The following is a 280,336-nucleotide window of genomic DNA, read 5'->3' on the forward strand; positions in this document are numbered from 1 at the left end:
TGAGTCGATTGAGCCTATATTAGTCCGATAGATCGATAGCAGTAGTTATGGCTGAATAATGCAGCCTGATGGACAAGGCCCCGTCCTTCGCGCGACGCTGCAGGTCTATCATTGGGACGTATAAATAGAATTACTTGGAAAAATATTATAATATTCATTGTGCTGTTGTGGTGTTGGAGATAGGCTAGGGTGAGGCGATAAAATATATCGAAGGTGAAGTAAATTAACTTAGATGAAGAGACTGTCTCATTGGTCGTGTGGTTGCAAATGCGACTGCCGAGGTGGTTGTAAGCACGAATTGTTAATTGTAAGAGGTTTTTAAGGGGTTTCAAAATGCATACCTGCCCCCGGTATTCAAAAACAAAGGCAAAATTATGTATTTCAAATAGGCCTGGAAGGCACTTTTCAACGTCAAAGCACATATTACAATATAAAGAAAACTAAATGTCTGTCTGTCGGTCAGTCCTCTAGTTGTTCTATTTGCTCGTTCCAAAGGGTAGATTCCTATGGAGAAGAACGAGCAAGAAACTCCATAGGTTATAACAGCGGATTCACTCCATACGACCATGGCTTGAAACATAACTGGTAGAAAGTTGGTGTTACATTAATTATTATGTTATCGGCTTACTCACGTACTGTTTTGACGAGGACCTCGACTAGTTTCAAGCCATGCTAGAGGCTCATATTCATGAGCAGCATTCCGCGACACACGACGCGGCGATTGTCGCGCTGCTACGCTGCTATGTAGTGTATGACGTGAATAAGCCGATAACATAATAATTAATTTAGTATGTCTCACGAAAGTTACAATAAAATCTTAGTGTTACATTGCGTAGTATACCTCTGCGTTATTCGAGGAATGGTATATCATGAAATTCACACATAGCTCCTCTGTCTATACTTTACCAGCCTTAACTAACATCGAAAGATAATACGTAGGTAATGTAGTCGCCCCCGTCTCGTGGGAACTTGCATGAAGAAATACAAATTGTCGGTGTAAGACAACACGACTGCGAGCCCTATGGGGACTGGCGACGGCGACCTTACGTAAACACCATTTATTAATAAAAATATTACCGGTACTTTCTTAACATAATAACACACCCTCTATTGCTGGGGGTAGGAATAGTGCATATTTTAAATGTCATAGAGTTACTTTTTGCTTGATATATGTTCCAAGTTAAATGTTCTATAACAATCGCAACTAATGTTATAAATGTGGGCATAATTTTGTTTGTTAATTGTTATGTTTTTTGGCTTACTCACGTAATTATTTGACGAGAAACTCGACTAGTTTCAAGCCATGCTAGAGGCTCATATTCATGAGCATCATTCCGCGATACAACGAGACGACGGTCGCGCTGCTAAAAGGAGTTCCTAGTCAAATAATTACGTGAGTAAGCCGAAAAACATAACAATTAATTTAGTATGTCTCACGAAAGTTATAACTTAACTAATCTTCATTTTTTACATGTAATTTAGGAGTACGGAGAATGACATAGGAAGGTAAGCTTTTCACCGCAGACAAAACTGTGGGTAACAACCAGTTAAGTAGGACAGATATTTGTACAAAAATGTTGACAAAACAAATAAAACTTGTGATCTCAGAATCTATGACCGATATATTGTTAATTTCGCGGCGAAAACAAATAAAATGGCGACACTAGTGCACATTAGTCGGTGTTTACAACAACACGCGACAAATCGTTTTGTTTACGCCTTTACGCGGTCCGGCAGGGATGTAAACAACATCCGTTGTTCTAGAAATTGGAGATCATCTTGAGTATAATCCTGGATTACAGGACAAGGTGATAAATATTCTATCATTTTTGAACAAGAGGCCGGTAATCGATTAGACGTATCACCTGATGGGAAGCAATCGCCGCCGCCCATAAACACTTGAAACACCAGAGGTGTTACAAGTGCCTTGTCGGCTTTTGAGTGTTAGGAATTTAAGGGTTGATGTTCTGGCATCAGAGATTGGGAAGATGGAGAAGGGGAGAATTGGGTCCTTTATAGCTACTTTCTACTTTCTAGGGGGTCATTCGTCTCGAGGGAAGCTCAGTCTCACCAAGCTGGTTTAATTTGGTGGCCAGTCAGACGTACCCACCCCTATAGGGGCGGTAATTAGTGGAAAGGATCATAACTCAGGTTTTCGGTATCGAACAAACAAAAAAATAATAAAAATATCTACTAATAGATGAAAGAAAAGACAATGTACTTAATGTAGCTTAGTTTAAGCTTACTGTGTCGGTTTTTGGATCAGCAGAAGACTGTTCAGTGAAGTCATTTATCTATTTCTGCTGTTTTTGGGCTAACATTGGCTAAAACATAACATCATTTTAGTGGCATCCTTAAGTAACAAACCACGTGCGAATCAAAGGACCAGAAAATACAGACTATTAAAGAAGTTTAATTTTATTTGACACAATAATGTTTTAATAGACAATAAGTACAGATGATGGTAAAAATTGCTTTTCATTTATTTATCGAAATATCACCGACAGTTTACCCGGTCTCCGTGGTAACACTTACTGTTACCGCGGTAATTACGAACCGTAATAATGTAAATTGGTTCGTGTTTACCGTAACTAGGGGTAGTTCGCTTTGGGGTTCCGACCTGCCTTGATTAAATCTAATTGTAGTTCTTTTGAGTCGAGCCAACTCGTTCTGGGAACGTTGATGCTGTTTCCAGCCGTTAATTTTATTATGAACCTAACACAACCTTATGTAAGGACCTTTAGTAGCCTTTTCTCAAATAGGTTGCGGTCGTCAGTTGCAAATAGATTCCTTTGACGTCAGTATTTTAGACGTAACTCTTGGTAACTTATCAGTTCTCTGCAATATCCTCCTCAGGCGTATTGTCATATTTTTGGGTGGTTACATCAAGTTTGCCTTGTTGCACAACTCATAACATTTGATCATATAGAGAGTAATTTTCTGGAGGCGATCTTCAGATATCTCTAACAACTCTTCCTTGAACTTCTTCACACGTTCACATGCACATGACACCCAGACCCGAATCAACAATTTGTGGATCACACAAAAAGTTGTTCCATACGGGAATCTAACCCGTTGCGCGTCATCCGGTTGCCCAGCTCCCGCACCATGCAGTCAAACTTTCTATCACCAATGGCGTTCAAAATAAATAAAAAGTTGATCCGTCGAAACAGTTCACTCAGCAACCCTCTGATTTCCCTCTTGCATACAGAACCCGTACAAACATTTGGTAGATTACAATTATAAAAGTAACAAGCATATCGGTACATAGCGCGCGCCGCGGCGTCGCTCGCGTGACGCCCGACATGACTCCTGCTTACTTCCGCAACTAAATTACACGTAGAATTACAACGATAGAAATAGATTTAGAAAGTGTATGTGGTGAAGGTTAGGGGCGAATAGCGGTTCTATGGAGGCTCATATTCTATTTTATTGTAATGGTTGGTGCAATTGAGGGATACACGGAGTTATAGACAACTGATCAAAATAGTGATTTATCTGTCAATTATCTATATTGATTAATAGTTGTCCTACCTACGGGTTCGCTTGTGTGGAATTGAGTAGATCTCCTTTAAGAAAATTGGCATAAAAAGTATCCTCTGTATATCCACAGAAAAGTGAACTCACCAATGGTACAAGAAACTCGAAAATTGATACTATTGAAAAGCTTACAGTCTATCAGTTTCGGAGCCTGAACCAATCCAATGAAAAACAAATAGTCAAATATTTCTTCTTTATAATGATAATAATGCATTAGTTCCTATAGATCGGGTTAGAGTTTCAAGTTCCGTCAAACCTTAAACAATATTCTGATTGGTAACCGAACGCCACAAAAGCTCCAATATCTGACAATCAGATTTTATCAAAAATGTCGTATCATCCCCAGTGGGTTGTGGAGCAAATTACAGCCCAAAAGTAAAATATTGGCGTTGCAGGGAACTCATTTATAAAATTTCGCGGCTTCTGCTGAAGTTTGTAAGTGAGCGATGAATTTTTATCACTTAAATAGGTCAATTTGCATGTAGTGCAATAAAAACGGGTCAATTCGCCGCGAGGCCGGTCTGTAGTATGAATAGTATTAAGGTCGATCTAGGGACTGTAAATCTATTCGTAGAATGGCAATATTGCATCTATGGTTTTCAATAATTGGTAAATTACTTAATTCAAATTTAAATAACATTAATTAATTTACTTGTATTCTCAAAATTATACAGGTGATTAGCAAGCAAGCGAGCGTTGGATTCAACGACCTCTTCTATTTTGCGGGTCCCATTTGTTAGCGTAGGAACGAACAGAGCGGTGCAAGTTTATACTAACAAAACAAGGACTCGTAGTCCTAATTATCATCATCCAAATCCGCCCCAATAAAGCAAATTACCATTCCGGACATCCGCCGCTATATCTATGTTTATGTCGACGCCTGTACCGCACGCACACGCACGCACAATCTCTAACACTTACAGAAACCCCACGCACACCACCACTACAAAAGTACATTCGAGCAATAAAGTGCGTACAATTACTCTAGGTGTCCGCGGGATGAGCCCTGATTAGTGACGGTCAGGTGGGCGCAGCGGAGGGCGGTCGATAACTCACCCCCCACCCCCTGCGCCCCTAACTACTCCCCCACTGTTTATTGCAGGGGGGGCGATCGCCTGAACTTAAGTATTGATTCGCGCGAAACGTGATTTGTACGCACTCATCTAGAGGTTAGCTTGCGGCTTACCGAAAGTTCATTGACTGTAGTTTGGGAGTTTTCGGCATCCATCGCCGGGCCGGAATCGTGGGGACCCGGAAAATGAATTTGGTATGGGCGATGGATGTTGCGTAACGCGAAAGGTTTTGGCGAATTTATTTGGTGGGTGGTTCGTATTCCGCGGTGGTGTTTACGCGCAAACCGCGGTCAATAGGCCTCGGGCCGCACCTACCGTTGTCTTCGGCGGTAATGTCGACCCGTCACGGCATCTACCGACTTATTGCCGAGTGATGCCGCGATGTTTTATTTGCTAAGTGCTTTGATATAGTTCGGGCGGGGGTGACTTAATTGACGTCGTCATGTTATACAAATGATATTTACGATGCGCTATTTTAGCTACAGATTTTTATGGTAAAAGAAATTAACGAAATACTATATCTATATATCTATAGTGCATTAACGATACACGTATACCGTGCATTGATGTCCTTTATCCAGTAATCTTTTAATATCCTTTCTATTTAAGTCCACCAATGTCCACAAGTTGATATTTACAAACAGCGCGGGTGGGTATAATCCATTGATAAATACCGAACCTAGTGCTTCAGACCAGCGCCGGCGTAGGAGTCGTAACAATTGATTAATTATTTAAGGAGTAACAAAATAAATAGATTGTCTAATTCTATTTGTCGTACTAAGTTGAACAATCTATCTCAACGGTTAAAGTTCAGTTCTTGTTGCTAGCTGATGATTTTTGCTGACTGTTTTCCATTCATGAAAGTTTTTTATACGAAGTAGTATTTTTCGTTGGAAAAATATTAAAGAGGAAATACTGATTTGAACTATTGATAAGATGCCCATTTAAGCAGATGTTAGGTAAAATAATCCATCTAACTGCTCTCCTATTTTATTTGCTGAAGTAGTGAGGTCTATTCCATAACAAGTAGCCTATCTTTTTCAACATTAGTAAGTATAACTTACGAAACTAAACACTAATTACTCAAACCTAAACTAAACGTAACATTCACTGTTTATAAAATATAAGCATAATTTCAGACACCGTATTACTTTGGAAATATAGAAGTACATTTTCAGGATCAGAAACTATGGAATCCGAGACTCCGTGCTCAAGCAGTCGAACTTATGACAATTTGACCAATGACGTGTTTTAAAGTAAATTATTTTTCTAATAAAATAAGCCTTAAATTCCTATGTACTTTACATATAAGTATAGTATGTAATATGAATAAATGAGTAAAACGTGTTTCTGTTCAATGTGTGGAACTAAATAAGGATTAAAGGTTCTTACGATATGGCCTTGATGTGTGTGTGTGTGTGTGTGGTCTCTACAATATTGTATGAATGAAACGTGGATGTATGAACCGAGTACTTATTTACTAGTTCTTATTATTTCTGAAGTATTAATCATGAAAAATGTGAAAGACAATTTTAATCTCCGAAGGGGTAGACGACCGTACAATGTAATACTAAGTTTTCATCAGTTATTTTATAAACCCTATATAATAAGGGATGAGTCTATTTACATACACCGATTTCGTGCTGTTACTGAACTCGGAAAAGGACAGAGTACGGCCCAGGAATCAAATCCGAGCTGAGACCTCTTTGCTCGATAGCATGCACTGCATCATCCTATATGTATAGGTAAAACCCAGCTTACACATTATCGCTGAAAGTTATATAAAGATGAAAATCCATGTCTTTGATGGACTTAGGTAAACTAGCTTACCAGGCTCGCTTCTAATCATAACACAACAAACCAATCCTTAAGAACCTTTCCCAAGATACAGCCTGAAAAATTTCAGTAGGCATCAAAAGACATTCCACCTAAAAAAAAAGAACCGAAAGAAATTAAAATAATTTAGTTATGTTATGGACACACAATAAAGTCTGCAAAATGAAATGGTAGGGTGCGGTGATTGCCCCGTAGTTGCTAAAGTCGTAAGGGCAGCGCACCCTTCGAGCCGGGTTCTAAGTCCGACGCTGTTAACTTTGCGTATGATCATTATTATTGCTGTTGCTTATCATCAACTTAATCTTAGAGACGTGGGTGCATAGCCGCTCCTATTGAAATTAAATTAATCGATGAATTTGTTTAAAACGTCTTGTAATTAAACGCTTTTCATTTGTAAGGAAAATTCTAGTCGATTAAATTAAGAGAAGGTTCATAATCGGACATAAAATGTCAAGCGTATCGTAATGTATCATCGGTTGAGTGTGAACGGTCAAGTGTCTATACATTTGTCTGTTCTGGCGTTACGCGACCGATAATTAATAAGCGACGCATTTTCCATCAGATATGTGCATTCTTAACGGTTTTTCTAAGTGGAAAGTTACTCCTAAATTAGACAACTAAGTTATGAACTTCTTTGTAATGCTACTGAAAATATTTTTACCTAAACACCCTAATGAATAATGGCGACTATGAATAGAAAATGAAGAGATAAGCACAGGTTAAATGCTACACTCGATTTTCACCAATGATGTCATAAATGCTTCTAAATAGGGGACGAAACTTTTCCCTGTTTGGTTTTATGTAGGTCTACTCGTATACTAGGGAACAAATCGATTACACCTTCCGGAAATCGAACCTGAGCCGATAGCCAAGAGATTAGAAAAAATAATTAATTTAAAAGCAATATCTCGATGATAGAAACCAATTATAATTCTTACGAACATAAGATCGAATGCAAAATTAATTAACTAGTATTCATAGAAGTTAGTTATTTCTAAATAAATTGCAATGAACATTCGCGACCGGTCTGAGTTCGAAATCATTGGCAAGCAATTAGAAATTGTTATAGTAATATAAATTATAATAATTATATGTTTAATTGTTGTTCTGTCTGACCTCATAACCGATATAGAGGTTATTGGTTATTGTGATCGCTACATATTTCACCATTTTCTACAATAGACGTAAATTATGTCTAATATCATTTAATTTTGACTAAAAGCTCTAATGGTCATAGGCACGATTTGCTATAAGGTCTAATTTTCTATTCAATGTTGTTGAAAATACCATAGAATAATAATTGTAGAATGCAACTCAGCTTTTCCTACTTTTATAATGCGAATATCAGAAGCCGCTTGTAGAGTTAGAGGTACACTTTATAAGTAGAAATGACGTATTTGTTCCAGGCATCTTAAATTTTGATTCGTTGTATCTAAGTGTAGGTTTCTTATATGTACATATACCTATATGACATAATTAAAAAAATACGTGTCTAATATTTTGTTATTACCTAAATGACGGACTAAATAGATTTTTAATTTTTATACCTCATAAACGAACTTTAGAAAAGATTTTTTGTTTTTGAATAAATCATTCAAAAACAAAAAATCTTTTTTCGATTGAATAAAGTTTTTTTTTTTACTTTTAATGGGTCGACGTTTTACGAAATAAAATGTACCATAGTAATGAAAAATGGGGGGCATCATACATGCCTGTCTATCCCTTTAAATAAAACAGACGTAATGTTGTGTGTGTAATATAAACGTTTTAGCGCCCCTATTCAGTTATTAAGTCGTAAAGTCCCTGGGCCCCGGTGTTAACGCCATCTAGGACACGGTGTGGGAACTATCGTGTTGCGGGTATAGTGAGAACTAGAGCCTTTTGTAATTTAATTCGCGAACTGTGCTAATAAAATATATTTGTATATATTTATAATAAATACTTGTGTATATTTTGCTGCCTCGTTGGTTCTTTGGTCTCGGGTTCGATTCCTGGGTCAGGAAAAGTATTACTGGGCTTTTTTCGGTTATTCAAAAATTTTTCAGTAGTAGCACGGAGTCTGAAATTTTGCCCAGTATATGGCAATAGGCTCTCCCTATTACATGGGACTTATAACACGAAGCGGTGTAAAAGTGGTACATTGTATAGCGGCATTACGTGCGTAAACTCTGCCTACCCATTCGGGGATAGAAGTTGTGACGTTGCTTATATGTTATGTACATCTCTAGGATTTTATTATTGAAAACTAACTGGTATCTTAGTCTTAGTGATTGGTGGTTGTGGTGGTGATTTAAGTTGACTTGTGTGTCATCATTGAGTACAACATGCATAATATAATCGCCTTTTATTATAATAAGGCTTAACCATGTGGCACTAACTACGTCTTAATCTTGCTGGGAATATCAGAAATGAACTTATTGACTAGTTTGGGGTTTTATGACATCTGTGGTAGACTGGCACCGCAGAAATGAATTAATTTTACATAAAAGCGTCTGTGATTGATTGAAAAAAGTGGACTAACGAATGCTAAAAAAAACTACCCAATTAATTAAGAACACCACTTGAATAAAATTAGAAACTAAACCAAAACAAATAATATCACCGAAACTAGATAAAAAAATTAAGAAGGGCGATCGAATCGAGCCCAAAATAACGCTAAAATCAACAAATCCGTTTCAAGTTATGCGCATCACTAGCCTAAACGTGTTGCCATCGCATAAAAATGTAAATACTTTAAAAACTGGTACGTCACTAATTATGTCCATTGAACCGTTACCGGCGCGGGCGCAATATTGGAAAGTTACCGCGACAACTCTAATAGTTTAGGAGGCTGCTTCCATATAATCTAATCATTTCGATAATCATTCTGTGGGTACTTGTAACTGGTTCGGTCAAAGAATGTGGATGAACTTAGATAGTTTTAACCCGACTTTAAAAAAAAGAAGGGTTATTAGTAATATCTCTTTCATAGGTAATTATCTCTTGCGCAGTTTTCTAGTCTAATTTAAACTGAGATGTAAGGTTCAGAGGAAAAAAGATTGGGTTTTTCGTTAGTGCGTACATTATAGCAGGAAAATCATGTTGTGTAATTCAAGAGGTCAATGTTTGGATAAGTAGTATTAAAACCTAATGCGAACAGAGCATGGAGATTAAGAGCACAAAAAAAACTAAAGAATTAAAAGATTTTCTTGATTTAATTGATTAAAACAGAAGATATTACAAAACTAGTAAACGATTATTTAGTAACTGAATATTACTTGAAAACAATGTACGAATCAACTAAAAATCACGGTTTACTCACGTAAATTAATAGAGGAACGCTCTACTAGTTTCGAGTCACAGAGGGACTCTTCATCATGAGCAGCGTGGGCAGACGTGTACGCGTGACGTCGCCGCGTCTGCGATATATACGATAGTAATTATAAAAATGTACGAATTAAAATGAAAATAGTAGGATATTATGATTGTAATACCGAATTATTTTTTAATTGCTGGTAATTACTTAATGGTGTAACAGAGTAACATTAAGGATAATAAACAGCCGGTAGCTAGTCTTCGAAAGTGAGAAACAGTCGCCAATAGCCGCGGGCTAGGAGATGGACGTGTAGGTTAAGAGACGGGGAATTTTAAAACGTTATTATCTTTGTGTTTCTCTGTATTTAACGTTTTATAAATATACATGACAAAGCAGATGAATATAAGGTAAAGGATACATTGAAATAATATTAACGGATACATTTTTTATGTAAGGTCATCGCTGCAAATATTATTTTTGGGAATTATATTTTAACAAATCTGACGAATAAGTATAAGGTAAATGATAAAATAAAATAAGATCCGTAACCGTTACAATTGTTTTACTTAATTTACTTTTCTCTATTTATCATTAATTTTACAGAATAGAAGTTTAATTTAATGACTTCATTATCTCAAGAAATTTCGAATGACACGCTTTTTAAGTCGCGGTCTCCTCGACTACATCTAGTATGACCAATTAGATGTAAACATTAAGCTTTGAGATATGTATCCGGTGGTATATGTGCTCCATAGAGAAGGCGGTCACTTCAGATTCATTAACATTATATATTTTTAATGACATTACTTTGTATCGGTCCACACCGGCCTTTGATTGTTACCCATCTAATCTATTAATAGCTATCTTAATATGCTATATTTACGTCAGAGCAGGCTTTGTATAAATTTATTAGTTCTTGCTTAACGTTCAACTGTTAAAGTACTTTGAATATTTTATTTCATTTATTTGGTATAGAGGTATTTGTGATACATATTTTTCTTACTAATGTCGTGGTTACCAATCCGGTAATAGCTGGTTTCTCGAACAGTTTTTTTTAAATGTATACGCAAGCTTTGTGCGATTGACATTACGTTATATGAGTCGTGATACTTTTTTAATCAATGATCAATAAGTATCACTGAAAAGTAGCTCATGATGATCATTAAAAAAGTGTATCAAGAAATAGTTGAATGACTTCAAACCGGGCATTATAGCCAAAATTAATAATATAAACATCTTTAAAATCAACAAATTACTCTGATTTATCGACCAGTATTGTATACCCGGATCAATATGAGACACAAGTGGATGTGCAAGGTAATTTGGCCACCATCTCACACCGACTTGAATGAGTGACACAATTACAGAGTAGCGGAATTCATTTGCATATTTAGCTGGTCACTCACTCGTCAGCTGAATCGTGGAAAGAAAGAAATATTGTTTACTAATTTTAAATGTCTTTTGATCTAGTTTAAACTTTTAATTGTGTATTTAAATGTGGGAGAGCCATGCTGCGGCACGATTGGGCCGGAGTAATACCACGGCCTCAAAGAAAAGCGACGTGAAACAACGTTTTTGTTGTGTTGTGTGAGAGAGGTTACTGCAGGCCTCATTTCTCACCTAACATACTTCTAACGCCTTGGTGTCATATCTATGTGCGTGATTCGTCTACTGGATATAATCCAGTGTCCAATGGTGGAAGCAAAAGTTCCCATCACTTAAAATATTGAGAAAAGCAATTTATTTAGAAAATCTTGCATAATTAGTGAAAGTTTTCCCTTACCTTACCTGCATATTTATTTTACTCTAATTAACCAAATTTTGCTTGATTGAGAGACATACGAACATACCTACCGACCAGATTTGAATAGAAATGCAATTAATTTTAACAAGTTCTAATTAAGATACGGACACAGCATGAGCTAGAGATTACACATAGGTGTAGATTACATGTTAGGCAGTAACTCTGTAGATTAATAAAATTATAGACAGACAATACGACTATTAAGATAGTGTAGTCATGACTTAAAAATAATGTGGCCCCACCCTTAGATTGCTATAAATTTTCTCCTGTGTCGTGGGTGAAAATGAACCCATATAAACATACAAATACACATTTCTTCTCTTTTCTTAGTATCCTCATTAGGTAGTGAAGGTCTTGTTTGTGTAGGTGCTGCAGACTGCCTAGCTGGTTAACGGGGCTCCAGCTCGAGTAAGATCAAGCAAAAGCTGGAGTAGGATCGGGGAGGATTTTAGTCAGTAAGAGTTTGACACCTTCTCTCGTCTCGCCAAAGGCGGGAGAAGTCATTGGAGCTTATCCCCCCCCCTCCAAAAATGTCTTTATGGAAGGATAGCCCTCCATGAGTTTCTATACCATGTTTGAGGACGATGTTGATTGGAACCATCGTGTTTACTTTTACCTTTTCCGTGATCATGAACATCATATTCTTGCGTCAGTCTTCCGACGAACACACAAATTCATATACAGACCTGGTATTACAATCTGTGGATCACACAAAGAGCTGTTCTGTGCAGGAACCAAACCCATGACACATAGCATATCATAATTTATTGTATAAGATTTTATTTTGATTTAATGTAATTTTAAAAACATGTAGACGATTTGGTTCTCTAACTGTAAGTCTATATTGTTGTTTAATTATGAATAAATGAATAGCCACTGCGTCAGCTCTGCAATTTGTTTGAGCTTTGACTTTGGAGATTTATAAAAAAATAATATCTGCACGTCCAGGTGCTTTATGTTAGCCAGGTGCACTGATTAGATTTAATAGTTTTCAATAATTCATGCAAAATAACCAACCTGTTGTAGATATCGAGAGATAATCATGTTATGCTCACATATAAATTTTACTGATTTTTTTTTAGTTAATTCTTGTTACATCTGCCATTTTTAATAAATATTTATTAGATGCAATCTTCACGTGTTTTATTTTTTAATGATGATACTTTGAATTGTAAGGTCAGTAGCTTTGCATTTGTATTAAACTTCTGTAATAGCTCACTTTTTTACATTAAATGAGTCTTTTTTGAGTGTAATTTTACTTCATAACATTTATTTTTCAAAGTTATCGGCATAAAACACAGTACAAGTTACTGTCGCTTTTCACCTGTTTTTTCACAGTACAAGTTACTGTCGCTTTTCACCTGTGTTTCAATGTTAGGAATTTTCAGCTCCAGTCTAGATTTTTTGCTTGAACTAAGCTATAGCAACATAAAAAAATCTACGATGTCTGTATAGGGAATTTTTATCTAAGTTCTTTATTATAAGATGCAGACTACGTAGCGGGTTTACCGGGGCGCCGGCTAGAAAAGCAGGAGTAGGAACGAGGTGGTTTTAAATCAGTAAGAGTCTGACACTCCCTCTCGCCCCGTCCAAGGCGGGAGAAGTCATTGGATGATATTCCTCGCTTTAAAAAATATTTAAAAAATACCTACTACCGTTTTAATACCTTAAATCAAACCCAACCAATATTAGCAAGACACGCAACAAAAACAAAACATTAGCTACTAAATACTAGATGCTTAACAGCAACCTATTACTAGAGCTCATCACTTACAACAATCAAGGTATAAAACAGAACCGTTTTACGCATCCGTTTCGCAAACACGCAGTAGCCAAGAATAGCCAAGTCTGGTCAGGGGGCCCCCCTAAAGGGTGGGGGCGTGCGGAAGGGCCGCAAATGAAAAATGGCGCAATTAGCCCCACAGACAGTGAAAAACAAGTGCACTCGATCTGCCCGCCAACTCGACGGAGCGTTAACTCATCGATAACGCACCGATGTACTACGGAACGGAATAGGGATGCGATTAGACCAGCTTTTTTGTTTTGATTTTTTTTATGGTGTTTACGATTTTTGTTTCTTTTTTTTTGGGGTATTGAGATAGTGGTAGGGTAGGTAATATGTTGAGTGCTGTTGTCTATTTATTTGAATGTCTCGTTAATGTATGTTTGATGATTTTAAGTTTATATTGAAATTTTTAGATAGATTCTTGTTATTTCCTTTTTTAAACTAAAAATCAAGGTTTACTTACGAATAATAATGAAAAAACCTCTACTAGTTTCAATTTTTAGTTAATTTATTATGTCTCACGATGGTTGTTGTAAAAAATATCTATTATAAGAATTATATTAGTAATTCGTATCATTGAGTAAGATTGTATCATTATGAGACTTCTGTCTATCTGTGAGGATAATAATAACTATTATTATGTACTTTATTTATTTATGAAGTACCTATACGTTTGAATTCTTAGGTAATACTTACATGATATGTTTACTTACACTAAGATAAGTCGAAACTTTCACCACGAAAATAGATACCGGGTTATAGGGGCGAACCTCAACCTAAATTCCAGGTATCAGGTCCTGTACTACTGAGAATTTTGAGGTTGGAAAACTTTAATGAAAATATGTGTATACAGGAAAGCATCTAGTTAATAATTATATGCTTTTCTTCCTATTTAGCTATGCTACGAAGATGAAATAGCTAAGATGTGTAACTATGTGACCATTTCCACCGATACTAAGCTACGTAGCTGTGCCGATAATAGAGAAGCCATCCATAGCACGCATCCATATATAAAACATATAAATCACCTTCAGTCTTAAAAATAACGATAATATTAATAAATCTATAGCAGTTTCAACTTGATGTTTAGCTCGCATGGGGCATTATATGGCTACTCTATTTCCCACAGTTAAAACATGACACTAGGGTACTCCATTACCTAAAAATCACAGTTTACTCACGTACGTTAATGGAGAAAAGCTCTACTAGTTTCGAGTTACAGAGGGACTCTACATCATGAGCAGCGTGCGTAGATAGCAGCAGCCTTGTAACCTGATATAAATGTGCAGTTAATTTGGTATGTCTCACAAAATTGTACTATATATAGTACTTGTAGGCAGTTTAAAAAGAAATATACGGGTGCCTACACGACACAAGAGAGAGAGACAGCAAGTCTACTTGTGTCTTACTAAAGTACTTACAAACATAGTTTTTCCTATACACATGTTGGAAGGGATCCTCGGCAAACTTCCTGGACGAAGTTTTAATTAGTTAAATTCCTTATTAACAAAAAAGTAAACGAACATCCATTTTCATTAATGATAAACTTCAGCGAGCGACCGTCGTGGGGTACTTGCCACTGTTAATGTACAAGTCAACTTTGTTTTAAATCCCCGCTGACTTTTTTGTTTAGTGGCTGCAAGTCTGACAGCCGAATATGAGGGGTCTGGCTCGATTTTTATTAAGGCATTCTATTTGATAATTCGTTAGGCTATCTCCATATTGCCTGGTTTTTATAACATAACTGGAGACATTTGTGTAGTACTTTATTGTAAAAAAAATTAAGGCCTTTGGTCTTTCAGGTTTCCTTGGGCGGTAGCGATTGCTTACCATCAGGTGATACATCTCGTTTACCGACTTATAGCATAAAAAGCCTTTCACTTATTCCTAAAAACTAAAATGCTTACATATTTTGTTTGATATTGACTTTAAACTTATGTACCACTTGAATTCAAAAACCCTGCTTGCAAGCAAATAACTAGATGAATCACGATTTTCATGATTGTAAAATTTTGAGTCTTTCAATAACACTTTTTTATAACGAAAATTCATTTTCCTCGTCATAGAAAACCAACCACTTTACAGTACAATGTAAATTCAACCTTATTCGCACCTGATGTAAAGCCTGAAACATCTAAATACATTGTCAAAGGCACCACAGATGCGTTCTCATCTCACACGCTACACGAAGCACAAATGTCTCCTGCGCTTGTAATTACGCCGGCACTTATGTGCCCTTGGAACAAATGCAGTTATATTGTCTGACTACACAGAGAGATAATAGAGAACACAGGTATATAATGTACTGACAATCTGTCAAAGGACTTCAAATTATTTTCAACTTTATCACAAAACTGTAAAGTTTAAAGTCCAGTAAAGCTATTTAAACGTTTTGAGGAGTTTGATGTGCTGGAATCTGTGTATGTATTCCATAGTAGTTACCTATGTAATGTGTGCAGTGACTGACATAGCTGTGTAATGAAGTAGCTACATACTGTACTCTATCTATGGTTATATTAAGATTTTGCTTGACCTGGAATCGAACCTGGATGCTCCATCTTGGTAGTTTCGCTAGACTAAGCCACCATAAGACTAAAGTCTCTGGATTAAACATGAATATGGCTGTTGTGTTGAAAAACACGGGTGAATTAATGGATATTGCATCACAGTACTAAAGCCATGCAATCGATGTGTTGCATTGATTAGATAACTTATCCAAGTTATGTCAACATGCAGGATTATGGATGAAGGTTTCGCTTCAGGATACTGCCATGTTAGAGCTTTATTAGGAGTGTTTGTAACTAAATGCATGTCCTATAATAATTTATTCATGAACATTTATTGTATTCACGTACTCTACGTAGAGCGTTGGTAAGGTATTGTTCACACTGAGCTTATCAGACAGATTATGAGTGAACCAACATGTATACGTACTGCCTATCACACCGACACGAGGACAACTATTTAGCTACTAACCGATTAATCGTTATCAGACAAGGCAAACTCACTTAACCAATCAATCTTTAATTTCGCTTGCAATAAATCAATAAATTCGCCATTAATTTTCGCGTACCGCACAGTCTTGGAGGCTGCTAAATAATGGATGGCCATCAGCTTTCATTAGCACCGAGAGGGGGCGCCACCGGCGACCGGCGGCCGGGCGCCGGCCGTCGACTCCCGATCAATACCGCCCGACTGAAACCGAACCGCCACGGGACGTCACGACACGAGCCGATCTCCCCCGACTGCTGCCGAGCAGTGCCGAGCGCGCGCCGCACATGACAAATGTCACTGTGATACGGCTCTGTAGCCTTCAGGCCTCCCTGAAAACTGTGAAAATTCATTAGAAAAGTGCATATTAATCATACGTGTGTTGTACTGTAACGTGCACCGTTGTACAAAGTGATTATTGTTTGTGAAAACTGGGCGTTACGTTGTGTGCTGTGTGAGTATTGACAGCTTGTACTTGAGGGTAGCCCGATCTATATTTTGGTTGCAATGCACCACTTCTGTGCTGTTCTGACCTAGGGAACTGTTCCTCTAAACAAGACTACCAGATCTGTTCTATGAATCCTATGAGTTTTCCTTTAGTTTTCTGAGAAAACGGTTCCCTTTCTCACGCCTTTTTGTGGAGACCATCAAAGCTCGCATGTGAATGAATGTTTTCTTCAATGGATGACAGATGATGGTAATTGGATTACGAGGTGTGGCGTATCGGCTTAAAACGTGTAAGTGTTTTTCATAAGACAAAGGCCATCGATGTCCAAGAAAAGAAAATTAATACGATTACAGGGAGGTTGCTGCGGCGCATGCTCGAAGCACGACCGCTCTGCGTCATACGTGTTATTATCTGTAATTTTCTGTATTACTGCAACTTTTACAAACAACCACTGTTCATATTCATATTATACATATATGCAGTAATATTATAATTATATATGTGCAGATAATAATTCTGAGAACGAGACATTAACGTGTTTTGTTTTGAACTTTTGAGAAGAATCGGTGACTAGTGACTACTTTGTGAGATGTTATCTCGTTTTCCTCGTCGTATTTAAAGAATACTCGAAAAGTAAGTAAGCTTTCCAACTTTATGTGTTAGGTCTTGTTGTTATAACCTTTATCTTACACCTGTAGCTTCTGTGGAGCCTTGGTAGAAAAAAATCGATACATTTTTCACACTGAATTAATCTCTCACCTTTGAAAATATCTATTTTGAAACACCTCAGCCGGCCTTGACCAATTTACATAAAAGCCTGCGGGAGGCGCTGCAGTAGCGGCAAACATGGCTGGTTCATTTAGATCCCTTTCAATGTTCTCTAAACCTCTTCCTCCAGTGTATTTGTCGAGGTCACGGAGGGGAGCGGGAGGCCTTCCATTACTGGTCGACAGTAGCTGTCATTGTGACAGTTGAAAGCTCTCAGCGGGTGTGAAAAGGATGGACTTGAAAATAGAACGATCATATTTGAATATTTAATTAAAGAATAGAATATTATACATATTTAAAAAATAAATATAGCACGTGGGTGGTCCGCCATACAGGCTTTGTGTCCTACCAGTATCAATTTAGGTCTGTTAGTGTTTAATTAAATATTCAAACGGATACATGACAGTTTGACATTTGTAATGTTTTTTGTGGACAAACAAACCTGTTGTTTTGCATGCAAATCGTGCCGTTGTACGTTCATTAAAGAGATTGTCATTTTTTATACGAAAGGTAATAGAAAAGGTAAATGTAAGTAATAAATCGTGGTACGGTCAAGGGCCTAAAGGGCCGTTATCGAATGGTTGTTTGGTATTAATCACGTGATGGTAGTAGAATCGAATTAACTTGAATTCTTTAGGCTAAGTCGGTGTGGGGACAGTCGCCAGTTGGTTCGGTTGGGTGAACAAACAACTTTCGAACGTAGTGTGTTGTGTGACCTCTGTCCTCTGGCAGATGGCGCTACGCACTAGCATAGTGTATGCTTAGAATAGGGTGGGTGTACACTGTTATCGGCAACCAAAACAGCTGATTATTTATTTTCGTTTTACGTTCACGATTGGCATTGACGTTTTTTGTTTATGTTCGGATTTTTAAGGAATTAAGTCTTAGTTCAGATTATTATGTAAATGAGTTACTAAACAAAATAAATTTTTAGCGTGATAGTATTTAAAAATTATGAGATCCTGATTTGGCCGTATTGTAAAATTACAGAAACTATATGCAAAACTTATATATTTCAGCCACATTTCTACATCCAAACCATACAACTTACAAAAAAAGAAAACCGAAAGTCAAAACTATTACCAATGGCCGCCAACAGTGACTGCCACCTTACTCTTAAATGAATTACGTTCAATAAATTATTTGCTCCGTGTTTCATATGTTTACTTTCTTTTATTATACGTCGTTGTGTGGGTGCGTTGAGAAAGTTCCCTGCACATACCCATCCGAGCTTTATAGGCATTCCGACCGACACTAGACCTAACGAATGAACTAATAAACAAGAATTTGCATATTAATCATTGATGTTCATTATAATGAAGATAGCACAAGAATAAATTAAGCTTTGTGTCATATTTTTCTGTGATTAATTGCACAGATGATTTTTTTACGTTCAATTAAATGTTGGCCCGTTATTTCGAAACTTTTTTTGTTATAATAGGGTAATAAATCAAGTGAAGATATAGTCTGGTTGTAAATGTTAAGACTCATAGATCGGTAAAGTACAACTCGTATGTTATGAGTTTTCACCACTCATACCCTTCCCGCGTGAGCCGTATGGGACTACCGGACTATACATTGACAGAGACCAGGTAGTGGCTCTCCTATAAACGACTTTTTTCGACCAACTTCAAATAGAGGGGGAGGTAATATGTTGGGATGTTTTGGTGATCTGTAACCAAATCAAACCTGAAGTTCATGGCATCGCTCGTAGCTATGTATATGCTCTAGCGGTTGACTAACATGAGCTGTTGATGCTGAATGTAAAGATCGAACCAGGAATCGAACCTGAGACCGTAGGGTCAGCAGCCAAACGCCTAATGAGGCAGTTTCGAATAAAAATCACAATAGGAATGGTTGAAAGTAAAAGTTCTGGGAAACATGACTCTCTACGTTAAAGTGCAGTTAATTAGCATTCGTTGGGCACTTTCCTATCAGATGCTAATTAACGCTTTACTATTACTTTATGCAACTAGTCGTCCATTCTCTAACAGGCAAAGTGTAGGCACCATTCTTTACAACTTATAATAAAATTGCACTTGAGTTGTGACCGTTCTTTACAACTTATAATTGCACTGGAATTGTGAATTATAGGAATTAGACAGAAGAAGATAGGAGCCAAACGAGTAGACGTGTCACCTGATGGTAAGCAATCACCCCCGCCCATGGACACCCGCAATACCAGAGAAGTACCAGGTGCGTTGCCAGCCTTTTAAAAAGGAGTACTCTCTTTTCTTGAACGTTTGAGGGTCGTATCGGTTCAAAAATACTGCCAACGACAGCTCATTGCACAGTGTTGCTGTAAGAGGCAGAAAGTTTCGTGAGAAACACACTGTTGTGGCCTGCCAACCATCTGTATGATGGGGATGGAAGTGGTGTCGTGTAGGTTGCATTATATTCGGAGTTTATGCAAAAAAATCTTGTCTAGAAACATAATACATAGATTCGCAATTATTTTAGTTACACATAACATCTTTTGTTGTCCAGAGCGGCGGCGGTGCCGGGGGGGGCATGCGCCGGCGGCGCTGAGGCATGAGCGCGGCGCGCGCGCCGGAGCCCCGCGACCCACCGCGCCACCACCGCCAACACCCACAGGTAACATACATATACTATATTATGTAAAACAGTCTTGTTGTATCAATGGGACATATCTTAGAAACCAATATAGAGGTTGATGAAAGAAAATGCAGCCTTTTCCTTTTAAACAAATGAAAAGCATAGCAAAGTGAACCGTATGATGTAGGACTAGGTACTATTTTCAAAGGATCGATGAAGGAAAATTACATTTTTATTTGTCAGTGAGCTGTATATATTAATATGTGTGACGTATACAAACAAGTACTTAATGACACTGTTTTGAAGATGGGTGTAACATGATGTGCATTTAATATTATTTTGTGTGCCTTTGGAAGTTGTGCTGTTGGTTTTAAAGATATGTTCCGTTAATGCCATAAGATTAAATATAAAATCTAGTTTATATATTTAAACAACAATTGAATTAAGGGGTTCGTCTATGATAGACCTTATTTGATTGAGATGAAAAAGCTTTAGGTGTGAACTAAGTTTTAGAATATCGTTCGAAGATTTTTCTTGCCAGGGTTTTTTTTTTAATGTTGGCTATGGTCAAAGTTTAACACTATAGAATACAACAACTTGTAGCTATAAACTCAATTAAATTGAATAGTATTATTTCTTAGAATGCAATTAAACTCCTTCGGTGAACCTATATTAAAATGTCTTGAGAAAACGACTTCATAGAAGTAAATTACAGACTATGTAATTAAATTATTGTAAGCTTTATCGTATAAAATATAAGGTCCAATTTCCATGTAGAGTATTCCGAGAGTAATCAGGTCATGTATCTAAAATTACGTAGGCCGTCCAATAATCGATGTTCCAATAATATTTTTGACCTCCGACTTTGACAATAGCCACGAAATTCAATTAAACGCGTCCTCGAATAGTTTCGGTAACAATAAATACCTATCGTTACCTCTATAAAATCAATGTAATTACACATTTAGAACGAAAGAGTTATTCGTTTTACTAAAATACTATAAAAACGCACATATAAGTAAAATACCTTTAATAAAAATAAATAAGGCCAAACTTCAAGTCCCAAAAAGCAACAATTAGAATAAATAAAATGCAATTACGCCATTTTTTGCACCGAACAGCTATTGTTTGGAGTAAGAACATCCATTATACTAGGTGTTCTAAGAAATGGCACGAGCGACGAAACAGCATATCTAAATTGCTTGAAAGCACGCGATATCAATCCGTTCCGTTTGTTTTTAATTGACAAACGGATTTACAATTAGAATTATACGCGACTATAAACGCCGGTGTTATTTAGTGGCCATTTCGCGACACCCACACTGTTAAGGCGATGCCATTTTTTAGGCCTGATTGCTTTTTGTTGTTTTTGTCTTCATTAACCATTGATTAATTGTTTATACGAGGAATCTATGTCCTAGAAAGGTTATTTTTTACGAAATTAATCAAAAATATTTGTTTGAGTCATCATAGTAGATATGTTATTAATAATACTAACGCCATCTACGCTCCATACATGACAGATCACTGAACTAATTAATTTAATGACAGATACAAATTCTGCACTGATGTGACTGGTCTGTTGTAAAAACATCATTAATCAATACATTATAAAGAAATCATCAAAATGCAGAGTGTATATGGAAATCCCACCTCGGTGACAGTTGGACCGGTTGATAATAAATTTTTAAATTGTATTCTATACATATATTGTCATAAATCACGTGAGTCCAGTTAGGATTGCTAATAGCAAATAAAAAAAAACGAGATAGTGTTTACACATTGGTACAACTCCAACGTCCAACACGGAAGTGGAGATGCAATATTTTATGATGGCAACACTGACATCTGTCATGTATCTGATTCAACTAATTAGTATTAGCATTATGAAACAAGGTAAGCTGAAGTAATAATTAAAAGGTTACATCGCTCGTAAAATTGCTGACCGCATGCTGGGGCACACAACACACTGATATGATAAAGTTACGTTTTGATATGAAGTAATCTTCTTAAAAAAATACTTAAGAATAATATAGAAATGGGACTGATAAAGGCTAAATAGGATAACTAACAGATTACTTTGCAGACTTTTTCAAAGTTTAATATCTGATAAATCTAACAAGGGTTTTTCGTCACGCCAATAGTAGACGAAAACGGAGTGATATAACAAATATGATTTGTCAATAGTTTGAACTAATATTATTTAAAAGTTTAACATATGCTTTGATTCGGATCTAATGTATAAATCACAAATTCAACATTACCTATTTATTTTTGAAAATCTGTGAAATGCACTTAACATTTTCAAAAGTCTTCACTTGCTTTATTTCATTACAAGTAATCGAATTCAATTCTTGAAACAAAACTATTTAACATTTGCTAATTACAAAGACGTCGCCTTAACTCACGCCGAGGTGCGCAAGAGCAATCAACTGACATCCTTCCTTTGCGCGGATTTTATTTAATTACTCAAGTACAAGCTACAACGAGTTTAGTCGCATTTTTTATTTATTGTTTGTTCATTAGTCAAACGTTAGTTTATGTATTTGTTATTATTATTGGGGTTCTATTTATATCGTCTAGTCTTTGGACAGTTATTGCCTGAATCGGAGCGTGGGCTCATGTCCGCTTGCTATTATTATTACAAGGCGATTATTAACCCTAGTAATAAACATGTCTATGTACTTTGTACTCAAAGATCAATGAGGTTGTCGCTAAAAATTTTATTGTTTTTACAAATGGGTTTTTGCTCTACATATACATAGTTGGGTTTTCCTAGCTTAAGTATTTAATATAGAGTTGATAAAGCGCATTATTTTCCTTAAAAATAGCGTAACGGTATTTTAATAAAAAACAAACGACATTAATACAAATTCCTCAATATAGTTTCTACACACAATGACTCAACATTTAATTTGTTTCCTTCTAACGTCAGATACGAATCTCAAGCCATTGATTATTTTCCATTTAATTACGTATCTTCAAATATTGACGTTGGCAAACATTAACGATTTCAATTACTTTTTGGTATACACATGTTAATTAACACAGCCCCCTCCGCTTCAGCGGCGGGTGCGCAGTGGGCGTGGCAAGTCATGCGCACGCGCACCGTTCCGTGAATCGTACAAGGCCGTCTGACCCACTGATATAATTTCTTTGCTGTGTTGTCTGTCTGCCTGTCTGTGTGCGACGTCTGCGCTCGAAGTTATTAAGACGATACTCAACTCCTTACATTCATTGGTCATCCCGCGCACACTAAGGTAAACCTCCATTGTTTTGGATTCAAAGGGAAGAATGGGGGCTGTGGAGGGAGGTTCGCGTAAAACTCTGTACAATACATTTTGTGTATGTGTGTTCTGCCAGAAGATATCTAAGGAAGTGAAAATGCATTGTTCATGTATCTGCATGTCTGGCATTCTGTAGATGTGTGAGTGCTGTCTGTAGTCCACTAAGGAAATGTTTGTACATGTTGTCTAATTTTCCATTGGCTGCGCTCAGGTAATAGTTACACAGTTCTAGACTGAGGACCGCTACGGGACTTTAGGATTATTTTTTGTTGAATGGACTAAGGTCGTGCGAAGGCACCGGTGAACTGTTTCAGTTTCTATAAGGGTACAAACGAGACCGTTCTCAAGGCTATATTACTTGCTCGTTTTTCGTTCCCAATGCATGCATTCGCCGATTTAATTGGTTCGTCTAACTGGTAATCTAATAAGGGCATTGTTCTATTAATCATGTTTGCCATCTACGTTTCTGGGAAGGCCACTTAGAGCTATTTCTAATATGGACGTTCCCGAAATATCAAACCGAGCTCCCAGCACATAATAACCCAATTAGACAGCCGATACTTTGTCAAAGTTTTTCTCCGTCTTACGTAAGAATATCGTACATAACTGTGCCTGCCGGGAACCGAAGGCGCATACCTCGGCAGCCGCGCCGCTCGCGAATAATTCAGTAGTTTCTGAGAAACATTGGCGGCGTCGTAATAAATTTAGAGTTTCGGACCCTCATTATGCGGTACTGCCTACATTCCGAAGGCATACAGTTTGCCGAATAAAAAGTTACGAATCCGACTATTGTTTTGTGGCACAGGACTATGTAACAATAGACGCGGCTCTGTGTAAACCCGTCAGGTTTATTGTGTTGGTAAATACTATCTGCTTTTGTATCGGAGACTATGCAGGTTGCGTAAGGCGCTGTGCAATCAATGACATATGACATTTTGTCAGGTGTATAAAAAGTTCAAAGACTGCAATAAGCATAAACTTCGCATGTTACGAAATACGTTTTCTTACAGAGAGTAAAATGTCGTGGCTTGCTTAGTCTCTGAGGATAGTCATAAAGTCTTGTAACACACTTCTTTTGCAGCTGCCTGATATCAAGAAGCTATTAAATGCACAAGCCAAGCATCGACCCAGCTTTGCTTACCAAGCACAACAGTCACTGCAATAAGCACTCTTCGTGTATTCCTATGGAAGGATCGACAACCTGACCATTCCTATGTGACTGCTTTACGACTGGTCAGGTTTTTTATCCGTCTAGTGGAGCTACTTCAGAAGCTTATTACGAGCAAAACAAGACATTGATCATTATTCTATCACTTATCTCGAAATCGACTTTACGCTTTTACATTATTTGTACATAAAAATGAGCCATCCCATCATCTTTCTCCAACAAATTTGTATATAATTTTTACATTATGCTAATTTAAAAGTCTATGTAGACGCATGTCTTCATGTCTGTGTCATGTACATAAATTGTGACATATTTTCTTGTAGCACCACTTAATTTATTTTATTACACCATGTCTCCAAATCAACAGCTCTATGTTTATACTTGTATAATATTTAACCAGCTTTAGAACTTGGATGCCCTTCCAAACAAGACGCGGAAACAAAGCGCCTCAACCGGGCACTGGAGACAAAATAAAACGAAACGCTACCATTATTCCAGGCATTTTTCTAAGTCAATTAAATCCAAAATGGCGGACCAACTGTTGATTTTTTCGCGACTAGGGTGCGGACAACAGTTATCGGGAAAGGTGAATTCATAAATAAATTAAATGGTCTTAGAACCTTATTGATACCAGGATAGCGTTTAAAATGCAACGCGTGCTATCCATTTGAATTATTAATAATTAATTTTAATTTAAAAGTTAAACACGTATACAATTAAAACGACATTATTTGTCGGCGGTTATGTCGACCACACAAAACGTGGAGCTTTTATTAATTCGGTTCTAAGTCTGTTAATTAATTGCAATGAAAACAATGATCTTAAATTCTAATTGTGTGTTTGTATTTCATGTTTTTCTGCTTTACTTAATTACTTAAGTTATGACACCTAACTTTGTGTAATATTTGCGTAACTTTTATTCGGCGAACTCGTATTATTTGCTTGACCGCTAAAGGTGTCTTCCACCCTATGTCTAACCATTATTAACATACTATGTAGCGAGCTAGCGGGATATTCACGATACCTAAACCAAAATAAAAAGAAATACTCGTTCGGATAATCGCACCGCCAAAACGGGCTCACATTGTTTTCTATTTCGGACATTTTTGTGCAAAAAATGACTATTCTAATGGTTCGAAAGCAAAAAGATTTAATCTCAGCAATTTGCGCAGAATTTTTGGTTATACAGTGAATGTATTTGGCTGAATGTATCGCGTCATACATTCGAATTAGAAAGATATATGAATCACTGAGCAATTAGTGACTATTAGGTACTGTTTGGTGTTTATTATTTAGATTCGTCACAAAAACTTGAATTGTTTTATGATTCATTGAACTATCGGCTATGGATTGATATGTCAGTATCTAACATTATATTTCTGCGACATTTGTCACGTTGTAATAAGTTTTGAACTATTTGCCGCGTTATTGAAGCAAGCATATATTTCTGAAAGTCTCGGTTTAGTTTCACACAAACACACCAACAGTCTACTACTATGGGGCTCCTCTAGAGTGGCTTGCCATAATCTTCACACTTGGCATGCGTTCACAGTCTTAAAGTTTTACCTAAAAGGGATAAAACATGGAAAGAATAATAAGCAGTTACACAGACAAATACTCGAGTTTATTGTTTCACACATGTGTATAAGTACCGTATTCGTAAATAACTGAAGTGCTGTAGTTACAGATAAATATAAAATGTAAACAGCTCATCTATGCCGCCATAAAGGTGCCCACACACGGCCTAATGAGCTCCCGCAGATTTATGGGCCATAAATAATGTTACTTGCGCGTAATGACCATATGGCTGTACATCGAACATCGGACTGTCCGATAGTTTGGACATACACTCAAATTAATGTTTTATTGTGCTACATATTTTTTAGTTAAAAATAGAAATGGAAAGAAACTATGTAGGTTTACTGTTCACGTTGCATGTATGCATTCATCAAAAAAGATGGCGGATTTAACGTTGCCACTTTATGGATAGTTTTCATTGTTTTTAGAAAGATGCAAGCATTTCTCATTTAAAGGCCGCCTATTTTTTCTGAAGGATGCATGCGTTCGTCAAATGACGCAACGTAGGTAGTTTCTTTTAAACTTCCAACTTTTCTCTTTCTTGTATTTCTTCTTTCTCAAAATTTCGAAGTGTGGCCAACTGTATATATATTCAAACTTGTCATTGTACTTAATATTGAGGGGTTATTGAAGTCAAACACTAGATACATTTCGACACTGTATTTTAACTTGGTTTCAGTGGATGTTTTATATATAGATCGAGTGTTATTTTTTACTTACTGGATCTTCGAAAATTTGTCTCTAGTCGACAGTTTCCCAAGTTAAACATACAAGTATATACAGGTACGTCAACTTGTATAATTACGAGTATACGACTCTAGTTATCTGCGCAGGCGCATTCTTCTTATTGAGATGTCCAGACACCTGTATGTTTATTGGTATTTTTATGATTTTAAATATATCAAACTGGTTACTTGTTTTTATGGCGTCATGTGATGATTTAATTGTTGCTGTAAGAGTATAAAATGTGTTGTTTATTGTCTGCAATTATTTTTTAATTGATTTCTTTGTCAATTGTCAGGTAGATGGTTCATGTCTTAGATTTCGGTTTAAACTGTGACTCCTCTGGTGTTACGGGTGACTAGCTTATGTGCTCATGTGTTCATGAGAGGTATTGATCACTTATCATCAAGTGATCTGTATGCTCGTTTTCATATTCCATATAAAACTGACACATTTTTTGGTTTCGTTTTACTTTAGATTCTTAACATCAGGACCTTCATAGTTTTCATATTTTCTATTTCACACTTTACAAAAAATAATAATAATAATAATAAGTCCGCAAGGCAGCATGTGGCGAGCTGTTGGGCAGTGGCGACCCCACGGACCTGACTCCCGGGAGAGGCTTTTTAACTCCGTTAGTACTCGTGACTATCCGGAGTGGCCTCTCCTACCTCACTCTTGCCTTAATCGGCTGGTTTGAGTGGAGATTCGCAAGAGTGGAGTTGCCTTCAGCTCCACTTGGGGGAAGGACGTATCCCAGTAAGATGCTGGTAGGGGTCTTGACCGTACTTCCGGGATTGCTCTGATAGCCGTGGGATGCCCCCCCTTCCTCAAGCAGCTCAACGGATGTTGCTTCCCTTGTCGCTACATGCTAGCGGCCGTTTCCGGGGCCCACTATTGAGTTTGCGAGTCACCCCCTGCCTGTTTATCCATATTTTTCAATATTGGTCAGGGGCAGGGGCCATAGTCTCCATAGTTAACCGGTTAACTATTCCACAGCCACCCACACCCATATCCCTATCATTTCCTTTTACCATATCTCGCAATAGTCCTGCATCAACCGGGGATTGTCCTTTGGTGTACTTCCATAGTGCATACAGGGATAATCGCCGGCTGATGTCCCATTACATTTAGATCAAAATTGTTCAACGGGCCTCTGCGAGTTGGCTTCGGCCCCTCGTACGCCTTCCAAAGGTCCGGGACCCTGTGGTCCCGTGATTATGTAAAGAACAAACATAATAATAATATTTTCATTCGATTTGACGAATAAACCCCTCCTTAACCAATGCATAAACCACATCAAAAGTAACAAGTGAAATTCGCAATTTCCAAAAAATATAAAATAAAAAATATAATTTCTCAACAAAACCAATTTATATTGCGTTACGTATGTCTGTCCGTCTGTATGTGTGTCATAGAAATCCTTGCAAGAATGCCACACGTGACCTTTGCCGGCTAATTTACAAGACATAGTAAATATCGTCATTTATTTCGCTTTGCACTTACTTATTATTTATTTATAAACTTTTATTACCATCTGCAGTCGTAAACAGGATTTATTGACACCGACCAATTATTTAACTCTGCGTTTTATTCTTTGAAGTTTTGTTAAGTTTCTCAGTGCTGTGTGATGGCGGATATTTATTGATGGTGTACTTGTGTAGATAGATAACATTGCTCATTAATTAAACCTTGGTTTTTGGTTTTAGTTTTGTAATGTTACTGCTTTTTCCTTGAAGATTTTGACAAAGGTGTTGTTTTAAGTTTGTATGTATGGGTTAACAAATGTATGTCGAAACTTCATTTGGGTTTGTTTATGGCTATTGGTCCTTGTTTAATATTTAATAAAAGGACATTTGGACAAAGAACATTAACTTATTCAGATATTGTGTGAGGTCCGAGTAACATCTCTATGTTTTACAGATTTAAAATAGGTCAGTTTTTAGGACGTAATACGGATAATACGGATCACACATTGCTTTTTTTCCAAAAATTGAGGTTCTCAATTTAACCTGTATGTATGTATATTTATGCGCCATTATCTTGTGTTTGGCAGAACCGACTTTGATACGGTTTTCAGCATAGTATTCTTAAGACTTAGGAGAAGGTCTTTTTATCAGACTTTTATATTTTTAGCTGAAAACGAATACATGTTTGTAAAAAACAATGACTAACTGTAAGTGCTCTCCAAAGCATGGGTCTTCGAACTCTGTATCAATAACAATATTAATGTAATCCACATCAAAGTGCAAACAAGACTGACTCACACTTGTTTTGACAAACATTTTACTTCATTTGTAAAGATTTTGTTTTGTATCGCCATTTTGTATTGTTGATCATTGAAAAGTTACCTCAAAGTTGAGTGTTTTTAGAACTTTAATACATACATAACCTACGTCTGCGTCTCAGGGGGTAGGCAGAGACAATGGACCGGCAATTGCTACGAATTTTACTAATTTAATAATTCATTAGTACTTAAAATTGATTTAAAAATGCCACAGTTTATTAAAATTCTCAAATAACCTAAACAAATAACTACACATTAAAACACCAACACATGTATAAAACGTTTTTTACTAAACGTATGACATTTTTGACCGCGGTCCGCGCGCACATGCGCGTAATTGCACCGACACATTAACTTTGAGTCTTTGAAGTTAATTGGATCCAAAGCTTAGTTGCCATTTTAATGAACCCGCCATATTTATATGTTTATATGTGTATATGTGAGCGCTTACGCTCGTTATAACTTTGAGCGCACTTGTTTTGTTTATATTCAGATTCTCGGAATGGTGATGGCAGACTTGTCGGTGGTATCTACATTAGAATTAATTGTAGAAATGGATCTATCTGCAATTATCCGCAAATGTTTCTGGTTATATCGTCAAAGTGAATAAGTAATACTAAAAGAAATATACTATTTTGATGTCGTATACAGACAGGGTATAATCTGACTTGGGGATAGGATACTTTTTATCCCACGGGAACGTGGCCGAAGCCCCCGGCAGAAGCTAGTCAAATATAAAATAAATACTGTGTAAAAAGTACTTGTTACAAATAATCTTCTTTGGGTTTTATTTAATTGTTGCTGTACCTCCCTTATATATTATATCTAGATAGAATCTTAAGGTTGTGGGAGGAGCAGATGAAAATTAAAAAAGTATAAATACGTGCCGTAATGTGCACCTCTGCCTACCCCTTCGGGGATAAAGGCGTGACGTTACGTCAACGTCAAATATCCAACCAAATAATACTATGACTTAATCCTATCCATGTTTATGTGTAAAGTAAATATTTTAGCATGTCACATCTATTAGGTAAGTAGTAATTAGATACTAATCCATATAAATATGAATTCATAATTAAGACTCGAAAAAATAACAACACAAAACATATAATTCATTTTATTACGTATTCGTTAATTATATTATTTTATCTACATTTGCGTGGGAGATAGTAAAAGAAATATAAGTGCTAATATTATACCAAAAAGGTGTAAGCAGAAGTATTGAACGTGGGTAGTATTGAGGAAAAGTGCTAATTCAAGTGACAATTGTTTTCAATATGGCTGGCTACTGTTTTTCACACGTTTAATAGAACTAAATTGGCGATGCAACAGAGGGCTTAGTACGAGTTTCATTTACGTTTAACGAGATCTTATCGAATGCCCGATATGCGCTTTGATTGGTTGGTTTATTCGCGCCAGCCAATCAGAGCACCGATCACGGTCGTTCGTTTTCATTCAACGTAAAGCAAACTCGTACTAAGGGTACAAAACTGATAACTTCGAAGAGTTCTACATTAAATGTTTCATATTATGCATGGATATGGTATTTGGTGAAAAATGCTGAGTTCGTGAAAGGAAATCTAGAAAATCCATTGAGCTATCCAAGGCAATTCTTTTGAATGACATTCTTTAAACTTTTCCTTGACAATTAAGAAACAAATGAGATCACAATTTTAATTTTAAGTCAAAATCAGTGCATCTCATTACTTATAGCAAAACTAAATCATAAGTTTCATTTTATTCCCCAGTTCACAACAAACTAATGAGCTGAAAAGATTAACCCAGTTTTCCATGTTTACAAACTAAAAACCTGTTGCGCCGTCTATACAAAGGTATAGGTGTGTCGGTTTGTGCGTAGACGCGTGCGCGTGCGCCGATCCCGCGGGATGCAGCAGTCCCGCTACGCAACGGGATCCTGCGTGAACCACTTACCCGTTTTTTGTAGTGAAAAGTTTTTCTTTGAACAGTAGTCTGTTTATAATGGAAAGGTGTATGCAATAAAAGGCTTTATTTTCATGTAAATTGTTTTATTTTCGAGTGTGTTTTGATTGTAGTTTTTTTTTAGTTTTGTACAGTACTTGTTGTGTTGTTATTTATTCGTGTTTTTTTATTTTATGGTTCTGGGTCGCGCTGTTGGAGATCTGTGTGTGTAGATAGTTTTCAAAAGAAGTGAAATAATTTGCATTTTTATTTGTTTGTATATTGTTCAGTCACGATTTTTTGTACTATCTGCTGTTTACTAAGCTTTGAGATTACAAACATATCTGAACAAGTGTTCGGATATGTTTGTAAACTCTAGTATGTATATGAATTCAAAGTAGAGGTCTAGAGTTTTCACAGCTATCCATGTCATAACTAGACTAGTAACTTTTTCAGTCTTCATGATTGTAACGAGTTTGGTTCTTTGTCAAAGTAAATTAGACCAAATAAGTGTTATTAAGTATGTAACTTAACTGATTTATAGATATTTCGAATATAAGTATAGAGGTAATTAACTTTGTTATATCTGTTTTAGCCGTATATTTTCTTTTAGATTGGCCATAAAACAATAAAGTTACTAGAAATATGCTACATAAAATATAATACCCGTTACTGCCCTCTTGTCGGTGGTCTATGTCTAGACCGCACATGCCATAAACTATATCCGCCATATATTTTATGCCACAGATAAATGAAGATTCCATTCACAATGAGACCGCTGTGGACTAACGTTTTTTATGATAAAAAAATGATATTTATTCATATTGTAATTTTTGCCTACATTAACGGTAGGCAGGTGCGTTGGACGTAGGATATTTCCAATAAAAATAATAAATATAAACAAGATTTAACTTGAGATGTGCGAGTTTCGCGTCACATGAATTATTCAAGAGCGCTATTGAAACCAATTGATGAGTATTGGTCGCGTGTTGGTCCCATGTTGGCTGTGCGCCGTCTGCGTGCGGCCAATGTTTGTGACAAACGTCTGGCGTGTTGACGACGTAAAAGTAGAGCATTTGATGAGCTGTGTAGTAATATTGTTTTGCAAGACAACTATCACCGGACTGTTTGTTGCGTAAACGTTGTTTTCTTGGATTAGAATAAGTATTAATTTATTGATATGTTTACGCGTAACTGTGTAACAGTGGCAACAGTTTCGGTCAGTTAAATAAAGTAGCGCAAGTGGGCGTATCTTCCACAATATTTACATATTGAACGGGTAACACACAGAACTGTCACATAAGGATGTATTCAATTTACTCAGTAATAAAGCTTTTTATATTGGTCTTTCAAACCAACGCCATAAAGTTGCAAATATTTTACGAAAGAACTATTTAAGTACCTATCCAATGACCATATTGGCCAATGTTTGTCCCAATATGGCACGCGAGATGTTAAAATGAAATAAATTATCGGAGCACAATAGAAAGTCGCGCACAGAACAGGAAACATTATACATATTATAATATAAATAGTTGTATCACTGTGGCCGTAGTTTCGTACTCTTTTTTATTCAAATGAAGTAAACGTGTGGCTACGAAAATAGCTCGTTTTATAAGCGAATGCGAGTAAATTTATGTTAAGGAGCTTTTTTGTGAATTAAATATGTCGATTCTTTTCCTGTTAAAAATGTAAACAGTATTTTCCAGACAAACGAAACAATATGATAATGTATTTACAATTAACTAAATAATAATAGGTAATACTGTCGGTCACTATAAATCTGACGGTTTTATACACTGAAATGCTGTTTTAATAAATCAAACTGAATTAGTTACAATACTACCAAAACAATCCCTTCAGATTGAAGAACTATATACAAGTAGGTAATTTTTGACATTTACGAAACTTTTCCAAGATGACTCACATTGAATAGGTACTTTCTTCTTTCCGTTGTTCTAGTGGCCCCATCGTAAACCTATCGCGACGATCCCGCTTATTGGTTTCACCGTTACACGGAATTGTAATTTATGAATTTTGGAAATCAATACCAGTAATGGAATCGATGTAAATTTCTTATGTGACATTTATATTTACTCTATGTTACATACCTACATACTTTTATGTAAACATCTAGGTTAAAATTCTCTGTATGTTTTTGTTAAATATATTGAATCAATTTTGATAAAAGCACTGTTAGATTTTACGTGCTTTTTTAAAGGGGGAAAATCATCCAATGACTTCTCCCGCCTTGGGCGAGTGCGAGTGTCAAACTCTTACTGACTAAAAACCACCCCGTTCCTACTCCTACTTTTCTAGCCGGAGCCCCGGTAAACCCGCTAGGTAGTCCGCAGCTCCGGAGATTTTACGTGCTGGACTCGCAAATGTATTATTTTGATCCCTGTGCAACCTGATCCTATCTATTCCAGTATTTCTGAGAACTGAGGATGAAATTCAACCTTTTCTTACGAAGCATTTGGGTAAGAATAACGGTTCTTTAAAACTAAAAATTTAAGTAGGTACAAAATTTTTCAAAATGGTCGTATATAACCAATTTCTATGCGAGAAATGCGAGGTAATGGCTAGTATATTATCCGTATAAGCCGATTAACCTCTTCGGTGCACAAACAGTTATGCAAGATTTCACATTCATAACTTACTGTTACATTCTTTAATTATTTAATCTTTAAAAGAAATAAAACTTTTATATATTTTAGAAATTATAAGCTTAATGCGGATTTGTAAATATAAATCTAAAATGGCGGATTGTCTTTAGTAGGTGTTCTTCAAGTAATGTCGTATGAATGATTACTTACTTAGATTAACGCAAATAAATGTTGTTGGGGATTTTTAATCTTAGAATTAATGTTTTGGAGATTTTATGTTGTAATAGGAGGATGTTTGTACTCGAAACGAGTTAAAGGTGTTGTCTATCATTTTTATTTCATAGAAGTAAATACGTTGTTTGTTTGAAACTACAATAATATTTATAGGCAAAACATGAATTTGTTAGTTTATTCATTTTGATAGGATCAGAGGGCTTAGTACAAGTTTGCTTTACGTTTAAAGTAATCGAAATGAGAGCGCGTTCGGCTCTCTGATTAGTTGGTTTATTCGAGCCGGCCAATCAGAGTGCCGAACGCGCTCTCCTTGCGATTACTTTAAACGTAAAGTAAAACCGTATTAAGGCTATAGAAAAATTTGTTGCTACTAGTCTTTTACTCAACGAAGTATACAATGCATACCTAATTATATATGTAAGTATGTTGTAAGTACAATCATATACTGACGAAGACACGTCTACTTACCGATAATATCTCAACTACCAGCCACTTATAACAGCACATATCTAATTGCGAAACACCATTACAGTAAGTATTTTTTATAGATATCCATATATTTACGATTACGATGGGAGTACGTGGCTAATCTTATGTGAAAGGCATTACACCATCGCCCGGCTATGTCGGCTATATGGCTATGTTAAAATTTTTATTGTCCATGTAGGTGTGATTCGAAAAACTGTATAAGTACTACGTTAAAAAGACTAGAGCTCATTTTATTTTGGTTGTTTTATTTATTTTGAATGAATAGCTTGTTTAATTAGGCCTATAGTTTGTATGTAAGTGTTAGGAGATTAGTTTTGATACTGTTTTAGATTTGCCTTTAATTTCCTTAATGACATTTTTCGGCTATACGTGTGACCAGATTACTGATAATGTTTCTGTTGAGAAATGAGATCGAATGTAAATCACTGCGTGGGCGTAGTTATACCATTTGGTGATCTATGATTGTAATTAACTGTACATAAGTAGAAGTTTTGGTTTGTTTTGTGTAAGAGACGATAATGAGCTTTGTTTTGTACAACAGCTATGAAATAAACAAAATCCACCGTCATATTTACGACTTTATTTGTTTCAAAATTATCATATTCTGCACCTGTCTTCTAAAAACCCCTATCAAAAATGATTTTAAAAACAAACAAGTGTAGCATCTGCTCCCGACACGTGCTCGCGCGGCGAAGGCTGCGCAGGAAGTGGGTCAGCGTGCCCTTGACTCTGAGCGGGCGCATGCGCGAGAAACAAAAAGAACGCAGACCGGCTGCGCCCGCGCCGCCCTGCGTGGCCTTGGCAATGGGCGTTGTGGAACAATTGCGAATTTTTTGATGGGTTGCCAGACGTACTGGATTTTTATTCCTGTGTACATTTTTAGGAATTGTATGAATTTTTTAAGTTAAAAACTATTCAGAGAGTAAAGAATTGGGTAAATATCTATAAAATACTTGTTGTTGTATAAACTAATGTCAAATTCTTGACTAATGACGAGGCTAGTTGTAACTTATGTGCAAGATGTACTATCCCTTTTCTACAACAATATCTTTACAAATCAAATGAAACAAGCTTTTTCTAATAAATCGTACTGAAAAAGCAATCAAAGTAATCAATGACAGCTTCATCTGAAAACTTCTATATACTGTAGTTTCTTACATCCCACGGTATAATAAGACGTCGAGTCCTGGCAACACCGTCTCGCCGGGGGTCACCTTCCGGCGCGTCGCGGGCGCACGCGATAATTGTTATTATTAACGATCAAAGAGTCGCCGGCGGCAGGTGAAGTCGAGTGAAACACTGATCGACTCTTGCGCAGCTCAGCTTTGATTTCTGCAAATTGACAGTTGGTTTAAACAAGTGAAAGTTATGTGGAGAATGAGAGGAATGGCAAATTGTATTTTGTTAATGTTAAGTATTTAGGTTGTGTAGTAAGGATTTTGGCATGAATTGTTCTTCGTGTGGTTTGTGAAAGAATATTTATCTGTAGTAAGATAAATTAAATTAATGTATATGGCTTCGAGGTTAATCGAATAGTTTCAGGCCATGCTAGGAACCCATAAGTTTGCCGATTATATGGACAGTAGGCTAACTGATCAAAGCGACATCGAGTTATATAGGTGTACATAAAATATATGGAATTAGCGAATTTCTCCCCATCGAATGACATGCTGTTGCTGTTGGAAGAATAATAGTGGTTAAGCATTTGTTAAATAGCCTTTATGTATGGGATTTTTTTAACCATTCCTTTTTCTGAAAATCGAAAAGTACCAGTATGTATAAGTTGTCTTATTATAATCACAATCATACAAGGAAAGAGATATACAAAGAGCTTTAACCAGTGCAAAGGCTTTAGGTAATTTGTTTGGTAAAACACAGGTAGGTAAATGAATTGTACAGGTTTTAAAAGGAAAACAGTGTTAGTGACGGCAATAAGTACATACCGGTGTTTTAGGATTTTCCCGTAATTAGTGAGTTAACTTTATTTCTTAAAAAAGAATAACTACAAGGATACAAATATCAAGTAATAAGACGATTGCGTCAAGATTTGGTGATTAATGATAACTACTTATAAAAATGTTAAACTCTATTACACAAAAGAGAAAAAAGTGCGAACATATTTAGATATCAATTATTATGTTATCGGCTTATTCTGTTTGACGAGGAACTGACTAGTTTCGACGTCGCGCGACACGCAGGTAACAGCGCAACAATCGCTGTGTCGTGTGTCGCGGAATGCTGCTCATGAATATAAGCCTCTAGTATGGCTTGAAATTAGTCGAGTTCCTCGTCAAACAGTTACGTGACTAAGCCGATAACATAATAATTAATTTAGTATGTCTCACGAAAGTTATATTAAAATACTTAGATATTTGTACAAGACGTTTTTTCCCTTTGAAGAACTGAATAAAAATTATGACCAAACGCAACGAGTTGAAAAAAATTTGGTACGTTTTAAAGTCACCAAAATAAAGCTCATAAAGTATTCAAACAAAAAGAATAAGACTTATAATCAGTAAGTTATCTGTCCCTAAACGGAATCACATTCCCACGCACACTTAGCCATAACCAATAAAAAGTAATAAATGTACCAACACTTATAAACCCATACGGTGACGTCATGCCTTCAATATACCCATTTGCGCGCGCATTTGATACTTCAAAGCATACGAATATTTTGAAAAAAGAACACGAATGCTTTTAATAAGTTAATCTCGGAGCTCTAATGAAATGTCACGCTGCGACAGAGATGGAGTTCTGTACTTGCATTACAAACTTATCGAGGCTTTTGTGCAAACTTTAATATGGTAGAAATAAGGGTGGTATTTGCGTGTTTATAGTAGTGTTTAATTTGGTATACGTGTGAAGGAAATAAACAATGCGAGTGGAAAGATGGCGCGATAAGAGGTACCTGAATGTTCGTAGGGTTGTGTGTGCGTTGCTTTATGGTAAATGGTTTAAGTAATGGATTTTGGTAAGTTGTCGTGTTATGCCCCTTTGGTGATTCGTTATAAGGGGTGTGTGATTGTAATCAGCGAACCTTTTGATCCCAAATTGATCGTGATAGTTTGCGCTGCCTGTCATATTTTTATACGTGATCCGATTATCTCGATCTGTATTTTTAATGGTTTTGGCTCAATCGAATAATTCGGATGAAAGGACCACGTTGGCATATTTTTGTATAATTTGCTGTTCTAAGTTTTTTATATTGCAAATTATATTGTTATTTTCAACTGAAATTTCTTTCTAATTATAGTTTTTAAAAGTCCAGTCGGACGCAGCCCTATGCATCCGCAAATATGAAGTGTGTTTGAACGCAGCGAAATTGATATTATATTAAGATTCCACGCATGCGCAGTCGTCATCCGATGCTGCTCAGACTTGCAGTGTAGGTATTCTTTCTGTAATGCAATTTGAATGAAAATAATCGTTATTAGGGAAGTATTAATTAAACATTCTTAGTACGAAATAAAATTTCGTTCCGTTAAATCATGAACAGTAAACAAACCAACGTGTCTCCATAGTTCACACCAAAAAACCACGACAAAGTTCGAACCAAAGGACCAAAACCGATTCCAATTTTTTCTTAAAAAGACCAACCTAATAACACATAACACTTAACCAAAGTAAATTCGGAGTAGGCAGTAGGTAGTACACCTAACTAAACACGTTGGAATCTCGAGCATTGGCCTGGGTTTCTCACGTACCCACAACCATGATACCCATATACCCACGTACCCACGTTACCCTTCATAAATTATCGTATGCCGCGATAAGTTAACAATACGACAATGCGTTGCGAAGTGGAATCCACCTGACGGCATCCCCCTCCCCCTGCTACACCCCCCTCCCCCTCTCTCGTCCCCCGGCCACCCCCGCGACACTATACAAAAAATAATATCATATCTCGTTACTGCATCTACCTTTTGTAGGAGCTTAGAGCAGCTTTCAAAGATTGATTGGATACGGCAATTTTAGCTGTGACTTCTGTTGTAAAAATGTAGTTTTAGTTTATTATTTCTTGCTGCCACTACATAATTTTAATTATTTAAAATGTTTTCCATCTTTAGCATATTTTCGTGATGTTCCTTGCATTTTACAAGAACAAATTACGAACCAACAAAGCAGGCAATTTTACCGCCAAAACCGTATCTCAAAATGCCGCATCCTCGTTTTCGAAGCTCCATCCGTCCACACAACAATAATATACCTGTATGCACTTTCGTTTTTATAAAACCCTCTGTATCCACTTTAAATTGGACATCATGGACCTTTTTTTTCAGTTCATATTCCATTTATCTCTAAAGTCATGATTCCTTGCATTGTCCTCGGCGTAAATATCGTAAAAAAAAACTACGCCCGATACTCGTAGTGGCGTAAAAAAAATTAAAATTGAAAATGGAATCCTCTCTGATTTGTGACGTGGCGTTCGATTGTTTTTTTTCCGTTGTTACCATTTTGCGTGGATTTTGAATTTGGAATTGTTGTTTCTATTTTAGAAATGGGGCTTAGGGCTTTTAAGTGGATATGGAGTTTCTTGCTCGTTCTTCTCCATTCGAAGCTACACTTTGGAACGAGCACCTAGCTTCACTGACGGACAGACTGACAGACTTTATTTCATTCTTTGTTGACGTTTCAAAAGTACCTAGGTATTTATGGTTTAATTGGAATAAATGTGTTGACTTTAACTTTAAGTTTTTTTTTATTTTACGAAACTATTGTATAGCTGTTAATAAATTTTCTCATTAATTTAACTTAAAGTCGATATGAATCACTTTTAATTATACATTGGGTAGCCAATTTTGTCCGTCTCATTTTTTATGATCCCTTTTCATCTTATTAAATTAGTATCACTTATTTTTAAATGGCCACCTCGGATTTTGTACCTGCATAACATTCGTATTACTTCCGTTGAAGCCAAAATACCTTATTTTGAAGATGTTACCAAGTTATGGGACCTTTTTAACAAGTTTTTTGAAGATAAATTTTCGAATCCCTTCTTTTTACTTTAAATAAAGATGGTTAGGTTGGTTTGTAAATAAATTTGTTTCTGTACTCGAAAGATATTATATAATTAATGAATTTTGGCGTCTAGGTATAGATTGAAAGCTGAAGAGTGTCATAGGCTTATTTTTTTTTGACCATGCTGCTGAGGCAGATTGTGTAAAGCTTACTATGTATATAATAATCCTGATCGCAAACCAGTAGCAGAAACGAGTGCCGAATGCGCACTTTCGTTCAACATAAAGCAAACTTGTACTAAGGGTACATATCAGTATTTAAATATGAGCATATTTATTTACAATCATCGAGGCAGTCTCTTGCATTAAATCAATTATTTTTCTAATTAATTAGCTCAGTGAAAATCTCGTGAAGTATAATTAAATTATAAAGTAAGCTTACCGCTTACTGGCCGGGGTATTTGTGTGTATCTACCTATAATACTGCCGACCTCCCGACATTAGAACCTCATTCGTTTACCAAATGACAGCTTAAATATGATTAAGTTTTAACAAAGAGGTTGATTGATCATTGTTACGCTTTTAATTTTAATGTTAAAAGTTGGTTATTTCGTTGTGTTTTTATTATTTCAAAAATGATATCAATAATGGTATATCTTAGTCGCACCGCTACATAGCGTAGTATCGGTGGACACAACACATAGATTCACAGCATAGCTAGATAGCACACACTCTTAGGGTATTGCATTATGTTAGTTTATCTACCAGACCAATTACCTAGATCTTCACTTAAATTAATATTACCTCATACGTCATTTCCAATGTAAAAACAAACAAACAGATATTTTCTTCCATTTTGTCTCTATAGGTACCAACAACTTTCAACACTTGTATAATAATAATAAACAACAACAACAATAACCTAAATTAAACAATTCCTACAACGAAAACACAAACCTGTAAAGTAACCAAAAGAAACAGTTAGACCTTCTTCTATCGGCTATAAAACAATCGATTTCCCAATCGATACAAACAGCTTACACGCTAATTCTATGTGGGAAAAATCGGAGACGAGCCAACATTTTTATAATAAGACGCAAACATGTACACAACAGCACATCAACGTACCCAAAACTTAACAAATTCTCCATTCGATTTTGAACCTTATTACTTAAGTATAAGGTTGGAAATTGAATAGAGGCGTTGATAGTTTAGGGTATTTTAATATGCTGTCGTCTGTACAATTCACATTAAGTAAAACTAATACCGGTTTACATAAAGAAATGTGGAATGTCGCGGTCTGCACTGGGTGTACAGTTAGAAAAAGTACATAAATGTCGTGTATTAAGTGTTGCCATATGCCTCACCTAGCCCGCTGTAGGTAGGTATGTGACTTTAAGTGAATGTTATGTTAATTTCGACAAAATTTTTGATAATAAAGATTCTGATTCTGATTCTGATAGACAAGTAGCGGTTTTTTTTTTTCGTTTAATGTTCGATTTTTTTTTTATGGAGCAAGTTTTTTTTTGGAGTAAATAGTGTTTGTTTATTATGTTCTAGACTTAGTATCTGGTCGTTTAGGTTTTCCATTGTTTCAATTACTATTTATTTCGTAGTCTCTTCGTCTTATTATTGGTATTGAAGGATCTTTGTGCTAAGAGCCTTGGTTTGTATTTCTGATAATGCCCTAGGCCCTAACACATTAAACGCTACGGGGGCCAAAAGTGACCGGCACTAGCGGAGGATTTGCCTTCAAAAGATTTTTGTTTGCAGTCAAAGTCTTAAGGTATCATATGGGACATACAATACTTACCTCTAGCATTTATTTTGGGAGTTTTGTCTACCAAATCATACATGCTTATTTTAATATCCTTTAATTATTCTAACATATTCTGTATTTTTTTTAATTCTTTATAGTTAAAGCAGATTAGAGCACATACTTTTTGACTTAGTAGTTTTATCACATTTCAATGAAAACTACTTATTTACATAGATTACTTAATACGCAAAATGCATCATTTCATGAATTTCCGATTCGTCATTCAACCTTTAGCAATTTCTCCTGAACACAGTGTGACGTCACTCGGCTATGAGTCATTTGATAATGACATTGTATAGGTACCCGTTGGCTTGCAGGGAATACTTTCATCGATTTATTTTCTTTCGTATGCTTATACGTAATCTAGACACCCACTGTTAATAGGTAGATGCTGAAATTCAGCCGAATCTACTGAAATTCATAACTGGGTGGGAAAACCGTTACAACCCTTAAAAGCTTCAAGAAAAGAGATTTTTTTAAACGGATAATGATGGAGTTTCTTGCTCGTTCTTCTCTATTCGAAGCTACACTTTGGAACGAGCACCTAGCTTCACTGACAGATAGACTGACGGACAATTTAATTTGACGTTTCAAAAGTGCCTAATTAGGGATAAATTGAAATAAATGCCTTGACATTGATATGAAATTAGCGGCGCTGATTGCGTAGCATCAGATGAGGCTCCTATTCCATAAAAAGCCAGTAGAGAGGAAGATGAATCCAAATCTGTTTCTACAATATCCAAGTTTCTAGGTAACAGATTAAATCTAGCCATCACAAATAATAGTTGTAAGAGTCTAGATTTTTTAAGCTGTGAAATAAACCTGGCTGGTTTTAGAATTGTATGTGGTCTATCATCTTATCTGCATCAAGATAACACGATGTTACTAAGTAATGCATTAAGCTTTAATAATATAATGTCGTGTCGTAGGTGTAATGTGAGATAAGGTTCTGACACACATGAGTTATTTTAAAACTAGGTGCGATTTTTTTTATGGAACTCGCAAACTAAACGAGCTGACGTATCACCTGATGGTAAGCAATCGCCGCCGCCCATGGACACTTGAAACACCAGAGGCGTTACAAGTGCGTTGCATTTTGGGGGTTAGGAATTTAAGGGTTATTGGGGAATCGGGGATTGGGAAGATTGGGAAGGGGGGAATTGGGCTTCCGGTAACCTCACTCACACAACGCAAGCGTTGTTTCACGTCGGTTTTCGGTGAGGCCGTGGTATCACTCCGGTCGAGCCGGCCCATTCGTGCCAAAGCATGGCTCTACAATACTTAATTCTGTCTACTGAGCCAGTTTTGTATAATTCTGTGTTTTCGAGATCTTCGATAAGTATGTTATCTGTGACTTCACTAATTTCTGTATATTTTTGGTTATTTAAAGCAAGCTTTTGCCCAAACAAACATATTCGATATCTTAATTGTGTTAGTATAGATCTTATCAAGACTATCAGAGACAAATATAGTATTAAACTGGTCATTGCTCCCAAATGTGTTACCATGGCTGTTATTTTCTAGAAGTTACTGTTCTAGTTCAGTCTAAATATCATAGTAAGCTTAGTATAGTTTATTTCAAGAAAGATTTCTACGGTTCTCATATTATACGTTATCATTTTTTTTCTTATCTGGAGCTAAGGTGCAGGAGAAGCAGGAGTAGGAACGGGGTAGTTTTTAGTCAGTAAGAGTCTGACACTTCCTCTCGCCTCACCCAAGGTGGGAGAGGTCAATAAGAGAAGAGATGACTTTCCTCCATAAAAAAAAACTAAATAAATATTGGTAGCCGCTTGACCACTATCTCGCCTGGTGGTAAACGACTATAACTCTATAAGACACTGTACCCTCCCGAGTTTAATTTCTTCTCAGCATAGTAAGGGTACGGCATCTTCGTTTAGTCCACTTTCGGACCCTCAGCCCCTAAAAAATCATCTTCAGTTCTTTTAAAGATTCGCATGTCAATGTGCTACTAAGTAGCCCATCTACAGAACAGATGCCATTTATTATAAAACCCGACATTAATATAAGCTTCAAATATAATCAACAAGCAATTAAAAAAAGATGTGTTGTAAAAGTGACCAATGCCAATAACAAACGTTACACAGCTATACAGCGAGCCCCACCTTGTTGTAGCATTATAACAAATATTCTAATATCGCAGCATATGGCCGGGTTGCCAACATAATGTATGCGAACGTTAACACACATAGTACAGAGATGATACTCAGTGTTGCCCGTTGTCATAAATTACGGATATTCAAATGATTCTGATACGAATTTGGTACCGCAATTAACGCGCGAACTGGTTTCCTAATAGTGATGGCCAGATGTTTTTAAGTGCAATTGTCGATATTATATTTGAGTACCTATCGATATCGCGAATCGTAATACTCGTACGTTGTAAAGCTATATAAATGAAATATGTTAATGTTTTGTTTTTCAATTATCTGCTTCAACGTATCAAATTCTTTCCAAACTTTGATAATGGTACACAAAACGCATAAATTCTACTCTAAGTTACTGATTCGATACAAAACTTCGTTCTTGAGACATCGCATATCGATTTAAGTATCTATATCGATTGTCATTGAGTAAGACAAACATCGATAACAACCACATCACTGGCCCGCTACAAAAATGGTTTTATTCGTTCTCTAGCCAATAAGTGTGTAATGAATCTCATGAGTACCTATGGAATGAGATAATAACCAATTCAGCTAAGTGTGGGCACGGCTCCGTCTTTTTTTAAATAAAATTTATGTATTTCATACCGGTTTTGTCCGATGTCGCCACAGCGCTATCTTCTCAAATTTCGATGTACCTACAAGAGTAATTGTCGAGTATTTTTTTATGGGATTACATCACTATTTTTATTACAATAAGATTGCTAAATTCCATTCGAATGTGATTGCTTTACGAGTTATTTATATATTTTGTGCAAAAGTTAGAGGAAAAATAATTGATGTGTCACCGTTACATTATAATATTATACGAAATTATGAATAAAAATATATATTTTTTGTATTTTTTCTTGTTCACAAGAAACAGTTTTTAATTTCCTCTTGAATTGGGGATTTTACTGAACTAAAATTATCAATAAATTATTTGTAATTTTAGCGTTTATTTTGGTGCTTCATAAACTGGTTCAGATTTTGCTACAGATGGTCAAAATATAATGAAATTATTGTGAAATACATTGTTTTTTTGAAATGTTTGTTATCTTTATCTTTATATTGTTTCCTTCAGCTGCTATTATAGTCTAGTTTGTTTTTTAATATTAGCTAATTAGAATTAGCGATGCTAGTCGGTTTTGTTTAGTAAAATATGTGGGTTCCGTTGAATAAGAAAATATGACTCATGTTTTTTTTCCTGTTCTTCTTAGGTCAAGTATAAGAATTTCCACAGGGAAATTTTTAGGATTTGAGAATAAAAAATCTCGACATAAAAACGTATTTTGAATTTATCTTTAGCCTTTATTTTTATTTATAAATCCATTACATTCTGAATTCTAACACGTTCTATTAAAAAACATATTGTGTTTTATGACACCTCTTACTTTTAATGATTTTTATTGTTCTTTTATCTATTAAAGACTCAACATTATCTATCAAACAGGAAAATGCAATGAAAAAAATCTATCTATTATTTCTCGAATGTCATAGAGAATCCTAAAAACAAACTATAGTTTCGACACAGCCAGCTGTGCACCGAAAACGGTATTAATAATGTGTTCAAATGACATCATTTATATTAGATCGGTTAGATACCTCTATAAAATATTACACAAACAGACATTTTTGCCTATTACAGTGATACACTGGTTTTCCCCGCAGCTAATTCTTATAAATAAAGTTTGTCGAATTTACTTTTAAGTATGCTATAATTGGGGGATAACATAGTTTACCGTGATGTGTTTTATTTCGCAATAAGTGAGAGAAATAAAACTTGCAATTCAATGAATCCACATTATCATTTGAAATGTCTCAATAGAACTGTCCATCAATCGGTTTGTCAGTACAGGTCGTGGATTTAAGTGTGGGAGAGCCATGCTTCGGCACGAATGGGCCGGCTCGATTGGAGTGATACCACGGCCTCACAGAAAACCGACGTGAAACAACCTGCGTTATGTTTCGTTGTATTCCTAAACCCCCTTCCAATCTAATCCCCGATTCCCCAACAACCCTTAAATTCCTAACCTCCAAAAAGCATGCAATGCACTTGTAACACCTCTGGTGTTTTGGACGTCCATCCATGAGCGGTGGCGATTGCTTACCATCAGGTGATCTGTCTGATCATTTATCGGCTTATACCATAAAAACGAGTAGAACCGCCATCGCTACTCTTTTAAAGGGCATGTTATTGTACATACAATATTTACTAATCAATGGTTCATAGACAGTCTAAACCAAAATGTATATCTAAACTTATCATATCCTATTTGAACTAAAAGTCCCACCACACACGTTTGTATTACAATGGTAGAGTGTAGTACCTACATAGTATATAGAGTATAGGAGTCCGGAAGCTGACGTACCTGGCAGTCTGGCAAGTGAATGAGTCGGTCATATCTCATCGGATTTGGCACGCCAGTCCATTGATGGTCCTTACCAACCGGTTCCCACGTGGAAAAGCTTATCAATCAAATCATTAAGGTCATGTTGTAAATTTGTAATTTATAATTATTTTATTGACATACGTAGGCGAGGGATTAAAGGTTTTTTGTAGGTAATTTAATAATTAAATTATTATTATTGTGAGAGGAAGGTCTGTGTTGCGGGGTTTTTTTGAGATAGGTACATTATGTTCGTTTGACTTTCCTTAGTGTTAATTGTGTTGATACCTTTTTTATTGATTATTAATTTATGTACAACACACGGATATAATACAGGAGAAAATTATGTATAGATAGAAGGTATATAGCTACTGTATATTCCCGAAGTAGAAGTTATTTTGTCAATGGCTTTCTTCAATGTGGTCCAATGTACCATTTATTATGCGGATTCATGTGTTAAACAAGATTTCATGATTTGTCTTTGAAATCAGTTATTTTCATCTTACCTGAGGTTCATTAATAATACAAATTAGAATTGACCAGTCCTAAATTGACAAACAGGTCGTTCGTCGTTTCATTCATAACTTGCTGCACTAGCACTACCCTAGTCGTCTATGTTGTATTGTAGCTTTAAACTGCTCTAAATCCTTATTAAACCGTTATTCCCGAAAATTTAGATAGAAACACACGCAAATATCTATAAAATCTCCACTCCAATAGTTCTTTACACGGAGTGTGTGTAAAACCGAGTCGGTGGTAGATTTACAACGTCATTACCCGACGAATAAACGTTTAAGTGAAATCGATGGGTTTTATGACCCTTGTATTGTTCCAAACGATACTGTTACCCTGCGATTTGGGTGGTACGCTGTTACCACTATTTTTAGATAGTTTGTCTGGTATTAGTAAACCTCTCTAATGATTTTTATTTGGAAACTATGCTGTTTTAATTGTAGGGGGTTAAAGTAAACGGGGTGTTTGTAAAACTGCATTTAATGATTTAACTACAAATATGACTTTACATATAAGTAAGTTAATGTTTTTATAATAACATAATGAAGAGTCCCTCTGTCACTTGAAACTAGTAAAGCTTTTTTAATTAATACGCGTGAGTACACCGTGATTTTAGTGAACTTTGTACTTCTCTTCAAAACTAACCAAAATATGTAATTACATTTCAAGAAGTACGGATGACAACACATATATCTACTCGTAGATAATGAAGTATAGTCTTAAATAACAACAACAACTTTTGAGTTGTATTGTGTCGTGTCGTGTTGAAACTTGTCTAAATAAAAATATAAACGAAAATACTGTAAATCAAATTATCCTCCTCACACAAGCAAAAGTTATAAATTGCTGACATTTAAGTATCCCTTTTTAGCGTTTGGCCTACTGTACTAATTGGTGCAGGTCGGGCATAGGCACCAATAATGGAAATGGAAACGGAGACAACAACTGTTCTGGTCTAGATTCCAGAAATAAGTGAATCACTGAGCAGTGTGAAAGGGACGGAGCTATGTAGGTTGTATAGCTCCGTCCCTCTCGCACTGATCAGTGATCGACCATTCTGACACAATTGTAATAGCAGACTAAGGCCCCTGGTCTAGTTTCCAGGAATAAGTGAATCTGCAGCGGTGGGTCAGTAGGCTAGATACTATTTAGGGTCTGTTCAACAAGAGTATTTGTGGATTTATTACTGTAACTCGCTAATTGAGTAAAAGGTTTTGAGACAGCTTGCGAAAGTTTTTAAATAGTTTGGAACTAGTTTAATTAATGTAATGTATTTATTTAAATGGTAGTTAAAATGCTGATTATAGATTTGTGATGTTGCTTTAAGTGCTTAAAAAATTACAGGACTATGATGAAGAACCTTCTAATGTAGAATATCATATGGTAGCATGGAGCAGATAGGGACAGTCTCAACAGAATGCACCAGTTATTTGCTATGCCATCTTGCAGACCAGTCTGTAGATCTAAGTCTCCGATACAGTGGAATCATGAAACTTTAAACCGATTCCTGAAATCAAAGCCGTAGTATGACGTGTTTTCGAATGAAGGAAGATTATTTTTATTAGCGAAATAGAAAGATAAATGAACTAATATTAATTGTCTTAATTTTGTATTTTATTTGCTCTTTAAATTTTTATATTGTACTGAGTAGTGTAATTGGTTTTTTGTAGGTACCATTCTATTCAATTAATAAATTAGTGGTGTTAGTTATTTAATTTTAGGTACCATATAGCTACTAAAATATTCCATTATTTTTTCAAAGATAATAATAGAGTCTATAAATACAATTCAGAATTAATTTGGTATCCTAATTGCTACCAATGTAAGTATAATAAAAATCGTATAATATATAAAACTTATTCTTAGATAACACAACAACACATCGAAAATACTTTAATGAATACCTTTTCTTTATTCTTGAACAAACATATTATTACATATCAACAGCCAATGCGCTCGCGTCGTTTTAAACTTAGAACGTAAGTTAGATAATAGATTTGAAAACCAGTGATCTTATTGGTTGATTAGTTGGACATTTAGCATAGGAATGCAGACATTTTTTATTGTTAAGATTTGCCTTATTGTTATATCTTGTGAATAGAAAACTTTTGACATTATGTCAAAGATCACGTAGTATTATTAACTGACATTCTGTTTCCAATAATAACGTCGTCGGGTAATTTTCCGATCATTATCATACAAACACATGAAAGTGATCTCTTCAATGATTTTATTCTGTATTATTTGTGTAATTTAGAGGAGAAAGCTTAATGTAATGGGAATATTATGTAATTAACTATCTGTACTGATGACCGCTCCATATATTTCGCTGTCTCTTCAATCAAACTCTTGTGTGCAGACGACACTTATCTTGCAAACTATTACATTATTCATTAAATAATTTAATTAAATACTCAATGCCCTTCAAGTATTGTAAGTTTTATTAAAACTGAATGTAAATGACAATGAAATGTCAATGCCCCCAACAGCATATCTACATTAGGCGAATGTAAAACTTTTGTCTTTTTTTTAATAAGGTCGTCTGCATAATGATTTAGTTTTAATAGACGCTTTTAGTCGCAACACGATCACACGTTTCGATGCTTCCCACTGGGCACTGGGCAATCTCTTCCTCTATACCTTCATTCATGACTATTGCATGTACCACTGTCCATATACGGCTTCTATAGAACCTAGTCCATGTGGTGTTCATACAACATTACTACTAACTGTTCAGATTGGAATAATAAAATCTAAAATTATAATTCAATTAAGCCGAGACTCACATTTATTATTCGAAATAATTTTTTGAATAATAAATGCTGTTTATCCGTAAAGTCTTTCAATTGTCAGTTAAAAATAGAATTAATTATTCATTCTTCAATAAGTGTTTTGTTACTAATAAATAATTCATCGAATGATTATGCATTTATGTTAAGAATACAATTTATCCAGTCTAAACAGTGATGGTGCTCTAATAGACGAGACGATGAAGTTATTGTTTTTTTATTACCTTTTATTTCGTTTCATAAGATTTTTTTATTAATTCAGTCTCCTTTTCTTTAATAAATTTTAATAGAATTAATTTAATTAACGTCTTATTATGTCCGAACTAGATTTGTCTAGATTGGTTTTTTTATGTTTTTGTTGTGTTTCTCCCACGTGATGAACCTTTACTTGCAAAAAGCGAGTTAGTGAACTGCCACAACTTTCCAGACTACAAGATCCTTAGCCTTAATTGTAACAACATGACACTTCAGCGTGTGGTTGACGAAGGTTGTTCAAGCCCGTAGTGTGATGTAGATAGTCGCTAGTCTACTAGAGAGAACTAGATACTAGCAGAAGTGTTGAGTTGGTCCTTAGAGTAGCCCTGACCTAGTCGAGTAGTACCTAGATCCAGGCATCCCAGGTGTGGACATCGAAGTGTGTGATCTCGGTGCGAGGTGTGACCGGGGCTGTGCACAGGGTGGCGGCGAGGTGCGGGCGGGGCGCAGCAAGCGGCCCTCGGCGTCGTCGACCGGGTCCCTCGGCCGGGGCGCGCTGTCCGACCCTGATCTGCAGAGCCGCCTGCAGCCCAACCTCCCAGCGTTCTGGGTTCGTATCTGTGTGTTGGTGATTGTGGGCCCCGCTTCCAGCCTTCTGATATACTTGTGGCTTTGTTTTGAGATACTGTTTCTGCTTTGTCGCAAAGGTAAGTGGAAGGTGACGGTGCTTCTTGTAATATCTAACGATGTTGTTAGTTTAGGCAGCTTCAAGCTCAACTTTAAATTATTAAATGATAATTAGGTTCTATTCAATAGGCAGTACACAGCAATTTAAATACGGCCCTGCCATCAATAATGCACTAATGTTTATATTTTATTCAAATTTATTAAAATGACACACAAATGTACGAATAATGCAAAGCACATTAGCAAATTGCTTAAAACACGCTTGCTTACATGCTAACACATATTATATGAGAGCTATTTTAATATTTAGGCACTGCCATAAAGTATAATAAATATAACACAATAAGGAGGTCGTTAATAACTTCTTGAAAGTCGATAAACGATCGGTACCTATTTAATTTAGATTAACAAAACGCTTTTTTACTTTAACGCTTATTTTAGTTTTCATTTCGAATAATCAAAACTAGAAATTAATTCGAATACAGATTTATTATTCGAAAAAGATAATAAAAATTACTTTTTAAAAATTTAATCTTACTATTCCGAAATATTTAAGCGATTATACTTTAATTTAAAAATCCAATAAAACGACAAACAATTTTAATTTATTGAAATTAAAATAACAGCGAGATTATTTTGCATAGAGGTGACATTTTATAAAAAAAAAAACATGTTGAATTTAGGCAAACTGTGGAGTTACTGTGTAGATATCGATCTTATCTGATACAATCATGAATTGATCAGTAAAATTTCAAGTTCTCAACTAGATAAGGTCATAGGAACAGTTTAATGTATTCATTATTAATTAACTGAGTTTGTAGAATTTTATGATAATTTTATTATGGAGAATCAGTACTTTATCTCATGTTGGAATTTTAGAAATGCATGTTAATTGATTTGTGTTGTAAAAATCGAACAAATCTAGATATCAATGAATAAGGCCTTGCATAATTATAGTTCTATTTTTTAAAACGTGGGGCAACCAGCACTAGATTTTTCTCTAGTGCGTTTACAAACATACAAGTTCAAACACACATGACACCCAGTCCCGAAACAGACATTTACATAAAGAGTTGCTCCGTGCGGAAATCGAACCCAGGAAAGATTGCTCAGCATTCGCAACATCCGTGCAGTCTATTGTATTGTAACTGCTGAGAATAAAATCCATCTCTCTTTCGGTCATGAGAGCTGAGACATGATCCATTTACTGGCTAAGTTTTGAGGAAACTATTTTCCTTGTTTAAAATAAGATTATATTATTGAAAACTGCGAAATTAGCTTTCCACCTTGGTGAATAACCGGTGTGCAAAGAGGATAATATTGCATAACAAAATATTGAAGAAATAAACCAAATTAAGAATATTTTATTAGTCATCGGAAATTATACCGAACGATCAATTAATTTCATTGCAAAAATATACATAAATAATTAATATGCTACGGTTTAAGGTTTAAAATCGCTTGACCATATATTGTATCTTATATATTGTTTACCTTTACTTCAAGAATAAATCGATTTGCATTCATTTAATATATTAGATTGAGTTTATTATGTCCTTAAACTTTGATTATTGGATTCATCTTACCAAATACTAACTATTTTTATTATACACACTCACCTAACCGGTGCTAAACAAGATTAGACCTTGTGGACTTAAAAATAAGTGCCATATGTTTTTATAGTGGCATGTCTTCGGTTTATTTATTGCACATTGCGTAGATTTCCCAGACGTTATTCTAATATAATTCGTATATTGAAATGCCGACCGATTTTAATAGAAACCAATGACATTGTTTATGTTTGAGTACGTATCGTCTGTGGTCGTCAAACTTGTTTTTTGTCTCGTTTAAAGTTTAATTACTACTTTGTTTTATTTTAATATTTACTAAATACGTATAATCTAGTTAGTTGAATGATAATGAGTAGCAAACGTGTTGTTTTTAAAACTACATACAAGGACAAAATGCTTAGCAACGATGATTAGCGAAAATACGTCATGAGGTGTGGTATGTAATAGTGTTATTTTTTCAATTAATCATTGTACACGTCATGCTCAAGAATTAATTATTACAATAACTTGTCACTTACTTGAGAATTACCCATATAAAATTATTTGTGCAAATATATTACCGCTACGCATGAATGTATCACCCGCTACGGCGGTGCTACGCGGCTACGAGCTGCTACAGCGTAGCACGCGCACAGTTTGAGAACCGCGGCCGTTCACCGACGCTCTCCGTGTTTTATGGCGCATTATGCTATAATAATATTTTTTACTTAGCACATTTTTGTTTATACCTGCACTATAGATAGACACATGTGTGCGTGCGCGTGTGTGCGGCTGCGCGGGCGCTGCCCGTTCACTTAAAAATATAAAAATGTCGTTTGCTCGTCGTACCGAACGGCGCGGAATCTAATAGCCAACCGAATTTTATGTTCTTTCGCGGTACCAGATTGTGTTACACGGTGGGCCCACGAGTTTTTTTAACCTCTTTGTTGGGAGAATTGACTTTTGTTACGAATGCGGCTCGGTTTATGGTGACGCCCAATTAGCAATGGGTTTCGCAATCTGTGTACCGCACGGCTTTTGTTACACATGATTTATGTCTATGAGAGTTCGGAGCGGCCTCGCAATGGCAATTTAGTTTTTGAGTATTAATTATATATTATGTTAAATATTAAATTTCGAGGTTAGGACTGTTAAAGTAAAGCGGTCAGCTTTTGTTGATGAGTAGTTCTTCTGTTTGATGTTCGGTACAGTTAAGTCGGATTTACTTGGTTAGACAGAGCCTGTGTTGTGCAGTCTGATTTTTGAATGATATTTAGTGGTTCTAAAACTATTTACGAGTATTCTTTGGTTTGGTAAACAGTCATATTTCTTAGTATTAGCCGTTACAGTATTGGCATTGATCTGTTTACGTCAATCAAACAGATGGCACTAGGAATAGGTAATAAAGTAATATTATGGTTCATAGATACTTACATACGTAACTGGCCGTAAAGTTTCAGTGTTGAATGTAGGACAGGCAGAGCAGAGCCCTGTCTTAGCAGTAAGTGGTGACTGTACCTCTATAATAGCAGACTTTATATGTTATTTAGGTTTGTATCTTCATAAAATATAGATATAAAAGTAAAATGATCTGTTTATTTCATAGTAACGATCATATATTTTATGTAGGTGCGTGATAGATAGGTGAAATATATATTTTAAAAACGTTGCCCCAAACTCGGATTCTTTCCTGTATCGTAGGTGCGTCTACAAACCATAAGTTCAAATACACATGATACCAAAATCCCAAACAATAATTTGTGGATCACACAAAAGTTGCTCCGTGTGGGAATCGAGCCCGCTACAGTTCAGCTACCGCACCAACCGTGCAGTCGTCGCTGTCGTAAAATAATTATAAAGCAACTCCATGAATGTTGTAAAAAATAGAAATAAAAAGTTTAATGAATTAAATGTTGTATGCTCATAAACTCAAAGAAACAGCGACAACCAAACCATGTAACTACTAAAAAATACTTTCACCAAAAAACTACGGAACTTAAGCAATCGATAAAGCACAAACAACTAGTAACAAATCCAACCAAAGTTTAATAACTTCATAAAATAAAACGTACATAATATACGCTCCAGATAAATTACGGAGATAGGACGGGGACAGACGGACATACAGGCGAGCAAGCTCATTAATTGGTGGACCACACACGACTGGTACTATACCATGGTACTATGGTATTGTAACTGTTAATCATTCACAATTATACAATTTAATGGGACTTGTTAATGAAGAAACTATCGCGGTATACTTTGTATTATTTTGAGAAGGATTTCTTATACATATATGTATGTAATATCTGGTTTCTATTATTTTATTATTATAACGAGATGTAATCATTAGATCTAGTAGTAGCGGGTTATTGGGACTCCGGCTCGAAAAGCAGGTGTAGTAACAGGGTGGTTTTTAGTCAGTAAGAGTTTGACATTCCCATTCTGGGCTCGTTCAAGGCGAGAGAACTCTTTGGATGATTTTACCCCTCAAAAAAGTCTAGTAGTAGGAATCTGAAGTCCTCCATCAAAACCTACTAATTAAAACGAAAACAGGGTGTTGGTCTGATACATATCTAGTATAGAGCCGAGGCTTCCTCGGGCCCTCTGATTGTGAAGTAAGCTCCCTACCTTGATTCTCCCAGTAGGCTATATATGGGGTACTTCAAGAAGGAAGTATATAGAGAATTTTTCAAGAGACGGTAAAGCGCATGTAGTGTTGCACGTCACGTAAAAACTTTGTTGGTTCAATTTCGATACAATATATTAATCCAAGACAATAAGTCAAGTTTGATAGGAAAAATGTCTGCTCTAAAACCAATAAAAACTATTATATCTAAACTAACGACAACAACGACTACAAAACAATAAACAGTATGCTCATGTAAAATATTAAATATTTTATTGTTTCCAAAAGTTTTTAACCAAAACTTAGAAGCAGACTAGTTTTACAATCCATAAACGAATAAAATGAGACCTAGACTTGTGTTGCGTAAATTAGTTTTTAGAATTTTAAAAATAATGCAGTAGCCAGACTAATATGGAGATTTTTGAAAAGTCACTACTTAGTCAAAAATGTATTTTTGAGTTAAGATTGTTGCTAAGTAGAATCTGATTTTATCCATTATCGTTTTACATAGTCAGACGGTTGTTTTTGTATTAACTTACCTACTTAATTATGTGACGTTCGATTTCCAAGTAATTAGATGAAGTAATCTGCAATTCAAAATGTTCATAAAGATTTCTTAATCTCTCAGTAATTCATATTTTGATAAGAATCGACAAGGTTATACATAAAGAAGTAAATCACAACGACTCACACTTGACCAGTTTTATATATCGCACATATCACCCCTAACTAGACCCATACAGCCATAAAATAAAAAAGTTTCCAGCCTGCACTAAAAACTTTGACATTTTACAATTAAAGCTATATTTTCCGAATCATTACCCATTGTTGTTTGTCCATCACAAAGTTTCCTTCGGCAGGTATCTTAAACTTACAACTACCCTCTTTTATTATTACAATAAAACCGTTGAAACTTGTATATTGTTGATATTCATGTTCGATTTATGACTTTTTTTATTTGAGACTATTTTTTTTATGAAACTTTTTAACGAGTTTTTGCTTAATTAGCTTGGACTATTAAATTTGTAGTTAATAGGTACTTTGTGTAGTATGAATCGTAAATGTTTGAGCGTTTATGTGGCTATGGAGATAGGTTACACGGAATGAGTGTTTGGGGGCTAGCAGAGTAGCAGGTAATGTTGGTTCGTGTGAAGCATCTGTTCTTAAACTTTATGGTCGACACGTAATTAGATAATGAAGTATTTCTTGTTATAGATAATGCGTTATCAATATTTATTGGTTGTGGTAAGGTTATGCTTGATAGTAAGTACTTTTTAGTGTTTTTTTTTTTTGTTATGGTATAAGCCGGTAAACTAGTAGACGGATCACCTGATGGTAAGCGATCGTCGCCGCCCATTGACGTCTGAAACACCAGAGGTGTTACAAGTGGGCTGCCGGCCTTTTGGGGGTTAGAAATTTAAGGGTTGTTGGGGAATCGGGGATTGGGAGGATTGTGAAGGGAAGTTATTGGGCCTCGGGTAACGTCACTCAGACAACGCAAGCGTTGTTTCACGTCAGTTTTCTGTGAAGCCGTGGTATCATTTCGGTCGAGCCGACTCATTCGTACCGAAGCATGGCTCTCCCACGCTTAAATGATAATAATAAAGTTGGTATAAGTTTAGAGATATTTTGAGGAATTTGGTTTTTAAGTTATTTTCAATACGATTCGATTATGTGAACATTGAACCTAATTTTCTAGGTATTAATAGCATCACGTTACGAAAATATTGCATTAAATTTACGTTAACCGATACATATATAATTAAATGTTAAGAGTATCTTAATTTAAAATCTAAATGTTAAATAAAAACCAGCTTTAAGTGCCTGGGAAAAATAGTTTAAAAAGTTAATGTTTTAGGCAATATTTAAATAGGTGACATTACTACAGTATTTCTGAAATTGAAATAAAGGCCCCAATCTATTTGATTTTAAACTAAATAAAACGTTAAACGTTTTATGAAAATTTTGTATGATTTTTTCTTCATGATCAATGCAACTTAGTCAAATAAGTCAGGTCAAATTAATACTTAAACTAATCCTTAGTAACGAGCCGGCTCGAATAAATCAACCAATCAGAGCGCCGAACGCGCTCTCGTTTCGATTATTTTAAACGTAAACCAAACTCGTACCAAGCGTACCGAAAACAATTGCTAAGGACCGGGTTAGGTAACCATTAAATGACTCTGAGTGCGGCAGTTAGATATAAATAGTAGACACTAACTTATATCTCAACTTAGATGAGTCAACCAAACCCTAAAACGAGAATTTGATTTGATTGTGTAATCAAACACACAAGTTATTTACACAACAACATAAACTTAATTACACAGCTTACATTAACAGTTTATAGACATATTTACCGGCAAACAATTTTTATTTGTGCGCCCATTACATCAGATGGCTGTGGGATCGATCCTATAAACAGATCATCCTTGTTTTATGGTAGCATAATAACAGAACTGGTATAAAAGTACAATTTTATATGATTCTGAAGCGATAGATGTTTATCTTTGAATAGTTGGCTTTATTGCCGGTGTGAAGTGTTCGGTGTTTAGGTATTGTTTTATTGTCTATGGGGCTTATGGTTTCTTGTTTGTTACCTGCGTGTGCGTTGGTTGTGTCTGTTTATCTAGTACAATGACGTAGTTATTGGGAATCATACATTTTCTGGACATAAAAATGTAACGTTATGATAAGTTTTGAGTATTGAAGTAGTCTGTATAGTGTATAGGATCCGGAGCTACAGACTATCTAGCGGGTTACCGGGGCAGGAGTAGTAACGGGGTCGTTTCTAGTCAGTAATAGTCTGACACTCCCTTTTGCCTCAACAAAAGGTGAGAGAAATCATAAGATGATTATCCCCCTCAAAAAGGTATATTATAGTATTCTAGGTAATAATCAAAATTAAAAGTGAATTTATGTACGATAAATCTGGTATAATGTAGTCTGAAAATGCAATCGGTCGTAGGCAATAATATCAACCATTGCCTGTGAGCTTTATAGCTACTTTTTTAAATAAAATTTAAATACATTTGTCACAATCCCATTCATAGTTCACAATCTAAAAATTATACACATGTCACATGATATCTAATCTTATAAGAAACATGTTTTTGTAACGGCACCCAAGTAATTATTGGAACACTTAGTTTTAACGATAAATCTATGGAATTATACCGAGTGCCTTCTTCTACTTTATTGTTAATTATTTCGGACAAACGGGCTTGATTTACATTCATTACTTATTTCGTATTATAACGAGTTTATTTTAGCGAGTCGCGACACAATGTGTTTGTGTCTTTCCTTGTTTTTATAAACTAAATTGTGTTGTATCGAATGTGTATGTCTATTTTTAAAGTATTGAGAAGGAAAATTCTGAAAATTGACAATCTTTCTCGACATTGAATTAAAACCAGTACTCTTAGTAGGTATGAGTTTCATTTACGTTTATGATAGGCTGGTCAAAATAAACCAACCAATTACTAAGGGTAAACGATACTGTATAATACAGTCCAGTCCAGTACACATACACATACGGTATGATAGTAAAATTTTCAGTTATCTAGGTACACATAATTGGCATTAGTATATTTCAAAAAGTTATCGTTAAAATTCTCTTAACTGCACAAAGTCAGTAAGAAAGAAAACTTCAAATGGGTTTGACTTTAGGAACTAAAAAAAGACTAGGCAGTGCAGAAGCACTACTAGAATCACCCAGAACTTACTATTGGCACCTATGTATAAGAGATTCAGCACCACACTCATTAGACAACATACGTAGCAACATTATACACGAGTAACATACATTAAGTGTCAAAATAACTTGTACTACTTAAAGTTTTTTGCTCCTAAATATGAAATCCAGCTCTTAGCTTATCTATAATAGTGCGTAACAGTTTAATGAATATTAAAGACGGCGAATAGAATAATTCACCAAAGAAATTCCAAAAAAAACGACACGTGCTGTCGTTTTAGACTAGAAAATGCCTGCTTATGTAAATAATTACTATACCTATATCCGTTTTATTTAAAATAACATAAAAAATGTGTTGATTTGTGTAAATCTCGAGAACAGCTGAACGGATTTCGATTTTTTTTAGGGTTTTGTTGTTGTTAATAAAATATTCTTATGTAAGAAAAATTTTACGAAACAAAGTTCGCGGGGTCCATTTGTAGTAGATATTTAGTATATTTTTGTCTGATTTTTTAATCGACTCAAATTACTCAATAATTTGGAATAAGTAGCTTAAATTAGTCTTTGGTAAATAGCAAATTAAATTAAATTATCTAAATATATATTATAATCTTTCTGTTAAATTTATATATTGTAGCAACATTGATTCACTAAATAAATAAATTCAAGTTAAAAAATGAAGACTAAAATCGGCTTTGATGATATCTAATGATGCAAATCAGTTCTAATGATCTCCTAATTATTTCTCATTAAGCAATATGATACTGCAACGGTCTCACAGTGACAAAAATCACCACACGTGTATTATTGGTAAAACCAACATGTAAATCTCACCAAAATCCGTTTTACATAAAATAGCCTAAAACGCGCATGAACATGAATAATTTCTAAATAAAAATGGCGTTATTTCCATTTTTCCAAGGGTTCCGCCTAGTCACTAATACATATGTATATAAGTATATAAATATATACGAAAAAAGTTGTTTGTATGTATGTATGTCGGCGACTTGTGGGACATCTCGTTATTTCTGTTTTATTGTATGAATACGTAATGACTTGGTTGCGACACGCCAATTGCTGATCTTAGCTCTTTGCTACGGTAAAATTAACAATGATTAAATATATATTATGTTAATATCTTTCTGTTAAATTTATATAATGTAGCTGTTGATTCACCTTTAAATAAATAAATATCATTTAAAAATAAAGATAAAATCGGCTTTGATGATATCTAATGATGCAAATCAGTTCTAATGATATCCTAATTATTTCTCATGAAGCAATATGATACTGCAACGGTCTCACAGTGACAAATATATCACCAAACGTGTATTATTGGTAAAACCAACACGTGTAAATCTCACAAAATTCGTTTTACATAAACGCAGCCTAAAACGCGCATGAACATGAATAATTTCTAAATAAAAATGGCAATAACATCCATACATTCCGCCTAGTCACTAACTACATATGTATATAAGTATATAAATATATATAAAAGTTTGTTTGTATGTATGTATGTCGGCGACTTGTGGGACATCTCGTTATTTCTGTTTTATTGTATGAATACGTAATGACTTGGTTGCGACACGCCAATTGCTGATCTTAGCTCTTTGCTACGGTAAAATTAACAATGATTAAGATTTTTTTTTGTATATTGCACAGATGTGATGTTTTTTTATTTGAAGAGTTGAAGTAATGATTGTGTTTTTTGATATAAAATGTTATGGCTTTTGATTAGGTTCATTAAAACATTTGATTTAATTTTTTTTTTGTAAAGCAAGATAGAGTCAGGAACTTATTGTTGTAATTATCATCATAGAGAAAATTAAAGAACTTCGATTGAAAATAATTTTCAGTTGAAGTTTTCAATTAAAACAGCTGCGTATTTTTGATAGTATTTCATTAAATTCAATTGCAAATTATGTCAAAGTCAAAGTTAAAGTATTTATTTCAATTATTTATCCTTAACTAGGCACTTTTGAAATATTAAATTGAATTGTCCGTCAGTCTGTCTGTCAGTGAAGCTAGGTGCTCATTCCAAAATATATCTTTGAATAGAGAAGAACGAGCAAGAAACTCCAAGTGCTCTACCTCCATACGTTCAGTTACCAATTGTATTAATCACTTTCAATTTCCCTCACAGAGGTTCCACGAAGCTATCCACAAAACATTAACCAAGCTACCATCCTATCTGTTTACCTACATTATCAAATCTATATCCCCAGTAGAATTGAATTTGATAAGTAGGTATGTGGCGTATGCTTGTTTACGAGTATTCCGTATCTTTATTGAAATGTCTTTAAACCGGTCCCCGCTAACTGATTGCGTTGGTGTATACTATATGTTACTAATATAAGATATTTTTTCGAACAACTAGATATAAGATATGAATATTGAATATATATTTCTAATTAATTTAACGTTTGTGTTCTTTGTAATTTGTAATTATGTTATGTTCGGTCTTGTTTTTTGGGTCATTTGTTGTCGGAAAGATTTTAAATAAAATACTTTGTTTTGAGTATTCATGTTTAAGAAACGCTCATTTTGGGTCCTATTGTCATGTACCTATAGCGTGTCTTTTGAGTACCTGTGAGTGTTTTTGATTTCCATATTAAACACAGCCATAGAACAAAATTTAAAAAGGTAAAGAAAACGTAAAGTTAAAGGGAAGTATTCTTCTGAAAAGACACTGAAACTCTTATTAAATGTTCAGAACTAATCAACTATCCAGAAAACTTTAAAAGTAGCTAGCTACCTATGGACTTATCTATCGTCCTTAGACCAGGCACCATTATAATCTAAACACTAAAACTTTACAACACACAATAAAGAATAGTAAGTGGTCGGAAACAGGAAACGATGATCAGCAGGCGGTTACACAGTACTCTACTATACGACCAGCCTCTCACTACAAAAACATATAATTGTAATTTATTGTGATTGCTCAGCGTTTTGTTTCTCACGGTAATCGATACTATAATTAACCAGTGTGATCTAATATCGATTCTAAATCATACTTTGCGTATATTCGGCGTTTGCGCAATTATAGGCGTTGCTTTAAGGTGCGTGCGCGCATGAAATGATAGGTGCGTAGAGTTAAAAGATTATGATTAAAAAAGTTAGGAAAATATGCATAGGTGTGTCTTTATTTAATGACATTTTATAATAGGTTTATTTACCTCTATAAAATCGCTAAATAATTCTATGAGTAATAGATATTGTGACTCATTTATCCCCAATATTTATACTGTTTGACATAAAGAAATGATTCATATTTTAGTTTCGGTTTTTGGACTTCGACTTACTTAGTGAAAACAGTAATATTACTGAAATATTGCGTGGGAGTTATTTTCAAAGCAACAACACATTGTAAAACCTCCGGTACATAACATTATAATGCCAAATAATAATTAGATAAACGAAAGATTAGATCGGTAGATAACGTCACTTACAGAAGAAGTATGAAAAATTAGACATTCATCCTAGACAGACATAATTAAAATCTATTAAATAACTTGATATATTAAGCAGAACATCGCTAAACTTTATGATTTGTGAATGGGAGCCTGGTATCACTTTCAATAACACCAGAGACCCCGCGGCCATGTTTTAGCATCACATAATTGCAGTTTTACCAATAATCGAAGCGCATTAGACGATTATTAATGCGAAGATTGGCGCATACCATTACGTGGGCGAGTCGAATAGCTTCTTAAAAGAAATTGCTTATAAATGTGAGTTATTAAGTAATAAAATTGGTAATATGTCTGAGCTATTGATGATACATTTGGTGTGCTACGTAAATAAGTAGGTGTACGCCATTTTGTTTTAGGGACACGAGTGTTTAAGAAAGAAGAGTACAATATTACGTTTTGTATAAAATTCTTTCCTTTATTCATGCAGATTATGTTTTCTATTAAAATATTCGAAGGCGTTAACCTTTGGGTGCGAATCCACACACGTAACGCGTCCGGTCTGCGTAATGCTAATCTTAAATTGTAATATTACGCTTTCCTTCTTTCTACGCAAATAGAGGAAGGAATGTGTACAGTGACTGCCAAATCTACATACGTTTCTGTCAATTTTTTATACGATACTAAACTGTATGATTTCGATATAAAGTCTGTAACAGGTTTTGAAACTATTTCTATATACAGAGTAGGTACTTTAGACTTGAAATCTGAACAAATCGGCTAACCTTTCAAAGGCGGCTAGCTTTTTGGGGAAAAAGATTGTGAGAGTTTTAACCTCACTCAAACCACCCCGGTGGCCACTATCTGCACCTAAAGGAGGCACGGGGTCCTTTAGTAGATCAACCCCGGAGCCCTCATAGTGCAATGCCAGTTATGGCCTCAGTATTAAACCTAGAACACAAATACAGAACCTGGCTTTTAATACATATATACACCGTAATCTAAGTCAATCTTAATTACAAGCAATGATTACAATTTGTACTGCCATAAATGCACTAATGACTCTTCTTCATTTTGACGCGACGTTAATTAAAAAACGAGATCCATAAACGTCACTAAGTGATTTTTATTGCCCGCCATAATGAATCCGACGTCCCATAATGTATAATAAATAATATATTGCTATATAATTTCATATGTTTAAAGTATTGACGTGAGGAAACTAGGTATACATTAGGTAATGGTTGAACTATACTATGTTATGTCGTCACGCGTTTTGTAACATCAATAATTATGAAATATGGTCATCATTTTATTTAATGTAAATCGAAAGTGCCATCCGTGGCATCAGTGATGTATTTAGTTTAGAGTCTTTTGATTAAGATTCTGATTGCTTGCCTTGTGAGGCGTGTGGTTGCGAGTGCGAGCGATTACGGTGACAAATTTTTGTTTGGAGAAATTCTGTATTTTCAGGTCAAGAACACATATGCATATCTAAAAAATTCGGGCTATAAATCATAATTATTATATCAACGTTTTATGTTCGACATTTACATTAACAAAAAACAAAATTGAATCAATGGATCTTTAAAAACTAAACAGTAAAGTAAGTATGTAATTTCAAAACAAATTTCAAACAAATCTTATAATAATATAAAAATAGAAATCAGCGTACCAATTTCACCCAACCTGCAACCTACCTAGCCGCCTCAGAAGTCATTAGATCCCCCCCCCCCTCCCTCAAAAATAAAGAGTACTAATTTCAACACAATGACACCTGAGATAAATATAAAATTATTTGACATAAATTAAATACACCTAGTCTATCTATAAAATCTATCTTCACCAGTTTAAAAAAAACTCGAAGAATTATAGTAATGTGACGTCACTATTGTGAAACATAACGCCGGACAATTGGAGCGATCGTGGGCAGAACGGTTGTCTGAATACTAATATATAAAGATATTACTAAATATATGGACACCAGTATGAGCGGAATATTTTATTACAGAATTAGATATTTTAAAGTAAAATAGAATTGGAGACGAACGGGGTCACTTGAGGTCGTTTGTCACTGTTGTGAGATCATGACTTTTGTTCTATGAATGAATTAAGATTAGTTTTGCTTGTTTTATCATTAATTCTATGTATGGAAATAACCTTTTTTCTTGAAGGCTCTTATATGTTAGGCAGGTAAGGTTTTCAGGGCTGAAAATTTTGATTTTCCGCGCATATATTTTCCGTGATTATAAGTAATCTCTCTCTCTGTGTTAATTATGGAAAACGGTATCATTTGTACATTACGAAAACTACAGTTGCAAGTTTTCCTTCTGAAAATTTCTGAAAGATCGTTTCAGTACTGATGAAACTGAAGACTATATATAGACTGCTTGTATGCTCAACTTTATATAACTTCTAAACATTGTATACCTATACCTATACCAACTATAAAGAAAAAGTCGTCGACTAATTATAGCATTCATATACTTGTATAATAATACTTTTAAGATAAAACAGTACACTATTCCTCAAAATTATGCATACGAGTATTAATAATACTACCAATGATAGTTGCCACAACATTTATTCTTTATTTCCCAATACCGTTACACCTTATCCACATTATACCATTTCTGTGTTTTACTAGTCGTTGCGTCATTGCATTAAATTCACTGGACATCTCAGTTATTTACGACTCTTATCCGGATATAACCAGCTGTAAGCGGTTGTAACCAGACCGAACCGGTTTCGATTACAATTAATATCGTCGCCAGCTAAACATTTGTTGTGCATTGCTTTCGGCCATATTTAATTTATTGTTCCGTAATGAGATTTTAGTGGGGAACATTTTTTGACTGTCAAAGATGTAGGTACTTCTCATAGAAAGGTTGTGTGGCAAGCGAAATTGATCTGTGTGCGCTGATTAATGTAGGAGTGAAGGGAAAATTTTGTTTACAATTTTGAAAATGTGTATGCTATTTAGAATTTTGCGCAGTTTCATTAACTAAGAATAGAAGGCGACATATAAGGTTTAAAATATAACATTTTAATGTTCTAGTGTTCCATTCGTTATTCTTTTCTTTTCACTTCTTCTTTTATTAGTTTCATGCATAAAATATATATTAATCACGTTAACAAAAGATAAATTGTCACCGATGATACTAGTCTGAGCTCTGGATCCGTTAATATAAATAAATAACACCAGTATATCACTGGACTCGATTAAATACGAATAAATAGTGTATCAAAGACTACAATATATCTCTCTGACCTTTCACCAAACTTTCTTATTTCTCCGTCTTGTACGCACTTCCATAACACGCCCATAAACTAAATCGTAAAATATTGTCACCAGTATAACTTGACCTCTGTATCATCACCTATTGTTCAATTATCAACCTTAATGTTTTAAGAATAAGGTTGTAGTATAAATTCCTATGTTAATATTGGTTGATCTATAAATTAATCACCCGGTTGTGCGTGATTTATTGTTTTTTAACACTTCAATAGTTGCCGATGTCCATTTTGGGGCATTTTTCAAAATACTCACCTGTCAACGATGATCTACGCACAAATTTATTATAGACACCTCCTTTTAAATAGCTAGAACCTTAAGCTTTAGACATAAGGTTGATTTTTCTGTGGCAAATCCTTTGTCAAAAGCAAAGTTAAGTTGGTATCAAGTAAGTAGTAGTGTTACCTAACTGTCACTTGATTTTCTTGAATATTCATCAGATTCACTCTAAATCCGATCGGTGTTTTATGCCATAAAATATATATAGTTGCAATACATCACAGTAATTAACGAAAACACAGCCTTTCCATCTAATTAACGCTTTAATTAACTATTATACGATCCTGTAAATAACTGTTATTTTAATCGTTATACATTTATAACACGTGTTTTGGTGCTAATTTTAAACCGTAAATATAAACTAGTTTGTTTTTATGGTGTACCTTATTGTATTATATGGAGTACTTTACTTACTCTTATTGTTAATTATTATATTTAACTCTATGGATGAAAGCAGATTTACGAAAGAAATATACAAGGCGGATATGAATGGGGCCGTCGGTAGAGGGCGCCCTAAACGGACATATAGAGACTAGATTGGCGATATATTTTTAAAGGGGGGCCAAATTATTGGTACCCTTGCATGCATGAAAAGACTGATGAGTCATCAGTCTCATCAACAGTCATCAGTGATGACTGTTGATGAAGCGAAAGAGGTATGTAAGATTCGTAGCAATTGGCGTTGCGTTGTCTCTGCCTACCCTCATGGGAGACAGGCGTGAGGTTATGTATGTATGTATTTAAGTCTCGTTAAACGCGTTTTAGAAGGACAGTTTTTTGGCAGTTCTAAAAATAAAACACATTATTTTAAAACAAAATAATTTGCATACATAAAACTTTATATACAACCTAATTAATTCTCGATCTAAGTACCAAACACAGTATAAAAACTAAATGTTCCTAATAAAAGAAAAAAAGGTAATTAATTTCATTAATCTATGCGCGATGAGGTCGAATATTTTGCCGTGGCTGCCTCAGGCCACATCCATAAAACACAAATCGTACATTAGCCTGCAAATCAACCTACACTTTTCTATCAATTGTTTTATTACATTATCAACTGTATTAATATCGTATAGAGTCGAAAATCCATTGATAATAAATGAGTATACTTGATTTGCTACTGACCGTACATTAGGTAATAAATTAAAAACTAAAATTATTACTAATTGCGTAAATCAGTAGGTCCAATATACGATACCGGTTCAGTACACTCTCCAATTTGATGGTAATTTTTTAAGCCTTTCATTATGGTAACACTTGGTTCGTAAGAAATTTTTCTGTGGAAATTCACGGGGTATATTTTTGAGCTGGCACGCGAACTGGCTCTAGACTTTATTAAAATAGTTAGAAATTTTAGCTTATGTTATGCCTTTATCATATACATGAATTATTGGAAAAATACAGAATCTACTGTCTTGAAACTTGTTTCAAAATATTTATGTTGGGTAAATTCAAAATATTTATGACACTGGTTGCCACAGTAAATAAAACACAACCAACCTAACATCAACTTATTTCTCACCACCATGCAATATTTAAAAACGTTAGTCAACAATCGTATCCCGATAAAAGACTGGCTGGATGCATAGCGAGCCAAAAAGGTATTTCCTAAAGCCATAAAAAGTAAATAAAATGTTTAGAGCAAATTGAATTCGGAACGTGTCTCCATTTTTTTTAGAAGTTTCTGGAATTAGGTAACGGGAAGAACAGGTACAACATTTACAAATAAAAAGCAGATTTTAGTTAATATAAAGTAATCAATCGTACATTATGTATAAGTAATATGCGATATTAAACAACCTGCGGCCAAGTGTAGATATTATGACAATCTCTCTTATGTAGAGTATGCCTGCACAACTAAATAAGGATGTGTCTATATATTCAATAACGTTAAATACAGTAGCCATAAACATACTAATCGTAAATCCTCCGTAGTGCACGTTAAACCCCATAGGAGAGAGAACCAAGACTGATAATTAATTTAGGAGTCGATGCATGATATGGACTTGAGTACAAGGGAATGAAAGTTCAGGAATGGAAAGGAAGAGATCGGCTGTAGAAAGACCAGAAGGTGAATGAGTAATGAATAAGAGTTGAATGACTGTTAATTAAAACTGACAGAGGATTGAATACGTTGTATTTTTAAATATGTTTTTTTACCATTCTTACTATGTCGTATATCGTACTTTACGCCGATCTAAAGTTCCGACAAAAATATTTTAAATACAAATGTGTTTTCATATATTTCGTACTTAACGCCGATCTAAAGTTCCGCGGGAACGATCAGAATATTCCTACGTATGTTTCCACTACATTAGTGTGGTTTATTGCCACCATATTGCCATACATAATGTATTCCGATTGCAGATTAAATGATTTTAATTAAGCGACGTACTAAACATAGATTTATATCATTCAAATATCTACATATTATGTTTCTAAGAAATTTCTAACTGTACTTCTTTCTATAAGTCATATAATATTATGGCAGTTATTACTTTTGAGGTATGCAGATTATGAATAGTTTTAATACAAATATTTTTCGCTATCCATATTTTAATACCTAGTTGAATCACGAGCATAGATGTGCAAAAAAACGAGTTATGTAAAATTAGGATTGCAAAGCTTTTGAAAAATGGCCTGAAAATGGGATTTACCACCTCGTCTCAGTATTCCGAAAATGGCGTCACGCCTTTTTACCCCGAATATTACTATTGGGAACAATTCCAGACTTCGTGAGGAATTGTTCCCCATATAATGTATATCAATATAATAATACTGAGAAATTATCGAAAAACCGAAAAAAGCCCAGTAATACTTGTCTCGTTGTCCGAGGCAGTCTAAGTACTAATAATATAACTGGCCTTTTTAATTAGTTAACCTTATCATGAATCATATCTACCAAACTATTTTAGGAATACTGCCAAGTAAAGAAAATATATTTCGGTCAAAGAAGAGATCAATTATGTTATGTTTATTTTTGACCTCGTGCTCGAAATCCGATGAGCAATATTATGTAGATTTGTATCAATTAATATACATGACATAACTGTACTTCTCCCTACATTTCCAATAATTATTTGGTCACAAGAACCATATATTTGCTAATTTCTCTTCCGATTTAGTGGAACGATACTCATTAACGTATATTATACATTACACACGTTTATACATTTATATGTATAAACTTTTTGATTACAGTTACTGTGACATGGTTAAAATAACGTACATTTTATGTAAATTTTCGGTGACTTTTAACTTAAATAGTTTTTTAATAGAAATGATTGATTATTTTACGGTAGGTTATGTACCTATGTACATAATTATAATATAGGTTTTCGTAGATGTCATTTGCAATAAATTTTGGTATTTTAATTATATTGGTGTTTCGTGATATATGTATTTGTTAAAGGAAATCGATTCAAAGAAAAGATTCGATTAATTTATAATAGTATGCTAAATGATATGGAACTTTAATCTTTTGCGAAAGATGAAAGAATTTTAGTTTGCTAAAGACCTTATTGGTATAAAATTTGCATAATGTCCTATGTATGATTACTTTCTCGAATCGATCTAGACTAGATATTGATAAAAAATATTAAAATGTCAAATTCACTACAAATCTTTTGCATAGAGATCAGTTTAGATCAATTTCGGCCTAAGAAGAAAAAAAATATTTTTAATAGTTCCTCGAAGCGCAACTAACGGGTGCGCTTGGAGAAATAATATAGGTGCGCTTGGTTAGGTGCGCTTAAAACCAAACCGTAACTATCGTTTTAATACGGATAATAAATTAATGTCTTAATTTCTGACCAATGACACAGTATCGAACCTAACCTAGCGAAGTAGGTAGCGTTTGTTTTTTGCGACAGACAGATGGACGGTACTGCAGCGCGCATGTGCACAAATGTTCTGCACATGCAGTTTACATGGCGGTCTTACGTGATGTAACGTTTTAGGGATCCGCGGGAATGTGGGCTGTTGTATGGTAGGTAGAGAGATGAATCGTTAATGAATATTCAACTGTGTGGGTGTGGGAATAGGATAGAAATTGACTTGTCAACTTCAAAATTAATTAAAACAAGTTGTTGAAAATTATGTACTAATAAATAATTTAAATTCGTATAAAAATATTGACAAAGAAGTTTCCTATAAATAGATTCCTACTAGAAATTCAAGGGTATAACAAAATTATGCGAAATTATGTGTTGTATAACTTAATTGATTAAGTAAGACAAAATGTTCAATTAAATGCGTAAGTTTATGTTTATGACCTTCGCTTGAACACAGCCTCTTAATCTAGTGTATACCAGGGACATTACCGAACATGACATTTCAGTTTCAGAGGAAAATATCCTTATATTTGATTGTAAAATTACTGAAAAACACACTACACCAACCTCTAACATAAATGGCTAATTATGTGAAGACCAATTAATCATATTCTATTTCCTACAGACAGTCTGCATACCCCTTCAAGAAATCGATAAGAAAAACAAGAGCGCGTTCGGCGTTTTAATTGGTTGGTTTATTCGAGCCGGCCAATCACAGCGCTGAACTCATTCTCGTTTCGTTTACTTTAAACGTAAAGTAAACTCGTACTAAGAGTACAGCATACGGATCCCTACACCATGATCACCGTACCATACTCAGCTTCTTAATTTTTTGCGCCGGTTTTAAGCATCGATTGTTTTTTGTGACATTGTCGGAAGTAAGGAGCGTGCCATATGTCGGCTCGAGTTACTTGCGCCTAATGCCGGTGACCCGACTCAAGGAGCCGGGGTGCGATGTGAAGAGTCGTGTGTATTGTTGCTGTTTCAACGTTGATAGAGTGAAAACAAAACGTATTTCTTAATTTTTGAAATATAGAAAGAAAGTAATGAAGGGCTTTGAGGCAGTAAGTAGATTATTATGTAGATACTTCATAATATATTCTACTATCTTCTGCCAGCGGCTTCGTCCGCGTCCTCGTGGGATAAAAAGTATCCTATCACCCAAATCAGCTCATACCCTATCTGTATACCAAATTTTATCAAAATCCGTTCAGTAGTTTCAGCGTGATTGACGAACAAATATCCGAATATCCAAACAAACAAACTCTTACGTTTATAATATTAGTGTGATAAGTTAAATTATAATGTCATGCACTTGTACACATCGTCTCCAATTGGGATCGTCAAAAACCATTTTAATATCATATTAGAATCAAGTATTTAGTTTCAAACTAATTTTAAAGAATTAAACATAATTGCAACCTCAGTCGTCTTACCAAACTGCGAAACGAATCAAGACTAGATGCTTAACAGTGTACCTATGTTGCAACCGCTCAATCAAGGCAGTAGTTATTTATTACTGAAGTCATAAACTAATCATATAACTTGTTTATATTTCCTCAATACCAAAATAATGTAACCTTTATCTAAAGTAATAATAACTGAAGATAATTGATGCAAAAAATCTAGAATTAATTGTACGAGGAATTATTTAAACTTTGATTACTATTTATATGTTTTGAACGTACGTTTTTGTTTACACACATAGCTATATTGTAACTATAATAAGCTCATTTTAAAGGGCAAAATCATCCAATGTATTCTCGCGTCCCAGCGAGGCGAGAGGGATTGTCAGACTCTTACTGACTAAAAACCACCCCGTTCCTACTCCTGCTTTTCGAGCTGGAGCCCCGGTAAGCCGCTAGGTAGTCCGCAGCTCCGAGACATATACATAATATGCTAATATTATGTACTTCTTGACTTAGTGATATAATTACGATTTCCGTGAAAAATATAAGGATAATACTATTTCAAAATTTTTGTAGCAGCTCGGAATCTTTGCCATTGTGCATTGTTGTAAATCATTTATTCAAGCTTTGACGTCGATTTACCTATTTTAGGATATTAATAAAGGTCACAATACACAAGTAAGTTATGAATTCTTATACATAATACATATTAATTGGGCTCAAATATTCAGGCAAGATTAGTCGACCACGATTTTTGTTGAGGTAGGCAAATTATGATCGTATGATGCAATGCTCTGGCCGTGAAATAAACCAAATCAAGTTTAGCGTATTTTTAGTATGGCATCTCGAAAATCATTCGCTAGAATAATTCAACATGGCATACATTTGTCAAATGTCATTGTCAATTTCAGAAATAAACTTTTCTATTATTTTGTTTGACTGGCTTTTAAATGCCATTTGTCTACATAGTAATAATAGTTGTTTAATAATAATTTACTGTCTTTGTGTAGACCAAACCTTAACACCATGATGCGACTAATAACTGAAACAAAAACTGTAACTCCTTTGGTGTAGCGGGTGTCTATAGGCGGAGCGCTTACCATTAGGTGACCGTCTATAGACGGGTCCATAAAAAAAAACAATTGTACTTAGCAAGCTTTAGGTACATAATAACCTATTGGGTACAAAATATTGCTTTGTTGTTGCATGTTCAAAAAAATCAAATAACATCCCCAATAAAGTGAATTTAGTGGAATCGTCCGTTTTGTCTACGTCGGCATTAGTATTCATTGGTGTTTACAATTACAACAGGCGGCCATTACTCGCGCAGATTGTAAAATTTTACAGTCCCCGTCTGTTGGTACCTAATTGTGTAGCTTTATATCCCAAACCTTATTGGAATCACTTTTTATGTTTATATGTAATGTGTAATTATGATAAAGAATATGTATTAGAAGTCTCCACAAGGTTAGATTATTGTCCGGAGCTGCGGACAACATAACAGGGGCTCCGGCTCTAAACAAAAGGAACGGGGTGGTTTTTAGTCAGTAAGAGTCTGACACTCCTCTCGCTTCACCCAAGGCGGGAGAAGACATTGGATGATTTTCCTCCCTCAAAAAAGGTTAGATTATTGTTGTTATTCTGGGTCTGGGTGTAATGTGGTGGTGTATATCCATGACACAGGAGAGAATGACTAACTCTAGTGTCAAGAAGTCTTTCTTCTTCTCCTTTTGAAACTTCAACACATTCGAAAACAATTCTTATTATGTTAGCATTTAGTTCTTTTTTACTTCGATACGCGGAATCACAAATATTCAAATCAAACAAGCCGCATTCCTATTTTTTTCTACATTGTACTACAATTTGGACATTATAATACTAGTTTTTTGCCCCGTAGTTGTCCGTATTGCCGCAATGTTATTCTCAATAGTCAATTATTATAATTAAACTTGATTGGCTATCATCAACACGTTGCAACTTCTTTTTTTTTAAACATAAATATGTTATTTTGATTGCAGAATGTTAATGTTTTAAATTCTTAGTCCTTACATATTGCGGTATCGTAAAATGTGGTCATTGGATCCATTTATTCACGGATTGTTAATTAAAATTGCAATTATTAACATATTAAACTGTACCCATCTAGTTTGTTCCAATTCATGAACTGTAGAAGTTGATTTTACATTGATTGAATCGATAATCATAGATACGTATTTAGATACTCAATTTTGTGCCTTATTGCTTGAGATTGCATCGCAGATAAAATGCTTGCAAATCTACAAGATAAAATTTCAATCTTCGAATTTTTAATCACTCGTTTGGCGGCCATGAATTAGGCAATTAAAGTAGAAAAAAAAGCAACCTGTGCCTTACTCTCCCTATTCACAAATGTAATAAATGGCCATACGTAATAATTACAATTAAAAAAAATAATAGGACTTACAATCTCCTCTACGTCGCAGGGACAATAGCTAAAAAATTGCCACTACCCTATACCTGCGTATGAATTATTTAATTTTGAACATCATTAATCATCTTTTTTTCGCCGCAGTCGGGTAAGGGCAGTTTAGAGCAATGCTTTTAACGTTTTTTTTTGTATTAAAACCTTTTATTATTGAACGTTTTGAAATTGAAAAAAGGAATACTTTTTCTGTTTGAGATTCCGGGTCGCGTTTTAAAATATTTGCGTGTGACTTTTAGCTGTATGTGAAGTTCTTTCATTTTCTGACTATTTTGTTATATCTGTGTGAATTTGTTACTTAGATATCGGTTTATATGTTTTAGTTACTGACGTATATCTTTTAGTTATGTACTGGAACATGAATTTTGACGTCTTAAATTAGACAAGAACCTTATTTTTTTGATAACTGGGGGACATCTCCAAAAGGCGCCTAGCTTTTAGGGGAGAAAAACTGTCTGACGGGAGTTTTACCTCACTAAAATCACCTGGTGGCCACCATCAGCACCGAATCCTCTAATTGGACCTACTCCCTATGGTGCAACGTCTGTTACGGCACATTAGGCAGCATCTAGGGTGATTTACGGCACATCCCTAGGAAGACGTTACTCTCCCTCGCTGTAGAAGTTGCACGGCAGCATATGACCACTGTGCTTCCATCTTCAATGAGGTCCCTGGATGGACCTAGAGTCCCTCTGCTCTAAGCACCCGCGGCCCTATATGTCCGTCCTACAATAACCTAGGACCACATACCATGTGTTATTTGATGAATTAAACGCGTCACCTACCGCAGTTAAGCGCAACAGCAGTTTAGTCTACCTATAGTTTTAACACTAGGAAGCTGCATGATCCAATCATAAGATCTCCTATTATCGCGATCTGTGATCTGGAAATAATATAAATAAAGAATAAAAATTTAATAAATTATTTCAAGGTTTTACAACATCGTGTGCACAATATTGGGTTACAATCTCAAACGGTTTATATCAAGCCGTTGTCTAGCCAGACACATTATCCACATGCTAAAGGAAAATCAATCTTATTGCTTTGACATAGATACTGTTTAACATAAATTATTCCAAATTTACAATTGCATCGAACGTCTAACTTTTTTATTAGACACGCTCAAATGCAGTTTTGAATTCGAAGGTATTTTAAAATGGACCTACTATTGTGTTCTATAAGGTTTTATTTTGTATGTGGTAAGTTTTTGCGATAGTCAAATATAGTATGTCGTATCGAAGGTACAGGTAGTGTTTTTTTTTAATATTTAACGACGTAGCACGGGTCGTTGCGACATGCCAGTATTATTTCAAATTCATAACTCTGTTTGAACAAAGCAGGTAGATATTATATCTCTTTGGTAGGATACTTTTTGTGTAACTATCAAATATCGTGTTGTTGCTATGTGCTGGTGATATTTCTGTATTTCACAATAGTTTATTAGGTATGGAGAAAAGATAGTGAGAGGTTTTTTTTGAGTTCATTATTAGGTTTAATGACAAAAACCCTTAATATTTCTTTTAGGTTCGTTAAAACGGCTGAAGGGATCGGTATGAAATTTGAAACAAGGGTAGTATGTGGTCTGGAACAACACGTAGTATACTATGTTTTATCCCATGGAAGAGCATACAGAAGAATTGGAAGGCTACTAAATAAATACAACAATGATTATCGTATAAAAACATATCAATATGGTATATAATAATGCAATGTGAGAGGTATAAAGCACAAAATCACTAAACAAGCTTTTCAATATTTTTATTGCTTGACCAATAAAGCAGACAGACACTTTATCACACAACATTTTTGAAATCAATAATAAAAGAGTTATTTCTATAATCTCCAATGTACACGATTTTTAAACAAACGGCGCTTACCAAACGGTACTTAATGCTAACGTGTATATGTATAAATATGTTTATATGTATGTGTATATTAATTTATTGAATTTGAGGGCAAACAGCGGATTTACCAACGTTTTTTTTCTATCGTAATCATTATTTTTCTTGTAATGAAAGAATCAAATTAATCTCGTTGTCAAACGTCATGGTAACTCTGACAATAGCAATAATTTTACGAGGATTACTTCATACGACTACATGCGAAACGGCGTAATTTAACACTTTATAAAAACGCATTATTTTGTAGGTACTTGAAGATTTATTCTTAATACCTACGTTGGCAAAAAATCGATGTAGAAAAGTACCACTAAATCAAGTAATTACTACTTAAAGAAATATTCTCATGTAATCATTAATTATGATCCTGCTTAGTAATTAAAATAATTGCGAAATACTTCTTTGTGTCACAATACAAATGACGGAAAAAAATTGCAAACAGCTTAAGCCTAAAGCAAAACAAATGAAAAATTAAAGAAACCCCAATCTGTCTATTTAGACCTCAAAAAATACATTTCCAAAAAAAAACTGTCAATAAAATATGTATAAAATAAACAAATTTTATACAAGAAGCCAAGCCTTAATGTCTACAGCTTAGAACGGCTATAAAATCACAATTGAATTAATCACTCGATTGATTTCTTACCTACAACCTTTATCAGGCGCCTGCGCACGCATTAACCGCTTTCTACATTTGCGTAACTTGTGTATGTATGTGTGTGTGCTTTTTTTTTAATAATTCTTAGACAGTTCATTGGTCGTTTTATGTATAGATCTATGAGTTCAGGAGTTCAACATACTATTTATATTTATTATCAAACTGGACTCCGTTTGAGCATACTTGTATGTCATTTGTTCAAATTATTTTATTAGCTGTGTTTATTAAATTATTGTTGTATGTGTTTAGTGTTAAGGTGCTTATTTGAATGAATTTCTTTAATACAAAACCAATCATGTTATTGATATCGAATCCGCTATTTCTAATATGAATTTTAGTTTTTTTTTAATAGCTACGAAACTTATGAATGTAATTATAATTAGGTATCATTCTATAAAACCTAAATAGTGAATCTAAATGACTACCATTCTATCACGTTAATGTTTTAAAACACATTCTGCTTAGCCATTAAAGCAAACATTATGCCAATTGCCACCCACTTAGATACTTTAACAGAATTTTCCTTTAGCGTGATTCTGGCGATTAACACGTTTATAGACAAACTTAGTATATTAATTAACATAGAATTATACCAATTTTGAGACTGTCTAAATAATAAATCTGTGTATTTTAAGGTACATGGCATAAAACTGTGTTTAAAAGTACACAGGCTCGAGTCCGTGGTCCTTTCTAACACAGTAAAGTGACTTCGTCATTATTTATCTTCAATATCACCTGTACTCAAGGACCAAGATTCTCCCACGACGCGTTTCGTCATAGAATTATATGACATAACACCCACATAAAAACGAATGAAAACATTAAGAATTACGCTGTCAAAAATCCATAGAAAACGTCTAAAATTTATTACAAATAATAATACTTTTATCAAACAAACGATTCGGATTCTTACGCTACATAATTTTCTTGTTTGAAAAACAACATTGACTAGTTACACGTTTTTAGACTTTATATTCTGTGGGATAAGATTGTTTTTTAGTTGTTGGAAAAACAAGGAAAGTGACCTGCGGAGTCAGACGCGACAATGCGATTCCGATTATACCGCGATATTTTTTTGTGCGACAAAACGCGAGGGTGGATCACAGGTAGTCGCGTTTATGTTGTCGTGTTTGACGCTCTTACTAATTAGTCTACTTGAAGCTGGATGAAGAAAGTAATGACGATTTATTTTTAAAGTACAATTTATAATGAGTATAATTATGTTTCAATACAGACGTTGATAACTTAATAATGTTCATATAAGAAACTATTTTGAATACAATTTACGTTTTAACATTCTAAATGTATTTCAGACGGAATGACAAAAAACCTAAGTTCGTTTTAAAAGCAAGCCACTGTTTTAAATTTTAAAACAGCTCTTGCCAACAAAAATTGCAGCCACTACAATTCAATACCATAGAGTATAGAGCTCTCTAAGTCTAGGGGACAGTAGACAAGTGAGCGAGGGTGTCGATTCACTCGTCGATAAATCACGTTCCGCTTTTTGTTAGATTCGCTGCAAACGTGAGAATGCAACGCACTTGGCGATCGTATGTACTGCACGTGTAGACCATGGACATTGCGACTTTTTGTCGCACGTTTTTTGCGCAAAAAGCCCTTTTGTGCCAAAGGTTATGGGCCGTTGAAGTTGTGATTGTAATTTTGGTTTCCTGGGTCAGTCAGTAAGGTGATGTTTTCTTTCTTTATTTGTTCATGTGTGTATTTGAAATATTGTATGGGTTCTTATAATGACGGTAATTAAGCACACAGAAGTTGTTTCTCCTAATAATGTTTATGTAAATTATAAGGCTATAAAGATAAATCTACGAGAAGTTTACTGTACCTAAAAGTAGATGACCTTTTATGTAATTATGAAGATGTTAGTAGAATTTAAAGTTAGATTTAACACATCATTAGCCTAAAAATGTATGTGAAGAATTTAAATAACACTGAACAGACTTAAAATATTACCGACAAAATTTATTAATCGCGTCTAGTCTAACTAGACGACGATTATTCTTATAAAAACCAAAGAGCATCTAATACGATATTCGTCCCGCGCATTCTACCACGAAGTAGTTAGGTAGGTACCATTGTTTACTTAGGACGCGCCGATATTTGGCGTATTTACCCCAATTATATCAACCGTGGTTACACTATTATGTGATAATGTATGGAAGAGGAAAAAATACATGTTTTTGTTAGAGAGGTTGAGATTACATGTCACTTTCGTACCTCGTGTAGTTTAAGGCGCTTTGCACATGGAGCAACTTAAGTTGAGGAAACTATCAACATTTTAAAAGTTTCTTGTAAAAAGTTGATAGTTGCTATAACGTTTACGTTTGCCGCAATTTTATGGCAATCTGTGAGCAACTTTCATAACCGAGTTGCTAAATCTACGCAGCGATCAGCGTTCAGTATGACAATGGATATCGAAGAAGCAGCACTTGCTCTCATTTTATTACGTCGTCGCCGTCGACGGCAACTTTAAAAACCGGTATAATATTTAACAGTTGCTAGTTGCGGCAATTAGGAACTATCTTAGTCATCGATTACAGCAACTGAAAACTGTTGACGATTACCGGAACTCGAAACTCGAGTTGCTATGTGTGCGCGGTTCAATTGAAATATATGTAAACAGCTAGTTGCCAGTTGCCAGTTGCTCCAATAGTTGCTCCATGTGCAAAGCGCCTAAAGGAAGCAGGTAGGTCTATTAGTATCTATGTGCTATCATCTGCCTTTGCTGCTCGATTGCTCTTAAGTATTACTGCTGTACAAGGATTGTTGGGTCCGATTCCTGCGTCAAGCAACATGATTAGTGCTCTTCCGGGATTTATATGTTAACAGAGTCTATAATTATACCTGTCGTATGGAAATAAGGATATCTTCTTTTAATTGGCACTCATAATAAAACTGTCTTACTGCAGCACTAGACACATTTAATGATTACTTAAACTATTGTTTAGTAATAGTTTTGTTCCGATAACAATTGTTAAAGACTGGGTTAAATAATAATTAAATTACTGTTACATTGTACATATGCATCTCTACCATCCTAATTACGAATTAAAACTTATGACATTATTTATAAAGTAACTCCCAAATCATCCCTCAAAAACGTCCATAATAACACAAAATTAATTCACACACACACCCTAGCCATTTAACACTTATTAAGCCCTTAATTAAAACGAGCTTACCCAGTGGAAAAGTGTCAGCATCTCGACGGTACAAACTGTCGCTGTGACGTAAGCATACGCTGAAGTGTGCCACTGTGCAGCGACCCAGATGCGGACAAAAGGGCCCACAGTGCATGTCAGCAAGTACAAGTAGCTCGTATTGATGTCGCGAATTGAGAGCAAGAACTGAATATGTGACCCGCTTGTTACGTTTCTAACTTTAGTCGCATTTACTTATGATTGCTTTTTCTTTGTGAGTGTTTGCGTTTGATTTTTTAAAGATGGGATTGCGTTGATTGAGGAGTGTTTCCTTAAAAAAGAAGTAGGTCTTTATTCTGCAGTACAGTAGTACCTGAAGTACATACATACATACATAAATAACTTCACACCTGTCTCCCGTAGGGTAGGCAGAGACAATGGACCGCCAATTGCTACAACTCTTACATACCTCTTTCGCTTCATCAACAGTCATCAGTCTTTTCATGGATGCTCGTCGGTATGTACCTGCATTACATTTTCATAAATATAATTTTGATATTTTTATGTACACATTTTCCTTAAAAACTTTTATAACAAAATATCGAACTAAACTATATAGAAAACCATAATACTAGCATTTTTCCTATAAAATGAAGCTTAACATAAATCACCAATCGTTTTAACCCTCCGTAAACCTCCACGTAACACCACCCAGCAACATATCTACCTACAAACCAACTCATACAACATTGAATCAAATGTAAATGTACATACATTAAAATCACTTACCAAAATAAAAAAAAGCATTTCCTTAATGAAAGTTTCATACATTTGACCTCATACATTTCAAGATGGCGGCCAGTGATTACCCGCTTACTATTGTAATGCTTGCTAAATATTCACAGTGTCAGATCATGCGCTTACGCATACTATAAATACATCAACATCTCAATATTTGTGTTATAGGGCTTTGCTTTTTTAATAATATTAAAGTTTTCTTTACATAGTTAAACATTTTAAGTAAAAAATAAATACATGGGCAAATCGGGTGAGCTTTTTAATGACTTTATAAACATACTACTAATTAAAATTCTGGAAATAATTACAATGCAAAGTATGATAGGCGCTATTTTTCTCAATTGTAAAATAATTTCATGTCGGGTAATATAAATAATAATTAATACCTGGCGTATTTATGTCCTTGTCGTTCTACGTGGAGGACTAAAGGGGAGGCCTTTGTTCAGCAGTGGACGTCTCTCGGCTGATGATGATGATGATGTATTTATGTTAAAAGGTCAGAAATCTAAGAATATGACATAATTAAATAAGCACGTTATTTTATCTAATTTAAATAAATAGAAGTAAGTACAGAATTAAGTTGCACAGCCCTAACTGAAAAAAAAAACATTAAGTATTATCGCTTTAATGTGTTATTTTTGAAATCTGCTTACAATTCTGTAAGACCCATTACCATACAGCCACAAACACGGGGGCAATATCCAGAACTTTCTGTACGTTTGGCTGGGTACGATCAGTGACCCCCTTTGTGGCTGGACTTAGTGCTAGTGTAGTATTCAATATCGATACTTTGGTAAATTTACTATTCTGATTATATTTTTACGTTTTTTTATCGTTCTTCTACTGAAGAGCGTGCTATCGTTCATTTTTTTCTCACCAGTTTTTTTCTCATCGGATATGAAACTCTATGATTGAACTTACTGACAAAACAAACGCCAAATTACGGTAGTTTTCATTTGTGTAATAAGTCCTATGTAGAGGTGAGCTTATTGCCATTTACCTACCGGGCACCTACAATTGTGCCCGCCGCCCGCACTCCTTGCTGCTACTGAGAATTTTTGGAAAGATTTAAAAAACTCAGTTAAACTTTGTCCAACAAAGAGAACCCGACACCCCTTACCCAGCACTCGCTCTTGTGACTACTCAACCAAAACAGTCAATTATTTATTTTCTCGATACCAATTTTCAACACTTTTGGCTAAAACATTTTTGCTCACTACGAGCTATAGAATAAAAGATAAAAAAAGCGGTGAACGTACTCTTAACATTATATTTTACAAAATCATCTGATCTAAATACTGCGAACAGCTGGTAATCGAATCGAATATTAAATCGATTTTTTTCAGCACTGTTTCCATGTCTCTGGTCTCTGGTCGGAATGATAATTTGATTTATTTTTGTATTTTCGCTTAATGTAAGCTTTTTGAATGGTCATTAAGTGTTTGACTGCCAATAGAAAACTGTTGAAGGCAAATCCTCCGCTAACGTCGGCCACCGGTGACCACCACGGCGTTCAATGTGTTAATAAACATTGGTATCATTTTGTCTATATTTGCCGAACACAGGTGTCAAAGTCCGGAGTCTATAGCGTGTTTACCGGGGCTCTAGGAACTGGGTGGGTTTTAGTCAGTTAGTGTCTGGCACTCCATTTCGTTTCGCCCAGGGCGGGACCTCACTGAATGATTTTCCCCCTCAAAAAAAAAGTACATGACCAGGGTGTTAGGCAGGGTGTTAAGGTAAATGCATTCATTTATACTTAAAACTCAATTATTACATACATACGTACATACAAACACTACTTTTATTACAGAATACATAGGTGAAATCAATACACAAAAACGCAATAAAAAATATAAAGGCTTTGCAATGAATGCAGGCGACTCACTCGATTGGAATCGACATAAAAACGTACAATCGATAACACATTACACCGCAAGCTTCACACTCGATTTACCAGCTAAACGTGGCTTACTACTCTTCGTTTTGTGTCTGACTGTACTTATTATTAGTTTCTGCACATTATAAAAAAAAATTTTCATTGTTCAATTGTTTGTTTTTATTGGGATTGAAAGTTTGATCCAACGTTACGCCTTTTATCCCCGAAGGGGTAGAACAAACATTAAGGCACGTATTGCCGCTATACAGTGTACACCCATTTTTCACCATTGGTGTTATGCGTCTATGTAATAGGGGGTGATTCATCATTCCAGACTCCGTGCTACCACCGAGAACTTCTGCAGCTTCGACTGGAGAAGAACGATCAAAAAACTCCATATCTCCACATGAGATATGATATTTGGTATTTAAAATTCACAAGTAGTAGATATGACCTCCAAACTTTCAAGGAAAGAACGTACACCTTATTAAAAACAACTTATCAAGTGTCCTGATCTGTCCGCTCATTTACCATAAACACTATATACATATAATAAAATCGTAGTCTATACATATAATAAAATCGTAGAAAAGTGCTGTGCATTGAAAATCAATAAAAAAAATAGCAGGGGTTATTGTTATGTCGATGTCGAACCCAAAAATGTAATTAACTTTTTTTTTGTCTGTTTGTCTGTTTGTCAATGTCTGTTCGTCAGCGCGCTAATCTCAGAAACGGCTGATCCGAGTTGGATGCGGTTTTCACGAATATATTGTGGGATGCTTAAATTTACATTTAGTGTTTGTTTACAATCGGTTCATAAATAAAAAAGTTATGTCATTAAAGAACACGAACATTCAATGCTTACCATTACACTCGCAACTATTTGACGGATTTGGTTGAAATTTGGCTTACAGATTCGTTTAGTGTCTTAGAAAGGACATAGATATATTTTTATTTCAAAAATCAAAACATAAAAATAAGAAATAAATTATTTATTAATTCATGTTGTTACAACTTCGGTTTGTTATTTTTTAATTATCGAAAAAAAGTAAATAAATTAAAAAGTATGAAAAAAATAATATCAATATAATAAAACATTTAGTACAAAGAAAAGCTCTAACGGAGCCTAATTCTATGTCCGTTACGAGCATGTTATTGTTTTAATTCATCGAAAAAAAGTAAATAAATAGCCTAAAAAGGTATGAAAAAAATAATACAATATAATTAAACTTTTAGTACAAAGAAAATGCCCGAACGGAGTATACAAAATAATCCAAGTTGTCTTTTCCTCATAGATGGTGTTATCGAAATAGATCGCGCTATGGTTTCGTTAATCATTTGGGGGTATGAGCGCTTTGTACATATACGTAGAAAAAGTGTATTATCAGTCATATTATTTGTCTGAGTGGTCCTGCTGTTTCGTATATTCTAAATTGTTTCGTTGTATTTGTCAATTAATAAGTTTATTTGTTGGGTTTTCCTGGTTTTTTGGTTAAAATTTAACGTAGGTTTAGTTTGATATCGATTATTAGTAGTTACTGGAGTTTTTTTAATAAAATTGTAAGTCGAATTAATTAGATTAGATTTAAGTCGTTTCTTTTAAATTATTTAGTTTAAGCTTGGTTATTATCCATAGAGGAAGAGTAATATAGTTTCTTTTTTAATTGTTATAAATTCGTAATTGGTAGCTTTCTTTAAGTTTTAGTTAGTTTAAGTAGTTTTTAAACTATTTTTTCAATGCCCTAAGTCCAATACATCTATTAAATTCAAAAGAGCTCATTACCTTGATTTTTGAAGAAAGAATAACTTCCACATCTATTTTTGCGAGATCCCGCGAGATCGGGAACTATGTCCTTAAAACCAAAAATTTGCCGGAAGTCACTATTCCACGCGAACGAAGTCGCGGGCAACAGCTAGTACGTAATAAAATGTATTGTTCTTTAATATCAGGAAGCTATTCATTGACACACTTTAGGTTGTGCACAGTACTGCACTCGCGAGGTTTCCTCAACACGGATGTAATCTCTTTAAATCCGGTGACAAATTACTTTGTGTATCACTCTAGTGTAGTGTGTGTTAATGTATGTATTTAGCCATCTTTGAATATGTGTTTATGAAGGATGTAATTGTTATGTGTTTGCTTGTTGAAGAGTTTTAAGACATAGGTACACTATTATACCTAATTGATTAAACAATATCATATCAGTCACCAAACGTCTTCTGTTGAACACAAAACTCTCACAATAACTTCCAGTACCTTTAGTATCAGTTTGCTTTTTGTTTAACGAAATCGAAACGGGAGCGCATTCGGCGCTCTGATTGGTTGGTTAATTCACGCCAGGCCAACGAAGAACACGCACTTGTTTCGTTTATTCAATTAAACTAAAAAATGCTAAGGGTATTGATCAGCTCATTAGAACAGTTTTGTGCAACCTTTAATTGGTTATTTTGTGGTAAAATCTAATACCATGCACCTCAAAGAAACCTGCAGATTGCAGTTTCTGAGAATTTGTTATTAGAAGAATGATTAATGTGTTGCAAAATGTATCAGCTCATTAACCTTTTTCATGTTTTCCGTAATGTTGTATCATATTATAACAAACTAATACCTAATAGTAACTAACCTATTTCTTAAAAGGATAAAGACCTTTCTTCCTAAATAAGTCCACTAATAGCCTAAAGTGTAGCTACGTCCCATTTTTTACACCAAAAAACTAAACACGATTGCGGAACTTTAGCAAAAGACTTAAAGGTTTTTGCGAGTTTCATAATACTGTAACGAAATTAGGAGTAATCCTTATTCCTCATTGTAAAGTATGAATGCATTGTGTGTAGGATTATGTCAGTTTGTGCAATACATCTACTGTACTGCTAAGTAATGCTGGTTTCTTTTGTAACAGTTTTTTGTGGGATTAGAAGCTATGAGCCGTGAGCGGAACCTTCGTTTTGACAATGTTTCGCTAATTTGGCTTCGTTTTATTCGGTTGACGGGTTTTGGTGCTGAGGTAGAGAAATTTTGAACTGATTATTAGGTTCTGTGACGTATTTTGTATATAGGAGTATGAAGTTTAAATAAGATATGTGTTTTAGAATGTCTGCGAAAATAAAAGTTGTTCATGTATTGGTGCCTAGTGTGTGTAAAATTTTATAGTAAACTAGCAGATGCCCGCGACTTCGCTCGGGGATTACGAACTTTGTGACTAATAAAAGTAGTCCAAATTACTCCTTAGTGCATCAGCTTCACCTTAGTACCTGCCAATAAAAGTTCCGTTAAAATCGGTTCAGCCATTTAAGAGATTAGCCAGAACAAACAGACAGACAGACAAGCTGCAAATAATAATATTTTGGTATGTGGTATCGAATATAACCTGACATCATACATTTCCTGGCAAAGCCAATAATAATTATTCAGTAAAAATCTTCCATAGACTTCGAAAGATTAATTAAAGCACTACATACACTCACATCACACTATCACCTAAGAACGTAACACCACACAGTTCTGATCTCCAAACCATTGAGCAGCCTCTACAACCAGCTAGGAACATCTGAAACTATTCCACGGCCGGCTTCACTCGCTACAGTTTCTCTATGCAACGAATAGATGCATTTTCCGCTTCATACACACCGTCTGTTCCTGAGGCTTTGAGATCAAAGGGTTGAATGCAGATGCACTGCTTCTGAGCTGCAATTTGTGCTCTCAATCCAATGGAGACGGCTTTGATCGCTCGTTGTTCAGCTAATCTTTGTTATTACGAATGCATTCGTCTGTCTGTCGTGTTCTAGTTGGTTATTGTATTGGAGCTGTTTATACGAATTATGTAGGTATTATGTAATTTTCCTTTGCAGTTCATGTGTGTCTGAGATATTTATAGTTTGGTTATTCTGGAATAGAATGGTATTATTAATATCTCTGAAATAGAAGATGACTAACCTATGTACTCAGGGTTATTTAATGGTTACTTAACCCAGGTTTTAGCAATTGTTTTCGATACAAAATAGTTACTAAGGAATAGTTTAAGTGTTCATTAAATGCCTCTGAGTGCAGCAGTAAGATGAAACTGAAATACAAATGATGTAATACATTTGCTATTTCAATGACAAAGAACTATAAACATTAATTATAGTAGGTATCAGGTCTTCCTTGATTCCTTATTGTTTAAAATTATTAACTTAAGCAACGGACCCAAATATTTATGACACCCAAAGATATGATCATAAGTAATGCAGGATGTGATTCACAAACTGCGCAAAAACTTAATACATGAGTACGTGCACTGACGCATGCGCATGCGCGGACCTGACACTTGATTACTCTCACGAATCGATTGCAATGCTCTGAATCATAAGGGACTAACTTTCCCACAGACGCGTAATTGGAGTAAAAATAAGAATTAAAAATTAAAACTCTACTGAGAAATTTACTACATTTGACAGCTGTCAAGCCGCCATAACGATATCCTCACTACAAACCAAACTCAACTTTAATATTCTTAATTTAAAGTTGGTTTTTGAGTATCGTGTTCTGGTTCATAGGTTGTTTTGGTGTGTGTGAGTGGTATGAAAGAGGAAAACTCTTGCGATGAATGAAGCGGTGCGCAGGAGCAACCAGTTGTATCTCGTACCTCGTAAGAATGCAGCGTGCAGACGACCCACTGCTCGAATGAGTCATATGATGCAAATATGTATTTGGGTGAGCAAACCTGTATTGGAAGTCGGGTTCCGTAGAAAATTTTGTTCAATGATCTTTTTAAATAGATCAACAACAACATTAGTAGTCTGTATGTAACTATTACCTACATGAGACTATGCTAAAATCCAATCTTACATGGGTTTTTTATAGAATAAACCAATAGTGGTCAAACGATCAGACGGATCACTTGATGGTAAGCAATCACCGCCGTCCACCTGGACACTTGAAACACCAGAGGCGTTACAAGTGCGTTGCTGGCGTTTTGGGGTTAGGAATTTAAGGGTTGTTAGGGAATCGAGAATTAGGAAGGGGAGTAATTGGGCCATCTGTAACCTTACTCATACAACGAAACACAACACAAGCGGTGTTTCACGACAGTTTTCTATGAATGCTACTTGTAAATAGTATTCCTAACCATTACAAGACAGACAGTCAAAAAGATCTCGAACTTCACAGAACCCTAAACAAAACGAAATCAATCTTACTTGATGTTATAAGCGAGATATAACATCGAGAAGATTGGACATCATCATAACACTGACATTTGATTTGATTAACGTCCTCTAATTTAGATTGAACGCCATTACCGAGGCTTTAACTTGTCATTCATGTCACAGAAATAAATAAATCATATCGTTTTAAAAGAGAACATCGTGTAATAAACTTGTCTATTAATAAAAAAATTATGTTATTGAGGCTTTTAAGTGATTTGTTATTGTGTAGATTTTGATTGATGAATTTTATATGCATTTCTTACTTAATATTTAAATGTTGCACTTAATTAAAACGTAAGTCGCACACAGTGCAGTTTACAGCGTTTGTAGACAAATAGGACATTATGTCTCACTAACGCCATCTATGAATGCCATCAATGTCAATCTATGAAACATTCAGAGCTAACTTTTTACTAAACTCGACATACAATTTTAAACACTAATGTTGCAAAAAGACAGTTTACATTACCTTGGCCATCCTACGAATGGTCAAAGACGTGATAAATATAAATATTAATTAAGTATACGAATAGAATTGTTATAACACATAAATGTATATAGTTACTTAACTACAGAATCAACGCTTACTAATTATCATCATTACTATCATCAGTCGGAAGACTCCACTCTTGAACAAAGGCTTAATCCTCCACGTAGAACAATTAACTAATACTAAACCTAAATCAATGTAGATTAGTTCAATATCATAAATTCTGCTCGTCGATAAATGCAGATCCCAACCCATCTTTGAAACGAGCTTCATTGAATTGCAAGCCCTTGCTCCACACTTATTTGGGTCAAGGTCTGAATAGTCTACATTATAGAGACCTAGCGAATAATTTCTAGCCGTTCTGGTTTATATAAGAAATTATTATTAAATGTTTATTGAGGATAATATGCAGTTGTGTCCTGGGGCGCTAAGATTGCGTTGTTGGCGTGTTCAGTTTCTTGTATGATTAAACTATGTTTTATGTTTGGGCTTACCTGCAGTAATTTGTATGTTTTAACTTAAATATGAACTCTTGAGTGTTTGTCTGCATATCAACAATAATCATTAATGAATAGGTAAATTATCACTTCGTACTAATCGTACTCAATAAGTACCTATTTAGTCTCAGATTCAGAAAGATTTTATTTAAAAACATTAACATCATTACCATAATCCAAACATTTACAACTCTATAAGGTAAAACATTTAATTCTAAAACCCTTTCAAGTTCGCATAAACAGCATAAAGACCATTCGTGATTTCGTGAACTTAATTCGTAATAAGTAGTGTACAATATTATTATATGTTCAGTATCTATAGTCGAAAATTAATCCTTTGGCCGGCGTTATTTGGTCGAAAAATAACAAATAAAAGATGGACATTAATATAGGTCGGTTTCTTTACCCTTTTCAATCACTATTGCCCCTAATCGTGCTCGATTTAGTTTACAAGTGCGTTGTGGTGCTAATGGAAGCGAAAAGCGATTTTATCATCTTTAACAAAGCGGAGTACTAACACAATTATGTTCTTTTTTGAACAGATCAAAGACTTCATTGCCATTTGAAGTTGTAAGCATCATTAATTATTATCGAGACTACGTTTGTTAATCGATTGATCAAGATTTTGTGGTTAGAGATTTCAGGAACCTTATTAATGGTCACAAAGCGTTAACCACATTCGTTTAAATAACCTAAGACCCAAATAAAAAAATGTATCATAGTGCAAAGGGCAGAAAAAAAGCAGTAGGTAATCCATTGAGCAGGGAGTGCATTCCGCCGGCGGTGGCACCGCGCCCGTTAGATCGTCCGCCATATGTAAATGTACCGCCGAGTCCTTCCGAGAACACGCCATCTTCGTTCCCTAATTATTTTTAATTGCCGCAAGCACTGACACGACGCGTACGGCCTTCTACAATTTAAGTTTTTGAATTTTTTTCGCGTCTAGCGCTTGAATCACGTCGATTACATTGTAAATGAGTCACACACGCGATAATATACCTACGTACTAAAACAAGTAGGGTTTTTTTACCGGCAACCTTTGTTGTTCTAAGAATGCGTTCATAAATCAGTAATGGCGCCCTATTATTTGTAGTTCGCATAAATTCGGGGGATTGGTAATTGGATGTATCGTCGGGTGCGCCCGCGCCGCGGGTGGTTTGCGGACTAATCACACTTGTCTGCATCGATTCGCATGTGAAACTGAAACTTGTGTGACGTAATTTGCAACGTGTGAATACTGTTTTACTTTCGATCGTTTCCATTACAGTTTTTGCTACTTCTATTCGTTTTTAAAGTGTTAGCTCTAATTTGTTAATGAAAGGCAGTTAAAACACGTTAAAAGTGTAACAACTAGAATTAAATTCGCACGATATATCAATTTGTGCGTTGCCCCATACCTTAAGGCTTGTTATTGCCAAAACTTGATCGAATTTCGTGTAACAAGATTACGAATTTAAATCGCAGAAGAATCGTTTAAGCACCTCTCTATTTTTAAATGTAAGTAGTGTCTTCAATTAACGTCACAAATACGTTGTAGTTGTAACGAGTCAGTTTAAGTACCAACGTTAAAATGTTTGGTTTACGATCATCAGAATTGGGCCACAAAAAACATCTTTCGGAAAGACTCATTGGTAATTAGTATGATTTGTCGATACGTGTGTTTGTATGTAAATCATTAGTTAAGCCCAGTTTTATTGGTCGACGAACTAAAATGGCGATTTCCAATAACACGTTATTTCCGGCAGGTAATAACCGTTTCGTTGTAGATCATTTAAAATATTCTGGCCACATGTCGGCGGACAATGCGTCGTGTTTGTCTTTTGTTTTTTCTGAGTAGTCTCTTGGGAGACTGCTGTGGCTTCTCAAGTAAAAGTACTAATACATATTTAGATACATATACTATAGGACTTGATAGGCTGTTTGTCTGCGTCCTATAAGCTAAATTGCACTTATAGGATTTGTTGATAGTACAAGAGAAAATAATTAATTTATTTGAAAGACGATTTGACAAGGAACACCAAAGAGAACGGTAGTGATTCTTTCCTAATTTAAGCACTACCTAATATTAACAGAAAATAGCAAATTATATCACTTAAATGAGGATCAACTCGTCAAAATCACAACATTTTCGAACCAAAATTTCATACATTATCGTAACTTTTCAAATAAAGATGGATGCCTTGTAACACATAAATTGCAATAGCTCGTATTTTAGTGTGAAACAAATGATACTGACCAGTGCACATGGTGTCTCTTTTTTTCATCCTTGGAACCATTTTTTGCAACCGCCTATTGTATGGAAGTGAGAGCACTCTCGTTCGGTCAATTTAACTGATCCTCATGTCTGATTTGTTTTGTATTGTCAGATTCGGTTTCTGCTCTTATGAGTTTGCTTAGTCATGGTGTTAAGGCTTTGAAATAATTTGAAATTGTTTGAGTATTGTAGTCATATTTTAGTAGGTTACTTATTGGTCGCCTAGATATCTACATCTGTCTATACACAGACCACATGGTCCTGTGTCACTTCTAGTCTCAAACGTTGAGTTGTATTTAAAAAGATATTTATTTATTTTAGTTTGCCTTTCTAATGGTGTTTAATTTAATTATATGTTATATAAATAATTGCGATAATTATGATGTTATCTCACAAAAATGTACATCTTTGCGCAATGGCAAAGGGGAATGCAGTACCTTTAATGAATCAACGCTAATTAATATAAAATTCCGATAACACTTAAAGTTTATTTAAGCCGTACAAGATTCCTTCCTCCTTTTGTTTCGGAAACTACAATTGGTACGCACTTAACTTAATATAACTTGAAAACAAATTCAACCCGAACATAAATTCCGAATGCCATTAAACCACACCGATTTATCTTTAGAACCCCGTAAAGGCGTTACACCCCCATGTTTGCGCAAGTGTTGCGCACACGCACACTAACAAACTGCCAGCGCGTACGCACGAGTGTTAAACCACAGGATACAAAAATTACAGTAGGTCTGCTGCTGTGGGGATGATTCAGAAGCAATGATTTTCTTCGTTTGAGGTGAAAATCTTATGGTTTTTCTTGGCTTACCTTTTACCTAACTGTATCCAGAAAACCTGTTACTAAATAATTTTCAGCTGTAATGCTAGTACTTAGTGGAATTTCAAAATCTATTTAAAATCCAGTTAGCTTTGTATCATACAAATCATATTTAAATTTTCTTTTAAACTATTGGAACTTTTGCTGAAATCTGTACTCACAAATATTTTCTTTTATAAAATCATAGTTAAAAACTAAGGCTTCAAAGAAGATATACATTAAGGGTGTCGTTAAGATAGCCTCTCCTGTAAGAAGTAGTCCTTTTAAATTCTTCTGCTCTGTGTAATCCCATGTTTGTTAGTGTGTGTGCTTGCAGGTACCGAAAGTTAATTGCCTTCGTATGTTCAATGTTCATTTTTCTACCTGATCTGAGTTCAGAGTTAGGTCGGTCCCGGGATTACTTACAAAAAATATCTTTTGATACTTTGCGTTTGCGCATTGTTACCTTACTTTTGTTTTTGTTGGATGGCAGTTCTAAATAACTCCGTAGCTTTGGTAATAAAAGCGAAGCAGATCTGTTGATTGGGTGCTCGTAAACTTGTATGATTTGTGCTTGTAAAATTTTTGAGGTTAGCCTAATCTCACCCTCTTTTCGGCGGTTTCTGGAAGTGTTGCTGATTGGCTGCAAAATGGCGTCATATACGAAGCCTCGTATTGTTGTAAATAGCTTATTTACGAACAGGGATTTCTTCATTTTTGATACCGTACTCTTTTCACTCAAGAACGTAACACTCTTGATATTGCATCCATCAATAGTCCTAATATTCATAGTACACAAATACACAATCCACATCAAAGAATCGCCATCGGAGTGGTCGGTTCGATATCTCACAACAATATAATTCGAGATAGAACCAGTAAAATGTAAATCGTGGCTTACCAGCCTTGTGGTACCCGCCGACATTGTCGAGTACCTGCGTTTTAGACCCCACTGTAATTTTTAATTGACAAAAAAACCGACCCAACAGAATTTATATGTGGAATTTATTTTATTACTTAGTGCCACACGTGTGTGCGTGGGTGCACTCGTATTATTCTTAAAGTTTCTTTTCTTTGCCACTTGCTTGTGTCTAGTTCCGAAAAGGGTTGTAATTGTGTCATAGTTTTTTGGATCAGTCCTTGATTTTGTATTGCAGCCTCTTGTTCAGTGTTTGGAGTTACTGAGACATTTGGAGTTAAATTGTCAAATGGTGTATACGTAACGATATAAGATAAAAGTCTAATTAACACCAAGACATGTTATTCACTGGAGAGAATACTATCTGGGAGACTTAGTAGGTATTTTCTATAGTAAAAAGTAGTAATGAGTTTATCTATTTAGAATACAATACAATTGATTTCACAATCGAAAATTACAGTTTTAACATTTTGTTTTGCATTGAAATCAAATCCACGTACCATTGAAATTATTCGACCACCAAAGTTGTTAAACGAGCTTTTGTTTTACAATCCAATTGGCCAAAAACAATCCATAACCACCTTATTTTTTTTACAATACGGAAGTAACAAGTTACCCACCACCTCATAAAAAAGTGAAATAAATCACTCTCCAATGCATTTCTCCTGTTTAAACCTCAATACCAACAATGCATACGAAAATCATTACGAACGATGTACCGATAGCAGCACAGGTAGACGCGCCCGAACAATGCGCTGCGGTACCGTCAGCAAAAACGGTAATGAGCGCACTGTCACGAATAATGGCTCCCATTGTCTATGCGGCGCGCGTTTGCTTCTGAAAAAAAAACGACTAAATTTTTTTATACTCTGTGCGATAATGGTTGTTTTTTTTTAATTGTGATTTGGCGCCAGTGGTGTTCGATTTTTGGAAGTTTTTTCCTTTCTTGAGTCTGTTTACTTCTTTAACCTTTTTAAATACGTTTGTGTTAAACTTTGTTTAAGAAGATCGTCTTGTACAATCCTGTTTTTCAGTAATGTCAGAACCAAGCTAAAATCTTAATAGAAAATAATGTATTATTCCTCATCTGTCCTCAATCTGTGTCTAGTTTAGATTTCCTAACGATCAAAAGAGAAAAAGAATAGAAAATATCCATAGACCTACTTAAAAATAACAATTCATATAAGAAGAATATCAAAAATCCAATCAATTAATTTTTTACCAATGGACCTTGCCCTGCAAAGCTTTAAATTTCGCCAACTAGCTGCTTACGTCACAAGACACATAAAATCGTAATGAGCCTGCTTATCCACTAGCTCATTATAAAACCAATCGATTGACCAAATCGTTGAACTAATCACCGTATCATCTAATAAACGTTAATTTTCTCAATCTAATTAACATATTATTAAATCTGTAACTGGTAATGATTGAATCTCGCCATTAATGTTACATATGATTGATGTTGTGACATTAAAAGATGAGCATAGGTCAGCTAGTTGTCAAAATTAAATAAAAATAACATTTTGTCTATTTGTATGCTGTGTTGTGAACTACTAAAGCGCTGAACTGATTTTAATGAGATTTGACAAAGAAGTATAATATGGTGTTTGGTTTGAAATTGATCACAGTTAAGTAACTGACCATTTTAACTATTAACATCGCTTCCTGATATGTTAATTTGTGCTACTATTATATATTATTAACAACATTAGCTATAATTATATAGTAACTAATAAGAAGTATACATATAACCCAGATTTGTGTTCTTATTCACTTTTGTATCATAGCGCAATAAACAGTTGATCCGGAGCTGCGGACTGCCTAGCGGGTTACCGGGGCTTCGACTCGAAAAGCAGGAGTAGGAACGGGGTGGTTTTTAGTCAGTAAGAGTCTGACACTTCCTCTCTCCTCACCCAAGGCAGGAGAAGACATTGGATGATTTTCCCCTAGTATCTTCTATTCTTTCTTTTTTTTTCTTTTTCAAAAGTTGAACCTAAAACATTGTCTTATGTAAGACATCGCCATTTAAAATGCTTTGAATGGAATGTGTACATCATACTATTCTGCACATATGTAAAAAGATATCGTGGGAAACGTCTAGTTGATAATCAATAAATATTTATAAGTAAACGTTAATAGCATTTTTATATTAGTAGATATAAGTATACAGAGATAAGTAGTTATCTAACTTATTTAGAAATATCACGATTATCGGGTTATGTGACGGAATTAAATACATATTTCTAGTTATTATGTATGTTAAGCTCTTTAAGTAGATTGTAATCACGGTAGTGAAAAAAAAAGATGTAACTCATTTACTCTAGATTTAGATCTTGAAATCGATCAGTTCATTATAATTTTGTATCTGATTCATGTAATTAAAATAGCTATTTTGTAACATCTAATAATGAAGTGATGATACGATCTTGTCAAGCATGACGAAGGTAGTTTTCATGCAAAGCAGGAGTGCATATTTTAAAACTTGGGTAAGGGTGCTTTTTCACCAGAGATGTGCTATGTACGAGTAGCTATGCTGCGAGAATCTAATAGCTAAGCTGTGGAATTGTGTGACTGTTTCTACTGATATATATTAAGCTATGTAGCGGTGCGAGTAAGATGTAATGAAGATGCGCCGCTGCAAAGTACCTGATGTAGGTACTCACTGCACATAACTGCACCACTTGCGATCATCTATAGCATACATCCATAGCACGCATCCTTCCATATAAAAAACATATCTTATTTGAATCCGTTTCCACCAATGCTAATCTATGTGTACCAATGAATATGATTGGTGGAAGCCAAACGCATCCACAGCAACGTAGTTTAGCAAATTTCTGGTGGGAAAACACAACAGCCTTACACAAGTTTAACGATATGTTATAAGAAACTGACTGAAATTACACTTTTCAATGAGAAAAGGGAACTATTGTGGCTCATTACACATAAATAAGCATTGTGAAGACAATATTTCCCGTCTCATCACCTACAACACATAAACACAATTGTCCTAAAAACGTAAAGTAACACAATACTCGGACCAAAAGCTTCACACATCAATATACAAGGTACTTATCTTTATGGCTTAGAAATCTTCACACTAAAAGAGAAAACGCTAATCAGAAAGACAAACTCGTATTCGTTAATCAATTTCTTTGTCTCGAACTAGGCAAACGAACTCGATTAACCGCAATCAGAATCATGTAATCTTAAAGAAAAAGAAACATTGATTAAAATATCCAATACTGATCCGAGTATAGAATTAGGATAACTATAAGGCACTAAAGAACTTGTTTTCAAACGAGTCTTACGTAAAGTGCACTCTATATTGTACACAGAACACTTCAAGCTACACAACCAGTTTATCATGACCTCCCTTTGTATGATCCTTCCGCAGATTCAACCGTCAGTTTATACTGGTTCTGTGTTGCTTGATATGAAGCTCCGCGTACGGACCGGTATGGTAATGAATCCGGTGGACGTTGATACATTTAATTAAAAACGCTTCACCGGAAACGGGCCGGCTATGAACACAGATTTATGAAATGACATAAATGTCTCGCTTTGAGGTGAAACTCGCGTTATGATTGTTGATAAGTTCACTGATAGCGATACAACGTGGGCTGCAAATGATTAAACGCACGCGAGAATATTATATTTGTAGCTTTTTGGTTGCCTCGTTAGTCAAGTGGTGGCAATTGCGACTGCTGGGCAAGAGGTTTCGGAATCGGATCGTTGCTTTTTCAGTTTTACGAAATTTTTTCAGTAGTAACACAAAGTCTGGAATTTTATCCGGTATATGGCAATAGACTCACCCCCTATTACATGAGACTTATAAAACAATTGGTGAAGTAAATTGTACAGTGGCATTACGTACCGTAATGTGCACCTCTGCCTACTCCTTCGACGATAAAAGGCATGACGTTAGACGTTGTTGCTTTTTTGTCCTAAGTGTATTAATTTTCCTTATCGTCTGATATTTAAATGTATCTTTAAAGCAATTTGTAGTTACATCCTTGATGTAATTTCTCGAAAAAGTTCTTAGAATTCAACATACATACCTATTACCTCATTTTGTCAGTTATTTGATTAGTCACCATTTATTTTTGTGTGCTGACAACTTTAAACTACAATTACCAATACAGGTAAGTAATGTTACCTGGTAGTTCCAAATTGTATTTGTTACTTGTAATGACAACAGATACTGACTATGCAGGTAAACCCGAAATATTTTTGTATGTTTCTCAAAGTTTTGGTACCTTCTCCTTTTGCCACACAGAATCTACTAAGATTGGACAAAAGATGTTTAAAAGTCCTTGTCACTTTGAGAAGTATTAACGCTCGAATACTGCAATTCTACTCAATTTTAAGTTGTACTTAAAATATCGTGCTATCTCTGTCGTTTTATAAAGAATTAGTAGTGACAGAACTATTTTTGAGAGCGTCTTAAAATTTAGTGGCGGTTGATATTTGAAATTCGAACTGAAACTTAAGAAATATGTTCTTGGACTACCTCGTTAGTCGAGTAGTTGCAAATGCGAATGTTGGGCAAGGAGTCTCGGATTTGATTCTTGGGCCGGGTAAAGTATTGCAGAGCATTCTGAAAAAATTCTCAGTAGTAGTACGGAGTCTGGATGGCCAGTTTATGGCAATTGTCTCACCTCCCTATTACATGGGACTTATAACACAAATGGTAAAAAGTGGGCGTGCATTGTAGAGTAGTCACGTGCTGTAATGTGCACCTCTGCCTAACCCTTCGGCTATAAAAGGCGTAACGATACGTTCTTCGACAGTTTCATACATTTTAATTCATGATAGGTTAACTATGTGTGATAAAGGTGAATCTACTTATGATAAATGATAAATGATAAATGATAAATGATATTTATTTTGCAAATAGGTTATAAAATAACACTTTTACACGTCAATCTCTTAAATAACTAGATGAGGCCGGCATTTCCTATCTGACTACTCTGAGAAGAAATGCCGAAACAAACTCAGAGGTCATAGTCTCTTTTAAAGTCCAGACAAAATCAATTAAAGATGTCGGAGAACCGTGCAAGTTGATTCTGTAGTGGTCTTTTGAGGAAAGAACCACAGCAGTTTGAGCGGACCTGTTCAGATGGCAGCACGCATGTGTCAGTTTACAATCAGCTCAGCTGACGGCTGTTGCTGAATGATCCGACGAACAACACCAACCAAAAGAACATTTGGGTAGGCCACACAAATGCTCAAACTGTCAGAATATAATTTACTAAAAATAAAATGACTAGCAAAAGTCTCACACGGTCCTCAAACTAACAATTTTAAAAGGAAATATAAAAATATAAAAGGAAAAAAAAATATATAAAACAATGTCAAATTATGTTAATGTCAAATTGTATAAAAAATGTAACTATATGTTACAAACATGTCAGCAAGACCTGTGTGGACATTATAGCAGTTCATTCCCAAGCCTGACTATCCTCCAAGTAGTCTTTTATTTTATAAAAAGCTTTACTACAAAGTTTTTCTTTAATAATATTTTTAAATTTACCTAGGTTTAAACTTTGAATATGGCTGGGAATTTTATTGTAAAAGCGTATACATTGACATCTAAACGAACCGCTTATTTTCTTAAGTCTAGTAGTAGGAACAACATATTTATTTTTATTTCTAGTGTTGATATTGTGTATATCACTGTACTTTTTAAATAATTTTATGTTTTTATGAGCATACACTATATTTTCATAGATATATTGAGAGGCAACAGTCATTATATTAATTTCTTTAAATAGTTCCCTGAGAGAATGCCTCGGACTAAGATTATAAATTGATCGAATGGCTCGCTTCTGCAGCACAAAGACAGACTGAATGTCAGCAGCATTCCCCCACAGGAGAATACCATATGACATGATACTATGGAAATAACTAAAGTATACTAGACGCGCTGTATTTACATCAGTTAAATTTCTAATTTTTTTAACGGCATATGCTGCTGAGCTGAGCCTTTTCGACAACTTATCTATATGTGGGGCCCACTGTAGCTTAGCGTCTAGGGTTATACCTAAAAAGATAGCTGAATCTACAGGGTCCAACTCCCCGCCCTTGATTAGCACGCTGGTTTTGACATGCCTAACATTTGGTGTTGTGAATTTAATGCATTTAGTTTTTGATTCATTAAGTAGCAAGTTATTGGCACTAAACCAGCGTACTATTTTTGAGAGAGCACTATTTACATGATCACTGACTAATTGTCCACGTTTGAGTTTAAATAATAAAGAGGTATCATCAGCAAACAGTACTATCCCATGGTTATCCTTTACAAGGTAAGGTAAGTCATTAATATAAATAAGAAATAAAAACGGACCGAGAATTGACCCCTGCGGAACACCCATCCTAACAACAGACCCGGCAGAAATTTTCCCGTTAATCTCAACTCTCTGAATTCTATTACTCAAGTAAGAGATAAGTAGGTCCAGAGAGTTGCCCCGCATTCCATAATGGGATAGCTTCCTGATCAGTGTTTCATGAAGGACACAATCGAACGCCTTGGATAAGTCACAAAAAACACCCAATGCGTCCCCCGAGTCCTCCCACGCGTCATATATGTGATTAAGAAGTTCAACACCGGCATCAGTTGTTGAACGACCCCTTGTAAATCCAAACTGGTTACCATGCAATAATTTATTTCTATTAAAAAATCTTTGCATCTGATTTAGAATAATTTTTTCAAAAATTTTACTGAATGTAGGTAGTACTGAAATAGGTCTAAAGTTAGTGGGGTCAGAAGTACTACCCGATTTAAATAACGGAGTTATTTTACTATTCTTCATGAGATCAGGAAACACACCACGATCAATACAGTTATTAAAAATTAAAGCTAATACAGGTGCCACAATAGTTATTACAGAGCTGGTAATGTACACAGAATTACCCCACAGGTCAGCAGTCTTTTTCTTATTCAAAGTATGGAACGTTTTAATTATATCTGTATAATCTATGTGTTCAAAATTGAAACTTGAATGGCAAGCTACAACATTTTCTTTTAGTAAAGATTCTGCGACAGTGGGTGATGAATTCAAGGACCTGGTAGTGGAAACAGGAATGTCCGAAAAGAAGTTTTCAAATGCGGCTGCAACTTCAGCATCTGATTTAATTACATTATTATCAATTACCAGATTATATTCACTACTTCTCCTTTTAGATCTTCCTGCTTCACCATTAATAATACTCCAGGTCGCTTTAATTACATTGGAACTGTTTTTTATTTTAGAGCTCAAATATAGTGATTTAGCAATAGAGCAAACTTTTTTAAACAATTTAGAATACTTCTTTACATATTCATTAAATTCAATTGTGTTTATAAATATCCTCTCGTTATAAAGCTCATATAGGCGTTTCCTACTTTTATAGATGCCAGTGGTTGCCCATTGATTGAAAGGCGCATTGCCATGAGCTGGTATGGTTTTAGGTGTGAAGGTAGATTTAAACTCGGTATGGTAAATATTTAAAAAATGAACGAAGAACTGAACGAGCTACCAATCTGATGATTACCAAAGTTGAACATTAGCTGATGAGATTTCAGCCAATGCTCAGTAATGCACAAAATGTCAACATTATTACAGTTTAAAAATAATTCTATTTCTAATTCTTTACTCATGAAACCTTGGATGTTTTGGTGTACCAGATTGATAATATTACTGTTGAGTATGCAAGAGGATGACTCTATTGTCTTGCTTTTTAATTTAAATTACTAGTAATATCAACATTCAATGTCACATTACTAATATTAAAGTCAATATTAGAAGGTTGCTCAATAGGAGTAACCTGTTTAGCCAAGTTCTTGGCTGTTATTCTAATAAAATATGATAGCGACACTGCTATTCGTCTTAAATAATAACGTGAAAGATAGTACCTATCTTTCGTCATATATACATTTTTACCAACGTAATTGTTGGTATCAATAATATTAATATTTGAATTATTGCATAACTGATACATTGCAATATTTAGTTTATATCTAAGGTTGTTTTCTTCCTGTGGCAACCTATTACTGTAAGGCAATGTAAACAAAATGATCTGCTTTAATTTTAGTTCTGTAATTGAACTATGAAATTTAGATAAACTATTTTTATTTAAACTACCTCTATTACCACAAATAATAATGAGGGTAGAATCTTTGTTAAAATTGTAATTAATAATTTTCTCACAAATTTTAGTAAAAGTACAGCCGGGCATACAGTGATTTATTATTGTTTGTCCTGGGTAACTATTTGTCAATAAAGAACCTAAGTTCTTTCCAATCTCATCACTGAAGATTACAACACTGTTATTACAACTATTATTACTGTTACATTGGGTAGGAAACACTAAACTGGCACCATGAGGCAAGGTGGTATCACACGTTGGCACAGTACAAGCAGGCAGCACATTACTAGAATCACATTTTTCACATGGGTTTTCCTGTGACTGTGACCGCACTAACTCATCCATAGCCAACATGTATTCCCTCATTTGTTTTTCTGATGCACTGTATTTGTTGGTCATTGTGTGCAACTTTGCTGTTAAATGATCTATTTCTAGTTGGAAGTTCTGTGTGTCAGTTTCATATTTCCTATTCCTTTGATTTAATTTGTTAGAATAAATATTAAGTTGATTTAAAAGCCGGAACCGTTCTTTGTTTAATTTTACATTTTTTATGAAGAACTTTTGTCTTTTCACCAATCTGTTAGTCTTTGTTATGAATTTGTTTATTTTGATATACTTCTTTAGTTTTTTATTACTGTAACAAAGAGTTCTTGAGGAATGACATGAATCACTTTCACAAGGTAAGTCTATAGTCAATGGATTCAAGTCTGAATGTTGTGATTGAGAAGCACGGGCTGACACCAATTCGCTGAAGAGACTGTTATTCAGACTGGCCGTGATGTTATGATTAATCGTCTCAAGGTGGCTAATTTGATCATTGGCCTCATGCAGCTGCTGTTCTAAGTGAGCTTTATCATGTAATGTTTGTTCGTACTCACTGCTGCACTGACTGAATCCGTCCACAACGAATTGGAGCCTATCCCGGGCCTCAATGGCTTCAGTGTGTTGAGTATGTAACTGAGCCATTTCACATTTAAGCTTCTTATTACTGTTTAACACGTCTAAGAATTCCCTCTCATTGTCATCTCTTTCCCTCATTAATTGTTCACACAACTCCCTTGAGGCCTTTAGTTCGCTCAAAGCCAAGTTAAGCTTTGACTCCTCTTGGCGAGCATGGGCTTTACGTGTGAGAATCATATTGGAAATGGAGACAGAGACAGTAAGAAGGAAGTTATAATAATAATTAAGAGATGTGAAGCTAATTAGTCAAGAAAATTAGTAGAAAAGTTAAGTAATTTTAAACAAAGGAGTTGTGTCAACAAACTCGAAGAGGTTATGATTATTAATATTATTGACTTATACGGCCCAATACTTAAGCTATATTTACTGGTCTTTGTAAACACAAGTATTATGACGCAAAATAGCCGATTTCGCTAAAATAATGCTATAATTTACCTGATATCGAGATGACAATTTAGCAAATCCTTAACGCCGGTAACCGTGAATTTATCAACTTCACTAATTTCACAAGTAATACGTAAAATATTGTAAAACTGAATAGCAAGCACTATATATTTAATATTTCCTCAGTGTTGAGATGTATTTAGGGGAATAATATGCAAATAAACATTAATTATTTAAAAAAATAACACGGACAACTACAAATCAGCTGTTTACCCCAGTGTTGCCACAAGAAAAAAACTTTCACCGTTTATCACTTCGTTTATTTACGACTTAGGCACTAGATGGCGTGATCATCAAAATTTTAATTATTACATTCAAATAATATGTAAATTGTTTACAATCTCGTCTGATATGTTTGACAGAGATTACATACTGATCTCAAGTTTCATAAATAATTTTGAATATAAAATATTATGTTGATTTTTTTAATATACAGTTTTTTATAAGATATTGTTGTTCTATTATGCTAACGGTAGAGCCAGAGTGACTTTAATTTAATTTGCTAACATTTGCATATTACTGCAAAAGCAATAAAATGATATATGCAAAAAATCGGTAATGACTTGTAAACTAAGCTTTGAATAAACAAGTTTTCGATACCTAATATTTTATTATTGTTTAAACAACTTTATTCTAATTACATTGAGTTCCTATTTAAATATACTTTTGTTTATTTGTGTAGATTTCGTCATTCTGTTTGAAGAAATTAATAGAATAGTCTAAAATTCTAAATGTAGCTTCGAGGTATCGTATCACGATTGAATCATCAGTTTTGGAGATTGTCGCTCTCAGACAGACTGACGCGTGTTACGTTATCGATGATGTTTATGGTGATTTGAGAATGTTTTAAATATAAGCACCAATAAAGAATGCTTTATATGGCGTATTATATTGTTATGTAATTTTTATCAAAGCATTCTATGTCGAAATACCAAATCGTAATGGTAGGACCACCTATACAGTCCGCAACTATATTATACAGTAAATTCCAAAGAAATATACTTGAATTAATAGTACCTGTGTATTTTATAAAACAAAGATACGTCTAAAACAAACAACAAAAACGTAAAAACAATACTCATAACAACTAACGTTTGTATAAAAAATCCCAATTCAAATAAAGTAATCAACAAGTAATCACAAAAGGATGACATCACTAGATTTCCTATTTGTTACACAATTATTTATAATCAAAGCCCGTATACAGTTCGGCGAACAAATAACGAGTATTGGCCACATTTCCATACGGGGCCATTTTGATTGCGATGTCACAGCAATTGTACGAATATTATATTCATTTTATGCTAATTTCAACATTTTCAAACGTTGACTCCATTATAAATTATACTTGTACAACTCCGGCGCAGATTTACTATTATTTCTCAAAAATGTGGTTATCTTTAACGGCCCGCGATATATCTCAGTTTATGTTCAATGTGCTCTATTTGATATCTTGTTACACGTCCACATTTAAATATTTCCAAATAACTTGTAAGTTTTAATCTCTTGGTTTTTAGCGCCATCTGCCCGCGTGGGTGTGACTTATCGTTAAATTGCGGATGCATCTTCGAGCTCACCCATGACATTAGATTAAATTATATACGTAAACATACCAGGTTTTAATTAACTATTCAACAAAACGAGTTGTTAGTTATTTCTAAAATCGTGAGCAGGTATCATCCTACCTAAATAATTTACATGAACTACTTAAAATGTGTTTTTGCATTGTGAGTATTATGGCTGTATCACAAGCATCGTGCGTGGGCGTTATTCCTAATTTAAAATTTCGGTCCAAGACAATGAGCCATACTGCCTCATCTGTCAAATCCGCTCAATGTTTTAAAAGGTTTTCGAGATCGACCCAAGCCGACTTGTTATTGTTATTTATATTAAGCACTGCCGAGCCCTTCGCACTTGGCATTTGAAAAAAATTATAACAATCCTGCCGGAGCGTTTATTTTGACGCTTGAATTTGGGATTGTAAAGTTTATTTTTCTTTGTTTCTGAAAGCATGGGTCAGTAATGGCGAAGGGTATGGAATGCAACGGATTGCGCTCGGCATTAGGTACTTATTTTTTGTTGCTGTGTGAGAGGGACGGATGTATGTGAGGATCTTTCGCGAAGTGCACTAATGGGGATTATATGGGATTGCTTGCACCATCACGTCATTTCTTACGCTACATTAGATTCGACGCTTTTATTTTTTACTCTGTCTGTCTGTATTTACTACGGACCTTGTGGAACAGTTAAGGCATTGTGTAGCGGTCCGTGAAAGTTAACAATTAAGTTTACGACGCAATTTTGCAAAATTACTAGAATTGATTGTAGGTCAATTTGCAGTCGTTTGTTTGTTAGAGAATTTCCAATTGTAACGGATTTAAAGTGGCAATGTTTAATTACTGCGTTCTCACTGTCGGATTTTTTAAGAATTTATAATTGCTACGTGTCCTACTTCACGGATATCTGCGTACTTCAAATTAATGTCTTTTGAAGTCCGAATTTTACAATCGCAACCAATAGGGTTATACGGTAGTATCATGTTCCAGAATCCTTCTAGTAATATCTGGTGGGGCCATTTCATATTTCGATTTGACTGGGTGGCACAAAAAGCCAACTAACCCAGTGTAGGAGGTTGCGACCGCACTCGATAACACAATGGGTCACATTGGTCCCTGGACCGGGCGTCCTTCGCGGTACCGGCCTGTATAACTTATGATCCCTGGCAGCCGCGGCCCTAACTCACTGTTGCTAATTTTTCGGGATACCGAATTAGAAATATGAGCGTTCGTTTTTTTCAATGGCGATGATATAACTTTAAATATGGATCTCGATGCTTTGCATTCCACAGTTGTAGTAATTATAGGTTTACAAACTTCTCAATTTCTTTTATTTAATCGATTACTAAGTAGAATGTGACCAAAAATCATTTCTATCTTTTACCCAATCCTACAAAATACAACCAAACTCTTTCTCATCCCCTTCCACGACCATGCGTGGCCCTTAAACAACAGCCTTATTCAATTCCACCAGTAAAACAGTCATAATACCGTCCCCCACCTCGATTCGTACCATAAAACTATCACTACCATGCACCAAACACCCGTAGCTCCCATTTTTATAATAACAAAATCTTCGTACCTACGTTATAAGTTTTTTATACTTTTTATCGCTCTTGCACCTCGTTCTTTTAGGAGGTTGTAAACATTTAATAGGGTAGGTTTACGATGCACGGGGGGAGGGGTGAGGGGTGAGGGGGCTGGGAGACGCACAAATTGTTTCAGCCCGTGGATTGTGGATTTATTTGGCATTTGTGGCGTTAGTGTCGCTTTGTGGAATTTTTGGAAGTGTTGGATTTTTGAGCGAAAGTTTTAAGTCTGAATGTATAAGATGGTAATGAGTATTTTTATGGCTGCTGGTCGCGCTTGTACGTGTCTCAGTGATATATGAGATTATTTCAATTCGACATTTTAATTAAAAACCACGTAAATCATCCAACCGAATGACCCACAAAACTAAACAATTATACCAAAGTTCAAACATGGCAAGCAAAAAGCATATAATTTACAAAATCGATAAACAAACGGTTACCGGTTCTAAACCATTGATAATTCAATAATTCATACTGGTATAATATTCTAAAGTATTAATTACAGTATGTACATAAATATAACACTTATATATAAAAAGTTCGACCTGTCCGTTGTTCTGTACCCACCAATTACGTTCGACCTCTAAACTAACAGTCGAAATGATCATACGCAGATTTATGGATTCACTTATATTATTACTCGTATAGGAAATTATTAAAACCTACATAGGTTTAATACTTAGTTGGTTATGGAATTAATTGCATAACTCATAATGTTACATTTAATCTATTGACTGTCAGCATATAAGACACAATAGAAAACACATTGTCTCTCGCGTAGATCCTTAAAAACTACTTTTGTTTTTGAGGGAATAAAATCATCCAGTGACTTTTCCCTCCTTGGGCGAGGCGAGAGGAGCGTCATACTCTTACTGAATAAAAACCACCCCGTTCCTACTCCTGCTTTTCGACCAGAACCCCGGTAACCCGGTAGGCAGTTCTCGCGTAGATCTACGTTCCGACATACAACGCATTAAAATGTTCACGTCTATTTATCCTTAAGTTCTGATTTCAAATAAATTAATTTTATCTTACAATCACTCTTGAATCCATTAAACAAAATAATTCATGTTACGATACAAGTTTTTCGGTAATAACATACCGAAGCACTAGGTACTTTTTAAGACATTCCTAATTCTAAATAAAGACTTAGAATAAAGCAAGCAGCTGAACCTAAACATAATTCCTTAATTCGAAAATCCGTTTCGAAATACCTTCCCCGACAATGTATGGTTAGCAAAAAATGATTTACAGCAGCGCCGACACCTGCCTTGCTGTCGGTACTTGGCATGTGCGAATTTAATGTAGCTTTTTAAGTTTTATTGAACCAATAAAAATCTGCAATCGAAATGTTCTCGTAATTGGTGAGAAATTATGATTACTGAGAAGGAATACTAAACAGGGACTAACCACCATACTTAGAGTCATTTAATGGTTACTTAACTCAGTCCTTACCAATGGTTTTCAATACAAAATCGTTACTAAAGAATAGTTTAAGTAATCATTAAATGTCTCTGAGTGCAACAGTAAGTCATTTTTAAAAACTTTAATTAAGTAGTTTGTTTAAGAATTAGGTTTGGTATACTGTATATTCACTTTAAAATAGACGTCTTAAAACTATATTTATCGATGTGATTCTTATATTCGAGAGTGTACTTACTATATTCGACAGTTTCCTTCGACGAATGACTCGTAGCGCCATCTATCGGGGAGATGGTGAACTATTGGGAAAGCTTTTACTCATTATTGTAACATTTCAGTCAGTCTTCTTTAAACTACGTTACAGTATATTGAGATAAGAATCCAAATAGAATCGAATAAGAGCAATAATAAATAAGACATAATTTAGTTGAAAATGTAATATTTTGTATTTTATTAAATAGCGTAAACAAAAACAGAAGCTTTTATTTATGCTATGTTTTAAAAACTAATTACTGCAACAAGAGCGGGAATTTAAATTACACTGTCGTTCGTTTCCACTAGTTTTAGCGTTGAGTGAAAGGCCGGAAGCGAGCCTCCAAAACTGGGTCAGCGGAATTGTCAGTGCTACCCCCCATTCTCCCCCCTCCGCACTTGTCACTCCAACTTCCCCATTTACGGGTTAATAGTGAAAAATTAAGTGCAGCGGCCGGAGGGTTATTTAGTTACGACTTTTGTTTAATTCGTTTGTTTTGATTTCGCAACTTTCATATTATTTTTTTGTTTATCTGACATCAAACGTCAGGAGGAAAATATTATAAATATTAGATTTTTGCCAGTTGGACATAGCGGTTTTTGTTTTTTATTTTTATCATAGTAATGATATTGTTATCCTTGTATTTCTATTTACCTACTTGACGTTTATTTCCTCAAATATTTGGCATTTTGTTTTTTTTTTATTGCCTTTTTTTGATAATTTGTTGTGGATTATTTCGACGATTATATGAGGAAAGGTTAACGATATATCTTCTACTTGTAATAGTACGTAATTTTACTTGTGTAAAGAAATATCATTAAATAATTAAGAACGATGACACCGGCTACTAATATGCATTAAAAAAAATGAATGCTTAAAATAAGGAGACCCATGTTCAGTAGTGGATGTCGTCATAGTGACCTATCTATTTAGACCAAAACAAAACACTATACGAAAATAAAACTACTAACAATTTTAATCTAGAATCTTAAAAAAACATTGCACAACGCAATGGCGGCATTACGATCGTGAATCATCGGCGATCATCGGCAATAATCGGTAGGTATGGTCGAATGGCCGAGCAATTGATTTGCATACATTACTCATTACCTGCCATTAAGGTACGGAGCGTGTGAAATAGTTTTATATTCTAAAACGTTGTTTTAACACCCACGCTTCGTATTTCCTTAAAATGGCATCCTTTGGCAATATGAATGGTTACGTCAATCGTTTAAGTAGTTGTAAGAACGGTTCATGGGTTTGTGAAAGTGTTTATGATTCTTTTAATTGGTTAAAAGATTATTCAGTTGTCATTTTGTGCCCTATGCAAAGCTTTGACATTAATTTGTATTCTAAAATGTGCCTTATTATATAGTGAGAATCGTTTAATGTCGTATGTTACTTTGTGTCCTACTGCGTCTGCAGTAGGGTTAAGTTTAAATTGTTTCGTTGTTCTAGTCAAAGTCAAAATCATAGCATTTATTTCAATGAATCCTTTATTTGGCACTTTTGAAACGTCAGATTGACGTTGACGATTGTCTGTCAGTGCTTTTTTGCTTTGTGCTAGGTGCTTTTTCCAAAGTGTAGCTTCGAATGGAGAAGAACGAGTAAGAAACTACATAGAACTAGAACTTACAACTCTCAATTACTTTCAACTATTGATTCCCAATCTGCCACAATATCTGACAATTAAATAATACTTCTCATTATATCCTCCTTATGTTTACCAGTCCGGTAAATAGCTGGAATTATGTTTTTTATCGTAGGTACGATTATTTCGGCAAGGCATCGCGTACGGTCGGCGTCAACACCTGTCGCTGCGAGCTTCGTTTGTCTGGCTTTGACTTTTGCCATGGGATTAGAGATGGGGTGATGGGAATTAGTAATTTTATCGATATCTTCCCCTTAGATAAGAAAAAGAACTTTTATTTACTAAGTCTGTGTACTCCATCTTAGGCCATATCTTCGCTTCGCCGTACTAGTAGTAAGCGGGTTGGTGGCCAAACGCATACATATCAACGTTAAAAAATTGTTCATGTCTGCTTTTCACGTGACTAGTTTTTTTTGTATAGGCAACAACACAAATGGTGAAATGTGGGTATACAATGTATAACGGCATTACGTGCCGTAATGTGCATCTCTGCCTACCTCTTCGGGGATGAAAGCGTGACGTTTCATTCAGTTTTTACCTGTCTAAATAATTCGAAATCAGTTAGTATCTTAATAAAGCGTATAATCGTATATGTAATACCGAGGCTACTTATAGTAGGTACTGTCTGCAATATCCCAAACACGTTTTGCTTTAACAGATATTTAGACCACACAAATTGCCTTGGCATATTTTTTGCTGCAGATTTTTATCACAATTAAAATTGATGTATGAACTAGTAATCACTGTTTGCGTGCAAATGTTCATAAGCCAGTGCTTTATATTGGTACAAATTGAAATAAATGAAAACTTAAATCTGGCCTATAAACCGGCGTCTGCGCAAATTGCTTCTATTTTAAAGATCAATGACTGATTGCTTTCAGCTATTTGTTGTTGGAGTTCGTGAATTATGAAGTTCAATAGTTCAGTTCAAATGTATTATAGTGTGTAATCTATCCTGTGGTTATATAACATAGCACAAACATGGTTCAAACAATGATGACTAAGCATAATATGTTTCCATCAGTAAAGAACATACGTGAATAAATTCTTAGTTTTTATAACAAACACGGTTAGGTACGCATTAACCAATAATAACTCACAACACATCAATTACCAATTCTGCTTACCAATATCAAATCTAAAATACCTATTACAAATTTATCGATATCCGGTACATCCCTATACACCCATAATGGTCATTTCGGTAATGGCGTGTCGGAGCCCGCGGGACCGCCGGGAGGGGGCTGCACTGGCCTTGTGCAGCCGTGCCCTTGCGCAGGTCACCTTGCACAGGTACGCGCATGCGCCTATTGCGCATAACAAACCTTCCTTAACCCTCACATTTAAAAATGTACCTTATTTTTAACATATACGACTGCTAATTGAATGACTCGTCGTAATTTTAAGGCTACACACACAGTTCCGGTATTGTACGGTTATTGATTTCAGAGATTACATCTCACATATCACATTACTTCGTTTGGTAAATCGATTTTATATTGATTTATCGTATGAAATTTTATTCCGTTTTGGTTATAAATAAATTGTGTTTTAGTTGAATAATTTCTTGGTACTCTTGTTTGAACGTAACTTACGATTCCAATAGAACAAGTTTTGTTTCTTGTTAAGCGAAAATGATTTTTATTCGTGTATTTAGAGGTCACAGTTAAATAATTATTACCCAGTTGCAAATAATACTTAACTTAAGATAACTTTCCAGTGATATTCAACTTTAAAAGCTTCATACTGAAAGAAAACATCCATAGGTACTGCAAAAAGGTATAAATTCTTCACATGTCCTCTACGATAGTATATCAAGTGTGAACGAGCCTTATTCTAACGAGTTTCGATTTCGGTTCTTTAAGCCAATTGCATTTTATAGGCGAGCATGACAGGATAATTTAGGAAAGAGTGGGTTCACCTTTTTTGTTCACTGCCTTGCGCATGCGATTCCCAAGTGCCTGCCATTGTTTTTGCCGATTTTTTGCCAACCATTGTACTACGATACGTTTAATCGGTATTGAAGTAATAAATATTAACGTTTAGCATTCATTTCTGGTATAATTATGCCCAGTTTTTTACTAAACCGAAGACCGACGTGCAATGATTTTGTTTATAGTCTATGTGTCTGTTTTTTTGGGGTCAGGATAAAACGTTGTAATCAAATTTTGTTATACTTGTAATTTGCACACGTGTTTCTAGTAAAAAATAACAACTATCGGTAATAAATATTGCAATTACATTTTATAATCCGCTTTAGTCTATCATACTTCGCAAAAAAATTAAAGATGGCGTCTGATTCCATTTTCAAATACAGGCTAACCATAGACAATGTTTTATTTTAATTCATCGTCGTCTCACCAAAAAGTTCGGTTCGAACCTATGCGTTGTTTGGATGTCTGCTGAATATTTCTCACGAATTGGACCATCTTATTATGAGGCAAGGAATAAAAAGGCTTTCAGTACTGGGAACTAAGTGATGACGTGTTTGAATGGATTTTTCCTCGTGCCGGTAATTTCTAAAGCTTTCTTCTAAGAAGTAATGCGATTGAGGATGTTAGTCATACTAAAGTACAGAGACTTATTACCGAGTCAGTCAACAAACCTCGTACTAGGATATTTACTTACAACTGTTAAAGGTATTTCGTCAGCTAGTGATTGTTCAATATTTATATTTTAAGATGTAACGTAAGGATGGTTAAGTTATTCTGCACATGTAATACTTAACTTGTATACTAAGAATTTGTTGCTAAAATTCTGTTATGTGTAAAGAATTAAAATTCTGCAACTATATCGTATGTTAATACGTGATGCAATTGTGGCATTATTCTGTTTTTCTTAGGTATTAATAAAATTATGCTACATTTTCTCTACTGTCAACTTTCTGAAAAATTGTTTTTATTTAAATTATATTTACGTTTTTATACTTTTTTATTTTTCTAAAAAAAAGCAATTGGGCAATTAAAGCAGGATATTTATTGTTTCTTTCACAGGAATCATCGCCAACATTGACGCTTTTTTCGTCAAAGGTGAGTATTTCAAAAATCGAACATTGGCATCATTCATTGTCATTGCTTGACCAGAAACAAATAATATCCTGCGTTTTTTACTTTTTTATGTTTTCTTTTTTTATTGTATTTTTATTTTTTATGTGTATTTTGGTTGGTGTATTTATTTTGGGGGTGGGTTGGTGCATGACTTAGGTAGACGCCACTCATGATCATAATCATCGCTGTATGCTAATTTGGTGTATCTAAATACTATGAGTGTTAGATGTTGGATTACTTATTACATAATTTTATATGTGTATGTAATTGGTGTATTTTATAATTTAGGTAAAAGCTTATACGTATAGATACAAGAGAGGCTGTAAGTTATTCTGTAGTGTGTAAGTAGAAGGACCTGTGTAGTAGTAGTTATAGCTATCTATGACGTTATTTTACGAATATAATATGTTTTATAAATAAATAATAAGACTGAATAAGACGTAGATTGGTTCTAATATTATTAAAACTAGAATATAGACTAATCCGTGAAAGTACTAACTTTTATTCGTATTATAAGATGGCTGACCTCCGTAGGCCTGACGCGTGTAGATTACATTACCGAATAACGTTTTTTTAAATAAATTAGTATTTTTATATTAATATACCGTATTTTATAGCTCGAGGATAAGACAACTAAATAGGTAATACGGTACATTATTTGTCACGCATTTTACGCGTCAATTTTATTTCAAATTTTAAAACGAAATAAATAAATCAGGTGTTCTCAACGAGCAACGCTGGAGGGCAAATAAAACTATTTTGTTTTAAAATAATTATTTTAACATAACGGCGTAAATCACGTATTTTATTTATTTCATAAATTAATTAGGAGTGTCTATACCGTTTTGACGTAGTTTTGGCCCAATAAAATGTTAATAAAACGTGATATTTATGGCCCATAATCTGTTAGATAAAATGTTGTATAAGTACCTTGTTGTTAGACATATATACCAATTAGAAAGGTTTTGTCACTAGTAGCAAATAACAGATTTAATGATATAAACAAAATATCTTATTAATTCGCCGAAAGCTAGCCCGAGAGAGTTTACTTCGTGTTTGACGATTCTATGAGTGATTAATGTAAATATTTTTCATAGATTTTGATGATATGTGATATTGATTTTTAAATTTTGCAATCATAACGCTGCTATCGATTTTAAATAACTTATCACACGTTAACCGCCTCATCGGTCACAGGTGACGGACGCTTAGCGGAGGATTTGCCTTCAATAGTTTTCTTTTGGCAGTTATTGCTTTAAAATGTAATTGTGGAAGATTTTAAATAAACATTATGTCAGTAGAGAGTAAAATCCCGTAAGAGTTTAATATGTACCGAACCTGCCTACCTAACATGAACGATAAACTACCATTCTACATAAGTACATAAGCTAGCCGAACTTAATCTAAATAGATATAAAAAATGTCCACTATTAGACTAGTAGAATTTGGTGTTAATTATTAGATCTTGTGATCCCGTACACTACTGTTAGCATACTGTTATTTTGGGCCGGTTTGTTTACAAACAACACAGTCGAGAGTAAGAGGACCAAGTTTGTACTGACTGCGAGAATTGATAGCTGTTTCCCAACGATATTTTTGGGGGTTAGGAATTTAAGGGTTGTTGGGGAACCAGGGATTGGGAAGGACGATAATCCGAAGGCGTCCGGTAACTTCACTGACATAACAAAACGAATTATCTATACATATAATAAAATCGTAGATAAGTGCTGTCTGTACATTGAAAATAAAAATAAAAAAAATAGCAGGGGTTATTGTTATGTCGATGTCGAACCCAAAAATGTAATTAACTTTTTTTTTGTCTGTTTGTCTGTTTGTCTGTTTGTCTGTTCGTCTGTGCGCGCTAATCTCAGAAACGGCTGATCCGAGTTGGATGCGGTTTTCACGAATATATTGTGGGATGCTTAAATTTACATTTAGTGTTTGTTTCATGTCAATCGGTTCATAAATAAAAAAGTTATGTCAAATTAAAGAATCACGTCGAACATTCTATGCTTATACCATTAATCTCCGCAACTATTTGACGGATTTGGTTGAAATTTGGTACAGATATAGTTTAGAACCTTAGAAAGGACATAGATATATTTTTATTTCAAAAATAAAAATAAGAAATAAATTATTTATAAATAATTCTATGTCGATCGTTACACGACTTCGGTTCATGTTATTGTTTTAATTCATCGAAAAAAAGTAAATAAATAGTAAAAAGGTATGAAAAAAATAACATCAATATAATAAAACATTTAGTACAAAGAAAATGCTCTAACGGAGTATAGATAATTCTATGTCGATCGTTACACGACTTCGGTTCATGTTATTGTTTTAATTCATCGAAAAAAGTAAATAAATAGTAAAAAGGTATGAAAAAAATAATATCAATATAATTAAACTTTTAGTACAAAGAAAATGCCCGAACGGAGTATAAATAAATAATCCAAGTTGTCTTATCCTCGATAGATGGCGTTGGGATCGAAATAGATCGCGCTATGGTTTCGTTACATTCATTTGGTTGGGTATCGGCCGAGCGCTTCGGTACTATCGTAGAAAAAGTGTATTATCAGTCGTATGATTATTTGTCTGTAGTGGTCCTGCTGTTTCGTATATTCTAAATTGGTTTCGTTGTATTTATCAATTAATTAATAAGTTTATTTGTTGGGTTTTCCTGGTTTTTTGGTTAAACTATTTAACGTAGGTTTAGTTTGATATCGATTATTAGTAGTTACTGTAGTTAGTTTTTTTAATAAAATTGTAAGTCTAATTTTTTTTTTAATTAGATTAGATTTAAGTCGTTTCTTTTAAATTATTTAGTTTAAGCTTGGTTATTATAGCATAGAGTTGTAATATAGTTTCTTTTTTAATTGTTATAAATTCGTAATTCGTAGCTTTCTTTAGTTTTAAGTTAGTTTAAGTCCGTTTTTAAACTATTTTTTCAATGCCCTAAGTGTGTATACATCTATTAAATTCAAACGCAGAGCTCATTATGTTGATTTTTGAAGAGTTCCCTGGAATATCTTCCACATCTCATTTTTGAAGAGATCCCGCGAGATCGGGAACTATGTGGTTAAAACCAAAAATTTGCCGGAAGTCACTATTCCACGCGAACGAAGTCGCGGGCAAAAGCTAGTGAAAACAATAAAATTAAGAAATTAAACGAACAGGCATAAAATAAAAGTCATAATACCAGATTTAATTCCACCTGAATACATATGAATTCGACACTTCCAAATAATCCTTTACAGGGAAATGAACCTACTGATAAATCTGGCGTGTGCTGTGACATATCGACGGCACACTCGCTCGACTTAATGTATTTTAATTAAAACCCCGAGTGTTTCAAATGCGACGGACGGACGGACTAACAAACAGACGGTCATTATTCCGCTACTACATAGTTTTAATATTAATTAGTGAAATTAACTAAAACCAGGCCATACTAGTCCCACGAATATAGTGATTTATTTTAATTATTTGCCGAAGGGACGGGCAGAGATGCTGCAAAAAAATGTTTGCCAATATTGTGATGATTGAAAGTGCCTGATTTATTTCAATTAATTTTTAAACAGGCTCTTTTTAAATGTTAAAGTTGAATTATTCGTCAGTGAAGCTGAGTGTTCGTTCCAAAATGTAGACACCCTTGTGATAATTAAAAAAAATAGAGTTCAGTTGCATAGTTGGCATACACCGAGCATAATTTTCCATTTCTGCGTGCCACAAAGCGCCATCAGACCACCACAGATGTGGCCCAGTAGGGCTGATGCCTGATCCGGAGCTGCGACCTACCTTGTGGGTTTACCGGGGCTCTGGCTTTAAAAGTAGAAGTAGGAACAAAGTGGTTTTTATTCAGTAAGAGTCTGACACTGCGCCTCGCCTCGTTCAAAGGCGGAGAAGTCATTAAATGACTTACACCCCTTAAAACAAAGTATCATTCTATTAAGATGCTAGGAAATCGAGCCTGAAGACGTTTAGTAGCAGTATCATTTGTAACCATTAGTATTATTATGGCCGTATAGGCATTTTAAAACCTATAGAACACCTGTTAGAAAGTTATATTTAAATAACAGATAAAGATTGAGATCTTGACTAGAAATGTCAGTAATAAACACAATATTTTGTGTGTTATTCAAAAACTAATAGGCTAGTTTTGTTCTGTTATAGATGTATTTGTTCTGTCTATTATATGTTATTAATTTTTAAAGAGCTAAATTAACATTTTAAAGAATAATTATGTGTTTTAAATTAATTTAAAATTAGGTGCCAAGTTTAATTAAAGTTTAAACGAGCATTCCACAAGGTTTTGTCCATATAATTAAGATAAACAGTATCCTATATGTTAATCCAAGATATGTAGTCCATTTGTATGCTATACTTTATGTTTTTAGTATGTTAAAGGCTAAAGATTTTTTTAAATCCTTTAGTTAACGATATATAAAGACCACACAACAGTTTCATCAAGCGTAAAATCGATCAAAAGCGATGTCATTTAAAATAATACTTATCAATAAACATCGAGAAAAATAAGTAAAGTATCGATAAAATAAATCGAATACCGATCTAAGATCGGTGATAAGAGGAGTCGATTGCACAAGTAAAATTAAATATGTTCACATTTTTAACTGCCGAAGTTACGGAGCATCTATAAACATGTCGAACCTAACTATTCCCAATAATGAGCCATCGAACCTGTATTAAAATTATTACATTAATTATTATTACATTTTCTATTCGAATTATTCAAACTATAAAAGTAGTTTGTTGTAATTATAGAATTATGGCCAATTATTTTTTGTAGGCTTTAGATTAGGTATGTTTTTAGTTTTAATTATTTTATGTGTTTGGTGAATTACTGAGATTTTTAATTTTAACAGTCTTTATGATGCACTGAGTTTGGAATAATGTTCGGTTCTTACTCGTCAAATTAGCTGATACCCATTCTAGAATGATAAATCAGGACCTAACTATTGAAAAGAAGGGATACACTAAATATCAGCTGTACAATTCCCACACATCTGCTTACCCTTTTTAGGGAAATACCAGGTATACGACAATGTTATATAAATAGCTACCTTCTAATATAAAGTACATAGTGGCTGTTAGTCCCCCATCTACCACATTAATGACCCATTTTCCTAGACTTTTACTACTGTCTTACGCAACGTACATAAACAGCTCGTAAACCTCATGTTTTTCTTATCCCCCGACACGGCACACAATAAAAATAAATTAAAATCTTAATGCAATAACAATAAATTGTTGTTCGCGTAAAATTATTCTAATTTTTAATGGCTTTACTATTTGTAAAACATGATACTCAAAAGTTTTGCGGTGGAAATGTTGTTTTCGTTATTAGAATATCGTGTGTATCACAATTTCTTGATGAGGAGAAATGTAAGAATTTTGCACAATCAGGCCAATTTTGGTAGACTTTTCTAATTGTAACTCCTGTGCTTTGAGAAAACGATGAGATAGTAGCTTTCTTGCTACCAAAAAGCTTATCAAACAAAGCTATATCTTTCTAGAAAACGTATCGTGATAATACATTTAATAAATTCTTAAACAACATTAATAGACTTTAACAGTCAGTACCACTGCTGGACCATGGGCTTCCTTCACATAACTATAATCTCAACAGTCAGTGAGACATAATAAACATATTTCTCTCTACCATTCACAACGAAGCGTTTTGTCTATGCTAAAAACAATGTGTAAAAGACAGAGAGACATAACAGTCACGCAACATACTATAGACACAACTTTTAGTCACAAACCCAACTTGATCACACATTAGAAATAACTGCAGAGTAGTCATCGTTCACATAATTCTAGTAAAACCCAAATATAAAGTTAAAAGCTAACTCAACACTCATTGTATAATAATTTCCTGTATTTAAAAGTAACTGCGAATGATTCGGGTATTGAAACATATGAACAGTCATACAAAACTTAGGTACGTGTGATATTTATAAAGGATGTGAATAATAGTAGCCGAGAAAAGTGATATTTGATACCGAAGTGTCAGTGATGAGTTTTGAGTGTGAACTTCTTTTAGCTTTGTTCTTTTGGTTGCAGTTTTTGTTAGATTTTTGAGCTATTCTGTAGTCTGTTCTTTGATAAGCTCATCTCTTACTCATACACGGGATTAATAAACATATGTAACTGGCACTAGGAGAGGGTAATAAGTTCTTGTGTGCAATTCTGCGTACCCCTTTGGATACAAAAGGCGTGATTATGTTATGTTCTCTAATTTATCCCCCGTCAGTTAGATATAGATAAACATACAAGAATCAAGAATTAATTTAAGATTACCTATAAATAATCTTTCAATAAACATATTTAAGAACAATTAATAAAGGTCTCTAATCAAATTCAACAACTTCCCGTTCTATACATCTAAACGGCAAAGACCCTGTCAAAATATTTAATCATCTAAATTCCACAAATAAAAAAAAAACCTCGAAATGTCTAAAAGTTCCCAGTAGTGACGACCTTTAGCGTAATCGCAATTATATCTCAAACAATTAGTCATTCTCTATGAGATTTCTCTCAAACAATGTTTCATTGCATCCGGATTATATTACTCATCGCAATTGGCGTGCTTAACATATGACTAATATCAAAGATGGATTACAAATGGAGGGTTATGTGGTTGAAATCTTAAATTAAGTGTCTGCGGTCTAGGTCTAATTATTTACCTGAGTATAAATGAAATCGTTCACTAGATTTTAGTAATGGATCTCGGATCTTCACTGCACAAGACTGGAATCACATTAAGCCATAACAAGATTTGTCTGCAATTATCAAGGACCTACTGTGATCACTTCTACAACTGTTTTGATATTTCATATCACCCTTAAAACGTCATCTACTTAACATAGACTTCCCAAAAGACTTCCATATGCATCCAGCAACTCACTGAGATCTTTTTAATATCTCGCATTCTCGCAAAATGTTTCTTTCTTTCTCTTACCAATTCTTACATTAACAAGTGAGTACTTCATTCACTTACTTCTCCGTGGCACTCACGTAACACCGTTTATTACACTCAGTACGTGTCAATAGAGATGCGAAGGTGAAATTACTTGACGGTAATGTTTGCCTCTATGTAGGAATGTAGGCGTCTAGCCGTGACGTCATGTTAGCTTTAGGTTACATCGTAATTATTATTGTCCTAGATTTTAATGTAGAGAGGACATTTTTTGTTTCGTAATTGTCAAGAGCTATGCTATATGCTTTGGTTAATTTTAAATAATAATATTATTCATTTATAACAGCCAAAAACAAACCTCTGCTCCTGGACTATGGGGTTAACTATAATCTCCACGTTTTGGCAGACGGGTTAGAAATCGTAGTTGAAAAGGTTCATGTTTATTAGACGGAGCTGCTACCTAGTATCTGTTGATTAAGTAGTCTGTCTAGTCGTGCATTAATGACCACCATAATAGATTAAAAAATAACCCCTTGCAATTAGATTCTATCACTTACCCCTTTGATTTAAATAAACAATAAATACCAACTTGCATCTAAAACCGATGAACATGAGTCAGTTCAGTTAGATGCGCGTGCGACGATGTTTTCTTACGTCGCGCGCCGCTCCGGATGCGAGCATGCCGACTCCATAGATTTTGTAAAGATTAGATCTCGCAGATTTATTTTATGCGGATTTTATTTATTTTTCAAATATCTATCTTTAGATAAATATTTGTGTGTTTGTAGTAATTGGTGTGATTTATGCTACTTGTAAATAATTAAATGATAATTTATGGGTTTGAAAAAACTTAACTGAAGTAACTTAAATAATATAATTTCGTACTTACAGTGCCTCTCAGAAACTTTACCGGCCTTACATTAATGATATAAGCTATGAACTACCTGCTTTATTTGGCTATCAATCATAACACGAAGCTGAAAACTACTGAAAATATATTTACATGACTTCCTGGCCTGAATTGTCTTAAATTATCGATATTTATAATCCTTGAAAATATATCAACCAGATTGGCGATGTAATAAAGAAGCGCCAATTTAAAGTATCCTTAGCCGACGAGCTTACATGAAAAGACTGATGACTGTTGATTAAGCGAAATAGATATGTAAAATTCGTAGCAATTGGTATTTCATAGTGTCTATCTACCACCACTACAATCAGCCACAATAATAACTCCCCAAAAAATAAAATAACCAGCCCCCCTCTACAACATTCCTACCTCTACACCAAAGAAGTCACATCGGGATCCAGTAAAGTACAAGTGAAGTGTCTCTGCTACTAGAAATAGCGCCACTACGCCGGTAGGGGGAGCCATGTACTCGCGGGGGGGAGGGGGGACATATATACGTTTCCGTCGCTCCAAGCACGTGGCGATTGCGTCCACTGTCTTTTATTTTTTCCTTTTATTTTTAATGGTTTTAGTTATACATAGAAGTAGATGAGTAATTTGGGATTGATATCCCTTTTTTGTGATTTGGTATTTATATGTACGTGTGGCTTTAGATCTGATTTTGGGTAGTAGGGTTTTTGCAATATGATTTTTTTTTATAGTATAAGTCAGTAAACGAGCTGACGGATCACCTGATGATAAACTATCGCCGCCGCCCATAAACACCCGAAAGTTAGGAATTTAAGGGTTGTTGGGGAATCGGGGATTAGGAAGATTGGGCCTCCGGTAACCTCACAAATACAACGTCGGTTTTCTGTGAGGTCGTGAGATATCACGGTCGTGAGGTATCACATGTGGGAGATATCCCACAGTTGATGATAGTATAGTTCAAGGTACATGAATTGAGATTACTTGGCCTTTAGTTCAAATGGGATTGTAAATTACAATCCCATTTGTGTGTTGTTGTTTGTAGGACAGTTTTTTAAGACTAATATATTTCAAAAAGTTAAATATAGCAAATGATTTAGAACCAACAAAACATTTTATTTACGCGTCTTCCAGTAGTTTAATAGAAATTATAATATCCTTATAACATGATCGAAGTAGGCTTTCAGTCCTTTCAGGAAGTCGACTTTTTTTTCTATGAATGAACTGAATGACGGAAGCTTTTTTACTCAGTAAGTAGTTTTCACTGAAAAGTTAATCAAAACTTTGAGCGGATTGTGAAAGTTTTTGGAATTAACTTTCAGGAGTGTTTGACTTTCAGTGCCTGAAAGCTTTTTCTTGTTTTTTTACGTTACTACTATTTTTAGGTATAGCGTGAAAATACAATTAGATAGGTATATAAGTGTGTGAGACATTAATTAACGTGACATTATTATTATCATCACATCACTTATTTTCTGAAAATGTAGGTGCACATTTTAAATGGCACCATAACAATACCGCGTCAAAAAAATCCCCTGATGACGTTATGAGCTTCATATACCTAATCCTAGATTAGCCTGTTGACTTTTGACTGCAACTGGCTACCACGCAACGTGTAGCAAGATCGATTCCCACACACACCGCGTCTTTGTGTGATTCGCAAATTGTTGTTTCGGGTCTGGGTGTCATGTATATCTGAACTTGTATGTTTGTAAACGCACCCACGAAACAGAAGAAAATCCTTGTGAAAAACTCTTTGCTTCGAGGAATTTTGAAAATCCCAAAAAATACTAAACGAATAGTTATGAATGACCTACTAATACGGTAAAACTATCAATTATTATGAATCCTTTTGTTGAAATATATGTAAGCAGAGAGCCCCTCTATACCTAAATCAATTTTATTGCACATTCAAATCGCGATGAGTTTGATTCATTTTACGAGCCGGGTAACCGTATCAATTTCCCTATCTTTAATATCCAGGGAAATCGCTGCCGTGGAAAACTGGGTAATGCCTTTCATATTTTATTATTTATAATGGCTCTAGGACCTCCTAGAGCCCTCCCTTTAAGTTCTAACCTTGACTTAAGCTTGTCATATTGTTAATTAAAAATGTTCTTCACATACATCATAGGATTATAATAAGAATACTGCACGGTTAGTATGGTGGCTGGGCATCCGGCTCCTGGGCTATGTGTAGCGGGTTCAATTCCGTAACTGGACATCCGGCTGCCGGACAATGTGTAGCGAACAAGATTCGCGCACGGAGTTACTCTTTGTGTGATTCGCAAATTTTTCGGGTCTAGACGTCGTGTGCATGTAAACTAAACGCACTTGCGACACAGGAAAAATTCCCTAAGAATTTGTCCACACAAGGAATTTGACAAAATTTTTTTAATACCTAAAGAAATAGGTTACGTATAACCCGGTTTTGTTACATACTATACAAGATACCACCACATATACGAGGAGCAATCGAAACCGAATAACAAATAGCTCGACACGAGAACCAAACTACCTTACTGTACAGTTGTACCCAGTAACTTTTACAAAACATCTACATTTTTATACAACCCACACCTGCTTATGTATACTCATTCGTCCCTAATCTTAAGATTAAGTAGTACAAGTACCATACTTGTGGCACAGCACATCAACGTATACCAATGCTTTATACATTTTCGACTTTACAAACGAAAGATTAAAGTTAATAATAGGTTGTCACATTGGTATGCACGTAGCTGTATCAGTAACTACTGCGTGTACTTTGCATATGGATTTATCGGCAACATTACTGAAGCAAGCGATCGGTAAATCTATTGGTAGATAAAATGGCTGCCGATGCCGTAATCTTTATAAATTCTATCTGACCATAGTTTGGTATAACTGTGTATGGTGTAGAGGTAAGAGGTGATAGATATGGTACTCGTATCGCAAGTGTTTTTGATTTGTTTACTTTAACATAGCTCCTCGAATAAAAATAGGCAAAGACCTAACTTTCATCAGTCTTATGTATGATTATTTTCATAAATATGGATAAATGGACTTTCTTTTTGAATCCTAACCCTAAGGTTGACCGGTAGGGAATGCCATTTGGCATGAAATTCTCCTTATGTACCACTATTTAATTGCATTGTGTACTTTAAAGATTAAATAAATCTAGACACACGGCAGTGTGTCCGCCAAGTTCGAGCAAAAAACCGACACACCGGCCGTGGGTTATATTACACGAACCATTTCGGGCCAAGTTCGACCCACCTATAACTCAAAATCTATTTTATCTACGCGTATGAAATTTCTAGTATCTGTCGAGATCTACTTACTTATCTAAAATACAAAATTTCATTAATGTACCTATTTTAGGTCTTGAGATATTGACGTCAGAAAATCGCTATTTTTACTATACACTCACTGACTGACTGACTGACTCACTCACTCATCAAAAACCTAGACCACTTCCAATGGTCGTATTGACTTGAAATTTGGCATGGAGTTAGGTCTTTAGGTCAAGGTAAAGGAAAAAATCTGAAAATGGCCAAGTGTGAGACGGTTTTAAAAATAATGAAGGTGTAAATTCATACCCCTAAGGAACTAAAACAAAAAAATTATCTATATCTTCCAATGGTCGTATCGACCTAAAATTCGTTACGAAGGTTTGTATTTAGTCAAAGTAAAGTAAAATAAGAAAAAAAGAAAATAAACCTTACAAAAATAAATGAAATCCCACCCAAAACATAAATGTGAAAGGCTGCCAAGTTCGATAATATTGGAATGCTTCGCCTATAAAAGAAGTGAGATCTAAATAACTACCAAGTTCCATACACAGACCTCAGTTAAAAATGATATAACTTGGCAAGTTTTATTAGAAAATTATATAGTTGACTCATTGCGTTTAGTAAGTTTATAACAAAGTGTGTGAAAACTTGCCAACTTGTTATATCATTTTTAACTGAGGTCTGTGTATGGAACTTGGTACTTATTTAGATCTCACTTCTTTTATAGGCGAAGCATTCCAATATTATCGAACTTGGCAGCCTTTCACATTTATGTTTTGGGTGGGATAAATAAATATTTGAATAATGTCCATAGCGTATAAGACAATGAAGATACCTTGAAAAACCTAAGAAGTATCTTTTAACTCAACATTTTTCTTAATATTTTCTTAGTTATAAGGTACAAAGGTAGGTAAACAATGTAGCAAGTAGACCAGGGTACATGTTCCACGACGCGGCGGTGCCACGGTTAGGCAACGGCGTCGCCAACCAAAATAATACAGAAATGTGTGGGCGGGATGCACTCGTTTACGGAAGACTGGTAGGAAGAAATCAATACTTGATAATAATTTCTAACTTTTAAAATTCTGGTTACCAAAAAGCAACTACTATTTTCCTACTCTGTTTTTATTCGGTATAAGAAAAAACATTCTCATCGAAAAAACTTAAAATTTCCCTATTTTAGTTTTGAAAATTTTCCTGAAACATATCATGTAAAGGTTAAAGAAAAGTAGTAAATGAGTCAATTTTTAATCACCTACATCAACCTGGATTTATAAAAAACAATTCCCAACAAAACAGAAGGACATACGACAATTTCCCGCTACATAATCCTTAGAAAACACTAGAAAGAAAGCAACACCGTTTCACACACGTGGCCCGCCTGTGACACATTACCGCCTCCACGCTAGCCCTTCGCGAACTACATGAAAGTATTTTTATAATGTCTCAGTAAGTTTAATCTGGTCCCGGCATTACTCACTCGCCGCTGAGCGATATACACTCCACTCACCACCGAACAACACTACAACTCCTTTGATTTACTTCTAACGCCTCATTTTGAGAATAAAAATGATTTTTATTGAGAATTATTTATTAATGATCGTTATGTAATGTCGAGCCACACTTTTGATGTTTGTTTGTACCTGTTTGTGTTTTGTTGAGGAGTTGGATTGTTTTGAAAATAGTTGTGTACGTGACGATGATCATGAGGTTTTAGAGTTTATTCTTAGATAGAGAAGATACTGTTTTAGGTACCTACTTCTGTTTAGCTCAACAAGGACAAGAGTTTTTTTTCTCTGTAAGCTCTGATCTGCTTCAGACAACTTATTATTCATCAGATCTATGTGATAATAGACCATCTAAGGTGGATTAGTTACCAAATCCAATGGTAGATGCTTAGGATCAGAATTTATTATTTCGACAACCGTGTCGGGCAGATTTGGTACGTTTGATGGTGCAAACCCAATAGTTGTTACTATTATTTAATAAAACATTCTGTATAATCTTCGTATAGTCAATAATCTTACAAATGAACTAGTTATCGGAGACAACACTTGTTATTAGACTTTGTCAGCTGTAAGCCCTAATTTGCCCATACGCCATTCGTAACCCAATACTAATCTAATTTCCCACCTAATCAAAGATTCTCTCATTAAAAAAAAACACATGAAATGAATCCACCACCACGCTACTACGTGATCACGGCGGGAGCAGGCAGATTACGAGGTCCACACAGAAATAGATCGAGTATGTACCTACATATATAAACTACGTCGGTAATTGTAAAAATAAATTGTTTGTTTTGACGAGGCAAAGTGCTGTCTCCTTTATAGGATGGCTTCCTTATGTTACTGAGTCGTATCACGGTGTGGATATAAGGAATGGCTTGACTAGTTTTGGTCATAAATTGCTTTGCTGGTATAGTGGTTACATACCAGTCACTCGATAACTGAGTGAATAGTCCTAAGTTTGAACTGTCTAAGAATTCATGGCGTTAAGGTTATAATTCTGTGGTGTCAAGGTAAAAGGGGATAAGTCATAAATTTTGAAAAATGAGTTAATGGCACAGTTGGATAAAAAAAATTAATTAGTTTTAGGTAAAAAGGAGATAATCGACAAGCAGATAATCGAGATAGTCAATTTAAATTGACTTATCTCCTTTTTACCGTAATTTAAATTGACTTATCTCCTTTTTACCTAAAACTAATTAATTTTTTTTATCCAACTGTGCCATTAACTCATTTTTCAAAATTTATGACTTATCCCCTTTTACCTTGACACCACAGAATTTATTTTTAAGATCCAGAAGAACAGGTTATCGGGATTTCGGCTCAAAGTAGAAGAAGCAACGGGGTGGTTTTTAGTCAGTATCAGTAAGAGTCTGACACTCCCTCTCGCCTCACCCAAGGCGGGAAAAGTAATTGGATGATTTTCCCCCATCAAAAAAAAACTGAAAAAAGAGTCATTTGTTTCGAGTATTATTCGAAATCTAAATCCTTAATAACATTAGCTATCAGTATTAGCGTTAGTTTAGTGCTGTTAATAATTTTTCGTTAACAGATAGTGGAAAGTTTATTGTAAGTACCTACATTTCTGCTTGCTCCTTCAGATAAGGAACAAAATCTTACATGACTCGTCCACAGCACGTGTCAAAGTACAGTACTAAAATAATCCGGTACCTACCTGTTAATAAGACTCGATATTTCTGTTGAACCAAACTTTGAGACCATGTTTCATTCACCAACAAAATACATTATCATATGCCATACTACGGAATTACTTGGAATCTCGAAAGAATTATACCCGAATAATACTAATAACACTTGGGAACGTAGTAATATACGTTTTCGCGCTCAATCATAACAACGTATAATATGGCTGACGCCATGTGCGTGCGCGTGCTCTGGTTGCGATAATAGGAGAATTTCAGAAGGATCACTATTCACTGATAAGAGTAGCTAGATAATGGGAATATGACGGTATTTTTATTATTTCATGCAATTTCAACTAGTAATTTTCAGCTATGTAAAATGACTGACAGACTATAGAAGATTTAGTTTTAAAATGTTTTATTTCTTGAAGCTACTTACGCTCTAAAACCATTCCTTGTTCTCTTTTATACGAGTGTTGTTTGCAAATACAAAATCTACATAAACGTAATATTCAGAATAGAACTAACCTCACCACGTTCTACTATTATGTTGTCGTTACTCAGTGCTTGACCAAAGACCAAACACGAACGGGTCAACAACATAATAATTCAATATCAAAGAAATTAAAAGAATAATAAAAAGCACTCGTGTGCCCACCAGCGACAGATTTCCAAAGAAGTCTTCTGTAACTCATCTCCGAAGCGCCACGTAACGCGTAAGTGAATAAAAATGTGACAAATGTTTGAATTACAAGAAATGTGCGCAAACACAGTATTTATAGATCCGTACACACGTTCCTTATAACTCACGCAATAAAAATTACTTTAAATTATATGAAGTGACTTTAGTGTCTTGTTACTGCGAACGACTTTATTTCAGATCTATAAATAACTTTATGTCTTCGTGTTGATATAATAGGTACTAGTTTGCTATAACTGTGTGTAAGTAGGCCCTCTACTCAAACCCACTTCGGCTATCAAGTTTGGCATAAGTATCGAAGTTTAGTTCTTCGTTATAGACTACTTCTAGACACGATAGTTTTTCTAGCCGCTGCTCGCGAAGTTGAAAATTGTAATTTTAATGTTGAGTGCTGAAGTTTTGCGCCAGTTTTTTAATACTTTTGTCTGAAATTGCGTTAAAAATTTCAGTTCGGTATCTTTTGCGGCTGTTTTAATTACCACTATGTTCTCTAAGCTTTTGTGTGAAAAATGGTGACATTTATTAGTTTTTTTTTTTACTTTGAAATCAGTAAAACTTGTCATGACTGTTATATTATGAATGAAAATTTTAACATTTTCTTCTAGTATTTTCCCGCTTAACGTCAACAGACATCGCGGCAGGTCTAAAAAGAGATGGTGGGACGAACTCGATACTTATGACAAGGATTGGTCGCAAAAAACTTTAAACAGAGAGGATTGGAAGGAGAGTAGGGACGCCTTTGCCCTTTAAATTACTCCGGAAAAACCACGTCTAGACCAGACGTTTCACAGACTGAAACTATTATATGCAGATATTATTATGGTATCAAAATAAACTAGTAGATAGGTACTAAACCCACCTGTATTCTCAAATAAAATCTATCGTTCCTTAAGCCATAACCCCTACATTTGAACCATTACTTTTAATAACAACCATTCGTTTGATAGTACATAAATTGGCAAATAGTGTATTAAAACTGCGGATAGCTGTTATGTAGGTACTATAAGCAAAACTATTAAAAAGGCGATGTTCAATCAATCAAGTTTTTTGTTTTATAGCCCCAATTAACTGAGTAACGGTACTCGTACTAAAACTTACGTTAAATGAACAATGTTTTTATTATTATTATTTATATATACACGTGTAAGTTTTCGCGCCTTGATTTGTCTGGTGTCTGTTTTATTTTTTAATGTAGGTAAAGTAAAAATGTTACCAATTTTTACGAAGTTTTATTGAAAGAATGATTTACGATATGCACTAAAGATTTAGAGACAATTAGGGATAAGGACACTAACTGTCGCAGAGTCCTTTAAAGATAACTCAACCCATTTCTTAGCAATTGTTTTCGAAACAAAATACTTACTAAGAAATAGTTTAAGTAATCATTAAATGTCTCTGATTACGACAGTTGTTTTTTAGGCTTATTTAAAAAGTAAATTTTAAAATATACAATTGTTTCAATGATATTACCTGAAATTGAATAACAATGTATTATGACGTAATAGGTACCTAATGATTAACTCATCATTTACTTACTAGACCTCACCACACAACAAACAAACAAACAAACCGACACTCCGTACACTACACACAAAAGTATTACCAATCGAAATTTAAACAATTTGTCTCGGTATTTTCGCGAAGAGCCGCGCAATTCGCGAAATAATGATATCAATCAGCTAGATGCTAATGGCTCATACACTCGACTATAAAAATACGTTGAGCCGTTGGCCAACTATTATTTCCTCACTCGAAACATTGTCAGTTAAGTTCATACGTTAAGTTTAATAGCTCCAACTATTATTTATAAAAACTTGCAAAAATGGTGTTGATTGGCTTGTACCAATTAATCGTATCTGGCAGTTAAGTGCTACATTTAACGTCTTATTCTTAAACGATCGTTTTATCTACTCGCCCACTTTATTATTGTGTTATTGAAATTCAATTTTTAACTCTGGGATTTTAATAACTGTTTTTACTTAGTATTCATGTCTTCGTTCATCAAAGAGTTCTTTAATATAATTGTTTTCGCCAGTTGTAAGTATCAATGTAATTCGGAGTGTATTGTCAAACGTTTGGTGCATTAGTAAGTGTCGGTTTTCAGTAATAACAATTAGAAATGGTCGTTACTAACTCCCCGCGAGACTAACATACTTTACTTGATATTTTGAAGACATACTGTTCCGTAGTGAACATCTTAAATCGAACACCTATTCGTATATGTAATTTGTAGCTGTAAACCGCTCTAGCTAGGCTAGACAGTCCCAATACTATTTCTTACCATTATATTGGTTCCAATAAAATACCTTTTTCCAAAAAACAAGGACGAAGTTTCCGAGCGAACATTCAAAGAATCACTTATTTAAACTGCATGGGAATAGTGTCGAAAATGCCATAAAGATTAATGAAAAATCCCCCATTGGTGTACTTGACACGTGTAGCTGTAGAGGCGGCGATGGCGGTGCCTCGCGTGCCACCCTAATTGCCTAACTTTGTACACAACTTACCTACGCACCGTGCTGCGTTTGAACTAAGTTGTAAGTGAATTCGCTACTGGAATGCGTCTATTTTTACAAGTTTTGATTGTGTTACAATAATACGTACTTATGGTACCTCTGATCCGGAGCTGCAGACTACCTATCGGGTTTACCGGGGCTCCGGCTCGAAAAGCAGGAGTTGGAACAGGTGTGGTTTTTAGTCAGTAAGAGTCTGACAGTACCTCTCGTTTGGCCCAAGGCGGGAGAAGTCATCGGATGATCACCCGTAAAAAAATTGGTTCTTCGCGCAGTCAGTCAGTAAATCACAGAACGCTGTTTATTCTTTAACTCATTCAGCATTTAGTTATAATGTGATAGTCCAGACATATTGACTCCTATTTCCTAAATTGAGAGACTCATAAACATGTACAATATGACGAGTATTATGTTTTATACACACAATTTTTAAACACCATAGAAATGAAACAATGTCATGTAGACGCGTATATTGTCATCTCTTTTATTCTAAAAATAAAACGGTTATTTTTCCATGAGCACAATTATTAAGTAGCCTATATAATCTCCCGTGTGTGTCATCTAGTTAAACCGTTGGCAACGCGACCAATTCTTTAAAACGTAAACAAATGAATGATCCGAACTGTTCTAAATATGTGGGCCACGGGAAAATTCTTTCATAAGTTTGCAACACAAGATTAATAGGGCTTTCTTTTGAATATTCCAAATTGTTTAATACGTTTGGGGAGTGATTAGTTTAATATTGGGAACGTTTTGTTAGGTACATTTTTACTTACACGTAGGTACTGGACTATTTTATTTATAGAAATCGTCATTGCTTACCACCAGGCGAGATAGTGACCAAAGGTCGACCCATCAAATACATTAACAAAAAAAACAATACTCTGGTTTTTTACAAATTGAATTATTTGTTTTTTGAAATTAATGAAACTATCATAAGTTTCTTTCCAGTAGCTATCTCAAACTAAACAGGTCTATTGCAAGTGCGTGCGCCCAATACTTACCCGACTTATTTGAGGGAAATGCTGACTGTGTGAAATAGACGCAGCGATCACCTCCTTTGACTTAAGGTTATATGTTTACTAATGGAGTCATTATTGTTCAGTTTTAATGGTTCATTCTCTCATGATTTGTAATTACGGCAGTTAGGAACTAGTTTCAACAGTTACATATATCAAGGAAGCGAATTGTTAACAATCAAAGGTGCAATTACGAAGTTGTCGTCAGCCGATTTAGTTTTTTTTAGATATTCATTTAGCTTGATCAACACGTGATTGTGACGGCCTGATGAGCATATAAAAATATGAAAAAAAAACAATACGTTGATTTATTATTGTTAGTACCCAGTACTCAAAACCGACTAAAGATATTGCTAAAAGCTTAACAAACGTAGTCTAATTACAGCAACCATTGCTCGCCATTGCCGTGCTTGTTTTACTGGACTCGCGAGGGTTACGATAAATCTGTGTAACTATGAGTGTAGCCAGGATAATAGCAGAGATATGTAATGGCAATAACAAAGGTTCCTCGCCAAGGACCCCTAACAATGGAACAGAAAAAGAAACATTACGCACCACGTAACGAAAACAGTTGGAAACTCTTGATGACTGGCAATTATTTAGCGGAAATAAGTTCTGCGCTGCGGTCGGCGTGCCGTTTGCGTGCGCGCCGGTATCCACGCGATCACAACGACACCCTAACCACAACATTGCCGACTTTCTTTTACAACTTACCGTGCCACCATTAACCCAAGTGGTAATGTATGAAGACTACGTAGCGCCAGCGATATACACGGCCAATAAACAATAGTTTTGACAGGCAGACAGGTGTTAAATTTATAAGTTGGCGTGTTTATATCTCGCCGCGATTGTATCGCCCTAAGTATCGTGGAAGCGCCTCCGTCGGCTGTTTAGTGCTGTTCGGCATTTTATTGCGTTCATAAATGTTAATTTTATGTAAAATTCTCTGGATTCTTCCACTTTTTGTTTGGTGTTGCGGGGTGCGGCGCGGCCTTATCACTGAGCACGATATCTATTTTAAATGCTCTTTGTATCGGTTTTATCTGATACTTACATTGACGGTTACTTTTATATCGCATTACTTCTTAGTTTGGAAAGCAAATCAACAGGTGTAAGGGTTTTTAAACTGATTTATGCGGTCGTAAATCTCACCGATAGTTTGTCACCCTGAGCCGTGCTGGTAGGCTCGCACCAGAGTCTATACTGTATAAGTAGGGGGATCTAGGACTAAAATACTTCATGTTTATCTACGATGACTTCACTTGACAAGCTACATAATCCCCTTCTATCTATATCCTAGAATAGAATACGTACAGATAAATAGAGCATAAGAGTTTCTCGCTCGACATGCTATCAAATCTATTTTCCAGTTGAAGACGTAGTTAAAAGAAAAAAATAGCAGAAAAATAAAACGCGTACGTTGAGAGTAAACAAAAATAAGATTGAAATGTTCCACTCATATGAAAGAAAATCTTAAACACGGAAACGTCTCGTTCCTGTTTCCAAAAACGCATGCATTTACTCCACTTGAGGTGAACGCACTCTCATTAAAGGGCCACTGGTTGAAAACTGAAAACGTTATCCATTGACAGTTGTGTTCGAAGCTTGTGAACTTGTTAAGGAGCTCAGCGTTCAATGTAAACAGAACAGAGTGTCGCATTACGCCGCCAACGCGGGCCCTTCTTATTTTTATTTTGTCAAATTGTAACTGAAATAAACTGGAGTGAGTAATAAAAATACCATCGGTACTGTTATTGCAGCGATCTCGAAATAGAGGTGTCATGGCGTCGCGTCGCCCCTCGCCATGGCACTTGTCGTGAGGAAATGTTAATAGATAGGATGTAACCGGCGGATAAGAACATGCTCTTGTTTTCTTTTCTGCGCGTGCGGCGCGTTTACATTTCACGTTGGTACTTGGTACTTTAGGATCCGCGTTTTGGTGATTTAGGACTCGTTTTGTCTCATTTGATTTTGCAAATAGTTTTGCTGTTTTATTGGTATTTTTTGTTTATAATTTACAGTAACTGTAGCAAAGGGATTTTCCTCAATTTAGAAGTTTTCCATTAGAATATTTTTTTTAATTTAGGACCTAACTATGAACAATTTTTATTCTATGATAATTCAAAAGTACTAAACCCAAAATAATAAGAAGGCACGTGATTCATCTAGAACATAGGATGGGAAAAGTACCTGAATCATACACACATAGGTTTGCAGATGGGATACCGGTATTTGGTACTATTCTGCTACCAATTAAGATAGACTTTGGTACTTATAAATAATTGTTATTATTTCATCTATGATAAATTGTTTTTTATATAAAACTGGGTATTTTCCATGATAACAAACACATTTTTATATGTCGTCAGAAGTTGCGACAAATCCAAACAATTTTAGAAACACTACTTTTTACGAGTTGCTATAAATACTGGAGTTGTAACAATAAAAATTTACAGTGTACTTAATTATTGCGCCCACGCCGCCGACGCACTAGCCCTGCGCGTACGCATGTACTTTTACTTTGATATTTGTCATAATCATATATTTTGCTATACTTTACTATGGGACGACTGCTGAGCAGTAGTTTCGATGCCAGTATGGTAGCAAATTTTCTTTGGTATGTTGTGACTGCTTTTCCCTGAAAACATATAGTAGACAGGAGTTGTAGGTTTTGCTACTTATGTGGTCAGCTACATTATAAATGTTATATCAAGCCTTAAAATTAAAAAACAAAAACAGAAACAAGTAGTTGGTAATGCTAACCATTAAAACTGAAAGAGTTGGGCAAAGTAAGTATTCACTTTTCACCAGGTATTTTATGAGTCCTAATAATTAGGAGGTGATCTCATTGTCATATCTGGCAGATTTTTAGAATTCAAAAACCGAGGAATCATATCTCTCGGGTTCTGTTTTTTTCCTCATAGCTGCCTTTCGTTCCCTAGTTCAGAAGTCCTAGGTCCTAGCTCTTATATTATAATGGGTAATAAGCTTATGTAAGACCCAAATCCAGACTCAATCCAATAACTAAGAACATCAAAATCAAAACCCAAAGCAATCCTAATTCCATAGAAATAATTCGTAAACCAATCAGACACAATATTGAACCCATTCACAAGTAAGTGCGACGGACGCAAAGACAAGTCGTTCCTTTTGCTGTAGTTATTAAGTCCGAAATAGACCCGAGTCGTTCACCCGCCGACATATTTGGTTAACTTGCTGTTTATATATATCTGCCTTATTTTATACAACGTGTAACAAAAAGGGGGTATACACATCAAGTGCACGGTTTCTAGATAACATAACAAACTATACGGGAAGGGTTTTTAAACTCATGTTTGCATGGAACGAAGTTATGAATTTTTCCAATACATAAGATACATGAAATCCTACATTTGGAAATGAAATCATTACATCACTTGCAAGAAATCAGCTGATCGGTATTAGTGCAAGTGCACTCAATGTACTTAAATAAAATCAAAACCCTTACTCCTGGTATTTCTTCGAATAAATGAAAAATGGGTTCCGGATATTTATTTTTCGTAACATTTTTTTTTCTTCGTAAAAATTGTTTTAAGAAGAAAGGTTTTCATAAAAAACAAAGAATATGTATGTAGACAAACTAAGTCAAAACCTCGAGCGAGTACAAGCACCGGGCATTTGTAAAAGAAAATCTCGTCGGCCGCATATGTGTCCGTTTATGCGAATCGTGCGACCCGCACCAATTTTAAATTACGCTAAGTACATAGACAAGGGTATCCGTAAGGATATGAAATAATTAGGTACCTGTCTGATCTTTACGTGATACAAAGAGATACCATTTTTTTTTTTTGTTTTACTTGGATAAGATGGTCTCAAACAAATGAGTGAAGTAATCTACCTTTGCATGTTTTTCTCATTAAGACTAAACTAACTTGCTGAGCTTTTCGTGAACTTCTGTCAATCTCTGTCTCCTATCTCTCTGTTGTGGGTGGGTACCTCCTACTCTTACCTACCTTACCTAGTCTTAATGAGAAAAACATGCAAAAGTACCAGGAACCCATAAGAAACGAGAATTGTTATTACATACATTGAAGACGTTACGAAAAAGGGTTACATATCATAATATTGTGTTCAACTGAACCCTAAATATCAATTCTATGCAAGTTATGTGTGTCCTAGTACAAAAAACTCCCAGTGGGTTCCGTTCTTGAATATTTTTTTAATAAACGTTTTTACTTGGAGGCGTTTAGAGAGATTGACAGAATTTAAAAAAAAACTCAGCAAATTAGCTTAGTCTTAATGAGAAAAACATGTAAAAATACTAGGAACCCATAAGAAACGAGAATTGTTATTACAATAATTGAAGACGCTACGAAAAAGGATTTCATATCGTAATATTTGAACCCTAAACATCAATTCTAAGCAAATTATGTGTCTCCTAGTACAAATAAACTCACTGGGGGTTCCGTTCTTCATTTTAATTAAATTATCGACAGAATTTACAGATAGATAGACAAAATTTTACGAAAAACTCAGCAGCTTAGTTTAGTTAACATGCAAAAGTACTAGGAATCCATAAGAAACGAGAATTGTCATTACATAAATTGGAAAACGGTTGCGCACTCACAGATCCCTAATTTCATATTAAATACGATAAAATCTTGTTTCCCAGTCGCACGCGTTGCTTGAGTGTATTATGTGAGAGAGATGGAAATGTTGTCATCGTCTGTTGGCTACTCTCTTTGGATGTTTCCCTCTCTCTGTACATAGGAATTGTCATTGATGATGGGGGACTCGCTCCGAAAGAAACCGATTTAAAGAAAATACGATTTATCGTTCTTGGTTCGATGTATTTCATAATAGTTAAAAGGACACTGTAAAAATCTAATATTATTTGTAACTACATTAGTTACTTGTAAACTAAGGCTAAGTTGTTAACTTTTTCAGGGCTAATAAGAGCCTGTAGTCAAATTCGACGTTTATTTCTAAAATACGTATTTGATTAAATTAATAGATAAACACACATGTTGTATTTTAATTGGCTACTATTCAATGCATTTCTTTACAGTGGAATACATAGAAATATCATTCCTAATCTAATTTACATTACCGATTCAATAATAATGTGAACCGATTTAAAATAGGTATCAACCTTTTTGGTTCGCGGGAAGAAGATCTCAGATCGCCAGCCCTAGTTGTCAGGGTTGACATAATATTGTCATCATGAACGTTTCAGTCATCTCAGTACGGTATTTCGGAAAAATATTAGAATTTTAGTTTTACGAAAAAATATTATCAATTTCTTTAATGTGGAGTTGAATTATCTTTCGTTGGTATTGTAACAGTGTTTGTAAGAGAGAAGATTTAACGTAGCATTCAGAAGGTGTTTGATATTGTTGTGATTGTGATTGAGATTTGTTTTACAAGCTAGCAAAAGTGTGTTGTGTATTCACTATCACGGTAGTCACATCGAACCATATCTTTAAAAATGTAAGTTAAATAAATTTTTCATTTTAATATTTAGGCAAATTTTAGCATACAGGTACTAGGCAAACAAAGCGTCTAATGTACCTACGTACGCATCGTCGCCGCCGCGCGAATGAAAATTAAATAATTAATCAAAATTAGGTAGATAGGTACTAGGCGATCAGATTTACAGAAGAAATGTCTCGACCCCTGTAGTGTTGTGACACGTTTGTATGATTTAAAATCAAGAATCATACGACATCAAGAATTTGGTACCAATTTTTTTTTAAACGAATTTTAGGCTGAAACTTTGTGTAGAGATTCTATTAAACCTGTATTCTTCAGTGCTTCTTGATGTATATGGGTATTTTGTTACACCCTGTATAAGTGGGTAGGTACCTACATAGGTGAACGTTCGTGGTGACACGGGAACACGAGACAGAATAATGCGTTCTTTTTCTAGCTGTAGGTACCATATATGCGTTAATTGATATTTCGAGGTGTAGGTGATTTAAACTGGTCTTCTGTTATAAGGTAAATGTAACTACGTCTAATTACTATATATTTTTTTTTAATTAAACGTTGCCCCACTCTAGGATTTTCTCCTGTGTCGTGGGTGCGTTTATAAATGTATAAGTTCACATACACATGACACCCAGACTCAAAACAACAATTTGTAGATCACACACATTTTTGTTGGTCCTTGCGAGAAACGAACTTGCTACACCTTACGTGGCAGCCGGCTGCCCAGCTACTTTCCCATCCGTGCAGTCGAAATTACTTTCTACTTTTAATATGAAAAATCATCAAATGACCTCTCTCGCCCTGGATGAGGCGTGCGACAGAGTTTTATTGACTAAAAACCACCCTGCTCCAACTCCTGCTGAAAGCCACGGTATCTTATTATGGTTCATCTACAACTACTATCTATGTACTTGCAAAAACTTCGTTACATTTTACTACTAAAAATGATATATTCGAAATGAATACTAAAATGTAGGTACATACAGATTAATTTTTTCAAAACTACTCTCAAATACTTTTTGTACATTAGTTAGACGTTAGTAAGGTTAACCAGTGTTTGTGATGATCAATATATCTGTTATTAACTGGTTCCAAAACATCTTGTTACGTGCAGTGATAGTTTATGTTCTAAATGCTGTGCAATATGTATGTGATGTGTGGCGACTAAATGCCTATTTAGGCTACTTACGTAGCAGTTATGTAGTGATGAACACCCAGGCAGTAGAAATGGGTTCCAGTGAATCTTCAGATCAGGTAGGAATTTTAGCTACACAACATTACCTATTGATATAAATTACTTACTAAAGAAATTTGTACCTTATTATGTAACGTCACTCCTTTTATTCCCGAAGGGGTAGGCAGAGGTGAACGTTACGGCACGTAATGCCGCTATACAATCTACACCCACTTTTCACCATTTGTGTTATAAGTCCCATGTAATATGGGAAAGCCTATTGCCATATACTGGGCGCAATTCCAGACTCCGTGCTACTACTGGGATTTTTTTTGTACCTTATACCTACTACCTAAAATAAGCCACAAACAAGTAAACATACACAAACATTGCATGCTAAGAAACACCACAAATGTTTCCATATTCATTTGTTTTCGAAGTTGTTACAACCACATTTACGAGCATCAATCTTACAGCAGCCAGCACGCGTTACCGCAGGCGCCACGGCCGCAGATATAACAGATAATATCAAACAATAAACGCAAAACAATCCATAAAAATCAGCTTCATTTTAATGAACAGCGATCGCGTAAACAACATAAAATATTACAGGAAAATATAATAAAAATATCCGTGAAAAATGGGTCATAGAAATAATGTGGGGATTCAATCAACGTTGCAATTCAGACGCCGCTCCGCTACGGGCCCCGGGCGACAAGCCAATAACTAAAATGTGTAAAAAACTATTTTGTTTTGCTCCAGTATTATTTAATTTCATGTTACTATTGCGCAAATGTTACCTACGACACATCGCCTACTGTTTCGTCTGAGTGAACACTTTATATTAATCTGGCTCGCCTCCAATATAATAACTTCTTCATATTTTTCACTTCATTCATTAATTATCAACTGAATTTTATTGATGGACTTATGAGATATGCTTTGCGGACATAAATTCGACTTTAATTTCTGTTTTATACAAAATATTATCGCCTCAGTTATCGTGATTTATTTGCCTTGTAAATTATATTTCAGATGTTTAAAACGGTTTATTAATTTTATATTTTCATCAAAATTGTTGTGAAAAACTGTGATTTTTCAGTTTTATTTTGTTAGTTACCACTAGCGCCATCTACTTACTTTTACTCTAACTACAACATGAGTGAGTAAAACGCCACCTAGCGGTCGTATGTATAAACTTAGAACCGAGCTTTCGGTGAAACAAGGCCAAACTTGTTTGCAGCGCACAGCTACGACTAATGCCTGCTAGTTTCAACTAGAGGGCAGCACTGTTCATGAATTAAGTTTAGGAAAAACTTTTCCCGATAAGCGCTTAGTGACTGCGTCGATAGCAAAGTGAGCACAAGTATTTTGCCGAGTATAAGATGTCGGGATTCAATTCTAGCTTGGATAAATTAAGTACCTACTTATTTATTTGACTTTTTTTTCGGAGTTCGTAATGACAGATAATTCCTTTAAAGAGTTTCTATACATCATTATTTTTTATTGCCATGGATGCGTTTACAAACACATACACCTCACATCACACCTAGACTTGAGCCCCAAAACAACAATTTGTAAATCACATAACGAAATTTTCCGTGAGGGAATTGGAACCTTCTACGCGTTACATAGCAGCCGCTCCACTGGACCACCCTTACATAAACAAAACCTTCCTACACACCTCGGTGCACATGTACCGAGCTAGACGCAACAGATACATAAAAAGTACGTAATGTATAATTAAATGATAAGACAATAGCATCACTTGCCAGCTACTCTTTGACAGATCAATGCCGTATGAAGCGGAACCATTGGCTTTCCACGTCCCATCCATAATTACAAGATTACCAACGCCGTCATTTAAGGGAATATCAACTTTATACCAACGAGTTATGGTTGTATTTGAGCGCAGAGTTAAAGTTGTTAAAATATATTCTGGTAATATGAAAATAGTTTTGGGAGTACGAATGTAAAGAAGTGTTTTGTTTACATTGCGTTTTGTTTGGGCAAAGTAAAAAGCTATAAAAAAAGTAATATGCGAGATTCTTTTTTTATGGGATAAGCCGGTAAACTAGAAGATGTGTCACCTGATGGTAAGCTATGGGGCGCCGCCCGAAACACCAGAGGCGTTACAAGTGCGTCACCTTTTGGGGTTAGAAATTTGAGGATTGTTGGGGATTTGAGAGAGGATAATTGGGCCTCCAGTAACCTCACTCACACGATGATTCTATCAGTCAATTAAACCTAATATATACATACCTATTTTGCCTATACAACGCCTACAAAGATGTAATAGCACTCTCTTTATTCCGTTGGGTATCTTCGTATGTGTATTTCCGTTCATCAGACGAATTCTGTCAATAGAATTTTTACTTCCCTACCTGTTAATTGTAAAGATAATACTTTTAAAGGTAGTCAAAGAAAAACTCGAACCCACTTTAGTTTGCTGTGCCTTTTGTAGAAAGAAACATGCATAAGCAATTTTCCACGTGCCGTAGTAATTTGTACCTAATAGTAAATAATTTCCCTACAACTATATTTCCTAGAAATGGTTATTTATTCAGGAAATCGATATTTGAAGGCAAGAATGTTGCATATACAGCAGTAGCTGATGACACTTCATTATGGTAAGTTTTACTAATGGAAAATACTGTTAAATTGTCGTATTTTATACACGTCGTCTTTACTTGATCACTGAAAAGTGCAATGTTTGTGTAATTGGAATGTAGACAAATTAATTTTGTTTTGACATTAATTTGTTTACAAATGAACGTTAACAGTACGTTACTGAGAAATTCAGGAAAAGTCAAGAGTATCTTAACCCAACTCCTATTTTTTTAAGACCACTAAGTTTTACCTCAAATGACCCGAAGGACATTTAGGAGAACTATACAGTTACGTAGAAAGAGAAGAGCGGAATATTTTTGTTAAATGTTTCAATATGCTGCGAATAGTAGAAATCAAAACATTTAAAATACTGTGTAGACAAGTCATTGTACATCTCCCATCCGAAGTCGTCGCCTACATCCCGCGGCTCCCGCAATACGCGCCATTATTTTTAGCGCGCAGCCGCCGCGCAGTCGAGCGCCCGTCATCATCACAATATTATGCACGCTTAGTTACTGCCACAGTGATAGTGTTAAGTGTATATACAGTGAAATGTGCGACTTATGACAAAGGCTCAACCACCATGGCTCCTCACTTTAAACGATATAAACTCCGGAGGGTAAGATTCAACCAGAAATCCATTTTTTTAGGTTATGTTACCCTTCTCATCTGTTGCAGCCCAACCTTACCTAACAACATGTTTATTACATAAATTCTCTCCTCCTGAATGATTATGAATCACATAATTTTACGAGTTTTTCTAACAAATACTATGTATACGTGTCACCACAATGTTGCCAGGTATTAGTTGTGTGTTGCCAATTTCGTAAACGTTAATTATTGTGTGAGTTGTAGTAGCACATTACGTCGTCATGAATTTATTATAATATGCTAACAGGGCCGGGGTGTTACTCGATGTTACATTGGCAGACAGACACGCTGATGAGATCTATTGAACAGCTATTTTCATTATTTGTAAGTCAGTGTAATGACGTATGTGCTTTGGTAAATATTTGAGCTTGAACGAACTTGAACTCGATCGGTTTCGGTCTGGAATTTGCGTGTAACAGGAAGCTTATGGCCTTGCCTCGACTATTTTGTTTATTAATTTGAGTAGATTGTCAGATTGAGATGAATAGATTGTGTGAATAATGATATGAATTAGAAATAGTTTCTGATGGGATCACGTCTAACAGAAAAGATAAAAAAAATAACATGTATTGTGCTGAACCCAGCTTCATATAAGGACTAAGAACCAGGAGAAGAAGGGCTCTTTTGAAGTACTTACTTTTGAGCAAAACATACCTTACCCATAGTGTTCACTTCCTATGAGTTAATATTAGAACAATCACGAACAAGATCTTAATATTGTTTTATTTAATAGTTCATTATCGATTACATTGCATTATATTGCAGTTATAATTGAATCCAGTGTAAATCCTCTTGAGAGCAGAGATTTAGATAACTGTAAGCTTGTTTACAGCAGGCGGTACGTAAATAGAAGTTATTACTTTTATATGGATGTGCTTCTCCACTGATGATAGTGGAATGTGTATGTTTATACTATGTTTGAAAATTACAGCTTCTATACTGCAATATATGGCTAAAAAATATATTGTTTACTAGCTCCTGTTTTGCCCGTGTTACTGTGGGATAATAAGTGGGATTAATCCTATCACCTAAGTCAGGTCATACCCTTTCTGTATTGTATACCACATCGAAATCCGTTCAGTAGTTTCAGCGTGATTGACAAACAAATACTCGTTTACAAACATCCAAACACACATACTTTCACATTTATAATATAACTAGCTACTTCCGCGCGGTTTCACCCGCTCTGCTCGGCTCCTATTGGTCATAGCGTGATGTTTTATAGCCTATAGCCTTCCTCAATAAATGGACTATCCAACACAAAAAGAATTATTCAAATCGGACCAATAGTTCCGGAGATTAGCGCGTTCAAACAAACAAAAAAATAAACAATCAAACAAACAAACTCTTCATCTTTATAATATTATATATCAGCTTTATAATATTATAGTATAGAAGAGTGATGTATCTCTAAACCAATAATAGAAAAAAATTAACACTAAAAACTGAAAAGCAACTATTGTGTCAATTTACTATGACAGAGGTATTTTAGACTCTGGTCTGGTCTAGACTCTGGTTTCAAATTTTTAGTAGTACAACCATTGAGCTTTAGAGCGAAAGGTACTTTATATAACCGTAGGGGCTCCGAAGCAGGTCTATCAGGATCCAGTGCCCCTTACAAATGCTGAGGGTCGCTTACGTGTGGTTTTAGAGAGGTAAAATCCCACACTCCCTATTCTTTTATCCCCAGAAAGCTAGGTGCCTTTTGAAGGTTTCCCCTGTCATCAAAAAGTACTTTGTCCAACGCAAGTATCGAAATTCAGTCTCATGCAAGGATGCCTTTGCCGGTCAACCAACAATGTACAGTAATCGAATAAAAACACAACATACCATTAAATACGTGCGTGTACCGAAGTTCGTTACTTAAACAAAGTTGTTCAGTTTTCAGTAACGGCAGGCGATGCGTGCGTGATGTAAAATCCTGAATTTCATGAATGGCGCGTGAGTCATGATTGTAGGTAGTGTAAGTACATTATGGTACACCGAGCGTCCGTACACAGCGCGTATATTGACGTAAACATGAAATGAACGAGATGTCGAAGGAATTCATTTAGGTTAGTTTAGTGATACATATAAATGATAGCACAGCAAAACTGTGGAATGATGTGGTATTTCCGAACTGAAACGACCTTAAAACCCTCAAGAAACGAGCGTATTCAGAACCGCAACGCACCTGTGACTTTTCTGGTATTGCAGGTGTCCATGGGCGGTGCTAATCGCTTACAGTGAGGTGGTCAGTCTGCTTGTTTGCCTCTTATTTAAAAAAAAAAATGAGGTTTTGTTGTTACAAGACACATATCTATAAAGACTGTCGATTACAAAAAGCTTTTCAAAATTACAATCATTAACATACATACACTTCACCACATTCACATGTATCTACATACATTATTCAAATAAATTATGAGATCAAATAATCTAGTACTCGTTCTAGGTTCAAACCTGTATAATTATGTAGATTAAACAAAGTTGACACTTTTTATTTCATTATTTATCGTTAACTACAATTCTTTTATCATATTGTTAATTATATTTTTGTATATAATTAACTTTTTATTGAGTGCAAAAACAATCCCTTGCGTGTCCGTGATATAATCCAAACTTCATTGTCTAATTAACAATATCTAATTATATCCCTCTCAATATCTGCAACACTTGGACCTCGGCCATGTTTTGAAAGACCCTCAGATACTCGTATCGCCACAGTTGGAGTGGACCCTCGAATAAGGGCCTCTTATAAACCTTGGAGTCAGTGATTTCGGAGTAGTGGGGTCACAGCGACCGCGACCTTGCTGTCCAAGGGTTTGTCTTGTCAGCAGTGTATTGGTGCCAGAGAAAAATACCAATAAGGTCTTTTTTTTCTCTTAAATGCTTTTTGTTTTGTGGGATAAATGGGTCTTATAACTAGCAGCATTAGGAGACTAATGATAATTAGCAATTTCTCAATGTACCTTTTTATCCCAGAACATCTTAGTTTTTTTGGAATTTCGAATTAAGATTTGTGCGTAATTTCTATTTGATACTTATTTAGTGACTGTGCTTATCTTATAGGCAATTTAAAATCTACTTGGGTTGGATTTCAATTTCTGAAGAATGAATACAAACTTTGTTTATAAATAGACATTTTGTCATGAATTACATGGACATATATAAATACTCACAGTTTCTGATTCTAAAGATCTCTGAATCACACACTGTTGGCAATCAAATCTTAAATATTCTTCCTTTCTCAGAAAAATGAGCTCACTCTTACAACACTAGTGTCCCCTCCAGGCTTCGCTCAGATAATTATTTTAGAATTTCCTGTTAATTATTTTATTCACACCTTAGTTCTCGATCATAGCAGACCTTTTTTGCTCTCTTTATATTCATTTTACAACTTATTACAGTAATTTGCGGACATACATTTCGAAGATACATTGTTTTCCTTTCTTTCAGCTAGTCGCTGTAACTGGCACCACGCCTTTATGTAGGCTCCTATCGCTACCGCCGGCAGTGTCACCATACCCCACGTCCTCGAATATCCCGAGCTACTTGATCATGCCCCACAACACTGCCATTTATTCGGCGGCCTATATTTTTAATGATCTTGTTTATTTTCGTTTTGGTCATATTTACTCAAGTATTTATAGGAAAATCGACTCTTTGTTTGTGTCTCATGGGAAAATGAGTGTGCGTGCTTGTGTTCGCGGAAGGGGATTTTGTTTTTATGGTGTTTTTGTACGAGTAGAGGGTGTATTGAAAGTTGTGTTGTGGCTTGTTTCGTGATGCTTATAAACAAGTTTATCGAGGAAAATAGATTTTATTTTTATATATCTTCTTTTCTCTTTGTACTCTAAAATTGTTATGTAGTAAGATCAATTTTCTAAACTATCAAACATAAAAACTATTCAAAGAAAACTATTCGGAGATCTGACAGTCTTAAGAGTTAAACTAAGAACTTTAGTTTAGTTGTATACAATTCTTACTTATTATTTTATACATATTATTACTTTCCTATCAGCATATGGATAGGACATAGTACACATATTATTGAAATTTATTAATCGAAGATATTAAAACAGCCTTAACTCAAAACCTTCGCCTTTTACAAATATTCTAATATCTTTTGAAAAATCCTATCAGATACAACTAATATAACATTATTCGACCACAATATGCAGTGATATTTATCCCCTCTAAGTGACTTTTCCTTCTACATCCGAGTATACACACAGAATACGAAATCTAACATTTCCATATCACGTATCGAAAACAACTCTCTTACCGAAGATATATTATGTTGATAATCAAAAGTAATCTTTCAGTATATACGAACAAAGTTGATATTTACTTGCAGAAATTTCTATGATACGTACCATTATGTTGACTGTAGTTTTCTGCTAATATCTTATTGTAATTTACCTATCTTAGAGATTTAAATTTGTATTTGATAATACAAAATAATCTTTTGATTGGCGTTCCATTATCACTGCCTGAATGTATGTATGTGCTAATATACTGAAAGGCGTGAAATGTATGTATGTGCTAATATACTATAAGAACATATACATTTAATTACTTTTTGTATCTTTTTTTGTTTTTAAACACAAAGTTTAAATGTCATGTATAATTCTTTGTATAAGAAAAAGGACTGAAATATTTGATTCGATACATAAACCTGAAATTCCGACTACGATAACAGAAACCTTATTTTCAAGAAAAGCATTTCGTAAAATCAGAGCACTATACCAAGTGTTCCAAAACGCTGTACAGAATATACAGTAGCGATAGAACAACAACGATGTACACCTGCACTCGTTACATAGCTGGCTGAACGTGAGCGGAGCGGTTGTCGACCCTAACTGCGCGCGTAATGGAGCGCGCGCGTGTCTGAGTTTCATTGCGGAAGTGGTACGCGCGCTCGGTTACTGTGCGAGCTTTTTCAAAGAAAATTTATGAAAATCTTTTAGTTGGTATTATTTGGAGTTTTATTATTTTACTTATTCTTTAAAAGACTATTTAAATAGAACTATAAAGCAGTTTTCGTAAATAATTCTATATTAATTTCAAACTGCTTTTATCCCAAAGAATAATATCTTTGGCATACATTATCTCGTAAATCGAAACCCACTATACGTAACTATCTGACTAATATCAATCGAATGCTCCTAATATGAAAGCCATGTCATTATAATGTATAATAAACAAAGCATAATTCCCGTCAATATTTACCCCATGACATAAGTGTGTAGACTAGAGAGTAGAGAGTAAAGTGGCACCGTCGTGTAGCGCACGGGGTGTCGCGGCGATGCGAGCGTCTGCCGCAAGTAGGTCAACGACGTCGCCGGCGCGGCGCGACAACATCGATCCATACACCGCGCATGCGCCACCAACAACAAACAAACACCAACCTTATACACCTCACAACAAGACTCACATTCCAACCCAAATACTTTACCGCATGCCAACTACCAACTTACACCGCAAAATTATCATAACCCCTTCTTACATGGACTTAGAATTCATTTTCCTTTAACACTTCCGAGGTTATATTTTGGTAATGTTCTGCTGCGGTCGTTTGGGTCGTATTACAACGGTGTAAGGTTGAAAATTGATGGTTTGTGGGAGATGCTGTTACGGAATTATTAAATGACCAGTCGATGTAGTTTGTGCAGATAATTGTATAAAAGTGTACTCGCTTGTAGGGCCTGGTACCACGAGCCGTGTGTTTGTGTGTGTAGCTCGATACATGCTATTGTATATTTATAAAGGGAAATTTACACGAACACACGGGTGTATTGAACGGAAAATTGTAAACATACGTTCATTGTAAACTAAAATGTTTAGGTTTGTCGAACGATGTATTGGAACAGTACCTACCTTAACATTAAAAAGTTAAAAGTTTTCTGTAATATTTATAAAACACGTATATTATTTATACGTTGCGTGATCCTTAATCCTTTACAGGCTTTGATTACAAAATTCATGATGATAAGGTTTATAGACTGAATTGCATTTATGACAATGTAGGTATCTAAGATAATGCAATATTGCTCTTAAAAGCTACAACTGCACAATCATAGTTACTAACGTGTTATCAGATAGCTATATTTAGTACTGAAACTAATGTATAACACATACGCTACTCGATATAGAAACATATTTATATTTTTGATGACTACGAAAAAATAAATAAATGTTTTTGAAAATCCGTATCTACCTAATATTTGGCATTTTGATAGTATAATCAATTTCTTCAACGTTGTTTAACATTTAACATTTTTTTTCCTTTACAACTGAAACTTTCCCTTCCTACACTTCAGTCAATTGCCCGATGCCCACGTAGTCTCGGTTCTACGCCACTTCGCCACTACGCCACTGCGCCATTGCTACGAGCGCTACGAGTGCTACGACCTCTACGCAATCGCTACGAGCGCGTAGCGAATACGTAGGCCGCGCCGCTTGTGGGCGTTTGCGTATTTACATAGAATTATTTTATCACATAAATGTGTATTGTTAGAACGATTGCTTTTTATAGTTCAATTGCTTCAGCTGAGGTTGTTTTCAGTGGGTTTTCTGTCTTTTATGGAAGTGGAAATAATTTTCGTATTTTCTTGTACTGAAACACAAATGTAGTATAAAAAATATTGTAGAATAATGTTCACTAAATAAATTAAATATCTTTCATGATAAATCTTATCCCAAAAAAAATGTTATAAGGAATGCAATAAAAAATCTTTCAGCCATATAAACCAGAAGAGAATCTTCAATGAAAATAAAACCGTTATGGCCATAAACCGTAGTATTAAAACGATAGCTATTACTGACGAGAGCGGTGACTCACCGACTGTATGCGGAACTCACATACCGGCCTTGGGCTCCTCAATACTGGGCCAGAATATTCCTGTACTCATCCACACAGACACACATCATCCTTATTACGTAGGCATAAGATCCATTTTTGCAGTCAAATTACCAGTTGCAGAATATTCCTGTACTCATCCACACAGACACACATCATCCTTATTACGTAGGCATAAGATCCATTTTTGCACTCAAATTACCAGTTGCAGTTCAGCGTACTTAGCTAATAGCGGCGTCAGACGTCTGTCGTTTGACAATAGCGGAATGTTGGTGTCGGTGTTGACACAAGGTCAGGTCAAATTGAACTCTATTATAATTGTAATAGATCAGCTTTTGTCATATTATAAAGGAGCCGCGAAAGGGGAATAGTATTCATTCAGGAACTAGGTCTTGCTCGCGGGTTTGCTTGCATTGATATAGTGTTTTTGTGAATCAGTTTAGTTTTTCCTCTCTTTATATTTATTTTCCAAAAGGATATCCTTGTCATGTTATATGATATTGCAAGTGATGTTAAAAATAGGTGTAGTTTTTCCGAAGCTATACCATATTTTCCAAATAATAAGTACTAAGGGTTGAGTAAATCAAATGCAAAATACCCCATCACTTAGCGTAGAATATAAAGACTTGAATGAAAAGTCTCTCACTATGTGATTTTCTTGGCCTTGTACCAAAATCTTTCTTACCGCCGTACCCAGAGACATGTACTTACGGCGTAGCCTAGTCATTAGTTTTTTTCGATACAAAGTCCCTACTAAGGAATCATTAAATGTCTTTGCGTGCGGCAGTTAGTTAACAAGCAACATGTATCTACCATTGGGTACTAACCTAATCAGAACCAGACGTAGTATCATTTGGTCCCGGAATATTTTAATTGGTACCTTATTGATTACCGTTAAATATGAGTTGGAGGCCAGTAAATTTGACTTCAGTCCCGGTTTATGACATTGCGTGTTGACTGAATTAATGGCTTTCAGGAATATCTAATACTGCGATAATATAATCAATTCTTTGGACCATGTTAGACGAGATATAACTATTCAGATTACTTTTCCGAATGTGTTTGCTATGTCTGAAAGATGATTGATGTTTTGTCTAGCTGAGTACAAAATATAAATCGATATTGAAATAGTGATGACTAATAATAACAATAGCCAAATAGACCTTCTTTTGCCAGTTTTGCATTAAGCAACATATTGGTCGATTAAGTTTCAGCATAATGTTTACATTAAGTTTCAGGAGCTATTTGTAGCTGTTTCATTTTATAAATAGGTATGGTGAGGTCACCATAGCTAGGTTCGTTTAACAGGATTTTACTATAGTATGCCATGTCTTTAGATCTAAGAATTTATTGGGTGTTAGTGTCATCATAAAATATTTTATTTCGGGTTTGCAAATGTATTGGTTAATTGAAGTTCTCCAGCATTTTATAATGTACGCTAATTGGCCTGTTTATATCTCAGGATAGATTTTTTCATCATTAGTGAGACAAGCCAAATAACTTATGTTAACAGATGGAATCTAAAGAAAATATGTTTCCTGAATTATGCTGTCAAAATAGATTCAGTTTCCGGAGATGTGAAATCCAATCTCATCAAATTTGGTCTTAGTAAACAATCCTGCCGTTTCATACTGTGTTTGTCAATATTAACCCAAATGAACAGAGAGTGGATCTCTGAAACGTCAAGCTGTCAGTAATGACTAGTGATCCAACCCTCTCCGTCGACCTGACTTCATAACTCCATTGAGGGCCTCGCATCAACTGTCAACGCTGGAAACAATTGGCCCTCCATTATCTGAGGTGACCCACTTGCTGTAATCCCTAATCTTGCTCCCAACACGGTTCGTCAACCGGAGTAGACCCGTGCGCGCGCATCCATTCACCTAACGGCGGGGGAGAGTCCGCCAATCCGAGGGGGGCTCGAGATTCCGAGCTCGGAGATATTCGGGCTTATTCGCTCGCGACCGTCGCGTTGGACGGTAGTGTGGCAGTCTCGATGTGCTACCACCACGGCCGACCACGACGCGATCCCACTGGTGGTCCGCAGTGGCCACCACCTGCCGCCATGTCGTAACATGATGGGGTACAACAACCAAGGGCACGGGTACAACAAGTTGTTTACACAGGTGCGCGCGCAAGTGTTGTGTTGTTGCCTAACAAAGTGTTGATTTGTGGCTTGTTGATGATAAGGGTCGCCATGTCGTAATGTTTACGTAATGCTGATAATGTTGTTTATTTGTTTACACGCGTCTTCAGCTCTGTTGATTGCCTCCTGAAGGGTAGCAAGCACCGCCGCCCGCCACTCTGTCGGCGGTGACCTATAACTTGCTCGAGGCGGGACCGATGCAGTTCGTTTCTGTGCTGTTTGGGCCCTGCCCTGTTGCGATCGTTGTTAGGAATCCATAGGGAGTGGTATTTCTGTGAAGTAATTGTTATGAAAACACTGCACTCGAGGGTTTTCACTGCACTTCCTAGTAGTGTTTACAAAGCTCATAAAGTTTTGAAAATATGGCCTGGAGTTATGCATAAATTAGTGTGTGATACTAGCCAGCTACTGAGGACAGGTACGTGTGTGTCTGGTCTGTATCTGGTACATCAGACGAGAGTTGTTCTAAGAAATTCCCTCTATTTCCGACTACGTTTACAGTCGCTGTTTTTATTTGTTTGTTCGTCTGACATTAGGTGTAGCGTGGAGTCTATTATAGTTGCACGTGTTACATGTGATACACCTCTACATTGTTTTAACGAAACGATTAGCAACATATTGTTTGTTAGGGCCAGATGTTGTTTGTTTTACTTTGGATATTTCGGATATTTTAGTGATGTTTGTTTAACATTGTAGTTCAAACAATATTAAAACGGTAATTGTGGGTTCCGGACTACAAATAATAATGTACAATTTATAACTAGTACACAAGTTTCAAACACAAAGATGTTGTGGTCTGACGTACAATGTAAAAGCATTCTAAACATACATACATACAGACAGACAGATTGAAAGGTTACTACTTACACCCTATACTGCTGGTTCTCTACTAATAAATTATTAACAAGTACCACTCACCAGTATCTGTTAACTATGCATTATCACGTAATTAGCAGTATGTGTTAACAAAGTCATTAATTATAAAACATAAATTGATAGGTTCTGCTCATACTTGTAGGCAATTTCCTTCCATCGAAGTTACTGTACGAAATTTCGACAATAATCGCTTTTATTTTATGAGTCACTCTTACTAACGTGTTTTTTGATGTTTCATACGTATTTTTAAAACACTCTAATTCGTGGTATATTGTTTTAACATGTCTTGGAAGTAATTGCTCACAGATATTCTAAACAATAGCTTTGTATTAATGTAAGATGGAAATAATAGATTTCTTTGTCATGCAAATGGATCTTTTCATATCTGTGATATGTGCAGTATATTCGTAGATAAACATGTGTGCGAATTTTTCAATTTAAGAGAATGATAGATTTTTGATTCTGTACATTAAGGTCAATGCCCGAATCCGTATTAAGAGCTAAAGCTAAATACATTAAAATATTTCAATAATATTAACTGCGTAATTAATAAGCTCATACTTAATAAATAAATTACCTACAAGTAAATAAATAGGTACATAATGTCACAATAAGTCTTGTGATAACGTGGGTGGTTTAGTTCTTATACCTATATGTATGAAGCCAGCTCTGCCTACACTTAAAGCACTGACATTGTCTTAACTATACCACACACTTTGAAAATTAAAATGCCAAGAAGAATTCTCCATTTTCAATTTAATTAAGCTAACTACTATACATGCTGGCACAACATCAATTCGTATGGAAACTCTATATCAATCCTCCATCTTTATTCGCCACATGTTATCTTAGCTGCCCCAATTGTGACTGTATACTGTACATACCGAACAGGAACTCACACTGAAAGCCATTGGAATCGGTTCAACGGGTTAGAAAGGGTTCACTGACATATAAACTCACAGGTGAATTACAAATATGTGCGCCGTATGTTTCGATATAGGTATCATACATCGATGTTTAAACTGCTATTTCCGCGCAGTCTAAAAATCGCCTGGTAGGTGTAGTGATTGCCTGATCCGGAGCTGCGGACTACCTAGCGGGTTTACCGGGGCTCCGGTTCAAAGCAGGAGAAGGAACGGGGTGGTTTTTAGTCAGTAAGAGTCTGACACTCCCTCCCGCCTCGCCCAAGGCGAGAGAAGTCATTGGATGATTTTCCCCCCTCAAAAAAGGCATAGTGATTATAACATATGGTGTAGAAGAGACTCATAGTCCAGTAGTGGATTGTCATCGACTATTGGTGTTGATACTTTGATAACAGCCGTACTTCAAACATCACTACATAGTATAAAACAAAGTCGCTTTCTCTGTCCCTATGTTCCTATGTGTTTCTACGGAATTTCATGCGGATTTTTTTTTTAATAGGTAGAGTGATTCAACAGAAAGGTCTATATGTATAATACATGCATAATATAACACCATTGCACCCATGCAAAGTTGTTCGATATTCGTGAAATATATGTAATTAGCGTAATTCTTTAAACGTAGACCAAATAGAAAACATATTGTGTCTCGCGTAGATCTGCGTTCTGACATATAACAGGTTAAACAAGAAACAGTACACATATGTTAAACACAACCTTGTTAAGATGCAGACACTAAAGCTTGATTAATCTTCAACACTGATAAAGGTGATTAATTTATCACATCATGGTTCTTATCTATCATAATCTATTATCTTACGTTAGGTCGTAGTCAATGGAATATTTATGCATTATCTATTTTAGATAATTTTGTAAAACATTCTGTTATAAACCAGGTTCCAGCTCGCTTCCTATTAGGTGTAGTCATTATTCTTTTGTGGCATGTGACTCACAGGAGTTCTGGTTAGAATTTAATGTATACCAGAAAATAATAAATTATTGTACGAATTTATTGTTAACAATATTTATATTCATATAGTCTGCTTGTTTTAAAACTAAATTAAAAATAATAAAAATAAATTTTGCTGTTTCGATTAATGTACGGAGTAACTCTTTGTGTGATCCACAAATTGCTGTTTCGGATCTGGGTGTCATGTGTATGTGAACTTGTATGTTTGTCGAAGACGAAGAAAATCTAGTATTTTCTTCTGTCTTCTGTCTTTCTACGGGGCAACGTTTAAAAAAATCAAAAGTCAAAGTGTATAACACAAACCACATTAACAACCCATGGTAGTCCCTTCCTGGACTGTGGGCCTACGAGCCTTATAAATAACAGGATTGCCTATAATATTCACTCTTATGTAGTTAGCGAGTTGAAGATATCAGTTTAAAAGATTTTGCATAACCTCCGGAGATGTCGACAACGCACTTATAACTTGGTGTAGCGACTGGTCACTTACCTTCACGTAATCTGTCAGCTCATTTGCCCATATATAAAGATAGTTTTCTCCTACTAGAATATTAAACCTGTATAACTTTAGAGGGCTAACACGCATGATTATGTAAAAAGTGATAAACGTTGCGTGTCCAGGGGATTCACTAGTCGTATCGTTCGATAACAACAGCTGTTGATTATAATGAAAGCCTGTGACGTCTGTCCGTGATGTATAAACCTTTATCGTTATTGTGATCACTGAAATTATACTGACGATTATATTCTATTAGAGAGCACACAGGTTTATGTAATATGTAATGGTATAATATGTATATAAAGAAACTTCCTTGTTGTCTTGTCGCTTACTGAATGCTGATATACCACCATATCAAGAGCATATAAATGGTTCACTGCTAACTAAAGGCCTCTTCTCACACGGAGAAGGTTTGAGCACTAATCACCACGCTTGCTCAATACGGGTACCGGGTTATCGGTTGATAAACCATACCTTTAACTTAATACTTGAACAGGACAATGTACTAGTAACTATAACCAAATATGAAATGAGAATGTTCTCTTTTTTAAAACTCATTTTAAATTTTAAGCGAAAGATTTTTAATTGTTCTTACAGGTCATTATAAGAATTAAAACCCGATTTCTCAGTATGTATTTAAATTCATTGATACCATTTCTCCAGAATTCTAAATTTTATTATTCTAGTAGTGGAGTATAAAGTTGGGTAGATTGGCATGTTTCTAAACAAATGACGAACGCGCGGCCAAACGGTTCTAACGTTAAATATTCGTAGTAATTGCTTTGACCACATCGGTTTTACAGTATTAAATGCATTTTTACATTAGTAGTAGGTAGTTTTAATTTTCCCTCTTCTCAAGTGGTAGCGAACGCGACTGTTGAACGCGTAGTCTCAAATTAAATACTCAGCTTGGTCAAAAGGCTCGTGGGATTTTGAACTTTGAAAATCAGTTTGAAATTGTAGCTAATGTTTGAAAATAATTCCATTTACACTAGTTTCTGGTAGGTACCATAGTAAATGATAATAGAAGCTATTGAAATGTTTTACTAATCATGAGATAAGGGCCTTTGCTGTGCTCGCTCTAGGATCACAGCCCTGAGTATGAGTTTGCTTTAAGTTTAAAGTAATAATCCAAAGGGAGATCATAGTCACTAATCTCCGTATCACCCATGAAACTTACGAGACAATTCATCAAAATGGTATAATTATGACATCATGCTTAACAACTTAGCCAGAATACTTTCCCGAAATTATTTTTATTGTCCATTTTATGAGATACGTGTGCCTACTGCCCAGACGTGCGATGAGCATGCCTTTATTGCATTGTCATTAGATAGGCATTAACATCCAAATTGGCACAAACTTCTAACAATTTTATATTGTGCAGTTACTGTTCTCTTTGAGTTACAATCGTGTCTGTCTATTTGTTCGTTTGTTGTTTAAATACCGATCTAAATGTGGATATTGTTATTTTGGATACGTAATCTCTTGTAGTTAGGGTATGATGTAAGCTGTTTAATTGATTTCTGTTATCTGTAGTTTTATAAATTATAGTTTTTCGGTTTTTCTAAAACTTCTCAGTAGTAGCACGGAGTCTGGAATTGTGCCCAGTATATGGCAATAGTCTCACCTCCTATTACATGGGACTTATAACACAACAATGGTGTAAATTGGGTGTACATTGTATAACGGCAATAACGGCAGTGCCGTAATGTGTACCTCTGCCTACCCCTTCGGGGATAAAAGGCGTGACGTTGTATTATAAATTATAGTTTAGGAAACAGTGATTACAGTTCCGTAAGAAAAGAAGGATTCTCCAACCAGGCTGATCATGGTTGGCGGACTTTCTGCCCAACTGTTGTGCCTTGAGACTTTCTATCCATGTGCGATGTAGGCTTTTATGACGTCATCCGTTGATTTGCTCGTCGATCGTCTATGTGCGACCTCTGACATCTGTCACTTGTCATGTGTCGCCACAATGGTTTAAATGAATAGACGACTTGACACTATGAATTCAAGTAAAATTTAATTCATATGTTAATGATTTTTTGTTTTTATATCTCTAAAATTGCATCGCGGCTTCATATTGAAAAATTATTAAATCATTTCTCAAGATAAGCTGGAAATAACTGTCAGTTTCGTTTGTTTATCCGTTCTATGCGTCCACTTGAGTACGATTCGTTTTATAACCAACAGAAATAGATCAATAAAAATACACTACTATTATTGAATGCACGTCATTCGATCATTCAAAACAGCAGACTATTTGATAGACAGTTTTATCTTAGTAACTTTCTTGAAGTGTATAAAAAAGCATCGTTTATTTTTTGTTTGTTTATTTTGCAAATTGTGGACATGTTCCATTTTTCAAATTGCAGCGTTGTCAATATTTTTTTACGTTTGACAGATTCGTAATTCAAAATTAGTTTTGTTTTCTAGAGTTGAGGCTAATCTATCCATTAAAATAATCGACTAAACTAGTACTAGTTATTAACATATATGTAAATCTAGCATAATGCATATTATATTCCTTTCCTCTTATAAGTTTGAACTTAATTTGCTCGTGACAAGAATAAGTTTATTGTAATAGCAATTAATAAATGTACTTACTTGAATGGAGGTCAGTACTCGGTTCGTGGGCTTCATACAAATAAGAAAATATTTCATGGAGTGACTTGGCAAGTCCTTGATTATCTCGTTTTGAGTTCGCTTCCACCCTAACCCATCCCCCTGAACCATTCAGTAAGAATTTCGTGATCCAAGCCAAACACGAAAACTCCGCATAATAAAAAATAACTTACCTACACAAAAACATAGTATCGCTAGCCAAAACGGTGGTTGATAAATAAAAAATCCCCTACTGGCGCTGCCCCAAAAACAAGGGCGTAAAGTATGCACAGTGGGGGTTATCGAGCCAGTAGTGGGTGGTAGGGGGAGGCAATGACGTCACTACTTCGACCCGCCAGACTGCCGCCGAAACGGTCGTGCCAGTGTTGTTCCAGCCTTGATCAATCGCGGCCACAGAGCTAACACTCCTTCCCTGGCTGAATGGGTTAATGCCTTAGTCAGTGAATGAAAGTGCTCGCGGCATATTATGACAGTTCGCTATAAAATGAATTAGTAAATTAATTTGTCGACAAAATTATCGGTCGGTTCGTCTTGTAGTTTGTATCTAAAATGTTTGTAAGTGTGAAGACGATTTTTTTGTTTTATTTAAATATTTTTGGAAGCTTTGCCTAAGGTGAGCGTCGTCTGTAGTATTTTTTAGTTTATATGGTTTGTTTTAGATGCTTTTAGTATTAATTAGTAAAATGCTAGTGGTTGGTAGTTTCATCTCATTTGCTGTAAGACTCACATACATACCTCGAGTATACTTTACAAGTATTTATATCTATATTATTTTAATTTTAATATTTTGTAATTTTCATTTCCGAAAAAAATCTAAAATATTATTTATACTTAGTTTTTTTATTATTTATTTGTATTTATGTTACCTCATTAAATTGGCTATAATCGAATTGGTGAATATATACTTCTAAAAAAAATTACTAATCAAAATTCTAAATTTAAAAATTATTTTTTAAACGAGATGACACTAACATAATACAAATCCACAGTAACAGATAACCGCATGAACTAATTGTTTTATTTTTTAGATTATGTGCCGACATTTCTTTGTGTACAGTCAGCCACACTGCGATATAGTGCTGCGACTATAACGATTTAAATAATTACTCTAAAGTATCGATTCCATAAAGAATAATTATCATTGTCGTCGGTCTAGATGTGACATCTTTTAACATGTGAACTGAAAAACGTATAGAAACTAAAACCATATCTGATTTTTCTACCAATGGTTATAAAATGTGGACGTCGCATGTCGTTTCTTGTCATGAAAATTCATTATCATGAGACATACAATTAAGATAAAACCATAGGGAGTACTTTCCAAATACAACATCGTCAAATTTCTAAAAAGCACATCTAGACCGCAAAAAAGTAGAAAAAACCTACCGTATTTTCCGTCACTGTTTCTTCTCCACCAAAGAAGTAAGGGAGATATTTTTAACCGACTTCCCAAAAAGGAGGAGGTTTTGTAATCGACTTAGAGTAATTATTTAAAATACAATGTGGCATTCTGTACCCTAGCCTCCCAGCATGTCTGTCTGATTTCCGTCTGTCTGTGTCTCGCGTTGCATGCAGTCGGCACTCCTCACCACTGCCCAATGACAAACTACAAGCCCTTGGTAAGACACCCTGTATTTCTTTTTATTTTTTTATATTATTATTATCTGTGTGCTTTGTCACCTGTGTGTTGTCTATGATACTCTGTGTTATTGTTAAAATGTCTTGAAATAATGTGTGATATAAATTTCCATATTAAGTAAAAAAAAAACAAAGTTTTAGTCTATAAGTAATTTCCACGTCATGAAAACTTTAACCATAATGAAACTTATCAATACTGCATTAAAATAACTTATTTCTCACTTTTCATTGCAAATACGTCTATCTACTGATATGTTCAAAGATTCAAGATTCAAATCAAGTGCAACATTACCTCCCTATTGATACAAAATAGGCAGAGTCCAACATGCGAGAAATCGCTAAGACATCGAAAATAATCTTACAACTGATAAAACTGTTTCTTAAAAAAACTACTGATTGAAAAATTGGCATAGCATGAACCCCAAAACATTTCGACCTATCAGCTTACATTCAGCTTGAAACAATAGTACTTAATAACAAGTATTAGGTCACCTAATCTTCCTTCTGTGACTCCTATAGGCCGTGGTAAAAACTGCATGATTGGTGCAAAGCGGTCCTGGGCATGCGCGCGCCGTTCGAGTCTCGTGCCAAAATATTTGCACTACTTATGGATTGTTGGTTCAACTATAAGTGACATTTTTATTTCCAGTTCACTTTTATAACTATGTTTTATAAACTTTGGCTATTAAATTTTAATTAGGCTGCCGCGTTGGTCGTGTATTTGTTACTTCCTACTGAGTAAACAGGTCTTGGGTTGCTTCTCTGGTCTGGTAAAGTATTAGGATAGACTTTTGGAATTTTAATACGGAGTTTAGATCATATTATACAGAGTAAGGCATTATACTTGGCCGATATATTACATTGGACTCGAAAACTGTATCTCAAAATGGCATATGTGCAGATTTTAGCTAACACATTCGGGTTATGAAAGGCTTCACGTTACGTGCCATATTTTATGCCCACTACAAAACAGAAAGAAATACCCCATTTAGTATTTCCAGCAATTTTAGCTAGAACTATTTTGTTACTAAGTCACGTTTTATGCGAAGTTCTGCTAAAGGAGTTTCCTGTAATAACATAGTTGTTAGTTAATTTTCACAACATTATTTGGTTAAAATATGTAATAAATTACAACAAACTTGTACTAAAAAGCGGAAACATTTGGTAATTATAAGTAAACTATGTAACTTCTATGTTGTTGAATAAGAAGTAGCGCCACTAAATTGTTTCATTTTATTTTATTTACGAAAAGAGGTTGCCTAGTCGTGTACCTATGTATGTATATTGTACACATCTGTCTATCCCTAAACGTTTTGTAAAATGGAAAAAAGATAAATATTTGCATTATAAAGAGTATAAGGGCGATGACGATATTATCTCGTTATAACTCTAGTAGGTACTTTCGCACTTCAATAGTGATGTCACATTTCGTGTCGACACGTCATCAGTACTTGACTTGTACTGAGTCCACTGCTGGACTATAAGCCTCCTCTTTATAAGAAGGGTTTCACTAGATTATAGAACAACAAGTTTTATTTTCGTTCTTATCCATAGGAATCTACATTTTGGAACGAGAAAATAGCTTCACTAGAGGACTGACCGACAGACAGACGTTGTTAATATTATTATACCTATATGCTTTGACGTCCAAAAGTGCCTTCCTGGTCTAATTTAAATAAATAACTTTGACTTTGACTATCTTAAAAGGTTTTTAAACCCTTACTTAAAGGACTGAAGAACATACCACAAATAATGTTTAAAAGTAACCATAAAGTTAACTCATAAATGTTTACCAGCAATAAAAATGAAGATGCAGTAAACGTCAATTTAACTGTTGGTTAAAAAGTTGCAATACTATAAAGTGTACAGTCGTGGAGCTGATCCAAAAATGTCAAGGTTGCCAACCTTGAACTCTTTAACAATATTCTAGTGGCGGCATTACAAAATATTTAGTTACTAACATTACAGCTGTCTACTGACACACGAGAAACTAACACTAGTAGATATTTTAATCAGGGTTTAGTGTTTTACAATACAGTTGAAATAATATTATGTTAGTTACATTTAAATATTAGAAATATCACACATCACATCAACAGCCTATATTAGTAGCCACTGTTGACCAAAGGCTCTTCTCACACGGAGAAGGTTAGAGCATTAATCACCACGATTGACGAGGGTTAGCGATTTCAAACTTGTAATTAAAAATTATAAACCCAAGTTTCCTTACGATGTTTTCCATCACCGTTTGCCAGTGACGTAAGAAAGTACAGATAACTCAGGAAAGAGTCACATTGGTACTTTTTAATTTTTGGGTTTCGAACCTGCATCCTCGTGCATGAGAAGCGGATGTTTTAAACCTCCGGGCCACCGCGATATTTCACGAAAATATAAATTTAGTTAAAAGTATTTCTGAAAATTAAGTTAAATTGTCAAACGAATGCACATCACAGTTTCGAAAAGCCTAATGCAAAAGGTGTCTAATGATTAACATAGCTACTTAACTTTATAAACATCATTATTGATGGACTCTTTTGAAACGTTAGATAGCTCTTAACCAGTTGGGAAGCCAATGTGCAGCCACACGCATTATTTGGTTGACTCGGTGACGGTTTTGAAACTACATAATTATTTGAAAATACTCTGAAGTTAGACTAGGCAATTGGGTGTTCTATACTTATAGAAATGCTCTCTAAAACCTTGACTCCTCTTGACAAAGTACTAACAGTACCCTTCTACTTCTTCCAGGGCTCAGCAGATTCAAACTATTCCCAACCATCGTCGGAGCTGTCGCTTGACGAAGACAAGGAGGCGCTGCGCCGCGAGAAGGAAGCGCAGGCTATCAAACAGCTGGACAAGGCACGGGTACGTTGATATTGTTCATGTTCTTTATGGTACAAGCCGGTAAACGAGCTGACGTATCACCTGATGGTAAGCAATCGCCGCTGCCTATGAACTCTTAAAACACCAGAGGCGTTACAAGTGCGTTGCCGGCCCTCGTTGTTGGTGAATCGGGGATTGAGACGATTGAGAAAGGGAGAATTGGGCCATATTAATGAAATAATTTGGACGTTTTAGTTAAATATTGAATTTCGATTCTCAGTGTTATTAAATGTTAAAGTTATTAGTTTATTTTCCGGATAATTGGTAAAGGATACAAAAACAGTTGCCTACACTAGTAGGTAGTAGACCTACACGCACGCGCTCAAGCGTCATCCTATGTAGTTGAAAGGCCAGAATCAGTAAAATTCAATATTTTCTATGATGAATGATGACTTCATGATACAGGAATACCAGTATATATATTATTGGTACAACTTACATAGAATCCTTTAAAAATCCTCATATTTATAGAAATGACTGGAACAAAATAAAGTTGGAGCTACCAATGTTCCAGGAGAAGCCAGTGGCGTTCGCGGTGCGCACCAATGTGTCGTACGATGGCACCGTGGACGACGACTCGCCGGTACACGGCAGCGCAATCTCCTTCGAGGTGCGCGATTTTCTCCACATCAAGGTAAGCACACAGTATCAGTCTTCTTACTACATAACCTATTAGACTATCATTGAATAGTGTTGAGAAATTGCATCCTCTTCTGAAGCGGTTGTCAATGTTATAAAGTTATATCTCTAATAACAATTCCCTACACAGAGATATTTTACCCAGCAGCTAGTCGCCGATGCAGTTCATCGTTAATGACTGCGAATTAAATGATAATTGTAGCGAGAATATCATCCGCCGCGTCGTTTACGTGCTATGTTATAACGAGAATATCATCCGACGCGTCGGTTACGCGCTTCGCGCGCTAACGCAAGCCGCCGCGTTCCCACCGCTCCTCACGTCGCCAGTCGGCCCTACACGCCCGTAGTGAAAGCACATGCGCGCGCGACTGCGTCGCGCGGCGCCTAACCTTGTACCTAGATTATTGTTTGAACTATATTACTGCTGTCTGTGTGTTACCTAATTGTGATTGTCACTAACTGTGTAATTATAATATAATAAACTTTTGTACATCCATTATAAAATTGCGCCCAACTCGTGGCTCGTGCTCGAAGTACCTACGCGAGTGCGAACGTATTCCACGCTCTGTTGAAGTCTGTTGTGTACCTACTGTACCGAGGCTGTAACCGTCGTGTCTCGAGAAGATGCCGAAAACACGCGGACAGACGGCCATCGAGAACCGCAGTAGTGATAGTGACGAAGAGTTCACGGATACGCGAGTGGCGGGAACCGCCGCGGACGACAACATGGCGGCGGCGTCACCTACCACAACGGACCGACGCGATACGAATATGATCACAATGTCAGAAGACCAGCTATCTAGGATCCTGGCCAGCGTGATGAGGGGGTCGACTCAACCTCCTGCTGCAGGAGTGCACGCGGTGCACACTGCGCAGAGCAATTTTACCCGGTGCACGGCTCGGTTCGATGGAGCCGCCTGCAACGCCGACGTCGTGGAAGCGTTCATCGAGAGCGTGCTCGTATACAAGGAGTGCGCAGGCGTCTCAGACGACCACGCGTTACGAGGACTGCCGATGCTGCTGACCGGAGACGCCGCCGTGTGGTGGCGAGGAGTGCGACCTACTGTGGAGAGCTGGGACGACGCGTTACGCCGGCTGCGCTTCATGTACGGCGCGGCGCGCCCAGCCCACAGGGTCTTACGCGACATATTCGCGACAGAACAACAAAGTGAAAGTGCCGACGTATATATTTCGCGTGTGCGTGCTAACATTTCGCGGTTACCATATCCTTTACCAGAACAAATGCAACTCGATATAGTGTATGGCCTGTTACACCGTAGAATCCGCAAACGTGTTCCGCGTGATAGCGTAAGTAGTGTCGACTGTCTACTTGAGAGAGCTAGGTACGTAGAGGAGATGCTGGGCGAAGCGAACCAATCTAGTACATCGTCTCACAACAATAATACCGCGAACACGAACTTACGTGATAAAGATAACCCTTCAACCTCGACCGGTAAAAATATTAACCCGCAAACGGCTGCGGTGAAAAATGTTAACCCTCAAACGACTACGTCCAACTCTAGTTCGAACATAGATAGTAGTAGCGCGACTTCTAAACGTGTTAGACCACGCTGTGCACGCTGCAAACGTTTCGGACACACGATGGACGAGTGTAAGTCGAAAGGTAATGAGTTAGCTTGTTATGGTTGCGGTCGTGAAGGTGTTATTCGGTCGAAATGTCCCACTTGTAAAGGCAAGTGCAAAGAAGATGCACCAGCCGCGGCCGCCGACGGGAAGGTAAGTTTCCAAAGTGCTTATACACACGATTCCTCCACGTCGCAGCCGACGATAAATATTGAAGTGGCTTCGTTATTAGGTGTCGCTGTGCTTGATACCGGCGCTACCGAAAGCTTAGCTAGCCCCGGTTTGTATGCTATTTTGTTAAAGAACGGGACTAGTTTTACACCGGCCCGCCGCACGATAGGGTTGGCCGACGGGACCCAACATACACGTGACGTGTTGTTGTGCGATACGAATGTTGTAGTACAGGGACGTACTGTACCTACAACATTTATTGTTATACCAGGGGCGGAAAATAGGACGCTTCTCGGACAAGATTTTATTACGAAATCTGGTATTTTGCTTGACCTTCAACGTGGTTGTTGGTACTTTTCAGATTCCACAAAGGTGAAGGTACCCTTTGTGCGCTCTTACAGTCTTATGTCCACCAGTGACGCAGAGCTGATGCAGGTTAACACCACCGGCCTGGCACTGAGAGAAAACGAGGGATCTAAGCTGTCACCTGCTCAGAGGACGCAGCTCAACCAGCTTATAATATCTAAGGCTGCGCGCTTCGCCACCGAGGGACCAGCTACATCTTACGCTACTCACCACATTCGAGTAGGCGAGAGGCAGGAGCCTACCGCCTCACCACCCTACCGGATGTCGGCAGGTAAGAAGCAGCTGCTGGACGGTGAGCTCGAGAAGCTGCTGCGAGCAGACGTTATAGAGGAGTGTGAGTCGCCGTGGGCCGCGAACGTAGTGTTGGTGAAGAAGAAAGACGGTGGCGTCCGGTTATGTGTGGATTACCGCAAGCTCAATGCTGTGACGGAGCCTGACCGGTACCCACTGCCGCGCATAGAAGACGTTCTTCATGCCGCGAAGACCACCGCCTACATGTCAACGCTCGACCTTCATTCTGGCTATTTCCAGGTAAGTGTTGCGGAGGAGGACCGCGACAAGACCGCGTTTGTTACGCCCTCTGGCACCTACAGGTTTAAGAGAATGCCCATGGGATTGCGCAACTCCGGTGCCACGTTCCAGAGACTGATCGACCGGTTCCGGTCGAACCTGGTTGTACCAGCGCGGACACTCGAGACCAGTGACGGCGCTGTGACATCCTCAGACCCCCGGGGTGGTGGTAGATCGGTAAGTATCCTAGGCTACCTAGATGACCTGATTGTTCTGTCACCCACCTTCGAACAACACCTCGAGGATCTGGAGGCAGTCTTCGATAGGCTGGATAAATTTAATCTGCGTGTTAACCGCAAGAAAAGTTGTTTTGCCTGTGATTCGGTGCGTTTCCTGGGGCACATTATTGTACCCGGTGGTTTGCAGGTAGACCCGGAGAAGACCTCAGCCATAGCTGACATGCCTGCCCCGAAGAACGAGAGGCAGCTTAAAGGTTTCTTAGCTACGTCAAGCTGGTTCCGGCGATTTGTGCCGAATTACGCTGCTGTCGCGAAGCCTTTAACTGACCTTCTCAAGAAGAATAGCTCGTGGAGGTGGCATGAGGAGCAGCAGGCTGCGTTCGAGCATATCAAGAGACTCCTGGTCACCGCGCCCATACTCCGTCAAGCCGACGAAAGTAAGCCCTTCTCACTTGATACCGACAGTAGTAGTTACTGTCTCGGTGCAGTTCTGATGCAGGGGAGGGCCCTGACGAGAGGCCTGTGGAGTACGCCAGTCGGTTGCTGTTACCAGCTGAGCGCAACTATACCACCACGGAAAGGGAGGCACTAGCTGTGGTCTGGGCGGTGACTAAATTCAGGGGCTACATCGAAGGGTCAGAGGTCATCGTTAAGTCCGATCATCAACCCTTACGTTGGTTGATGAGTTTGAAGTCCCCCAGTGGCCGTTTGGCAAGGTGGGCATTGACCCTTCAGGCTTATAACTTACAGATCCAGTACAGCCCCGGTAAAGTGAACGTGATTGCAGATACGCTAAGCCGCCCCGCCTGCTGTGAAAAGGACCCAGGTGGATGCGAGGTATGCTTAGTGACTGTAGATATACCACACAGGGCACCTGCCGACGTTCGTGATAACCAGCTAAAAGACCCCGAGCTGAAGACGATCGTAGAGGATCTGGAGGACTCCGATCCGTCTAGGGGGAGGGGCTGGTCAGAACGAGGTTATCTGATGTCTGATGGAGTATTGTATCGGTGTGCACCCGAGGCTGACGACGCTGACTCCGCCTGTCTCGTGGTACCGAGTCATGAAAGGGAGGGCATCCTTGCTGACTTCCATGACGCTCCCACCGCAGGTCATTTCGGTGTTGAGAGAACCCTGCAGCGCATCAGAGCTCGCTACTTTTGGGTAGGTATGAGAACCTTCGTTGCTGACTATGTTAGACGTTGTGCTGCTTGTCAGCGTTATAAAGCAGACAACAAGAAGCCTGCAGGACTACTGCAGACGCCTGCTGCGACTCACCGGTTCGAGGTCGTGTCAGTGGATTTGTTTGGCCCTTTGCCGAAGACGGCTAAAGGTAACCGTTGGATTCTTGTTATAGAGGACTTGTGTACTCACTGGGTTGAGTTGTTTGCGTTGGAGACCGCCACCAGCGTAGAGTGTGCTGAGATTTTAATCGGCGAAGTCTTCTTGAGGTTTGGAGTCCCGCGTAGGATGGTCAGCGACAACGGAGTTCAGTTCGTAGCTGAGGTGATGCAACAGGCATGTCACGTGATGGGTATCAAACAGTCTTTGACGCCGTTGTACCACCCGGAAAGCAACCCCGTTGAACGCAAGAACCGGGACCTCAAACCTCAGTTGGCAATTCTGGTGGGGAAGGACCACGCCTCTTGGGATCGCCATCTCGCAGCTATAAGGTTTGCGATGAATTCGGCCGTGACAGCGAGTACGGGGTTTTCACCGGCTTTTCTTACCTTCGGAAGGGAGCTGCGCGCACCATCTGACGTCGTGGCTGATATGAAAGCCATCGTGGATAACGATAATTTCGTACCGAGTATTACGCCTTACCTTCGTAGGTTGTCGACAGCGCTTCTAGATGCCAGGGATGTCCATGAGCAGGCCCAGTCCATCAGGAAGAAGTATGCTGATGAAGGTAGACGTACGCCTCCGGATTATAAGGTAGGTGACCTTGTCCTCCTAAAGACGCAGAGTATGAACGACGCAGGCCGTGGACAAACCGCGAAGTTCATCCCTAGGAGAGACGGCCCGTATCGTATTCGGGAAGTGGTAAGTCCCACCACTTATGTTATCGAGGGACTTACGCGAGCTGAACACATTGGACGGTACCATGTGTCACACTTAACGCCATTCGTCGGCGACATCGTGTCTCCGGTTCGTGAGAAGCGCAAGCGTGGTCGACCCCGTAAATTCGATGCTAGTCCGAACGCGAGGGCGCTATGTCCGAACTAGAGGGGAGTGTGTAGCGAGAATATCATCCGCCGCGTCGTTTACGTGCTATGTTATAACGAGAATATCATCCGACGCGTCGGTTACGCGCTTCGCGCGCTAACGCAAGCCGCCGCGTTCCCACCGCTCCTCACGTCGCCAGTCGGCCCTACACGCCCGTAGTGAAAGCACATGCGCGCGCGACTGCGTCGCGCGGCGCCTAACCTTGTACCTAGATTATTGTTTGAACTATACTACTGCTATCTGTGTGTTACCTAATTGTGATTGTCACTAACTGTGTAATTATAATATAATAAACTTTTGTACATCCATTACATAATGATATTTATTTTGCAAATAAGTTACAATGTAACTCTTTTACACGTCAATATTTTAAATAACTAGATGAAGCTGGCATTTCTTATCGGACTACTCTGAGAAGAAATGCCGAAACAAACTCAGAGTCTCTTTTAAAGTCCAGTTAGTCCTAGTCTGAATTAAATAACGGACACCTCTATAAAACATTTCCAGGAGAAGTACGACAACAACTGGTGGATCGGGCGCCTCGTGAAGGAGGGCAGCGACGTGGGGTTCATCCCGTCGCCGGTGAAGTTGGAGGCAGTGCGGTCGGGGCTGAACGCCAGGGGGCGCTACCCGCGGCCGGCGTCCACGGCGCCCCACCAGCAGCACGCGCCGCCCCTCTCCAGAGGTAGCACCCCTCCCACGCCCGGTACGTCATGCATACCTCATGCCGCACTGCACGCTACGTATACGTACACTGCTCTACCGACGCAAACAAGGCTGTCGATTTAACTGTCGAATATATTATATACGATTATTTTTTATGTATAATTCTTATTTGAAAATGAAATATTAATTCTTAAATTTTTCTTCAATTTAGTTTCATATCCGATTAATCGGGTATTTTTTTAACATTAGTCGATATTAAATCGATAGTCTTGGATTTGTGAAAGTGCTACTCTATGGTGAAAATTAAAACACTATTATTTGTAATGTTTTGGTTTTCATAGCGTAGCAGAATATCCCATGGTCTTATGATAAAATTTAAAGATCATTGGAGATATTACGAGCAAGAGTGACCACCTGCCTATAGCTTTCCATGCACTGTATAAAATGGCATACACGAATAAAATAATGCAAATAATTAATTATTATAATAAAATATTTTTCCAAAATATCAAACTAAAGGGCCACAGAAAGAACATAAGAGCAAAACTTTTTTAATGATCTAAAACTGAACAGTTTTAGGCCACATCATTTATTATTATCCCTTTATAACGATATTTTATTAGAAAAATGAATATTTTCCTGATTATCACTGAGATATCTTTATCTACAATATCTACATGATGTTTTGTTATTCTCAATCTGTTACATACTCAAGTATCGAGTTTTAATTAAAATTTATATCGATGTGTAAGTACGTATGTCGTTTTATGCAGTGTCTGTAACGTACAACGCAGTTGTTTGTCTCTCTCTATTATATATCGTCTTGCTCTTTCTAACACTCTAGACTCGCTGATACGACAATAATGGCCTTTTAACAAAATTTCTTCCAAAATTAACAAAATTAATAAAAAGCAAGACGATCCCTAATTGTAGTTCGTGATTCGATGTTTCTATTGGCATTACCTAAGAAATATTTTGTAAATATTATTTTTTTAATTACTAAAAATTACCTTAATTGCACCTGGGGAATTATTCCTGTTTTTAATTATGTTTTTTTCCATTTTCTTTTTGGTTACACTTTAAAAATTGAGTAAAAAATTATTCCAAATTAAAAAATTACCTTCTTGCACAAAATATTATAGTTTAATTGTATTCTCGTCACAAACAAAATCCGATATTTTGTTATTATTTGAAATGGTATGTATAACTGCTTTGTACTAGCCATTCCATGATCACTCATCAATCGGTGGAGTTATAGAATTTCCTGGTCTATACAGATGTACCGATTATTGACTAATAGTCGATTTAATCGACTACTCTAAATTAGTAATTAGTCAATTCGGTCGCAAAAACAAAGCAAGTATAATACCTATTTAATTTTTATATTATTTAATTTCGGCGCGTTAAGATCGAATCGACTAATCTGTTGACGTTTTTTGCGAATAATCGGTTTATTAGCCGTGTTAAATCGGATAGTCGGCCAGCACAATAGTCGATACATCGAATAATGTATATTCGCACTCACGTTTGCCACATTTTCAGATGTGCCATCGTTCGATCGAGGTAAGCTCACGCATTCATCGCTCGACACCAGGAAATGTCGTAAATTTTTTCATCTATTTTTTTTTCTATGTAGATGTTACCCGTGTATGTTCGCATATAAACGTTTGGTATTTTTTAAAACTCCTTTATTAAGTAATTTGTACCCAAATTCCCTTTGAATAAGTTTTAATATTGCGTGAAATGACTGACTGACAGTGACTGACCGAAAAAAAAAAATGACGCAAGAATTCTTTACATCTTACTAAAATACCACTTGAAATTTAAAAAAGTAGATATTAAATAACACCAAACCAGGAGTGCTAATTCTACTCAATATAAGACTATAAATAAAATACAATTGAATTTAAACCTTAAATCGTAAAGTAGTTGCTACATTTTCGAGTCACAGTTCCATCCCACACCCCATTACTGCATGACTCCCCCTATTTTTAATTTTTACTATTTTTAATTATTAATTAATGTTTAATATTTTTATTTAATATATCTTGGTGTTTTACAGGAACGTTTTAGCTATGTTATGTATATTTTATTTATATGTAATATATTTTATGGTATGGGCAGTATATCTGAGTTTGAAAGCTTTTGAATGTTGGCCAAGGGCCTTGGGCTATGTGTACAAATTATATTTCTGTGTATTCAATTACACAGTAGAGGAAAATTATATTAACACCAAAATATAAACGACTTTATTGGCTTTCTTCCTCAACACAATTCACTTTGTGTAAACTATGAAAAAACTTAAAACAGCATAAGTAACTCGCCTATGTTACTATATACAGTACGAAGATATCAGAGACAAGTAAATTAATGATAGAGTTACGAGCTGATGGCTTAGAACGAGTTCATTTGACGTTCATCAAGATGGAAATGAAAACGCATTCGGCCGTCTGATTGGTTGGTTCATTCGAGCCAGCCAATCAGAGCGCTGAACGCGGTCTCGATTCGATTACGTTAAACGTAAAGCAAACTCGTACTAAGGGTACAGAACAACTGCTTTATTCGAAAAAGAAGAATGTTTTAGTACATTTTAAAGTCGAACTGGTGAAAGAAGGATCTTTCATCATGAACTGTTAATACTGCTAAAGAAAATTAAGTTTTTCCTCTACTCTGTAAACTGGGATGTCTCGATAAACTCTCGATGTTGTCTATGTGTATCGTAGAAGATATATATATTGGACTTTATGTTGTGTTCCTTGAATGACATTACGTTGCTACAGCCCCAAGTATTAGTACTGTTTGTCTGTATGTAAAGAGGAGAGCATGGTAGCTTTGCATTTACTTTGAGAGCAACGTGTCGAGAAAAGTGAGTATTTTCCATATTTTTAACTTTGGGAGACCGTACTTTACTTGCTGGGGAAACAAAGTTATTGGGGAAGGATACTGGGCAGAAGATAGTGGGTAAGGGAAAGCTAGGGTTGTGTTAGTAGTTTGTGAGTCAGCGAGTAAGTAGAGTATGTGTACAGGCGAGGAGTCAGACGGCGCGGGGCGCGGGCGGGGCGCGGGGGCGGCGGGGGGCAAGGAGAAGCGCAAGCCGTTCTTCAAGAAGGCGGAGACGAGCACCCCGTACGACGTGGTGCCCTCCATGCGCCCCGTCGTCATCGTGGGGCCCAGCCTCAAGGGCTACGAGGTCACCGACATGATGCAGAAAGCTTTATTTGATTTTCTCAAAAGACGCTTTGAAGGCAGGTGAGGGTGGTATCTTCATTACTCGACGCACCAATTTCGTATCGTGATTTAGCGCACACCGACCGAGAGTCGAACTTATTACTATATCTGTTTATTTATGAAATATATTAATTGGCATGAACAAACTATAACAATGACTGATACGTTTCCCACTACCAATTTTCACAGTTCTATCAGTCTAATAATTTCTAAATTAATACAAACCTACCAATATCCACACGGAGGCGGCCGCTGCGAGTGAGCGGGACGACTAACGCTTTGTTCCAGCCAGTGGAGCTGCGCCTGCGCTGGTGGCACTAACAACTAACCGTTTACCTCACGGACTAACATTGCAGGATAATAATAACGCGCGTGATGGCCGACATATCTCTCGCGAAGCGTTCTCTGCTCAACAACCCATCGAAACGTGCCATCATGGAGCGTTCCAACTCGCGGTCCACTTGCCTCGCTGAAGTGCAGGTATGACGTGTTGCAGGATCATCATCACGAGGGTCCAGTCCGATATATCGTTGGCCAAACGAACACAAAACGCGCCTAAGAAACCGTTCGTAGAGAGGGCCGGTAACAGGAACTGTTTAGCCGAGGTCCAGGTGCGAATACTTAGTAGGTAGCTGTGGTGTTGTTGTTTGAGGCACGTGACATCTCTTGGGCGTGTTTGGAATGAGTGGATCTAGCTCGGCAGCTGGCCGGAGTAGGAGTTCTCGAGCACCTAGCTACTGGTAGTGGACCGGCGCGACCTTAGTCTCGTAGAGGCGCGGTACACACGGAGCAAAATTCTAAAGTTTACAAACGACTGTCTCAAACACGCACAGTTTGAGTCCCCGGTGGACCACAGCCGTGTAGTTCTCGCCAACAATACTTTTAGCCAAAGACTCCTCTGATCAAAGTCCTGCAAAACGAACGAATAGTGTTTTTGATCTCCACACACTTGTAATTGTGATCTGTACCACAGTTAGTATAGTGCGTTCAAATTGCTTTCTCACGCTACACACAATGTTAAGCATCAGATGTATCTTTCATTTCTCAGTTTTCTAGATTTAGTTACACTTAGTATATAGAAGATTTTCAGTATTCGCTCGCTCGATCCAAACATGCTCATTATGGTACTTATAACATAATGGTTGACTAGCGACTAACATACTATGACAACCTTCCCAAATACTCCTTTATGACAAGTCTACATTCCTGTATCTGGTGAATACATAATACGTAGGTATTTTAATCTTACAGATCTTGATGTGTAGAAGTGATTAACTTCCCCTCCTAAATTTTCCCATAGCAAATAGACTCATTTTTTAATGTTTATAAAGGTAGACATTAGTATGACGTACTTACATTTATTAATTTCCATTTTAGGAACTAGAACTGTAGTAGTATATTTATTAAAATAATATCTAGAAACACCTATTCTCCTATGTATGTTTCAATAGTATCAAACAATTCGTAAAAGATATAGATATATCTTGACACACCCATGAAACTCAATAAACCTTAATATAGTGTTGACAATTAAATCAATAAAATTTATCTATATACATAGTTACTCCATTTATACCTTAGACACAACCACAATCCCCTCCCACTAAACAACACAATACCTTGACTATTAGAACACAAAGACTAAAATTGCATGACAAGATTGACATAATCGTGGCTGAAAATATATTAATCTCGCATCGCTATACCTCTACACTCTGACCGTTATTCAATAATAGTATCTATGTACCTAAACTGTAACATTCATTTCCTATAACTTATCCAATATTGATTCACTAATGCCCAGTAATTAAGGTGTATAATATAATCGAGGAAACTACGAGAAATACATAATTAATTATTATGTTTTTCGGCTTACTCACGTAATTATTTGACGAGGAACTCAACTAGTTTCAAGCCATGCTAGAGGGTCATACTCATGAGCAGTGTCGCCGTGTAATTACGTGTGTAAGCCGAAAAACATAATAATTAATTTGAGGTGAATGTAGTATAAAAAAAGATGTAAATTTTTATATCCCCTGTCTAGATAGGCATGACTGGTCAAAGTGTAGAGGTAACAGAAATGTGCAAACGCTATATGAGTACTACTACAAATAATAATAAATAATGATTGCAGCTATAAACATCTAAATAATTGCAGCAGTTACATCGAATTTAGCTGGCTGAATTAATACAAATGTGTTTAACTTCTTTCATTTAAAAATAGAAAAACAATGTGTCGTTTTATCCAGAAATATGTGCTTAAATTTGCTGTGCCCGGTATATGGCAATACAATAGGCTCACCCCCTATTACATGGGACTTATAAATTATAAAATGAGACTGTACATTGTACAGTGGCAATACGTCCCATAAGGTACACCTCTATCTGTCCCTTCGGGGATAGAAAACGTGCCGATATTTAAGTACTTAAATGTAAGACTTTATACATTTGAATATATTTCATTCTGCCAAAGCAGAGCTGCATATCAGTTAGTCAGAGTTGGTCTGGCGTTCTTTTCAAGAAGTCGATTCATATCAAAAGGGTTTTTGAAATTAAATTTTACCATCTAATTATAGCCAGCTAAACTAAGATGTCAGAATAATAATATATGCCACTTATATACATTTTACTTAATAGACCATGCTTATGACTATGTAGCTTACTAGAAGAAGCTAGACTGACTAGACCTAATATTGCCATAGTTACAAGTTTTTTTTTTAATTAACGGCTAACAGAGACTCTTGATAGAGTACACCTACTTACACCCCTAGAAGTTGCCAGTTTTTGTGGAGTAGATGAGAAGAAGTATTAAAATACACCTTTTTCTTGGTGTATTCATGCTTTATAGAAACGGAAAATAATATAACAATAACTGCTAAACACACAATTATTTATTAACAAATATAAATTTCGTTCTAAAAATGATTATAAATGTATTTCTTATTTGTAGCTTTTCGATATTGTCGCCATTTTGCGTTGAGTTTTTGATCTTTTAATCAATTTTTATCTGCATTTTTATTAACGCGCGCTTTTAACGCCATCTTGGTTTAATCGCAAGCGAATACCTCGCTATTGGCAGATCTACACCTATGGAAGTACGAGACTGTTACATAACCTACTTACCGCCGATTTCAATAACCGATCTTAATCTGAAATTATTAGATTAGTATTGGTTTTCGACATTAGTACAATAGATTTCTGTCAAAAATTAAGAACGATCAAAGATTTTAAGCTACTAGTAATAAAACTTGAGACATGATATTTATCCCAGTTCATCCGTGATCATGGCGCTTGCAACAGTGCTGAAATATCGGAAACTCATAGAAATAGAAAAACATGGTAAATATCCCGTTTCAAGTTCTAATACTAACGATCAAAGATTTTGGATTAAGATTGGTTATTGAAATTGGCAGTTAATACACAAAATAACTGATTTTAAGTTCCTTTTAATTCTATCAAAGTCGGTTTTGTAAACACGTACTTCCATAGATATGCTTTTCATACAATTTCTTGATGTAATGTGTAAAATAATTGTGTCCAGGCGGAGATCGAGAGGATATTCGAGTTGGCTCGCACGCTGCAGCTCGTGGTGCTGGACTGCGACACCATCAACCACCCCTCGCAACTGGCCAAGACTTCGCTGGCTCCCACCATCGTGTACCTGAAGATATCCAGTCCCAAGGTATTACCAGATCTTATAGTAATATAGTAACTAGACATTGCGAGTGCCTCTCTGTGGCTTTATTAGCATTTCTCAACACATTGAAAATGAATAAGATTGGCCCACAGTCATAATTTCAATGCTAAATTATAGTTAACTTTGGCCCTATAAAAAAAAAACAATCATGCAACTTGTAATATTGATGATGCTAGTTTTGTTAACTGTGCTAACACTCAAATCCAATCTAATATGTAAATAATAATTTCAAGGCAATCATCGACCTTTTGTGATATTGTTCATTTAGATACGTACAGTGACATTTTCAAGATGACAAAGTCTTTCGTTCTCATCATCTTAGTGATACCAATAATGGGCGTAGTTTTTTTATGGATTAGGGGCAAACGGCAAGACTGGTCACCTGATGGTAAGCGATCAGCGTAGTTTCTTGAATATGCCGTAAAATCAATAAATAATCATTTAAGAATTCTGATGTATTAATTATTTTAATTATAATTTCCAGGTGCTACAGCGACTGATAAAATCCCGTGGCAAGGGCCAGACGAAGAACCTGTCGGTGCAGATGGTGGCGGCGGAGAAGCTGGCGCAGTGTCCGCCAGACATGTTCGACGTCATCCTGGACGAGAACCAGCTCGAGGATGCTTGCGAACATATTGCTGAATATTTAGAGGTAACTCATTCATTATTTTGTTGGTTTTGAGATGGTAGACTGCTGAGGGCAAAATGTTTAGATGGTTAGCTAACAGTCAGTTGCAGGAACGATCATTAAATTTTTAAAGTGACTTTAAATATTAATGAAGCTTTAAAGTGTTGCACAAAGAAGTATTTCTATCTCATTTTAATGCCGGATTAACTTTAATTAAAGAAACGTCAAATCGGGACTTTAGCCTATTTTTTACGTTGCACAAAACGTCATTAGCGCTAAAGGAGCATTAAATTGACAGTTTGGGGTTATAATTTTTAATGCCTAGTCAAACATCCATTAAACTTGTTATTAAACTCTGAATTCTTTTGTAAATAGTGCTAGTAATATTTTTTTACTTTATTACAGTATTATTTATAATGTCCCTTTCAAGCCTATCATCTTTATTCGCTCCTTCCACGACGACGTCGTGTACCAGATAGGATAAATTTATTTGAAAAACATGACGGAGAAGAGTTTCGTGTGAGATACAGGATTTCTACAGCTTTACGCATTTGCGAGATACTCAATTTGATTATTATTATTGACTATTGATGGCCTCACATAGTTATTGATACTAGTGGTCGCCTAGTGGTCAAAATTCGACCATATACGATTTAATTTACAATACCACTTAACATACGTTCAAGGATAATTTTTATTTAATGAATTGCTATTCGTTTTGTAAAATTCAAATTAATATATTCCGGCGCATTATGAATAACCAACCTCTTCATTATATTAACCTCCTTCAATGAGAAACCTCTTTTCATTTCTTCTTCTTTTAATATCATCGCAATGTCTGTCAATTTGACGTTTTGTCAAATACGATAGGGGAAGGTGGGGGAATTAGGAACACTTAACTTAAAAGGCAAAAAAAAGTATTTTCTCTTAAAAAAGGAATCAACTTTTATTAAAACTTAAAAACATTATTTATCTGTCTGCTTATAACGGAAAAAAATATTTTTTCATTTCATGACACATATCACACACGTAACTTTTGCTGGTCTCTCTGGAAGTGCATTGCACATGTGCCCAAAGCTTTATCGTGGTCATGTGAATCTGATATTTGAACTGGTGGTGTCTGGTTCAGTCTGGCTGCATCAACGTCTCGCCTCATCTAAAAAAAAATGTATTGTAATAAAAATATAAAAACAAATTGTAAATATGAACGTTCCCAATTACCCGCCACCCACCGTTCCTAATTACCGGCAGTCGATAATTTGAATAAAAATGGTCGCGACCTTCGATAGCATTATAAGTGAATCCTATAACACGTAAAATTTTAAAACGGATTATCCATGAAATAAACTTACGAAATATGGTGTCATTGTACTCAAAAATATGACATTTGCATCTAATGTATGAAAACACAAAATTTATAACAAAAATGCAATAAAAACATTTTGACTCACCGTGTCAAGATGCGTGCATCCTCCAGTTCCCACTGTCGCTTGCGCACTTAGGGGCGGGGGAAGCATACCTCGAATAGCCGCGAGACGGGATACGGGGAGGGGAAGTGGAACTTATCAACGTGTTCCCAATTACCCGCCGTTCTCAATTACCCTACCTTCCCCTACTATGCATGGTAGTGTGTGTAATGTTTTATTTATTGATTTATTTATTTATTGATTATGAATGTACTTTATAAGCATTATTTATGAAAAATATTAGCGTTCTGCACTTCTCCTACACATAAACTATAAGTGTACCAAATTTTATGCTCCTACGTCCGCGCAATTTTCGTCATATAGATGTTTGTGATTCTTCGCTACTGGATCTACCGAAGATCAGCTTCCTGCCAAACATAGGCCTTCCTTAGGTATTTCCATATCATGCTCGGGGAATAGGTGTATTAATAGATGTATATACCTTGTTCTTTATAGAGACTGGGTAAATGCTAAAGAAGTGTTAACTATTAAGTAGTTATTTTTAAGAATAAATAAAACGACTTATCTTGTTTTAAATTAATTTATTTTATTATATATTTATTTTACTAAAATACCAAGCCACCTACGGGGGTAATTCGTACTTCCTCTGTGGGTGCAATATTATACCATTCTTTGGTTAATTCTTTGCTTAAAAAGTTAGTAAAAGGGCGATGCATACTGCCTGAACCAGCCTGTGTTGCATCAGATACCATGGTTAATGAATAATACTGAAAATTCTTTCTACAAAAGGAAAACTCGAGACGAGTCCAATTCTCAATTAATCACAACAATAACAAACACCTAGAAGCTACATTAAATCTTCTCTCTTACAAACGGTGTTACGATACCAATGAAAGATAATTCAACACCACATTAAAGCAATTGATAATATTTTTATCGTAAAAAAATAGGATTTTTCCTGATGACAGAAACGCTCATGATGACATTATTGACAACTAGGGCTGGTCAATGGTCATCTAGGATTTTATTCCCGCGAACCAAAAAGGTTGATACCTATTTTAAATCGGAACACATTAATTGAATCGGTTCAGGGAATTAGAAGAAAATTAGATATTTATACGTATTCCACTATTAAGACACTTCAAAATACATTTAATAGTAGTTAATTAAAATAACACATATACCTAATCTATTAAATATAGAGATATTTAATAAAATACAAAATATAGATATAGGTATTACGTAAAAAATGTGATTAGCTCTGGATTTTCCATTATAAAAAACTCATAACTAAGTCTTAGTTTACAAGTAACTAAGTAGTAACAAATGGTATTGTATTGATTTTTATAGTGTCTTTTAACTACATGAAATAAATCGAGTCACGATCGATAAATCGTCATTTTAAAAAATCGGTTTCTTTCGAAGCGGGATTCGCATCCTTCCATCCTTAATGACAATTTACATTCAATCAGTTCCACAGAGTATACAAATACTACGTAATCAGTTCATTCAAAATATGTGTTTTAACTTGCAACACTTTTTAATGTCTTCTTTAGTTAAAGTCCCATTAAAGGGACCCGCAACAGTTTTGTGCAACGTCTTTAAATTTAATGGAATATTAGCGATAATGACGGATTAACTAATGTCGATTTTAAAGACAGTTTTCTGCAACTGACTGTAAATCTTAGTAAAGTACTAATTTGGACTATATGTAATAGTTTTGTTTATAAATACTCGTACATAAGCTTCAAAATATAACTATGATATGTAAAGTCCATTGGCGATCTTGCACTGTATTAGCTAGAAGGATATTTATTATACCTAAGCTATAACAAAGATTCCAAGAAGGAATAAGATTCAGGCTGTGGACAATTGGTATATTGCTTAATTATTATTACTTAACATATTACTGAATTTATTTATGATTTACCGCACTTAATGTAGTAAGGAAATATTTTTAGTGTCCATATTCAGATATGTATGTCGTTGGAGTCGTCTTTCTAAAAGCAAGACTATAATAATAATGCACTGATCACTGTGTCTCCCCAGGCGTACTGGCGCGCGACCCACCCACCGGTGCACGAGGACACGGCGCCGGCGCGCGCCTCGCATCTACCGCGCGCGCATGCGCACCATGCACACGCCATGCCTGGTGAGGACACTACCACATACCTTACATACACACCACACACAACTTATTTACAATACATTACATAACATTAACACGTGACACACTGTTAGAGATAGGAATAAAGTGAATCTAAAATACTTCATAATTCTAGACAAAATGCAATACGGCAAACAGGACAATTTATGATGACATGATAAAAATTATGAGAATTGAACAAAGTCATCAAATCTTTTAACTTCTTGACTGACACATAACACACGTGGGTACTAAACGTGACAGTGACATCTAACACTTTATATTTTAAAGCTATTTGATAAATGTTCGATGTTATAACAATATTAATTATGGCTTAATTACTAGGTATTATCAATAATTAGGCGCCTGATCAAAAGCTCTGAGCAGCCATTAGTCTAGCTGCACATTTATTGGTACAGTCAACCAAATTATTTGGTATGCTGAAAAAAATAAACGTTGATTTATGTTATATACAAAGAATAATTTTGTTATGTTATACATTTTAGTAAAACAATATTAATATTTACTTGTCTCTGTACTAAATCAGTTTTTATTTTCTTACTTGTGTACCAAATAACTTAGCTGACTGTACCTCATACAAAATTATTGCAAGCAACTGGTTACCTATGTTGTTTTTAAATACGTTTGTGATAAAAATAATTATAAGTTCTGAATGAGTCCTGCTCATACATACAATCAAGATTACGAACCACCTTTACACCTTTTAAATAACCGACTACGCAATTGAAAATTTTACACAAATACACAAGAAATAAATCAAATTGTACACCATGTGAAATATAGTACTATATGTATAATATATTATGACCCCTGTGTAACCGTGTACTGCGATATTTTGAACCCCCTGCTAACACTGGAGGACACCGCGAGAGGTCCGACTCGTATTCCTACGAGAGGGAAAGAGGTAACTTATCACCAAATAATTATTCTTATTTATACTTTTTTGGTTTTATTTATTTCAAGGACCTTTACCTCCCAGTGTTTTTAAATTATAGGTACGTTTACCATACAAAAAAAATACACAACTTACTTTTAAACGACATTAAGCATCTCCATAGTGCTACATATCACTCCTGAAACATTTTTTACATTCGTCACGTCATATTATATATTTTAGTTTAGAAAATAGATGTATTCATATATTCATTACATGTTTGTCATTTTCTGTCTATCAATGTCTACTAATATCTAAGGTACAGTCATGGGCTTACTACAAAAATCGAATAGCAGTTTCTCAGTTATTGTCCTTGACTGTACCTCACCGTATTAGCGTTGTTTGTATACGACCGCATCCAAAATATACTCGAATATCAAGGTCATGGAAGTATTTATACCAAAATGAAGATGTGGTAGTATGCAAACTGCGTGAGACATAGATGTTGTAGTATGTAGTAGATGTGGTCCCCTCCCCGCAGTGGAGCCCGTCGACTGACCCTCCTGTTCATTTCAGTACAAGCGTCGGGGCAGGCCCACTAACAACCGAGCCGAAGACTAAATTCCAGGTGTTTATTGTCAGACGCACCGGCCCCCGTCCAGGTTGCATACAATTTCTAGCGGCCCCCATCCTTCTAACCGCTTGTCGCTTCAGGGTGATGCTTCATTAACCCCTCAGAACCCAACAGCTGCTTGAAGCTGCTGGATTCTGCCAGCTAACACGTAACAGCGGTTCAGAATGACGCTAACTGTGATGCGTTTTAATGAGTTTTGAATCGTAGGGCATTAAAATTACCTATATTTTGTTGATATCTCGAATAGCCGCACTTTACCAAAAATCAACATGTATACTTTGTCCATAATATGCGAACGTGTTTACGGCGATGATGATGCATTCGACTTGATACTACCTTACATAACTTCGTGACCCTAGCTGCACACATCTCATACCCTTCTTCTATCCCTTTCATTGCAACCCGTTTCGCCGTAACAAGTCCTCTCGATCGTCCGTCACGCACGAAGCAGATCGACTTTCATCAAGCAAGATACTTTCTCAAGGCGCAGAACGGTTTATCAGGCTTGTAGTCTGCAGCATCTCAAGTGAATTGTTCCACAGCGTCGCCGTCCCCCCTCCCCGCGGCCGCGACCGTAGTCATCCCGGTCCCGGGTAAAGTGCGAGTACATTCTGACGGGACCGTCATGCAGATGTCCCCCGGCCTAGTAACCTAGCAGTAAGTGTGGGTGCCCCTCTCCTCGCCCAGGAAGTCAGTCCTAAAGAGTCCTCGCCCAGTGTGATGTGTGTGCTCCAAGGACCCTGATCAATGCAAGGGCTGAATAGAACTCCAGGGCCGCGATTGTTCCGATTAGTTTTGAGTTTTTGTGTTCTTTGTTGAGTTTGTTAAAAGAGTGCGTGTTGATTTTGAAGGGTTTCATAGTTTTATTTTTCATAATGAACCATCTCAGACTAAGTACGTTTACAAGCATGTGTCACGGTCTGCAGGCGGCAGGTCCCGCGCGGCGCGGCCGGAGCGGCTGGAGGAGGACTACTACCCGCGCGGCGCCGAGCGGTACGAGCGCGGCTACCCGCGCGAGTACCACGACTACGGGCCCGAGTACACGCGCGAGCGCGCGCAGCCGGCGCACGCGGCCGCCGCGCACGACGCGTACGGCCACGACTACACGCGTGACTACGGCCGCGACGCTTACGCGAGGGAAGAATACGGGCGCGAGTACGCGCGTGACGAGCGGCGCCGCGACCGTGACCCACCGGACGACTACGGGCCGTCGCGCCGCGCGCTTAACGCTGTGTAACCGCGCCGCGCTGCGCCCCGCACCGTGCGCCTGCCGCGCCGCACTGCCGCGCTGTACCACCCTGCACTACTTGGCAGTAGTCAGTGCCACAGCGTGCCGCAGTGCCGCACGTTCTGCCGCACGGTGCAGGTCGCCGTGCCGCGTCTCGCCGCGCCGCCGCTTCTCGCGGCGATTGTATAAATTTTACATACTGAAGAGGGAGCTAAGTTTAGTACCGTTAGATATTATCCGTTTCCCATTTTTTGAACATACTCTGTAATTATATTGCATCGTCTGTACTTCATTGTTGCAATCATTTGTAAATAAAATACTTTATATCGATGATCGAAGTTTCTTTTTCTCGTCTACGTAAATGCACAGTTTTATCTTATTTGAAATACACAGAAACATGTATGTGTTTCAAACGTAATAAATTTAAAAAATCATCATATTTGTTCTGATGAACGAGGACTTCAGAAGATGGTACGAGGTATATTAGAAATTGTGACCCCTTATAGAAAAATGAATAAAATAAAACTTCAGTTTTCAAAAACATATCGCAGTTTATTAGACGTGTTTGAAGTAAATTCGATGATGTTCAACATGTCACTGGCGCCCGTCAGGCAGCCATATTAAATAAATTAAACATTAAAACGCGTAACAGTTGTTAAATAAATCTAATTCTTCATAATATTATCGCTCGCGTGCCTCTTTGGTGTCTACTAGCTAAATAATACATTAATTATATACATTCTCATAGAATTACATTTTAATAGTTGCAACATTTTACGGAGATTTTATACAAATATAAATTAAGAAATATCCAGAATATAGTTTGATTTTTCTAGCAAAAATAGTACCTACACCAGAGAGATTTGCTTTAGGTACATAAAACACTATTTTAGCTCTATTCCTCATACAAAAATATGGTTTTAATTTTTCACATTTAACGAACAATAATGTCCTCATTGCTAATAAAAATCGCATTTAAGCATTTTCTACATCACAAATATACAAAATATAGGCTCTGTCTACCATTTACTTTGAGTAGCGCCTTAAGTAATACAATGGCAAAAGCTATGACCATCTTAGTACTAGCAATTCACTTGTGACTTCTTGACAATATTCCTGTATTTATTTTGAAGTCATGTTAACTGGTCTGGACTATTCCAGATAACTCTGAATACTGACATCGTTCTGGATCTTTCTATGACTTATTAATAACTGCCTCATTAGGTTAATTACAAACATTATTGCAACAACTCTTTGGTTTCACACTCACTGAGAACCCTAGCTGATTGAAACTACTCGGAGATTCTAATAACAAAGCCGTAGTCCTAAAGGACGTTGGGCCATTTGTCAAATTCCACATCGATTCACTCCGTTCCATCAGAGAGGGCCCAAAGCTTACACCAAACACCTCAGCAATCCATAATCCGTATTTACACTTTACACAAAACTGTACGTTATTTACACTTCACAAGAGTCGCTTTCTCACTGTTCCATCCAGGTGCTTGCGGCCTTTGGCGCGGCACTTTAATCGTCTAAACCTGGCTAAGTACACGGCTAGTCAGATGTACAAATAGTCATTCTTGGTTTCCCTACAGTAGCTGATGCTGGGGAACTTGTAGACGGGGCTATATCTTCTCTTCTCGCCTTCAGCTTCGAGGGAGAGAGCTGATAATGCTCTGGAAGGTTCCTCGTCTTCGGAGGGGGTTTCTTCGGGAGGAGGTAGACTCCGGGGCGGTAAGGGAGGTGCTCTTGGATTCCTCCGTACCCTGAAGTGGCAGTCGCTGTCCACAGGCCAGGCGCGCTGCACCATCAGGGGAAGGTCATCAGGGTGTAACTTTCGCTCGTACTCCTGCGAGGGACTGACCTGAAATTACAAGTTATTTGGTTAAACAATTGTTCAAACTAAACTTACTATGTATTTGAAACAAAAGAGCTATAAGACTAGGAAGTAAGGTTAAACAACAATCGTACTGATATGCCTAGGTACTGAGCAGAATTTAAAATAAAGTTTATCATCTACTCGACATTGCTCACAGGTATTATAAAAAGTTCAGACGCTAACGGAAACATTTCTATTCCATCTCAAATAGAAAAGATACAAACCTCATAGAGCGAGAACCTCTCGACACCCTCATTGGAATCGTAGCAGTGCAGCAAAATGGCCAGGACCTCGTCTGCCGTGGTCCTCTCACTGGTCAGCAGGCACTTGTACTGCGAGGAGGACATCAGCGCTGAGTCGTAGATCTTGATCAAACCACCAGGACGCATCTGAAGCTGGAACCTGGAAATTATCACGTGAATGGTTAGATTACATCATGAGACAAATTCCCTAAAAATCTGGTCCTTTGAGGCGCATAATGGTTTTATTTAAACTCTTCAATAATTCTCTTGAAAACAGATTTGATTCGACTTTTTTTGCGTTTTTTCATAGTTGAAGCAAAACAAATATTTCATTAATGTTTTTGTAAAAATCTCAGTGCCGAGTAATTCAATGCAGATATATTGTCTATTTGTCCACAAAGCCTTGCTTGCGTATTGAATAGATCATTCTCACGGCTTGTTGTTCTCTGGCTTAACTAACGAGCAATATAAGATTTTCTCAGTGTCCAAGGCTATTCTAATGCTGGGGATAGCGTTACTTTATTTAATATTTGGTATTATTCTTATTAAAAAACCCTAAAACAAGAAAGTCATTGTAAAATTGAAGCAGTCGGGACCCATTCTAAACATTTAGTGAGGGCATATACTGCTAGCTTTCTAGACTGGGTCCCGACTGCTTCAATTTTACAATGACTTTCTTGTTTTAGGGTTTTTTCATTTTCATGTTATAAAGAAACGCAGTCGGGTTTTTTAGTTTTTTAAATTACCTTTTTTATTTCATTTTCTTTTATTTTTATTAGTTTTATAGTCTCTCTCACAGTAAATACGAATCAAACGACCCCTATCAAGCTGAAATCCATCGAGTCGTTCAGGCTAGAGAGTGAGCAATATTCGAATTTGGCGCCAAAAATCCGCCATTTTGTTTTTTTATTATTTTAATGTATCCAGTGTCACTCTCACAGTAAATACGAATCTAACGACACCTCTCAAGCCAAAATCCATCAAGCCGTTTAGGCTGCAGAGCGTGCCAAACAATTATACATACATACATACATACATACATACATACATACATACATACATACATTCGAAAAACATAACCCTCCTTCTGGCGCAGTCGGGTAAAAATCTAACTACTACGTCTTCTCTAATACACACCTTACAACAACAATGGCTTACGAAGCTCATAAAGTGTAATCAAAACTCCCATAAACCTAGTAATACATTTAAAACATATTGCTCTACCCGTGGGTAACGACCCATTTAATACTGAATAACAACTCAGAATGATCCGAGCGATCTACTTCTAACTGTCAACACACAGTAACACGATACATATGGTCAATAAAGAGCTAAGAGGACTCTTTTAAAAGTTTTTATAATTTTTATAGTCGCCATCTTTGGTGGACGAGAATAGCTCGTGCCGGAAGAAGGGACAAAAGTGGATCTTTTTCGGTCCGCCGGCCGGTGGTCCCGGCGCGTACTGAAGGGTTTTCTGTTGACCGATGGTTGGTTAAAAATAAAAGTTTCTCCTAACTGAAAGGGTTTTGCTGATTTTGTTTTGAGTATTGTTTATGTGGTTTGAAATAATATTGGTAAAGTAGATAACTCTCGATCATGTTCTACTCTGTATAAATTCAATAAATCAAACCATAACTGTCACTTCTTGAATATGGTAACTAGAAAACCTAAACTCACTTAAATAATAATTAATCAATCTAACACAACACTTACTTCGAATATCCCTTGGGATGGCACGCCTGAAGCGCTGCAGGTCTTGCATCATCATCTAAGACCAGCGTGGTCCTTAGTCCCGCGGCCCTCACTCTGACTTCCATGCTGAGGTAGAACAGCCTCGGGTCTCTGTGCCTCATGCGGAACTTGCCCAGGAGTGTGGAGACCACCTCCTGCGCCCGAGTGCCCCACGTCACCGACAGCGTTTTGTACTCAATGTCTGGCCTGAGGCAGCGTGCGTACACTTTTATTGTCGTCTGTGGACAAAAAGAAATAACATTTTTAATTAAGCTGCTTAAGTTTCGGAACAAAGGACCACGTTAAAGCTTGCAAACTGGTCAACAGTCAGTTACATTACATTTATTTACAAACAATGCCAATTTGGTATTGAGTATCTTTAGTATTTGTGACACCGGATGATTTCCACTGTTGAATGGCCTCCCTTGTGTAGGAAACAGGTGGATACTGCCACGGTTGGGTGACAGGGTGGGTATAGTGTCCATAATCTTGATTTTATTTAAAAAATATGGGGTTGTTATGACCTTCCGGTCTTCATTAATAGTTTTAACTTCAGATACAGGTTGTGGATAATTAACAAAATTGTCAACGGTTCCTCGTCCTTTGACTAGGCGGTTAAAAGAATCCAATTAACTCCAATATTTAAACACAGCAATAAGGAAATTATCATTTCAGAAAGAGGTTGGCAATGATAAAATTCAAATTTTAGGTCATAAGTACATGTAATTTCAACTGTTATTGATAAGCGCAAACATATCAAACTTCCGTTTTTAGGGAGTAATCGTTGGGAGCTACAGCCTTGTAATCTGAGTGCAAACAGGAGATTATACATGTAAAAATATTTCAGCAAACAGATAAATTTTAAACCCAACGATACAAGAGTTCGTGAGGAATTTTAGCCAAATAATATAATTGCTAATGTAATTTGACGCAAAATAAGTAAAAATTCAAGTGGAATTGTTTTCTTCAAGGTTTATGAGTTTCAGGTAACAAACCACAATGCACAATTAAGTCAGTACTCATACATATTTCGAGGAGTAGGTAGCAAGTTTTGCGAAAACAATAAGTTGTTTTGAACGTCTAAGTACGCGTCATTAGAAATATGTAAAGAAATAAGAAATACCGCAATATGATACTACGCTTAAGGGTGCTTTTAGGACCATACATTCTCCGTTTTAAGACTGACTGGTGAAAGGCTATTATTTTATTATTTGTATGAATCAGATGACGAAAGATGACTGATAAGTGGTCTAAAAGGTCATAACGTATGTAAAATCTAAAACTTCTAACACAGCAACGAATCCTTTTGGAAACCGCTAAACAAATCGCAGGTTCACAAACAAGATAGTCAAGTACAGTAACCAACGACCAATAATGTTATTATACTGTGTAACAGAATGCAAAGATTGCAGAATATCCAGTTCCCACGACAGTTGTTCACACCGCACAATAAGAACATATAACACAAAAATATAATGAACTGAAGCCACATCGCAATATTAAAATAATGGTGGATTTGTTGGAGATGACTCACGTGAATATTATGGGGGTGCAGCGCGAGACGCATGCGCGGGGCCGGAACGGGCGCGAACGCGGCCATGACACGTGCGTACGAGTCGACGCGCGGGCGATACTGAGCCTTGATCAGCCTTGCGTGGCTGCGTGGGTAAAGCTTTCGAGCTCTACAGGGGGTTGTATTGGATTGCAAGCATCTGTCGCTTACTTCCTCATTTTGTCGATAGGGACAAGAAATGTTGAGATTTATAATGATTCAGGATGTTCCTTGATGGGATGTAGGTACGGTGAGAATTTTTAAAAAGCTGTGTAAGTTTTTTGTATTTTTAGTTAAGATTTTTTATCAATAGCTTAATTTATTATTTTTTGTTCTAATTAAACCTTTTTTATCATTTTTTCATTTCAACTTTAAGCGAAATTTTAATTGATGTGTTTCACACATCTTTTTTTAGGAGTATTGATTAAACATCTTACCAATAACGTTATCCAAATTAAATTAATTATCAGTTTTCATTAAACATTTTTAAAACAATGCCTAGTTTAAAACATAGCACTTGCAACAAGACCTGACTTGGCGCCGGAAGCTCCCAGCCCCCACACAAAGGGTAAGTCGACACCTGTCCTGTCACGGAAACCGAACCTACTCCCGATCGATTGTACCCACAACTTGGAAACACCGTGTGAATGTTCGAACACAATTTGCAAGTGGCCAGGTGGTTCAAGGACCCGAAAATTTATCGTGGGAGAGTTTGGAATATAATTTATGAGCTCTTGAAGGTCGTCTCATAAGAATCACTTGTTATTGAAATGTATTATTCGTGTTAATTAATATTTTTTCTGACTCCAATAAAGGGTTAGTGACCTCAAAGGGAAAATTCCTCGCAAAAAAATTATCCATAAAACAAACATACCTTCATATCGTACTGGAACTAAACAAAAATCCGGACGGCTATTGTTCTAATATCACGTCCTAGGTTCCGAGTATCCGCAAAATTTGCATACAATGCCATTGAGACGTCATATTAAATTAACAACTTGATATACTGAAAGCTTGATTATTCCGAGCGGGAAGAAAGCACCGGTAAAAGTGGTCATCTTTCGTCGGCAGCCACTGAACTTGAACTGGTGACTCGACGAAGGAAACGCAAAAACTGTCACCGGACGGCACAGGAATGCGGTACTAGCAACCAAACCTGACCAGGCTAAGCGTGTCCGCGGTCTTACACGAAACTAAGTACGCCCTTACGAAATGAAAGGTGAGCAAGACTTGCAACGGCACTGTAAGTGTCAAGCTAAGTTGGCGCGCAACAGGTTAGAAAATGCGGTGATAAAAAAGTTTTATACCACGGATTAGACATCCTTGTTACAAGGCTATTGGTTATGGCCATTTGTTAGTGCATGCTTGAATTTTAACGAGCTACACAACTTGTTCTTTCCAATCTCCTGTTCCGTTGTCAACACGAGAAAATGTCAAAACATCCGCTTTATTTTTCTTTCTTTGTTTTTTCAGTCACTCCGAGCTTTAAGGAGTTAAGATTTGATTCTTATTTTAATTGCACTGATTTTGAGTAGATATATTATGAATCTGGTCTACTGTACTGTCCCAAACATTACAAGCGCATCCAAAAAACATTTTAAGGCAAGACACTTATTTCAACATCTCCTAAAACGTTTATTTCTGTAACTCTCGCAACAATCATCAAAGAGCGGCCATTACATAAGAATAAGTCCCAAAAGACCGATAATGGTCCTTTACCTCAAATTGCTTATAATGTGACCACATTGTCCGCAGCGTTAACTCTCGCGCACAGTGGACCGCGCACGCGCATGCGTAATACGCGGTACTATAGCATTGTTAACGTAGTGTGTAACTGTGAAGATAGATGGCGTTACATGTCTGTTTGTTTATTAAGATTGACATTTTGATGGATGAGCATCCCAATAGTAATTGATAATGATTGACGTAGGTAAATTAAATTGTTGCATGATAACTATCCGTTATTTAGATTTATTTTAGAAACTGTCCTTACAGATGTAAATGTAGTTATCGAAAACACAAAAATATTTTTAGTAAACCCTTGATAACTAGCATAACGATGTTGATTTAAAACAAACTCGTGTCGCTAACGAAACAGTTTGTTCTGCCCACACGCAGGTCTTATAAGACGCGGGTTAACACCTGCAGTACTGGTAGGCGTTTATTACATCCAGTGTTGTAATGGGCGGCTTTATTGAAGGTAGCTATTAGATTCCAGACACGAACACGCACCTTTAACACTAAATTAGATAGAGAGCTGCTTCAAAGTATAAATAGATATCATTTGATGCCATAAACATTATAAAACATTTATGAAATAATCGAACATCTTAACAAGAAGAGATCTTAACGACATTGTTATTTTCGAAAAGCCAATTAAAATAATCCTACTACAGCAAAATCACTACATGGTATTAAAATAAGTCGTTCGTTTTCTCTGTCCCTATGTCCCTTTGTATGCTTAAATCCTAATCGGTTTTTTAATAGGTAGAGTGATTCAAGAGGATTTATATGTATAATACGTGCATAATATATCACCATTTCACCCATGCGAAGCTAGAGCAGGTCGCTAGTATCTTATAAATACAATAATCCACATTGTTGTAACCCAGCTAAGAGTACACTTCGGTCCACATTTTCGATACAATAACGGTACAAAATTGAGCGAGTACCCTCGGGCCACGATAAATATAATGTAATTTCAACTAGACCAACAACAAGCGTTGCAAACAGGATCATACTCAGTACCGTTAAGAGTAATTCGGTAGACGTAATCGCACGTAAGATCATTACAAAAGTGACGTAATACTAGTTTTTATGTATCGGAATGCGATTAACTGTTTGGAATTCGAAAAAAGCTTCAGTATAAGAACTTTGCGGTTAATTTGGCCACACCAACGGTAGAATCTGTGAATTTCTTCACGTTATTGTATCTATTTTACAAGGAACGCTATTTTACGTCAATTGCTGACCACCCAAAACAAAGTTCATTGGCATCAATTAAGTATCTCTTGTTTCCAACCCACCCCATGAGTTGTACTCACAAATATTACGGGACAAATTGATGAGACTACAGTGGTAAGTGAGCAAACATCCGTCCGAAGCGTACGAGTCGGGAGCAACTGGACGCCGCACGCGCCACGGTCCCCTGTCTAGAATAATGTACACAGAGGGCTCAGTTCACAGTTTATTTTACTATTTCAAAAAAAAAAAAAAACAGTGAAAATGTACCCTTATTCACTAGCATCTTGTAAATAAGGCACTACCCAATGTTGTCACTACATAATGAACTAGTTCTCTTTTTTAGCGCTAACTTATGTATGACAAGTTATTATACTCACTGAATAAAGCTTTAAAATGAAATATAAATTTTCAATTGCTTCTGAATAAACGATTTCTTTTCTTCTCAATACATTTTTTCTCAAATTTAATCTCAACTAACGCAAGTGATCTGAAATTCCTATTTTACATTGCATAAAATAGATAAGTAGGTAAGCGCCGTCGGAAAATAAAAAACCCGCTGACTTACTAAACTAAATAAAATATTAGAGAAACAAAATATTCTGAGTAATACTTTTATGAAACTACTTACAATAAAAATATCAAAGGGTTTCCCATGGATGTCGTTTAGCAATTTCGTCAGCAAATTATGCGCGTTTAAATATTTCTGACAGTCTAATGGAGAAAAGTGGGCAAAATGTCTTCCTGTCCGTTATTCTGTCTGTGTGATCGTAAACTAGCCGGATGGCGGGCGGCAGTGGCGACTGAATTTCATTGAAAACATCATAGTGGCATGCATTATGAAGTCGGACGTAGAGGCCAAGAAATAAGCGGAGAAATTATCCTGTAACTTGGCGTCAGAAATGTAATATACATATAAAATAACTTTATACTGCCAAATAATTACTAGACAATTACGGTCAATGTTTGTAATTTTTGGTCCTTTGATCCCCAAAAAGTTTGAAGTCGACACTAAGTTTTTGGTCCTTCGGTACAAAAAACTCAAAAACAACAGTAACTATTACCATTCACTAACCAACATTTCCTATAAATCATCTCAAAGCTCACGAAAACAATACTTGTATTATTATCTCTGACAAGATTAAACCACAAACAAAAACGTTTCTCCAGCTTCCCTATAACGCCGATCTCGTGTCGTTTGCTACAGGACGCCGCTAAATTGGGCCGAATGAGGTGTGACGTTTACAGCAGGAAATTAGGAAATGGGAAGCACGGCCGATCGTGACGGTTTTTGTCCGGCCCGGTTATAGAAAAGTACGGCGAGCGCGTGTATCCGCCGTGCCGGACCGATTCTTACCCAATTACGACATACAGATTACTACCATTTGAGGATTACCAGTGCTAGTGATTGATGTGGTTAGGGTGATGTGTGTAATGTTTAATGGTTTTTAAATTGATTACTAGCTTAACATTATTGGTATTAAGAACGCAGTGTAATGAAATTAAGAACAATCGCATAGCTACAAACCAGCATTTTAAAATTGCAACGTCTGCAGTATTCATGTTCGGAATTCGCACCAATTTAAACATGCATTTCTTATAAAAAGATAAACTTAGATATCCATAAATCCTTAAAGTAACTACAACCATTGCTTAGATATATTTTTTGTTCTAATAATAATAACTTTATACCAATCCAATATTACTTAAGATGGCGTTTCAAAGTATCTGATATAGTGTGGATGGAAGTTCTTAGTTCAAATAATGATAACAGTGCATTGACAAGTTAATGGCCCATCTCACGGGTTGCGCCTACGCATGCCATAGTTAACCTACTTCTTGCAATTGAAAGAAAAACACGCAACGCAGATGCAATCTTGTTTGATTTCCAGGTCTATTGAATTATAAAATTGTGGGATTTTTATGTTCTGTTATTCTTGGAAGAGCACATAATTTATAGGAGAAACTATAAGAATTTCTTTGTAAACTTTTCCAATTCCTACTACCTAAATTATACTTAAACTATGTCGCAAGATACCAACTTCAGCCACACCACACAGTTATAATAGGCGCCACAAATATCCTCCTATTCTTAAATTACTGTATCATAATTATTGTATTATTATATAGAAGCCGCAAAATTATAGAAAAAAATGGCTCACCACCGTCGGCCTAACGCAGGAAAATTACCGAGGTCGTTACAATTATAACAATAAACGGTAAAAATTACCGGAAAATGGCACCGGACAGGAACTCGGCAATTATTGCGTACCAACAATTATGTTGTTATTAGTTCGCGTGCTCTATGAGAAAGTATTCCATTCATTTCTACTACTTTTTGTCTACCTATTTGTTAAAATGATATTATATGATCACTTATATCTCTAGTCCATCGTAATACCGTGGATTCATATCAGAACGTATACAAGTTTCGCACAAAGATTATATAATCTACCAAAATGAAGGTTACTGTGTAAAAATTCTTAGAAATTCTGCAAGAAATTGCCATAAAATACGTGATACACGACTTTGACTAGGCCCGACATCTAGTACTATATCTCTAACAAAAAATATTTCCTGTTTTATCAACGAAACATTGTATAGTAGCATACAATCTTAAGTGTCATCATTCGACATTTGACCTCCACTACTTTTTCTATCTACATCTTTACTATTACACCTAAATAGACAAATACCAACTCTATTCCTTTGTAATAAAGACTTTTTAAGCTGCACATTGAAAGTGGTGCAATCATTAGTGCATCAAGAAAATGCTCGTGATCCAAACGTAATGCGATTTGACATGCTCTCGAAGACTCGAATCTTAATCCGTGGTAATCTTTTTAATCCTATTAAGCCTACTTTAAACGATAGAAGGAGTCAATCAATTATAAAGAGGAGATGTTCTGAAACTTTTTATTTTTGGTCTTTAAACATATATTCTAAGAAAAGTAATTAAAAAGATTAGACCTTAATCAAAATCACAATCATTTTAGAATATCTGTTATCAGCCAAACGAATTTATACTCAGTGACCTATAAACCAACGTTCTAATTTGTTTAACCATCAAAACAATTTAATTGATGAACCAGTCGAATGCGCGAAAAGCATTGCCCTGTTTCCAGAGCACGGATAAAACAATCATGTATTACAAAACTCTCGACAAGTGGATCATAAAACAATTGAATAAAAATATATTTAGCCCTCTCACGAAATAAGAGATCACTTGAGACCTGACCTATTCTAATGCTTCACTCAAAATGAGGACAGAAGGACCATGTTGTTCTAACTATAGCTTAACGTAGGGTAGGGACAGAATTTACTTATTAAATCCTGAATGCATTAGTATTGCCACTGTAAGCTTACATTATTTGCTCAGTAAAGGAAAGGATCTCCTCCTCACATCCATTGGGGCTGAATAATTTAAGTGGCAAAAACAAATTTATTGCTATAGCTTAGATACGAAGAAAGACGATAGCGTAAATTTTGTTTCCCAAATTGTTCTTTTATCTCGTTTCCCTGAAACTGGTCCTTCTGCCCTTGTTCTTTAGATTTATTTCTATTTAAGTTTTATAGCTCATCAGTCACATATGACTGACAACTGGAACAACACTGAGGTGTTAGCCCACCGGCGGGAGATGCGTTCTCCTAAATGTCGTAAACCAGCTCGTTTGATGATAAGTGCTCCCGTAATAAGAAGAACATATGGGAGTTACTAAGAGCCGACTTATGTAAGGAGCTTAAATAGATACGAGAACCCTTAAATATTGAAAGATGTGTTTTACGGTGAGGGGTAGCTTTCAATCAATAACAGAACTATCGAGTGCATTGCTTCGATTCGATTGGAGGGAAAGTAAAGCGTTGTCAAGCTCTAAAAACGAATGCTATTTATAATTATGTTATCTATGGCGAGTTATAGTGAGCGTCTATGTATTTTTACAATAACACACGACTGTTTAGTTAAGCTCTCATTTAGTTACGTTACAGTAATCTTACCATTTGAACGTCTAAAATAAAATAACATTAATTATCGTAACCCTTTTCGAAAACAACAAAATCATTAAAAGTCAACCTGCATATAAACTATAGACGATAAACATCATTATGAACAAATACATTGTCACTCCTCCATCCAGGATGTCACTACAACAAACATATCATTACACAGTAGTCATCTGTCCTCTATCTTACTTTAAAAACTCAAACAGAACAATAATTACTAGTAAACAAAGCCTTCATTACCTTCAGCTGTGTCTGGCTCACCTGCGCATGCGTATCAGACACCATTATTACACACCATATGCTGACAGCCCTTTAAAAACCACAGGAGCTTTGAGAGCAAAAAGTGTGTCCTTAAAGCAAGGGTTGGCAGAGCAGCAAAGATTTGTAGGCAAGTCACAAAGTTTATTTTTACGATTAAATAGCTTTCATCTTAAGTATTATATAGTAAACGATGATTTTTGATACATAATCTACGAAAACATAAGATCTACAGACAGCTTTTTATGAACGATGCATATTTTCATATGAAATTTGCAAAAGTCTAATAGTATCTACAAGAAACAACAATTCCAAGATGTAAACTCAATATAACCTTTCAAAAACAATCTTCATAAGACACAACAAGTCAAAGTAACAAAAATTGAAAGCTCAACCCTACTCACATGATAAAGACAACCGCTTAAGATGGTAGCACAAAAAACACGTAGCCTGGCATGCACGCGCGCACCGCACGTGCGACGGGCCAGGTGCGCAGGAAGCTGAGCTCAATCACTACCATCTCACGGCTTCTGTAGGAAACCATTCTACATACAAGGGGACTTATGGAAACTTGTTCACTAAAAAATATGCTTCTTAGTCCCTCTAAACTCTATCTATTACGACTTTTATAATTTGTGCAATAGTTATTATATAGATATAATTAATGGCGAACGAATGCCGAAAACTGTTAAAAATTAGTCGCAATTCCAGAAAATAACTGTTGCTACAGCACAACTTCTTCAGCATTAAAAAACATTCTCATGACATCAGCGACTGAATGGTAATCAAACGGTAACCTGTCAAGTGTTGGGAATTGGGATGTCTCGATCCATAGAATTCAGCTTCACACTGATCACTTTTTACTAGATTAAATTGTATTTAGACCACTATACCGTTCTATTTTTTACTCATAAAGTTCAATGATTTTATAGAAAAAACATATCGCGATCATCGCCCTACTTAGGTAAGCATTTGGTGAAAAACTTAATAATTTTTCGTACAAGTCCAAAAATTCCGACAGTAATTATACCTTTTTGTGCAAAATGTTCATTCATTCAATGCTCAGACATGATAGTAAAAAGAAGTAAGAAGACTGTTTGAACTAGTTGCCCAAAGAATATGGAGAAAAACTGAATAAAAGTGTCAATCTATTGGATGAGTAAGAAATAAAATATGTCAAATTAAGCTCTATTTCAAAACTTTCAAGAAAGTGTACCTGAGGACGACATCAGATACATTTCATGATATTTCAAAATCGTTTTCATAGATACAAGTTTGTAATTACGAAAGATTGTTATCTGGTTAAACAATTACTGCTAAGTGTATTGCCATGCATTGGACATTGTATCTGCTTACGAAATAATGATCATACAATTTATAGCCTCTGCACTTGAGCTGGAAGCGTGTAGCTCATTTATTTATATTGGCATTATTGGCCGTTTGAGTTCGCCTTTACGATTGTAAACTGTAATTGAATACCCATTTGATTCAACTGTCACATCAGAAAGCAATTGCCAATGATGAAAGATGGATATTCAAAGGGTATTGTCGTTGACTTTACAAGCTCGTACAAAAGGACCAACACAGATAATTTGTATCGTTAATGTTTCTTCTCAGTATATCTATGTATTTCATTAAGAAGCGATGATAATGAAGTCATTACCCATTTTAATACCTTCCTACTTTTATTTTTAATGATCCCTAATACTGAGAATATTTGTCGTCATTAACGTTTTAGTATGATTCAGTGGCATTACAAATTAGATTGGGCGTAGTTCCATCTAGTCATAATTATAAAACGGATTCACGAAAATAATTTACTTAGAAAAAAGATGAAAGCGTTAGAAAAACTGTGACGTGGTTACAAGCAGAGGCAGAATGTAAATGACGCGTGCCATCTTAAGATGTTCACTTGAAACTTTTTCTACCAGCGTTTTTATTTGGTACAGATAACAGACAGTTTTAGAGATAGGTAAGCCACTTGAGTATCAATATTGAAACTATTACAAAAATAGAGGAGGCCATTGTTTTGTCGTATGAAATGTAAATATTTTATGAAGTCTATTAGACGTATCTAAAAATATTAGTAATCAAGTCCATTAAAAGATACGTTTGTCTTTTTGCTGGACCTTGATGTCTTATTGATCCAGTTGCAATTAAAGATTTGGATTTAACTTAAGTAAATATTACCAATGATCCGTGGCTTACTGTTTCTTAGGGATTTCATCAATTACTTACCAATAGACCAGTAAAAAAGCCTTTAGATTCCATATTCTGAATTCTCGTTTCTGAACAATTACGACAGCTCTGTTTAGCGATTGGTCGCAGAACACTTACGCAATTAACTAAATACGGAGACATTTGAGTCGTACGGCAACAATCCTTTGAAAGCGCGACTAATTGCAAATAAACATGTTTCGGCCGCCGACTTGCGACCGCTTGTTTGCAATTTGCACTGTGTAAATTGGTAGTTGACTTAACGACGGTTTAAATACATCATTAGGTCATGGTATGTCTAGTAAAGATTGATAGGGAGACAAGATGACAAGGGAACTAAAGACCAAATCTTTTGGTCCTTCGAGTCCACTAGTTTTGCTACAAAAGGAAAATTAAAATACAATGTATCTTGCTGTGTTATATGAAGAAATCAAAGATGCAAAGCTCCAGCTAAGCTCAGGAATGAACTCTTACTAAATACATACGTCTGTACAAAATATACAGAAGTTCGTATTGTTTGTTCAATAACTTGACAGATGTGCGCTAATTGACGCATACGCAAATAAACACTGAGATCGGCTCAAGCGCAACATTGTACAAGTTTCAGTACAAACTAGTGATGGGACACATTCACTCACATCAATTTATTTTCAGAATAAATCGAATAACTCTTTGTTCAAATAAAAATAAATAAGTAGATATTTATGTGGGTGTGAGTGGTACAAATCTGTCAACTCCTTATTCATTTAAGTAACGATTTAGAAGTGACTGACTCGACCTTGGAGGCTTGAGTTAGCAATAATGACAATTAATCATTAAATTACTTGCATTCATATCTGTTACAAACGTAACGAATGACCATTTAAAAGATACCTAGAGCTTAACAAAAAGTTACACCTACATGTTTTAGCTTTAATAGGTATTATAAATCGTTATTTTGTAGGTTGTACTGGCTTGTAAGCTATGGTAGAGTTGAATTGTTTTTATACTGGTTTGTTAATTGTAGCAAAGTTGAATTGTTGTATTGATTAAACATTGCTATGAAATATTAGATTATTTGTGACATATTTTCCCTGGAACATTTTTCAATAATTCATCAGTTTAAATATCTAAAATTATTTCGCTTTTCGCTACAACACTAGCTCATCCCGATTCGTGACCGGTCTCGTCGGATGCGCGTACGATTGTGTTGTACGAACAATTAGCGAATGATAAAACTCGTGCGCCGAGACTTACGACTGGCTTTACTTGTCTTCTATTATTATGAATTTAACAGTTAAACTCTGTGTAATAGCATAGTAGTTAAATAAAGAATAAATATTTTGTGTCCACAGGTTGGATAGTAAACTAGTCAAAATGCATACAACTTTGCTTAATCTTTATAAATAGGTATAGATAAAGTGAATACATAATGTCATTTATGTGTGAGTTCACCTATCATTTTATAACTAAACTCTTGAGATTATCTGATTCTTATTTACACAATGGTTTACTTAAACAGTTTAATCAGTGTGCGTCGATTTCAACAAACAATGTGTATTTCAAGTTTTATATTTGTCACATAATATATCTGTTTCCAAGAATCGAACAATTATGCACTGTCTGTGACTTTGAACTTATCAGACAAACAGATAAATTGGCCTTTTATACACGGTTGGGTTTTTATAGAAGTTGGTCCTTTTTATACCAAAAGGACCATGACCTTCAAAAGTTCAAACATAAAAGCAATGTCGAATAATGTGAACTCACTGTATGAAATACAAAGTTATCATTTTATCATCCAGTCTGTCTGTAACTTTAAATGACCTTCAAAGCTAATAAAAAGTGCACTGTTCAACTTATGACCACTCGTTATGCAAATGTAACGCATACATCATTGCTGTAACATTCAAAGTATTTAGACAGTTGTTTTTAATTATATTCTACTTAAACAACTTCGGTTTCTTTTCAAAACTTAAATGATAATAATTTCTTTTGCATTAACCTTTTAGGAACCTTCCTAAAAGCAATAACATCTTGCTAATTAGCGAAAGAATTCAAAAATGGTTGTTCGATAATTAAAAAACAAATATGGCGCTTCGGAAGGCCGGCTTCCATTGATGCGCACGCGCATCGTGCAACATGACGCTACGCTGCACGGGACAAGGATCGTTATGAGGTGCAGTAACTTGAGAACTGTCTGATGCCTCAAAGGCGCGCATTGTTGTTTGAAGATCCTTAGGGCTGGCTCATGCATCAATCACGTATTATTTTTCCAAAGGAGAATATCAATGACTCCTGTTTCTAAAGGACTTATTATAGCTTAATGAATAATTTCTTGTTAGGTTTTCTATTGAAAGTGATCACGACTGAAGATAAATGAGTGACTTATACTCTTAATTTGGAGCTTTATTATGATAAAACAGGCACACATAATAGACGGAGTGTAGGTAGCTATAGATAAGAAATTTTGTCAAGCAATTATGTTTGACAGATTCGACAAGAGTTGTAATTGATTATGTCCTTTCAGGAACCGGAGGCAACGAGTATGTATACTAAGTACTTAGAAATACCAGGAGAAAGCACTTCCTATAACAAGTCAGTAGGTATTTTTGCAAAATAATTACTCTCACGATTCGGATGTGAGTATCCGACAATCGAATCGAAAATACCGTTTACCGAGAGGAATGCAACAGAGAGCAATGTAGCAATTAAATAGTATTTTTTCAAAAATATATTGCATATAATTACAGCCCCGTTGTTTTGGAGGCAGGAAACATAAACACAGCACCGGATACTACATCCCAAAGTTATTGCAGACAGAACTAATATGCTAAATGTCAAAAATTTGTAATAGGAAACATTTAGATAAAGATAATTTATCTTCATAATTTTATTTATATTTATAGACATTTTGTTTATTTATTTCAATCTGGTCCTTGGCAACCCTGACGCATATACAGCGTGTATTCAAACGCAGCCGCATGCGCTGAAGCGACATGAACGGCCGCCTACCGACCTGCCCTCACGACCTTTCTTGGAACCTATAATTATTGCAGCACCCTGTTAATGATTTATCGCGGCATTTAATAATGAAAACTACTTTGTAAGTATGAATGGAGATGAGTAAGTATTATGATGTAATAAACGCCGAAGACATTTAAGTCTTCATTCCTTTCGAATAATGTAATAATGAAGGTACGAATATACATCTGGGATTCTGACTTTTAATATGAACATAAATCAAAATAACCTAGAGAAGTGCTTATTAAACAGCTTTAACAGTTTTTTAAACATTTTTAAACCACACATTTACAAGATCAATCCAAATAAAAATTATGCTAGACACTTAAAAGCGACCGACACAAACACAATATATCACGGAACGCCTTCCCAATGAAACTCAAAAGAACTTTAATTAAAGTCCCGAATTCAATTTACTGCATCCATAAAAAGATAAAACAATGTCTTGGCGTGGTCTCCTTGCGCGTGATGCGCGGCTGGGTGCGCCTGCGCCGACGGCGGTGCACAGTGCGTACGCGCCTTAACGACGCGTTCGTAGCCAGTGGCCATGATAATGCGAAACATATGTTACGGGTATCGTAAATGATCGCCGTTTAAGGTCCGTGCAAAACATTTTAAGATCGGATTACAATCTTCTCTTAATGAAACTATTTTAACTCAACCGGGTATTTATTTAGGGCACAAACAACGCAATTAATTTCAGCGAATGGAATAATAATATTATTGTGCCAAATTAGTACATGATAAATAAGTCTCTACCAAAAAACGAAACTGGATTTGATTAAAATACTCTCGCAGAAAGTACCTCATAAACTGAATGAGGAGATACAATCAACATTTTTAAATCGACTCCCCATATAAAACTACGAAGCGTAAAAATCTCCTGTCGGCCATCATAATAACTTTAGTTGCATTTGCATACAATAGTATGCACCCTACCGCGGATATGGCTTGATTTGTGTGGTATACCAAGCCGCAGTTCCGGGTACCATGAAGTACCATCTAATGTACAATAAAATATATGAATATTCTAGTTAGGTGAAGTAGAATTAAAAATAACCAGCCAAAGAAACCCTTGACCGTGAAAGTGAAGTACTAAAACGAACGAAAACAATGATAAAAGTTGAGTTCAAAGGATCTGTTTTAAGAAAATAGTATAAAATCTTTGTAAGAAACAGCTGGTTAGAATACAAATAGTAGTTCTAGTTACACATTTATCTTCTTTCGTGCGTAGCAAAGGACCAAAGTTTTCTCACAAACCACATAAGGACCAGCTTGCTTTTTCTATAACATCACAAAGATCACAATAAACACTCCTTTCTAATTTAATTTTATCCAATTATCGTTACATGAATATGTTGGACAAATAACGAGTATACAAGCCTTGCGCATGCGCCCACGATGCGCCTACGTGCGGAACCGAGGTCTTGTGAGATGTTAAATAACTTTTGGTCCTTTTATAAAGCTGGTGTTATGTGTTTTTTAACAATTACCATAATATTTAGGTGTGAATGCCATTCTTATTTTTGTTTTAATAAAATTTCCTTGTCAATTAAATATCATTGAAACTGGTTTATTGTATTCTTTGAACAGTTATTGTTTCAAGGAAATTAAAAACATACTCCGACTTTGTCCAATTGATATTTTGATAGAGATTTTCCTCGCAGTTACTGTCTTAGGTACTTGAATGTTAAACAAGGTCTTTCATTCAATTTGTATCACTATTATCCTCATATGGTAGTCATACCTATCAGTCATCCTTAGGCATTTACATGTAATAGCGCGATTTTTTTAGGTTTCATCGTATTCACATAGAATTTTAATGATAGTATCTTGATAAGTAACTTAATCCTTAAACATTGTATCTTTAAATAAACTAAAGACAAAGTTCTTGTTATTTTTTACAACTGGTCCTTACATACGCAGTAGATCAGGGCTGCCCTCGATTCAAGTCGTGTGTGTCTCACGGTTGATTGAATCTCCTGCAGACCCTAGCCATCTCCGATGACATTCCACACAGCAGTCAGACCGTGACGGTGACCGAAATACACAGATATTACAAACGAATAATAATAACATAATCTTGTTTCATTTCTACTCACAAAATGTCAACATAATCATTATCCGAGATTATTATACCGTTAACAATTATTCTGATCCCGGAAATTCATTTAAAAACTTCTTCAGTGATTATTTAAATACGAGCAATTAGTTCGACATCTGGTCCTAATATGGTCCTGTCATCCACTCATTTAGCCGTCTCCTCTAATTAAGATGAAAAAACTGTGCATACAATCTTTTTCTCGATGGTGCTGAAGAATTTAAAATATTAACTCTTATGTACCGTAAGTATAAAAACTGGTTTCTTATTGTGCACGTTAGATGTTAATTATACAGCATCCAATTATGCGCGTACTTAGGCTTTAGTACTCAGCCTTCAGAACCGGTTGGCGACGTGGTCTATGCCTACAGTAAGGGAGAACCTGATTGACGCGTAGTATTAAACAAATAAGTAAGTTTTTTTGCTATTAAAAATGTAACACGTTGAATATTTATAAGGCATACAATGAGCTTTGGTTAATGTATAAAAAATATACTTAAGTGATGATTTTTGTTTCATAATATTTGAAATGTATTTCGTTACCTAAAACTTGAGTATATAATAATAAATAGGTAGAATTATAATACATAACGCCGACTATTTTTTACACCGATTTACCTACGTCATAGCAATAACAAATTCAAAGAATTAACGTGAGTCTTCTTGTTTATCATCGGCACCTATTTTAGTAACACCGAACCAAATTACAATAAATATATCTAGCTATGACACAGTATTTGCGTAAAACAAACTATATCTTTACATCAATTTATAAAAGCTTAACATGTACAACATCTCAATTAACTGGGAACTTCATTAGCTCAGTAATCAAGTCACCAGCTTCTCAACAAGACATCTGCTGCAAAAAGAGACGTAATGATTTACTAACAAGGTCAAAAATCCTTTAACTTTAGATATGAATTGAATTTGCTAGAACAATCCTACTTTTCCTTCAGTGACATTTCATAACATGACGTCATAATGTATCAACAACAAAAAATAATTACGTGTTTTAAATTCATCATTGTTTCTGAGATGTTTCTCTGTAAAGGAAAGTCAAAACAATTGTCATCTCTTTATGTACGGTAGGTAGTATTATTAATGTTTTTAAGTAAATATGACGGCATTTAGTCAGGAAACACTGTACATACCTACATACCTACTTAAATATTTTTTCCAGAAGAATTTTTAACATATAGGTATCTATATGAGCAAGTCAAACACCTCTCCTTTTCCTCGAACATCATGGCTATACATAGCAATATCGACATTTTAGGTAATACCAAAAGTTCTTGGAACAGCTTATTATCATGCCTCCAATCCTCTAGAGGTGAGCGTGCTTGCGACAGAATGTATACTTCCAAGAAGTATTGACGTTTAGAGGTCGCCACTTCACGCCGCACGCCGCGGAAACTCGTGCGCAATGCGCCTGCGCACGGCGGTAGTGTGGTCTTGATTAATGTATCGAAATGTCAATTCGTACGTAATAAATGTCTGTAATGTCTGGCGGTTGTAAGTGCGATCTAAATGTGTCGGTTTGTGGTCACATTGTTAGTATTGTGATAACAATAGTAATAGTAATATTGGCAATGGTTTGTTTCTGTCTCTCGTAACTAAATCAAAATAACTTGCTAGAATAATATGTTGACATAGAATATGCACAGTGGAAGTCGTGATGAAATTGTGATTGAATTCACTATCTTTTTTTTAAGGGGAGAAAATCAACCAACGCAACGAAACTTCTCCGCCTTGAACGAGGCGAGAGGGAGTATCAGACTCTTAATAACTAAAAACAACCCCGTTTCTACTCCCGCTTTTCAAGCCAGAGCCCCAGGTTTATTCACACCTCTGTATTCACCATCATGAATTAAGATATTAAAGCACGCGATAATGGACACATAAAACACGTTACCAGATACAAGTATCGTATAAAATAACGGTACAATTTGTACACCAGTTTCTTCTAATATAATCTTCTTAGAAATTAGACATCGTTCGAGTCAGTGACCCATTTGAACTCCGTACCGTAGTCAGCGTAGTCTCCGATGACTCAGTGGCCATTGGCGAACTTCCTTATACGTCGATTAACTAAATAAAGACAAATTGTGATGACGTCACGGTATGACAATTAGTTCCAGTGCATGTACTGCTATCTTATGATCTGTCTGCCAAAAGGGTAGTTAGCCTACTTTAATTATTTCGTTAATATGCTTTGTTTTTGATGACTGTTGGTGGAGGAATTTTCAAAGTGCATTTGTTTCCGTTGTATCGTGCAGGATATCTACTTCTGTCGTGCACAAGCTAAGCAGGCTCATTGCCATATCGTGGACAAATTAAACTTTAATAATATTTTGAGTAACATTAATTATTGGTCAATAATCTAGTTAGAAATGCATTATCATAGTAAACAAGGTAGTTTTCGTACAACCCACTACTTACCATATCAAACAAGTCAACAGTTTTCAATCAACCTGAGAATCGATAGCAAAGTCTCTTTGTCGGCAATTGACCAACAAAGTAATCGAGGTGGCAAAACTACTATAAACAATAACTATACGATAATCGTATCACAAAGAAACAAGTATCGATAATTTATAGACAGTTATCGACAAGTACTTACAACCATAACAAACTGCTAACTGATTAATTAGATCGTAAATCTGCGCCGGCGCCGATTACGGTAGGCGCCATGCGACAGCTACCATATTCGTACAAATTACATGCATTGTCGGGTTTTTGTAGTAATAGGTGGTTATTTACATGCTTTGAGGTCTAACCGACCTTAACAAGACTTAGCAACCACGTAAGGTTCTGTTACAATATAAGGTCACCTGAGCTTGTGGCTCTAAAGATTTATCGGATGCGTATTTGTAAAATCTATTTTTTCTAACACTTGGTAACTACTGAGAATTTGCATGAATGAAATTACTCCCTAGTTCGTTTAATCACTAACCAGAAACCAAATTTAGTCATTAACATTTGAGACTAATTACTCTATATCTATGAGGATAAACGCCAAATAATCCAAAGTAAATTTTTAAATGTTAGGGATTCTGATCGCAAAACATTGACCATGAATTATAACTAAGTCACACAACGTCCAATAACTATTTCTATCATTAAAAGAGCTACTAATAGCATCTACCTATACACTGTATAACACCATAAACAAAATACTCAAAACAATACCTCACCACATAAAGTACAAAGGTATTCACATAATATATTCAAATGCAATTTATAATTACGGCTACACCGTACCGTACGAACACGGATACACAGACGGACAGACACAAGGTCATGCTTTTGTAAACCATAGTTAGTACGACAGTTACAGACATTACAGTAGAAATGAAGAACTGAACACATTTCCCTGTTATAGAGAACAATGACAGAAGCACGATGTTGTGTAAATAAGGAGTATGTATATAGTGCGTACAACTCGTATTACAATTATTAGTTCTTTGACAAATCGATTTATATTGTGACTAGCTACTTCCGCGTGATTTCTGGTGTCGTGATGTTTTGTAGCCTATTACCTTCCTTGATAAATGGGCTATCCAACACGAAAAGATTTTTTGAAATCGGACCATTAGTTCCGGAGATTAGGGCGTTTAAGCAAACAAAGTCTTCAGTTTTATATACCTAATTGCAGATATACGATTTTGTCGCAATAATAAATCGTTAACTGTCACTATTTTTACCTACCTAAAAAACATTGAATAAAATAATAAATAGGTAACTTAAACTACGAAACAAAATTTATAAATCTATCTATCACATAGATCGTAAGTTAGAAAGAATTAATCTCTATATTACTAGATGTAAACTAAGCTATACATATAAAGTTAAGTCCTATAATTATAACTGTTGTATAATTTTTATGATACCTTTAATTACAGTATTTGGCACAACAGCGTCATAGGACTCCAAGCTACAACATAACTATGACGGTAGCCTTTAGCGATCGTTTCCCGTTCACCCGCACCAAGGCCATTAAACATATACGTCATAAGCTTGTTTTGTTAATATTCTTGGAAAACCCTTTTCGTACCGATTACAACATTCAATTTACTTGTAACTATATTATGTTCTTGGTAATAAACTAATAAGCGAACTGTTGTTAACGCTATTTCTATGTATGCGGACTATGATCAAATGAATTTACTCAACTGCGCACTTTCCATTTCGAAATAGCAAGAGCAACTAGTAAATTCCGTTAACTTTCTTCTTTACGCAAACAAACCGGATTACACAGAAGAATTAAAAGGATATATCAATATTTTTTTCGTAAAGCTTTTTTTTAAACATTGCCCCACCCTAGGATTTTCTCCTGTGTCGTAGGCGCGTTTACAAATATACAAGTTCACATACACATGACACCCAGACTCAAAACAACAATTTGTGGATCACACAAAGAGTTGTTCCATGCGGGAATCGAACCCACTACACATTGCACGGCAGCCAGTTGCCCAGCCACCTCGCCAACCGTGCAGTCAACACAAGTTCAACTAGTATTTTATATCGTCCTCCAAACACAGTTATACATTTCAGCGAAATCCAAACAATCGAGCTTGCTCGGTACTTTCGGTCGCAAAGCCTTCATAATACACTAAGGCGGACTCTGAAGTGAATGTCATCGGTATAGTGAATACCTGCAGAAAAATGTGTCAATATTATGCGTCGCCATGACTCATACACTCGGAGTGAAGTAATGAATGATTTAATAAACTGCCTGCACGTGGCTTCGCCCGTCCTTCTATACCGCATGCACGTTTTTGATAACAGTTCTTCGATATAACTGTTAACAATAAACCACTCAGTAGAACCAAATATTCAAACTAAAAACTTAAAAATGTTATGTAGTTGTACCAATGCCAATGTAAATTATGACCATTTCCGAAACAAATGAATTTATGAGTATGTTCCTATTTAACAAAACTGTAATTTTAAGTAATACTACGACATTAATGTCAGTTAATTTCCGTGAGTCTAAAAGCCAGTAGCAAATGTAATAATAAATCTTTATTTGAGAATCAATTCGTTCCGCAAATCGACCAACACATAACTAGGTATAAATTACCACTACAAAGCATATAAAACCTATTCACTTAATACATTTACAAAGGAAACAAAATGCAACAATATTTCTATAGAAAAACAGCATAATAGGCACACTTAACATTTCACGGTAGAGTAGCGAAGCTTTGATGCGCACGCGCGGATCTACGCTACAAGTGCATATCCGGGTACAATGATTAACTTCCGGCCGTATATTGGGATCAATTGGCCCTATTGGTCCCGGGGAAATATAGGGCTCTTGCCCTTCGTCCGGTATCCGGGACTAGGTATGTGACACTGTTTAAGGGACGTATCGATAAAAGTTTTAATTATACTAGAAATTAACAAAAATTATATCATTTTAACAATATTGCTAATTTCTATTATTCAAATTGATTGTTATTTCTGTTAAGTTTAACTCTAATATTGCTTATTGTTAAAATGATTTTATTAGTGAGTATAAGAGTTAAACTTAACAGACATAACAATCAATTTGAATAATAGAAATGGCATAAAAACACTGCAAATCTAGCGTGATGGGCCGCATTGCACAACCGGTAGTCACTAACAACCCTAGTCTCGTTTGCACAATGGCCCATGTATAAAGAAATAAACAAGCATGCACTCGACCGATATCCAGCTACTGGCCATGAAACATCATTCAATAATCATTTATGTACGATCAAAGATCAACGAAACCACGATAATGATTCTTATTGTAACGAAATAAAGTCTATGTTAAAACCAGTTAATATCACGGACAAATATGCAATCAAAACAAATTTAGCAAAGATGATCAATAGTTACATAAGCATTACTGTTATTGTATAAAGATTTTGTGTGAATAAAGTTTATGTGACTTTAAATGGCAACCAAACAACTACGTATGTAAACTTTCAATAAAAATCGATATACGGTAACTGGTTGACATAAGGAAGTCGTTTATATTTATGTACATAATAAGGGAAGTAAGTATTGCCTGTAAGTCACACACATCATAATGAAATGGAAAGCGTGAAACGAAATCAGTTTTCTCTCCAAATATGAAGCTTTTACTACAATCGATAATGAAATGACGCAAAACTATCGATATACATACATCACTAGCCCCAGTTTCGTACGTCGGCACTACAATGACTCGATAAAGTATTACATAAACATGCGCGCAGACGCAAGTCACAGGTTATCGATATATTGGCCGTCACTGCACATTTAATTAAATTATTGTTACTACGTGTTAATTGGTCGCCAATTACGTGTAGGTGTGTGTAGGTAGTAGGTACGGTTCATTGTGTTGAAGTAATTGTTTGACACAATATGGGAATCTTTATTGGGACAGGTCATGGACTAATTAGTAAATCGGTGTTTGTTTAAGTAATGCCATTTAGATTACACTGAGTTTATAGTTTTTAAGAGTAGATGAATAATTCTAGAAACAAGTCTAGAAAAATACTTACAAAGCTTAGTTGTAAGAATATCACATAATGTATTGTATCATTATTATTTACTTTAAGAAGCGTGTTTAATGTTCTATTAAGCACGGTCTGAATTTAAAGCTTCAAATAAACCAATACAATATAAGGACAAAACTAAATAAAATGTAACAAAGTTTATAGAACCTATTTACCTGTAAACTTAATCCCACTAATACCAACGATCGCGATGTACCAACTTGTAAATAAACGAATGCGTCAGCGCAGCGCCCTTAGCGCATGACATCATTGGGCGACTCTTGCGCAGCCGATTAGCAGTAGTCCTGTCATTGTAGTACTACCACATGTGATGTGACGTTACTGCTAACATCACGTGAGTCATCGTTGATTAAACTCAGCTGGAGTCCAAAGATGTGACTCTTTAGTGTGATTGGATCAATTTGACAGGACTCTAATGGTTTTTAAAAGCCAAATGTTCGCGTTATCTTTGCGTAGTTTTTACGATCGGATAATTGACAAGATCTGTGTTTTGTCTAAACCATTGAAAGAATGTAGCATAAAGAAGTATATAAAGATTCATTGTAAGTAGTAGTTAGACGTCTCTGACCATTATTCGGACTTGTGTAAATACCATACCAGTCAGATAATGATATAGCTATGTTAGAATTGATGTTGCGCTATAAATTTATATTATCCCATAACTTTACAACTTTATAAGGAAGACCGAGAACTATTGTATTGTCCAATAATTCAAGCACAATACATGTTCATCACAATTTCACAATAAATCGTAAGTACAAAGCAGAAACACGCGACGGGTTTATATGAACCTGTCTACCACCTGCCGCATCCGTGTCGCTGCGATTAATTCCGCGCGCATACCGACAGACATGAACTGGACAGCAGGTCAACATACACCTTCAAATCAAATTCCTTCATTACATTTACAACTCTATTTCATTTAGTGTAAAGTCGAAAATCCTATGAAAAAGTTTAAAAGATTAGTGTACGTTGATGTGCTTGTGTTTTGTAGTCGTATTGTGCAGAAAGGTCACGTACATCGCCTGCGCCTCAAACTGCTATTGTGATATTTTGAGACCATATCTAGATTATTAGGAGGATGTTTCCATGTCTAAGCTGACTGCTAAATGGGAGGTCCCTAGATGTGTTGTGAGATTGCTTGTTTACAATACAGTTCAATGTCTTCGGACAATGACGTGTGGGGAACATGCTGCGATGGTTTATCGGAATAGTAGCTGTCTACACGCATGTACATGGAGTTTATTTTTTCAATCAGTTTGGTCAGGCTATCTTTATCTAATTGAGCTATCTAATATGAGACTTGTTGATTTATGTTCCGATTTTAAACACTCCGATTTCGAACACAGATGTTATCTTGGCGCTAGTCCGCTGCGAAGTCTATCTTTTAGCGATAAACTACAAAACTACTAAACAAATTTTGATGGACAAAGTTTAATCACGATTTAAGTATCATATACAAAACTGATACAGACCCAATTACATAAAACCGTTTATTGTTTACAAGTAAGTTAATCTTAGTTTTATCTACGTCAATGTAACATGAGCACTAAGTACTCGCTCTTATACAGCCACAGCCAGGCTGGAGTTAACTTGAGCCGACATCTCAACTTACTGCAGTTACGCAGATCTTCAGGTTACAGGATCTCATCATAACAACTAATGATCCGAGATCTGATCCACTGTTTATTGTTTATATAACGTAGCTGATGATGCTGGTAATTTGATCTTGTGTTATCTACGTCTGAAGGTATATAAGTTAAGATAAGAGGAGATTTAATTAGATGTAAGAATTTTATTTATACTTTTATTGAATTGTGTTAGATATTGAAGATCAAGCTCAGACTCTGATGAGAGTATTAGACTCGAGACTGAGTATTTGATTCTGTATACGTAATAATGTAAATTTATGTATCTTCTGGAGATAGCTATATTAGAGAATTTCATTAATCATCTGGTTAAGCGTGAAACTACTCCATATTAAGTTTTAATTATCGCTTCTCAATGACGGACCGATTTCACGGCCAATACGACATTTTTTATGGAATAGGTCATATAAGTATGCGAATCACCTGATGGTAAGCGATCCGCGCCGCGCATGGACACCCGCAACATTAGAGAAGTCACAGGTGCGTTCCTTAGGTGTAGACCTCTTACTCATCATCATCATCATCATCATCAGCCGAGAGACGTCCACTGCTGAACAAAGGCCTCCCCTTGGTCCTCCACAGGACCTCCCTCGCAGCGTGGGCAGACCTCCCACTAGGTGGACCGACGACATCGTCAGACCTCTTATTATGACAAGAATATTAAGATCAAAACGATATAATAAGTAGGAAGTTGAACATAAAGTGTAAAAAGCCTATAACAATACAGCTTGGCGAATGACTCGCATAATATTATCTAAACATTTCCTTTATTATACTTTCTTTCCTACCCATTGTATAGGAATACATTTAATATAATTTATGATTTCAGATTACCACATTTTACTAGGTATCATTAAGCCTAAATAGTGAGGAAGAGTATTATAGGAAATAATCAATATATATGTTTAATGTGTCATGAAACGAAGTAAAATTCTTTATAGCACTCATTGAGATAGATAATATTTTTGATTTATTTTGTTTAATTGGATAATCGAAGGATTGACAGACGTACTTAACCTTTTCAATTATGACTTTATGAAATTCGTAGAACTAAAATATTTATGTCAAATCCTGGTTGAAATCATACCAAAACTTACTTGGCATGTGTCTCAGAAAGCATCGCATTGTTATGTGGTGCAAGGGACAACTGCATCATTCATTTATTTTTAAATTGTCCAAGTCTGTGCGACACGAATATAAAAACTTCACATTTTTATTCTGTACTTACAGTTATTACATAATAACGTAAGTTACTGACAAAATTATTTGATGATACATAGTTCTTTTCACCACTCAAAAATAATGGCCAAATATTTTCGTTGCAAAAAGCTACTACCTACAATTATTGTACTTTATAAGGAATACTTACAGAACTTATAAATACAGAAATTATTTATAGAATACCCTTCTTCCTACAAGAAGTATATGACTAAGCCCTGCATTAATTACCGTTGAACCTAGTGCATTCCAAGGCAGGGCTAAAGAGTAATTTTCTAAGCGCTAACTTGAGCAACATTTTATGACTTTCTTAATGACTTCCCTTGCACTTATTTCCTACAACTTAAGCCCTAGATTCAGGCCCAGACACTGTAAGGCCTAGTGTCAGACAGTCTGCAGTTTCACCGGTAGAAAGCCTTAATGACAGGAAGTGACGGCAAACCGTGTGACCTACCGGTGCGCTTGCGCAACCCACCGGATATCTACGCGATAATACGGGAGTGGACAGAATTATGAATGTGATTGTTATGTCAAAAAGTGATAGTTTGATTGTTGGTTTGTTATTAGGTGAGATTGAATTGAATTATTTGAATTGTCAAAAAAAGATAGTGTAATAGTTGTAGTAATAGTTATATTATCTGTGGTGCACTGTAATTATGACGTAACGTTAGACAAACATTCAATGTTTTTCACGACTAGTCTCATAAGTTGAACCCAGGTCTTACTAACAATACTTTAAACACTTATTTCGCTACTAACGGTCAAATACTTATAACTAACAATATTGCGTATGGAAAATACTTCGCATTATCGATCACAGAAGAATATATCACAGGCATCATGACAGAGTTATCTTTATATATATAATTCTTCTGTAAGTATTATGTCACTGAACTTCTCTTAAACGACTGGCCCGATTTTCATGAATTTTTTTTGTGTGTTCAAGGGGATCTGAGAATGGTTTAGATTATTTTGTCCGCTGGACAATGCTTTTTTAATTAATCAGATGACACAACGTCTGTCGGGTCCTAGTTCAGTATAAAACGTCATAACGTCAATAAACTTGCAAGAAACTTCAAAGGAGCTATGAAACAATAAACCATACATGATATAACACGTTGCAGTACAGGAATGGGGACAGTCGTCCCAGTCGCAAGCGTAATTTAACAAATGTGGCAGCTCATCAATATCGCGCTAAACACTTCACTACTACGAGCTAACTAGTAACTACTCTATTCCTATCACATCTCACATGTTCATACGTAAGGAATGGCCAGAAGTCTAACAATATTTAGTAAATAGGTAACTGATGTCTGTTAATACGGAGCTGCAGACTGCGTAACGGGTTACCGAGGCTCGAAAAGCAGGAGTAATGGGGTGGTTTTAGTCAGTGAGAGTCTGACACTCCCTCTTACCCCTTTAATATAATATGACATGAAAAATACAAAATATGTATGTAAATAAACTTCCGAAAAGTTTAATTAAACAATTTAGCAAATTATTAGTATTCGAAAGTAATCATAATCAATACTATTCACCAATTTAAAGCGATAAGAGAACAGCATGTTTAAAAATCCTTTAAGTTTTTAAAGATTTGTTCCCAAGCACTGACACATTTTTATAAAATACTGGTTAAAATGTAGTGGTACTTCTTAATTGCGCTTTACTGCTGTCTAATAAACGGATGATTAGCAGCAACGCGCCTGCGCACACGTTCCCACGGACATGACATGTGTGGCTGAATGCAAGTGTGCATTGTCCTCGCCCAAAATATAAAGCAATTTTTCTCAAGATAGCGGCAAATGATAGCTCTTTTGTTATTTTTTGTAGGAATATTTTTGATGCACCATTTAATTCTGGAAATTAAACATAAACTTTAAAAATATGTCGTATAATTAAATAAGTAGGTATATATACTTTAAAAAAATAATACGCTTGTTTGTATATTATAAATTGCGGTTATTATTTTCATTTAGCATATTATATTTTATTTATTTGCTAGCAAATAAGTATAATAAATAATTATTTATGAGTAAATTAACGTAATTACGTTATGGGGAAAACCACTACAAGTCATTCACATACAATAAAAGATCTGTACAACCGTTATAAACACATATCAGATCACCAATTAAATAAACAATAGAAAGCGCATGCACTGCAAAGGGGCGTGGCCATCTATTGTATGGCCATGTAACATTAAACCATAAACAATTAGTACTAAGTTCTCAAGTCATCGGAAACGCTTGTCAGAAAGCGATCATTATGCCATAAACGTACGTTGTTGGATACAAACGGTACTCTAGCGCATGCCTACAAAGTTAATAAAAACAATTAATCATAGGAAACTCTATAATCGTTTATAGATTCTAGACCAAGGAACTCGGTCAAGGCTATTTAAGAATACACTATAAAAATTTAAGAACACATGTTTATGATAATTAGGAAGTAGCTATACCTATGACTCATCAATCGATTTACATAGAAAATTATCAGATAATCAGAATCGTCGCATATTTTAATAAGATTATCGAAATCTTGTTTCTGAATGATGCATAATGTTACGTAGTGTATAATTCTTAGTAAATATAAAAATCTTGACGTATTTATTATAACAGTGATGCAAGATTACACGTTGTAAGATGTTAACAGGGATTTACCAGGCATATGTTCGGTGTAAATTATAACAAAACATTAAGTAGGTGCTCCACTGTAATAAACTAAACACTCTACATATGGCTACCAGTAACATCATAAACACATAAATAAAAAATAAGAATTAACCTCATATAAAGACTATAATACTCTATATTGATATCGATGACAGCTCTATTTTAGATTAGGCTGAACGCATGACAGTTTTATGCGAAAATTAAAAAGAATGTTGACAATGACAGCGCGGGAAATTGCAAACCATAGATAATAAATAATTAAAGGAATTTTTCATTTATATTGCGGCAATAAATTATTGCAATTTTATCAAGCTTTGTAATAAATAAAATAAACATTCTTCAAATAGATAGAATGAATCTGTGTTCAGGTATGAGTCGATGAAATTCCTTATCGGTTGCATTTCCGGCCACTGTGCCGTTATTGTTAATTGGATTACAAACACTCGCTTACACATATTATTGGAAAATCCAGAACCACATAGATTAGGCAACTTTGAGTAAGCCAGGAAAAAACCCAAGGATTGGACTTTGCGTTGTCGCAAGACGATGCAAACTTTATAGTCGACGATAATTGATTTTATTGATAACTACAGTTATGTTGCTTATCTTTGACTGAATTTATCGAGATTTTGTTCGAGTGACTTCGTTTGGGTAAAACCGAATATTTAGTCTACTTGAGGTTACACTGTTAGAACATCCGACATGCTCTAATCTAATCTGGTCCAACAAATTATAGATGATCCAAATTGGACCATGCTACGCCTTAAACGACCAACAAAAGCTCAACTCCAACATAACCAAAAGATGAAAGCGATTTCTAGAAAAAGAAAAGAAAATATGCAGACCACTTTAATTAGGAACTTTTTAATGCACTCTTACAGACAATGAGAACTCAAAGTTTAATGACTTCTCAAGTCATCACAAAGACAGTAACGATCACAGATGTCGGTCAAAACTAATTCGGATGCTCTCACCGTTCGCGAACTTTCCACCGCGAAACAATACCGGGCTGGCTCCTAAACCCAAGTTCACATGTCGCTAAACAATCGAGAAATCATCCCCGTATCTCTATCGGCCATCAAAGTGTCAGTGCCGCGCTTAATTAAGAACTTGTTGTAAGGTATAATGACTGAACGCAATGTCGAAATTGTCCCATTGTGCACACGTTCCCAGGAATTATGATGAAAATATTTAGTTTGCTCGCTCAAACCGTTAGACCTTGATGATGCAGAAATATGGACAGAGAACAAACAAAGCCTGAGACCATCTGTGATGCAGACACTATTCAAAATTGTGTTCTTTTTACAGGCATCGCCTTGTGTATGAAAAACAAAGTCGTCGCAAATGTTTTTGGATCTAAGCCTTCTCAGTGAAGGTCGATGTCGCTAATAAGCGTATAATCGCGCAACACCGACATTTTATCAGATTTCTCAACCAATACAAACTTGTAACATAAGAGAATTACTTGCGAATACTCCTAAAAAACTGGATGTTGTAAAATATTACGTGTCTTCGTCCTTCCATATTTTATCAATGACATGTGACGAAATGAATCGTAACAATAAATGTTTTCAATTTACGAGTATCAATTGTAAACATGGAAGCGTTTAAACGTATTCAAATACAATTACAGATAACCGCGTCTTGTCCACAAAGTATTTCCTGTCGTTACAATATTTATACGAAGCATTGGGTTCCCATGGTGGTTATTATCTCATGGGAGACATAGGAAATTCCGCCATTAGCTACCAAGAAAGTGAAATCGAATAATAATGCGCACGCACATAGATGGTATCACTGTCTCTTGTGTTTATAGAACATTTTATAGGGAGCTCCGAATGATGGATGATGGCAATCATGTAATAGTAAAAGTATGGGCAGCAAGGTTAAAGGTATTTACATTAGATCATAGCGCACATCTCTGCAATGCCATCTTTAACGTGGTACAACGAGCATGCGTGGGAATAACAAAACATCATTTAAACGTAAAAGGAAATGAGAAACTGGTGAAGAGAAAACAGTAGAGCCAATGACTTGACTATTCTCTTGCGCTGATTGTTCGCAAAAATCAAACCACGTATAACTTTGTAAAGAACTTACCGTTCTATGAGACAGATCAGTGACGGAGTCGTGCCGGTGCTCGAGGCTGCCGAGGCTGCAGCAGGAAGCTGAAGACGCGAGACTGACAGAGTCTGCGCGCGCGCGGTGCGGCGACACCGCCACGTGTTTCAGCATGCCGGGCCCTGGAACAACGACGAAGATTATATTTAATAAATCAATTTCATAAAACTTAAAATAGAATAGAAATTAAAACTAACCAAAATAATCTATATTAATGCAACCAAAAGAATAAATGAAGCATCCGAACAACAAAAGCATGATCTAATTTGGTCGCATGCCACTTGTGCACGCACATGTCAGCATCCCTTATAGCGCCGGATGTATCTACTGACAAGTACCTGGAGAGCTATTGTAGTAGACCATTGTTCAGCCCGGAAGATCACGGGGCTATTGCCAATTGTGGTGAATAAAAAATACAAAAAAATAACCACCGTATAATCAACTTTATGACATCCGTCTTAAAGATGGGAATGCTTTTGTAAACGAAGCTCTAGGAGATGTTTATCATAACATATTACATTACAATGTAAATACTGGCTAAGCAACATTCGCAATCTCAGAAATTGCAAACGTTTTATCTGCACTACTGTATCACTGAGGCTCCGGGAACCATAAATATTGCCATTACAATAAATTGCTGATAAAGTCTAATCTAAGCGTTTCTGACTTCTAAAATTGCCTGAAGACATGAACAACTTTTACTTCTAAATCGGTTCATTTAGGACTTGCATTGCGTTATGTCGATTTTAAGTCATTAGGATTTGCATCATCTGAGTAATCAGCGTTAAGATTAGGATTAGCTACTTGAATAGCGTCATTATTATCAACATCATCATCATTAACCGTATTTAACTATTGCTTAACAAGTTGTTCTACCACAACGATTGTAGATCTAACTGTACACAAATCAGTACAATCATCACCTTATGCTTCAATATTAGTTTTTGATAGACCTCCATTATTACCGATAATTCATCGATAACGTCTAAAATGTTCATACGAGTTTTATTGCACTCGTATATTCGGCCTATCTGTCTGCTAACCCCAATTTGCTAATGCATAGTTGCGTTGATTGTTGAGGTCGTGAGATTTAGCGCAGGCAGCTATACTGCTGAGAATGAAAGAAAGTAGAAACACAATCATAATAAGATGATGGGATTATAGATGATATTTCAGCTATCCTTTTCTAATCAGTGCTTCAAGTGAAAGCTAATTGTTATCTGTCTCGTTTGTGTGATTGGTCTAATGCTGATTGATAAGCAACACTAATGTATGGTGAACTATAAAAGGTCCTTAATTTGATTTTTGAATACGATGAGAATACTAAGTTGTATTTTATTATTCTAAATCCTTATTTATGGCAAAATGTTTGGATTCAAACATTGTCATTTGGATAATACATACAATGAGTCATAAAGTAGAAGACATGACCAATAAATATAATTTTCATCACCTCCAGAAGAATTCTACATAAAATTCAAAGCTACAATACCACTATTCATTTTGTCTCACCAAGAGAATGCAATAAGTAAAGCGTTTCATACGTGGGAACACAACACAATAAGCTCATAACTTAATAATTTAGTTTAGATACAATTGACAGTCAGTTTTTATTCGCACATGGATAACATCGTAAATGGTTCGAGCACTTCTAAGAAGCATGTGCGAAGAGAACAGAATATTACACAGAAGGTCTTTACTTAGAAGCTTAAAGCAAATAAAATGAAGGAATATGGAAGTAAAATAGTCAGTACTTAAAATGTAATTAATGCCCTAGGACTTATACTTCGTGAGTAAATAAATTTGGATGGTAAAGAATACATTAAACAAAGTACAAGTAAAAAAGAGGAAGAATAGTTTTGTTACAATAATGGCCTAACGATAAAAGTACTTAATCAAAGTCACGCAGACAATAAAAACGAAAACAATTGAACATCTAATAGAGCATTACTAACAAATTGAAAGACAATAAATAAATCGTTTGTCAAATCAAGTGAGACTTGCGCTACTGTTCGATTCCCTTTCTAAAGGCGTGGCGTGGCCGTCGCACGCGCATCCGCCGCGCCGTGGCATCTGTCGAACAATAATCCCGAGTTTTTGCGAGCCCCCATTGTTTTTGTGCGCTTCCCAGAAGACTGGGGAAATCTCGCTCTGTGGGATCTAGCTACAATATGCAGCTTTCTACATAAGTGCATCTCGTTCGAGAGTGATAACGACTATCATTGTTTAAGATTAAAAAAGTAAATAATTTTAACAAAGTGACAGTGTGTTGAGATCATTTGAAAATGCAAGCAATTTTAATAAACATTATTTACTAGTACTAGACGATACAATGGCTAAAACCAACTACGACAGAATATGAAGGTAGCGCTCAATTAATCCAATATGTACTAATAATCCAATTAATTCGTATAAACAAAGTAATTTATTTAATAAACGCCCTAATTATACTCAGCGCACTCGTAACTAACACGTATAACAATTACATGAGCAATCAATCAACATTAATAACCAATTCATCAAATTTTAATGAACCAATCGATCGCTACTGCAGATAATGACTGACGGAAGATAATTTTACTTATAATTTGTACCTGTATGGAGGATGGGGATATAATTCATACACACATAATTATGGACAAATTGCCCGAACGATTTGCGCAAAGATATTTCTGTAGTACGATGATTTAAAAATATATTTCACGGCGACTAAACACCGCAATATTTCTTGCTATGACGTTATCGCGCGCGACATCATAGACTCAGTAACATTCATCTACTGTCTCCATTTCTCGAAATTTCAATAACTTGTCTAGTATTTTAATTACAACATCAATCTTGTGACTGACGACATTAATATCTCCAAACTTATTCAAATAGTACTCGTGTTGTTAGATACGTCTTTATTTACTTGTCCCGACCATTTCCGTTCTGTTTGTTTGTGTTAGGTATTTGTATATGGAGTCGTATTTTATTTGGTAGCTGCCCGATTAGCATATCTACCGGTATTGATATCCACTTGAACTTCAACGATGATTGAATTAAGAAATTCTATCAACATTATGCCTATACTCAATTGATCCTTTTCTAAAGTCCATTTAAGATAACCTAATTTCTCAATAGTCCATATAACCGAAGGTCGTTCAAGTTAAACCTCTTTTGACATAGATATTAATATTATGACCAGCCACACTCGAGCACTAATAAGTGGTCTTGCATCAACCGATTAGTAAAAACGTTAACCGGATGAAGCTTAGAGAGAACCATTAAACATGGAATGTGGATCAATTAATTTATCAATAAATGGCAATTAATTATTTTCTTTTTTAAATTAATTTGGCTCAATGTCACACGATTCCGTGTTTGTCGGAAATTTTTCGTGTTGGGAAATCGCATCTCTCTAGAATGAATGTTTACGAATCACGTAATAATATATTTTTAACGAGATTGCATCAAGTGAGTTTCAAATAGTTTCCTCACGCCAAATAGGTATTTTAAAATGGATTGAATCAATACCTACGGTTTCAACAATTGATTTACACGGTGCGAAGTATTTGTTGAAATTAGCCTCGGTGTTGGTGATGATGATGACATTTAAGATAATTCCTAGTTTTGGTAAGACAACATTATTAGCATAACGTTTGAAGTATTACTAAACCGCGAACAATACCGCCTACTTGATCCAATGTTGGATCAAACATTGGGGTCACATTTTCTTGACAAGGATTTCGGGTTGAAGTACGGAAATCACTAATTTTAGTTTAAAATTCCAGTTGCAGTAATGTACGACAAGACCGGATGCGTCTAATATTCTCGTTTAAAACTCGCAGTTAGACATATTAGGAAGTCTTGAAGTATTCACATAGTAAGTATTCACCACCATATTTGTATAACAGTTGATAACATGGATACAAATTACACAACATGATTTAACATTGTTGAAGATGAATTTATTGGTAAACCTGTAACCGCAAAACATTGGCCCAATACTTTAACCGTGTTACTATACAATAACCGTGGGTTGCCATTATAGTAACCGGCCCTAATATGGCAACACCGCTGGCTGCCAACCAAACAAAGGTTTACGTAACCCACACAATACGCGCAAATTACTGCAAAGGTCAAAAGTCTTTATGGAACTGCTATAAAATTATCGGCTGGTGGTCCTGTCATCATTAGTTTAATATAGCTTTTGCCCGCGACTTCGTTCGCGTGGAATAGTGACTTCCGGCAAATTTTTGGTTTTAACCACATAGTTCCCGATCTCGCGGGATCTCTTCAAAAATGAGATGTGGAAGATATTCCAGGGAACTCTTCAAAAATCAACATAATGAGCTCTTCGTTTGAATTTAATAGATGTATACTCACTTAGGGCATTGAAAAAATAATTTAAAAACGGACTTAAACTAACTTAAAACTAAAGAAAGCTACGAATTACGAATTTATAACAATTAAAAAAGAAACTATATTACAACCTATCCTCTATGCTATAATAACCAAGCTTAAACTAAATAATTTAAAAGAAACGACTTAAATCTAATCTAATTAAAAAAAAATTTGACTTACAATTTTATTAAAAAAACTAACTACAGTAACTACTAATAATCGATATCAAACTAAACCTACGTTAAATAGTTTAACCAAAAAACCAGGAAAACCCAACAAATAAACTTATTAATTGACAAATACAACGAAACCAATTTAGAATATACGAAACAGCAGGACCACTACAGACAAATAATCATACGACTGATAATACACTTTTTCTACGATAGTACCGAAGCGCTCGGCCGATACCCAACCAAATGAATGTAACGAAACCATAGCGCGATCTATTTCGATCCCAACGCCATGTATCGAGGATAAAGACAACTTGGATTACATATTTATTTATACTCCGTTCGGGCATTTTCTTTGTACTAAAAGTTTAATTATATTGATATTATTTTTTTCATACCTTTTTACTATTTATTTACTTTTTTCGATGAATTAAAACAATAACATGAACCGAAGTCGTGTAACGATCGACATAGAATTATCTATACTCCGTTAGAGCATTTTCTTTGTACTAAATGTTTTATTATATTGATATTATTTTTTTCATACCTTTTTACTATTTATTTACTTTTTTTCGATAAATTAAAACAATAACATGAACCGAAGTCGTGTAACGATCGACATAGAATTATTTATAAATAATTTATTTCTTATTTTTATTTTTTGATTTTTGAAATAAAAATATATCTATGTCGTTTCTAAGGTTCTAAACTATATCTGTACCAAATTTCAACCGAATCCGTCAAATAGTTGCGGAGATTAATGGTATAAGCATAGAATGTTCGACGTGATTCTTTAATTTGACATAACTTTTTTATTTATGAACCGATTGACATGAAACAAACACTAAATGTAAATTTAAGCATCCCACAATATATTCGTGAAAACCGCATCCAACTCGGATCAGCCGTTTCTGAGATTAGCGCGCACAGACGAACAGACAAACAGACAAACAGACAAAAAAAAAGTTAATTACATTTTTGGGTTCGACATCGACATAACAATAACCCCTGCTATTTTTTTTATTTTTATTTTCAATGTACAGACAGCACTTTTCTACGATTTTATTATATGTATAGATAAACGATCACTGACTCCAAAATTGCGACTAGAACCTTCAACAAAGCGACTAACAGTTCGTAACATATCAAAAGCTGTTTCTCTCAAACAACATTGAAACTTCCATTCTAAGAAACACAGCAACAGAAGTATAAACACATCAATACAAATAAACCAATCCACGTTAAGTACCAATTTATTTCAACAATACCATGTAAATTGTTATTTTAATCCTTTTCACATAAATCGGGAACAATTCCTATGAAACAGGCAATACCGGTAAGTACGGTAACCGAAAGCTTCATTGTGTAAACATGTCCTATAAATTCGTTTCTGACGTGTTTCCAAACAAACCCGGCCAATTTACCATTATAGGAATTAAAGCCGGAATGCGCTGGCGCAGGCACACGGCACCGGCAAATGAACGATTGGCCGCTTGTTTGTGTGGGTGTATTGCAGGATATGGTAGAACATAACAATCGATTAAAGGTAAAATTATTTCCTAAAACAATCGGTAAAGAACAATATCAATTATAAATGCGAAAGTAAACATGTTTGTACTTTTACACGTAAACCAGCACTCTTAAAGAGATTATTATTAGATATACTAAACAGGTAATTATAAAGCCTAATACACTACTCATCCAATTACAGAAAGGATGTGATTAAAAGCTATCCATCAAGCCAAACTACATAAACAAAGACGACGTATGCACTCTTGATGACCGAATTGTCAATTGCCGTGCGGATGCCATGTTAATTCGGAAAGGAAAGCTCTAATCGAGACACTACATTGTTATCTAGGACTTGATCAACCATACTCTTTGTTCCCATCGCTCCAATATCTAGAAAGTCATTAGCAACTATTTGTCTATCGTCACGCCATCTGTCCTCGGCGTGAATTATTTTCATAAAATATTTAGGTCACCATTTTGTCAACAACTTTTCTTGTTTGTATCATTAATAAATCTTGATGTCGGACAGAATAGTTGTCGTGTTCGTCAGGACACCTACGATGACTCTTGTAGTAGAATGTCACTGATTCACGGAAGTGTTCATCCATTAGTCACTAGATTTGTTTGTTGTCGCGACCTTTGCGCCTTGTCGAGTATCCACGACATTACTGTTATTATGTACCTTAATGACTGCATTTATTGCACTTTAGTACATATTATGTGGTTGTTATATCATTAATTATTCATGTAAATTGTTAGTTACTCATTTATATTCCTCTTAGAAACACTAATGTTCCGTTTAGGCTCTATCATTTAATCAAATCACTATATGATAACAAATGAATGCCCAATCAGCATCAGATGCTACATCTACGTTGAGTCTTCACCCAGCCAAACCAGATGCAATAACGGTTAATAACACAATAATTATACATTAAATTCCTATATGTAGATTAACATATTTTAACACGTCGTAAAGTAAGTTGGCGATTACAAAATGTTGTGGCCGCATCCGCCGGTACTTTGGGCGCTGATCTATATCTGGTCAATTAATTGGGATGGACCGAGGAAGCGGTTAATGGGCCCGGGATGTTGATGTTTAACCCTTTTTTGGTGCGTTTATGAAAGAAATTTTTCATCTCAAAAGAATTCTTTTTGAATGTCTACAAAAGCATTCGGAAGTTTAAATTATTTCAGTAGCTGATGAAAACCAGATGAAGACATAACGTCAAGTCGGTTACCATTGATAATTCTAAACATCCGATAGTAGTTGGAGCAATTTGTGAATCGATTCCAAATTGATCCAGACCAAATCTCACTCATTTATAATCAACCTCACCAAAGTCAAAAGCTTCACAACCATTTTATTTGTTACCCGACTCATCGATAACAATGAAACGGAAAATATGACAATTGTATGCAAAGTTTTCCTTAACGTTTACAAAAATAGAATTAAAACTATAAATACAGTCAGAGATTAGATAAAATGTGTGTAAAACGTGACGCTACTGTAGACGGAGGTACAGCCTTGGCAATGAGTTGTGGGGTCGATCACACCCGATACAGAACATTTGTATGCGCGCCATGTGAGGAGAGGTGTACAGCGGGAAACTTTTGGGCTCCATTTCCGGATTATATTGGTGTTGTGGATTTAAAGTATTATTGTAGAAATAGTATTATTTAACTTGTATTTTAGACTGATTAGTTTTGTCATCCACAAAACATTGATTGCAATTATTCTGAGTTGGTGTATAAATGAGTCTTGACTTTGAAAAAGACTACTTATTGTCTTGAGGTTAGAAGTGACGTCACCATGGTGAAGGTACAAAAAGGTTCAATCACATAACACAGCTATCAAACTCAAGTGCTGGTAACTGCAACAAATTCAATTCTCCGCATTAACGGTACAAAAACATTTCAAATATGACCAAAGCCAAAATGTCCCAACCGCAGACCGTTCAAAACGTAAACCTTACGATTGCAGCGGTCATCGCTCGATATACTACAGGTTACACATGTAGCTATACAAAACCAGTTTATCATGGTCTCGCTTCGTATGACCTCTCCGCACATTCCACGGTCAGTTTATACTGGATCTGTTCAGTTTGAAGTGTAGCACACGAGGAACCTTGCACACTCGATTGTAATGGGACACCTACTGAAGCCAGAGGCGATTGAAGGCTGACATCAGATAGGGTTACCTACTTGTTTTACTCTAGTATTTGGTTCTTTTTTTTCTAGTCAGATATTTGAACTGCAAAGCCAACGTTGTAGTTGGGCAACCGCAAACACGACTACCTACTGAAGTAGTTGTAATGTAGGTATTTTTATCGATTTTGGAAATTGTTCCTAGTAGCATGTTCTTAGGAGACCTGTATTAGGTATTTATTCTGTAGTTATATGTCGTGTCCTATGCGATTTTAGGCAAATATCGACCGTTCGACATTTTGCGACTTTATAGATAGGTATCATAATATCATATAAACTTTCTGAGAAAAATAAGGTCCACTGTCAAGGTTAAATAATCAACACATAGAGAATAAAAATACTAATTTGTTTACCAAACTTTTAACAATAATAGAAATCGCAACACAAAGGCATGAAGGTGACGGTAATGGATTCTCCTCAGTTGACATTTCTCTACTTTCGCGGTAACACAAACATACATTCCTAAGAGCCACCAGACGACGACAAATGGGGTCCAGTAGGGCTGATGCTTGATCCACAGCTGCGGACTACCTATCGGGTTTACCGGGGCTCTGGCTCGAAGAGCAGGAGTAGGAATGGGGTGGTTTTTAGTCAATTAGAAGATTTTACCCCCTTAAATAAAAATAGGGTCACACAGGTCCACGAATTGGTGACTAGTGGACACACATAGTACTAGACTATGATAACAGAATCTACTATACGAGGTAGTAAATATGTGTATCGTGCGTATTAAAACAGATATTGGTCCTCAAGCGATAACCTAATTTGAGAAATTTGATGTCAAGTATCAAATGGAATCAAGCAATGACGCCCAAATTAGATAGAGTGACGTATTCCGCTTTGTGGCTAGATGCGAAAAGATTGAATCCAGTTGAAGACAAAAATGAACTGATGATGAGAATTGAATTGGATGAGATTACAAGCCTCCAATAAATAATTAACAAGCACTTGTTAAACTCTACCTTTTAACACAATTTCCTATCATGATAAGTATTCGCAATCAGAACACTCCAAGTTAATCTATGTTTAAATGTAAAGATTACATCACCAAGTTTCCAAAGTCAATGAACTTTATCAAAAAACAATATCAAATTAAAAGCCATAGATAATTCATGTGATGGTTGTAAACGGAAGTCTTCTACTAATGTTAGATTGGCAAAAAACTTTGTACGTGTGTCGTACACATGACTACACATGTAGCTATACAAAACCAGTATAAAACTGACCGTCGAATGTAGTGAAACATCATACAAAGCGAGACCATGGTAAACTGGTTTTGTATATCTTAATATGCTGCCTTGTAGACAATGTTGTATGGAATGGGCATCGAACGCAGGATTGACATAAGGCATACTAAATTAGTTTGGTGCCTAGACATGGTGAAGCTAATGCTAGATTTGGATTAGGTAGCCTAGATCTGTCTGTGGCTAGGATTGGAAAGTGTCAACCACCTTGAAACATTAGACCTAACTTTTATTTATTTTTGTTTAGTGTGATTTGTATGTGACAGCTATGTTTGAAAGCGTAGGCGCACTAGAGATAAATCAAAGGGAAAAAATCTTCCATAGGTATACCAAGGGGTGGGTAGAGATTGTACTGTAATGGTTATTTTCAGAAAAGATAAGATAGTATTATTATTTAACGTGTTTCTCTGTATTCAACACAAAATGACTAAGCATGTATCGTCACCTGTTGATTTAATATTAAATGGTTTTCCTCGAGATTCAAACTCAAACTTAGGTTTTACCTAATTTATTAATCCGAGTAGGTACCTACACTGATGATAAATTTCATCGAAAATACAAAATTTATGTCGATATACAAATTATATTATGGAATTAAATAGAAATAAAGTTGTGGTTATGAAATATATGGAAATTACAGACCGATACCTCACTTTTCATAATAATAACTATCCAAAACCATATCGCACGTAAAGTCCACAAACAATAAAACAATAAGTTATAAAAACCCTGTGATATCATAGTATACGATACTATAACCTTAGGAATTCCTAGGCCATTAGGAATTCTCCTCGCGACCCGGTCCCTGTCCCAACAATTATACTAAGACGCCTGCAAACGCCAATCGCATACGAAATGCGTCTCCAATCATGCACAAACCACTTATCGTTAACCATTACTGATGCTCTTGACACCTAAATCACTCGGCTGCAACAAAAAACGCAATGCATACCATCCCATTTGTTACTGTCGCCCCGCAAGATAAATATTAGCTTTCAGCTCGCGTGCAAATATCTCCGATCTCACTGTTCAACATTCGAAATGGTTTGTATAGAAACTTCAACTGTTTGCTCTAGAGATTTGAATTCATTTTTGATTGCGTGTGTTCGGATTTTTATTAGGGACGTGCGGCTATTGTGTTCGATAAAAAGTTTGATTATAACTTTTAATATAAACATAATAATAGTTTTATACCTCTATCTTCCTGGAAATTAACGGAAAAGTCGTAAAGAGGTATAAAAATAAAATTTTAAAGACTGCTGGTGGCTAATAGCTAAAAATAAGAAGGAACGTAGTTTCGTCGTTGGATAAAAGATTCTCATAATAATTAGTATCAGCAAAAAAGCCGAGACAAAACTCGTAAAAATTACTAATAAAAAACATTCTTGGTATTAGTCACCAATGAACAATTATCATAAATATTCTGTAGAAGTTATGGCTAGGAAATGTAATTATTTTTATTGCATTACCGTCATTCAGCGATGTCGCGAGATAAAACGCTGTAAATTCTTAAAAGATTTGTAATTTTCAACATTCCACTGTTTTCCCATACCACAAATGTTTTTCCATTATATCAGTTATAGAAGGAAAACCAATTATAAACAGATGTTAACAGTTAACACTAATTGCTATTAGTGCGTGTCATCACTAAATTTTGCAGCTGTATATTTTATTATCCTACTAATATGATAAATGCGAAGGTTTTTATGTTTGTTTGTTATTCCTTACGTCAAAACAGATGAAGGAGTCGAAATGAAATTTAGAACAGGGGTAGATTATGGTCTGGAATAACACATAGGCCACTTTTTATTCCACGGGAACTCAAGCGAAGTTACTAGCAGAAGCTAGTATCATATAAATTTAATTAGGACATGACAGGAGAATCTGAACATGGACCACACGCATTAAAAACTTGGTAACCATGCGGGTAGTGATCCATCTTTAAAACTGTTAAAATTAATAATATTATTCCTAGTAAACTTGTAATAACTATTTAGTCTATTCGTTCACTACGCCTACTTAATCCTATATTATTATTGCCATATTATATGCCCACGCCATATCCATATGTGGTACAAAACATTGTCTATATCTATGTGACAGGATTGACATTTTATTGACATGAAAAATGTCGTGTGAACATTTTTCCCCGAGTGTCGCAGTCTGGTTGCGATATCGCGACGATTTTGAAATGGCCGGTTAATTGTTCTTTGTAAACCGACGACGAATAAACTGTTACGTGAGTACTTAATCGGGTAATTAGCCGTGTAGGCAAAAATATTGTAACGAATGTGAGGTAATCATTTAAGAGGCTTCAAATCTTCAAGAAAAGAGCGTGTTCCGTTCCTTCTTAAGGCTGTGGCACCTGTGACTCCTCTGGTGTTGCGAGTGTCCATGGGCGACGCTGATCGCTTTAGTAAGCGTGCCTGATAGTTCAGGTGACCCGTCTCGTCGTTTGCCCCCTATCCAATAAAAAAGGCTCCTATCCAAAAATCAGAAAATATCCCTGAACATTGTTCCAGTCTATTGTAGTATGCAACAACACCGACATCTCTAGCAAAACTAAACTCGTGCGAGATAATTCATAAAGTACAAATCCCTAATAATCTCTACTTAATCCGACAAGCAACAAAGATAATAATATCCATACTGTCCATGGCACCTAATACCCAGTGGCCATGAGACAGACCCGCATGTACCATCAATTACACATTTTAAACAACATGAGACACTTTCACTCGTTCAACTGACATCTGGTTTGTTTTGGGCCGTATTCATCACTTCAAATTAAATACACAAGCCGCCGGATACCATATAAATATTACAGGCAATTGATGAAATGGCTACAAAGCTCCTATTGGCTCAAAACTCATCAATCATCCAGTAAAATTATTTGAAGAAAACAGGTTTATGAGACTATAAAATTTGGAAAAGTTAAACTCATGATGCGTTATCTGAATTTTCATCTGTAAATATGTGTCTAGATTTGTTGGTCAAGGTAACTCTGTTCCCATTTTCTGTTTAGAAATGGCTACCTTAGTTTGTTATACATAATATGTATTGACAAAGTAGGTACACATTGTCCAAATACAATAGAATATTTATTAAAATAAAAATGATTAACCACATAAGGTAACCATAGTGTAGGTAATTGGGTTATTTCATTCTCTTTCCCATTTATTGTTTAGAAATGGTTATCTTATTTTGTTATATTATATTTGTATTAACTAGGTATACATTGTCCAAATACGATACATAAGTACTACAAAAATAAAAATATATTAACCACATAAGGTACCCATAATAATATAGGTAACGAGGTTATTGCCTTCATACCTATATGAAATGAAATAACAATACACATTGTTGTACCTAATAACGTAAGTAAATTCGTACGTAAATACAATATAACGTGCATAACTAATTGTACCTAATAATTCTACAAAATAACCTACATGACTAATTATACGAACAACGCAAATAAAAACCAGCTGTTGTCTATCTCCAAATGTGAAATTGTATCTGTCAGCCAAATACATACATTTGTAGATTAAACTATACTTATATGTATGTGTGTATGTCTGTCTGTCACAGTGAAATAGAACCGCGGATATGTAGATCAGTTCCCGTCTACCTAGTTCGGTTGATATCTTGTAGAATGCTAGATTTCTGGTCTACGGATATTTATAGACCAGTCAATTTATACACGATAGCTTAGATAAATATAGAGGAACTGAAAATATGTTTAAACTTAAATTGTTATCAATAGATAGGTACTAGTTCTTTTTTATTACGTCATTTCATTAAATGACTACGCTTATTAGTACAAAACTAAATAAAGTAAATTGTGATTCTATATCCGTTCCAGTAAGAGAAAACTACCATTAAATAATTATTTTTATAAAATACCTGTTATGATTTATGTGAAATAATAAATACGGTTTCAATATTAATGAGGTGGAAACTTATTAATTATGTTCTCGTAGCGAACATTTGAAAGAAAGAAACGTTTTCCCATAATAATAAGATTGAAAGAAGAAAAGCAGAACAAACTACTATAAGAACAAGATAAAAAAACAATCACACCGAAGCAGCCTAAACAAAATAATTACAGATTACACATTTGTTTCCTAACACTCATAATGACGATATTTTAGCAAAACGGTGTAATTTTTGCCATTTAACTTTCTACAAACGTATTATTATGTTGTAATATATAATCGTCCTATCTTGGTTAAGTCCGCACGCGACGTAAAACCTACAAAGATTAAGATTTGACTCAGTTTAATCATCGTATTTAACTAAATCACTTTTAAATTCCATTTCAAATAATATGTCTTAGAAATAGAACATTTTTAGGGGGGGAAATCATCCAATGACTTCTCCCGCCTTGGGCGAGACGGGAAGGAATGTCAGACTCTCACTGACTAAAAACCACCCCGTTCCTACTCCTGCTTTTCGAGCCGGAGCCCCAGTAAACCCGCTAGGTAGTCCGCAGCTTCGGAGAAATAGAAGCTACCACCAAAAGGTGTTTAGGGAACAGAGAGCAAAGTTCTCTATGAAAAGGAGGATCCTCCGACCAGACGAGGTGATCGTGGCTGGCGGGCTTTCTGCCCAACTGTTGTTCATATGTGTGATGTAGGACATACATTATGACGTCATCCGTCGATCTATCGTCGTCGTTTGTCACTTGTCATTATCGCCACTGGTGAAAATTGAATCACCATCTGAGTTTTTGATCTTAATCCCAAACTGCCTATAAGTGTGAGAGTTTTAGAAAACCTTACAAGTATTTTACCATATTTTTTATATTGGGTACTAGAATTTAGAAGATGATGATTATTTGATGACCTGGCAACGAATGTACTGCGAACAAGACTATAACAAGCATGGAAAGTTCTAGGTTCTAATAATGATGACTGTTAAATACCATATAAGTTTAAAAACAACCTAAGTTTAACTTGTTATGAACAACGTGATTAATGCCATGTCAAAGGGGGAAAACAGTAGAAAAAGGGGAAAAATGTTTTTCCCTTTCCATAAAATTGTGGTTTTCTCTACTACAAGTTAATGCGGTTAAATAATATTAGTTATGCTTGTGGTTATTTATTATTTCATCGAATTAATTATTATGAACGAATGTGGTTTAGATTATGCCTTCAAAGGTATGTTTGCATTTGATAATATATTTACTTTTAATTCTTATTCATTGAAAGTTTTAAGAAGTGATCGCTATGTAGTGAGAACCCACAGAACTTATATTTTAAAGGTTTTATGTCCTTTTTATCTCCTTAACTAAAGCAATATTTGTATTACTTTGTATTGAGTACTTAATATCTTTAAGTACGGTATTTATACGACCTACCACACGTTTAATCAATTAAAAGTTACAGGTTATCTTTAAAGGCTCTAATTGATGCGACATTGCAGTCCCGCGCGGTTTCCCATGCTCGATAAAAATAATACAAAATAAAAACTCAGACATCTTTCTTTTGCATTCTTCGGAACCCGTTTGAGGTAAGTTACGGTGGTGTTACGGCGCTGTTTCCATGGATTTTACGATGAATATTAACTTTCACTCGATACTGATATGATATCGGTATGAATGAGTTTAATAGAGGAAATCATTATAATTTTTATTTCGAGTAAAAATGCGTTAATTGATTTTAGTGTAGAAACAAACAAATTACATTAAGCTGGGTATAATATGTGCTCAAACGGTCGCCCTTCAATCAAATTTAAACTTAATTACAAAACAATAAAGTCGATTTAACATAAAGTTTGATAGATTAAGGTATGTTCAAAAAGGCAAAGATTACCAGTACAGTATCTAATAATGATGTAACACATAATGAAGTTATAAAGGGCGCACTTCCTTTACAGAACCGATTAATGTCTCAAACCAGTCAATCAAACTGACTTGATTTGAATCCCATTAGATTAAAGATAAAGTTGTATTTGAAGTTATCTTAACAAGTTAAAGACTTGATAAGTATGATAGAGTAAATATTAATGATACAGGTACACGTAATGACGAAATTAATAAAGAAAAAATAGTGATAATGATGATTAGAAAAAAGCTTAAAGAGGTGTTATTGAAGAGACACATATCCAAAAGACTACAGAAACAGACTCAACATACATGACAATAGACAAATACATTCAATCAATTGATCCAAAAGCCAAAAGCGTTCCCACTCAACTGTGCAAATTCGGAGCGGACACTAAGACTGTCCAATTCCTTTCAATTAACAAACTACGCTGTCATTTAAGAAGTGCTCCTGAACCGCTTCACACTGGTTTTAACGGACACCAAGACAATTGTTTTGAAACTATCGTGGGTGGGTTTCATTCATGAAGATGTCAATTTAATGACGAGTTTTCTGCAGATAGCTTTCTCTTTTTTTTTAATAAATTCTTTAAAAGAGATGCTAATTATTAAATACTACACTGTCTTTAAACTATAGATGCTAAAAGGGTATGTAGTAGATATGTAGATACGAATCTCTTACCAGAAACATTTCCAATCTCTAAGACTACAACTATGCAGATAAAGATTTTGGTTTGCAAATGTGCAGTAATATGTTCTGAAGACGATTTAAATACTTGTGCAGCCACTGCATTCCATTGCAACAAGCACTTAAGTACAAAAGCAGTATCTAAACTTAGAAACATGAGAATGCAAGCTATTTATATCTGTCTATATATATAGGTAATAATAATATCGGTAGCACTGCATCACAAAAACAAATAAAAAAAATAAGACAATGATAAATTGGAAGTCGTCATTGTGCAATGAAGAATGTTGATAAAAATAATTATTTGTTTACCAATAGCCGAAGATAAGATAGGAGTGACTTTTGGTTCGATCGCTGTGAGGAAAAGTACAACGGTCATAACTCCTCATAATTTGGTGTCATGTGTTTAAGTGTTTTATCACTCCCTCGTTTGTAGAGGGGTCTTTGACGCACTTAACAAGAATAGCTTGAAGGAATCGGAGTCTTCTAGAGTTTAGTATTAGGTATAGGATTTTATTTTTTTAACAATTAAGGTAATCGTACATAGTCTGAAATAAAACACGGTATTTGAAAATCTGTGTTTGACTTATTTCCACATTCTCGTTAATAAAAGTGATTTAGCTTTAAACATGCGTTTCTATTTCGGAAATAACTAATTATTAATAACCTAACTTCTTATGCATCAAGAAATTTATTATATCCGATGTTTATTTGTTGAAGCTTATTTTCTTTTTGAACCTTTAAAATGAATTGTTCATTACTTTATCTACAAATGGATGTTCAGTGATTGTTTTATTGCAGTGGTTTAAAATAGAAATGTGAGCATACTTCATTAAAGATTCCTTAAATGTACTTGTTATGAACCATCTAACAATATGGACACGGCATAATACATTATTGCACTTTTGTTATATGCTAATAAGGACCATTCTGAACATTACGAGAAAACATCATCAGAGTTACTCATACAACATTTAGCACAAACATTAGTCATCTTAACCTAATACATAGTAGTTCCTACATCAGAATAGTGCACTTTCGGAACTGCACACATTAATAAAACTGCAGTGGAAATGTGTGGCTTAGATATCTAAGTGAAAAAGTCACGCGAGTGTTAAGGAATGCAGCTAGTGTACGCTTGAACACGCCCCATCTATTTACACCAAACTGTTTTACTAATAGATCATTACTTTTTTTCTTTTGTCCGTATTTATGGACTGGACTACTTGAATCAATATTTATAGCGAGCTGGGAGATAATTCTGCTGTCAGTCGTAATTTACTTTCTTAGTAATTGAATCGCGATAAGTGTTTGTAATGGATATGAGTGCATTCTTTGGAGAGGTAATTCTTTCTAGAGTCACAACTTTTTTTCAAATATATACATCTTATGTATCTTTCTCTGACTCTGTGATAGGAAAAAGTGTATTAAGTTGTTTTAAGGTTTAGTTAGTCTTACGATGCCCAATATAAGTATGAACTTAACTCAAGTTGTTTTCTATGCAAAAAAATAACGTCTTAACTTACTTCTACCGCAATAAACCCATCACACTCTTCCTCCATCCATACCTACAACCCAGGTTGACAATACAACACTGGACACTCAATTACCAAATTAGCAGTACCTCTACCTACCTCAGCGGAATCTCTCGACATAGGAAGACGTTGAGTAATGAATCCTTCCTCGGAGGGGCAGCTGCTACCAATTGAGACAAATGAACTCGGCGCCACGAGATCACTATCTGACCCTCCTCTACGTTCTGTACTCTCTACTATCATTGCTTGAGAACTGCGCGTTATGTTTGTCCATTGGGTTGAGATAATTTGGATATTATGAAGAAGTATCTTCAGTAGTTTTATTGCTGGTGGCATGTTTATAATTATTTTATTAACACTAGATTTTTTCCATGGTTGTGTCACAAATCCTGTGTCTGTTGTGTACAGTGATAACATAACTACTGCGGATTATACACGGTAGAAATATGTAGACTAATAAATAAAATTGGAGTGTCTGTATTTTTAATATTGAAATAACCACTCAATATAAATATTATACAATTTTTGTCTGTCTGTTTGTTCCGGCTAATATCTGATATAGCTGGACCGATTTTGACGGGAATTTTATTGGTAGATAGCTGATGTACTAAGGCTACTTCTATTAACTAGTTATGTCATATATATGACAAAGTTTAAGCCTACGTGCTATTACTGAATTGAATTGGATTATCAACAATACCTACAACTAATGTTACCAATGAAAAATGTCTTTTACAACCACAATATCCTTTTACTCAAGTGCCTTATAAACTATGATTCATTGCTCATACCCTTTCGCACCAAGTTTTATTCCTAGGGAGTTCCCCACTGTATCTCGCGACTTGATTACTTTAGCTGTTGTATATTGAGACAAGACAAATGAAAATGGCGCCACCGTCGATTATAATCTCTCGCTAGTTATCACATACGAATGTAGCCTTAAATTACTGCGTATTACTTTATTTAAATAGTTTATGTATGAGCTAAATATAGATTACAGTTTTAGGAGGATAATAAAATCTATCTATATTATACTTTATTTACTAATGTATAAAACTGGAGAGTCTGGTTTCTAATAAATAATTATTTTTGTGTTTGATAGGAGGAGAGACCATTTCTCGAGGAGGGCTATAGGCAATAAAACATCACACTGCGATCAATTGGAGCTGAGCAGTAGCGAGAGTAACTTGTAAAAAAATATTTTAACATTAGGAATGCGTTAACGTTAGTGTAACTAATCTCAGAATTGATACCCAGACGTAGCATTGTGCTACCAAATAGAGATTACTTTTTTTTTATTCTTATATGTAATGTCAGGGCCGGTAACAGATGGAAAAAGGTATTTACTTTTCATAAAAGACGTTCTTAATGCAAGTAAGACGTATATGCCAAGTAACTACAGATGTTTATTAAGAGGTAGCAGCTGCTCAACCTGGGCAAATGACTCAATTGATCATAATTAATTGGCTACACTGATTGCACTTTATGCTTGTTTAAAGGTCAGGACAGACTGCAGCATAATACAGTAATAACCTATACAGAGAGAACTATGAGGAACTACTTAAATACCTAGATCTTGATAAACATTGAGTATTTGAACGCGATTCGGAAACATGCTTCTAATACCTTGTGTCCGAATCATCAAATTAAAGTACAATTAAAATTGATTGTCTAGCTGCATGCATCACTATTCATTACTGCTCCGCCTTTGGCTTAAGACAACATTGTGTGTACTAGAGCAGCAATGAGTAATGTTGACGTAGATAATCCTCTGGCCTGCATTGCTTTTGAAAGGGACGTTAGAAATAAACTAGAGCAGTGTATCCACCCACTCAAATGTACTAGACAACAGCACAACAGACTACACCAAACTAACAAATGATTTTCAACTTAATCTGCTTTGGAGTAAAGTCGTAAGTCTATTGAAGATTATTGTCAATTTGGGGTAAGTTTATGTGCCGTTGTGTCTACTAGTTACGATAACTCGCGGCTTTGATGATAACAATCAAATTGACGATGATAGCCTTTTAAGGATATGCGTTTTTGTTAGCCACGGAATACTGTGAAATGTTACACCTACGTTCAAAGAACTTTGAGTTATCGCTGGTGATAAACAAACGAAATTGAAAACGTGATAACATTATAATTTATGAGGCCAAGAAGAAATATTCACAGGTATAACAATTTTGAATTCTAAGTGTATATGGGTAAGGTTCATTTTTAAGAGGTTGTACATTATTTAGAATTTTAACTTTTAACTGAGGATAGTCTCCAATTCATTCCTAAGTATGGAACAGTCCTCACCAGTATTGTTTGTGACCACTGGACCAGAAAAACAGTTACACATATCATTACATATAACGAAAATGAAGGCAAAAGACCTTTCAAAGGCAATTCAATTGTATAACATAACAAGCATAAACCAGCTGACGAAATATCCACGGACGGGTAAGATTCAAAAACAACTGCTGTAGAAAATCTGGTAATCGTTCGAAAATGGCTCGAAACTAATATTTATAATGGATTCTTATCGCACGTTTCCCATAATCGGAAGTGCGCACAAGTTTATCGGATACAATAAAATTAATTTTGCGATCAATATTTTCACCAGGGACTTTAAAACTGACATTACAAATGTTAACAAGGCCTAAAAAAGAAATGTAACTTGATACTATTTCTGAGAACACCGAGAATATTTTTTCAAGGAATCAAATCCAGAACTTCACGTTCAGTAGTCCCACACAAGTGAACTAACGCAGTAAAATACTTATCTGCTATCTAAACGGTCGCTATCAAAATTTAACCAAAGGGTTTAACCCAATTCGGTGTTTGACCAACACGGTTTATCTACACGTTTAACGGGGTAACTAACTAATAATATTCTGTTATCTATCCGTTTGTTCAGCCTTGACTGCAAACGGATGCTGGTAGTGTTAAAATAAACTTCTAAATATATCAAATTGTTTTTCAAGGACAAATGCACGGTGAGCATTGTACGGCATGCTGTGGGCTGTATGAAGTTCAATGGTCATATGTTTCAAACAAAAGCTTCACCATAATGTATTGTTTAAAAACTTTATTAATAACGTTCATTTGAAATTGGACCTTCAACGGACTCTACATAAGTCCAAATTACAACTGCATGCAGTCACAGTACACAAGCACATGTCCGAATAGTCCGACTGACTTAACACTTGGTCTTACGAAAAATTTCAAACATTTGCTAATAATAACAATAACTGAAAGAATTAAATATCTAACCAAAAAATAACCTTAAAATACAATAGTTTTAGAAGCCAATTAGCAACAGAATCTAGTAGAATTTCTCAAGGTTTCATTAACCTCAGCACACTATTGTTATTTTAAATTCTCTTGTATTAAATTGATAAATACGGTGTTTCTCGTCGATATGAAAGCAGACGGCTGAAACCTGAATGTTGAATTGTTCATTCTTTAATAGAGGAGAAAGTCTTGTACAGCACTCATTTCTAACTGAAAGTATTCCCATAGGGAAATAGAGCTTCCAATTGTATGTTCTTTTTGCTGTGTTTTGTAATCTAGGTCCAAAATACATGTTAAGCTGAGAATCAAACTCGAACGCTTTGACCGCCAACATAGATTAATGTTCCAACATTTCGACAGGGCAATGTCCAGAATTGGAATGTCCGAACGGAAGAACGGGTGCATAGCCGGCGCCTCGACATTGGTGTAATAAAAAAATGTTCAAAGTCACTCCGATATTAAATATACGAGTGATAACAAACCTCCCGCAGTTGCGTCACGGCCTGCAGCCACGAGGAATGCGCCTCAATATTTACAATGATCAAACATTTTTTGTTCATCCACCTTAAAATGGGCCTGACGGAATTTTTATTAGAAAAGTACTCATAAGTAACGCATTTATATAGATTCAATCAATCCGGTAGTTAATCTTGGAACGTTTAACATTTCACGGTGGTTTGAGCACGACCATCATTACAGCGATTACATACAAATTGTATTAAATAATAACCTGTACAATGAAGCACCAAACACAGGTACTGATGTATGACTGTAACTCTGTGTCATAGTTCGTTTACTACCGTCTTACGAATTCTCCGTTGATTGTGCACCACAAGTGGGCCATGAGAATGATGCTCCGCGCCCTGCTGACCTACCACACGCGCTCATACTATAACTCTCAAAGTGCATCCAAGAACAATTCAACAATTTAAGTCACACTGTCTGCTAAGTAAGGAATGCCCGCGTATAAATAAATAATAAGCGAGCATTGAACGATGAACGAAATTGCGATTTTACATTCCAGAATATTTTATTGACCACGGCCATCACGCCATATTGCGTGTTGGATTATTCGATCAGTGTGCAAATAGTGATTCTTACGCTACTTTCGCTTGTCACATAAAACTACGGGTTTTTCATGATCTGAAGTGGTTAATTGTTAGGACTGGGTTTTATGGTCGAATAGCATAGAAATCGACTCACATCAATCGGCTATTAAGACGATTGCTGATGTTGACTCACAATGTGAATCATCGATCAATCTTGATAGTGGCTGCAAATTCTAAGAATTTGTTAAGTAGATCGTTAAAGTTCACGACATTAGTATGATAGAGTGAAATTTAAAATAAAGGGAATGTAATGTGTTACAATGAATCAGTGAATACTAGACTAAACTACCACACAATCGTGACACACATAGTAAATAGCTATTTCGGACCAATTTAATCTCTTACGCACGATACATTTCAATACAAATAGTAAATTCCGCAAATTCTATTCGCATCATAGGAAAACCAGTCAATAAATTAATTAGGCTGCTTGTGAACTAGCAACCCAATCTAGTGTTGTCAATCATAATTGATATCAAACGTCAAGATGGCAAGCAATCAATTAAACAGCTGAACTGGGTCCAATTTACTGCGACAATACGAGCTGCTGACACTCTCGAGAATGAAATGTCGCAAGAGCCACCCACCGAGAGCGTGAGAGCCTTCGCGGAGAGCCATTGTGTCCCAACTGGTTCCCACATAAAAATATATGCAACATCCATACTGGAGCAGAATGCAGAAATCGCGAGAATTGTTAATCTTTGCGCAACGCAACACAATTTTACTATAATTGATAGAAAATTGCAGCGGTCGCCATGGTGGACGTGTCAAGGTGAATACCGAGAAGAGATTAAAAAATATTTGATGTGGGACAAGTTGCAGTCAGAAGCGTGACCGAGCTGCGGCGGACAAACACGACGCCTGTATTTTAAACACAAAAATTCTTAGGTGTGCACGTTCTGGTCCTAAATAAACACCAGACCATCTCGACGAAATGCTATATATCATCACAGATGGAGTCGGATGGCATAAACAGTGTTATCTTGCGTTGCTGATATTGTTGCTTGCACAAGTCATTTTCTGCTTAGTTCGGTTAAGTGGCAGATAAAGGTTTTGTCACCATCAGGAGTTTTGATCCTTAGTTTCAATAACAGTTAGTTTAAATCACTATCTTATTGTTTATCTCTTATCTTATTTGTTATTGCATTTAGGACAACCGCAAGTAAAATACCATGCAAACTTAAACCGCTTTTATAATTTGCTACGGAAGCAATGAGATTACCTTAATTCCGAGCCAAAGTTATTTCATGACAGTGTAACTGTATTAAATTATATTTAAACCAATTCGTGTACAGTTTCACGTTGCACGTTGTTACCGTTTTTATTTCTTACGATACGCTGTCGTTATTATTGTATACTCCAATTTGGGAAGTACGAAACAATGACATTAATTTGTCGGTACTTGTGTTATGACTTGGGGACTTTACCGATTAATAAACAAGATTAAACTGTCTGCATTTTCGCGTAAGATTAATGGCCGGCGAAGCCGGCCAACAAGCCTCATTATAATTCTTATGTAGAAGAGAATATGCGTGCTGCATGCTTGCTTGCTTGCTTGCATGCTTGCTTGCTTTGCAAATTGCTTGCATATGATCTGGTATATCCTAAAGCTCTTATACAGTACGATTTTATATCTTTAAGTGATTGATACAGTGTTCTGCAATGATTACCTTAACTGTTGTACTGGTAATTTAGTCTAGCTCTAGGCATCCTAGGACTTCCTCTTACTTGTACAACTTAATTAACTCTTTCATTACTCTCATTAAAATTCTACTGGAATCTTAGTACCTAGACAGTGTTCTGCTTTTAAGCTACTGAACTTAATTAACTCTTTCATTACTCTCATTAAAAATCTACTGGAATCTTAGTACCTAGACAGTGTTCTGCTTTTAAGCTACTGAACCTAAACTTTAATCTCTTGCTGTGCATTTAAAATAACATAATCTTATTTTAAAAGAAAACATTATTTTCATAATAGCTACAGTATTGACAAAAACATCTTAACTTACAAATATAAAAAAAGTTTAAAATTGGGATCGTTATAAAAACTTTAGACGTGCTAAAGGATTAATTATACAATCGGATCCTTTCTTGGTATTCACAGCCGACGCCTCCTCCATTATCTTTGTAATTGGTATTTACTTGGGATTCCGTAAACAATGATCGGGTGCAGCAAAGGGATGAATATAGATCCCATATTTCCATAACGGGTTCCAAACAACCCAGCCTAAAACGATTAGTCAAAAAAAAACTTTGCCGCCATAGCTCACGTCTCGTTCCGAAAGCGTATCAGTGCATTGCAAGATTAAAGATTTTGGATCAAAATGATTCAACCAAAAGGAACTAAAATTTTGCCACAAATGGATGAGTCATTCAAAGATTTTCATCAGTTTGGTCATTTGGTGGTAAACAACATTTTAATACGAAGAAAGTTGACAATGGTGAGAGAATAAAAAAAGAATTTACCACTTCCACAAAACAATAAGAAAAATACAGGTAGGTAGGTAATGCAGTAGAAAACCAAACCACTGATGATGCCAATGTAAACATTGCTAGCACACTCATCACAACTGCATTTATTGTGAATGTTTTTTTAAGTACCTTGTAATAATTTGTAAATGCATTTATCCTAGACATAAAATTAGTTAATATTTACATAATAAACAAAAACATTTTAGTGATTCAAACAAAATTTAAGGCCACATTAGAGCCAAGGTGATGAGTACTTAAGGAAATATTAAAATTTCCTGAAGTATTTTTCTAAATGAAACTGTAGCATCGTGAAATCGGTTGCGGCTCCTCAATCACATTTTACGCTCAACATCGAAATCACAATAGGCCATTAAGTTAATGCAAGTTTAACATAGAATGCGATGTAGTTGGAGACTCACCTGATAGTAAACTTCCAAAATGAGAGTACACTGATTACAGAGCCCTCTCAGGGGCGATCACACATAAAAAAACTCCATAGCACATTGCACATAAATAAAGAGTAACGTCACAAGCACAGCGTTTATAACAATATGTATCGATCGTACGCGCGCGGTACTTCGAGCGTCGCGACACGTGAGTCGCGCGCGGAGGTTCGGCGCGAAATGCCTTGGAACGCGGTCTCACCTCCCGCCGCCGGCTACAGCCTGATGCTGCGCATGCGACGCTGTGCATACACACTTTCAGCTTAATAGCTGCATCGAAAGTATAATGTCTCCCATGCTTCCTTGAGAATATTTTAATAATATTTTGAAATATTTTTTGAAATCCATGTATTGCAGTTACTTCTATTTGTTTAACGATAACTAAATTAGATATCTAGAGCAAAGTCTCAACTCCTATAAATAGCCATAAGCGATTACAAGAAAAGCAAATAGCTGATATTGGTAAAATAAATGCAAAAAAACTGATAATTTGAAAGTAAGTACATAATATAATAGTTCTAAATCCAACATGTGCAGCTGCAGTAAAGCCTTTTAAGAAAATAACAATATGTCTAAATTGTTGCAATTGTTAGAGTATTGTTCAAATGGCGGTAATTACACAAACTGCGATCACGTGGTGCGATAAAGACGAAGGCGCGGCGCGTGCGCACGCGACTTCCCCTTAACAATAAAATTAAATAATTAAACATAGGTATAGAAGCATAGGTCTCGTGAACGGCAATAAATTTTCCCGTCACAGCTTGAGCTGAGAGCTGTATACGTACGTATTAACAGCTTTTGATAAGGTGATTATGTACTAAGTAGGTATGCACTTATTGCACAACGTCAGGGCAAACAGTATACATATAAAGTAAACTTTGATAGTCATTTGATCATCATAATTAACAATACCACGCCAAATTATTTTAAATTAATACAAAAAATAGTAGTCAATAAACTGGTGTTCTCAAGGAGCACTAATAGGTCCAGTCCATATTTTTACCACTGATTTTTTTTTCAAATCGTATTCAATTTCTAAGTACAAATCACTTCACGACAAGAGTCCTGGTATCCAAAAAGTTGCACTAATTACAAAAAGTAAATTACGATAAACAGATATACTTTGATCGACCCCAGAATCAAACCCAACACCCCCTGCTCAGCAGTCGCAATTGTGACCACTCGATCAACGAGGTAGAGGCAGTAAACACCTTATAAAACTCACAACAATTTAGCCATACACAGTGTTTTAAGTGTTGAAATCATTAATTTTACTAATTCAGTACAGTCCATACTTATACTATACTAGTACTTAAAGGGATGTTTACAAAGTGACTCGTATAACGTAGAAACCTATCAATATCCGTGATAAAGTTAACACTACCAAATATCTAAGACTGACTCACTAAAACTACATACATACATACATAATGGCAATTTTCCACCAACTTTTATGGCACTCACGTAACCATTTCCCAAAGTACTAAGGTATGAGTCATTGATGTTTTCTGAGCGAATTGGTAATGGTACGCATAGGTACGGAACCAGAGAGCTAAATAAACAATCTCTGTTGTTCTCTGTCATGTAATAGGTAAAAGGTTTTTACTGGACATTTTTAGATAAGGTATTTGTTTACTCAAGTTTTGAAAGTCAAGGTTACGTCGTTGAAAGGCTTTCCAGGGTCATGAGCGAAAATGCATAATTATAGAACTGTGAAAGAGTTTTCTCGAAGATGATTATGTAAAGTTTTGTGAGTTTGTTCGAGCAATGGAGCTATGGTATTATGAAATTTGAATATATACCATAACAATTCCCATTAAACATGAACTAAAACTGTCTCAGTGAATTCTTGTATAACGGAAACGAGCAAATTCTCATAAAGTTGCGAAATAGGATTCACATGAAAACATATGATCCAGCTGTTCAAATAATTTCATCACGAGCCCACCCAAGAGTGCTCCTCAAACAATGGCCTCCTTCAAACAATACGGTGGTATGCTGAAACTGCGCCACTGAAGCGTGCGCGAGCGCCGGAAGCCCAGCCGGATACACCGCCATCTTGCGATTGAAACTTGAACTTGTAATGCACTGTGATGTAACCAACTGTCTGATATCTGATCATTGGAATATTTTTGGTTTAAACCAAATTAGTTTTGTTGAGCTGATCCTTTTTAATGACAAAAAACTTTAACCTCTAAATAAACTTGGAACGCTGTACAAAAAATAGATACCTACTTAGGTATCAGATACTTCGTAACTACGCAAAATGTCAGCAAATCGGTTCCCAAACAGAAAAACTACTGGTATAAAGACTATGTGAACTTGTAAAATAACCCCGACACAGGACACAATATCGTGGACTCAAAAATCTTAACATGACCTCTCTCAACAAGAACCATTAATCCGTTTACATCTCAATAAACTCGTCAGCCACACCAGCACGCTGTCAGCACTCAGCACGCATCGTGGTAGAGCGGCCGAGGAGACACCGACCGAGGAGCGCTGACTCACCGTCACGCAGCATCGTGACACGAACAAAATAAAAAGAATCCAGAATGATCACTATACTGTCTAGAACAGTGGTAAAGAAACAAAATGTGTAATGTATATGGCCATCGATCATAATTGTTTAATAGTTGCTGTCTCAAGAAACGGGGTAATAGTTTCTTTAGTAAAGGAAACGGCTAGACTAACAGTGTAGCTCGTTAGGAATCTTACGGATCAGTGAACATGAATAGAGATATTTCGTGTTTTAGAAATTTTGCGCACTGCTCAGGGTTAATATTTTAGGGTGTCAAAATAGTAGAAACACTAATAGATAGTTTTCAGGTCTATGCTGAAGTTGGTTCAATAACGCTGTGGCCTTCAGAAATAAATACGAATCAATAGTTACTATTTTGGTACAGGAAGACATCAGATGACCTAGAAACTAAATCTGTTTTCATCTCAAAGAAGTATAAAAAGTCTTTTGTTTGGAAACAATATGTGTGACTATAAATAGATTAGGCCAAAAAAGTAGGGAACAATGTTCGTGTATTTCAAAAGACACGAAATAGACAACTGTACCGATTGCCAAAGGCATATATGTATTTTATACAACTGATAAAGATATTATCGGATCACCAAAAGGACATTAAGCTAAGTAAATGTATTTTTCCGTATCATTTAAAATGTAAACTACTCCATATTCAAATAAAGTAACACACGCGAACTGAGACGAAATAGAAGGCAATTGTGATTGTGATGCTAAAAACAATACAGACAAGTAACTACACAAGAATTCCTAATTCGTACCTCCAGCTCAGACGGATACGGTTGTTAACTGCGGACATAGCGCAGTAACAGTGGATACGGCACACGATGACACAGAGACATGTGTATCCGTGGCCACAATCACATGTGGCTCAACGTGTTCCATAAATAACACTATTACAACTAAAATAGATGCAAATTACCCACTAACACAGTGCTCATTTTTCCTAGTTGCAGGTTTCCGGACAGATAATGGTGTAGCAGATTAGTAATTAACTGATACTGATGCAGGAACGTATGTTTTGTGTTAACCCAACGATGATAAGCGCTTTGAACACCGATTTATTGGAATGACAGACAATACTAGATACGTTTAAATACGTGTCTAAAAGTGACTACGTTCAATCAAAGGCAATTATTTTAATATGGTACTGCATAAAGATAAATTGGTAACAAGGTATTTTACAGTGATTAAGCAAAATACCCAAAACAGAGAACTAAAAGTAAATATTATCCAACACTTTTTGTAAAGTAGAAAAACGTAATTTTCGCTAATGCTAAAGTATTTTTGTAAGAAAAGAAGATTGTCAAAGACAATGCAGACGAGGTCGTTGACAAAAAAATGGAGAACACAAAAAAGTTATTACGTAGATTATTACTAGCTATTCTCTTTAAATTTGAGAATGAGAAAAACGTTAATTACAGTAATACCGTGTTTTGTAAAATAAGTAAATTAGCGGTACAATCCAAAAACATTACTTGTAGATAACAACAGCATCTAATCGTACGTTTACAAAAAAAATGTTTTGCCGTAAACACAGAAGATTGTATCCTAGCAACCTTTCAAAGCTTCATCACAATCAAGATGGGAGACCATATTTTCTATTAATAACGTGTACTACATATTTAACTGTTGATTAAACCAGTGACACGTTGGGCAGCAGGCCATAACTCAGTCAACCACGCGGTTAATCTCGATGCACGATGATAAACGTGAAAAAATACGATTATACAATTTATTGCATAGAGCTCAGTTTATTACCAACAGCGCACTGGTTCTGCATCCGACGTTATCTCATCATCACGAGTTTTATTTTAGTTAAAATTCATAATATTTTCGTCTTCAGCAGTGTTTACATTAACCTTGCCACTGTTTTGTGCGCACATTATATCATTCGTCAGCCGTCACACCTCAGCTATGAGTAAATGAGCGAAACATGGGCTCTCAAGTGTAACGCTTGATGAGCAGACACCGCACACGTAGATAAACGTACACTGTAAAAACTAAGCAAGTTTTAATAAGGACAATGTTTAAAGAAATCGCCAGGTACCAAGAGTTACTTTGGGAAGTAGGTAATGCAATAACAATAAATGCAGGATTGCTGCAATAAAACCAGACAATGTCTGGACAACATCTGCTGCGCACAAGGTCGTTATGTCGGGCTGAGAGTTTATTATAGCAACTTCTTAATCACAGTGTTAATAAAAATCTTGAATCTATGAGATATAAAATAAAATGGAAATATAAATCTGCTATCAAACAACTCCTTTGCAATTAATAAGATGATATTAATATTAGAACTTACAGAGATACATACGAAAATTAAAACTACCATACACCGTCGGTATCTCAGATCTTGGGAAGGCAAGCCTGAGCACCTTGATACATTCGTCAAATGGCTATTAAAGGAATCGTACTCCACATTCCGAAGTTGCTCTTGCGCCACTACCGATCGCCACTCCAGTTTCTATTAATTATACATTCAAATGGACTTGTATCCTTTGCATTTCACCATATTTCGTAGCAATCGCAACACAACAACATTGTCAGTTGGTTAAGGAAAATTAATTATTGTATTTTGCAAAACAATGAAAAAATAAATCGGTGTTATTTCCTGGATGTCTAGTTGTACAATGTAGGGCCCGTTCTTGGGCTTGTTGTGGTTCTGTATAATACAAGGTTGGTCCGTTTGCATTGTTTTTTCTTTCCAACACGGCAGAGCTACAGATACATAGATCGTAGTCACAGCCACAAGACGGGTCTGCTTCTGTTTCTACGTTCGGTCCTACGTTCCTAGAGGTTTTCTTAATTTCATTGAAATTAAATCTGCATTCAATGATGCTCTAGAAGATACTTATACAAATAAATGATGCAAAAAGATGTACACGGAACGATAAAGGAAAGGACTGTGAAGCTTGGTGACAATTACTACCATTCAACCAAGAGAATGCCGACTTAGAAGAAGAATCAATTTTGATAAAAACACTGCAGTTTGCACGAAAAGTATTCTGTGCACATAATAATATTACGTGTTATATTACAAGTATCAGATAAGGTCGCTACGTAATAGCGGCGTAATTACCATCATAATAACTAGGTAACAGCACATATTATATTATACCGAGGAACCCTACCGTATTATTCGTATGGCCATCCTTGACGCGGTCACGGTGGTGGCCGCACTACCTCCAAGCCTGCAGCTCAACCTACTCCAAGTATACTCAATGGATTTTAAACTTTAAAACAAAATGTTAAAGTTGAAAATGGTATGAAGGAATGTTATGAATTGGGATACGTTGATGAGCTGTCTGTGCACACATGCGAAACTTTATTATTTTACCTCTACGTATTTATTTATTACTTAAATTGTATTTAACAATAAGGTAAATGTACTTCGTCATTGTCATTAGATTATTTTTTTGGGAAATACCCGATTTAGATGTAATTTCCATGTACGTGTTTTTCGGCAGTGTTTTTTTCAATTTAGCGTGAAGTTGTATGTAGGTAAATCGTGTTCAGAATATTGTTTTTACTACTCCAATATTTAATTGTTTACCTACAAATATAATTTCAGCTAGCTTCCTTGACAGCGCTAAAAAATTTGACATTGCATACACCTTATGGATATTTCAACTAAGGATTTCTTGATCCTAGAACCACTTGTTACAAACTTATACATTCCTGATTTACTCACTCTATTCATATTACAATTTTGTAACACTTAGCACAACAGAGAAAGTTCCTTGAAGTCGTAACAGTTTCCAACCTACATTCTACATTTACACATAGTTTTGATTTACAGCAGTTCCATGAAGGAGTTAATCGATTACTTCAGTTATGACACACATGAAATAAAATTATCGGGCTTTTACAACTTTTAATGTGAAGCAGGCTTGAAAGTTTCAATCGTATGGATCGATATAAAACAACGTGAAATGGGCACAGCAAAATGTAGCTTGAAAGTAGCGTAGTGAAGATAGTGATCACTAATATTAAAATAAACTCTTTCTTAGGTTTAGGTTTTTAGTATAATTATTAATTATAATCATCAATCAAGTGTAGGATAGCCATGCTTCGGCACAAATGAGCTTGACCGGAGCTCGACGTAAAACAACACTTGCGTTGTGTTTCGTTATGTGACTGAGATTACCGGAGGCCCAATTACCCCCCTCCCCAATCCACGATTCCCCAACAACCCTTAAACTCCTAACCCCCAAAAATCTGGTAACGCACTTGTAACGCTTCTGATGTTTCGGGTGTCCTAACATTGAAAAATCGATTTTAGAATCTGTACATTAATACCGAGGGGGTCAAGCAAAAGTATATACAAAGAGGACGCTTCGCTAACCAAAATTTACTGCTAAACTTGCGATCACTCGACTCTACAAAAACTAACACCTAATATTGATCCATCACGACTTGAATAATGCAATTATATTAAAAAAATATTAGGTAAGTACTAACAATCGACTACAATAACATTTTATTCCATTTTTAAATACAAAGTAAACGCGAAACTTAAAGTAAACGCAGCCAATGTGCAGCGAGGTGTGAAAATCTTTTCTGTACGGTGCGCCGGCGCAGCGCATCTGTTTGACCTCCGCATTGTTTTCCTTGCCTGTGAGTAATGCTAGAGGCAAGTATTTATTTGTTCCTTGATCATCAGACGTCATTCTAGTATACTTTTTTTTAAATCACTATATTTTATTTGTCACTTTTTGACTTTCTTGCTTTGCTTATGTAAAAGTTAGTATTAGAGTTACTTGGAAAGTTGTCACAAGGTTGACTTGCTTTGATAAGTAATTTATTTCAATGTATTCACGTCTTCTGAATGACTCTATATTATGAAAAACAATTTACTTAAAAGCAAACGTAAGCAATTAACTTGTCCCAAAGAAATACAGGAAAAGCCATAAGAAATCTGTAACTCGCTCCACTAAACATGAGGTACAACGATTTAATCCCAACTTAACACCGAATTAAACCCATAGTTTCAAACCCTCCATTTTAAACGTTACGATCATTTAAATGAGATGCGCGTGCGCCGGTAGCGCGGCAATCCTTTTGTGCGCGCGCGCTCGTGTGTGACGCCGCGCCTCTTCCTCGCTGAGAGGACAGGCAGAAATGTTAGATATTAATTTATTTGATTGTAGTGCCTTTAGATTAGCACCAAAATTAAGAAGTTTTGTCTCGTGGATTGTTCTAATTTTCGATAACGAGACTTCAATAAATGGTTCTAATTGTGCTGATACTTACCCATATTTAATAATTCGAAGATTGTATACACATATCTTGTCTTTGCTCTGTCTTTTTCCAAAAAAAATATAGTATGGTTTTTTTCTTAACTAATTACCTCATTCTAGAAGCTACTTGAACTCCTTGGTCTATGACTCTGGAAGACGTTTCCTATGATTGCTCATGAGTAACGAGTAGCACCACAATCGTCCATTTCCCTCTTGTAATGCTGAATCATATAATCACGCTATCATAAAGTAGTTGCTATATTTAGAACTCAGTCGTCTTCCTTGTCTTTAGTTCTAGTGTTTTCTAATTAGGTAGATTTTTTGTCTCTTTCATGAGTCGATAGTGACTTCGGTACGACAAGGTTTTTTGGGTTTCAGTAACAGTAGAAATGCCGTAGTAGACTTTAAAATGTAATAATGTTTTAGGTACACCATCCTCTTCCTTATCCTCATCTTTTTTATGGTATAAGCCGGTAAACGAGCAAACGGATCACCTGATAGTAAGTTGCCAGCCTTTTGGGGCTTAGAAATTTAAGGGTCATTGGAGAATCGGGGAAAGATTGGGAAGGGAGTAATAGGACCCGGTAACCTCACTCACACAACGCAAGCGTTGTTTCACGTCAGTATTTTGTAAGGCCGAGGTATCACTCCTGTTGAGCCAGCTCATTCGTGTTGAAGCATGGCTCTCCCACAATCATCACAACGACGCTAGCGAAATGAACTTCTTTATATTGTTGGATTTATCTCTACCTGCTGACAAATATAATTTTATTTTACACATTTTGCCTGATCTACTAATGACACGCATATCACAAATGCTACCGATTCCAATGCTATCATCACCTTTTAGTCAAATTATTTACTTAGTCTTAATTGTACATGGCACAAGCATGCATGACTGGCTCAGACTGTAACAATGCTCCATTTCACCGTGATGGACTGTCGGTTCATATCGAATGAATCGATTTGAATCGATTACGCGCCGCTGAGGAAGCACGAGCGGTGACGTAACGACTGCTACACGATATCGATGTTGATAGACAATCAGCTTTGTTTTTGTTTTGGAAAGGTTTCTGCATCGTTATTCCTTGTTCGCTTGTTTGGTAAATATATCTCTACAAAAATATTGAGCGCGAGGAAAATGGTTCGATATACGCGGGTTGAAAAGGTATTTATTGGAACTTTTATCTTGGACCGACTCGACTATCAAATCGAAGTTTAAAATTAAAAAAGTGGTATCGATTACTCGAACTTTATAGAAAACCTATAAAGATCCGCATCTTTCATGCAATACACTCGATAATCAATCAGTTTACAATCGATTTCTTGGAATCGATATAATATAGGAAGAACACGTTCATTGAACGAGTAGTGCGGCGCCGGCGCATTCATTCACACGGTAAGCTAATCTTCCAGGGAAACATCTCCATATTCTTACGTTAAGTGAGGAAATATTACTATATAAGTTAATATAATGATTTTATAACTATGTAATACTTAAGTATATGCTATTTAATGTGCACAATGTGAACTTTTGTGAATGTTAAATAATGGGCAAAATTTACCGCTGGCCTACAGGAACGGAGATTTACCAAGGCACAAAGTACTTTTTACTGTGTCTCATATGGCAAGAGACAAGATATTATGAGAGTATCAGGTAGACTGTAGGGCGCGCGCCTCAAAGAGCTATCAGACCCCACAGATGGGGCCTAGCAGGACTAATACCGATCCAGAAGTTATCGAGGTTCCGGCTCAAAAAGCAGGCCTTTCGCCTCACCCAAGGTGAAAGAAGTCATTGGATGATCTTCCCCCTTAAAAAACAAGGTAGTCCTTGCTCCATGCATGCAAAACCATGCTTAACATTATATATTTATCATCTATCTATTGTGGGACTAGATACCAACGTAATCCAATCGGAGACTTCATCCAACCTACAAACCAAAACAAGTAATGTTTAAAACAAAACTAGAATGTATCTTAATGAACTATTAAGCTTGATATACAATATTAATAAATTCTTAGCAGTATCTGGACATCCCGTGTCATCGGCCTTACATTTGGGAAGGGGAAATGCTCATAGAGGCGTGAGCAGTAAGCTAAACGGCACTAAGCGACGATCAAGGAAGTAATTTGTATTAAGTAGTAGATGTGAACTATCGGTGGGAATCGGAAACTATCATATTAATTATTAGTATCATAATATTTTGTAGGATTGTGGTGGTAACTGGTTAGGTGATAACTGTTAATATTCTCTTCCAGTGCATTTTTTTTAAAGTTTAACTAATATCTCCATAACGTACCGTTTTGAGGGACCAACAACGGATTCAATCATATTGCTTTACACTCAAGGTGCAGTGTAAACTGATAGAATATAAAACGATATAATATAGAATAGAGCCAGGCGTTACTTTACATTTTTAGTTTTCATTCCGATTGTAGAATGAAAACTAAACGATTTTTATCTAAATGCGACTAAACAACTTCTTGAACCGAATTAAACCTACAATATCCTATACACACTACGAATAGTTGCACCAGTTCAACGCACGTCATTGACAAACTGTTACATGAATCTATAACAAACACTAACGCGTCGGTGGGAACGTTTCCTATAACATTGTTGGCGTGTTCACAATTACAAGCAATTAGCAACGTAGGCACAAAAACTTAGTTACGCATATCAGTAGCAGAGTAGGAAGGAAACTTGCTGCACCTATATTTTGCGTGAGGATACCATCTTGACTGAATACAATTATGTTAAAAAAGCATGTTCGTAAGGAAGCAAGCACATGCAAGTTTATTATTCTTTCTCCTGCTCTTTTTCCTCGGGCAACTGCTTAGCCAGATTTTACATTTACACTCCGCATTCGGATTTGCCAAGGTTTAAATTTACAAACCGATTAGCACTTCTCTTTTCGTATAAAAAACTACTATTATTTTTTAAAGTTACTTTGGAGTTTATGTAGCTTCTCTGGCTAAAATGGAGTGACAGAATTTGACATTTCAAAAGTTACTAATTAAGGATTAAATGATTTCAAATGCTTAGACTTTCAATTTAATTCACACAAATTGACCAGCCATCATCAACTTAACTACATCGTCTATACTCTTTACACGTTCAATTATATAACACAAAATTACAACAACTAAACAAGTTGTAAGTAATTGATAGTTACAATCAACGATACAATCAGTGCGTAAAAGACGGCTGCCAAAATCAGGCTTCTCAAATAGACCGGTGCAATGGAAACACGCCATTTGTCACGGTCATAACACGTGGTAAAACTTAATTTTGTTTCTGTTACGATTTCATTTCTATATTGTCCTTATTTTTCTTTAACAAGAGTAAATGAATTAGGGTAAGAGAATGGCTACCAAAAACCAATAGTGTGTGTGAAGTTTATTCTTTTAAGTGACGAAAATCCTGAAAAAGCTAGATAATGAATTAAGTGAGTTATAATCGGTTAAATCTTTGAATATCTGTTTAATAAATTTGTTGTATATCAAAAAGCCAGGTCCCACCGAGATTTGAACTCGGATCGTTGGATTCAGAGTCCAAAGTGCTAACCGTTACACCATGGGACCGCTAGCAGACTCAGCGAAACAAGGAACCAGTAACTTAGGAACCAGTAAGTTGTGTGTCATCGTGGCCCGGTGGTTTAAGACACCAGCTTCTTAAGCAAAGTGTCATGTGTATGTGACTTTTTATTTCCGTGCCAATGTCGTGATGGCCTGGAGGTTTAAGACGTCCGCTTTTCATGCACGAGGATTCAGGTTCCGAACCCACCAACGGAAAAGTACCAATGTGACTCCTTCCTGAGTTATATGTACTTTCTAAGACTACTGACAAACGCTGAAGGAAAACATCGTAAAGAATCCTGGGCTTATAATTTGTAATTATAAGTTTGAAATTACCACCCCGCATTGAGTAAGCGTAGTGATTAATGCTCAAGCCTTCTCCGTGGAAGAAGCCTTTGGTCATCCGTGGCCACTTATAGGCTGATAATGTAATTTATAAAACTTATGTCTATCTGTTTCGTTGCCCCTAGATTGACGACAGAAGTTTCCTTGAACTTGGTTCTAATGTAAACTGTGTATAATTTCGCGATCCACGACGCATACGCATGTCGTTACTAAACTAAGTGCTACCATAATAACTCACGCGCAGAATAAGAACTTTGTGCATTTAATATTTCTAGATGAAAATGTGTAAATCTCCGCGTGAATCTTCGGTCTACTAAGAGGACACCAGTGCCTCCATTAGATGTTGTAGGTTTTGGCCACTAGGAAGGTTTTAGTGAGGTAAAAATCTCACACTTCTCAGCTTTTTCCCCAAAAGCTAGGCAACTGTCGAATGTTTACCACCATCAACAACAAAAAAGAAGTTTTAATTGTGTAAGTTAGAGAGGTTATTTAACTAAGATTTTATAAAGATACTTTACTCCATCGAATAAGGAAAATTAGTGTTTGCTATCGTCATCGCCATCATCATCTTTGGGCGGAAAACACCATTTATTAAACAAGGTACCTACAAAACAGATAAATCTTTAAAAAACCAATCTTCATATTCAACTTCGATCAGTTCTTTGTCTTTAAACGCGATCCTGTCTCGTGGTAGCACAGTCATCATTACGGTGTGCAGCACGCGTGAAGAGGAGCGGCAGCACTGTACTGTGACGGCTCATCTTGTTGTCCGTGTCTTATTGCGACAATTTATAAACAAACCTACCTCACTTACTTCAACCAGATCTGTAAACAAACTAAAAGGTTTCGTCATCGCGAATTACAAAACCCTTTGTTTGCAATTCATTAGGAAAATAGAGCAACGGCAACAGTAATTGGTATTCAAGCTCATAACACGATTAATTTGCTAGCTACTTCTCACTAATTTAGTCATAAAACGAAGCAGAAAGGAAGAGCTATTACGTAAAATAGAGTAATTTGGACGTCAATCAATACGGGCGCTACTGACGGACATTATCGTAACTGCTATATAAGTGTAGGCCACAAAAAATATGCGTAACGCAAAACAACAACAATGCAACAATGTGAGCAGTTACTAACGAGGAAATTAGTTAACTCATAATTACTTAAATAATAATTAATCACACAATCGAATAGTCCGGGCCGCTGCGCATGCGCGATATTATCAAACCAAGATGGCGCCAACAATGGCGAACTGTCATTGAATTGTTGTAAATCTGACAGATTTTCCTGAACTGATCCGATCTTAGCTAATTAATTCTCAAGGATTTTGATCTCGTGTGCTTGTTAGTCTTAAAATATATTTGCGATAACGTATTTCTAGTTAGTTAAAATGTTAACCTAGCCTGTGAAGGTGATACATTTTGTTACACCGTGTGATCATTGTACAGAAGAGTAATTTTTTTCGCTGTATTCTCAACTGTATTATTGTAAATTGCCAATTTGACTTTATTTAGCCGATAATGAGCATTAAGAACCTTTATCTTTGATTAGATACCTTTATTGTATTCTTAATTGTACCACTAGGTCATTAAACCCTGGATCATTGTCCAATGAGACAATTAGGCATAATAATCTGTATCGTAATAACCAAATTATGTTTCCTTTTTGTGTATTATCGACCCATTATGAGTTAATCATCAAACTGTATCGTTATTCACCACATGAATAGAATCAGACACGCTTACGGCATAGTATATTATAACTATACAAGTAACTTATACACATGTCTGCCCACCTTTCTTTATTTCACCATCATATTGTAACAAAAGAACAAAAGACAAAAGGTATAATCATAATTATTATCGCCTATCAATCAGTCTAAGGGCTTTCCACCACCCACGAACGTAAACATATGTTCAACATACATTGCCCGTTATAAACCAACTTGTAATACCATGTCTGTAGGTAAGCCAGCAATGGATCGTGTAAGGAATTAGGTCACGCCTACATGGAGTTTTAATGGCGTATTTATGGAGCCGTTAACACCTACGCGTTGTTGAGGAACCTTTGAACTTTGCTGTGGATTTATTACTTCTATTGTTTTTATTTGTTTGTTGTCTTGTGGTGTTTATCTCAGTGCCCGCTTGTGACACAATACTCTATCACTTTATGTGTTTTTGATACGAAAGTAACTACTTTAGGTTAGGATAAGTTTGTTGTTGTTTCGATGAACTGCGAAAAATGTTGAATTGAAATTTACTTACGATCACTACATTTTTAGCTAAGTTTTGGCAGTACTTAAAGAGTATCTAATATCCTTAACTGCCGTACTCAGAGTCATTTAATTATCACTTAAACATTTAATATTCCTTAGTAACGACTTTATTTTAAAAACAATTGCTAAGGACTGGGTTAAGAAACTATTAAATGACTCTGACTGCGGCAATAAGACTGTTGGCGTAGTCTTGTATTAACTAAATACTTAATAACTTGTCAGCTATTGATGCTAAAGTTCTAACGACCATTCCATATTCCTCTCTAAGAAAAACCTTACTATTACATATAGATATTTAAATACACAATAAATAGTATGTAGGTACCTAAACATCTAAGTTAATATGTAAGCTGGTGCCTACAAACGACGGGAAGTTTGAGCACAACAATCGAAGCCAAACACATGGTTGCGTGTAAGGAAACGCAGTTTTAGCTTAGTGGAACAAAACATCCTTTCTGGAGCTTGCTGGTGCACCGGAATAGCTGGACGATTTGATGGTATATAAGCAGGTAAGTATGGTATGGTAGGTCCTGACTAAATGTGATATTGGTTTCCAACTTCCTTGTTTCTTCATCTAGCAACAAAGTCATACTCGCTTAAAGCATAATATGGTAGTGTTCAGGTTACTGAAGACGTCATCGCGCACGCTGCTCATGAGGAAGACAACTTGTAGAGCTTTTCTCAGTATATTTACGTGAGTAAACCGTTATTTTTAGTTAATTTTGTATATCTCACGATAGTTATTCTATAAACAGTACAATCATGGTAGAGAATGATAGATAATTCTACGTTCATCCAACAACATCGTCACACGTTTTTGAAGTATGCCATTAGTAGAGATAGTTGACAGTATCGATCTCATACATTAGAAGTCCAGTTACCTTAGTATCCAATTACATATTACCAGTCCATTTGTTTCAATAATTTTATTTTGACTAAGTTAAATGTAGCTTTTGATCTACCTCTAACATTCTAAGTCTTTACCCAACCTGTCGAGTACCTGTACCCATGTATATCACAGTAATTAATCAACCGACTATTAGACTAACAATCCACATACCGCATGTTACTTCTGATATAAACCGTAGCAAAGGGAATGCTGCGTAGGACGGGGTCAATGTACCGAAATCTGCAATATTTACACTAAGTGCTGACTGATCTTAGGCAGCACAAGTACTTCACGGTCTAATGATATTGTAAATTTAGATTTTAAGACATTTTTATAGGTTTTGGTGTTTATAAACAAATTGGTTCTTAATTTACGGAAAAACAGGTAAAGTAATAACTTTACAAACATATACAAGCCACTGATGGCCAAGACAGGTGAGTCAGTAATAGGTAAATTATAATGAAAGTTTCTTTCCCTATTTCTCCTTTCCACTTAGATAGAGCATATTATCCAAAAGTACCCAAAAACCTTTCACCAACCAAAATATCCTGCTAAGGCAATCCAAGAGCAGCAAGTACAAGTATTGCACCGTAGTACTACGGAATGCAGCGCTATGCAAGTAATTAGCAACAGCCTATAAATGGCGGCCAGCGAGCCCCAAGGTGACACAATAATTGGCACGAGCAAACTTTCTTACAATAAATTATTATTTTTACAAACATCTGCGCCGGCGCACGTGTCAAGGCAATCATGTCGTACATTACTCCATGATGTTTATTGTTACGCATACATACGCACGATCTTCATGTATATTAATATTCATTCAATACACTGACATGCTATTTATATTCCCAAATTATTTAAGGTTCACCAAAATACTTAAAAAAAAAATGTATTAGACGGGTGTAACATTTACATAATGTGAATTATTTTTCAAAAATATAGAGACACAACATAGACTGCTTTATTAAATTTTAAAGGACGAAAGGCGTCAGGATAATTCCAAATTCAGTCGAAGTATAGTAAAATCTGTCTTTCTTTAATGTAAAAATTATGTCATATCTACCTGCATGTCACTCAACTATCAAGCAATAGCTGCCTTGATGAAAACTGAAAACAACAAACTTGCTTACTTCCTTACTCTTACTACGAAAGCACCAAAGCGAACGCGAAAACATATTAAAACATAAAACGTCAAACAGACCGTTAGAACCGCTCGATATTGAAATACGAACGCTTTTGAAATTCGAACCGAATGGAATCTGCGCGCTTTCCTAATTGCTCTGAAAATAGAGCGACGCACGCGCACCGCGAAACTCTTCAAACACCACCTGGACTAGGGCGAGTATGCGGCGGGTTTATTAGAGGACTTACGTTACACTAATGGCAATTTTAAACTAAATTTTAGAGTATATCCATTCGTATTCAACCTGCGTAAATATGATCATATTTCTGCACATAGGTTGCAATTAAAGTGGTTGCCCATTCGCCAGCGCAGGGAGCAAAGGGCGCTAACCACTCTATTCTCCTTTCTTGATACTCCTTCTTCACCTAGTTATCTGTCCCCCTATTTCCAATACATCTGCGCAAACCACAACAAACAACTCCGTTCATCCCATAACCGTCTTCTTCAATGTCCCACTCATCGCACTGACTTTCTCCACTCTTCCTTTTTCGTGCAAGGCATTTTTCTGTGGAATGCGCTCCCCCGGGATATCAGGATGGTGTCAAGTCGTTTAACATTTAAGAGGAAGATTCGCGAGCTTTTACTAAAGAGGTTGGCTGATTCATCACACTGACTATTCTCTGTATGTAGTATGTGTTATGTATGAGTATGTTTATGTATGTATCTATATATGTATGTGTTTATGTGTGTGTATCGTATTATATTATATCACTATTATAAATATATATATGTATATATATATATATGTATTGTACTGGTATGTATTATTGTGTATATGTCCGAAATACATCTTATTTTTCCCATTTTAGATATCTATCATGTTCCTTGCACCCGCCTGGTATGTTCTCTTCACCACCCAAGGGTCAGACAGGTAGAAAATGCCAACGGCATTATGTCCACCTATGTGCATAAAGCTTTTTAAATAAATAAATACATAAAGACCTATAATGGCTCCTACAAAAAGCATTGCTTGGATTTTGGACCCTAACCTTGTGGCACTCACTCACAATCTCAACCACCCACAGTTAAAGTAAAAATAAATATCTACCTCTACAAAGCCTATAGCAAAGCCGCTCACACCCTCTAGCGGAAGCAGAGGAAACAATAAACTCGTAATATTTCATACAGCGGCATGCGCCGGCGCAAGCACGTTCAATCACTATATTAATTTCGTTTAACGCCCCTGCCCTAAAATGGCGTCTATTTTAAGGTGATTTGGAGCTATTTCACGCAACTGACTCTTCATAATTTGAAAAATAATTGACATTTATGCGTCTCGGCTTACCGTACCCCCCTGGGTTGGGGAAAGGATGGGGTTCCATTAAATTGGTCATGGTTTACCGTTTCCTTGGCTAAGGAGGAAGACATTATACTTAGTTTGGAATGAAATGTATAAATTAACAGTCTTGTTGTATAATGGTTGTTTCCGTGAGTTTACTAATTTGGGAATTAAGTTAACTCTTTATTTTAGTAGGTAACCAAGTTATAGAGAAGGATTTTATTACCAAAGCATAATGAATATATGAGGCAGCAGTTCATTTACTTATAGATAATTTCTGTCTTTACAGTCAACCATAGGGTGGTGCAGAGAAATCTTGATAACAGTATTCGATGCGAAGCCAAAACACATGTTCGTTACAGTATAATGAATAAGTATGTCGATTAGGTATATGTAGTGTTTTACATAACTAACTTGTTATTATAGAATACAATACGATATATTACCTGTCATTTATACGATCATATAAATCTTATAAATATCATCGTGATTGAATACATAACCAAATCACAGTGTAATACACATTACATACATATACATACACATAATGGAGAAATAAGTTTCCTCAATTTCCTCAATTGTCTTGAGTCTGCCAATCTTTCATTATATGCTCGCGGACTTTAAATTTAAAGGAACTGCGATTTTTTGCCACTCTGATCTCCTTGGGGAGCGCATTCCACAGAAGAACAGCTTGAATGAAAAAAGAAGAGTGAAGGAAGTCAGTGCGATGAGAGACACATTGAAGGTGTCGATTTTGAGACGAACGAAGTAATTTAGTGTGGTTAGCGCAAGAATATTGGAAATAAGAAGCAAGATAATTAGGTGAAGAAGGAGAGATAAGGTAAGAGAATAAAGTGGTTAATGCCCTCTGCTGCCTGCGCAAGCGTATGGGCAGCCACTTTAGTTGCAGTCTATGTGCAGAAACATGATCATATTTACGTAAGTTGAAAACGAATCGAATGCAGTTATTTAGAAGTCGGTCTAGTTTATTGAGCAGATCTGCATTCAGGTCGTAGTAACAGACATCAGCGTAATCAATAATGGGGAAAATCAAGCTCTGCACCAGCTGTGCCCTTACGGAGGATGGAAGGAAATTCTTCAAACGATACAGCGCCCTCAATGACCCAGTAACTTTCTGGCAAACACTAGCAACTTGTGCACGCCAGCTCAATGTGCTGTCAATAATTAAGCCCAAGTCCTTGACGTCTTGACTGAATGGGATAGCCACACCATTATAGGAGATGGGAGGCAGTGTCGCACCGTCAATCGATCTGAGGCTCCGAGAGCTACCTATAACTATGGCTTGGCACTTGTTTGGATTAACAGCTATACCGAACCTGTTTGACCAACTTCGAACAGCTGCCAAGTCACCATTAAGTCTGCTGATAGCATCAGGTAGATCGTCCACCCCAGATTGACGGTACAGCTGCAAGTCGTCCGCATACAAATGGTACGCACACTGAAGTTCAGGAGTAATGAGGTTAATAAAAATAGAGAAAAGAAGTGGGGAAAGAATGCCGCCTTGAGGGACGCCTGCCGCCAGATCACACCAGCCTGAGAAATTATCATCATGCTGGACCGACTGCTGACGCCCCCGAAGATATGAAGAGAACCATTCCAGTGATTTGCCGGAGATCGCAAGATGGGACAGGATTGCCGAAAGGATATCGTGACTGACCATATCAAAAGCGTTGGAAAAATCAACCAATACCAAGACTGTCACTTTGGTATCCTCCATGCCAGCCCTAACATCGCCAGTCACTTTAAGGAGGGAGGTTACAGTGCTGTGGCCCGGTCGAAAACCTGATTGCAACGGGCTTATTAGACCGTGCTTGTAAACAAAGTGGGATAGTTGTTTATGGACACAGGCCTCCAGCACTTTGGATAGGAAGGGAAGGATTGAGATAGGACGGAAATGGGTTGGTAGGGTGGGATTACCAACCTTAGGTAGCGGTCGGACAAAGGCCCTGCGCCACACTGCTGGAAATACACCGGAGAACATGGAGAAGTTCATTATATGGGTAATCGGTGATAGGATGTGGTCAAGGATATTTAGGATCATATCTCGGGATATAGAGTCGCAACCCACAGCCCTTGATTTAATGGAAAGGATGATCTTACGTATCTCCGTCTCATCAACTGGAATGAAACAGAAATTATTTATGTTGGGACGCGTCGATTTTAATAGGTAACCAAGTTATAGGGAAGGATTATATTATCAAAGCATAATATATGAGGGAGCAGTTCATTTACTTATAGATAATTTCTGTCTTTAAGAAATATAAAAAAATCTTAATAACAGTATCTTTTCTCAATCACTCAATGTTTGTTCCAGTATAATGAATAACTATGTCGATTAGGTATATCTAGTGTTTTAGATAACTAACTTGTTATTATAAAACAATGCGAAATTACCTGTCATTTATACGATCAAATAAATCTTATAGATATCATCGTGATTGATTAATAACCAAATCAAAGTGAATTATGTAGACATTTATTTGTTATATCTTAATTACGTAAACTACAATTTGGTACAATTATGTACAACATTATAATGTAATATAATTTACAATTGTTTTTCTGTCCATCAATCACAAATGATATATTGAACTCAGTAACAAATCAATTACGGTACTAAGATAGTTTTCTTCAACCGTAATAAAACATGTTTATTAATACTAACGTTTACTTTTTACCAGTGCATAATATAATACATAGACAAAATGCGTATAACTTAGGTAATATATTCGGTTGGCGCAGTAACAAGGCAACGGGCTGCGCCGCAAAGTGTGGCGGATTCGATTTCCGGAGCAACTCTTTGTGTGATCTATAAATTATTGTTCCGGGTCTGAGTGTGAGGTGTAAGTGAACTTGAATATTGTAAGCGAACCCATGACACAGGAGAAAATCCTAGTTTGGGCCAACGTTTCATTTAAAAATATATATACTTGGTGACTGATTAAAAAGCAAGTAGATAATTATGCATAATTGCAGTCTCCATATTAACACATGTTATAAACCAGCAACATACCCCACAATATGTATTTATTAACACCCAATAAACACACTGCAATGCAATGGATCTTAACCATATCGGAATTTTGATGGTTCATCTTCGAACTATCAAGACCAAAACTCACCTTTAACACTTTCATATTAAGATACATATTTCCATGAACGTAAACTAAGAGATTCCCTAATCCGTGCAGGCGTGCTTATGAGATGCGCATACGCAGGCGTGCGGCCGGACGTCACGTAAGAACGCAACGTAATGGGGAACTGAGAGCTGCGTGTGTTATGAAATGTGCGGAATTTATTGGTTGGCAGTAGTCAATATTGAGTTACTTATACGTTACTGTTTTATTTTATATTAAAACTTATTGTAAATATTTTGTAATAAAATAATGTCATATTAGAAATGGGATGATGTTTGTATATCACTTCCTATTTTCGTAACCAATATTTTATTTTTTAAAACGTTGCCCCACACTAGTAATTTCATAGCAGGCAGAGTTTAGATGCCTTATACTGAATATAAGCTTCACATAATTCATCAGGAAATATCGTACTAACTACTAAATTATACTTGTATCTAAAGCAAACATATTTAGCAATTACAGCCAAACGTAGCATCGGAACAACGTGTTCTCGTAAACATAATTCTCGTAAATGTAAAATCGATTCCTCGCACCTGCGCCCGCGCTGGTAAAAACAAAACGACTGTGGGAATAATATGATGTACGGCTTCGGTAGGGGATAGTTGCGGTTTATACACTAGTATTGAGTTATGGGAAGATACATACGAAACAAATTTTTGAGTAACAACAATCAATATATTTTGGTACAATTAAAATATGTAACAGAAACTTATGAATATATCACTTATCAAGTTAGGCGAATCCCAGGCCGTGAAAATATACAAGCTTGACTAGGACTTACTTATTTTAAAAAGTGGGTGTTATATTTTGAAAATAAACTGCCATATATTTGCTATAGGAATAACCTCTTTAACCCAATAAACAATTAATGAAAATGTTTTCAAGACATTAAAATCACATTATTACGCGTTGAAAGAAATATATTTCATGATATTAGTAGGGAATTAGTGATGAACAAATAACACATAAAATCCAGATATAACAAAACCTATGCACTTATCTATCAAATTGAGTGCTCTGAATATGCAATACAATCTCTCTCGCAACATCACACTCAATTGTAACCTAAGCAATAGGTACCTAATGCAACACGCTTTTGTTGAGATAATCTTCTGAGAACCCCCGAAGATAATCATAAGCTCACATGCTATGACAACGTATCGTAACGTAATATATAACTATGACGTAAGCATGACAGATACTGGCCCAGATATTACCATTGTTGTGCAGATGTAACAACCACAGAATATGACTTGCATATTCAGTGATGAATACATTGATATGATTTTGTAAAAAGTAATTAATTATTGCTTAAGGTAAATTGTAACATCTAATGTCTGTTAATGTCACACAATATTTAATTTATAAATTACAAAAATGATGATGTCGATACGAAAAGAAATATCTAGTAGGAACATAAAATTGGAATCAAACTTTTCTATCTGAAAAAACACTATAATTCATTCGGTGTGCTGTAGAATGCGAGCGCTACTTAGTTGCATTCTAAGTAGGTATGTGTTACCCAAAAGCATATGATTACTTTAAAAACGGTGATTGATATAAGAGCAGACATTACGAGCCCGTGGGAGCAAAGGACGACAATTGGGTGCGCCCCGCAATGCTGACCGCAGCCGCAACCTGTTCCCGCGACATCTGATGAGTTCCTATTACACCCTGTGGTATTGTCCCTCATCATAAAGATCCTTGTTTGTTAGTCTAATTGCATGTTGTAGAAGCCAGGCTAGCCTATTTACGAATGCTATAGAATTCTATAAAAGGTTGACTTAGGTATCTAATCTACTAAAAGGCTAAAGTTAAATATTAATGCATACTGCACGTAATGCTAAAAATATTAGATCATTGCAGTTTTGATTCTGAAATTCAAAATTATCTATTGTATTTTTAAAAGATTGTTACAAAGATTCACTTAGGAATTTTGTTCTTTGAGTGTGTATTCACAAGGGCCAGTGTGGAACAACGGTCTCGGTTCACCACGCAAGGGATGCTCTCATCTCGGACACCTGTGGGAATCTCCCTCGGCTGGTGACCCATGATCGCTGCCAACGAGGCCATGACGAAGTATGCTCGGCTGGTGTCATGTGACACATTCTTTATCGTACAGTAATTGATCATCGTGAAATTAAGATGATATTTAATAAAAGTTCTTCCTATATCTATTTGAATTACTTATCATTTGTGTATTAAGTCAAGTTTGTAAGAGAAACAAGAAAAATGCATTAAATCCATATACAGAAAAACAACAACTGAATCGACATAAAACAACCAAATATTTGTCAGTAATAATAAGACTATGTAAAAAGAGTAGCAATACTACAGACACAATCCATTAAAGGTGACAATAAACTGGAGCAGAGTTGCAAACGTCGATTCAGATCAGGCAGGCATTCAGGACCGATTACATGACAATGGCACAACGGGCGCAATCTTCTGAGCGTGAGATCAAATCCTTGTATTATAAGGGACTATTAGAGGTCATGAGAAGAACTAACGTCCAATGGTCCAGTGGAAGAAATCTTAATATTAATAATGTCAGTCTGTCGGTCAGTCCTCTAGTGAAGCTATTTGCTCGTTCCAAAGTGTAGATTCCTATGGAGAAGAACGAGCAAGAAACTCCATAGGTTACTCTTTTCCAATCAGTTTCACAATACAATTCATGGTTACATTGTTTCGATTGCTTCAACTATGTGAGAACAATGTAAAACTAATATTTAGTCAAAGTGATAGAAAAAGAAAATAACCCTGAGGACAATAATCTTAATGCAGTCTGGAGCTGACCAGTCCCAGTTGACAGCGCCCGTTCACGAACATGACACGTACACCAGCACCGCCCAACTCAACCATGTTGCAGGGAATCGAGCGATCCAATGCCCGTGCCACCGCCAATGAGACCTTTGAGTGAGCATGACAACTCCAAGCTGACACAAGTGCATTCTACTAGTCTAATACAGTTTTAGCTAATTACAGGGCTCTCACATTTACAATGATTGTATCTAATTTAACAGAACAAATTGAAATAACATGGTTTTATTATTACATTATTGGAATTACTTTATTTTTTCGTTACCCTGTGGAGCTGGACCAGCCTGCCTCCAAGCATTTTTATCCTCTATATAATCATTCAATTTGTAGTATGCTAATCTACACATCGTTTTTTTAATACATAATTTAAATTGTCTTTCATTTAGGTGTTTTATTTCCTCTGGAATTTTGTTATAACATTTAACACCGAATCCCATGAACGACTTACTTATTTTTGACAATCTAAAGAATGGCTGGCTCAATCTATCCTTATGTCTAGTTTCATAATTGTGTCTGTCAGACACTTTGTCAAACAAGTTTAGATTTTTCCTAACATACATAATGTTTTCATAGATAAATTGACATGGAACGGTCATAATATTGATCTCCTTAAACTTTTCCCTGAGAGATTCGCGACGACCAAGATTGTAGATAGCTCTGACGGCGCGCTTTTGTAAAATAAAAATAGACTCAATGTCAGCAGCCTGTCCCCACAGTAAAATGCCGTACGACATGATGCTATGGAAGTAACTGAAGTACACTAGTCTTGCCGTGTCTATGTCGGTTAACTGTCGGATTTTCCAGACAGCATAAGCTGCAGAGCTTAATCGTCCCGCTAGAGATGTAATGTGAGGACCCCATTGCAATTTGTCGTCTACGGTGATTCCCAGGAAAGTAGTCTCTTTTACAAATTCTAATTTTTCACGATTCAATAATATGTCACATTTATTACTTTTAACATTTGGCAAAACAAATCTAATACATTTTGTCTTTTTATCGTTTAAGACTAAGTTATTGACTGTAAACCAATTCTGAACCTTCATTAGAGCATCATTTACGTCGTCATAATTATTTGTTCGTCTGTTTATTTTAAAAACTAGTGATGTGTCATCAGCAAATAATACCATTTGAGGTTCATTTTTGAATAAATGGGGCAAGTCATTTATATATGCCAAAAATAGGAATGGACCTAGTATTGATCCCTGAGGTACACCCATAGATACGCTAGCCCCATGTGAGTTTACTTTGTTTATTTGAACTTTAAGTTGCCTATCCTGAAGGTATGACTTTAATAGATTTAGCGATACCCCTCGAATGCCGTAGTGTTCTAGCTTCAGCAACAAAGTCCCATGCTCAACACAGTCAAATGCCTTCGAAAGGTCACAAAATATTCCGATAGCGTCCTGAGCTTCTTCCCACGAGGCGAAAATCCGTTTAATCAGAGCTACCCCCGCGTCAGTAGTAGAGCGTCCTTTGGTAAACCCGTATTGTTGATCATGAAAGATAGAATTCATGTTAAAGTGACGCAGCATCTGAGTAAGTATCAGTTTTTCAAATACTTTACTGAGTACTGGTAAAATAGAGACCGGCCTATAGTTATTGGGTTCTGCACTATCACCGGATTTAAATAATGGAACTACTTTACTATGTTTCATTAAATTTGGAAAAACTCCTTGATCTACACTTTTGTTAAAAATTAAAGCTAGATGAGGCGCTATAGTCTCTATAAAAGACCTACATATCCTAACCGACATTCCCCAGAGATCTTCAGTCGACTTAACTTTAATATCTTTGAATGCTTTGATGACTGCTTGTGGGTTTGTGTATTGAAATCGGAAATCAGAAGTGCATTCTTTAACATTACTTTTAAGAAGCTCGATAGAAAGAGATGGAGACGATTTCAATGCTTCCGTAGTTTTTAGCGGAATATTCTTAAAGAAACTTTCGAATTCCTGAGCAACTTTTAAATTTGTACTGATGCGTCCGTTTTCAGTATTTAAATTAAATTCAACATTACGTGGTTTATTTCTACCTGTCTCGTTATTAATTATATTCCAGGTAGTTTTTATTTTGTTTTCCGCGGTCTTAATTTTACTGCTAATATGAAGTGCTTTAGCATGCTTACAAACCGATTTAAATATTTTTGAGTACCTGGAGACATGACTGTGGAAAGCCTCACTACTATTAAATGGTTTCATGCCGTAAAGTTCAAACAACTTTTCCCTACTTATACGAATACCTGGTGTAGCCCAGTCACAAAAAACAAACTTACATTGAATGTGTTTACGTTTTAAAGGGAACAATTTATCATACTGTGTTTTAATAATGGATAATAAGTTGTCATAAATCTCACTCGGGTATTCACTAGCATGTATTTGGTTGCCTAATTCATTTTTTAAGTTGTGATTTAATAACTCAATTTTTTTATTTGTGAATTGTCTGAACATAATTTCCCTATTTTGTACAGTCGTGACAGTGTTAAAGTTGACTGTCAGCCCACTGTGATCAGATGGTAATCTATTTACAATGTCCTTATGTAAATAATCACAGTTGCAAAAAATATTATCTATACATGTCGCCGAGGTGGATGTTACTCGGGTGGGCTCTAGGAAAATATTAGACAAATCAAATGACTTAAAGAGACTCAACAAATTAGTACAATTATTGTTCTTTTCCAGGAGATCAACATTAAAATCGCCACATACTATAACATGTTTACTACTGGAACATGTTTTCTGTAGTACATCTTCCATTACTGAATTGAAAATACTAAGATTCTGCAAAATAGGAGGCCTATAAACACACACTACAATATGCCTATCCAGCTCAACACAGGACAACTCTATTGTGTGCTCTACTGATAGTAATGTAATATCTTGTCTTTCTTTATATTTCACTGACTCTTTCACTAAGATCAAGCTACCACCATGTATCATTGATTGACGGCAAAAAAAGTTGCCAACACAATAGTTTTTAAAATTAATAGATTCTGCTTGATAACTTTTCAGCCAATGTTCAGTTATACAAACAATATCATACTTAAATTTTTCTAAAAACAATTCAATTTCTAGAGTTTTTGATGAAAAGCCCTGCATATTTTGATAAAACAATTGTAACAAATTATCTTGTGTATTCTTCTTATGTACTATTTTCTTAGATTTAGATTTAATTAAACTGCCAGAAGATACCTTTCCAATGCATGTAACATTCATAGAATTTAATTTGATATCTTCTGTTGTCTTAGAATTTAGTTTAAAATATTATCAGGAGTGCCACCCACATTTGCCATCAAATGATGAGTCTCCTTCGTACTATTATATATACTACTTATCTCTATATTATTAGATTGTCTATATAATATAGATTTGTCACTTAAATTATCTAAAACTAAATTAATATTATTTGCTAGCAATCTAGCAAGTAATACTTTACATTTCCTAGGAATATGAATATATTCCTTTGTCAAATTAAATCCACTAACAAATTTGTTAGTGTCGAAAAACAATAATTTGTCCTTATGACAACATGTCAATGTGAACATTAAATTATTCAGGTAATGAATATTTTTGTTTTGTGTATCTGACAAAGTGTCAGAATATGGGAAGGCACATATTACCCTCATTCCTATATCTAAATTCAATAAGGTTTCGATGCCATCCAATACATCCCGCTTTTTAACCCCAGTACTATCACCCATCAATAACACTATAGGCTGATTTTGTGTGATACATTGTTGTTTTATTTTTTGTATCATCTGTGAAAATTTGATGTCATTATAACAGTAATTGGTCATACTATAATTATAATTGAGGCAATTTGAAATAAGAGACCCAATACCCGCTCCTATTGAGTCAGTGAATACACAAGCATTCTTATCAGTACCTGGCCGGGTAACCATATGTGGAACAGATGTATTATGTTCCGGCTCAGGAGGCAGGGTGTGGGTACAACTACAAGAAAGGTTATTTGCCAGTGATTCATATCTCTCAGCACTATAAGTTACTAAATCTACTAGTTTACCCGCCTCAATCATGTGTTTATTAATTTCTGATTGAGCGGATTCATATTTTTCAAACATCTGATTTAGGAACATTTCTCTCTGTAGTAATTCTTGTCTGAGAGCTTGAATATCTAAGTCATATATAGTTTTACTTTGTTCTAATTCATTATGACAAGATTTTATCTCACTAATTAGTTGTACTTTTTGTTTTCTTAAAGTTAGATTTAATTTAGATAGATTTTGCCTCTTTTTAAGTTTTTTAATAGTTTTGTTTAATTTAATATATTTTTTAATTTTATTGTGGCTGTTTAGCATGGGGCACGCGGTCGGCACCGTAATGGCATCATCACCCGTTAAGTCTATTACAATGGCTGGCTCACATGCGTCACCAGACCCACTCCCGACTAACTCCTCATATAAACTTTGAGTGTTGTCTGTCACTACTGACTGTTTAACTGCCTCTAATGAACGTATTGAGTTGTAGGCTTCTCTTAATTCATGCTCTAGTTGTGAAATGCGTGTTAAGGCATGTTCATGAGTGTCGGTGCACTGCTGGAAGGTAGTAACCTTTTGAATCAATAAATCATGTTGTTGTAGTAGGTCTGTGTGACACATATGAAGTTCAGCCAATTCCGATTTAAGTTTAGTGTTTTTATTAATAATTTTTGTAACTTCCACTTCACTGTCGTCACGTTCCTGTAACAGCTGACTACAAAGGTGCTTGGATGATCCAGCTCCTTAAGTGCTGCTCTCAGTTTGCCCTCGGTTTCCTTTCCTCTGGTCATCATACTGAATATGGATGAGATACTGAAAGTAAAAGAAAAAGAACAGCAAAAAGATAGGGAAAATGACTTGAAATAATGGAAATTATGGAAATTAGTGGATCTATCTACAAGATCTTATAAGAAGAACTGGAGAAAAAGTAGATTGAAAGCTTTAATTTAAATTTTTAGACAAGTATGATGAATATTAATTTATAATTTAATAATGTAGGTAGTGGGTAGGTACTAAGGAACTATATTTAAATTTTAGTTATTTAAACTTGAGCTAGGTATAAATAAGCCCTAACAACATTAATAACACTACTAGTAGTGCTATTACCTAATTTCACACTTAAGTAACAAACTTAGTTAAGTTTTTGTAATATTTCTTTGTTACTGGTGAAAGTTCTTATCGTCGTGTTTATAACTTTTCACGCAAACTGAGGACAGTTATGTATAATTTAAATTAATATTACGGTGGTTTTTATATTATTATGTAATGATTATCGCTAATACTCCCCTGGTTTTATGTTTTAAATTGAATATTTGTTTCGTCCGTTGGCCGTTGACAGCTCGCAGGAACTTTTCGATTTTGTGGTTGTAGTTTCGTCAATTTCACAAAGATAACACTGCCACTAGTACTTATATACGTAAATTCACATATTATTATGTATTTAAAGTTACAATAATACTTAAAACAGTATTTTGTGACTTTCTTGTGGGACAATAGAGTATTTAGAGTCCTGACGAAATTACAACTACCTGTGGTACGAGTTTGATTTATGTTTAATGAGATTGAAACGCGAAAAAAGCGCGTTCGGCATTCTGATTGGTTGGTTCTTACTAGCCGACCAATCAGAGTGCCAAAGGCGCTCTCGTCACAATTTTGTTAAAGATAAAGCAAACTCCTATTAAGCTACTGATCTATAATGCTTCGGTACATACCGTTAATGAAATAAAGTCAAAATCATGATTAACCATTAACTCAAACATACAAGTGAGTTCACTGCACTTTAGGTACATAAACACTCAGAATTTTGTGAAAAAACAAGCGAAAAGTCCTGTTATGGAAATTAAGGTCAATTGGACATCGGTCACAATCATTTTAGCAAATGAGAGGAAATCATCACATCCTATTCTGAACTGCGCTTGATTACCCTAAGCAAGACATGCCGAAAATTAAACGTGCCTGTTTCCAGAACCTCAGTTATGCAAAAATCACCTCTATTGCATCATACCCTTAAGGCATAAGTAGGACGTAGAGCACTACAAATTAGTTAATATTCTGTTTATTGATTAAGGAAGAGAGCCATAAGGGAAATGGCATTTCTTGCCATTTTGACATCAGCAACGTTGGCAATCCCGACATATTACGATATGTCTGCACGATGAAACAATTTTAATACTTTTGCAATTTTTGTGGGAAGGTGAGCGACTTAGATAAAGCAGTTATTAATTAAGACAATGATTGTGAATTGTGGATAGATATCATTTAAACAATAATTGAGATACTTGAAGTTAATGTGGTTTTAAAAACAGTCTAATTGTCTGCGTTACGTCTTGTACAGACGCCAGCAAAAGTTACTCAAAGCTGACGATATTCTTCATTCGATTTTGGTCTTTATCATTAAATGGTAAAGTTGACAATACCCTAACTAGTTAACTTGACATATCTAGTTTATACCAACACAAACAAACACAACCAAGGACATGAACCTATTTTGTTTTGGTAAAACATTTCATTCGACGAGATTCCACGTACGTTCATTATTTCCAAAAATAACACAATTGCGTTGAATGTGTCGAACATTCAGACCATTTCCCACCAAAGACAATAGAGGGAATTAGTGACGGCCGTGCAACACTACCAGAGACAAGGTCGTTCTCTATAATGGCGTCAATAATCCACAATGGCGGCATTACATTAATGATACTCCTTATAGAACAAACTGGTAGTAACGCCTCCCAATTTATTGGTTAAGGAGCATGGTAAAACTGACAAAAAATATGGCTCGCTACTAGAATGTTCTTATATTTTTGTCTCTTGTTGCAACTAGACTATAGTTTAATTTAAAAGTCTAAAAACTTTTTAGAACAATATTTTAAGAATCTCTTCTTTTTCTTTCTCTTTTCTTTATTTTATCGCATTACGTAGAGCAACTCCAAAAAAAGAGCTATTAAAGTTGATTACTTCTACAGTAAGAAGTTTATTTATAAACATCGAAATGTCATTTATAGAACACAATGTGCCAGCTACTAAAAACCTAATTAATATGTCAAAAATAGTATTACACCTGGGTTTATTTACCCACAAATTACTCACCTGGGTCCCAGTGTCCCACAGGTGGTAACATCTAGTTTCGTGACCTTGAACAATACAAAAACAGTCGAAATTTCTCATGCACCGGGTGTTCCACATAAGTAGACTTATTTTGTTAACCTCACAAAAACAAGATCAATTTTAGAACCCGTTATGGTGTATGAAGTAAAAAAGAAACATTGTTTGTTTATAGACAATTGAAAATTTGTATGCAATTTTAACATTAAATTGTGTTTATAGAATGTACAGTACCGTTAGTTAGGTATAACACTCTATATCACTACTTATTTATGTATGTATGCTTTTCCTTAAATCATTAGAGAAACCTAAGTATAAGCTTTTCAATATCTATACTATAAGTAGAGACAAATTGTACAGGCATCTAGATACTCTTTCATAGTTTTATAAATGTAGGAAACAATCATAAACATTTGCATCCACATCTGTCATAGCAATTAATTTAAATCCACGCAAATTATCTCCCAGTGCATGTTATGTGATAAAAACTATACCGCTAGCTCATACAGGTATCTGTATAATGTGGGATAAAAAATGTTAAACTGTTCAGTATAAAAGTGGCGGGAAGGTGGAGCCTTATTCGGACGGCGGATGCACGGCCTTGCGAGGTCGGTCCATAGGCGGCCCTCACACCGGACTTAGTAATGAAGTTGTGGGAATTGAAGAATAGTGAATTAATAGACTTATTTTTGGTACTGCTATAAATTGTGTCATTGTGTCCTAGTTAAGTTTACCACCTAAGCCTTACATATGGAAAGCAATAAAGTATTGAGTAAATACTGAAATGAATAAGTACTTGATATTATAATTAGTTGTAAATTAAATGATTTTTTCTATAAAATGTTGTCTGGTATTTCGTTTAACACGTAAAAAAAAGTCTTGAAATCCTTACATAGGTTTTCAACGTTAGGAGACGTTAGCTATATTTTATTTTCATAAAATTCAAGAACTGTTTATGAAATACAAATTGAATTATCAGGTTCACATTAAATGGATTATTGTCTGCCTACTACAGATATGCTACGCGCACACTACGCTGCTACGCTACGGTGTAACAATAACAACAGCCACAAGCGCAGGCGCAGACAGTCTCGCGCGTCAGACCGGTCTCTCATTGGATTAACTGTTCGGATCATTAATACGACTTCCCTTACGCAACACCGTGGAATATCAATATTAACGCATCGTCGCCGTCACGCAGCCGCGGGATAACTGTTATGATATTGTGGAATCTACGGGATTGCGTGGGTTCTCAGTACTAAGGATGCAAGTGATTCATGTCCCCGGTTGGTCAGTTCTTTATGAGACAGTCTTTAGTGCTTTAAAAGAATGCTGATTGGGATCAATGGGAATACGGAGGAATTACGCCTTGCTAATGACAATAGTATTGAATAGCAAAGCATTAGATCCACGCTCACACATCAAATGGTCGCTTGGTATAATTGATAAAGATTTGAGTTCAACATCAGAACCAGGGTTGAAATAGGACTTTATGTATTTCCAAAACAGTCAAAGTCAAGACAATCCCTTCGAAATTTTCGTGCCTATTGTAAAGCAAGATAAATGAGCACGTCACAAATCTCACGACCCGTTAGCCCAAACCCAAATCATTTAAAGTTAGACTCGTCACACGTTGTGTCGATTGTCGATTACCCTCACCTTTAGCTAATCGGTCACTAAGTCACTGGGGCGCCGGTCTTGCTAACAGTAGTTAAATAACAATGTAATTGATATTTACAAGCATTTACTTACAAGACAAACGGAAAAGCTTCAACTCTTCAAACCATTACACAAATTAAACCGGATCATGTTTTAAGAATTAAGAACAACCAATCATCTGATGCGAATTTGAACCTTATAATCAACAAGTTAAAAGTCATTAAGCAAATCCGTGTAATTTCCGTTCTACTTGTCAACAATTAGCTTGTTTTAATCGATTGAATAATATTTGTTTGTTGCTGTTGCAAGATCCCGTTACGTTATGTTACATGTTGCAGTATGATGTCAAAGTTAATGAGTTTGCAGTCATTTTGTGACGTCATTAAAGTAAAGAGAAAAGACAGGAGAGCCAAATTGGAGATTAATTAATTACTTTCTATAATACAGGGAAAAGTCATAAGCAGATCACCTATACGCTGGGCTGATCAAGTCAAATCGGCAACGGGAAACCCTATGTTAGACTGCTCCAGACGGTCCACAAACAGTGAGAAATGGTGGGAGATCGTGAGGAAAGCAGCATCCCCCTTCAATATAAATACAATATCCTTCAATATAAAGAGAAGAATCACTTTCGTACAGCATTAAAGGCAATTTCGTAAAAGCGTAAAAATCTGCTAGGTACAATGAGAATGATTAAACCCGTAAACCAACATTTTACTTCCATAAAAAAAAAGTTTGTGATAATGAGCGTCAAAATTCACCGGTGTATTGCTAAACAATGACTAAATGAATGCTAATAAAAAAAGATAAAGGGTCCATTATTGTGAATAGCTAATTTCTCAAAATCACTCTTTCGTTACAAAGCCGTGAAGAGTGGAGCTAATCTCATGAAATTGCTCACTTTGATACTATTAATAATTCATTACGTAATAGGTAAGTACATACTTCACCAAATTTTCCCCAGTAGGTAGGTACACTTTACGCAACATATTTTAGATTGAAATTTAGTACCTACTTAGAATGTCGACACTTCAATTTACGCGCTTTCTTGGCGATTGCAAATAATTCAAAGTTAGACAAGTAGTGCCTTATGCTACTCGGCCAAAGGGACAGTAAAAATATATTAAACAAAGAAATAAACAAGCTTTAATGCGCTTAACATGTTATGGTCATGCAAACTAGTCGTGTATACCAAACTTCAGCTCAATCGGTTGAAGATTACTATCTATTGACTTTGATGCAAAATTCCAAATACACACACATTGCAATTTAATTGTAATTTATTAGTTCAACCATTCTACAGTTTTATGCGACATCACAGTTAGTGTTTAAGTACGGTGCACACTTTTGTTTATTTATATTTCATGATGACATAATACAAGTAGGTACAGATAGGTGTTATGTTATATCGTGTATGTACTGTATTATTTATTCACATTACTGGAACGGTACCGCAGATAATTGCAAATGATTTGCTAACCCCTCAACCGCAACACTGCGTCATTGGGTCTTGTACTACGCAATACATATAAAAATATTCAGATACATATGATGCGTATAACATAGCATAGCGTCATACATTACATATGTATGTACATAATCACCGAAAAGGTAAATACCTGAACACTAAAATATTACTCAATTAACTTTACCTAGTGATCTCCGATGATGAATCATCCAATTACTTCTGCCTCCTTGGTCGAGGCGAGACGGAGTGTCAGACTCTTACTGACTAAAAACCACTCCATTCCTACTCCTGCCCTTTGAGCCGAAGCCGAGGTAACCCGCTAGACATTCTGCAACTCCTGGTCGGCATCAGCCCAAGCGGGAGAAGTCATTGGATGATTTCCTATGTCCTACCAAAAAAAAAAAGCTAGCATAACCGCTTTACAGAAGGAAGAAACAGCATCCCAATCCCTCTCGCTCCGCACCTTGGCCTGAACTAATGTTGGACGCGAATGTAAATCTCCTGTCGGGGGTTTCAGGTAAGGTTCCACAATAGACAGGTGTTGCTCTCACTTCTCCCAGGGAGTTAGGTGTTATTCCATTACTCCACCTACAAAAACGGCTATATAAAACTGTCTAGTGCCAAATAACCTGGTCTAGGTACAACATGGTTGACACAGTATTGTGGTTTGCGCCATACTTGATGCGTAATAAATAGTGTTCTCGATTTTATAATAAGTACATGTTCATGCAGACACGCTTCGATACGCCATTATTGAATAACAACATACCATTATGACTGGTATCAATTTAGAAAATAAATTAAACTAACTTCACAACCAGCTCATTTAAAATAACATGCCTAACTCACTCATTTCGACAATTATGTAAAGAACTCTCCCAAGTTCTGTGAAATCGTTGAAATTTACAAAATAAATAATTTTGCTCGGCCCTAAAATCGAAGCAAAACGAAATCCTTTCTCCTGCAGTTGCATTTGCGATCAGTGTCAAAGAAAACGTTTTGGGAGATAGCGCCTAAGATAACATTTTATTTTAAAAAAGGGTAAATGTAGCATTGATGGATTTTCTAGTAGTAGCAGCAGAAAATCCCTTTAATTGCGAGACGATTATTAACCTTCTGCTTTTTAAGTCATTTAAAAAACCTTAATTCTCTTTACAATCTTTTGTGGTTGATAAAAAATATCGGTCATAAGCAATAACCGCTAGATGGCACCAGATACCACCATTGTTATTTGTTGGAAGGTCGCAGAAGCATTGCGTGGGAATCACCCGCTTCCGCGACATGCTGGGTAAAAACAGGCCGCCTGGTGGTATGGGTGTGGTGGTATTGCCAGCGGGTATCTTAGTCCAGAGAGATTTTTTGTAAAAAGAGACCTAATTCAGTAGTCACCGTTAATGGTTTTCCTATATAATATCAGTTGTTTCTGTTTCTGTTAAAAATAAGTTGCAACAAGTGATAATTATGTATCAATTAAACTAACAGAACCCTTAAATATTTTAAGATTTTTCTTGCATGAAACAGAATGATCTAACCATGTTAATTACTAAATATTATCACAATAAACATTTCACTAAGAAAGTAAATAACAGCGTCGATTTAATAAAAATCGCTATACGCTCACAAACGCGCCATACACCACAAAGTAGGGTAATGTTCAGTAGTAATGAGTTTGTACAAATTAAGTTATCCGAAGGTGGGTGAGCAGAGACAGTTGATGTTAACAACGACACCGAAACAAACGAATACCGTTACAACTTGTTTACTTTTAACTTCATTCAATTGGAAGGTATATTGGAATGCTTCAAAATAAGTGGATTGTATTTATTTCGGTAGTATCTGATTGGTAAGAAATCCACAAAGCATGACATCATTCAGACAGTTATGTTATTATCAGCCCAATTATACTTTTTTCTCCTGTGTCGTGGGTGCATTTACAAACATATAAGTTCACATACACATGACACCCAGACCCGAAACAACGATTTGTGGATCACACAAAGATTAAAGATTATTCCGTGCGGAAATAGAACCCGCTACACGTTATAAGTACGGCAGCTGGTTGCCCAACAGTTCAATTCTAAATATCGGAATGCAAAGTGTGTTAAGAAGTCCGAAGTGGGCTCTAAGATCCATTTTAATAGGAGTTTAATAAATTTTGCCGTTCAACTGATAAACCTAACATTAATCATAACTACAGAAGCCGTGAATCTCCCACGTTTTTTCTTCTGTAATGATAAAGTGGAGCTGAGCAACACCGTCGGTTCACGCCACTTACTTACATATGTATAACACGCGACATCACGTGAGGACTTACATATGCTAACTGTAAATAAAACACTATACAACTCTACTTACTGAATCATGCTTAATTTATATTATTGAATAAGCTTTTTCTCATAAGTTCGTATGCGTACGATGTCTCTTCTTTCGGATGGTATAGCAATTTTGAAAAGTCTATAAGTAAAGAATATTATGTCAGACGCACACACACCTAGCTATGCGACCACTGCTGACCAAAAGCCTCTTCTCGCGCAATGTGGGTTTAGATGATTTCAAACACAATTGTAAACCTAGGTTTCCTCTCCATGTTTTCCTTCGCCGTTTGTCAGTGGTATCTAAATAATCTTAGAAAGTACCTACATATAATTTGGAAAATGTCACATTGGCACTTGCAGTTGGTAGTTTTCGAGCCCGCACCCACATGCATGATAAACGGGCGTCTTAAAACTCCGGGCCACCACGACATTTTATATGTAAAATTACACTAAATTATGTGTCGGGTGTCAACCTCAGGACAGTGTAGATTTTTCTGACGATAAACATAGTTAATCATCCTTGTCTGGAGCCATCAACCATCTTGCCACCAACCATCTTGGGATGATGGATCATTCCAAGATGACATTACATCTCTGTTATCACCCATAATTCTACAGTTACGCCCGTTAGCGTCGGTTGAGCAATATCTTTGGCGATTGTGCAGCGCGGGAGTCGAACCTGACACCGCTCCCACACTCGCGCTTACACGGAACGTAACGCGAACCACAGTATATTGATGAAGTGAGATAAAAACTAAATCGGGTCTTGTAACAAACAGTTAGGTTATGTAAAAATATAGGACGTAGTGGTAAACACCAGTTCTTACTAAATTATCTTAATTAAGATTTCTTTGTTATCAGTCTTGTGATTAAACCACAACATCAGTTATAAGAAGTAACTGCTGCTGCTAAGTGTTAACTGAACAAGTTTGGTCGGGTCGGATGACTTTTTCTCAAATTACCAGTAGGCTACAATCAATCCTACAGAACAGTTCTATTAATTATTACATTTTACTAAGTAAAGTATAGGAGAGCCATGCTTCGGCACGCATGGGCCGGCTTGACCGAAGTGATACCACGACCTCACAGAAAACGGACGTGAGTGAGGTTACCGGAGGTCAATATCTCTTCCCAATCATCCCAATCCCCGATTCCCCAACAACCCTTAATTTCCTAACCGAGAACACACTTGTAACGCCTCTGGTGTTTCGGGTGTCCATGGGCTGCGGAAATTGCTTACCATAAGGTGATCCGGCAGCTCGGTTACCGGCTTATACCATAAAAAATCTAGTATCAGTCCTTTAACACCCAATCAACGTCAAAAAACAGGTGTAGGTACGTATATTACTTAAAATAATCCAACTTTAATGAAATAATGACTGTTGTGAAAGACACGTGACATTATAAGTACTTGTACGTGGCCTACCAATTAACCAATGTATCGTAAACAAGTCGGGTCTGTAGTAAACATCGCCATATAGGTCTGAGCGACTCAGTGGCCACTGTGGGCAGCTGGTCAACTGTACGCCCCCGTGTTCATTGCCTGACCTTCGAGACGCCCTTTACAGCCCTGCGTATGGTCATTAATCGAAAATATTACACAATCATATACAGTCTTGATTAAGGAAGGTTTTATTTAGCTTGACCTGTTTGTTTGGGTCATATTTAGTAATTGGCATGTGACTTCCTGACGTCCGATCGATCTGATATTTGGTACATGCTCTTAATTTTGATGACCATACAATATAAGCCCATTAAAACCATTTAACATAAAAAATTGCTTTATGCATGATTTGTTAAAGTTGTTAAGTTGAAAGAACAATTAGCACGTACGCAATAGAAGCTCCAGAGAACAGCATTAGCGAAAGATTTACTTTTAACTGGTTTCTGTTTCCATCGAAAACCTCTATTCAGCTATATTATTTTGCCAGGTCAGAAAAATAAAAAGTACGGTACCTACTGATTCTTTCAAGATTTCTCTAACAATAATGTGGCCCTGAACTACCAGAACACTTATGGTGATGACACCTGACATATACAGGTATCGAAATAGGCTATACCCAATTAAATAAAGATCAAAACAATTGCCAAATGCAAATGAAATTAGACAACTTTATATGTATTTAACCAAAAAAGGAAAATTTACCTAAAAAGAGCTTCTCTACCATTTTACGTTGCCTACACGCATGATTTAAATTTAAAATACATATTTTTTTACCTTATGTTAAGAAATGAACCGCCTATTTATACCATAGTCAAAAAACGTAATAAAACACGGGAATCACATACAAATGTTCCCGATATGGTTGTACAAAATGTCAAATTCGTATATTTTACCATTTCGGGGACAATAGTGGGCGCTACGCCCACAGAACGTGAGAAAAGATGCTTCATATTGTATAATAGTAGACATTCAAATATAAATCCATAGAAATAAGAATTTTAAATGATATAAGATTTACTATAGATATGATGATGGGAGAGTCTATTCAATACATTAGGCACCAGTTCATCACACTTAACTCTCCCAATGGGTAAAACGGATCTCGTAAAAGCTTAACAGAGATGCAGCAGCGCTCTAAAGTACAATCTCCTGCACACCTGTCAAGTGTTGCGATTCTGGCAAATTTATGACCGAGTGGTCGTAAATGCGACTACCAGGCAAGGGGTCTTAAGTTCGATTCCCATGTCGGGCAAAGTATTGTTGGGCTTTTTTCGATTTTTCGAAAATTTCTCAGTAGTAGCACAGAATCTGGCAATGTATCAGGTATATGGTAATATGCTCACCCCATATTACATGGGACTTACATCATAAATTGTGAAAAGCCTACCTCTTCAGACATAGAAGGCGTGACGATATATGTGTAATATAATAATATATCTCATTTATTAAATATCTCCCGCATTTTTAACCAATAAAGTTAAAACGTTAACTACTCTATACCGTCTACAATCAAAACAACACGTGGGTGCTAATATATTTCCATAATATCAATCAACAAATAATTAATTATGCGCTTATCACAATATCACCTCCTACTTAATGAAACTCACGATTTAGTTACTTATTGACGATGGCCGAAGGGCTTCAGTGGGCGCCAATGTTGGTCAACAATCAACACATGGCGACTTATAGCCTTAAATATCGCCCACAACAATTATCGTGGGCAGATTATATTAAAAAATTAAAAGCCCTTTTCATTTGAATATTGTCCAAAAATATGGATTACGTAAGTGTTGTTTACTTTGAAAGACACACAACACTAATAGTAAAACATATTATTTTTATTACACACTGCTATGAATGAATGAATGATGTTCAGTAGTGGAAGTTTTGTGGCTGATACGATGTCATAATGGAGTCTTCTAACTTCAAAAAAACTAAGCAAAGATTAACAAAGCTCGGTAACACTCCCAGTTTCTCTTCTTCCTCTAGCCCTTATCGCAAGTCTGAAAATGTCCACTTGGGGTTGGTACAATACCTAAGTTCACTTCTTCCACTCTTCCCTATCAGATGTCATTCAACACAATTCACTGTCTCTTTCATATTATTTGCTCGTACAAATTAAAAGTACCCTTAAGCGACGAGCACATATGAAAACACTGATGATTGTTAATGAAACGAAAGAGGTGCGTAAGATTCGTTACAATTGGCGTTCAATTGTCTCTGCCTACCCTATGTATGTATGTATGGGCTTTTACATTTTTATGTAACAAAAGTAGTTTCTAACATAACATAGTCTCTCTGCCTTAACGTAAAAAATATAATAAATAACAAATACAAAAGGATTATTTTGAACAACAGTGACGTCAGATCAAAATATAAACAGAAATCAAATCAAAAGGAAAATGTATGTACAAACAAAGCATTTTCATTTGACAGGAAAGGTTGTCCATTGATGCCAGTGGGCAGTGGGCGAAGATTGAAGGGTTTCTGGGTCAAACACATGGCCACTTATGGCCTTAGATAAGCCGCCCACTGAAACAGGTGCTGTGGGCGAATCCCTTTCAAAATTATTTGAACTTCTCTATCAATTACCTTATCGGACTGTGAATAAATTATAATAAGATGGTACTTGTATGTTAGCACACTATTCACTCCCACATTGTCATCCGGTATCCAATAACACATAATATAGCCTCTAAGTCTAAGTAGAAGAAGCATATAAGAAGTATTGGCTTACCCAATGTGCTTAAAGAAACAAGTAAGAATGAAATAAATCAATTACTCACTCTATGCTCCTGCCTTCCACCATTAGCAAGGCAGGACAACATCTAACGCCCCTACTCGCAACTTCCATTTAGCTTCGTTTACGTTAACCGGTGCAACAAGGGCTGCGCACGCGCATGCGAACTTGACATTGTCTATTCTCGCGCCGGAAGCCGCCCGTACACGCCGGAAACGGCCGCCCTTCAAAGGGGTAACATTGTTTCGGAGAACGTAAGCGACAAACAAACACATTTGTACTCACAGTTAATTTTGTAATAAACTTGGTCTTTCCGCTTAAAGTAAACTGATACATTGTTGCATTGTTTCAGTCTAAATACACGTACGTGGGTACCTGGAATAAAACAGGACTCTGTTTTTAAAACCCTTTTATTGCCTAAAATACTAAATGTAGTTACATCCCCCTTCACTTTACTTCCCTAAGATCCTGCGCAGTCGAAAAATTATTGTCCGCGGAGGTCAAAAATTAATTCGGGACTGTGAAGAAGATTCACCGAGAACTATATACGTGCTTGAGAACCATGCTCTGGTGCCTCCGGTAACCTCACTCACTTCCCAATCCCCGATTTCCCAAAAACTCTTAAATTCTTAACCCCAAAAGGCCGGCAACGTACTAGTAACGCCTCTGGTGTTTCAAATGTCCATGGGTGAGGGCAATGGTTTACCTTCAAGTGTAATAATTTCGAGGTACATTTTTATTCGTATAAAACGTTAGAGGAATACTCTATGCAGTTGAGTAAAGTCAGTAGAATAAAAAATCCCGCATTATCTAAGAAAGTTCTACCCAAGAATCTTACCAACACGAAATGTTCCGAGCGATCAACTGCACCTAATCACAAACCACTGTTATAATAAATATACCAATTAAATTAATAAACTTCTTCCTACTCCTAGCGAAGCCGTGAGAGTCCGCGAGCACCACAGATGATCAATATTATCTTCCAAACTTTTGTGTAACAACAAGGGAAGATCAGAAGATCCAATGTAAATAAAAGTGAAATCGCCCTAATACGGTTTAACAGTATCATTTTGGTCTATTATGGCAGTTGGTCTAATCCGTTGTATGTCGGAACGCACACCTACGTGAGACACAATATGTTTTCTATTGTCGTATACGTCGGTATAGTCAAAAAGTTAATAAGGCGCCAGTTTTACTTAGGTAAAAATCCCACACTTCCAAGTCTTTTTCTTTAAAAAGTTAGCCTTTATAAGATTTCCTCTCAACAAAAAAAAAGCTAGGTAAAAGGTAATAATGCGTAAAGTGCCCTCAAGTCCTTAGGTTATAGGATTAAGTACGCAACTTTCCTAAAAATTCAATAAATGATTCTGTTAATACATACTATGTAGGGAACCTTTTAGTGGAACTTCTAAAACCTTCTCTCATTGTGTGCGGCATTGTATAGCCATATGCGATGGATGCAGTGCGTGCACGCATCTGCCCGAGATTCCCACACCCCGCCATTTTTTTGATTACGGATGTACGTAATGCCGAATGATGAGGATTGTTTTATTATAATTCGGAAGTTGAGACAAGATGCAAGGAAGGAAGGAAGTATTTCTTTGTTGTTTATTCCTTTCACCTAAGTACATAGATACTTACGTACTTGCACATGTAGACTACATATTTTTGTTTAGGTACTATAAAATTAAATTATAAGCAGTACCTATGTATGGTTTGTTTAAGAAGTCTATCTAATCTACCTATCCGGTACCTATCACACAAAGACCAAACAGACGTCTAAAGTGCATCCAAAAAGAGCAATTTAAATAAACATTATAACTAAGTAAAATATTCAACTACATATTTCGCAACAACAATACAAATAGGTACCTACCTATACAGCCATCGACACTGACCTCAAACCGAATTTGTGAATAAACGTTATTTATTATTGCATTAACAACGGAAACGTAAACAAATAAATAAAAATAAATTATCCAACATGAATTAAAAGATATCGACAGTTTAACAAGTCGAAGGTAGGCGTGATTCGATACGCCAGAAACGAATTTGTTTGAAACACAAAAATATGCGCGTTGCACAGGTGGCAAATCTCAGAGTTCCCACAGAGCACAATGGATTTTTTATAAGAACACGCCAAGTGGCATCTCGCCTCAGATAGAGCCAAAAAAAATAATGAGGTTAGGGATGGTATCACAGGAGTAGTAGTGGGTTATATCGACGGACTTTTGTGTATTATGAACTTATGAACTTAGCCACTTAGGTAATTTTTAAGGTTGTCTAAAATGTTTCTACCGCTGACTGATAGCCCAGCTATCCGTCTGTTTTAAGATCACACATCACGCAGAAATTATGTATAAGATACCTTCCTTTGTCGCCAATGTAGGTTGGTACACAGATACCAAAATTTTCAATCAGCTTTATGACTCCCTAAACCTATACAAAACACATTCCCACGTGTAACTCGAGCCTATCTGATCACGTAATTCTTATTAAATAGATCTATGTTGCGCATCTCCTGTTTTCAGTCTTCCGTGTATGTCTCCATCTATACGACACATCGATAAATCGATTGATATCAAGAGCACATCTCTAAAAGTCGATACGTAACAGTTCCGCGCTCCCATACATTATGACAGCAATCGAAACGGGAGCATCGCGACACAATGGCGTACGTAAATACACGGAAACCCAGCTAATGAAGTAGGAACACGAACCGGCGGGGAAACATGTACTTACTTACTTATTACACTTACGTAATTAACCGCCCACCTCAGTATTGTCTTGTCAAGCTGCTGTAGCATTAACTCAACACTAAAATACCTGGTAAACTCTTATGGAGACAGGTTGTCTTGCAGTTTCCTTTGTTTGCAGTTTTATTTAAGGCTATGGAGTTGCAGTGACACTGCTCATTGTTTAGGTTAGCAAAGCAGTTACTACGTCGTTCTTGAAATATTTGTCCATTTTTGGGACGCGTGAGGGAACAAACCTCCCCACGCCCCAGCAGCCACGGGAGACACTCCGAGCGTCAGGGATCGAGGGACTATCTCCGGCTACCCTTAGTACGAGTTTGTTTTTACGTATAACGAGGTCAAAACGGGAGCGCGTTCGGCGCTGATTGGTTGG

General features: G+C 35.8%; 2 protein-coding genes and 1 non-coding gene across 24 annotated transcripts; 1 reads left to right on the forward strand and 2 right to left on the reverse strand.

The window, feature by feature from the left end:
- Window positions 1-16,612: 16,612 nt before the first annotated feature.
- On the forward strand, window positions 16,613-178,476 carry LOC118273212 (voltage-dependent L-type calcium channel subunit beta-2). Of its 22 annotated transcripts, none has more exons than XM_050702221.1 (15): window positions 16,613-16,779; window positions 20,029-20,136; window positions 49,700-49,828; window positions 110,025-110,060; window positions 157,727-157,843; window positions 158,376-158,495; window positions 164,104-164,302; window positions 165,805-165,825; window positions 167,289-167,511; window positions 167,847-167,970; window positions 171,032-171,172; window positions 171,672-171,839; window positions 175,292-175,392; window positions 176,246-176,313; window positions 177,844-178,476. In XM_050702221.1, exons 2-15 carry the CDS (start codon window positions 20,074-20,076, stop codon window positions 178,152-178,154), a joined length of 1,821 nt encoding a protein of 606 aa, XP_050558178.1. In that variant the 5' UTR covers window positions 16,613-16,779; window positions 20,029-20,073; the 3' UTR covers window positions 178,155-178,476. The 22 variants fall into 22 exon arrangements, with proteins under 22 accessions (XP_050558178.1, XP_050558391.1, XP_050558442.1 ...); XM_050702282.1 differs by lacking the exon at window positions 16,613-16,779 and adding an exon at window positions 17,391-17,406; XM_050702434.1 differs by lacking the exon at window positions 165,805-165,825.
- A 200-nt stretch (window positions 178,477-178,676) lies between these two features.
- LOC118273435 (uncharacterized) lies at window positions 178,677-237,374 on the reverse strand. Its single transcript, XM_035590408.2, has 5 exons — window positions 237,143-237,374; window positions 212,264-212,406; window positions 181,980-182,236; window positions 180,249-180,426; window positions 178,677-180,009 (listed from the first exon to the last, which is right to left on the reverse strand). The coding sequence occupies exons 2-5, from the start codon at window positions 212,396-212,398 to the stop codon at window positions 179,704-179,706; spliced, it is 876 nt and encodes a 291-aa protein (XP_035446301.1). The 5' UTR covers window positions 212,399-212,406; window positions 237,143-237,374; the 3' UTR covers window positions 178,677-179,703.
- Window positions 237,375-248,455: 11,081 nt separating this feature from the next.
- Window positions 248,456-248,527, reverse strand: Trnaq-cug (transfer RNA glutamine (anticodon CUG)). Its single transcript has one exon. It is a non-coding gene; the product is annotated as a tRNA-Gln (tRNA).
- Between the last annotated feature and the right edge of the window lie 31,809 nt (window positions 248,528-280,336).

This window comes from Spodoptera frugiperda, chromosome 1 (genome assembly GCF_023101765.2).
Source record: "Spodoptera frugiperda isolate SF20-4 chromosome 1, AGI-APGP_CSIRO_Sfru_2.0, whole genome shotgun sequence".
Lineage (NCBI taxonomy): Eukaryota > Metazoa > Arthropoda > Insecta > Lepidoptera > Noctuidae > Spodoptera > Spodoptera frugiperda.

Coding starts and splice junctions, on each gene's coding strand:
- LOC118273435 (XM_035590408.2), bottom strand. CDS start 212,398: ATGCTGAAACACGTGGCGGTGTCGCCGCACCGCGCGCGCGCAGACTCT. Junction 180,427..181,979: donor CATCCCAAGGGATATTCGAA/GTAAGTGTTGTG, acceptor GATAATTTCCAG/GTTCCAGCTTCAGATGCGTC. Junction 180,010..180,248: donor AGAGGTTCTCGCTCTATGAG/GTTTGTATCTTT, acceptor TTGTAATTTCAG/GTCAGTCCCTCGCAGGAGTA.
- LOC118273212 (XM_050702221.1), top strand. CDS start 20,074: ATGAGCGCGGCGCGCGCGCCGGAGCCCCGCGACCCACCGCGCCACCAC. Junction 167,971..171,031: donor CTTGCCTCGCTGAAGTGCAG/GTATGACGTGTT, acceptor AATTGTGTCCAG/GCGGAGATCGAGAGGATATT. Junction 171,840..175,291: donor ATATTGCTGAATATTTAGAG/GTAACTCATTCA, acceptor GTGTCTCCCCAG/GCGTACTGGCGCGCGACCCA.